A 243,793-nucleotide genomic window follows, 5' to 3' on the forward strand; every position below is an offset into this window, starting at 1 on the left:
ATAAATAAATAAATAAATAAATAAATAAATAAATAAATAAATAAATAAATAAATATATGCCTTGGTAACATCCAGCTTTGATCATTGTAATGGTTCAGAAGGACTACCTTTGAAAATGGTTCAGAAGTTTCCAATTGGTTCAGAACTCAGTGGCAAGGTACCTAGAGGAATTGGCTGCAGTAAACACAGAACTCTAACATTGTGCCAGAAGAACAGCTAGATGTCTTTTAAGGCCTAACTAACTTAGGTTCCTGGTACCATGACTTCACCTGTACATGTCAGTATATTCATGCTCTGCGGCTGGCCAAAGAAGCCTTGTTGTAGGAGGCCTCCATTGGAGCAATATGATCAGAGGGAACCCAAAAAGGCTCACTCAACTCCAACCTGTCCCCCCCCCAAAAAAAATGCAGACAGTCCTTAGAATCACAGAATCATAGAGTTGGAAGGGACCTCATGGGTCATCTAGTCCAACCGCCTGCAGTATGCAGGCCACTCACATCCCTATCGCTTATCTACTGTAACCTGCCACCCCCTTGAACCTTCACAGAATCAGCCTCTCCGTCAGATGGCTATCTAGCCTTTGTTTAAAAATTTCCAAAGATGGGGAACCCACCACCACCCAAGGAAGCCTGTTCCACTGAGAAACCGCTCTGTCAGGAACTTCTTCCGGAAGTTTAGATGGTATTTCTTTTGCATTAATTTCATCCCATTCTGGTCCGTCCCTCTGGGGCAAGAGAGAACAACTCTGCTCCATCCTCTAGATAGCAACCTTTTAAGTACTTGAAGATGGTTATCAAATCCCCTCTCAGTCCTCTCCTCTCTAGGCTAAACTTACCAAGCTCCCCCAACCTTTCTTCATACGTCTTGGTCTCCAATTTTCTTCATACGACATAGGAGTAGTATGAAGTTCTTTAGAGACTTCCATTCATCAGCTGGAAACTTTTTATTATTATTCTAAAAGTCTTTTTTAATTAAAAGTGTTCCCAGTGTTTAACAGCTGCTATAGATTTTCAATTGTTCTATGTGGATTTTTAATCTGTAAACTACCTTTAAATGAAAACTATTCCAATAAATAACAATATTTAGCCAAGATTTAAAATTAACTACAAATACTTTTGCATTTTTTTTACTTTAAAACCTTCCAGGGTCACCACAAGTTGGATGCAACCTGACAGCACTTTCCATACCATGTCAAACTAATATACTAAGTCAAATCTCAATAAATCTTCCAGTTCAAAACTGCTCACTGGTAAGATCAGAACAGACCTAGTTCATATAACACAGATAATAACTTATGAATTTCAATACTGCAAGATGCAGTAATGCAACTGCTACCTTAAATGGCTGCTTTCTAAGAAACAAATTCACAGAAGGCGAATCTACCAATAATGAGTAATCAATATAAGTAACTGAACCTCCATGAAGAGAAGCAATGCTTCTCTAAACAACGCTGGATAGGGCAGTATATAAATTAGATAAATAAATGAAATAAAAATAAATAACAGGTAGGGCTGGACTACACAGTTGTTCTGATCCAGCAGGTCTCATGAATACCAGATACTAGGGGAAATCTACCAGTTTACATCCTGCTCAGAAACTTTTTATTGAAAGAAGCTACAGAAAGCCCAAAGTAGCCTGATTTCATCAGATCTTAGAAGTTAATCGCGGTCTGTTCTAGTTACTAACTGGAAGGGAAGCCACTAAAGATGTCCAAGGTCACTACACAGAGAAAGGGCATGGCAAACTACCTCTGTTCATCTTTTGCCATGAAAACTCCATGAGGGGGATCACTAGAAGTCAGTTGTGTCTTAACAGCCTTTTCCCCCACTACCAAAGGAAACTCATTTACCTGGCTATTGCTGAGTGGAACTCCCTGGCCTGATCCAGTGCAGTGAATTCTTAAGCTCATATAGGAGAGCCATAGTGGTGGTAGCAGTTACTGGGTTCAGCCAGCAATCCAGATTAACATCCTTGTTTGGGGAGTTATTTTAGATCCATTTCTCAGCCTGAGAAGCCCAAGCGCTAGGATGAGAGCTTCGTTATTACCAGAAAGATGAAGTCTGTAGGGTAGAACGGCCTTCCACAACAAGCCAAATGGCAAGTTCTGTGAAACAGGAAGCTGTTGCTTTTTGCTTATATTGCTCTATAAAAACAATAACCACCACTACCACACATTGATGGGGGGCTATATAATCTTCTCAAGATCGACACGCAAAACCACATTACAAGAATCAGGCACCCCCAGCCTGCCACCAGTACACCAGTCCAAACGCTCAACCATCCCTCAGCACCACACCAACTTATTTATTTATTGTATATTTCTATATGAGCCATGCTTCCCTCCCATACGATGGCAATTAAGACATACAGTGTGAACCAACCTGCTAATTCGAACAGTCTACTAAGAAGAGGCAAGGAAGCCCTGTCCTAGAAGGGCACAGGATGCAGGAGGAAGACAGGCTGGGGGGCCACTGTCAACAGAAAGCGGCAGGAAGCGGAAAGGCGGAGCCCTCCTGAAGCATATATATATATAAAGAAGAAAGAGAAAGAGCTTAGACCACTGAGTGTGGAAAACATCGGGGGGGGGGGAGAAGATGACCACTGTATAGGAAAGGTACAGAATCCAAAAAAGGAACCATTTTGTGGGGTACACGGAAGGAGGGGAAGGGGAAAGGGGGTGGACCACTATTCCCAGGAAAAGGGGGGATGGAAGAGAGGGCAGGCGGGGGAAAGGGCCACTATCACGACAGGGGGACCCTTTTAGGAGGGGCACGCCAGTGCTGAAGGGAGGGAGGGAGTTGTGAGGGGGGAGAGGAAGGGGGAGCGTTTAGGACGCAGCACCCCGCCCCCGGGGGGAGGGTCCGAGGGACTCACCGGCCTCGGAGACCTGATTGCGACGTCCGGCTCTGCGCGGCTCCCCCAGCCCAAACACCGGCCCCAGGAACGAAGGAACAAACGCTCCGAAAAGAGGGCGGACCGTCGACGTCACTGCCACGTACCCTCTTCGGCGCGACGCGTCATACGCATGACCCGAGGGGGGGGTGAAGCTTCCACCACGCCCCTTCGACGTCCGCCGGCGCTGCCTTTTCAAGGGGCCGCTCTGCCATTGGCCGCAGCATGGAGGTAGGCGGGCCTCGGTCAAAAGAGGGCATGCGCTTCATGGCCCGGCTCCTGAAGGGATGTCGAGCGCAGAGAGGGCGGGGCTTTCCTTGTTGCTAAGCGACGGGGACTCAGGAATGCCAAGCGTTTGAGGACCTGAGATGACATTCCTGACAATCCTGGGCGCGCTTGTTGTGGGCTGGTTGCATTGAATAAAAGAGTGTAGGACTGGTGTGAAGGACCATTGAAACAGGGCCTGTGCCTTTAACAGCGGGATGGCTGGTATGACTAGGGTTGCCAATCTACAGGTAGGGCCAGGAGGCCTCTCAGAATGAAGACTGATTTCCAGAGATCAGTTCCTTTGAAGAAATCTCTATATGGCATCTTTCCCAGCCAAGGTCCCTCTGCAGGGTCTACCCCCAAATCGCCAAAACTGGCAACCAAACTCAACAGCTGAAGCCCATCTTAGCCTGCAAAAGCATGGACAAAGGGAAGAAAGCTATTTCACCTGTTGCATTAAAAAGTTACCATGCATAACAATATCGTAAAGGCATAGGAAACCTGGGAGGAGAAAAAATGGGTTCAGTCCTCAGAGTTCAAAACTGTCATTAATTCATAAATGAGAATTGACTGGATGGTGTCCTAACACACACATTCTAGTCTTTCACATTCTTCCTGTGATTTGTTGTGCTTCCATCGCTAATCAATGTCATATTGTAGTTAGTAGAGGCAGGGAAATTTTTGTTGTCTATCATAGTCATTAGCAGAATGACTTTTTTCTCATTCCATTCCCAATAATAAATAATATAATAAATAATAAATATAATAAATCAATAAAATAAACAAAGTAGCAAAACGTGATCATTCGCAAAGCAGAAGTCCCCGCATACTCAGGGGAACTCCACAGGTATGCAGAAAAAATACCACTTCTGTAAATTAACCGAAATATTCCCCCACCCAAAATAATCACCTAAGTGTGATAAGAAATAAATAGAAGCATGCATTGTTGATTGCAGTTGGGAATTATAGAGAGGGGGGAAGGAAAAGGAAATCAACCTCTGGAGCTCCTGTAGATTTGTGGAATCTGGAGGGAAGGAGATTAGAGAAAAACGAGGTATAAAAACCATTTTTCTTCACCACCATTCCTGCTAACAGAATAATTTATTTTTAGACTCTGCTTTTCACTACCCAAAGGAGTCTCGAAGCAGCTTTCAATTGCCTTCCCTTTCACTCCCCATACAGAAAAGAACTACACAAAATCATAAAGATAGATTCAAATGAGTAGCCATGTTGGTCTGAAGAAGCACAATAAAATAGTAGGGTGTGACCCGGGAATCACTGGCTTTGACAGTTTTATTTCTGATATATGTGAACTACAAATGGGTTCGAGGGGTCTGATTGGCTGGTTTGGCAGGGGATTATCACGGGGCTGTGTGTGGATGCTGTGACACAGTTTACTAATGTAACAGGATTAACTTCTGCTTATATATTCCTACTGTTATGATGGTCAGTTCTTAGTCTGACGAAGAGTGCTTGCACTTGAAAGCTCACACCTTGAATAAATCTTTGTTGGTCTTAAAGGTGCTACTGGACTCTGATTTTATTATACAAAATCATAAAGGAATTACCCCTGCATTATCAGGAAGAAATCCTTGCAGATACATCAAAGGAACTTTGACCAGGTACCTTTTATCTTCTGCCCAAAATACACAAACCGGGTAACCCAGGGCGCTCCATTGTCTCAGGCTTAAACACTATCACCGTTGGGGCATCTGGATATAGAGACTCTGTTCTAAGACCCTATGCCAGGGGTAGTCAAACAGCGGCCCTCCAGATGTCAATTGACTACAATTCCCATTAGCCCCTGCCAGCGGTTGCTGGGTATTATAGTCATGGACATCTGGAGGGCTGCAGTTTGACTACCCCTGCCCTATGCCATAAACACTCCTAGTTATTCGCAGCACCACAGGCTATCTGCGGAAAATACAGTCTTTGAACTACCTTCCAGAGAACATAATTTTGGCCACCATGGATGTAAAATCTCTATATACCAACACTGCACACAAAGATGGATTGCAAGCCATAAGGAATACAGTTTCTGACAACACCACAGCTACCAAATTGAGCCATTTTGTTCTCCCCCATAATCACTTCAGATCTAGTGACAGCTTGTTCCTTGAGATCAATGGTACAGCCATGGGCACCCAAATGACTCCTCAATATCCTAACAACAGCTTCCTAAACACCCACCCACTCACACCTCTCTTATAGTGATTCACTGATGACATTTGTATTCTCTGGACATATAGTAAAGAAGCCCTGGACACATTCCACCAGGAATACAATGAATTTCATCCCACCATGAACCTGACAATGAAACAATCTGCAAGAAATAAATTTTCTGGACACTACTGTAAAAATACACAGTGGACACCTAGAAACCACTTAGTACCAGAAACCTACTGACTAACAAACATAGAATCATAGAATCATAGAGTTGGAAGGGGCCATACAGGCCATCTAGTCCAACCCCCTGCTCAACGCAGGATCAGCCCTAAGCATCCTAAAGCATCCAAGAAAAGTGTGTATCCAACCTTTGCTTGAAGACTGCCAGTGAGGGGGAGCTCACCACCTCCTTAGGCAGCCTATTCCACTGCTGAACTACCCTGACTGTGAAAAATTTTTTCCTGATATCTAGCCTATATCGTTGTACTTGAAGTTTAAACCCATTACTGCGTGTCCTCTCCTCTGCAGCCAACGGAAACAGCATCCTGCCCTCCTCCAAGTGACAACCTTTCAAATACTTAAAGAGGGCTATCATGTCCCCTCTCAACCTCCTTTTCTCCAGGCTGAACATTCCCAAGTCCCTCAACCTATCTTCATAGGGCTTGGTCCCTTGGCCCCAGATCATCTTCGTCGCTCTCCTCTGTACCCTTTCAATTTTATCGACGTCCTTCTTGAAGTGAGGCCTCCAGAACTGCACACAGTACTCCAGGTGTGGTCTGACCAGTGCCGTATACAATGGGACTATGACATCTTGTGATTTTGATGTGATGCCCCTATTGATACAGCCCAAGATGGCATTTGCCTTTTTTACCGCTGCATCACACTGCCTGCTCATGTTTAGTTTACAATCCACAAGTACCCCAAGGTCTCGTTCACATACAGTGTTACCTAGAAGCGTATCCCCCATCCAGTAGGCATACTTTTCATTTTTCTGACCCAGATGTAGAACTTTACACTTATCTTTATTAAATTGCATCTTGTTCTCATTTGCCCATTTTTCCATTGTGTTCAGATCTCGTTGAACTCTGTCTCTATCTTCCGGAGTATTTGCCAGTCCTCCCAATTTGGTGTCATCTGCAAACTTGATGAGTAGTTGCATACCTCTAGCTACCATCCTAAACATACCATATGATCCACTGTACACAGCCAGGCTCTATGCTATAATCACATCTGCTCCAATCCTACAGACAGAGATTCTCGACAACAAACTTTCTTGGAACTGAAGTACCTACCCAATGAGGTCAAGAAACAGATTAACAAAGTCAGAATGATACACAGAGAAAACCTATTAGAAGACAGACGCAAAAGAGACAATAACAGAACACCTCTAGTGGTCACATATAGCTCTCAACACAAAACTGTTCAGTATATCATCAGTGATTTACAACCTCTACTAGAAAAATGCAGTTCATTCACAAGTACTAGGGGGAATCATATGTGGCTCTCCAGATTAGAGGCAGCTGCTCTTAACAACAATAATAATACTTTATTTGTATAGCCCACCATTCCCGGTTGGCTCAGGGAACTACACCAAGCTGGTCATTGTCTAGTCCCTGTACCAATCAGGTAAATGGCACAATGAAACAGAAAACAAACTAGGAACTGAAAGGTTGGATGTCTGTGCAATTTAGAAAACATATTACCAATTTATATAAACGTTTATTGCGCACAGTTTAAAAAAAAATTATTTAAGGTTAAAAACACACACAAAGCCCATAGGACATTATTGAACATTTATCAGACACAAAAAAGCAAAACGTACTTTCTCTATATACTCCAAAGGGTAAGAGACAACTTCCATCCCCCCAAAAAACACAGTGTGTTGTGGTGTAGAGAGTGCTGTGTTCCATGAAATTGGTATTGACTGAATAAAGGAGTTAGGAATTAAACTGGAGGCATTCATACAGGACATAACAGGTGTATGCACACAGTCTTCACTCAGCGAGTTGACAAAGTGTGCTAATGAGTGTACAGTACGTACAAGCAGCCACAGGCTGACTCTCTCCAAGGCTCATCAAATCCAGTGGTTTAACCTTTAATCCACTGCTACCCACCAAATACACTTTCTTATCATTGAATCCACCCCGCCCCCAAACCACAAGTGAAAAAATCTGGCCACAAAACAACAGAGGTCTCCTTTGTTTTTATAGGCATATTTGGAATATATGCATATGATGCAGATTTCAGGCATACACTGAGGGAGCTCCTTAGGCATAACAACCAATGTGGGGTTGGCAACTGCAGACTGAGAAATTCCTAGAGATGTGGGGTGCAGCTTGGAGATATGATCTCTGCAGTCTGGAAATCAGATATAATGCCAGGAGAACTCCGGACCACGTCTATATGCTTTGTTTTCCTTTTTTTTAAGGGCCTTGGGGGGAAACCTAGGCTCTAGTATTTTATTCTCAGCATGGGAAGGGTAAAAATTACATTCCTCCACAGTATCAAAAGCCCTAGCAAGGGGAGTGGAGGATTGCCTACAACTGGAAATGCCCATTTGCTCCTAAAGTTCTGAATGCCCCTTCCACAGATTTATACATCACAACCATTTTTTTAAAAGCCTGATCCTGCTCAGATTCTCAGAGTGGTGAACCAGATGTCTCCAGAATACACACAAACCAACCTCATAATCCCCCCCTGCTCTTATCTCCAAGATCTGTAGCAGTAGAAATTAGAAACAAGAGTCCCATAGCACCTTAAAGACATTTGTGGCAGTGTAGGAGCTCATGAAAACTCCTACCCTGCCACAAAATTTGTAAAGTCTTTAAGGTGCTACAGGAGTCTTGCTCTTTTCTACTGCTACAGACAGACTAACACAGCTACGCATCTTGATCTGTATCCAAGATTTAAGACAAAGCTGCCTCAGGAGATTCCATATTGTTATCCTGGCTAACCCTCATGTTATAGTAAACACTAGGGGCCAAGCCCATTGCATTCAGGAATACAATGGGCACTAGATTGGGGTGGGTGGGAAAAACACTGCAAATGGCCTGCCCCCAGGACCTGGAAAGGCTGCAGGCAGCTGTTATGGAATTCTCTGGCAGGAATCTGCGGCCTCCAAGCCTTAGAGGGAAATGGAAGTGGAAGGAGGAGGGATAGTCAGGGGTGGGGGACAAAAGGTGATTGGCTGGCTGCTGGACAGACAGGCAAGCCGATTGGAGAAGGAGGCACTCGGGGTGGGACAGCCACCCTGAGTGGGTGTTAAGCGCTGAGAGGCACTTAAACCATGAGGCACATTCCTCCTCCAAGCCCTTACCAGAAATATTAAGGGGAACAGATGTAAAATGTGTAACTTTCTAAGCCAAATTGAAACAGCCCATTCTCCATTGTGGCCAGCTATGGGCTACATTTGGCTTGGTGGGGTCACAAACGGGGCACACAACTGGTACATAGCATAACGACAGAAATCCAAGCAGCTAGAATCCCCATTCCTTTCATTCACTTGTCCAGACGTTCCCCTTTAAGTCCGTTAGAACACCAGGCATTGATATTTCCGATGGCAGAGTTTAACAGAACATAGTTCGTTTATTCTGCATAGCTATAAGACTGCCCACATTTTAGTACAGCGCTGCCCTAGTCCAGCCTATTCTCTCTGTCCAGGTTTTCTCTCTGCTCAAAGAATTTGTTCCCATGGCCTAAGTGTTGGAGGACATCCCTGGAGGTACCAGAGAGTTTTCACCGGGTCCAGGCAATTCTTCCTCCAGGGTCTTGCAGCTTTTTGAAGAGTCACGCCGGCCACCAAAGATAGAAACACGTCTCCAAATCACGCGGATCGTTGTGTTTTCTGACCGCTCGTTCGGGGGCTTCAGCTCCACAGATTTCTGTTCAGGAGTGTTGTGGATGTTTGGACTAAGAATTTTCTTTCCTGCAAAGGAGGATTATAAGGTAAAGGTAAAGGTGTCCCCTGTGCAAGCACCAAAGTAATGTCTGACCCTTGGGGTGACGCCCTCTAGCGTTTTCTTGGCAGACTCAGTACAGGGTAGTTTGCCATTCCCTTCCCCAGTCACTACCATTTTACCTTCCAGCAAGCTGGGTACACATTTTACCAACCTCAGAAAGATGGAAGGCTGAGTCAACCTAGAGCTGGCTGCTGGGATCGAACTCCCAGCCTCATGGTCAGAGCTTCAGACAGCATGTTGGCTGCCTTACCACCCTGCGCCACAAGAGGCTCTGTGATTATAGAATCTGTAAACCGCCCGTGGCGCCACGGGCGCCACAGACTAAATAAAACAGTAAGGGGTCCTGGGGCGGGATGAGGAAGGGTCCAGATTGGACCCTTCCTCATGACAGACAATCGGAGGGACCAATCGGCAGGCGCGAAGTGCCTGCCGATTGGTCCCTCCGATCGCCAGCCCCAGGAACTGCGAGCCGCGCACAGCGCGGCTCACAGTTGCTCCCGGCCTGACGCGGCGGGACGCGCAAAGCGCCTCTCGCCGCGTCAGGCTACCGCCTGAGGGAGCCCCCGGCAGTCGCGCTGAGCGCGGCTGCCGGGGGCTCCCTGCCCGGCGGCCTGACGCGGCCAGAGGCGCAAAGCGCCTCTCGCCGCATCAGGCCGCCGCCTGGGGTAACCCCTGGACTCCTGCAAGCTACAAAAAAAGAACCGCCGCTCGGGGGAGGTCCCGCCACCCAACGGAGCCCCACGAACCAGGAAGTGCAATGGCCGAAGACAAACAGCAGAGACCAGCCAGGACCAGCGCGAGGGCGGTGAGTGGACCTGGGGTTCTGACTCGCCTTGGGAGGGAGGACCGCGGCACCGCTTTTCGGGGGGGTGGGGTGGGAGCATGTCCCTTACCCTTCCCCCTTCTCCCCTTTCAAAGCCCGCCCAAAGACTGCAGGTAGTCCCCCCCCCCAAACCCACTCTCACTGCTAGCGCCCATTGCATTTAGAACTGCAATGGGCTTGATTACTAGTCATATAATATAATCTCTATGATTATAGAATCATACAAAAAAAAAGAAACAGGTGTGTCAGAATTCTAGAGGTACTTGCAGGTTCAGAAAGGCCGGGGATCTACATTGTCTCCGATTTCCTACCGCAGTTGTGCTTTAGGTTGTGAGGAATTCCTGGAGATATGGGAAGGGAGGGACTTCATAATGCCTTAGAGTCCACCCTCCAAAGCAGCCATTTTCTCCAGGAGAACTGATCTCGGCCATCGGGAAACCAGCTAATTCTAGGAAGTCTCCGTGACCCACCTGGAGGCTGGCAACTTTAGCTCCACTGACATTGCTTTGGACAAGAAAGGTGCTTTAGGAAAACAGCACCATCTTGAAAGCACCTCTGCCCCTGTCCTCGGTGGATCAACTGAGCAGCTAACAATCCTAAACAGCATTACATCCTTCTAAGCAAATTGACTTAAATGGACATTGAAGGCCTCTCAGTTACTCCTAGATGCCACAGAATCCCTAATGATATTTTAATCTAACACGTACATAGTGGTTAGAGACCGGAAAATAAGCCATTATTTAAATAAGCCATTTACATTATTATTAAATAACGCTCAATTTGAACTATAAGGTATAGAAGAAGAAGAGTGCTTCTTCTATACCTTATTTTCTCTATCAGGAGTCTCAAAGCGGCTTACAATCACCTTGCCTTTCCTCTCCCCACAACAGACACCCTGTGAGGGAGGTACATAGGCAGGCCACTACTTCAGCATGGCCAGTCTGTCAGCTTCTATGCACACATGCTTCACAACTATTGACAGGTCCTCCAGATGACAGCTGGAGATCTAATAGAATCATAGAGTTGGAAGGGGCCATACAGGCCATGTAGTCCAACCCCCTGTTCAAAGCAGGATCAGCCCTAAGCATCCAAGAAAAGTGTGTATCCAACCTTTGCTTGAAGACTGCCAGTGAGGGGGGGGCTCACCACCTCCTTAGGCAGCCTATTCCACTGCTGAACTACTCTGACTGTGAATTCCCCCCCCCCCCTGATATCTAGCCTGTATCGTTGTAGTTTAAACTCATTACTGTGTGTCCTTTCCTCTGCAGCCAACGGGAACAGCATCCTGCCCTCCTCCAAGTGACAACCTTTCAAATATTTAAAGAGGGCTATCATGTCCCCTCTCAACCTCCTTTTCTCCAGGCTGAACATTCCCAAGTCCCTCAACCTATCTTCATAGGGCTTGGTCCCTTGGCCCCAGATCATCCTTGTCACTCTCCTCTGTACCTTTTCAATTTTATCCACATCCTTCTTGAAGTGAGGCTTCCAGAATTGCACACAATACTCCAGGTGATTACAATCTCCTGGGATTACAATTGCTCTCCAGGTGACAGAGATGAGCTCACCTGGAGAAGATGGCTGCTTTGGAAGGTGCATTCTATGACACCTTAAATAAACCCTTCCCTCCAGATATTTCATAACCAGGAGCTGGAAGCCCTAATTAAATCAAGCTCTAAACACACATGTATAAAACAATTAAAAACAACCATTAGTAGAACCCTGAAGGACAAAGCAAAAAGGAGGGTCAGTGAGATAATGCCACTGGCTGAAGAGAATGATTTCAACGGGGTATAATGCCGTAGATTCAACAGGGTATAATGCGGGGTATAAAAATCAGATAACTTTTATTGTCATAAAAATTAAATTAATAATGAATAAAATGCACAGACAAGGGCATATAGGAGGACAGTAACGGTACCTTATTTGATACCAACTGTCTGCACCAATGGGAGATTTACTCTTAAATGGCCAATAAAATTTTGGCTATCCCCCAAAATAGTTGATGGGTCTTTCTCACTCAACATTGTTTTAACCCATTGCTTCCCATCTACGCAATCATATTTCAGCCTAGGGAATGTTGATCCCACAAAAACCTAGGCCAGCCAATAATAAAACCCATAAGGACATAGCAACAAGGGGAGTCAACGAGGTAGTGCCCAGCAAACCAGAAAAGACTCCACCCATTGGATATAACGCCACAGATGCCACCTTCCAAAGCAGCCACTGTTGCCCGGAGAACAGTTGTGCTCCCAGGAGATCTCCAGTCACCACCTGGAGAATGGCAGCCCTATCCCCCTCAATTAAAAGGTGTGTTTTATGACTGACGCACCTATGCAGGTATCACCCCCTCTTTGCAGGGCGATTATACGGCTCCGGTGCAATTCCCCCCACCCGCGCGCGCCTAGAGCAACCCGGGACCCTCCCCTTTCCCGTAAACCCCGCCCCGTCAGCCGGCCTCTTTAGCCACGCCCTCCCCGCCGGCAGAAAGGCTGGAAGAAAGCCCCGCCCCTTCACCCGGGCTCCACGTGCCGGGGACGCCGTGCATCTGCGGGCAGCGCTTGGCGGCGTTCCTGCCCTGCGGGTCCCGCCTCACCTTTCCGCTTGCTGGGCTCGGCGGGGTCGGGCGCGGCCTCCGAATCCTCATCCGTCTGGGTGGAAAGTGACTCGGTGGAGTGCGCGCAGCCCATCGCCCGAGGCGCCTGGCCGAGCCGGGCAGCCCAAGGGGGTCGACCCGCCGCCTGGCCGCTTTGTGAGGTCATGCGGCAGGTCCTCCAGATGACAGCGGGAGATCTCCCGGGAGGGTGGGGAGGGAAATCGGCCCGCAGCGGCCGTCCCCACAAATGCAGCTTGGAGTAAAATGATTTGTTCGTTTATTTATACGCCGCTTTTCTGGACTCGAGCCAAGGGACTTCCTGGAAGAACGGCGCTAAGGCTCCTTTTTGTACATCCTTGAAGGTGAATTTGGGGTGGGGAGGAAAGGAAGGAGGAAAGGGAGTTTTTCAAAATGCAAGCAAACGGTGGAGAGGGGCTAGATGAGACTTCCTCAAGCAGAGTTTCGTGAAACCCTGAGGTTTTGGGTTTCTGGAAGGGGTGGGAATTAAAGTAACTCTTAAGTATTTTTTTTTTAATTGTTAAACATCAGGTGATGTGACCATATATTCTGCACAAGGGTGCCACAAGGGAGCCTGAAGACTGTTTCAGGGGGTTCTTAACGATTAAAAAAAAGTTGAGAAAGGGTGGGATAGTTATTGGGAGATCATGTATTTGGGGCTGTTAGAAAAGTTGCTTTGTCCAACTTTTGAACCAAATAAGGGAGATGTGCTTCAATTTACAACAAGCGTTCCTTAGGACAATCCTGTGTGGTGGGTTATTTCAGGAGGCAGCGGTCAAAAACAGTCCCTAATACTAGCCTGTGGCTTTTAGAATTCCTTAGATCAGGGGTAGTCAAACTGCAGCCCTCCCATGGACTACAATTCCCATGAGCCCCTGCCAGCATTGGCCCCCACACTATACAGGATGCTCACAACCCTATCACACTGTAACCTGCCACCCCTTTGAACCTTCACAGAATCAGCCTCTCCGTCAGATGGCTATCCAGCCTCTGTTTAAAAATCTCCAAAGATGGAGAACCCTCCACCTCCCGAGGAAGCCTGTTCCAGAGAAACCGCTCTAACTGGCAGGAACTTCTTCCGGATGTTTAGACGGAATTTCTTTAGAATTAATTTCATCCCAATCGTTTTGGTCCGTCCCTCTGGGGCAAGAGAGAACAACTCTGCTCCATCCTCTATGTGGCAGCCTTTTAAATACTTGAAGATGGCTATCAGATCCCCTCTCCAGGCTAAGCAAACCAAGCTCCCCCAACCTTTCCTCATATGTCTTGGTCTCCAAACCCCAAACACCTCATTACTCTCTTCTGCACCCGCTGCATTCTGTCCACCTTTTTGGTGAAGAGAGGCCTCCCCAGCTGTACACAGTACTTCAGCCTAACCAATGCAGTGTATAGCAGGACTATGACATCTTATAATTTGGGTGGTATGCCTCTGTTAATATACTCAATGACTGCATTTGCCTTTTTTGCTGCTGCATCACACCGAGTGCTCCTATGTAGTTGGCAGCCCTCCCGGATGCCAAGATCTTGTTCACACACAAAGCTACCCAGAAGACTACCAAGTTAGCCTACGGTTGCGGGACAGAAGCAGGCAATGGCAAACCACCTCCGAATGTCTCTTGCTGCAAAAACCTTACGAGGCAGCCGTGATTTGATGGCAAGACGAACCAAAACCTACCCTTTGCCTAATAAGCAGTCAAAAGGGCTAATATGCAAACTGAATCATACAGACAGGCATTTTTATTGAACACTGGACAGAGCTGCACAGCAGCCAAAGGGAAAATGTTAGGCTCTTTTGGGGAGGGCCAAGTCTACAGAGGAAGGCTTGGTTTGCAGGCGTCTCTTTCCTGACATACAAAGGCCTTAAAGCTCAAGAGGCTGAGCAAGAATCTTTATAAAAAGCCGTCCCACTGCAAAGGTTTTCCTGCATAGCAGAGAAGGATAGCTGGAGTTCTTTTATCTCTTCTCTGCCTTATCAGCAGACGTGTCCTATTCCCATATCCTCCCAAGTCTGAGAGCCACACGCAGCGGCAGCTCCATGTTTAAGACAGTAATCGCTCCTGCAACTGCTCCAACCCCACTCAGGATTCGGCTTTTCTAATTTTCTTCTTTTTCAAGGGCTTGTCCTTGCAGGGCTCTTTGTTTCCCAACTCGGAGCTCGGCTGTGTCTCCGCTTTCCGCTTGGTGGCCACCACTTCCATGGAGTTCCAGATCTCGTCGTCCTCCTCCTCCTTCACGTCACTCTGGAGCTCGGTGGAAGAGTCAGGGCCCTCGTTCTGGGAAGGGGTATAAAGCGGATCGGGGATCAGTTTGCATCGGACCACGTTTTTGGGTTCAGTTCATCAGCAGCCCGCTTCGGAAGCCCATTAAGAAACATCATAGAAAACGTTCTTTCTTTGGAACAAAGTTGATTTATATAAATTTATTCACCACCACTCCCAGATTAAGATGGCTTGCAGCAGTTTACAATAAAACTAAGGTCCCACTTTTGGAGGGTCATCTGGGGGCACCTGTCAAATTGTACTTATGTTGCAAGTAAAATATATATATATTACAATACTATTTTTGCATTCTATGAAACTTTTTGTTGCTCCATATAGACCAAATTTTTAATGAAGAACCCCCCCAGGTCAATGGTGCCCTGTTTTACCAATGTTAAAAACTGGTCACCTTAAAAACCCATGAAATAGAATAACAAAATAGATACCCGTGTTAGCAGCAAAATCCCATCTATTCCCTCCCAGGCCACCAGGCCAGACCCAGCGTACACTGCCTGCTTATCTCAGGAGAGGTCACCTGCTTAGATGGTCAGGAATCTGAAGGGCCTCTAGGAGAGGGCCCCAGATCTTCCTTAGCCTGGCCTCAACCAAATGTCTGGAGGAAGAGTTCCATCTTGCAGGCCCTGCAGAACTCTCCATCATGGCCTCAGCTCTTCCGGGGGCTCATTCCACCAGGTTGGGTCCAGGACCAAAAAGGCCAAGCATGCCTCCAGAGGTCAAGGCCACCAGCATTTTCTAGCCCACAGAGCAAAGAGCCCTGGGAGGGGCATAAAGAGACAAGCGCTCCCTCAGTTTGAGGTGGCACCTTTAAGATCAGTGAACTTTTATTTCGGCTTTAATGTCCACACACATTTCTACCAGGAATAAAAAACTGTTGGTCTTAAAAGTGTTACTGGGCTCTGCTGCTCCAAACTAACCCAGCCACTCACCTGGCTTTCTTTGGTTATCCAAAACATTTAACTCTACACTTTACCCTAGACACATCTGGGAAGGTGACACCTGCAGTGTGATAACAGAGGGCTCCAAGATCTCCGCAGCTTTTTGACTCACCTCCCACTTTTCTCGGCTGGTCAGCAGGAGACAGTTCAACCGAGATTTCAGATAGACCTGAAATGAGCACGGAAACGGTGTTAGGATGCTTGGGGGAAGCAGAGGCCAGGGGTGCATGCACATACACCATCTAAAACAGGGACTTTTGGATTTAATTTTTTTAAACTGAACAGTTTTCCAGTTCTTATGGTACCATAGTAAGAAATGTTCGTGATCTTGTTCTCCTGATGGCACAGAAAATGTACAGGCAGCCAGTGAACAAGTATCAAAATAGAAGTACCCTGACCCTATTGCTGGCCCTCAATAACCGTAAAATGTTGCTGCATTCTGAACCAGCTCAAATGTCTGGATAGTCTTCAAGGGTAGTCACACAAAGAGTGTATCAGAATAATCTTATTTCGGGGCTCTGATGGGGAGATAGGCACAGCCAGATAAGGGCATCTGCAAATAGAGAACTGACTATAGAAGCTAGGGGAATAAAGGTATTTTGCTGTCACGGACACCTGTTATTTTTCCATTGTACAACGGTTAGGCAATATGTTTTATTTATTTATTTATTAGACTTTTATACCACCGTTCCCTTAGGCTCACGGCAGTTTACAAGATAAAAATTGCAATAAAACCCATAATTAAAACCATTAAAAAACCATGTTACTTTTAAAATGGTGCACATGCATTCCTAAGACATTTACAAAGGAATGTTTTTGGAAAAAACCTTCCCAACCTCCTCTGCAGATGGGCCTCGGGGGTCACTGCCCTCCTGATAGTTGTGAGGGCCAGCAGTGTCTCGGCATCAGGAGTGAAAAACGGGTAAATGAGATCTCCGTTTTATAAGCATAAACTGTATAGTTACTGCTGCAGCTAGAAGCGTCCCCTCCTGCAAAAGTCCAAGCCTGATTTATTTCTGAAAAAAAGCAGATTGAGGACCCAAAGCACCTTTCACCAGTTGGGTAGTGGGAAGCAAGGATGCCTGGTTTCCAACACTTTCTAGTAATGGCCTAGGAGCACCCACTGGAGCTGCTTTGGTAACCTGCAATGCTTCATGCGCTTTATTTTGAGGAACCTGGACATGTACTCTGTTTACAGGGGTTTTCTTGTAATCCTTGCATCCCAGATTGGATCTGCAGCAGGGTTTTCTTTCCCCCCACTAGTACGCTGATAACAGTAATTACAGGCTATACTTCAAAATCTGGGATGTGATGGAACAATGTATGAGTTTGGTGTAGTGGTTAACAGTGGTGGTAGTTTCTTAATCTGGAGAGCCAGGTTTGATCCCCCACTCCTCCAAATGCAGCCAGTTGGGTGACCTTGGCCTAGTCACAGTCCTGTCAGAGCTATTCTCACAGAGCAGTTTTGTCAGAGCTCTCTCAGCCCCACTCACCTCATAGGGTGTCTGTTGTGGGGAAAGGAAGGGAAAGGCGATTGTAAGCTGATTTGAGGCTCCTTTGGGTAGTGGAAAGCAGAGTATAAAAACCAGCTCTTCTCCTCCTCTTCAAAATTAGCATAGAATCCACGTTGTGGTTGGATACAAAGACACCAAACTTTTGACCTTTATGCTGGGGGCAGAGCATCCTAACCTTTTTGGTGCCCTTTATCAGCAAAAGGTCTCAAGCACCACTCTCTGTTGCTGTCACCATCACCAACAGTTTCCTCATCCCCATCTTCCTACAAAGCTCCTCCTCACCTTATGCTCCAAGCGCTTATGGTGAAGGTGGTGCACACGAAGGAAGCGGTCCAGCCCACACGAGGCCACCAGTGGGAGCGTCGGGTGACACTGGATGGCGCGGACACTCCCCGCAAAGCCCTTGAGGCACTTCACCAGCCTCCCTGCCAGAGAGAGAGAGAGATGCACAATAAGCAGAATACCAGGGCTATACGTATTTTTTTAAAGAAAGCAAGGTCCTGTGGCTAAAAAAAGGCTTGAGCAGCCAGGGCCCGGCCTGTTCTTTTCCCATGTAATTATCCAGGAGATCGGTATCTACCACATATGCCAATAGTTCCTAAGACAAACCATGCATACACTGATGTACCGTTCAAGGCTTAGCTGTAGCGCTGCAGGGGTGCACTTGTCTGAATGCAGACGACTTTAGATTCAGTCTCTTGCACCTCCAGGCACAGGATGCCAAGTGCTGAGAAGAAGACTTCGAAAAGCCACCACCAGTCAGCACAGTCAGCACTGGCTGAAAGATGGACGAACGGCCCATGTCAGGTGAAGGCAACTTACAAGCTGCAGAGGAGCCGAAGCTTACACCCTTTAAAAAAATCCTGGAGGCCACTCAGTTGCTCGAGATCTCTGAACCACTGACAGAGAAGGCCATACTGATAAAGATGGTTTGGCTCAGTCTCAGGCCCTCTCAAACATATTCATATAAGCTTATATAGCAGAAATCAAATCTGCCTGAGTAGGTTGCTTTGAAACCCTGCCCCCTCTCAGGAACCAAAAACTTCAGGAGATAAAAGTCTTGGCCCCTTTCCACCATTCCTTAAGCCCTCCTTCAACCTCAACAACGTTCCTTCCAGATCCTCACTGGACCCCAAATCTCGCCTCCCTCTTTGTGCCTACCTTGCCGCAGATCTATGACTGCCACTTCCCCTCGCGAGCTGCCCACCACGACAGCGCTGCAAGGACAGAAAAGGAAATGGAATTAGAGTTCATAAAGCATCCCCCTGTTACATGGTGGGTCCTATCTGCAGAGGGCCTGAGCAGTCAAGCAACTTTAGGTTTCACCCAACAGAAGAAAGGTGGGCACCTGCCCACATTCCCAAGAGCTGAGATTTTGAGAAAGCGTCGAGACTCACTTTGCGTCAGGGGTCAACGAGAGGGCAGTGAGTGGATACTCGCTGAAGGTGGCCTCCAAGACAGGGCGGCGCTGTGGGGAGCTGGGGTCATAAAGGCGGACCTGGGAAGCAGAAGAGCAACCGAGGGAAGACGAGTAGGTGGGAATTCTGTTCTTGCACAGATTTTCCTGCCTGGGCTAGTCAGCCAAGATCAAAGTCATCCAATGAAGCCCGTGAGCAGACGATTCAAGGAAAAGGAAAATCAACAACAGAACATATTTTTATACCAACCTTTCTCCAGTGAGCCCAGGGTGGGCATGCCCAGTTTGGTTTTCCCAATTTTAGCTTCACAATAACCCTGTAAGGTTGGTTAGGCTAAAACTGAGACTGACCCAGCAAAGGTGTAAGTCTCCTGCATTCTGCAGGGGTTGGACTAGATGACCCTGGAGATCCCCTCCAACTCTATGATTCTAAGTTTGTGGTAAATGGAAGCTGGGGTCTCCCAGTTCCTGGATCAGCCCTCTAATTGCTACACCAGGCTGGCTCTCTATCATTCGGGGCTCAGTGGTAGAGCATCTGCAGAAGATCCAAGACTGGATCTTGGCATCTCCAGTTGAAAAAGATCATGTAGCGGGTGATATGAAAGACCTCTTTACTGAGAACCTGGAGTGGCTGCTCATGTGAGTAGACAAGACTGAACTTGATGGACCAAGGGTCTAATTCAGTATCAGACAGCTTCATGCGTTCAGTACAACCTGCAATGAATATCTGGAGTTCACTACCATAAGATGTAGAGATGGGCCAGTAAGGTAGACAGCTTTAGAAGAAGACTGGGAAGATTCATGGAAGAAAAGTCAAGCTACTGCTATGACGGTGACATAAAACCTCTGTGTCCAGAGGCACACTCCCTCTGAACGCTAGATGCTGGCAGCATCTACCTGACCTCTGTAGGCAATAAGATGCTGGACTTGGACCTTGGGTCTGATCCAGCAAGGTGTTTCGTGTCTGTCAGCATAAATCTCGCCCACTGAACCAATTTATTTTGGTTGCAAACAGACAGCAATTCAGCCAATACAGAATGTGTTAGACAAGAGTAGAATGTTGAGATGTCTTGGAAACAGCTGCCTAGGGAGGGTAAAAAGGCAGCGCAAAGGCGAAATCAGAACACAGAACACAACACAGAAGCAAGAAAAGCTATTTCCTCTTCTCCTCCCTTAGAGAATCAGATAAAAACACAGAGGGAGCATTTACCTGGTGATATCCAGTGCAGGTAACGATTTTCTCAGATCCAGGAAGGAACTGCATGTCCCGGTCCCAAATGAGCACCCTCAGATCGAGCCAGTCATTCCGCACCTGCAAGAGAGAAGGAATTGGTGCTGGGGGGGAGGGGCAGTGGGAGGGCTTCTGACTTCTGGCCCTGCTGGTGGACCTCCTGATGGCAACTGGGCTTTGGTCACTGTATGATAAAGTGTTGGACTGGGTAACCTGCTCCAACATGACTTCTCTTATGTTCTGATGAAGCAAGGAGTGTGGTGAATGCCATTCTGCCAGGAACGAATTGCAAACGCACAAACTCAGCCTCTGTGCATAATCCCAGGGAAAGCAAGCCTAAGTTATTTCAATGAATGGTACACTCACGTTTTTGGCTCTGAAGATAGGCTCCTGTGGCTGGTGTAGATCCCACACCTTGAGGCAGTTCTCCTTCCCACCAGTGGCCACGTGGTGCAGCTGTTCAGGGTTCTGGCGCATGCGGCACACACCCGGGCCCACCTGGAGCTCTACCTATAATGCAGGTAATTGTGGGGAATGTAACAAACTGAATCGCACTACTTCTTAGAATCATAGAGTTGGAAGAGACCCTCCAGGGTCATCTAGTCCAATTCCCTGAAGAATGCAGAACATTCACAATTATCTGCCCACCCACAAGGACCTCAATTCCATGTGCAGGTGATGCTGCCTCTCAAAATCAGAATCCCTGGCCAGTCTGGCCTGGATGAAATTCACCTCCTGGTCCCAAAGTAGCGATCAGCGTTTCCCTGGGCATTGAAGAAAGAGCCACAAGAGCCAAGCACTGACACAACCCCTTCTGCCCACTCACTCACAATCTGCCTAAATTCACAAGTTCTTGGGTAGCCAATTGAGCATACACTGGGACAGTCGCTCTTGTTCTTAATGCTTCACAAGAAACAAAAGCATCAGAACAACACTCTCCATCAAGAATAGAGAAAGCAGCTGGCATAGAAATGGCTGAAGCCAGACTGGTAAGTTACTGTAGAACTACATGATATTCTAGACAATATACAGAAACTGACTTGCAGAAAATCTCAGCTTTCTTTTAAACAAAGCAGCGTGCTCTCCAACCCTTAAAGCTGCAAAGATATTAAACACCACTATAGGGAGAGGCTGGGGCAGTTTGCCAGCTGAGGGGATGACCTGGATGTTTTCTGTTTCAAATCTCCTGTTTGAAACTCACAAGGCAGACCTCTGGCAAACCACCCTCAGACCCTCTGCCTATCATACGGAGCGATAATACTAGTGACATCACACTGACAACAAAAGTGCATTTAGTCAAGGCTATGGTATTCCCGGTTGCAATGTATGGCTGTGAGGCTTTTGAACTCTGGTGCTGGAGAAGACTCTTGCGAGTCCCTTGGACTGCAAGGCGAACAAACCGGTCAGTCCTAGAGGAGATCAGCCCTGACTGCTCCTTAGAAGGCCAGATCCTGAAGATGAAGCTCAAATACTTTGGCCACCTCATGAGAAGGAAGGACTCCCTGGAGAAGAGCCTAATGCTGGGAGCGATCGAGGGCAAAAGAAGAAGGGGACGACAGAGAATGAGGCGGCTAGATGGAGTCACTGAAGCAGTAGGTGCAAACTTAAATGGACTCCGGGGAATGGTAGAGGACAGGAAGGCCTGGAGGATCATTGTCCATGGGGTCGCGATGGGTCAGACATGACTTCACAACTAACAACAACAACACTAGTCTGCCTTCCAAGAAAGCAATGCATGTGAAACGCTCTGAATCCTCCACTTCAGGCCCAAGGGATGTGTAAGATGTTATTAGTTTGGTTGCTCATGACAGAGCACAAGAGACTGCAATCCTATACCATCCCAAAATGGGACTGACTTCCAAATGAACATGAGAGCCAGCCTGACGTGGTGGTTAAGAGCGGAGGCCTCCAATCTGGCAAGCTGGGCTTGATACCCTGTCCTTCCACTTCGGGTTCCCCACAGACTTAGCACTGTTCTCAAAGCGACTGGGGGCCACTTTATTAATTTTTATTTCTTATATTTCTATACTGCCCTCCCATAAGGCTCAAGGTGGTTTATACAGAATGTAAAGATATACATCACAATCAATCATGACGACAACATTCATAACAGTGGTTATAAATTGAGCAACAGCATTATAATAATTCATGTTACAACACTGACTTTAACTTTCAAAACATGATCCTGTGGGAGGTCAGTCTGGGTCCAGACCGTGGAAAGGGGTGTCTGGGGGGGGGGGTGTGGTCAGCAGATGTTGACATTCTTTCGGGGAGTGAAAAGCAAGGCATAAAAAAACCCTAATTATTACTACTATTCCTACTCCGGCCACAACCATAAGCCTGGTGGAAGAGTTCATTTTTGAAGGCTCTGCAGAACTTGAATACTTTCATCAGGATCCGGATTTCAGTTGGTCAATGATTCCACCAGGTTGGTCTCAAGGCCAAAAAGGGTCTGGCTCTGGTCAAGGCCAGATGGACTTCTTTCGGGCCAGGGACCACCAACATGTTGGCAATCGAAAATTGTAGTTTTCTTCTAGGGGTATACTGGGAAAAGCAGTCCCTCAGATACGCAGGGCCCAGACTGCATACAGCTTTAAAGGTTTGAACCAAGACCTTAAATTTGATCTGGAATTCCACTGGCTACCAATGCAGCTGTTGTCAAATGTGGGCCCTCCACAATGTCCTGGTAAGGACCAGCATTGCTACATTTTGTACCAGTTTCAGTTTCCGGATTATGGCAGACCTGCATAGAGAGAGAGAGTTACAGTAATCTAACCTAGAGGTGACTGTCATATGGATCATTGTGAGTATGTTTTCTGGGGTCAATTAGGGTGCTAGTCGTTTTGCCTGGCAAAGGTGGAAAAAATCCTGGCATGCCACCTTCCTAATCATCCTCCTCACTCAAAAGAGAGTGCCAGGAATTTAAGCAAGGACCACGGCTGTGTACAGTTTTACAGGCCTTATCCTCTTCTTTTGTTTCTCATCAGAGCCTGGGGCTCCCTCCCCACAGAAGGCTTACCAGAGAACAGTTCAATCTCATTTCTGCAGATAAGAGAGTCCCTGATCTTCTATCCCCCAAGACCCCAACTCCCTCCTGCAATACACATCATCTCTTCGCACATGTCACACAAAAAGAGCTCACGTTTTCCGATGAAGCGTCCCTCCAAACCTTCAGCAAGCCAGACTGAACACAGGTGATGAGGGAACTGCAGAAGTCAAACAATAGAGAGAGAAATCAAGCCAGTGAGACAAGGGAGCGTTTGCCCAGGCAATTTTCTCAGATCCTTGGCAGAAAGTCCAGAAGCTCACACCTCAACAATCCCGATCAGCCACCCTGGGCAACACCATATGCAGCAGCACCAGTTTTGGGTATAAGAGCAGATGGGGCACTTCCATTTCTCCCACTCTTCTTTGGTATGTGAAAAGCTGCTGGTGAGGGAGAGCTCACCACTACCCTAGGCAGCCGATTCCACTACTGAACTACTCTGATTGTAAAAGAGTTCCACCGAGTATCCAGCTGGTATCTTTCAACCCACAATTCTGAATCCTCTCCTCTGCTGCCTATAGGAACAACTCCCTGCCCTCCTCCAAGTGACCACCTTTCAAATACTTAAAGAGAGTAAGCATGTTCCCCCCACACACACACACACGCCTCTTCTCCAGACTTGACATTCCTAAAACCCTGAACATCTCCTTACAAGACTTGGTCTCCCAGACCCTGATCAGCCTCATCCCTCTCTTCTGCACCCGCTGTGTTCTGTCCTCATCTTTTTGGAAGTGAGGATGATGCAGCAGCCAAGTGTGAGAACATCATGTTAAGAGGGCAAGGAGGGACAAGATTCCATATTCTCACCCATCGAGCATAGCCAGGCCACAGAAAGGCCCCTCGCCTTCTCGACAGTCCCGTGACTCCGTAAACTTGCCCTTCTCAGTGCTAAACAGCTTGACCGATCCATCAAGACATCCCACGTAGATCTGCAAGGAAACAAAGGGGGAGGGAAGAGAATGAGAAACATTAGAAAGAAAGAATAGGCTAAGCTGAGAGCAGGAAACTGACCCAAGGTCATCCTACAAGCTTCCATGGCAGCGTGGGAATTTGAGCTGGGTCTCCCAGGTCCAACCTAACCCTTACAACCATGCTGTTTCACCCTCCATCCCATCTTCTGCCATCACACATTCCCCTCTACTAGCTCGGGAGCCATGTCCAAAGATAGTCTGGCACCAAATACAACAGCCGAAGAGAGGGGCTGCATTCTTGCCAAGGCTGTGGGCCTCCCAGAGATAAATGACTAGCCACTGGGGGAGACAGGGTGAAGGATTAGAGGGACCTTTGGTCTGATCTGATATGGCTCCTCAGGTTCTATATTCTCATCACCTCGGACTCGTAAGGATCACCCCAACACATGGCCGTAACAGCTTCATGTCGACTGAGCACTGCATCCCCAAATTTATAGTTTGTAGCCTGCTTCTTCTGTAGGTTGATGCCTAAAAGAAAAGGGGAAAAGAGAAGCAAATCTATTGCTAACTAGAAGACAAGAAAATAGGACGACAGGAAGCATTTGGCACAATCCAACATGCCAAGGAAACAGACCCCCTCATGCCACTCACAGATTCATATGTTTTTAATCTATATTATTATAGCCTGTCTTTCTTGTTGGCACTCAAAGTGAATTATACAGAATGAGTCAATACAATCAACAGGATGGGATGCTCAATAAACAATGCAATAGGATTAGGGCAGGGATGCCCAAGACTGTGACTCTCCAGATGTCCATGGGCTACAATTTCTATGAGCCCCTGCTATGTATGCTGGCAGGGGATCTTGGGAATTGTGGTCCACGGACATCTGGAGAGCCAGTCTGGCCACCCCTGGATCAGAGTTATAGAACAAATCAGAAATCTAAAAAACAGAACTGAAGCAAATCATAAGAATTACCATGACACATTAAAGGTAAAGGTAAAGGTATCCCCTGTGCAAGCACTGGGTCATGTCTGACCCTTGGGGTGACGCCCTCTAGCGTATTCATGGCAGAGTCAATACGGGGTGGTTTGCCAGTGCCTTCCCCAGTCATTACCGTTTACCCCCCAGCAAGCTGGGTACTCATTTTACCGACCTCGGAAGGATGGAAGGCTGAGTCAACCTTGAGCCGGCTGCTGGGATTGAACTCCCAGCCTCATGGGCAAAGCTGTCAGACGGCTGCCTTACCACTCTGCGCCACAAGAGGCTCCTTATGACACATTAAATGATGCCAAAATTACATAGTGGGATCCTAGTTTCAGCAAGCTATCCAAGTGACTTTATGAATCATTCTGCACAATGCCTCCCCACTGTGGAAAACCCAGAAAATAGGAGACTTCCTGCCCTCTTCAAGCAGGCCATTCCACAAGGAGAGGAGTACCAACAGAGACGGTATATGTACAGGCAGCTATTGATTTTGCCCATTTGCAGATTGGCACCTGCAGAAGACCATGCTTCAATGAGCAAATCTGCAGCTTTCCCAGCCTTTCTATAAAGTAAAAGACACTATGGCTGTTCCATGTAATATATACTTGACTTGCAAGAATTACAGGTGTGTTTTTCACAGCCTGCTAGCAATTGCAAAACAGCACAACTTTAGAGGCCAGCTGTAAATCCGACAGCACAAAGTCTTTCACCTAGACACCGCCCCTGCATAAGCTTCCCCACATATCTCCCTTTACATCCCCTCTCAAACACTAAGTATCCCAAAATACATCAGTGTCCTACTACTGGATTACACCACATATCTATCCTGTTTGCTCAGCAGCCAGTCTGATCCCCCAGGCTAAGGCTGCTAGTCTAGGGTTGCCAGGAAACTCCTGGGAAGGGCGGAGTTTGGGGAAGGATGGCAACTGAGCAGGGTATAACACCATATGGTCCAGCCTCTCAAACAACCATCTTTTCCATGGAGGCTGATCTCTGTTGTATGGGGACCCACTCTAAGGCCGGGAGATCTCCAGGCGACTCCTGAAACCTGGCAACCCTATGTATCCCGTATAACATCCTTTCCCCAGAATCCTCCTCTCCTTCCCGTCTCAGCCAGCCCTCCTCCTTCCTCCACTCTACAAATGTCCTGAGCCTGCCTCTAACCACCTTTCCACCCATCCTTCTTTCTCCCCGCCACTGATTCATAATCATAACTATTTCCCTCGCTTTTCTCAGGACCCGTGCTCCCGCGTTACCTTTCAAAATCCCCGTCTCGGATCCGACCCACACGTGGTGACCCCGCGCAGGAGACGCCATTTCCACCGTCGCTCCGTCCCTACTTGGCTTGCAATTGAGCTATCCGGAATTGTTTCCAGCCGGACCCTTTGGAATGGGACGCAGGAACAATAAGAGCAAAACGCGGCCTCCTAGCGGGCAACATGATTGTTTTCGCGTTACACCCCTAGCCTTCCCACCGGCTGTTTCTACCCGTCTTCACTTGGTTCCTCCAATTTCAGTTCCGGCGGGTGTCTCTAACAGCCCGAACTTAACCTTGTTTACTCAGAAGGAAATTCAAATTCCTGACGGGTCCTAGCCGTGTTCACGTTTACAATAATATGGAGGAGCATATTAATCCTTAAAATATATATAGGGGAATACTTATAGGATATTTTGTGTCCTATAAAAGGGGAAGAGAATTAGAAACATTAGAAAGCCTGTAGGACTGAGCAAATTTCCGTTACTGCAGAGTTCTGTCTCGTAATTATGGGGTAGGAAGTGTTTTTTGGGTGAGATCATGAGCAACATTTATTTTTTCTTTTTAGCCTACCAATCCTGCGAGCAGCTCGTGGCAGATACTGATTAATCCCCAATAATAACCTCTTAAAAACAAAAAACAGTTAACCCCCCCTCCCCAAACAGTTACAATATCCAGCAGCAAAAAAAAAAAAACCCTACTTCCGACCGAACCAGATGTTTGTCCTGTCCCCTTCCACCAATGACCTAGCTCAGCCTGGGGGGCCCTATGATCTAACTTGCCCTGGCCTCAAACAAAGACCTGGTGGAAGAGCTCCATTTTACAGGGCCTGCAGAACTGTGATAGCTCCATCAGTCTGTGTGCTGCTATCCATCCAAAGTAGTAGTTATATTGCATAACAGTTTTATTTACCACCCCTATTCTGGTAACTTGTTGTTGTTAAGTGCGAAGTCGTGTCCGACCCATCGCGATCTCATGGACAATGATCCTCCAGGCCTTCCTGTCCTCTACCATTCCTTGAAGTCCATTTAAGTTCGCACCAACTGCTTCAATTACTCCATCCAGCCACCTCATTCTCTGTCGTCCCCTTCTTCTTTTGCCTCAATCGCTCCCAGCATTAGGCTCTTCTCCAGGGAGTCCTTCCTTCTCATGAGGTGGCCAAAGTATTTGAGTTTTTGAGTTCTGAGAACTAGATGATCTTTTTTCAACAATGTATTTATTAAAATAAACGGTGCTACTACATACTTATCACTGTATTTGATTGGATTTTTGGCTTTTGTCCTAACTAACTTTTGTCATACTTGCCGGTTTTAACTTTTCTTTCCCATTGCTATACATGGATGTGAAAGTTGGACAATTAAGATAGCTGACAGGAAGAAAGTTTATTCATTTTAAGTGTTGGTGGGATCAAGTTAAACATGAATTCTCCCTAGAAGTTAAAATGGCTAAACCAGAGCCATATGGAAGGGTATAAAAATCTAAATAAATAAAATAAACTGAGGCTATTGTACTTTGGTCACATCACTGGAAAAGACAATGCTAAATATATTGAAGACATCAAAAGATTAAGATCCAGTGTGAGATGGATTGGCTCAACAAGTGAAGCTATGGCCCCCAGCTTGCAAAAATCATAGAATCAGAGTTGGAAGGGATCTCCTGGGTCATCAAGTCCAACCCCCTGCACTATGCAGAACACTCACAACCCTATCGCTCATCCACTGTAACCTGCCACCCCCTTGAGACTTCACAGTGTCAGCTTCTCTGTCAGATGGCTCTCCAGCCTCTGTTTAAAAATTTCCAAAAATGGAGCAGCCACCACCTCCCGAGGAAGCCTGTTCCATTGAGAAACTGCTCTGTCAGGAACTTCTTCCGGGTGTTGAGACAGAATCTCTTTTGAATTAATTTCATCCCATTGGTTCTGGTCCGTCCGGGGCAAGAGAGAACAACTCTGCTCCATCCTCTATATGGCAGCCTTTTAAATACTTGAAGATGTCTATCAGATCCCCTCTCAGTCGTCTCTTCTCCAGCCTAAACAGACCAAGCTCCCCCAACCTTTCTTCATACATCTTGGTCTCCAAACCAGTCACCATCTTTGTTGCCCTCCTCTGGACATGCTCCAGCTTGTCTACATTCCTCTTCAACTGTGGTGTCTAAAACTTAACACAGTACTCCATGTGAGGCTGAACCAGGGCAGAGTAAGACCTGAGCAAGGTTGTTAACAGTAGGGTGTTTTAGAAAACATCAATCCATCGGGTCACCTAAGTCAAAATTGACTTGATGGCACTTAATACACACACAAACACTCAGAAAAAGAGCTTTACACACCAGGATATTTATTGTTGAACTGAGATGCAAACTGGAGATTCTTAGCTGATAATTTATACTCTTAAATACAGAAGCATAAATAGTGTTATTCAAATATGTATCAATTAGAAGTTTCTGTTCGCATCACTGAAAATATAACAGCACAAAACAGGCAGAGGGTCCATCCCTACACTTCTTGCCCTTTAAGCTCAGTATCCACTATGTAGCATTCCACACTCTTCCTGTGCTTTTAAAATGTATCATGCAAATGGCAAAACCAAGGCTTACATGACACCTTAGCCTCTGAAATTGATTGATGCAGGAGACACCACCAGGAAAAAAAAGTTGGTATCTTAACTGAATTCTAGGTTTCGCATCAAACTAATTTTCCCCAAGGATATACAGAGTCTTACATAGGCCCTGGATAGGAAGGCTCTCTTTCAGCAACAATATCCTGAGTTTTTAAGGCATATCTAGAAAAAACATATATATACATAGTGAGTAATCATATACACACTCCTATGTGTGTTGGACACACACCTGCTTTTCATCACAGCACATGATGCAGCAATAAGGAAAGCAACACCTATAGAATTTCTGTGGATCATGTAAGTATTAAAAAGGACCCGGTCCGATGACCACTGGAGGGACACTGGAATACATAACGACACCTTGATTTTTTTCTTCACATAAGCTTCATTGCTGTTACTATTTACATTGAGGTATGATTTTTCAGGATGCATTTTGAGATTTTATGCCGCTGGTGGTTCCTGTTGCTGCTATTGTTGTGGACTGTTAATTGTCCACATGTTTTAACATAGTTATTAGTGGTGCTATCTCACTGTAACCTATCCTGCTTGAAAACAAAAACTATAAAAACAAGGAAGCCTTATGTCTGAGGCTACTTAAACTCAACTCATCTTCTTTATTTTGACAGTGCCAGAATGAGGTCCAGATAACCACAAGTAGCCTCAAATGTCAGCTTCTTTGTTTTGTTGCCACATGCAGCTGGTGGGTCCTTCTTGTTGAGAGCAAAAGCTAGGCAAGATCAATAATATAGATTAATAAGTTGTGGAGCTGATTTTTACCCCTCACATCCAAATCAGAACAGGGCACTTTCTTTTATGCCTTTTCAGCATCTTCAATAGATTTATTTTTTCTTGTTTAAGATTATTCTATTTTGAGCATCCTGAAATTTTCGTTGGTCTCTAAGGTGCTACTGGACTCTAATCTGTTTGGTTTTGCTTGGGATTATTTGGAAGCCGTGGCCTAAATTTACATCTCATTCTGTTTGATTTCTGTACTGTTTTTTATTGGTTAGTAAGCTGGAATGGAGTGCCAGAAACATGTAACACTTTTGATAATTATGTTAGTGAACTGTATTTACTTTCTTGGATAATTCCATGCAGCAGCGCAGATATCCTGAGTAAGGTGCTAGTCTAAAACACTGGGTGTGTTCTGTATGCCCAAAGTCAACTGGAGAAGCCAATTCTAGGGGCTTAACTGATTTATCAAGCCTCACACAGTAGGAGATTTGACTGCATTACAAAGCTTTTCCCGCATCTACTTATTTATTTTTATTTCAGGTAACAGGGGATAGCATTTAGTTCAGGGTTTATCAGTAGTCTTCCAAGAATTAAGAAAAGGATGAAGAAAAACAAAGGAATGAACTGAGAGGGGAATTGACAAAGGGAGCTGGACACCACGATTCAGTCAAGTTAAGGCGGGAGAATGGGGTGGTAACAGTTCTAGCAAATGAGGTAACCCCAGCATCCCACCCACCGTTTGCGGTTCAATGACTGAACAAGAGACAATAACCATCCCCTTTTGTGGCTTCTCTCCCCAGTCTTGACAAGGAGTGCTAACACCACCACCTTCACAGGATTTTACAATCTCTTGCAATACTTCAGGGTGTACCAGTGGTTGAAAAGGAGTCTGTGCGTGTGAATTAACGCTCTCTCCCTCACCACCTGCTCCCGAGAGTTGCTAGCTAGGCTTCCCTCCATCATGGAGCAAGCCCGGCCTGCGTGCCTGCCTGCCTTTCTCTCACCTAGCCATCAGGCCGAGGCACACTGCGCCACAACGTAGCCAGGAAGGGCGGGCACCGGAACGCCAAAGACAAGCCGCCGCAGGCATCGTCCTCGGGACAGACGGCCCTGATGCACATCTCGGCAGCCAGCCCCCCTTCAGCGCTACGGAAAGGCTCAGTCACATCGAAGCGTAGGCCGCAGGTTTCTCTCGGGAGCAGCCTCGTGGCGCGGCTGCCGTGGTGGGCTCGCACCTGCCGGCGCAGCGAGGGAGGGGCAGTGAGGAGCAGCCTGTAGGGAGGTGGCTGAGCTCCATCTGGAGGTGGCTCCAAGTTGAGGAGGATGAAGGCCTTGGTGAGCATCTCTCCTTTCTGGCAGCGAAGATGCAGCATCCAGCAGAATTCATGATCCTCGCCTGTCAAGAAAGGGGAGAAAATTAACCAGATGAACAGGGCCCTCAGAAATAGTATATGAAGCTGCCTGAGAGGAACAGATTGGTCAGTCTCACTCACTTGCCTATTACATTATATTTCGATCCCATTTTCCCTCCATGGCATGTTGTTCTCTCCTTGCCTCCAGTTTTTCATCAAACAGCCCTGTCAAGTGGCCAGCAGGGTGTTGTAGTTAAGAGCAGCATCTGGTGAGCTGGGCTTGATCCCTCGCTCCCCCACATGCAGCCAGCTGGGTGACCTTGGGCTTGCCACGGCACTGATAAAGCTGTTCTGACCAAGCAGTTTATCTCAGGGCTCTCTCAGCCTCACCCCCCTCACAGGGTATCCACTGTGGGGAGAGGAAAGAGCAGGTGATTGGAAGCTGCTTTGAGACTCCTTCGGGTAGAGAAAAGCAGCATATAAGAACCAACTCTTCATCAGCTTCTACTCTGAGAGAATCTGATGCTTTACAGCGAAGACAGGGTTATCATATTTTGAAAAGCAAAAAAGAGTCCCTATTTCCCGACTGACTTTAACAAACAAGCCATTACTATAAGAAATCTCATTTTAAGAAGCCCTGCTATTTAAGCTGCAGTAATTGCTACTTACTAAGAATAATCCTAACCTTCCAACCTTATACTTTGCTTTCCACAACCCAAAGGGGTCTCAAAGTCGCTTTTCCTTCCTCTCCCAGCAGCAGACTCCCTGTGAGGTTGATGAGGCTGAGAGAACTCTGACAAAACCAATTTACAAGCAGCTCTAAGAGTACTGTGACTGGCCCACATTCACTCAGCTGGCTGCATGTGAAGGAATGGGAATCAAAGCCAGTTCTCCAGATCAGAGGATCTTAACCACTACATCACACTGGCTCTCCCAAAGAGTCCAAAAGAGGATGTGCACCAACAAAAGAGGACATGTCCTCTAAAAAGAGAGCATCTTGTAACCCTGAAAAGTGGCTTTGGATAGTCTCAGGACATTGATGGTCTCCCCCAAACACCTGCCAACTTGAGATTCTTTCACTGCAGAGGCCAAGCTTCAACCTGGATCCACAGGTGCTCCAGCCCCTTCAGCTTAATCCTTACCACAAACCTGTCAGTATTAGTAGTGGTAGAAATAGAGGTAATAGTGTCAACTACAGATATAAACTATGTTGAAGCCATGGGGGTCTCCCCCCCCTTCCCGGGGAGAACAGAAAATTTGGGGGATATTGAAGTACATACATTATTTAAATAGATATCCAATCTAAACTTAATTGACTCCTTCAACAACCTAAAGTGCATCATTACAGCTTAGCATATAAAACTGCAAGGACACAATCATCTAACCCAATTTAAAAGTTATAAAGTTATAAAGGCTTCCTTGCCTTTATAACTTTATAAAGGCAAGCAAGTTGACATGCCCTATGCTGTCTTTAGCACACGTACCCTAATTCTCAATAAAACGTTCAGTTTTCTTCAGAGGTTTTGGTGCATTCTGCTCCACCTCCTTCTGATCCTTTTTGTCCTCAAGATCAAGCACATCAAGACAAAAAGACAACAGGAAGGCATGCACGTGTACAGAAACGAGGAAAGCTATGAATATTCCTCTCATCAAGAGTATATATCATTCCAGGTGCAGAAATACATCTTGGATTCAACATGTCTAAGTATTTAACTCATTCAAAAAGATAAAATATTCCATACAATTTTTTTTTTATTACTCCCCAACATTTATAGTTTTTCCATCAGAAAATTTGAACAAAAAGCATTTTGGGGGGGGGACTTTGCTCATTTGTTTGTTTTGGTGTCCCCTGCCCCCAATCTTGACATCTAAGGATGCCAGCCTCCAGGTGGGACCTGGGAATCTGCTGGAATTACAGTTTTTCAATCTATGGAGATCAGTTCCCCTAGAGCAATTGGATGCACTGACAAATGTACTTTGGGGTAGTCAACCTGTGGTCCTCCAGATGTCCATGGACTACAATTCCCACAAGCCCCTGCCAGCAAACACTGGCAGGGGCTCGTGGGAATTGTAGTCCATGGACATCTGGAGGACCACAGGTTGACTACCCCCATTGTACTCCACTTAGTTCCCTGTCCGCCCCAGACTACACCCCTAAACATCCAGGCATTTCCCAACCGGGATCTGACAACCCTATTAACATCTCTTGTATCAACAAAGTATTATTATCATCCTTAGTCTGTAGATGTGGAAGCTGCAGTATCTAAGAGCCCATTATCCCAAAATTGGTAGAGCGCAGATACATTTGGTCTAGGACCTTTGATCTAGGAATGAGCACCAGTAATATTCTGCGAATGGAAGGGCACAATCTTAATGAAAAACTGTATCTCAGTTATCTCTCATGCTTTGGAAAGCATCCCCCCAGGAATTTATTTCAATGCTGATCATGAAAGTTCCTTGCCAAAAATTATAGAGCGAGTTAATAGTGGGGCAAGAGACCACGTCGAGGAGCTGCTCGCCCTCTTTCATTGAGCAAGCCAAGTTCCCATGATGCCCCAAGAGGTGGGCCAGAGGCTGTACCAAGGAGGAGTTATGGATCGCTTCCTGCCACCCTCCAATAGACAACGTGGCTGGGAGTCAGCTGCAATGGCTTCTTCCCTTCCAGGGATCCTCATAAAATTCCCAGGTTCCACGCCCACCCACCAATGGGGGAAAATCTCCCTTACCTTCCCTGCCTTCGTTGAGTTTCAGCGAGGTGCTTGGCTTGGTGCTGACTATCCCCAGCATGGCTTGGGCGGCGCAACGTAGCATACAAGCGCTGAATTTGGGCACCGCCAAGAGCCCTTCCTGTGGGTCTGGGTTCTCGTCCAGCAGGCACGGTGCTCCTCGGCGTGCAACAGGGACCTCTGTCACAGGCACATCCCCTCCCACATAGCGGGGAGAGGCTGCAACTAGAGCAAACACCAGGCACAGACAGTGGTGGCCCATCACAAATCTCTGGGACGGCAGGTGCGTCAGGATCCCCACAGACAAATCTTTGTGGCAGGGAGCAGCTGGAAGAAAGCGGGCAGGCCGAGGGCTTCATCCAGCCACCACAACAGGCCCCAGCTCGCTCCAGCCTGTGCCGATTCCCCGGCCTTGCTAGCTGCTGGGTGGATGCCCAGAAGGACAGCTGCCAACGGCTGCTTTTAGAAGCAGGCTCGCCCAGTGTGGGCCTCAGAACGCCACACAGCTCGGGCTGGGAAAGAAAGCAGTGACCAGGGAGACGGGGGTTACGCAAGAGGTAATCAGGTAGAAATTTCAAGGCTGACCCAGCTTTTTTTTGCTAGGCTTAACCCCTTCCTATGCTCAGCGTACCAAGATGCCAACGTGCAACAGAAGAGCTCCTGCCTAAGAGACAGGCTGCAAGCTCTAGGCCCCCTTCATTTGCATTCTTCCCCCACTCGCAGCGGGATTAAAATGGAGCCCTGCTTGCTTCAGCAGGCAGGGGCGTTGTGGGCAAAGCTTGAGGCTAGATGCTGGAGGTCTCCCTGCATTGGAGCTTTGAAATGTACCTGCGCGATGCTCCAGGCCTCAGAAAAAGAGGCATAATCCCATTTGTTTGGAGAGGATGCAGGTACTCAGACGCTTCCTTCTTCAAGGTGCCACCTAATAATTCCACCTAACATTCCTGGGCACAAGGCACTTATTCTGCATCATCGTTTTGCAGGTTCTTTTGTGGACTGGCCCTGAAAATCGCTACGGTGGCAATTCTACGAATGTTTCCAAACTTCCACCTGCCCAGGTCTGCTGTTGTAAAACCCGGTAAAATAGTAAGGCACCCACTTCTGTGCGTACTTGTCATTCCCACACTTTGCGGTCAAATTGATCATCCCAACCACGACGAGTTCCAGGTTTTGGCAGACATCTTTATTTATTTGGCTTTTTATACCGCCCATTTTGTATGGCTCTGGGCAGTTTACATGGAACGCTGCATAAATTTACATGGAACATTATGACAATCTATAACATAAATTTCAATAGAACATCACAACAATCTATCAAGTCACAATTCACAACACGAATAACAACACTGAGGGGGGATCAAATTGTTCAGTCAGGGAAGGACATCTGAGGGGGGGCCCAGCAGATGTTCCGAGTTGGTCAAGTGAATACCTGGTGGAGGAGCTCCCTTTTGCAGGCCCTGCGGAATTGTGGAAGTTCGACCAGGGCTCTGATCTCCTCAGGGAGCTTGTTCCACCAGGTGGGGGCCAGGACCAAGAGGGCTCTGGCCTTTGTTGAGGTCCGATGCACTAATCTGGGGCCAGGGATCCGCAGCCAGTTGGAGGTGGCAGAGCGTAAAGCTCTTATGGGTGTACAGGCAGGCAGGCGGTCTCTCAATACAACTTAGGGTTGGTCTCCTCTGGCCACGGTGGGGAATGGGAGGGGGTAAAGCTTTTAGATTAAGGTTGGGAAACTCATGGTGATCTGGGGATGGAGCCTGAGGAGGAATGGGACTCAGTGGAATGCTTTTTCTTAAGGGGAATTGAAGGGGTACAAGCAAACTTAAAAAACACTTAGAAACTCACACAGAAATCTGAGAACATAATGGAGGAAGGAGTATTTTTGGGAAAAGGACTCAGTGGTGCAAATGAGGAGTCACACATGTTGTACACCATGCAAATGAGAAATCATGAATCGAAACATTGGACTTACCTGAATGTTCCTTCTCTCCAGTAGAGCAGTTATCCAGAATGGTTAGGTCAGGCCTCTGCTTGCCTAGGCAGGGCAATTATAATGCAAATTTCTTGCAGCTACTTAGCTGGTGACCAGAGTCTGACCTTTCAGTTGTTCCCAAGCCCTGCTGTATTCCCATGTCAGATTGGTTTATTTAATAATGCATGTGTGAATGTGCACTCTATCCCTTGGGCAGGATGTGGATGATTTCACCCCAATGGAGTGAAGAAACCTTCAGTTGAGTCCAATGTTTCGTTCTGACCGAGCAGTGATACCAGGGCTCTCAGTCTCACCTCCCTCAGAGTGTCTGTTGTGGGGAGAGGAAAAGCGATTGTCAGCCGCTTCGAGACTCCTTCTGGTAAAGCGGCATATAAGAACCAACTCTTCTTCTAGATTCCCACTGCAGCCCTGTTCCAAGGCCAGCAGTAAGCCACTGAACAGTTCCTGGTATTTTTGGGGTGGGGGTAGGTGATGGAGCATGTAGTCAGATCCAGGAGTGTAGGTGATGTGACATGTGGCAGGGAGGTGCGACCTTCTGACATCCCTTCCAGTTTCCTGAAACCTGAAGGATGTTTCAGGGGTTTCTCTACAGCAACGAAATTGAGAAACGCCAACAGTAACTATGTAAGGGATGCTATGAAGTTCTATAGGTGGGTGGGATGTGTTGTGGCTTCAAGACCAGAACTGGTATGGATCAAGCCATGACCAACTTGCAGAGAAACAATACTAAGTCAGTCCTGACAGAAAATTCAATTATCTGCACACTTGGGGAGAAGTAAACTCCCTCCCCCCTAGAATTCTGCTTATCTCCTACAATCATGCATTGGAGAATTCAACGGCTTTGGAAATTACTTTTCTGTGTGCTTTTCCCCAATGGCAAGCTGAAGACTTACTTTCACTGCAGGACAGAGTTTTTCCACACATTCATCCCCCCTCTGAAGCAAGGGGGTGTCAGATACACTTCTTAATGAACACTGAAGACTTCTGCAGTGGCCAACTGACCCACTGTGATCCATGAAGCCAACAGGTTACAGATATATTGCGCCCCAAAGATCTCTAGCGCCTCCCCACATGAAAGAATGTGTGATCATCAGGCCACAGGAAAACAAGATGACTTTTCTACAGCCCCTTCCAAGCAAGGTCTCCAAGAATCATGTTTGCACCTGAATTCAGTACTCCATTCTCTACAATGCAAAGAACAGGGAGGCTTCAGTGGAGTCTACACCAGTATATCAGGAATATGGGCCAATCCCAGCTCCCCATTTTTATGTTTTGAGCATGTCTTTGTGTCCCTGCAATTTGTCATCTGGCCATATAATTTAGGGACGGGCCAACTGTGGCTATCCAGCTGTCCGTGGACTACAATTTCTATGAGTTCCTGCCAGCATGTGCTGGCAGAGACTCATGGGAATTGTAGTTCACAGACAGCTGGACAGCCACAGTTGGCCCGCCCCAGATGAAGCTTTCCTTTATTCTCAGCCATATTTCTTTATCAACCAGCAGGTAGACAATGCAGGCATGTTGTGACAAGGAGACAAGCATCCTGGCACAAATTTGATATGGTTAAGCAATTTATTTTCACGTTACATCTAGTATTGTATTGAAGCTACCTCCAATTAAAACATTCATGATACGTTCTGGCCAACAAGGTATGTTCAGTATTAAGGATGAACTTTCAGCAATGGTGGACATCCAGCAGACCTGAGAAATTAAAAGAAAACCCGAAAAATGAGCTGCTGTACCACAAGTCCCCAACATTATGGTGCCTGTGACCACCACATCACCCACCAATATCCCCTAGCACCAAGTTTTTAAAAACTGTCAGTGTCAAGTGGGATGTTGGCTGCCACACCAGCTGATAGGCACAACTGGAGACAAGCTGTGGCAGCCATTTTGTGGCTGGCTCAGCCTCCTAAGGCAGCCATTTTGGGGGTATGCCTACCATGCGTCAGAACTTAAATGATGCCCACAGGCTCAAAAAGGCCAGGCAGCCCCCGTGTTATAAGAAGCCTGTACGAGTCCCATCAGACTGTTCCTTCTGGAGCAGAGATTCCTCTTCTCCCCCTGCCGGCCCCAGTGGGTTCAACCTTTGCAGGTTCTGGTGCCGGGACAGACGGTAAGACGAGAAGGTTTCTTCATTGGGACCCCCCCTCCTGCCGCCCCATTTCCAAGCATCAAAATTAATATGCGGGGGCACAAGACTCCCAAACCAGGAACAGTGTCCGACTATAGTTACCTTTGTGCCAGGGTCCTTGCTCGTGAGATGCAAGGGCTTCGACACCCACTGCAATCTGAAGCAGTCTTGCGATAGGAAAGGCCTCAGGCCTGACAGACAGTAACTCGTGCTGCGGGTACAGTTGCAGTCAAGGTGAGAATCCTGGAAGCCCCAAGTCAATCTGAGCTTCCTAAAAAATGACAATAAAACAGAATTTAAGGACAGTTTTAGACAGCTGTAGCGATCTCTTGCTTTCACCTTAAAACCCGGGACTCAGAGGGAACCACTCAGTCACAGAGATCAGACTGGGGCGGTAGGGATCTCATCACTGGAACCACGGGATCCATAAACAAGCAGCTTTTCCTGGCAGGGCAGACACTCACCTTGCATCTGACGCCACCTGCGACCCTCACAAACGTCAGCCTGTCACCTGAAACAGGAAAGCAGACACAGAACAGGAAATCAGCCGTTCACCCAGGGCCAGACACAGAAGCAAGTCCTCCGTCGGGTGCAGTTTTTCAGCTGTTCTAATGTTTTCATTGTTAGGTAAAAAACATCAAAGTGAGCTAGTTAGACTCATCATTAAAACTGCAGCAGGAAAGTCATTCAAGCACTGCATGGCAGCAGCAGCAAAGCTTCTAAGGGCTTGCGGAAACTGTGGCCCTTCTCTATGGAGAGCTTTTTTCCTCACTGGCTTTGCAGCTGCTCCAGCTGAGGCACGGGAAATTCCAAAGACACTGGGAGAAGAATCCTCTACTACGCCTCTTCTCAAATATAATGGGAAACAATTAACCTGCTTAGCTAAAGAGATGCAACCTCCCCAGCGCCCAGCAGAGAAAGGAAAAAAAATTGCAAGAGGGAGAATATCCTGGACCAGGGTGGCCAAACTGTGCTGGCAGTGGGGCTCATGGGAATTGTAGTCCACGGTCATCTGGAGAGCCAGGGTTTGGCCACCCCTGCTCTAGACAGACCTAGTAAGAGGCAGCCTGTGCTGGAGCTATGAAGCCATGGCTCATGTCACCAACTCAACCTTCTCAAGTCGAGAGAAAGGGAGGACCCAATCTTGAGGCTGCACACTAAACTCCAAGAAAGAACAGGCGCTGGACTGCAAACTCTTTGTGTTTATTTCAAAATACTCTTATATAGAGCTTTATTTTTGTGAACCGTGGGTTAAAATAATAAAAATCTGATTATAGTAATAAAAAACCTTATCCATACATTGCATGAGATCCCATTTCATAACTGGGGGAGGGGGATTTTTACAGATCTTTGGAGAGGCAGATCTTCCCTCTATTTCAGCAGTGAGGCCAATATTTCTCTATGTCTGTTCTGGTCTCCACCGTACGCTTGGTGGAACACCTGTCTTACAGGCTCAGCAAAACATTCAGCAGAGTGTTCCGTCAGGTGAAGGTCAAAAAGGCCCTGATCGAGGCCAGTATCCCCTCTTTGGGGCTAGGGATCCTAAGCAGGTTTTAGTCGGGTGACCTTGGCTCTTTCCCCAGTGCTATAGCCATGGCCTTGCAAGTTGTTCTTACCAGCTGGGCCTCCTTACGACGTTTCTCCTCCAGCCCAAGTTCATAACTATGCGAAGAACTGCCGATTAAAAAAAAAAAAACAGATGGGAATTGGGGTAAAGGTAACAACAGTCCTTCTACAAAGCAATACTTTCAGGTGGGTAGGGGGATGCACACAATCCCACGCCTGGAGTTATACTAATCAGTCCCACACCCGCCTTGACAATATTTTATTCCTGCTGCAAAATTGGAGGCCTGAAGTTTGCCCACTGGAGCAGTTCCTGAGATACACTTGGTCAGGAAGCAATCTGCTAACATCAAGGGGTCAGGGACCCACTGGAGAGGCCTGCGCCATACTTTTAAAAGTAGCCTCGAGAGGCGTTTCATTAGCACCCGTTTCATTTCTCCCGACTGAAGCTCAGATTCCACTTCTCAACAAGGGCATTCAGCCGAACGAGATTCCAAAAGGAAGATCATCATGTCAGTGGGGAGACCAGGACAGGGTTCGGAGATCTGAGTAGAGGAAGTTTAGGTCTGCAGGATAAACTCACTTTTCTGCTTTGAGGCAGGACGGGCTCCTCATTCCTTGGACAAAGACCTTCCACAGGCCAGTGCACTGAAAAGTGGCAAAAACAAAAAACCACACCATTTTGCAGCAATCGAAAACCTGAACAAAATGTACACGAGCCAGCTGGCACTTGGCAGCCTTATGGCCTCTTTTTGCTAAATCCACCAACAGGCACTTTTTATAAACTGGCCCCCCCAAAAAAACAAGCCAATGCAGCTGCCACAAAAGCCAGGGCTCTTAATACCCTTTTAGTCCAGGGGTGGCCAAACTGTGGCTCTCCAGATGTCTGTGGACTACAACTCCCATGAGCCCCTGACAGCGCATGCTGGCAGGGGCTCATGGGAGTTGTAGTCCACAGACATCTGAACAGCCACAGTAGTCTATTAACCATCCTTGGCCCATGTTAGCAGCCACATAAGAACGCCCTTGAATGTCCCATCAGACTGTTCCTTCTGGAGCAGAGTCCTCCTCTCCTTCTGCCGGCCCCAGTGGGTTCAACCTTTGCAGGTTCTGGCGCCAGGACAGAGGGTAAGACGTGGCAGGTTTTCCTCATCGGGACCAAACAGTCGTTTGAAGGCTTAAGGTCACCTCACTACCTACTCTAAATTCCCCTCCATATAAAGAATGCTCACCTGGTGGATGGAGAGAGCGGCACCCAACCGCATAGGCCTGGAATCCGGAACATGGCCACGCCCTGCAATTGAGCAAAGAAATGTGGTTAAGACAAGGTGTTCGGACCTCTTGTCAAATCCTGCTGGGCTACTGGGCTCAGAGGGAACCACTCAGTCACAGAGATCAGACTGGGGCGGTATGGGTCTCATCACTAAGAAGCCACAGCTGGTAGAGGAGGGAGTCACACCACAGCACTTCCCAGGAAGCTTGAGGACCAAAACCCGTTTGCAGGCCCAGCAGTTGGCATTTGCTCACGGAGAGAAAATAAGCGCAAAGGGATTTTACTGCTTTGCTCTGGTTAGACCTCACTGAGGATACTGTGTTGTTTCCGGGTCCACAATTGAAGGATGCAACAAACTGGAGCACATCCAGAGGACAGCAACGAAGACGGCGAGGGGTTTGGTGATAGGATAGCCAGCTTCAAGTACCTGAAGGGCTGTCACAGAGCAGGGGTAGTCAACCTGTGGTCCTCCAGATGTCCATGCACTACAATTCCCATGAGCCCCTGCCAGCGTTTGCTCATGGGAATTGTAGTCCATGGACATCTGGAGGACCACAGGTTGACTACCCCTGACATAGAGGATGGAGCAGCGTTGTCTTCTGCTGCCTCAGAGGGTCGGACCAGAACCAGTGGGTTGACATTAATTCAAAACCATTGTTGGCTAACCATTTGGAAGAAGTTCCTGATAGTTATAGCAGTTCCTCAGTGGAACAGAGTGTGCAGGAGGGGTTGTGTCAGTGATTAGTTCTTGCGGCCCTTTCTTGCATGCCCAGGGGACTGCTGATTGCCACCTTGGGATCGGGAGACTTTCTTCCAGGCCAGATTGGCCAGGGATTCTTGGGAGGGTGGGGCGGGGATCATCTGGACATGAAATTGGGGTCACTGCGGGTGGACAGGTAGTATTGAGTTTCCTGCATTGTGCAGGGGGTTGATGACCTGGGAGGTCCGTTCCAGTTCCTTGATTCTAAGGATAATTGCCAGCACAGAAAACATACTGCCTCCAAAATGCACTTTCATGGAAGACCCAGTAGCTAACTGGAGCTTAAAGCACCCCTAGGTCTACTCTCTGCCCCATTACCGTGCTAGTAAGTCACAGCTGTTTTCAAAAATATTTCCAGCAGGAACTAGCTTGGTGCTTAGAGGGCTTGGATACCAAGGCTTCAACACCCCTGGTTCTGCCATGAAAGTTTGCTGGGGGGGATGTGGGGACAACCACACATTCAGCCCCACCGAGTTATTGGGGAGGATAAAAATGGGCATGAGAAAACAAGGCAGATCACTTAGGATCCTCACTTGAAAGGTGGAGGGGAAATGAAGCGAATCATGCCAGTTCAACAGCTGTGCCAACTTATGAGCTTCTGATTCCTGCTCTGCTGGATTCCATGAAAATGAAAGCTTCTTGTCCACACTAAAGCAGTGAGCAAAAACATCCAAATCCCCTACTAAAAAGTCAACACATCTTGGACGAGAGAGTCCCAAAAATAATTTCAATTGTATAGAAACTTGGAAGAATGAGCTGATCACTCACCGTGCTTCACGAGGGGCATTTCATGTCTGTAAAGAAAAGACAGAAAAACCCAAAATATCTATGGTTAAAAGCGAGACCAGAGCAGAAAGGTTCTCTACATAAAAGGACAGCAGTCTGATCAGGGCTTTGGTAACTCTGCTGCCATGCGACTTGCGTCGTCCAACAACACATTTCATCATTTCAAACCATGGAGGGTCAAAGGCAACCCTCTTCAATTTGGCTTCTGGCAAGAAGATGCCATTTGTGCTACACTTTGGCCCAGAAGGGCCACCTTACCAGTCTCAAACGTACCTGTAAAGGCTGCCGGGAGATTCTGTTGTTGCTAGGGAACACGCATCCTGCCCTGAAACAAATCAAAGTTTGCGTTGGCACCTCTGTGTTTGAGATGCTGCTTGATTCCCTGCCACACCTTGCAGGACCAAACTGTGTTCTCAGACATACAGGTGACATCATCGGACAATCAGATATATGCTTGTCAGTTTTGTACACATCACTGAACACAAGAGGAATGGAGCAGGGCCCAGGCCAATCCCTCCTGGAAAGATGGGCCTTCAGGAATTTGGCAGAGAGATAACAGCAAAGCACAGTACCCTAGTTATGTCCAGACACTGTCTTCTAGCTTACCTGCAGGCCAGACTCTGGGGTTGTGGATTTGACAACAGTATAGAGAGTGATGTAGAAGGCAAGGGCCTGCAGCTTCTCAACCAAACAACAGCAGCTACTACTAGCCTCTTGGTTGCCATGAAAATTCCAACCCACCCAACCCCACCAGTCCCCAAAACAGATCAGACTCACATGAAATGTAGATTCCATAGCCAACTGTTCGCAACACCTGAATGGCAAGAAATAAAGAAAATATACAACAGAATGTTACACTTACTTTGATCATTATAGGGGAAACAAACTCTCAACAGCCCTCGTTTCCTAGGAATTTCGGACAGAAACCAAGCCAGCCTTCTTTTTATGGACAGGGAAGATACCTTCCCCACCCCTTGACCTGGGCCTGTGCTACTCAGAATCTGGTAAAGGGTTTCTCCACTGAAATGTCAGAAAGAGAGAGTTCCTGAATCTCATCTTTGTAGCACACCATGCCCACAAACAATACTGCAACTGATACTTCGTTTTTTAGCCCCCCCCCCCCTTCTAGATAGCTCAGCCATTAAGAGGCCATTGGGCATGAAGCTACAAGCAGCCAACTGGCTACCTAATTCACCTCCTTTCTTTTATTACTAGCAGCAAGTGACTTCCCAATAGGTAACAGCTTCACCAGCATCAAATGTTTAACCGTATCTGCATATTAGGAAAAGCATTTTTACAGTACAATTTGTTCTCACTGGAATGGGCTGCCTAAGGAGCTGGAGAGCTCCTCCTTGCTGCTAATCCTCAAGCAGCAGCTGAACAAACACCCTCAGGCATGCTTTCCAGGGGTGGCCAACCTGTGGCTCTCACAGATGTCTACTGACAATTCCCATGATTCCCAGCTCACCTATGCTAGCAGAGGCTCATGGGAATTGCAGTCCATAGACATCTAGAGAGCCGCAGTTTGGCCACCCCTGCTCTAGACTGATCCTGCATTAAGCAGTGGGTTGGACTAGATGGCCCAGTATGACCTATGATGCTATGATCTTTGAACATCAGGATACAGCAAGGTAGTTTACAACTGCCCATTGTAGTCCTTCCACCACCACCATGAAATAACAAATTATAACCCAGGGGCTCTCCATATGCTACCCCATTATAAACTTTTATTTGCACAATGGTAATGTAGCAAGCTTTCATTGTAGCATAGAACTTTCCTTCAGCCAAGGGGAAAATTCCTGCTTGATAAAAGTTCTGAGTAAACAAAAGCTCGCTGCACCCAAGGATTGGTTATGCACTCTGACATTTACTAGCCAACTGATCAGTGCTTGGGAAAAGGAGCAGTAGAAACAGCTGGGCTACTCCTCACCTGTAAAGCAGCATCACGGAATGGGGGGGGGGGCGGCGCAAGACCTGTAAAAACAAATTAACAATTTGTTAAAGCTGAGTGCAAAGCCACATGAACATGACCATAAAACAATTTTGCCAGGCAGCAGTGGGCGGCACAAAGGCAAGTCTGTTCTCAGAAACAAAACAATGTCTTCAGAGTATTTTCAGAACAGGTCTGTGTTAAGTTTCATCACAGAAAGACTAGGGGAAAAATCCTGCCCATGTGCCAAGGGATGCAAACCCACCCAGTTAGGACTGGAAACTGCCTTCACATACAAGCCCATACAAAGGAAAAGAAGTGCCTTCTGAAGTTCTGAAAGTTTATTTGCTGTGTTAAGCACTGTAATATTTAAAAACTGCTAAATACCACAGTGTTTAAAAGGGGGGCTCTGTTCTGGAGAGGGAGAAAAGGGATGGTAAAGGTACTCGGGAAGCATCCCATAAAGTGCTTTCAAAAAGAGACAAGCTATGGGAAGCTGCTAGCACACCATAAGGAGCAAAGCCAATTGTCTTTGAGACGTTTTCCAAGCGTAGAGGCGCTTTTTAAGACCAACTCAAATTTCGTTGTTCCTTCACGCCAACTTGGCTACCATCAGAATCCACATGCAGGTATTGTATTTACAGGAAGGCCCTGATTCAGTCTGTCAACCTTCTGCCAGAGGAGGAATTCCTTAAATTATTTTCAGGCTTTGAGGAACCCTGGAAGAGCTGTCAACTGGCCATGCCTCCCAGCTCCCCCCTCCCCAAATGTGACCAGGCCACTCCCACACCACAGGATGTGATGTCACCAGGCCTCACTGTCTCCTCCTGGGCCATCCCCATCCCATCTACATTTGGCTGTCACGTATTAATATAAGAACAGCATTGCTAGTTGTCTACCTACAGGTGGGGCCTGGCGATCTCCCAAGAACCACAAACTATCTGCTTTGCTACTAGGGCTGCCAACTTCCAGGTAGGGCCGGGAGATCTCAAATAACTAGAAACTGGCCTGCTTTGCTTTATGAACAGAACATTACCTGCTCTCTGGGCTGGCTATCAATTTGTTCTTCACCAAAGGGAGCCTTTGCAGTGGCATCTTCTGTTTCTATTTCTGCTCTGTCAGACCAGCTCTTAAAAGTGCTGTGGCAAGCCCAAGGTCACACAGTTGGTTGCACATCGGGGAGCACAGAATTTAATCCAGCTCACTGTCCCTCAAGACTGTTGGAGAGCCAGACTTTAGTTTTTTTTTAAAGCTATAAACAAATTCCTATGAACACTGCACATATCTTATTTTGAAGGAAATAAACAAAATGGGGACAAATACAATACTTCATTTTAAGAACAAGTTAAATCAACAAACTTACCAGTATTTCAATGGGAACTATGGGCTTGCTTTTGGCTAATGAGATGGTCAATGTCCGGTTCCATATTTGTCACTGCTAGTCGTAACAAGTGAAGCAAGTGTGCATCAGTGAGTCTAGATCTGGTTGGAGATTTCAGATGTTTCATTCTGGAAAAAGTCTGTTCACAGATATATGTGCTGCCAAAGATGGTTGCCATTTTGAGTGCATGGTTCCTGAGATTAGGATATGTCTCAGAGGGGAGAGATGCATAGAAATCAGGAAGGCTGCTTGACTTGAATACATCTTTCAGAGAGTCACAATTCTGCAGGTCCGCCAGCTCCATTTGGTAAATTGTATCCACATTTTCAATGTCAATAGAAAATGGGTTACGGAAAAGTTGTATGCCCTGTTCATGGAGATGAAGCTCTTTAAATCTAAATTGGAACTCCTTTTGCAACTTTTCCAGTGAATCCACACATGTTTCGTTTGGGAATGCAACCAATGGTTTTTCCGCTAGCAGATTCCGAGTTGTGGGGAGATGGCAGAAATTTGCCTCCTTCACTTGTTTGATGAGGAGGCCTAATTTTACTTCAAATGCTTTCACATGTGATCGCATATCACAGATGAGCTTCCCCTTTCCTTGAAGTTGCACACTGAAACTGTTGAGGAACTCTGTTACATCTGTCAGAAAGGCAAGGTGCCATTTCCATTCTGCATCACTGAGCTCTGGTACTTCTTTGTTTTTTGAAAGCAGAAAAGCTGTAATCTGTGGAAGTAAGTCATAGAACTGTTTCAAAACTCTCCCTCGACTCAGCCAACCAACTTCTGTGTGGTACAGAACATCTTCATAGGCATCAACATCTAGCTCAGACAGAAATTCCTGAAATTGTCTGTGGTTTAGTGCATTAGCTCTAATGAAGTTAACACAAGAGACCACAATTTTCATAACAGAGTCCCACTTCAGTGATTTACTACACAGCGCTTGTTGGTGGAAGAGGCAGTGTATGGCTATTGGATGAGAAAGGTTATGTTGGTCCACCTCTTGGTTAATGCGAGCAATTACTCCTTTCTTAGACTCCACCATACTAGGAGCACCATCAGTTGTCACACTGGCTAGTTTAGCCCAGTCCAGCTCCAAACCATTCAGAGTTTGGCAAACCTTTTCATAGATATCCTCTCCTGTAGTGGTTCTTTTGATGCTTTGCAGTGCAGCAAGCTCTTCTGTGACTTCAAAATAGTCATTCGTCCCACGAATAAAAATGAGAAGTTGTGCAGAATCACGAACATAATTACTTTCAAGTGCCAAGGAAAAATAGGAAAGTTGTTTTGCAGAGTTTTGCAAATGCTGATGCAAATTGTCTCCCATTTCTTCAATCCTTCGTGTAATTACAGGACCTGAAAGACTCACTGTACTAAATAAATCAGCCTTCTCTGGACACATCACTTTGGCAATAGAAAGCAGGCATTCTTTAACAAATTCTCCCTCCAAAAATGGTCTGCCAGTGCACGTGATTAGCTTGGCAACTTGAAAACTTGCTTGCAGTGATGAAATATTTAGCTGCTTCTGCTTTGCAAAAGTATTTTGCTGAGTTGTCAATGTATTTTTCAGCTTTAATATTTCATCTTTTCTCACTTCTCCGACCAAACCATCATATTTATCTTTATGTCGAGTTTGATAGTGTTGACGCAAATCGTGTTCTTCGAACACAGACATTATATTCTGGCATATCAAACACACAGCTCTTTCCTTGTACTCCACGAAAAAGTAATCGTAAGTCCACTGTTCTTTGAATGTCCTACACGCAGAGTCATTTTTTCTCTTTCTTGATATCTTGCTATTTCTTGAAATAAATATCATTGTTTCCTAGGGATTCAAAACTGCTATTAGTAAAATACCTACATATATATCTAGATTCAAATGAGTAGCCGTGTTGGTCTGAAGTAGCACAATAAAATCAGAGTCTAGTACCACCTTTAAGACCAACAAAGATTTATTCAAGGCATGAGCTTTCGAGTGCAAGCACTCTTCCTCAGACTATGACCTTGTTACATATATTCCCTGTCATGTAAGATCATAGTCTGATGAAGGATGCTTGCACTCGAAAGCTCACGCCTTGAATAAATCAATACACACACAGAGCGCTACTAAAACAATATACCAGCAATAACTGCCCACACAGACATGTAGACTGCACTTCCCATCAACGCAGTCTGATCAGTGCCCATATTGGTGGAACTCCGCTTTTACCTCAGGCTCACACTGGTACAGTGCGGGAAACAGCACAATTACAGAGCCAGTCCCTCCACCACCTTTCCAGTTCACACTACTAAATGCAAAAACAAAACAAAAAACAACCCCCCCTAACTACAAAAAACAAAAACAAAAACAAAAAACCCTAACTTGTTCTTACCTCAGTCCTCAGGCAGCAGCAAGCTCTGCACAGGCAAGCTCGTGACTCGTCCAATCACAGCCGAGACTGAGAGGAGGAGCTGAGAGACAGAGAGAAGGAGAGGAGTTGGATAGCGCAGCACAAATTCCACGAACGCGAACTGCAGGCCCAGGACGAGTCAAACACCCGGGTGGGCTGGATAAATGTCCTCGGTGGGTCTAAAATAAAAAGCTCTCACTTGTTTATAGCATGCCTGGCATCACTTCACTAATAAAATAAAATGATACACAAGTTTGGTGTTGTGGTTAGGAGTGTGGACTTCTAATCTGGCAAGCTACTGCGCTGATAAAGCTGTTCTGATCAAGCAGTAATATCAGGGATCTTTCAGACTCATCCACCTTACAGGGTGTGTTATAGGGAGAGGAAAGGGAAGGCGATTGGAAGCCACTTTGAGACTCCTTTGGGTAGAGAAAAGCGGCATAGAAGAACCAACTCTTCTTCTTCTTCAGTAATCTCAGGGCTCTCGCAGCCTCACCCACCTCACAAGGTGTCTGTTGTGGGGAGAGGAAAGGGAAGGCGATTGGAAGCCGCTTTGAGACTCCTTCGGGTAGAGAACAGCGGCATAGAAGAACCAACTCTTCTTCTAAATGAGAGGTTAGCTTCAGTGGTACGTGCAAAGGGAATAGCATACAATGTAGCATAGCAAACCTTGATCGAGCTTAACTAAGGAAAGTCTCCTCAACGATCTGTACAAGAAATGGGATTGAGCAATTGTTGCCTGCTTTCCACTTTTGGTGTTTGGGGCATCAAAATGGAAACAGCCACATTTTCTTTTTGTAATGTGCAGCATCTTCCCCCAGCCCTTTCATACTATTTTAAAAAAGAATACTTTCAATGAAGAGGAGAAAGCACACCTGAGACTGGGGGAGGGGGAGTGCTTTTGCCATCAAGGGTTGGATTTTAAGGATTATTTTATGGGATTTTCATGCTGGGGGACTATTGTTACGCACCACAAGCCACTGAGTGGGAGTGTCTGGATATAAATTGAATTGAAATATAAATAAACTCTATGAGGCGAAGGGAGCAGAGCCTGGCTGCTTCTGGCAGCTCACCCATTTTCCCTGCTCATGCTGCAGCTAGTCCCTAACTCACAAACTCAGGTGCACAGCCATGTTGGTCTGAAGTAGCAGAACAAAATTTGAGACCAATGCCACCGTTAATACCAGCAAAGTTTTATTCTAGGTGTGAGCTTCCGTGTTATTATTCCGTATTATGTTATGATTATGTTATGCCATGCTATGTGATAATTGTTATTTATAGTATTATTATAATATTCTATGTAAGTATTCCACGTTTAATGTAAACCGCCCAGAGCCGTAGGGAAGGGCGGTATAGAAATCTAAATAAGTAAATAAAATTTCCTCAGACGATTCCTAGTTCATCCTCTGAGGAAGTATCCACGCGCACGAAAGCTCACACCTAGAATAAAACCTTGTTGGTCTTAAAGGTGCCATTGGACTCACATTTTATTTAACAAATTAACGTGCATGTATGAGAGAGAGATGATATAGGCTGAGAAAAAAACAGGTTCTGCAACAGGCAGTCAAAATTCCCCCTTCCCAAGTCTGTGCATGCAGCCAGCTACCAACCTGCATAACTTTTTCCTGCTGCTGATGCCCAGGATTTAAATATAATTGAAAGGAGACTTGGGCTGGAAGGCCAAGGGGGTGGGGTGGCGCAGGCTGCCTGGGAGCGAGCAACCAAGCAAGGCAAACTTCTCAGGATGTAATTAGGTTGAGGGAGGCAGGGTGGAAAGAGCCCACTGTTCCCACTTTAGAGGGACACAAAAATTAGCTGCTATAAATATTTATTTTAGGTGTACCAGATGTATGTGGAGGGAAAGATTTGTCAGTTGGAATTCACTCAAAGCCAGGCTTTCTCAACCAAGGTTTCATGAAACCCTGGGGTTTCTTGAAGATCCTGGAAGGGTTCCCAAAATGGGTGGATTTTTTAATTTAAATTTTTTGTTAAAACATTTATTGGGTGAATATGACCATATATGGTCATGCTGAGACACCCCCCACACACACACCAAATGGCCCATGATGGGCCTGGAGGGGGTGGGAAGAAGAGGGTTCTTGGGTGGGCATGTTCACGGTGGGAATTTCTCAAAAGCCTGAATGTTTCAGGGGTTTCTTAATGGCAAAAAAGAAAGGGTGCACTATGCTCACAAAAGGGGGGGGGGAGATAAGGACCCTCATCCAGCCCAACCTTGCCCTCAGAAGGCCACCCCATAAATCTAGCTCATGCCCTGCAGCACCAGTTTTCCTTAAGAGGTGTGGGCAGGGCTTGTGAGAGGGGGCAGCAGAAAGGGATATCCTCAACAGCCTCATGCATAGGGATGCCAGCCTCCAGCTCGGACCTGGGGATCCCCTGGCATGACATCCCATCTCCAGACTACAGAGATTAGCTGCCCTGGAGAAAATGGCTGCCTTGCACTGTACTCACAGGAGTGGCCAAACTGGGTCTCCAAATGGTCATGGACTGCAACTTCCACAAGCCCCTGCCGAATTGGATCACAGGAACTGTAGTCCATGAAAATCTGGAGAGGCACTCCTGTTCTATGGGATTCTACCAGGGGTAGTCAAACTGCGGCCCTCCAGATGTCCATGGACTACAATTCCCATGAGTCCCTGCCAGCGAATGCTGGCAGGGGCTCATGGGAATTGTAGTCCATGGACATCTGGAGGGCCGCAGTTTGACTATCCCTGTTCTACACTACTGAGATCCATGCCCTCCCCGGGCAAATCTCCAGAACTTTCCCAACGGGGTATTCAAGGGTGGGCGTGGCCTCTGCCCGGATGGCGGGAGCGGCGGCTTGCACGGAGGCGCTCGCTGGAGCGGGCGGCGGGAAACTTTCCTTGCCGCCAACAAGGAGGCTCTGGCCGGCCCGGGGCCGGGAATCCCCGCCCTATAACTTTGCAGCGCCTCAAACGCTTTCACTGGCGCCCCAGTTATGCACCAGCAGCTCAGAGTGCAACATTTCGACAAAAATGCAAACACGCCCAACAATATATGGAATTCTTGCATCCCCTTCCCACCACGAGGAAATTTCGCATAGTGGAGGGAGCATTGCAGAAAAAGTCACCCGATGTCAGTCCGGATCATTCTTGCTACCATTGCAATCCGCTCCGTCTAGGGAACGGGCAAACCGACCCTCTCGCTTTTTGCTATCGCTTTCCTAGGTCGGTAGGACTTCATTTCCAAGAAATATAGCGGAGAGAGAGATTAAGCTACATGCAATAGTCTGTCGAAGATGGGGAAGTATATTTACCGTCCTCCCCCCCCCCCGGATGCCTCCTGCTTGCTAAGCCCCTTCTCAACTGCGCCCCTCCAGCCAATACCCACAATGGAAGATGGAAAGAAGGGAGAGCAAGAATTCCACGAGGCCTCTAATGCTGCAATTCCCCGCAGAGCGCGGATGGCTCCGGATTACACACAAACACCTCTTACCTCCCAGATCTGAAGATTTCCATGGAAAGAATTTCTCTGCCGCCGCCTAAGGGTTAAATACTGAGAGTTCGCGGGACATGCTGGGAAATATTCCTTCCCGTTCGCCCAATAGCAGCCTTCTTTTCCCGTGACGAACTGCGCATGCTCTATTATGGGACCGGGTAGTTGGAATAGAAAAACGGACGTTACGAACGAAATGATAAGGCGCATGCGCGCACTTTAAGCTCTCATGTGAGGGCCGATGTAACCTTACACAATTCATTATTTTTATCTTATGATTCTATGATGATTCTAAGAAACGGTTACTCAGCATTTTCGGCGTGATTTTTCACTGTTATTTCACACCAAAATACATAAGACTTTGCACATACTGTGGCTATACATATTTCCGGTTGCTACCGGAAGGACAAGCTGTGTCTCTTCTAGTCTTTATCTTATCTCTATCGTTGTGACGAAATATCACGAAACGTTGCGCGGGAGAAATGAGAAGACGCGGGTAACAGTTTGCGCAAGCGCAAATAGAACGGCGCGGAAATTCGTAGAGAATTGATGACGAGACACGTGTAGGTTTATACAGGTTTATTCTCCATATCACCCAGTTTCTCTTCAGTAGTGAAGATCTTTTGTAAATTGTCCTGTTTCCTAATTTCGGCTCCAAACCAGGGCAAATTCTAATAGGAGTGTTTCTGAGCGTGTGCAGAGTGCCTTATTCCTAGCCAAAGTATGTGGCCTTGGGGTACTTGGCGATTTTGAAAGGGAAGGCGGGAAGAGGACTTTGGGCTGGTTTTTCTTTTTTAACCAACTGCAGTCGTGAAAAGTCTTAACAAAAGGTTGTTCTAGACTCTAGTGTACTTCCAGTCTATGAAGTGTAACCATGTGCCAATTAATTTTTTAATTTATTATAACTCTATACTGATGCTCCCAGCACAGCTGGCTTGCGGTGATTCAAAATAAATCACATCAATAAAAACATACTATAAAACATATGTCTATCATAAAAATCCCATAAAATTGCTTTTTCATAAATGCAAACTGAACCAACCAGAAAAGGCAGACTATAAATTATTTTTTAAATTATTATAAGAGCTCTGTTGGATTACGTCTGTGATCCATTTACTCCAGCATGCTGTCTCACACAGTGACCAACCAGTTCTTCTGGAGGGCACAGAGGCCAAGATCTTCCCCTGATTTTGCATTCTAGAACTTGGATTCAGAAGTTGACTGCCTCTAAATGTGAAGGTTCCCCTTAGTAACCATAGATCCGTGAATCTAATTCTCTTTTAAAGCTGTCTATGCCTACAGCCATTGATATATCCTTTGGCAGTGAATAGCACATTTTAATAATTTGTTGAGTAAAGAAGTATTTTCCTTTTGTCTGTCCATCAGCTTCATTTCATACCCTCGAGTTCAAGTACTCTGGGAACGGGAGAAAAATTATTTCTATCAATGAACTCCACTCCATGCATAATGTTATAAGCATCTATCATGCTCCCCTCCCCATCTCTTTTCTAAACTGAAAAGTCCCAGCCTTTCCTCATAGGGAAGATGCTTCAACCCCCCTAAACTTCTTGGCTGCCCTCTTCTGTACCTTTTCCACTTCTGCCTTAGTCTTTTTTAAGAAACAGTGACCAGAACTGGACACAGTATTCCAAACAAAGCCAACCCCTTAGATCTGTACAGGGACATTATAATATTTGTTGTTTTATGCTCAATCCCTTTCCCAGTCATCCCTAAAATAGAGGGTGCCTCTTTCACTGCTTCCGTACACTGGGTTGACACTTACATTGAGCTATTCACTACATTCCCAATATCTTTTATCTTCTCAGTCACAGCAAATCCAAACCTCACGAGCTTATACTTGGAGGTGGGTTTTTTCCTGTCCCAGTGTGCACTGCCATATACTTACCAACACTGAACTTCATTTGCTGCATTGCTGCCCTCACCCCCAGTCTGTGGAGGTTCTGGAGCTCTTCACCGTCGTTCTTGGCCTTCACCAAATTGCATAATTTTGTGCCATCTGCAAGCTTGGCCTCCATACTACACCCCCCTAGTTCCAGATCTTTTATGAACAGATTAAATAGTACGAGCTTAAATGCCTGTGAGATCCCACTGTTTGCTTCCCTCCATTGTGAGAACTGCCCATTGCTTCCTACTCTTTGGTTCCTGTCATTTAACCAGTTTTTAATTCTTAAGAGAACCCGTCCTCTTATCCCATGACTGCTAAGTTTACTTAGGAGTTTTAGGCCAGGTACTTTTTTCTCTTTCTCTCATGTTTTCAGGGCAGCTGGCTTACAGGAGAGAAGACTGCACCATCTGCTTAGAGTCTTCAGACAGTTTGTAGGAAGAAAGCAACAACAGGAGAAAAAGTAACAAAATTTAAAGGAAGCACACACATCCAAGACTGACCCGCATGGTTTCCAGTATTCACGTTGTAATCTACCATTCGTTTATTGTATCATGTAATTGCTTTTTTGGTATCCTATTTACACCAGATCTTTCCTGATAACTGCAAGTTTTCTGTTTCCTCTAAACAGTTTTTCAGAGAGCAATCCAAACCAGAGAATAAGGAACAATGGGGGGGGGGTTGAATCCTGTCACTTCACTTCTGGTGCTCAAATGGTTAACAGAACTGCGATGCGTGATGGGAAAGTAGGCGGATTTATGCAGATTGCAAGCCAATGGCAGCCAGAGTTACAGGAAACTCGCTTTAGAAATCAATGAAGTCGAGAGAATCTAAGATTTGGGGGGCTAAACTAGCTGGCAAGATACTGCTTACCCAGCCTAGAGAAAGAGGTGTGTTTTGGGGATATATACAGAGACATTACAGATTGTGATGAATTCAATTAGACAGTGAATGCCTTGCGGAGTTGCGATGCTGCCCATCACCTCAAACTGCATCACGACGATATGAAATAATTTTTCCCAAGCAGTTTTGTTATCGCTTCTCGGCCTTTTGGCTAAGATCAAGTGTAGTATCTGTTCTTATCAGTTTAATATCTGATACGTCCTCTATCTGAGGACTATATATTAAATGGATTTTTGGAACAGGGAGATGGAAGAGGGGCTTGCTCCGTCCACTCCACGCATCGGCCTGGTATTGCAGTGCCTCCAGGAACGGTGCACCTCCCACCCCGGGAGAACTTTCAAGGTTCAAAAAATAGATGAGCTTTTCTTTCTGACCTCTTTCCTTCTGTCTTCTGCTTAAAGATGATAATGTACAATTTGTCTTCCCCTTTATTTTAATCATATTTTGATTTTCCTATAATTTTGCTAGCATATTGAAACAATTTTCAGTCCATCTTATTTGTTCAAAAAGACTTTAAAAAGAGAAAAAGCATTTCAAAGCAGGCGTAAGACTAAACAGAGCGATGTCCGAAGGGCTCTTGAAACAAATATAGAACTGTAGATTCCTCAATATGAACTCAGAAGAAAAAAAAGGAATCGCAAGGCAAGATAATGTAATAGTCCTCTCTGTATGAGCCCTCTCTGATTATGTTGCAACCAATGTGGGACAAGGGGAGCATCTTTGATCTTGTTTTTCAGTTGGCTCCTGTGTTCTGATATTCTAACTTTAAGAGGTCTAGTGGACATTCCCACATAACAAAATTTACATTTGCATATAATGTATACTATGTTACTGGATTCACAATTAATAAATTGTTTAATATGTACCTTAAAGCCATTGGTATGCTGATACTCCTTAATTTCCAGCATATATTTACATACCATGCATTTGCCACAACGATGATTGCCCAATGGTAAATTGTTAATAGGGTGTTTTATGGGCCTGATGATATCCTGAATATATCTGCCTCGACGCCACACAATAAGTGGTTTTTCCTTACAGCCCTCAATATGGTCAACCATATGCCAGTGTCTATACATAATTTTTTGCAATTCACAAGAATAATCTGAGAACTCAAAAGATGAGTTTAACCTGTTGGATTTCTGCCTGATTTTATTTGTAAAAGATCCTCTCGGTCTGTTCTATCAGCATAGTTTTTTGCTGCATTAATAGTCCACAATGGGTAGCCCCCGGCAGTTAAATCATTACTTAAAGCGACACATGCCCATTTATATTTGATAGCATCTGAGTTGTTTCTTTTGGTGCGCAAAAATTCTCCAGTAGGTAAACTAGTTTTTAGGTGCCACTGATGAAATGAATGAAAGTGCAATAGTGCATTCCTATCCGTGTCCTTGTGGAATGAAGACACAGCTAGCTGATCTTTAACAATATGTACCATTAGGTCTAAAAAAGGAATTTGAGTGGTACTGGTTTGCATGCTAAAATAAATAGTGGGGTGTGTAGTATTCATCCAATTTACAAACTGGTCTATGACCTCCCCCCCGTTGGTAAAGATAATAAAGATATCATCCAGGAACCGTGCATAAAAATGGACATGTTGATAATATGGATTACAGTCCTGATTACAAATTAAAGTCTCCTTCAGTCTTAACATGAACATATTGGTGACCACAGGGGCAATGGGGAAACCCATGGCTAGACCCCTGACCTGTAAGTACAATTCATCTTCAAAAAGAAAAAAAATTGTTTCCCAAAATAATATCTAAAAGGTCCAGTAAGAAATGAATGGGTGGTAGAGATTAATCCCTCTTACTTAAAAATGACTCCACCACATGCCTGGCCTCCTCGTGGGGAATGTTTGTATATAATGCATTGACATCCAGAGTAATCAAGTGGGAGCCAACCTTAATAATAATATTCTTAATCCTGTTTATGAAATGTGTGCTATTCTTCAAAACCAAATTATGTTCATGAGGTAATAATTTCTGTAGATGATAATCTAAAAATTTAGCAATTGGTTCCGTGGCAGAACCACATTGAGACACAATAGGTCTCCCCGGAATTGTGGTGAGAAACAAGATCAAAGATGCTCCCCTCGTCCCACATTGGTTGGAACATAATCATAGCTTAGAAGAATTTACATTCTTAGGACTGGAACAACGTTAATCTTCACTATATGCTAAGGAAAAGCCTCTTGTGGCGCAGAGTGGTAAGGCAGCAGACATGCAGTCTGAAAGCTTTGCCCATGAAGCTGGGAGTTCAATCCCAGCAGCCGGCTCAAGGTTGACTCAGCCTTCCATCCTTCTGAGGTCGGTAAAATGAGTACCCAGCTTGCTGGGGGGTAAACAGTAATGCCTGGGGAAGGCACTGGCAAACCACCCCGCATTGAGTCTGCCATGAAAACGCTGGAGGGCATCACCCCAAGGGTCAGACATGACTCGGTGCGTGCACAGGGGATACCTTTACCTTTATATGCTAAGGACAACATTCTTCTCTCCCTTCAACAACGGGGAAGTTTTTTCATTCATCATCTGAATACCGTGATGCCGTGGGGTCTTAATCTTAACATTGATTTCAATTGTTTTTTGTAAAAATCAGTTATGGTTATTTGCTGTAATGGATCTGGCCCCTTTAACTAACAGCCTACACCTGTAACTGCCAGCTTCTCTATAAATGTTAATTGAAGGTAGCCTTCATGGGCACTTTATGAAATTCCCAGACTGTGATGAGCATTTGCCAATGTGATACATATTACTACAACATAACTACATTGGAAGGTATGTCTTATTGTAGCTTTGTAAAATTAAGAATTATGTTTTTTTTTAATATATGGGTATATTTTCAACTTGTTTATTTACTCTGCAGAGCAACCACTGATGAAGATACACAGAAAGCGGGTTATTTACCTAGGATCCCGTTTTGGTTGACCCGACTATTACATTATCTTGCCTTCTGCTTCCTTTTTTTTTTCTTCGAAGGGCTCTTGAGGCAGAAATTGGGCTGGGCGGCATGAGAAGGCTTTTCACCTTGTCCTTCCTCTAAGGAATTCAACGATGACACGCGTCCTCCGTTCTCTTTGAGAGTCAGGCGGGAGCCGCGTCGGTCTGAAGCGGCAGAACGACGTTTGACTCCAGAGGCACCTTTTAGTCCACGTGTGAGCTCTGGGCCTGCAGAAGCGCGCATGCGCGCAAAACCTCACCCCCTGGAATAAAACTTGCTTGGCCTTCAAGGGGCCCTTAGACTCCAGCGTCCTTCCGTTCCGACGTCCACTAGACCAGTGGTCCCCAACCTTTATTAGGCTGGGGACCGGCAGGGCATCGGGCCGCGCCCGCAGGGACCGCGCGGGCCACGCCCACGAGCCGCGCCCGGCCGCGCCCGGCCGCGCCCGCGAATCGGGCCGCACCCGCGAGCCGCACCCGGCCGCGCCCGCGGGCCGCACCCGCGAATCGGGCCGCGCCCACGAGCCGCGCCCACGAGCCGCACCCGTGGATCGGGCCGCACCCGCAGGCCGCGCGGGCGCGGCCCGGCCCTGATTCCCTCTCCCCGCCCTCCCCGCAGTAAGAAGTTTCCCGGGCCGCAAGCTTGCGGCCTGGAAAGTTTTTTTACTGCGGGGGGGGGGCGGGGAGAGGGAGCCGCGGCCCGGCGCCATGGCCTTTGCGGCCCGGCGCCGGGCCGCGGCCCGCAGGTTGGGGACCACTGCACTAGACGGAGCGAGCGAGCTCTGCGAAGGGAAGACGCTATTAGAGAAGCACGAGGAAAGCCAGCCTCAGCCGCGAATCAAAAGGGCGTCCTGGGAAAGGGGGCGGGCCTATGCAGATCGCTGTCCGACTCCGAGCCCGGCGTTCCAATTCTGAAAGTGACAAAGTGGAGAGAATCCCCCAATTGTGACATCAGAATGTCCTCCGGGAGGCTGGAGAGCGGGAAGGCAGCAAGAGCCGCGGTGGGGAGAGGCAGGGCGAGGCGGCGCGACCCCGGCGGAGCGGGCTGTGGGGCGGGGCGGCCCCGGCTGCGGCGTTGCCCTCCGAGGCCTGCAAGGCTGGCGGCCGGCGAGGGGGACGGGTTCCCTGGGCACAGTCGGCATCGCTTCTCGGCCTTTTGGCTAAGATCAAGTGTAGTATCTGTTCTTATCAGTTTAATATCTGATACGTCCTCTATCTGAGGACTATATATTAAATGGATTTTTGGAACAGGGAGATGGAAGAGGGGCTTGCTCCGTCCACTCCACGCATCGACCTGGTATTGCAGTGCCTCCAGGAACGGTGCACCTCCCACCCCGGGAGAACTTTCACGGTTCAAAGACAGATTGAATTTTCTTTTCTATTATTTGTTTCATCTTTTTTGCTGTTACAGAGTCGAGTGGGTACCCAGCAGCAAAATAAAGTTTGAGCTCAGCGGCCCCTTTGGGACAATGGGATTGTATAGCAGACTATAATGTGATGGAATTAATAGTAGCATATAATGTATAATGTAATTGCAGTCCTGCAAACTTAAATGGACTCTGGGGAATGGTAGAGGACAGGAAGGCCTGGAGGATCATTGTCCATGGGGTCGCGATGGGTCGGACACGACTTCGCACATAACAACAAATTGCAGTCCAAGGGACTCTTGCGACCAGTCAGTCCTAGAGGAGATTAACCCTGACTGCTCTTTAGAAGGCCAGATCCTGAAGATGAAACTCAAATACTTCGGCCACCTCATGAGAAGGAAGGACTCCCTGGAGAAGAGCCTAATGCTGGGAGCGATCGAGGGCAAAAGAAGAAGGGGACGACAGAGAATGAGGTGGCTGGATAGAGTCACTGAAGCAGTCAGTGTAAACTTAAATGGACTCCGGGGAATGGTAGAGGACAGGAAGGCCTGGAGGATCATTGTCCATGGGGTCGCGATGGGTCGGACACGACTTCGCACATAACAACAACAACAAATAATGTAATTTAGAATCTAATTCTGTGGTTTTAGGACTAGAGGCCGAACTCAGTACAGCTTGTCATTTGTGGGGATGCTTCCATGCTTGGGTGAAGACGGATGGGGCTAGCAACAGGTCTCCTTTAATTACTTCTTTTCACAACTGGGAAAGCGTCTGCCATTAATCACTAACCTTAACATTGCTATGTCCCTTATGTTTTTATGAACAGGAACTGAACCAAAAGGACCGAGGAATGTCCTCCAGGCCAAAGATTCCAGTTGGGGGGGGGGAGGTATCATCTGGGCATGGAATAGACAGGTAGTTGTAGTTGGACAGGTAATTGTGAATTTCCTGCATACTACTGGGGTTTGGACTAGATGACCATGGAGATCCCTTCCAACTCTATAATTCTGTGAATTCTATTTGTTATTCTAGCAAGGCTCTTGAACCAGCTCAACATCTTCATTATGCCGCATACCTGTTGGATATCTTCATGGTGCTGTTTACTAATTTACTGCTAATTTACTAATTTTTTGCATGCACACAAGAATTCACCCCTTGAATAAAACTTTGTTGGTCTTAAAGATGCTGCTGGACTTTGTTCTCTTGCTGTTATAAAACATTTGTAAGTTCCTTGTTTTGCTTTCTTTCTGTAATTTTTTTTCATGGATACTTTAAGCATTGCAAAAACACTAAAATCCCTTGGATAGGAGACCTCTAGATATTTGGATGGCATTCCTCCAAGGAACACTCAGTCACAATGTGGAGGCAGGCAATATCCCTTGTCTGGCTGTCAAACAAACCTTGGACCTCCTGCAGAGAGCCAGCTTGGTGTAGTGATTAGGAGCATCACTTCTAATCTGGTAAACCAGGTTTGATTCCCTACTCCTCCCCCACATGCAGCCAGCTGGGTGACCTTGGGCTCACCACAGCACTGATCAAGCTATTCTGACTGAGCTGTAATATCAGGGCTCTCTCAGCCTCACCTCCCTCACAGGGTGTCTGTTGTGGGGAGAGGAAGGGAAGGCGAATGTAAGCCACTTTCAGATTTCTTCGGGTAGAGAAAAGCAGCGTATAAGAACTAACTCTTCGTCTTCTATCATGACACGTAGCAGAGGAGAAATAAATACTGAACTCTCATCTTATTTGCTAAAACTTGGAAAATAATAGTATAGTAGTTTTTTTAAAAAAAGGTACAAACTATAATAAAATAGAATAACATTAAAAGGTCTCTTTATAATGCATTAATTAATTTTGGTGGGTATGTAAAGGTTCATTTGTAATCCTGCAACTTCCTGCAAGGAAATTAGAACTGGCATCCATAATTCTCTTTTCCCCTTTTATTCCTTAGAATAACCTTGTGAAGTAGGTAAGATTTAATGTAAAATATCACCCACAAACTATAACAGAGCAAACACAAGGTGGACTGAATGCCAGAATGGTAGGAGGCAACATCAACAAGATGGAGGCACAAGGGACTAATCCAAACATCATGCATTGTGGGTCCTTTGCCTTGAACTGCTAGATATCTTACAGCGGAGACTCAGACTTACATATGAGAGCCAGTTTGGTGTAGTGATTTAGGAGTGCAGACTTCTAATCTGGCATGCCAGGTTCAATTCTGCACTCCCCAACATGCAGCCAGCTGCATGGCCTTGAGCTCACCACGGCACTGATAAAACTGTTCTGACCAAGCGGTAATATCAGGGCTCTCTCGGCCTCACCCACCTCATAGGGTGTCTGTTGTGGGGAGAGGAAAGGGAAGGAGATGGTAAGCCGCTTTGAGACTCTTTTGGCTAGAGAAAAGTGGCATATAAGAACCAACTCTTCTTCAGTAATACCAGGGCTCTCTCAGCCTCACCCACCTCATAGGGTGTCTGTTGTGGGAAGAGGAAAGGGAAAGCAACTGTGAGCCGCTTTGACCCTCCTTCGGGTAGAGAAAAACGGCATATAGTAAAGGAGGCAATAGGTCCACTGTTGGGTGCAGATGGACAAACTAACGGAGGATGCAGAGACAGCAGAAAGGCTCAGCGCCTATTTTACATCTGTTTTTTCCCACAGGTCAAAGGGTTTAGGCACATCTAGAGATGGCAGTAGCCAAGGTCCCAGGTTGAAGACTGCCAGTACTTCAAGATTGCCAGGGAGGGGGAGTTCACCACCTCCTTAGGCAGCCTATTCCACTGCTGAACTACTCTGACTGAATTTTTTCCCCCTGATATCTAGCCTATATTGTTGTACTTGTAGTTTAAACCCATTACTGCGTGTCCTTTCCTCTGCAGCCAAGGTTGAATACCCACTTTTCTTGGATGCTTTGGGCTGATCCTGCGTTGAGCTAGATGGCCTGTATGGACCCTTCCAACTCTATGATTCTGTGATATAAGAACCAACTCTTCTATTTGTTTTATATGGTCTATTAATTCAAATACCTCTCCCTTGCCCACCACCACAATAAAAGACCCTAGGTACTTGTTTTTACCATTTATTTCATTTCGATTCCTCCATGGAGTCAGATTTTGTTTGAGACTAAGGTCTTCACTCACCTTGTAATTTCTTTTGGATTTAATTTTACTACCGAGTTTTACACTCTCAATTTTTGTTTGTTCACCGTCTTCTTTCCACTGCAAAAGATCTTACCCTGCATTTCCAAGTCCTGCACACAGCACACTGCTGGCCGATGAAGCCACTTCATTAGAAAGCTGAGAATTTAAGTTATCCTGTGAGGTTTTTTTTAAACGGCAAGTATGTAGGCCTCATTCTGCAAAAACAAAGCTGCCTCTGAACACAGAATTTAAGAGCTGCTAGTGACGCAAAAAAGTGATTGGTGCCCATTTCAGAACAGAGGCAATGTCTTCCTAATCAATTGCATCTATGATTTATATAACCCAACAATGTGACTATCACAGATTTTTGTTGTTGCCAAATCACAGTTGACATTTGAGATGTGGTCTGCCCTTGTCTGCCCCTGCATCACAACTCGGGTATTCCTTAGAGCAGGGGTAGTCAACCTGTGGTCCTCCAGATGTCCATGAACTATAATTCCCATGAGCCCTTGCCAGCAAATGCTGGCAGGGGCTCATGTGAATTGTAGTCCATGGACATCTGGAGGACCACAGATTGACTACCCCTGCCTTAGAGGTCTCCCATCCAAATCCTTGCTAGGGCACACCCTGCTTCCCTTCCAAGATCTAACCAGACTGGCCTGACCAGATCATGGCCATTATCGTATTATAAGGTAAAGGTATCTCCTGTGCAAGCACTGGGTCACGTGTGACCCTTGGGGTGACGTCCTCTAGCGTTTTCATGGCAGACTCAATACGGGGTGGTTTGCCAGTGCCTTCCCCAGTCATTACCGTTTACCCCCCAGCAAGTTGGGTCCTCATTTTACCGACCTCGTAAGGATGGAAGGCTGAGTCAACCTTGAGCCGGCTGCTGGGATCAAACTCCCAGCCTCATGGTCAGAGCTTCAGACAGCATTTCTGCTGCTTACCACTCTGCGCCACAGGAGGCTATAAAAAGATGGGGCAAGTTTATGGAGAGGTGTATCAACAGCTATGAGCCATGGGACTTTTCTGGAAAGAAGCAGTGGGCCTATGAATTCTGAAACAATGAACAGTGAATGGGCAGGGCCGCCAGACCACGTCGGTGAGCTTCTCCAGTGGCTCATTCACTGGTGAGAACTTCTCCGTTTTTTAGTCTCAGACAGCTGAACCAGTGGAAAGAAGCTCTAAAATGGGGCGTAGGAATATTAATATGAATCACAAATTCAGAACGATGGAATTGCGCTGAGCTAAAAAGGCGGTGCGTCCCCTTGGTCCTCGGTTTGGGCATTCACTCCTTTTATTCTCATAAAAGGGGGGGGATGCGGTATACAAATTGTTCTGCCATTTGAAACAGTACACAGGCCATCCCCAATGAGAGCTGCCCCTCCATCGCTGGGCTCAAGCCTCACTTGCCAGCCGCTGCTCCACCGCTCGGGGCAGGAACCCTTGCAAGAAGTGGAAGAACTCTTGGAAGGCGGCCGCCTGTGGAGGGTCTGGATCGAAGCGCAGGCTGAGGGGCGTCTCTCGCTCGCTGGAAGCGCTGGCCCCGACTCGGGCACGGAGGGCAAACTGCAGCAAGGGCTCCTCAGGCCTCGCCTCCCCTTCCTGCTGGGAAATGGCTGCAGATACTTTCGCCTCCAGCTCCAAAGAGCCGGCTGAGTGCTGCGGATCGGGCTGCGGACCGCGGAGCTGTCTCCTGACCCGGCGGCGTCCCAGCCACACCTTGTGCCAGACAGCACAGTTCCAGGTCATGCTTTGGCCCTCTGGGGACACAGTCTCTGTCCGTGGCCTCTTACAAGAAGGGGAGGATGAGCCGGCTTCCTCTTCGTCCAGGGGGCGTTTGCCTCCTGCCGACGGCTGCTCCGCTCTCCCTTCAGTCTGCTCTTCTCCCTGTTTACATTCGGTCACTGCTTGTTGTTCCTCCCGCGCCTCTAAGCAGCTGCATTTGAGCACGTCCTGCAGGACAAAGGCAATGCCAGCACACGCTTTCTGGAACTGTTGCTGATGGAAATCCTCAGCTTGGCCCAGCAGTTCTCGGCTTTGGGCAGGCAGAGGCAGGGGGAAATTCAGGACAAACCCAGTGGCAGCCAGGACTTCCGCCTCGGCGGTGCCCGGTTGGAAGAGGCGCACCAGGCCCCAGATCTTTCCTTTGCTGGATTTCCGCTGGTACTGCAAGCTACGGCAGTACTTGGCGGCCACCTGGCAGCAGCGCCGGAACCGCAGTGCCGTCTTTTCGTTCACATTGGCGGCCACGTTGTGGCTCAGCTCGAAGGGATCCTGGAGGTTGAAGGGACCCAGCTTGAGTCGGATGCCCGTTTCGGACGTCAGGACGCTGGACGTGGGCAGCAGCTGGCCTTCCCGGAGCGAGATGACTTGGCCAGCAAAGTCACAGTCCCCAAAGACGTGGAAGAACTCGGCCAGCAGGGCACCTGGAAAGACAGGCAGGTGGGGAGGACAGCCAGCAAATCAAAGAGGGTCCTGGAATGCCACGAAGACTGAGCGTGGGGAAATAATTACAGGCCCACCTTTCTCCCAGGCATCTCAAGACTTGTCCAGAGAGAACGTTAGGCATGTATGCATTCCATGTACGTGTCCACCTTTCTCTTGTGGCAGGTTTTGAGATGTTTGGGAGAAAAGAAGGCACGGGTGTTTTCTAAAATTAATTATCTATGCATTTGTGGAAAACGGACATTTTAAGAGCGGCTGTCAGAAACGTTGATTTGGACATCAATGCCTTGGCTAACAGAAAACAGCCACAAAATCACACTGGCGAGGTCAGCATGTGTCGCTAAATAAAAGGATTCCACAGTAAAATATTGTTCCAAAATGGATGGCATTAAAGCCAACGTTTCTTCGTTTACCTTTGAATGTTTACTTTTGATCTAAATAAGTAGGTTAATAATTTTGTTATTATTATTATTATTAACTCTCGTGGTGGGTTACACACCACCCGGCTCGTGGTTGGTTACACACCACCTAGATACAATAAAGCCTTGATTAAAACTCCATTCAAATCCATTAAATTTGACAGAAAAATACAAGATGGTAGTAACAAAGATATAAGGAATGATTACCAGCTGGGGCAATGAGGGAGTACAACAACGGGCTACTCTAATGATGGCATTGGCCTAGTAGCATTGCTTCCCAAATGGGGCCCCATCTGATCTTCCTCCAGCACTGGCCTCATCTCTAGACCTGGCAGAAGAGCTCCATCCTGCTGGCCCTGCAGAACAAAGAAAACTCTCCCAGGGCCCACAGCTCTTCCGGGAGCTTGTTTCACCAGTTGAGGCCAGGCAAGCTTCTCTGGGGCTGGGAACGACCAATAAGTTGGAGACTCAATGATTAGTATTGCCATCTATTGCTGTTATTGTTTAATTGGTTATTGTAATTTTATGTGATTGTTATGGATTTTAGGGGAGGGGTTTTTTGTGAGCCGCCTCGAGCCTTCGGGGGAAGGCGGGATATAAATAAAATAACAACAACAACAACAGCAACAACTGCAGAGCTCAGGGAGGTGTACAACATATCAACATTGCTGTTGTTAGTTGCAAAGTCGTGTCCAACCCATCGCCACCCCATGGACAATGATCCTCCAGGCCTTCCTGTCCTCTACCATTCCCCGGAGTCCATTTAAGTTTGCACCTACTGCTTCAGTGACTCCATCCAGCCACCTCATTCTCTGTCGTCCCCTTCTTCTTTTGCCCTCAATCGCTCCCAGCATTAGGCTCTTCTCCAGGGAGTCCTTCCTTCTCATGAGGTGGCCAAAGTAGTGTATGTTTTAAATGAATGCCAACATAGTGGCATTCATTTAAAACATGCAATAAAATAAGCTTTGAACAAAAATTAAATTGTGCAACAATGTCAGCATCAACCAGACTGATATTATATCACTCAGCTCTCTTAGAACTAGGCTGCAGTCCGGAGGGGGCTTTGATAGGGGGGCCCGGTAGATGTCATCTGATTCCCTGACCCCAATCAAAAGCCTAAGGTGCCCTGTGATCTAAGAAGCGTGTCCATCTCTTGCAAATGGAAGATGCGTGCACTGACTGGGAAAAGGAGGTACCCCTGAACCACTCAGAAAAGAGGGAAAAGGCTGTGAGATCCCGGTTCCGCATCTTCAGAGCAACTCACAAAGGTTCTCCGTGTTACTGCTTGGTTCCAGCCGGGCTGAATCCTTGGGGAAGCTGCAGTCCCAGCCGTCCACCACCGTCTGCTCCTCACCCTCTGCACAGAAGGAGAAAGCAGAAATAGTGGCAGCACTGATTCCAGAGGCGGCTGGAGGAGCAGGAGAAGGAGCCTACCTCTGCTCACCTGACAGCTCCTTCAAACGGGCAACTGTGGGCAGGACTGGCGGGCTCCGGGTTTGCAGGAAAAAGAGCACCAGCAAGGTCAGAGCATAGTTATTGAGGAGGGGGCCACCACCAAATGGGTTCCCTGTAAAAAAAAAAGGGGGGGGGGGAAGGTTGTTGGTAAAAGGAATCCCCTTTGCCTTTAGCACTCACCCCCAAATATCTCACTGCCTCTGGATCTACTCTAGCAGAGTCTCAAGGTGACCTCCAGGACCTTGATGTTTGAACCTGCTGGTATCACACATGAAGCTGCCATATACTGAATCAGACCTTTGATCCACTAAGGTCAGTATTGTCTACTCAGACTGGCAGCAGCTCTCCCGGGTCTCAGGCGGAGTTCTTTTATATCATTTACTACCTGCTTATTTTAACTGGAGATGGAGATTGAACTTAGAACCGTCTGCATGCCAAGCAGAGGCTCTTCCACTGAGTCACAGCTCCTTTCCCAGATCATTTAATCGAGTTTTGACCTGTCAGTCCCACAGTTCCACTGCTTGCATTCAAACCACAGATGTCAGGATTTGAAACCCCAACCCTGTGATCTGCCAGGCAAATGCTCTTCTCCTGGGCCACAGGCCCTGCCTATCCTGCCCTCCTATGAGTAGTTTCAGGTGGCCCATAGAGGACCCTCTCGTATCCCTGCCCTCCCCCAAAAGAGCAAACCCTCAGAGAGGGGTCAAAGCTTTGGGGTTAAGCATCATTGCATGTAGAAGATCCCAAGTAAAAGTCCCAGGACTTCCCATGTAAGAAAAAAAATCAAGGTTGGGAAAATAAAAATAAAAATCTACTCCCAGAGCTTGGAAGGCAATCAACAGCCCCCTCCTAGATCCTAAGGTAGAAGCCACAGCTCAGCAGCAGAGCACAAACTTTGCAGGCCTTTCCCCTTTGTCCTTCTGGCTCCATCTCATGTGTCCTGCTCCCTCAAATGACTCCACCATTTCCTCCTCGTTGGCCAGTATTCCTGGAACAACCTCTCCAGAAACCTGAGCGATGACATCTCTCTCTCTCTTTCTCTCTCTCATGCTTCAAATCTCCCCACTGTTCCCTTAAAGCACCTTGGCATGCCCCTTATTCCTCCCTCCCAGCTGGAACAAACGCAGCTTCTTCCCGAGAGTTTTGTTGTCCTACTGTATCCTGCCCTTCCCTTTATTGTCTTGATTACGCCGACCCCCTTGGGGCAGGGCTGTGTTGTCTTGAATAAAGCATGATGTCTAAAAGGTATCCCCTGTGCAAGCACCGAGTCATGTCTGACCCTTGGGGTGACGCCATCCAACGTTTTCTTGGCAGACTCAATACGGGGTGGTTTGCCAGTGCCTTCCCCAGTCATGACCGTTTACCCCCCAGCAAGCTGGGTACTCATTTTACCGACCTCGGAAGGATGGAAGGCTGAGTCAACCTTGAGCCGGCTGCTGGGATTGAACTCCCAGCCTCATGGGCAAAGCTTTCAGACGGCTGCCTTACCACTCTGCACCACAAGAGGCTCTAGCATGATGTCTACAGATGCCATATTAGTAAGGATCAAGGTTCACCATCTGAACAAGAACTATGCAGTAGTAGGGATAAGAAGGGCCTCTGCCTGAGATCCAGAGGACCCACTCCCTGTCTTAATTAACCATACCCAAGAGAAGCTATGCTGGATCAGGCCAATGGCCCCTCCAGTCCAACACTCTGTGTCACACAGTGGCCAGAACTCAGGGGCCATCAGGAGGTCCACAAACACCAAGAACACACTCCTCCACATGCATCCAGCTGGGTGACCTTGGGCTCGCCACGACACTGATAAAACTGTTCTGACCGAGCAATAATTTCAGGGCTCTCTCAGGCTCACCCACCCCACAAGGTATCTGTTGTGGGGAGAGGAATGGGAAGGCGACTGTAAGCCGCTTTGAGCCTCCTTTGGGTAGGGAAAAGCGGCATATAAGAACCAACTCTTCTTCTTCTTCTTCTTCTTCTTCTTCTAGACCTTGTGGCTAAGATCTACTCACGGCCCCGTGTGCTATGTATTTATCCAGTCTTATGTCAGGGGTAGTCAACCTGTGGTCCTCCAGATGTTCGTGGACTACAATTCCCATGAGCCCCTCCCAGCAAATGCTGGCAGGGGCTCATGGGAATTGTAGCCCAAGAACATCTGGAGGACCACAGGTTGACTACCCCTGGTCTATGCTCATAGCCACCACCACTTCCTGCGGCAGTGAATTCCGCCTGTTAATTACTCTTTGGGCAAAGGAGGACCTCCTTTTACCTGTTCTATGTTGACTCCTCATTGTTTTCACGGAGTGCCCTCGAGTTCTTGTACGGCGAGAAAGGGAGAAAAGGACTTTTTCTCTGCCTTCTCCAACCCATGCATAATTCTGTAAGCCTCTTATCATGTCACCCACCCAACATCATTCCTAGAAGTTAAAAAGCCCTAGCCCTTTCCTGTGTCTTTGCCCATGCTGGAATATCTGTTCTGGGGCGTGGTAGCCAGAACTGTACACAGGATTCCATATGAGGCCGCAGCCTAGATTTATATAGGGGCCTTGTGATTATACTGGCTGATTTGTTTTGGGTCCCCTTCCTAATCCTCCCCAGCATAGCAATTGCCTTTTTTATTGCAGTCGCACACTGAGTCGACATCTTCAGGAAGCCATCTCCCACTGGTCTACACTGACTTGACTATTCGAAGCCACTTCACACATTCAAATTACGACTGTGCCTTGTTGCCCCTCGCGTTCCTTTCAAAGAAGGCCTCAGCAACAGACCTCCCCAGTGACTAGTGCCCTGTGTCAGCCTCTGACTAAGGGATGTTTTCTGGATTTCCTGCCTCGTGCCTCTGGCTGTAGTGGGCCAGGCCCATACTCCTTTGCTTTACCTGCCAGTGCCTGCTGCTTTGCCCAGTGGCGCACAGTGTAAACCAACGGCCTCACCCTCTCGTCTGCTTCGGTGCACAGCTGCAGGAAGCGCGTGTTGCGGAGGGCCAGCCTGCCAAGGAGATAACCTGGCAGTCAGTCAGAGAGCTTGGCACACAGGCGACTGTTCTTCCTCTGGCACATCAACATGTTAAGCTACTTCATTTCCCACCTCCCACCCCTCCAAATGCCACTAGTAGAAGTCTCCTTATGCAGGCGGAGAGCGGCTGTCATCAGAAAGCCTCTGGGACTTAGGGACTGGCGAATTAGTCTAATGAATAAGGAACTGAGTCTCCCACAGGGCGTTGAAGTGGGCAGGGCCTAGAAAACAGGTGTGAGAAGGTAGGGGAGAGTCACAGGAGGTTATCTTCTGGCAAAGTGCCCCTGCCAAGATTGATAGGCGACACGCGACACACCGTACTTGTTATCGATGGAGATGTCGCCACGCAGGCTGGACTCCTTGTGGCAGAATTTGACAACCGGACGACGGGCATTTGCCACGACCTGGACGTGATGGACGCCTGGGACGCACTTCCGTAGCACAGTGGCAACCAGCTCGAGTACCTCTGGCACAGTGGCGGAAGCTAGGTCGATATCGCTCAAGATCGAATCCTCAGAGCGCGCATCCAGCTCCGGGCTGGCCCCATCCTCGGCCTGAAGGAGAAAGGGCAAGTGGGAAACACATGAAGCTTCTTTAAGCCCATTGAGCTCAATACTTGTTTATCTAAAAACATCGTATCCATCTGCCTTCATCAGGGCATCTAACAGATTAAAAACAGATACTGTCACGGCCTGTCCTGTCAACTCTGAGAGCTCCCTGAGGAAGAGCTGGACTTGTCCGCACAGACAGTGCAGGCACCTGGAATTAATAAGCTTCCAGCCCAGCCAGAAACAAGCAGCAGGACGTTTCAGGAAAGAAGGACAAGGGGAGATCACTTGGAGAATGCCAGAGAGAAAAAAAGTCTTCACCCACTGGCATAGGGTTATCAGTTCCTCCTTGCCAGTGGAGGGAATGAGGCATAGGGTTGCCAGGTCCAGGTTGGGAAATTCCTGGAGATTTGGGGGTAGATCATGGGGATGCAAGGACCTCATTGCATTAATAGGTTAGAGTCTGCCCCCCAAAGCATCAGTCTTCTCCAGGGGTACTGATGTCTGTAGATCAGTTGCACTCTTGGGGATCCCCATGTCCCACCTGGAGTTTGGCATTCCTACAAGGGTGTAAGGAGGCAACAGAAGGGGACAGGGCAGAGTTCCAGAACTCTGAGGCCACTACCAAGAAGCCTCTCTTCTAGGTTGCTTCCCGCAATCAAGTACGTTCACACAAGGGAGGAGGCCCTCTCACCGGAGTCTCTGTAGGAGTCTTGGCAGATGCTTGGAATGTTTTGGTCTTCTCAAGGTCTAAGAACAAATCCAGGTCACATCCGGAGACATCAAAGCCGTTCACCGAGGAGCCAAAGGGGAGAATAGCAGACTCTGGATGGATAATCACAGGGAGAATAATAAGTCATAGGAAGTTAATTCAAGGTCAGAATGGTAGCTTGGGGGAAAGAGCTCAAGAATGAGAAGGAACTTACCAGGGAAAAACTCTAAGAATACTTCCTGGAAGAGAGAGAACAGCAAATCCCGAAGGCGCCGTTCACTCTCTGAAAACTCAAAGAGCTGAACCAGCAGAGACATCTGGGCATCTACCTATTGGGGGGAAACCACCGATGATAAACCACTGATCAATTATTATTATTATTATTATTATTATTATTATTATTATTATTATTATTATTATTATTATTATTTAATTTTTAGACCGCCCTTCTCCCAATAGGTCTCAGGGCGGTTTACAACATAAATAGTTAAAACACAATAAAATCCCCATAAAAACCCCAATTAAAAGTTACATATAACATATCACATAACATATAGCGGCGGTGGTCACAATTCTGATCTTAGTTCAGCCTGGTGGAGAGAATAATGTTCAGAAGAGGGTGGCACCAATACAATAGATCTAACCATGATCTCGATGTTAGAGATCTCAATATTGGAGGGGATCCTCTGATGGATTAGTGGGAGAGCTGCCCTGGCCTCAACCATATGCCTGGCGGAAGAGCTCCGTCTTACAGGCCCTGCGGAAAGCTGGTAGATCCTGCAGGGCCCTTAGCTCTTCTGGGAGCTCGTTCCACCAGGTTGGGGCCAGGACTGAAAAGGCCCTGGCCCGGGTCGAGGCCAGGCGAACATCCCGTGGGCCCGGGACAACCAGTAAATTCATACCCGTAGAGCGGAGTGCCCTGCGGGGGGCATAAGCAACCAAGCGGTCCCGCAGGTAGATGGGACCCAGGCCGCGTATAGCCTTAAAGGTCAATACCAATACCTTGAATCTGATTCGGAACAGACTGGTAACCAGTGCAGATGACGAAGCACCGGCTGAATGTGGGCCCTCAAAGGTGTTCTAGTGAGGACCCTGGCAGCCTCATTTTGGACCAGCTGTAACTTCCGAGTCAAAGACAAGGGAAGGCCCGCGTAGAGCGAGTTACAGAAGTCTAATCTGGAAGTGACCGTTGCATGGATCACTGTGGCCAGGTGTTCCGAGGACAGGTAGGGCGCTAGTAGCCGGGCTTGGCGAAGATGGAAAAATGCCGTCCGAGCTACATTGGTGACCTGAGCCTCCATAGAGAGGGAGGCATCAAATGTCACTCCCAAATTCCTGGCAACTGGTGCAGGTGTTAATTGCACCCCATTCAGGCATGGGAGGCGCGCTTCCTGGTCCTGCCCTCTTCTGCCCAGCCACAGGACCTCCGTCTTGGAGGGGTTGAGTTTCCATCCAGCTACCGCTTCCAAACAGCTGGCAAATGTATCCGGGGTGGAGTCCGGCCGTCCGTCCATTAGGAAGTAGAGCTGGGTGTCATCCGCATATTGGTGGCAACCCAGCCCATAGCCCCGGACCAGCTGGGCTAGAGGGCGCATATAGATGTTAAAAAGTGTGGGAGAGAGTATCGCCCCCTGCGGAACCCCACAAGGGAGCTCACAAGGGCTCGACATACTCTCCATCGCAACCCTCTGCGTCCGGTTCTGGAGGAAGGAGACCAGCCATTGAAGCGCAGTCCCCCTTATTCCAGCTCCGGCGAGGCGGTGTACCAATAACTCGTGGTCGACCACATCAAATGCGGCCGACAGGTCTAGAAGCACGAGAATGGCGGAGCCGCCGCCCCGATCCAGCTGGCGCCGGATATCATCCATGAGGGCGACCAGCACGGTCTCCACCCCGTGGCCAGGGCGGAAGCCAGACTGGTATGGGTCGAGGGCTGAAGTTTCATCCAAGAAACCTAGGAGTTGGTCCGCTGCGGCCCGCTCTATCATCTTACCCAGAAACGCCAAATGCGAAACTGGGCGGTAACTGGCGGGGTTCCGCGGGTCCAATGATGGCTTTTTCAGTAAGGGGCGTACCACTGCTTCCTTAAGCCCCTTGGGAAACTCTCCAGATGTTAAGGAGAGGTTGACAATCTCCCTCAAGGGGCCTCCTATCCGCTGGTCGCCCGATTTGAGCAACCAGGACGGACAGGGATCCAAGGGGCAAGTGGTCGCCCTCATTGAACCCAGTAACTTGTCCACTTCGGTTACAGAGAGCCGCCTGAAGCTATCAAACACTAACCCCCTTGACGGTCACGGAGCTTCCAGTTCACTAACTGTATCAATCGTGGCAGGTAGGTCACGGCGGAGCGACAGGACTTTGTCCGCAAAATAGCTCGATAATGCCACACAGCTCAATTCCAATTGCCTTATCGTTTGTCGCCCTTCTTCCAGGGCGGTAAGTGATCTAATTACCTTAAATAATTGTGCTGGGCGAGAGCTTGCGGACGCGATTTCTGCGGCGTAGAATCATAAATCGGTTGGACGCATGGAGTTGCCGTATTCTGAGTCAGGCCCTTAAGTCTATTGAAGCCAGTAATGTCTACGCACAGACTGACAAAGGCCTCAGCCAGAGGTCTTTCACAACATCTACTGCCATATCTGGAGATTCCAGGGACTGAACCTGGGACCTTCTGCATGCCAAATAGATGCTGAGCCACTGAGGTATGGCCCCTCCCCCTGGTTCTCCCACACGGTTATCATTAGAAATACATACAGCAGAATTCACTTACATCATTGGCTTGGCACAGTTCTTGCGCTAGCTTGTCGGGGCTCAGCTGCTCTCGCTTGGCAGAGCCCTGCCTCCTGGGTGGGGTGTATTTGAAATCTTTCTTCTCCCGGGGCTTGACACGCAGCTTCTGACCCCCCAGGCTATGCTGGGTCTGTGCCAACACCTTCTCCAGCATCTCTGTGTCCTGCAACTCCACAATGGCATAAACACCCTGGTGGCCCAAGACACAAAAGCAGGAAAGAAAGCATCAGCTTCCAGACTGTACCATCTCAACCTCTTCCTGCTGCTGCCAATGTACGGGGAGGGGGGATACTTGCTCTGTTGCATGCAGGGCTTATGTCTTGACAGCATGATGGACAGAGCCAGGAAAACAACAGGCTGTTTCGGAGTTGCCTTAATTGATTCCTGGAGGGCCAGATTTCTGAAATCTCCCCCCCTTCCAATTCAGCTAGCAAATAAGTTAAACTAAAACTGTACTTTCAGGAGGAGATTAGTTCAACATTATATAGATTTCTTTGGAAATTTACTGATATGTTTTTTTTTACTCTGTGAGAAATTTTGATGATTAATATATATATAAAAACCCGCTTATGAATTATCTACTACATCAGAAGAGCCCTGCTGGATCAGACCAGTGGGTCCATCTAGTCCAGCATCCTGTCTCACCTGGTGACCAACCAATTCCTCTGGAGGGCTAACAACAGGGCATGGAGGCTGAGACATTCTCCTGATGTTTCCTCCTGGCTCTGGGATTCAGAAGTTTAGTGCCTCTGAATGGAGAGGCCCCTCCATGTATTAATCTAATCGCCTTTTTTGCTGTTATGTTAATGTAAGGACAGGAGCATCCTAAAATAGTCTACTCAGCATCTGACTCAGATCTGTTCACCTTCAGTGAATTTAAAAAGATATGACTCTACAGAGGACTTCACTGTAAAGGTAGCATCTGGAAGAAGACAAACTGGAGATATAATTCAATTTTACCAAGGGGAGTAATTGTTCTTGTACGATCACAGTGGAAAAAATCAGCCTCAATAGCATTTGGCTCTCTGGAGATGGAGTTCACCTGAATCTCTGGGAATACAGTGGCTTCCAATCCCATTATGCCTTCTCTTCCCCATCTACAAAAGTTGTAGAGCATCACTATATGCCAACAAACGTCTTAAAGGTACCACTGGACTCTTTTGTTGTGTTGCTTCAGACCAACATGGCTACCCACTTGAATCTATCATTTTATGCCAGTTTACCTTATCCTTGTCCATCACCACGTTGATGACCTCCCCATAGGACTGGAAGTAGTCGTTCAGCTCTGAGGCTGGTGTCCCTTTGCGAAAGCCACTGACAAAAACACTGCGAAGCTCTTGGTCCTGGCGAACAGAGCGGAGGCTTTCCAGACGCTGGTGTTTCTTCCCCCGGAGATGATCATCTAAGCTGGGTTCTGCAGTATAAAAAGAAGGATCTTCAGAGACAGCTTTGGAACAGGAAGAGCAAGGCTGAAAAAATTCCCCTCCTGTTGACAGCCACCCTATCTTTCAAATTCAAGGAAGACCTTTCCAGAAATAATTGAAAGCTGTACGTGGGAGTGGCTTGTGAGGTTTTAGGTACAGCGATCTTGGGCCAACGTTAACAATCTGGAAAGGATGTGAAGAAGCCGTCCGATTTTACCTCCGTTAGGACACTTAAACTGCTTTTGTACATGGAGGTTCCATTCAGGTGCTATGGTTAAAAGTGGTGAACAAACTTAACTTTCTACACAAATTCATTATGTTCATTATTTTTTTTAATCCCACCTTCTCTTCTAGGTTTTCTTTGGGGGGGGGGAGGGAGGATATTGGTCTCCACTCCTCTACTGCACTCTTATAACCTTGAGGTAGCTTAGGCTGGGAAACAGTGAACAGCCCAAAATAAGTCAGCAAACTTCCGTGGCAGAATGGGAATTTGAACCTGGTTCTCCTAAATCCTAGTGCAGCACTGTAATCGCTACACCAAGACAACTTGTAACCTTTTAAAAGTCATTTAAACAGTTGACCATTACATTTTGCACCAGTTAGTTCCGTAAGTTCAAATACACATTGCATTGTATTGGCTTGGTTTTTTTTCCTGTGCTGGATAGATCCTTCCTATTTTAGCTATTTCCTCAACAGCTTTCCCAAGTCAAGGAGCTTTCAACTGGGCCATGGCAAGGAACAGCAGACCATGAAAAACAAGGACGCTGAGGGGAAAGCTTACGAAACTATTTAAAAGTCATAGATAGGATGCCGAGAGTTGTGTGATCTAGAATTAGAGTAGGAATGTCATGTCTGGAAGACAGGAAAATGCAACAGGTGAAGTGATCCTCATGCCATCAAGACCCTCATCCTGTTGAACTTTGCTGTGACAAATAACTATTAAAAGCACAGAAGGGCAACAAGGAAAAGTAAACGTGTTCTCTGTCTTATTGTTGGTCCCCATTGAGGGTATGTCACAATTTCTGCCTTTGTAAAGTTGTGTGTGATTTATTAGCTTGAGCATTCTTTCAGGTTCATTTGTTCCCCCAAATCAACAGCGGGTTCTCTCTGGACAGGGGGCTAAATGTGTCTTGACTCTTGCATCAATCTCTATAAAAGACATCAACACTAAAGGTGCCAGGAAGTGCAGAACCTGCGATTTTACACCCTGATGAAGTACATCTTCATTTCAGCTTGTGTTATGTGCTGTCAAGTCACTTCCTACATATGGTGACTCTATGAAAGATGCCTTCCAAACCCTCCCGTCATTAAGAGCCCTGCTCAGGTCTTGGAAACTGAAGGCCATGGCTGTCCTTTAATGGTGATAATAAAGCCTGTTAAACCTTTTAGGCGCCACGGAGTTCCCTTTTGTTGGAAACAGAGATCATACTATGATCACAACACATGGACACTAAATTCGAATGGGGCTCAACCTAGGAAATGCCAGAATAACAAGAGTGTCTCTGAGAACGTACAAAGTCCCTTTCCTTTTCTTCTTTTTAAAATACCTCAATCACCCTCCAAATAAAAGCAATTAGCCCCTAGGCCCCACCCTTGACCTCTGACCCCACTCACTATTCGCTACCGTCACGTGACAGAGGCGACACCGAAAGCCCCCGCGGGGCAGCGGTTCCAAATCTTCATGTATCGATTCCGCCATTCCCGCCTTCGACCCACACCGGAGGTCGGTCCGTCCTCTAAAAACTTCCCCTCCCGGTCCTCTTGCAGCGAGGTTTAGCGTTACACCAGCAAAAAAAAGCCGCTCTAGGCTTCCGCTTGCTCTATCGTTTCCGCCGGAAAAGGCCCAAAGCCCCGCCTCTCATAGCACGTGCTCGGAGACGGCGTTTCTGTCGGGATAGTTCCTTCCCGCTGACGGAGGAGAGGGAGCGTTTTAATAGGGTGGCAGCACTTCCGGTTTCCGTTTGATTAGCGCCACGTGCGGGGAGGAAACATATCCGTGCCCCGTCAATGCGGAACCAAACGTGTAGTGCGAATTTCATAGAGTCCATGCTTACCCCTGGGAAAGTGGGACGTTGTGTTGATTCAGATATAATAATAAGGAACGTAAAACGTGGCACCTGTTCCCCGGAGGCAGCTTCTTCCTGGGCCTCAAACCGGCTCTTTCCCGCCCAGCCCCGTTGCCGTAGCAACTTGGCCCCTAGGGAGGCGGGAAGGCCTTTGGGCTTTTGTTCTGAACCAGATGATACCGCATGCGCGCACACTCCTTTTTTGGGAGGGTTAGAGCTGAAGCTTTCTGAACCCAAAGCGACCCCCCTTCTCTCTGGCGTGTGTGCTGAGGGATGGGTGGCGGCGGTGTTTCCTCTGGTCCTTCCTCGGGGTTGGTGTATTGATTTAAAATTTATACCTCAGCCTGGCCTTACAACTTAAGGTTTCCAAAGCAGTTTCCATCTAAAGCTCCATGTAAAGAGCAGAACCACAGAAATGCAGCATAATAGTCAGGCCACAAACAAAACCACCATGCACCACCAAAATAGTGCTTGCATTAACTGAATGCTTCATATAACACTTCAGATTAAAAAGTCCAGGCATCCTATGAACTGTGTGTATGTGTTATATATTTCTCCACTTGCATGCCCCCCTTGCCCAGAGCAAATAACAAAGACAGTCTTGGGAAGTGACAACATATGCTGAAAGTGAGGCGCAAATTTGATGTCAACTTACAGAGACCGATACAAAGGAAACCCAGAGGAAAAAGACAACTGCGGAAATAGTCTTGGTTATTCATTTACTTGTTTACTTACTTCACTTAGACCAGTGGTTCTCAACCTTCCTAATGCCACAACCCTTTAATACAGTTCCTCATGTTGCGGTGACCCCCAACCATAAAATTATGCAAGGGTTCTTTCACAGAAATTAAACAGAAACTGAACAATGGCATGAAGATCCATTGTTCGTGATTGTATATAAATTTGGTTTTTTTCCGGGGTTTCTCAGTTCAGTTCTGCCTCTTGTCCCACCATGCCGATCTTGTTCTTTTCCGCTGCTCTAGACAGACAAATGCTGTATCTCGATCTACACCGCAAGGCTGTTGTATGGGTGGCACCCCACCCTGGCCAAGCTGATTGCCCTGCCACGACCCCTGTGAAAGGGTTGTTCGACCCCCAAAGTAGTCCCGACCCCCAGGCTAAGAACCACTGATTTAGACCCTCCCTGTTTCCCCAGTAGAGACCGTTTGGTCCAAGCCACGGCCAGTATTCAAAGACCACCAAGGAAGGCTGGATCTGCTATCCAGGGAAAGCCAATGGCAAACCATAACCTCTGTTCATCTCCTGCCTGGAGAATTCTGTCTCTGCCATAAGTTAGTTGCAATTAGACAGCGTTTACTTCTTTCTCTCCAGTGGAGACACAAAGTGCATTACAATGTTTTCCGATCCTCCTTTTTATCCTCTCAACAACCCTGCAAGGGAGATTAGTGTCAAAGTGTGCGGCTGATGCAAAGTTCCCCCCAGCAAGAATCCGTAAATGGCAGAGCAGGGATTTGAACTTGGGCCTCCCAGATGCCAGCCTGATATGCTAGCTGTTACATTATTCCAGCTCTGGAGTGCTTTTAGACCTCTTAATGGACTGGCATGGGAGGGCTTTAACAGATAGTCTGTCCATCAGTTAAGTTCTTTGGGATGGGACCGGCTCTGTATGTCCCTCTCACACCTTCAGATTTGATGTGGGTAGTCATTAGATACAGGAGCTATAGCTTCACCTTTGGAAGTCCTTCTCAATCCTGAAATGTCAGGTGCCTAACCTGTTCAGTTTTAGATGCCAGACAAGCCAGTGTCTCTTTTCATAGGTTTGGGTTGATGTCTTTGCCCTCCTCCTATTACTTCCCTGACTTTCCTTTATGATTGTGTTGGCTTTCACTGTTTTTCTCATATGCAATGTCCCCTCTAACCTACTGAGCGGAACTGTTCACATCCAGAGAAGAATAGAAAATCTGTAATGTTAAAGTGGGCAGTTGAAGACCCTGTGCAGCTCCAGGCTGCTACTGAGCAGGGCTCCCTGTGATCATGAGGAACCTTTTGTGTGCACAGTTTTTAGGGAAGGCTGCTGCCATGAATGGTTGCGGCTTGTTTGCCCTGCATTTCTGGTTCTGTGGTTCTCATTCTGGATTTGTTTTAATTGGTAACAGTTGGGTAAAGCTTCTTGAGAGCTTTTTTTTGACCCACAATTGATTTCAAATGATAACGGTAATGCTTATGTTCTCTACCTTTTCCGCTGCAATGAAACTAGGCCAGTTCTGCCACTTGGATGGTGTTCCTTAGAAATTGGGGATGCCTTCTGCACCACCCCATACCCTTGCCAAGTCTGTCCTGGACCATAAGAGCTGGCTTGGTGTGAGCCAGCTTGGTGTAACATTTAAAGAGTGGAAGCCTCTAGTTGAGAACCAGGTTGGATTCCCCATTCCTTCTCCCCTTGCAGCCAGCTGGGTGACCCTAGGCCAGTCACAGATCTCAGAGCTCTCTCAGCCCCACCTACCTCAAAGGGCGTCTCTTGTGGGGAGAGGAAGGGAAGGTGATTGTAAGCCACTTTGACACACATGAGGCCTGCTGGGTGACCTTGTTCCAGTCACAGTTATCTCAGAGCTCTCAGCCTCAGGGGATTTCTGTTTTGAGAAGACGAAGGGAAGGCGATCGTAAACCACTTTGCAAGTCTCCTTTGGGTAGTGGAAAGCAGGGTACAGAAAGCATCTCTTCTTCTGTCCTGTCTGGCTCTGTTTCTCACCTGGGAACATGCTGATAGGGTGCCATGACTGCAGGAGCAGCACTCCCAGGGTGGTTGGATATCCTGCTGCTGTATCCAACATTCAACCCTGTACCATTTCAGTTTAAGAAGGATGCTTGCTGAACACTAGCACACAGATGGAGTTGAGAAGCCATGCTGTTTTCTCACTTGTGGCTTCCCACACCATCTGCTCCTTGTCTACCCTTTGCTGCATGGTTATTAATTCCGTACTATTGGCTTGTACTTCCGAACAGCAGCTTTGAGACTTTCTCCATCCAGGGGACTCTTCTTGCGACTTCTCTTCCAAGAATTACAAAATTAGGCACCGTGTAGAGAAAGGACGTGGTTAAGCTGGACGTGGTTAAACAAGAAATGAGAAGACTGAACATCGACATTTTAGGAATCAGTGAACTAAAATGGACAGGAATGGGTGAATTTAATTCAGATGACCATCAGGTATACTACTGTGGACAAGAATCTCGCAGAAGAAATGGAGTAGCCTTCATAATCAATAAGAGAGTAGGAAAAGCAGTCTTGGGATACAATCCCCAAAATGACAGAATGATCTCAGTTCGAATCCAAGGCAAACCATTCAACATCACAGTGATCCAGGTCTACGCCCCAACCACTGCTGCTGAAGAGGATGAAGTTGATCAGTTCTATGAAGCCCTACAACACCTTCTAGAAGCAACGCCCAAAAATGATGTGCTTATCATCATGGGGGATTGGAATGCTAAAGTAGGAAGCCAAAAGATAACCGGGATAACAGGCAAGTTTGGCCTTGGAGTACAAAATGAAGCAGGGCACAGGCTGGTAGAATTTTGTCAAGAGAATACAATGGTCATAGCAAACACTCTTTTCCAGCAACCCAAGAGACGACTCTACACATGGACATCACCAGACGGTCAACACAGAAATCAGATTGACTATGTGCTCTGCAGCCAAAGATGGAAAAGTTCTATCCAGTCAATAAAAACAAGACCAGGAGCTGATTGTGGTTCAGATCATGAGCTTCTTGTTGCAAAATTTAGGCTTAAATTGAAGAAAGTAGGGAAAAGCACTAGGCCACTCAGGTATGAACTAAATCATATCCCCGACGAATACACAGTGGAGGTGACAAATAGATTTAAGGAATTAGATCTGATAGACAGAGTGCCTGAAGAACTATGGACGGAGGTTCGCAACATTGTACAAGAGGTAGCAACTAAAACCATCCCAAAGAAAAAGAAATGCAAGAAATCAAAATGGCTGTCTGAGGAAGCTTTACAAATAGCTAAGGAGAGAAGGGAAGTGAAAGGCAAGGGAGAAAGAGAAAGATACACCCAATTGAATGCAGAATTCCAGAGAAAAGCTAGAAGAGATAAGAATGCCTTCTTAAATGAACAGTGCAAACAAATAGAAGAAAACAATAGAATGGGGAGGACCAGAGATCTTTTCAAGAAAATTGGAGATATGAAGAGAACGTTTCATGCAAAGGTGGGTATGATAAGGGACCAAAATGGTAGGGACCTCACAGAAGCAGAAGAGATTAAACAAAGGTGGCAAAATTATACAGAAGAACTATACAAGAGCGAGCTTAATATCCCTGATGACCACAATGGGGTAGTTACTGACCTGGAGCCAGACATCCTGGAATGTGAAGTCAAATGGGCCTTAGGAAGTCTGAGCAACAATAAAGCTAGTGGTAGTGACAGCATTCCAGTTGAACTATTCAAAATCTTAAAGGATGATGCAGTAAAAGTGCTACACTCAATATGCCAGCAAATTTGGAAAACTCAACAATGGCCACAGGATTGGAAAAGGTCAGTTTACATTCCAATCCCAAAGAAGGGCAATGCCAAAGAATGTTCAAACTACCGCAACATTGCACTAATTTCTCATGCTAGCAAAGTTATGCTCAAAATCCTACAAGCTAGGCTCCAGCAATATGTGGACCGAGAACTTCCAGAAGTACAGGCAGGATTTCGAAGAGGCAGAGGAACTAGAGATCAAATTGCCAACATACGCTGGATCATGGAGAAAGCTAGGGAGTACCAGAAGAACGTCTATTTCTGCTTCATTGACTATGCTAAAGCCTTTGATTGTGTGGAGCACAACAAATTGTGGCAAGTTCTTAAAGAGATGGGAATACCAGAGCATCTTATTTGTCTCTTGAGAAATTTATATGCAGGTCAAGAAGCAACAGTGAGAACTGAACATGGAATCACTGACTGGTTCAAAATTGAGAAAGGAGTTCGGCAAGGCTGTATACTGTCGCCTTGCCTATTTAACTTGTATGCAGAGCACATCATGAGAAATGCGGGATTAGAGGAGTCACAAATTGGGATCAAGATTGCAGGGAGAAATATCAACAACCTCAGATATGCAGATGATACCACTCTAATGGCAGAAAGTGAAGAGGAACTAAAGAGCCTGTTGATGCGGGTGAAGGAGGAGAGTGCAAAAGTTGGCTTGAAACTCAACATCAAGAAAACAAAGATCATGGCATCCGGCCCTCTCATTTCCTGGCAAATAGAAGGGGAAGAAATGGAGATAGTGACAGATTTTATTTTCCTGGGCTCCAAGATCACTGCAGATGGGGACTGCAGCAAAGAAATTAAAAGACGCTTGCTCCTGGGGAGGAAAGCTATGGCAAATCTAGAGAGCATCCTAAAAAGCAGAGACATCACCCTGCCAACAAAAGTGCGTTTAGTCAAGGCTATGGTCTTCCCAGTTGCAATGTATGGCTGCGAAATTTGGACCATAAGGAAGGCCGAGCGTCAAAGAATTGAGGCTTTTGAACTCTGGTGCTGGAGAAGACTCTTGCGAGTCCCTTGGACTGCAAGGCGAACAAACCGGTCAGTCCTAGAGGAGATCAGCCCTGACTGCTCTTTAGAAGGCCAGATCCTGAAGATGAAACTCAAATATTTTGGCCACCTCATGAGAAGGAAGGACTCCCTGGAGAAGAGCCTAATGCTGGGAGCGATCGAGGGCAAAAGAAGAAGGGGACGACAGAGAATGAGGTGGCTGGATGGAGTCACTGAAGCAGTAGGTGCAAACTTAAATGGACTCCGGGGAATGGTAGAGGACAGGAAAGCCTGGAGGATCAGTGTCCATGGGGTCGCGATGGGTCGGACACGACTTCGCACATAACAACAACAAGAGAAAGGAGATAAAGAGAAACTCAAACAGGAACTAACCGGAACAGAGAGTCCCCTCCCCTGCATTGACCAGCAGAAAATTTTAAATAATTTGCAAGGACTCATCATATAGAATTTACAGCCAGATGCAGTGATGATGACAGCTGATTGGATGGGGATTTAGCCAATGAATGGGAGAAAAGGCGAACCAGAATGTCCACGTTGATATTCACTATACCTGTGTGTACTAGTTGCTGAAAGAGCAATTTATTTATTATATATTTGTATACCACCCTGCCCTGTGACTCTGGGCCCCTGTGTGTGCTCCAGGTAGATGGCCCTTAGAGGGTCGGACTGTGGTTTACTGGTACAGCATCTCCATTGCATGCAGAAGGTCACAGGTTCTGTACCTGGCCTCTCCTCTTTAAAGGCTCAAGTAAGCAGGTGATGCAAAAGGACTCTACTGCCAGTCTGAGTAGACAATACTGGCTTTGATGGACCAAGGGTGTGTATAACACAGCTTCACAAACGTATGTCAGGTGTCTGGCTAGCCACTGAAGGAACCAGAGGATGCTGGAGTAGATAGATGGCCCTTTGGTCTGATCCAGCAGGGCTGGACTTGTCCAGGTGGCAAGGGATTTGGGACATGTTCTAAAAATAATGCTGAGTTCACATGAAGAACTGTCCAGGCCTATGAGCTATTGCTGTTGCCCTGCTTGAACAGCAGATTCTAGAGTAGTGGGGCGCAGAGAGCTGCTTTCCTTCAAAGAGAATTCTAAGGCATTATGAGTAGATGGATGGATGGATGGATGGATGGATGGATGGATGGATGGATGGATGGTGGGAGGATAAATAGATTACATTAATTGGGGGAAATATGGGATGTCAGATCTGTGGCTTCAGAGACCAGGACACTGGGAGCTAATTTCAGCTGTTTATTCTAACTTCAGCAGGTCCAAAAACAAAAACTGAACTGAAGAATCCCCAACGCACCCCAGTTTATATACTTGCACAAACAAAAGGATCTTCCCACCAGTTTGCACTATAGGCCAGTTTCACTCGGACTTCAGTCCTCGACAGGTTTATAGACGCAACATTAGGGTACATTCGAAACACACACAAGCAAAAACATACAGGTTCCAAAGAAATTGGTGCTCATCCAATTCCTCCTAAAAACTTCTCATGAAGGGGCCTCCACCACCCTCCGAGGCAGCATATTCCATCTACAAACAGCCCTCCCCCTCTGAAAATGCTTCTTAATATTTAAGTGGAACCTCCTTTCCCATCATTCGAACCTATTGCTCCTAGTCCTTGTCTCTAAGGTTGCAATAAACAAATTGGCCCCCTCTTCAGCATGCATACCTGAATGGACTGAACTGACAAACCAGTAGCCACTCTAGTGGCTCCTGCTCCACCATAGGGTTGCCAGCTCTGAGTTTAGAAATACCTGGTGATTTGGGGGGTGGGGAGCTTGGGGATGTTGGCATGGGGGGTGGGGAGAGAACTCAGCAGGGATATGATTCCATAGACTCTACCTTCCAAAGCTGCCATTTCCCCCACAAGAACTGATCTCTGCAGTCTAGAGAGCAGTTGTAATTCTAGGATGTCTGCAGGCCCTGTCTGGAGGTTAGAATAATAAAATCATAGAGTTGGAAGGGATCTCCAGGGTCATCTAGTCCAGCCCCTTGCACAATGCAGGATCTCACAACTACCTGCCCACCCACAGTGACTTCAATTTCATGCCCCAGTGATCCCTCCACCAAAAAATCCAGCCTGGAGGGAATTGGCAGTGAGAGATTCTCTGGGTATGCAAGGTTGGCAAGTGTGCTTATACAGGAGTACTCGGCAAACTGAAAACTAAACAAGAGAAGCCACTGTAAGTCTGCTTCATTGGAAGCATAAGCCATGGTTGGCTTCTGAACCAGGGTTAGCACAAACCGCAGTTTGGGTCTAACTTGATATTCAATACAAGATGGTAGCTGGTTGTTTCTCAGATCTTGAGGATAAGCGCCAACTTGGTGTAGTAGTGATTAAGAGCAGCCTGGCGAGCTGGGTTTGATTTCCTGCTCCTCCACATGCAGCCAGCTGGGTGACCTTAGGCTCATCACAGCCCTGATAGTGCTATTCTCACATAACTGTCCTGTCTGAATTATCTCAGCCTCACATACCTCACAGGGTGTCTGTTGTGGGTAGAGGAAAGTGATTGGAAGCTGCTTTGAGGCTCCTTCTGGTAGAGAAAAGCAGAGTGTAAAAAACAACTCTTCTTCATAATATCTTGAATAGAACAGAAGTAAACAAGGAATTTAAGTGGCTGTCAACAGACTTAACTAGCAAAGTATTGAGTTAATGCAGGGCAGGTGTATCACACCTGTGTACTGTCAGCTTGGCTACAGACACATTTTTGTGTCTGGGCTTGGCAACCTCTCTCTCTCTGGCTGTAGCAGGGAGCCAGCTCTCCTGTTTCTTTGGAAACTGAAACCAAATAACCCTTCTTCGCTTGGAAGAAAAGGTGCTTTGAAACCAACAGGCACCCAACGGGAAAGGTGGGGCTGAGAGAGCCCTGAGATTACTGCTCTGAGGACAACACTATCAGGGTTGTGACTAGCCCAGGGTCACCCAGCTGGCTGCATGTGGAGGACCAGGGAATCTAACCCAGCTCACCATATTAGAAGCCGCCGCTCTTAACCACTACACCAATCTGGCCAATGATCGGCCTGGAGCGGGTGGGAAAGGGAAGGGCCCTGGGCAGGTATGTACACAGCTATATTTGGCACTATTGTGCCACTTCTGGGGTTTCTCAAAGCCTGAATAATGCTTCAGGAGTTTCTCAACAGTGAAAACGTTGAGAAAGGCTGACCTACATATTCAACTGGCGTGGAAAGCAAAAGATAGCAGAAGGTTAGTTATAATTAGTTGCCAGGTAGATAATAGGCTTTTAGTGATTAATTTGTAGAATATGTTGTTGTTGTTGTTATTGTTGTTGTTAGGTGTCCAACCCATCGCAACCCCATGGACAATGGTCCTTCAGGCCTTCCTGTCCTCTCCCATTCCCCGGAGTCCATTTAAGTTTCCACCTACTGCTTCAGTGACTCCATCCAGCCACCTCATTCTCTGTCGCCCCCTTCTTCTTTTGCCCTCGATCGCTCCCAGCATTAGGCTCTTCTCCAGGAAGTCCTTCCTTCTCATGAGGTGGCCAAAGTATTTGAGTTTCATCTTCAGGATCTGGCCTTCTAAGGAGCAGTCAGGGCTGATCTCCTCTAGGGCTGACCGGTTTGTTCAAGGGACTGTAGAATATGTATGTTATTAATAAAGTATATATGCATGTATTTTTAATCTGTTGTAAACCTCCCCGATGGGAGGGAGGTGGTGGTTTAGAAATCTAATAATGTTGGTGATGATCATTGGCCTGAGGGATTGCCTCTCCGCCTACCCCCTCAAAGAGCCTTGTGCTCTACCTCCTCCAACCTCCTGGTGGTCCCTGGCCCCAAGGAAGCCCGCTTGACCTCAACGAGGGCCAAAGCCTCTTCCATTCTGGCCCGCACCTGGTGGAATGAGCTCCCAGAGGAGATCAGGGCCCTGACAGAACTAAAGCAGTTCCACAGGGCCTGCAAAAGGGAGCTTCTCCACCAGGCATTTGGTTGAGGTCGACCTATCCATCGCTTCCAATTGGCCCCCAAGCCCTCCCCCTCCTGCCATCACAGTTAACAAATCCACCCAACCCCTGAGTCTCAGTACGAGTTGAGCTAGGGCTCTTGCAGTTTCACCTTCCTTTAATGTTATTGTTTTTATTGTTATTACGTTAATGTTATTGTTCTTGTTACCACCTTACTGTTACCAGAATTATGTTACCTGTACCATAGAATTCTATGATTCTATGATTTTGTTGTTTCATGTAAACTGCCCTGAGCCTTCGGGGAGGGCGGTATATAAATTCAATAAATACAAATACAAAATGATGAGGCTTCGTGGCTCAAGGCCAAACTCCACACTAGACCCAATGGGGTTGGGGTCATGGGTGCATGAAGGGACACGCAATCAGATCTATATTGGGAGAAGCTCACCTTTAAAACCTATGCTGAGCTCGGTAAGGGGGAAGAAGGTGCTTTTGGTCTCTCTCCCACACGGTTTTTGCCAACAGAAACAGAAGTGGCGAGGGGAATATGTTGCCCCTTTACTCTGTCTCACCCCTTTCCACTGTCCAAAAACAGGGCGGGAGGGAAACCAGAAGCTCTTCCCCCCCCCCTCATAGCACTGAGCGCTTTTTAAAAGGAGTTCCCCCGATGTATATCTGACAGTGATGCACCATGGGTCAGGCATATCCTGTAGTCATTCCCACCGTGAGAATATGAACCTGCGTCTCTCCACATTCGACGCACTTTAACCCCTCTGCCTCAGTGGCTTTGATTTCACCATCGCTCATTGCCCTGGCTCCGGCTTTTTCTGCCTGCAGGAAATTCAAGTAAAGGAGACGGCCCCAAGACAACACCGAGAGACAGGAGGCCGTGGCGTTCTCCAGTAGATGGCCTACGTCACCACTCCAGGGCCTGAATTTCCTGTTTGTGAGCTGGGGTGGCACAGGAGGATGTCTCAGCTTGCCTGGGAACCCCTTCCCGCCTCAGGCTTCCTCAGCCTTTAGGGCTCTCCACTAAAAGAGGACTTACTGGATGTGGGTGTGGTGTCATCCCGATTCACAGGGGTGTTTTATTAGACCCAGTTCTTCTGTGAGCTTTCTTCCCCTTCCTCAAGTCCCAGCTAACTTATGACAATTTTATGGGGTAGTCAAGGTAAGAGACAAACAGGTGGGTTGACACTGTCTGGCTATGTGTTTCTCAACCTTCCTAATGCCGTGACACTTTAATACAGTTCCTCATGTTGTGGTGACCCCCAACCATAAAATTATTCAAGTGTTCTTTCACAGAAATTAAACTGACCAAGATCCATTGTTTGTGATTGCATATAAATTGTTTTTCCACCCGGGGTTTCTCAGTTCAGTTCTGCCTCTTGTTCCACCATGCCGATCTCACTCTTTTCCACCACTCCAGACAGTCAAATGCTGCATCTTGATCTACCCCACAAGGCTATTGTGTGGATGAGAACCACTGGGGTAGAGATTCTAGACTTGCTTGGTGGTCTACCATCCAAGTACTAACCAGGGCAGATCCTGCTTAGCTTCTGAGATCTGATGCAAGCAGTCTAGCCTGGGCTATCCTGATCTACCCTGGGCTAGTGTGGTCAGGGGCTGTGAGAGAGCCAAAGTTTGGCCACCGATGTCCAAGGGCATCCATCTCCAGAAGGGGAACTGATCTACCCTGAAGAGTTGTCCTAAAAATTGTCAGGATTTAATGTATGGAAGGAAGTTGGGGTACGCCATATTGTTTCTCTGCGCCTTTCTAGTTGCCTGAGGAAACGACAGCACAGGCGAGACACCAACATAAGCACACAGTGGCCTGGCTGGGTTCACCTAGCCCATGAGCCTGCCTCCAGGTGGGGAGCCACGGCCTTCAAGATGAGGCCCCTTAAGGCCTGAAGGCAGTGTCCCAGCCCTGTATGTCCCCAGTATCTGGTCCTCAGAGGTGTACTGTCCAGGCACAAGGAGATCCCTTCAACTCCCATGCTCAAGAGCCACCAGTAGGCAAATGCAAAGAGGATACATAGGATCAATCCTTTTAATTCAGCCCTTCTGTAGCAGAAGGGACGGTGCCCCAGGGCAGCGTGAAAACAAGGCCCAGTAGCTCAGCTGACCATTCAAAAAACCCACAGTGAGAGCAACAGTGGCAGAAGATGCCAAGCCAGTCTGTCATGGTCAGAGAGTCTTAAGGGAACAGCTTTGTGGGTTGCCTCACCACCCCACGCCCTTGAACTGTTCTGAAGACTGCCTGAAGACTTGACTCTCCGCAGGGGAAGCACAGCCTGAGCCGTGTAGAATCATAGCCCACCAGGTTCTCCGTGCAGGGGTGCAAATGGCTGACCTGCGCGGCCTGTCTTGCAGGTGGCACTTTGCATTCTGCCTACTGCAGCCCAGCTCAGCAAGCCACTTGAGAAGGTGCAGACATGATGAAAAGTTGGTTTTTAGATGCCACTTTTCTCTTTTCTCCACCCAAAGGAGTCTCAAAGTGGATTACATTTGCCTTCTCTTTCCTCTCCCCACAACAGACACCTGGGGAGGAAGGTGAGGCTGAGAGAGCCCTGAGATTATTGAAGAAGAAGAGTTAGTTCTTCAACCAGAAGGAGTCTTAAAGCAGCTTACAGTCGTCTTCCCTTTCCTCTCCCCACAACAGACACGCTGTGAGGTGGGTGAGGCTGAGAGAGCCCTGATATTATTGAAGAAGAAGAAGAGCTTGTTCTTATATGCCACTTTTCTCAACCAGGAGTCTCAAAGCAGCTGACAATCGCTTTCCCTTTCCTCTCCCCACAACAGACACCCTGTGAGGGAGGGAGGCTGAGACAGCTCTGATATCACTGCTCAGTCAGAATAGCTTTATCAGTGCTGTGTTGAGCCCAGGGTCACCCAGCTGGTTGCACATGGGGGAGTGAGGAATCAAACTCGGCTCGCCAGATTAGAAGTCCGCACTCCTAACCACTACACCAAACCGGCTCTCTCGAGCACCTCTCTCGCAAACGGGACCGCAGTGCCTGGAAGGTTAACAGCACTCTTTGGCCAAGGGGAGAGCCTTGCCTGACAAACCTCAGCTTGGCAATCAGGAATCTGGTCCTGCTTTCAAGGTCAGTGGGGGACCAGACCGCCTCGTGATTTTTGGAACCGAACTCCAACCAGTTGGGAACCCAGAACGAACAGATTGGGGCAGGGCTCCAGAATCGGCTCCTGTTTCCCAAACAGCTTGCTTCTATCCAAGCCATTCAACTTCTCTAAACTTGAGAAAGGGCATGGGCCTTGCCTACCCTGTCCCCATATTGGAGGCCTGCTGAGAGTGCCTTGACTATTTAAAACCCAAGGATTCTTGAACACTTGCGCTCCTGGCTTACACACATGAAAGGCTCTTGTGTCAAATCAACCCCAAACCAGCTAGCCAACGTTGCATTCCCTTCCACCCAGTTCCTGCCTCTCAGTGATTCCCCTTTTGGCAAAAAGAGAGGTTGAATGCAGCCCTTAAGGGGAAGTCCCAGGCAAGGGCTCTCCTGCCCCGCACCCTTGATAGTACCCAACAGCTACCACAGGAACCTCCTAGGTCAGGGGTGGTCAAAATGTAGCTCTCCAGCTGCCCATGGGCTACAATCACCATGATCCTCTGCCAGCCCTCCCCCTCCTCTTCATTGGCTGTTAGTTGTCTTCGGTCCAGAAGCCGTTTTAGGGCCATTAAAGAAAAAGATATAATCGAGATGATTCAAGGCTTCTGGAAAGGATCCAAGGGAAGCATGAAAGAAGCTGTAAAGCCCCTACTAGGCAAGGATGGGGTATATGTGGACAGGTAATGCTGGGGGTGGGTGGGCTCATGATGCTATTTTGCAAGTTATATGATCTGCTCTTTTCATAGTTCCAAAGTGCTTTGCAATCCCACCCTAAAGCTATAGACAAGTGAAAAGCGAGAGCTTTTTTGCATCTCAGAGACCAAAGTGGTAGTGGAAATCCCCCCCCTCCCACTCTTCATGGCTTCCTGTTCCTCTCACAACAGCCGCACCTCTTTCCTGTGGATTCCCCCTCCCCCCTACACCTTCCCCTACACAGAGCTCCAAACGTTGTCCCAAACGCAGAGTGTTTTCTGTTTCCCGACCTGTAAAAGACTGTAGCTTAGTTCAAGACACACTTCTATAATCAGAGTATAGTTTATTCTGGGGGGGAATGGAGATTAACATGGAATTGTAGCCTAAGCAGGGATCTGCCTTGACAGATGAACTGGGATACGGTTTCTTTCTCTTCCACCTGCTGCACTGACAAGTCAATTGAAGTTTCCTTCCTTTGGGCTCCCCTCAGCTGAGCTCTGGAACAGAGGATTTATTGCGATCTCCCCAAAATGTATGGGCTGGGTCTATTAAGTGGGAGAAACCACAAGGACTTTCTGCCAAGGGATTCAGAGGACGCTTACTGAGTATGAGACACTCCCCCCCCCTGCTCCTTTCTAAGTACAGACCCCACCTGCAGAGCGCCGCTCCAAGGTCCTCAGAAACAGCATGAGGGGAGAGAACTGGAGGGCTGCCAAGGCAGAGGAGACCAGAGAAACCCCTTCCTGCACATCCTCTGGTGCATCTTAGCCGTGTCTGCAAGCGGCAGCAACAAACGGGAGACGATTTAAGTTGTTGAGCCATTGTTACCGGAAGCTAAAGGGAGAGTGGTGGACACTCACAGGGCTGTGGCTCAGGCACAGCATGGACTGGGCTCTCACACCAGCTGGCTGGGGAAGCTTTGCAAAGAAGTCCCCGTCTGCAGAGCACGGAGACCATTTTCACTCAAGGATCGAGAATCTCAACAGCAGCAATTACCCTTTCAACAACAAGACAGAGCAGCCGTACTAGAGAGCCCGTTTGGTGTAGTGCTTAGGAGTGTGGACTTCTAATCTGGCATGCCGGGTTCGATTCTGCACTCCCCCACATGCAGCCACTTGGGCTGTTCTGATTGAGCAGTAATCTCAGGGCTCTCTCAGCCTCACCCACTTTACTGGGTGTCTGTTGTGGGGGGAGGAAAGGGAAGGCGACTGTAAGCCGCTTTGAGCCTCTTTTGGGTAGAGAAAAGCGGCATATAAGAACCAGCTCTTCTTCTAGAGCACAGGTGCATCCAATTCCGGGCTGCCTACCTGGACTGGCACCAGCCCTCCAGGGGCTCCAGTAGCGATCCTTCTCCTTACCTCTCGTCACATCCTTAACTGGAGGCTGAACTTCACACCTTCAGCATACCAAGCATGTGGTCCGTCATGGAGCCATGTTCCTTCCCAAAACATGGCTCATACCTCTTCTCCCCCCCCCCCCGCCCCCAGAAAAGAAACAAGAGCAGAAGAAGGTATGAAGAAAACAGCATTTATTTCTTTGTTGCTATAAGAACCAGTTACAGGTTGACTTAAAAAAACCTGACTTTCTTTTCAAACCATGTACAAAAAATGGGCTCGTCAAAGGGATGGAAGGAGGGGAAAGGGGGGGAGGGGGCTGCCATGTCGGCAGGGATCTGGGATCTCAATGGGATTGTCCCTCTTTCCCAGATACGTCGGGAGTATATGGGTCCAGAGGGACACTTAAAAAAGAGAGACTGAGAAGCAGAGAGAGAGAGAGAGAGAGAGACAAGGGGAGGGAACAGCGGCTGCGGAAGGGATGGGAAGAATTCTGGAAGGGCTCCTGCATGGCTCCAATTTCGGGCCGCCCCTACAGTCTCCTGCCCACTTCCGAGAAGAAGGTGCCGCTTGTATCTGAGGTGTTGCCTGGGGGGAGGGGGGCAGACTGTTGTGCGCAAGTCTGAATTTTCAACGAGGGGGAAGGATTAAAAAAAAAAAATTCAACGTGGAAATTAAAAAATATATATATATAAAAAAGGAGAATGAAGGGGTGTCTGCAATCCATCCAGGGCGGGGGAGGGGAAGAGAGGCCCCCCTCCCTGCCTGGCCTGATCCCAGCAAACACTTGGCAAAACTGGGTCTCTCAAGGCAACCCACCCCCGGCCAGACAGGGCTCAGACACCGAAATAAAGGGGTGGGAAGGGTGTTAGATGAGATGGCTACAAGGATCCTAGAGGGACGCCAGAGAAGCGACAGTGCTCAGTCTTCCAGGATGATGGGCTCGCTGGTGCTGGCAGGGTGGGCTGGGGGAACGGGCACCAGCGGGGCCACCACAGGCCGGAGGGGCAGCACCGACTTCACCTTGAGGGGCAGGTTGGGCCGGCGGGCAGCGCGGCGCATCTCCAAGTGACTCAGGGCCTTGCGGAGAGCCCTGTGGAGGGAGGGAGGGAGGGGGAGAAAGGCAGGCAGTCAAAACGAGGGTCCCTGATGCAGACGACAAGCCACACAGCATGACTCGAACGGCAGGATGTGCCGGAAAAAACAGTGCTCAGCCTGGCACAGAGGCAACGGAATCAACACAAACTTGGGCCTAATTTTTTTTGGAGGGGAGGCCCTAAACAGCAGGATGTATCCATCTCACACACACAGACTCGAGCTGGCCTCTCCCTTCTGACCACAAGAATCTGGCCTTTTACTCAGCATCAGGCTGGGGGGGTTAGGAGGCCCCGTTGGGGTGATGGGTAGGCCTTGCTCTGAAAAGCCGCATAGTCAGGAAGGATGGGTTTAATGACGGGCAGGCCTATGCAACAGCCGTCCACTTAGTTTACGGACAGGCCTCTGCAATTGCTGCCCATCTTGTTTCTGGGCAATCTCAGCATTTGTTTTGTTAAAATGAAGCTGCTGGACCTCCTGGCCGCAGTGACTAGGGAAACAGCGGCAGCGCGGCCCGTGTGGTTGCTCTTTCCTCGGCACATCTGCCTCCCGCTCTCAGTCTTTCAACCACCCCAACAAGAACCCTGCATTGATAGCAGACTGGGGGGGGGAGGGGATCTGCCCCTGGGCAACAACCTGTCTTGAGCTCTGGACCGAGAAACCACCAATGGCTTGGAACGCAGCGGAACACTCCCCTCCGACCCAGGATTTTGAGAAAAGGTGGGAGCTTTTAAGTCAGGAGGTAGCAACCCAAGCAGCAGCAGTCAACCCCCACAGATATGTCTGTGTGTATGGGAGGGGGGCTTCCCTCTGTAATTTGCAAGCTGCAGCATGGATACTGGCACAAACTCCATCCCTGTGGCAGGACAGCTGATAACAAGAGTCAGATATCAACCCTGTGCCAGAGAAGGGATAGGCTAACAGTGTCTTCCCTCCCCACCCCCGTCCTGCTTGCCCCACACTGCCTCGCGAAGAATCCCTTCCCCAGTACCTGGTGTCCTTGGTTGCCACAAAAACGACAGGGTTGGGGGCGTCGGCCGGGTTCAGCTTCTGACGCTTGATGGCGGGCTGAGTGCTCGACCTCATTCCGGAAGTCATGGGCCGCCCGTTGGCCGAGAAGGGGAGCCCGCCCCCTGCCACCTGCACCCGGTCGCACACAGAGCTATCAGCGAGAGGAACCCCCCCAAAAGCAGTGTCCACCTCTGGCTGACTCCCCCACCCCCCTGGTCCTGAGCTAAGCCTTGCTTTGCCCTAAAAATGGGGGGGGGGAGCGCTATTGGCTTTGATTGTGGGGAGCTCAGACTAAGAGATGCGAAAAGGAGCGCGGAGAGAGACCATTCATCTGCCAGCAGCCTTCAGAACCATAGACATGTATGCTTCTCCCCACCTCCACCAACCAGGGAAAGAGAATGACAATTTTGGAGAAATGTAGGTGGTATTTCTGGTCAGAGTGAAAATGATCCCATAGGAGGAAAATACACTACCCCCTTTCAGATTATGATTTCAAATCCAAAGTGTGTGTCTCTTCTCCCTCTTTCCCTACCAGTGCACCAGGAGCTGGGCATCTTGACCATATAGCAGCTTCCGTGCACTTCTGATAATGGCACGCTCCCCCCCTTCTTCTGACCCGCTTGTAAAAGGAACAGTAACCCCCACCCCCACCCGTCCCGGATCCCCTTTTCCTTGGCCCCTCTGGCACTTACACTCTCGTATGCTCGTTTGCCCACGATGCCAGCCAAGCCTCGGTTCTGGGTCAGCTGATTTCTGTTGATGGGTGTTTTGGTGCCGCGGGGAGTTTTTGGCTTCAGGGGGGCCTGCGCAGCTAGAAAAGCAACAAGCTCGTGCTTCGGGATCATACAGAGAAGCACTCTCTGCCCCTCCCCTCTCGGAAAGAGGTTCTATTCTGATTCTTTCCAATTCCCAACCCCCCAAGTCTATGGCTATCACGCAGGCCCACCCAGTCCCCAGATCACAATTTGGGGGCAGGCCCTGGGTTGTCACCGCAAATTTAGGTGACTGCAAAATTCAGGGAGGAGGAGAATCCCACCCCCCAAGTCTATGGCTATCACACAGGCCCACCCAGTCCCCGAATCACAGTTCGAAGGCGGGCCTTGGTTGTCATCGCAAATTCTCGGGCAAGGGAGGAGGAGCGAGCCCAGAGCCACCAGCATAATAGGCTGGCAGTCAAACCAGTGTCATATCTAACCAAACTGGGCCTCTGCAAGCTCCACAGCCTTACCCAGCTCCTTGACTATGGTAGCCAGCGGAAGCCGCACCAGGGGATGGATCTTGAGAGGGGTCTTTGCTGCCTTGGGTAGCCGAATGGAGCCTGGAATGAAGAAGCGGGCCATAAGCGTGAGATCGACTCCCCCTCCTCTACCCCGGGCTTCCGTCCCTTTGCCTCCGCCCCACACTTCATTTCTCCTGACCCACGTACACTCTGCCTTGATGGCATTGGCATTGATGGGTGCGTAAGGGCGCCGAGCGGCACGGCGCGGCTGCAGGATGTCCCGGCACATGCGGCGCGCGATGCGGGTCAGCTTGGTGGTCTGCAGCAGGAAGGTCTGCCGGTTCTTGGCCAGAAGCTTGGCCCGGTTGGCGCTGGTCGTGTACGGAGAGAGGCTCTGGGCTTCTGGCCGAGACATGTGGCCCCGCGAGTGGGGCTCCTGTGGCCGGGGGAGGGGATCCGGGAGAGAAGGAGAAGACATCAGTACAAATACTGCTGGGTGGCAAACCTTTGGGGGGGCACTAAAAAGATGTGTTCAGTGGATGGGCCGCATCTTCTAAAAAAAACCCCATGATCAGAGCTTGGCGCTCATGTTAGTTCAGGACGCAAGACCTTTGTAGGGCAGGGGGCCAAATTGCGGGGTGCCTCCAGCAAGTGAGGTGGGCACTTTTAGATGCCTGCTTATGTCCTTGAGTCAGTCTACAGCGGGACTTCCCAACTAGGGAAGCACTCCAGAGGGGGGTCCACAGCCTTTCCCCTCCTACCTTCATGGACTTGGCCACAAGCTATGAAACTGACTCCCTCTGCCCAGAGGGCTTGGTGGGTAGGCCGTGAGGGGGGAGGAGTTGGTTGTGTTGTGCTATGGAGGGGGGGGGGAAGGATCTGGGCTGTCTCCGCCCTTCTTTCCTCCCAACATGAGGCAGAGCTGCTGTAGTAGTAAAGGGGGGGGGATGAAAGGAGGGTGGAAGGTGAGGGGTGGTGATGTCTTTTCTGGCGACATCTCTCTTCCAGGGGGAATGGCGGGGAGGTGTGGTCAGCTGACATCACTCCCGGGGGTCCTTGAAGCTTGAAAATTTATTTCAGGGGCTCCTCCATAGTCAAAATGTTAAAGAAAGGCTGGTCTAGGGAGCCCTACAGCTACAACAGCAGAACTCCTTCTCGGCGGCAAAAAGGGGGCGGGGGAGCAGCCTTCACCCTCCTAGTGCAAAGGGAGGGGAGGAGTTACCTACAAAGTAGCATTCTTGGCTTTGTGGAATATGATAGATGGCCCATTGACAACATGTGACTGGTCAGGAGACCGGTGTGACTAAAAGCTGCCACCCGATGAGGAGTCAGCTCTACCGAAAACAGCCGTTATCACTGCTGCCTGCTAGGGCAGTTCCGCACGCTTAACAAAACCCACAACGTGGTCCTGAGCGGCTGCTGCCTTGGCAAGGTACACAGGGTTGAAGCCAAAAATCCGGCTAAACAAAAAAACCTGCTTGTTACTCGGTATGCCGGCCATTTCCATGTTAAAAGCCATTAAGCTCCAACTGGAAGCAAAACCAGGAGAACTTAAGACTTTGCAAGGATAGGAAGAGGCAGCCTTAAAAACACGATGACCCACCCACCCCCGAAAAGCCAAACTGGGGACTTGGAGGAGAACAAGGATCACCTGGGAGCATATTCTCAGGGGACTTTACCGTGACACTACGTGCTGCTCCCTCGAGTTGCGTTGGGGTCTTCAGGCCTCCGTACTTCTTCCAATAGATCCAGCAGGAAGCGCAGAGGCGGCACTGCATGTTGGGGGGACCCCAGGCGTACCACTGTGCTGACTGAGTGGCTGCAGGTGAGAGGAAGCGGAGCTTGGTTCAGTGACCTCTCCCAGGGGCTCAGGGGCTCCTGTCCCGGAGGCTGAGGGGCGGCTCGTTCTGGCCGGTGCTCAGGAGGCCCACCCCATCCAAACCTGCAGCTTCAACTGATTGAAGCAGGCAAACCTGTCTGAAAGCAGGATGCCAGCCCAGCCCATCTCTTGCCCGCGCCCCAACCTCAGGCAGGTGCTTACTGTGGCAGCTCTCGCAGGTCAGCCCCTTCTGGAAGCCAGCTCCGTTCATGCCAGGCTTGGAGCCCACCGAGATGATCTGGTTCGGATTGGGTTTTGTACTGGACAGAGGAGGCAAGAGGGGTCCAGGGTTTTATTCATTTATTTGTTTAGCAATTTCTCTGCCACCCCTTTCGGACACCGCCGTCTCGGGGCAGTGAGCAACAACTGAATAAAACAGGTCAAATTTCGACATCAAGATAAAATCACAGATAAAACCACTGTCGGCATCTGCAATGGTGATTGAGATTAATCAGCCAGTAAGATGTTAGATGTAAGGAGGGGTCAGAAGGAAAGGAGGGAGGCCTCGGATTTTGATGTTGGTATTTTTTGGCTGGTCTCAACCATAAGCCTGGCAGAAGAGCTCTGTCTTATGGATCCTGACAGAACTTGGTGAGTTCAGACAGGGTCCCTCACCTTCCCTGGGAGCTCATTCCACCAGATTCTGGTTGAGGCCAAACATATTTCCTTGGGGTCAGGGATCTGTGACTGATAGATGTTACTAGATCGAAGAGCTCTCTGGAGAACGTATTCAGAGAGGTGGTCCGTCAGATACGCAGGGCCCAGACTGTGCTGCCACAACACTGGTCTTGCGTGGGTTCTCCATGGAGTCTGTGTGAGAACCCGGGCAGCTGCTGATGCCGAGGGGGAAGGGATACTCACTAGGTGGGGATGTACACTTGCTTCAGCTTGCTGTCGGCTTCAGCTGCTTTCAACCTTTTCTGCAAAGAGAGGCAAGCTGTGTGAGGCAGCAGAAGGATTTTATCGGGAGGGAGCCGAGCCACTTCTGGGGCACTTCAGAAAGGGCTCCCGGTTAAGGGGAATGCATGTAGAAAGCGGCCTGCCCACCTGCTGGATGTATCGGTCCGTAGTCTTCCACATGTAGTAGAACTGCACGATGCTGGCCAGGGATTTCCATGGCAGCTGCAAGGGACACAAATCTTCAAGAGCATGCACAGCTTCTGCCCATCCAAACCAGCATTGCAACCCCCCCCCTTCCCAAAAAAACCCCCAGACCCTCAAAAGTACATCCCAGCACCCCACAGCAGAAGGGGCACCGACAATGGAACCTGGAAGCTCAGCCCGCTTATTCCCAACTTGAAGGCAAGCAGGGAACTCCGCCAAGGCCGAGGCATTGCCCAACCTGCAGCCGCACTCACAAAGTCCTGCCGGATGTCGTTGAAGTCTTTGCCGTATTTCTCCAGGGCCTCTTCGAAGAGCATTGCTTCCGAAGCCGACCATTCCTCCATCTCGTCCCTGCACAGCACAGGGCCTCCCTGGGGCACCAGCGTAGACATGGCTCTGGCCAGGTCGTAGCCGTTCCGCTGCAGCGTATCCATTGCATGGAACTGCCGAGACGGATGGACAGAGCGTGAGCGAAATGAGGAGGGAAAGCTGACCTCTACAAGCACGCTGGACTCCAAACCAGCAGCCCACAGGGAAGGGTGCCTGCATGTCGCCTGTGGTTTTGGGGGCTGTGTCCAATACCGCATCTTGATACTCCCCAGCTGATATCATGCCAAACTGTAGTTAAAAAATTTAACCATGATTTTGGCAGCACGCCTGAATTCTCAAACCATTATTATGCTTGTCTGTGTCTCCACTGGATGCTGCCGTTTGTCTCTGCCCTTGGAAGCTCACACCACAGTCTGAGTTCTCAACCCTGGTCCGCGCAAACCAGAGTGATGTGAGATGACATATTTCCTTTCATAAAAATGATGGGCAACTGCGGTCATTAAAGCTGCAAGCACGGGGGGTGATGCCAGGAGAACGGTCGAAAGAGAGTTCGACAGCCTGGACAGAGGTTTCGTGCCCTGTACTCGACCTTTCAACATCCCCGAGTCACATTAAATTATGACAAAGAGGGGAAGCTGCAAAATGATGCAAAATTACACATCGGCAGGGTTCCTCCTCATTAGCAGAATTTGCACCCATCACAGGATTCTACTTTTCTTATCACAGATGTTAGACAACCATTGTGCTGTTGGACTGAGGAAGCCCGAATTTCAAATCCCTGTTCACAGTCACTCTCTTTCCGCTCGGCTATTATTTATTTAACCAGCTCTGTTTAGCTCCCGCGGCGGATGTCCCCCCTCGCCTTACCAGTGTGATGTCCCGGGAGGCGGCCGCCGCGCTCATGTGAAGGCTGGGCTGCCGGATGGAGCTGCTGCAGTCGAGGGCCCGAGCAAAGGTGCCAACGGCCCTGGCGCGGAAGAAGAGACGAGAGCAGGTTAACGACCCGTTGGAGCCAGAGCCAACCCGGCCAGGAAAGCCAGACCGCCCCCCCAGCCGGATCTCACCGAGCCACTACGAGGAACTGGTCAATCTGCCGGTCCGTTAGGGGGTTGTCGGGGTCCCAAACCTTCATCTCCATCTTCTGCTGGTTCCGGTTATCGGACTCTCCTGGGGGAGGATCGGGCTATCAGTATCACTGGGCCGCCATGCTCCTTCGAGAAAAGCCCAGCATGGAGAATGGGCTTTGTATGGGGACAGGGCCCAGCAACCCCACTTGCCTTCTGCCAGCCGGTCAGGAATCTCTGCCTGGTACTTGCAGCCCACTCGGATCTCGCCCTGGTCAGCCAGGAGAGTCTTTTGAACAGGGTCGAAGACCAGTGAATAGAAGAAACAATCCTAGGAGGAAAAGTAGGGTTAGAAGTGTTAATTGCACGTCCCCAGAAATTTCCGGCCCCTCCTTCATTCATTCTGCCCAGCCAGGAGCAACCAAGGACAGGCAATGCCTCATCCACTGCTTTGGTTGATGGAGACCAAAGTAAACCACCAGCTCTTAATCCCAAAACTCCAGGAGTCCAGAGGTGGTCATGAAAGATCCTCGCCACCTCACCTTTCCCTTCCCGTCTCACCTCTTTGTCCAGGTACTGGCTGAGGACATCCGTCTCATTGAGCAGGGTAACGCTGCACTTTCCCCTGGAAGGATGAAGGGAAAGATGAACCCGCGTCATATTCCTGAGACCAACCTGTCTGGTGCTGCCTTGTTCAAAGGCAGGCTGGCTCAGATGGCACAGGAGCAAAGGGTGTACAAGATGGAACCCATCTCCCCCGTCTCTCCTTACCGTATGTGAGTAGCAGGCAGGGACTCAAATTGCCGAGACAGGAAAAGCTCCCGGTGCTTCAGCTGGTGCCGCTGCTGCTCTGACACCGAAGGCTGTTTGGATTCTTCTTCAAATTCTCCTGGGCAGAGGCGGAAAGGACTGTAAAGCATTCTGACAACTCCTCCCCATCCACTGCTCATTTCTAGGCATGCTATGTCCTCCACAGGCAGCAAGATCTCACCCCCCCAAGTCACTGGTTGCACTCAGGCCCTGATCTGATAGTCCAGCAACGCTTCTAAAAGTGGTTAGATGCCTCTAGAACAGCCTTTCTCAACTTTGTTCTCGCTGAGAACCCCCTAAAATATTCTTCAGGCTTCAAGAAAACTCAGAAGCTGTGCAATCGTGCAGAATTGGGTTGGGAAGCATAGCTGTGTACACGCCCACTTGGGGCCCTTCCCCTTCCCACCACCTGCAAGCCCATAATCGGCCCAATTTGGGAGGGGGCGGGTAGGTCAGCATGACCATATATGGTCATATCATCTAATAAACATTTAACAAATTAAAAAAAACTATAAAAAACAATGATTTAACTCCCACCCATTCAGGAAACCCTGCCAGGGCCGTCAAGAAACCCCAAGGTTTCAAGAAACCCCACGCTAGTACAACCTGCTGGGCTATCAGTATGCGTTAATTTAATGTTCATATTATTCTATCATTGCTTGCCGTTATCACTGTATTATTGTTAAACTGAGTTATCTGTATCGTTTCTGTTTTATGAAAACAGACCTGCACTTTCAGGAAGGGCGGTATATAAAGATAATAAACAAACAAACTAATAGAAACAAGCAGGCGGAAAGGTGACGATCTGCCCAGCACCCAGAATTCTGAAGTCTACTGCCTTGGGGCACAGAGATTCCTTTGAGTCCCTGTGGCTAATGCCAAGGATATAGCTACCATCTTCCACGAATCTCTAATTTCTTTTAGAGTTATGTAAAAATTAGTGGTGGTCGCCAGTCCACATGGTAGTGGAATCCACGTTGTCTGAAGGACAACTTCCTTTCTCTAAGCCAAACATTCTCCTGATCAGCTTTGTGGAAAGCTGGTGAGAGTATTAGGATTAGGTGCAGAAAAGCGTTGCCGTCCCCCCACGCCCCCATCCCGACACACAATTTATAACAGTGACCATTTTCCCTTCCTTGTTGCACTTAGGTATTCCTGAAATAAAACGCCCTAAATGCTTTAAGCTTTTTCTCAGAGTGGAGATGCATCAACCCCCACGGTCATTTTAGTTTTCTGTTTCTATCCAGAATGCAGCATGGGTGATTACTGCTGCCCAGGGTCTTCATTTCTGTTTTCCCTTTTCACAGCAGCAACAGAGATGGCCACGAGAAAGCACCCCCCCCCCACCCCGGAAGCAGCTGAGCAGCAGCGGCCACCAAGCAGCACATTGTTCTCCCATTCCCCCCCCCCCAAGGACTTGGCAACATCCCAGGGGGGGTGGGGACTAGAGGACTGAGAGGGCCGCTGGCTCCACCCTCCCTGCTTTGCAGCTCAGGAAACCCTCTGCCTCGGATGGGTGGGTGGCTTAAAGAACCGGCCGGGTCTGATTGGGCACAGTCAAGGTCACAGCCCCTGCTCAAGAGGCCAGGAAGCCCCATGCAGAGTCACGCATGCCCCTTCCCCTCCCCCAGCTGCTATCCCTTTCCTGTTAACCCTTTAGCAGCCAAGGATTCGCCTGCGGTACTGAAAAGTCAGAGGCGCCGATGCCTGGCAGAGGCCAAGGACCAGGTGTTCTTGAGCGACACTGTCGCCGTCTCCCAGCCTGAACTATGTAAATGCCGCTTCTCACAGTCAACCACTCTTCTTCCTGCCCCAAGTCTGAATCCCCCCCTCCCCTCTCCGCACACACAATTCAACACCTGCCAAAGTTTGGAATCAGTCGGCTTTTCCTCGCATACATTACTGCTCTCGTCTTGAGGCGTGAAAGAGAAAAAGCTTAACTCTGGTCAACCTGGCAGAGAAGTGCAAAGATGCAAACTGATGGCACTTCAAAATGAACAGGACCCCCTACAGATGCTGGAAATGAGGTGGTTAGTGAGACAGGGGCCCTTGGCCTCTGCTTGGGCAGGGAAAAAAGCCAGCCTCTGCTCTCAGAAGGCGAGTGGCGCTCCAGGGAGAGGGTGGGGTGGCCTTTCACCGACTCCCTTGCTGCTCTCCTTCCCTGGTGGAATCCCTCCTCCCATCCCTATATCCTGAGGGCAACAGCTCAGTTCCACCCTCCCCCTTCTCCCCACAAAGCTGGAGTCACCAGACAGCTTGCCAAGCGATCCATTCCCAGGCCTGCTGCAAAAGCCCTACCCTTCCAAACCAAACACCCCACCACCACACAGGGGCCAAAAAGGCCATTCCGTCCTTTGAAACCAATAGCCTTGGACAGAATTCCATCTACCCCTTAATGGTATACCCGGATCCCTCCTGCTACTCACGGGCATTGCTGTCAGCCAGGCTGTTGAGGCTACTAGAGATATCACGCCGTCGAAATAGGCAGACCACCTTGGCCTCCACATTGCCATTGGCTGTCTGTGGGAGGAAGAGGAGGGACAAAGTTGTTGATGGATGGACAGGCTTGCTGGTGGGTGGCAGCTTTGGCTCCACGATCTGGAGCTCACCTAAACCAGGGGAAGTCAATCTGTGGTCCTCCTGATGTCCATGGACTGCAATTCTCATGAGCATTTGCTGGCAGGGACTCATGGGAATTGTAGTCCGTGAACATCTGGAGGACTACAGGTTGACTACCCCTGACCTAAACTTCCTCTGCCACTCAGCAGTTTCCTGTTTAACGCATATCCCATCCACACACCCTGGTTTCCTAGGTCACTATGGGTCCGGCAACTCCTTACAGAACAGAGTGTAGTGCCGTCCCCATGCTTGGTGCTACCCTTACCTTGTTGAGCTCTTCAATGCGGCGTACGAGGTAGGGGTTACTAGAGGAATTCTCGAAGTAGACATAATCTGCAAAAAGGGGGAAGGAAAGGGCAATGAGAGATGGAAAGAAGCAGGTGCAGGACCTGAACTCTGAACTTCCCAAATCAGATATATGTTCTTAATGCCTACATATTGCTATTTCCCATAAATACACCAGAGTGTACATACAGCGTGTCCTCCAAGCTCATCAATCCACCACAGCAAAAATATGACAATTTCTCTAACCAGTGTCAATATATAAAATCGAGTCCAATAGCACCTTTAAGGCCAACAAAGATTTATTCAAGGCATGAGCTTTTGAGTGCATGCACTCTTCCCCAGACAAAGCGGAACAAGGGTTATAAGAGTACAGATATAAGGCAAAAGTAAGTAAGTGGCAAGTTAGTAAACCGAGTCATAATATCCAAATTATGCAGTATGGTAATTCTTTGCGAAACAGCTGATTAGTCCTTTTGAGTTCTGTTGTAGTTCACAAAAACATTGGAGAAATAGAAATGTCAAGGTTAGTAATTATTGGCAGACACTTTCCCAGTTGTAAAAAGAAATAATTAAAAGAGACTAGTTTATTTATTATATTTATATATACCGCCCTCCCCGGGGGTTCAGTCAGTTGCTGTGTCAATATGATCCCTTTTATTGAGATCATCGAAAGACGAAAAGCTTGTCTTTTCATGTCTTGATTTCCACTATCTGAAGGTGTTCTAAAGTGGCTTAAAAACATTTTTCCCTTCCTCTCCCCACAACAGACACCTTATGACGTAGGTGGGGCTGAGAGAGGTCTAAGAGAACTGTTCTGCGACACCAACTCGAAGAGAACAGTGCTAGCTCAAAGTCACCCAGCTGGCTGCATGTGGACAAGTGGAGAAACAAACCTGATGCTTCAGATTAGAACAGGAGTAGTCAAGCTGTGGCCCTCCAGATGTCCGTGGACTACAATTCCCAGGAGCCTTTTTTCAACTCCCAGGAACAAGCCTTTTTTGAACTCCCAGGGGCTCCTGGGAATTGTAGTCCACGGACATCTGGAGGGCCGCAGTTTGACTACCCCTGGATTAGAATCTGCAGCTCTTCAAATACTACTACTCCATACTGGCTCTCTGTTTCTCCCACCACCCCTACTCCATCCTCTCTCCATTCCACCAGACATCTGACATAAAGGCTGCATGCATCCCATGTTTCTGCAGCTGGGTTTCGAGGTGCAGAACTCAACAGTCTCTCAACACTTTTGTTTTTTTAAGAAATACCAAAAAGTTCATCTTCAAGCCTAAAAAGCAGAGCTAGAAAGCACAGGTGAAGCACAGCAGAGCTAGAAAGCACAGCATCTCGTGAAATCTCAGGCGCCACACTGGACTGGGCAGACTCTGATCATCAGGGTACAGTGACTTACCTAGGGTCCCTCCCAATAATTAACATAATACATGCAGGAATCCCTCATCTGCCTACCAGACAAGTTAGGCAGATGCCCTTGGGCCTGAATTTCTCTATAAAGGGCAAACATAGAGATATGTGGACAAGGCCAGGGATAAGGCACAGTCTTGTTGTGTTAAAGTGCCAGATCCACGGAGCATTGAGCCCCAGCCTACACAGACTAAACGCTAAAGTTGCCTTAAAGAACCAGGGACACCGAGGCCTGAACCATGGCCAGAGCCCATAAAGGTTAACAGCCAGGTTGCCTCCATTTTAAAGTCACTTATAACACTATCAAGAGCCTCTTGTGGTGCAGAGTGGTAAGGCAGCAGACACGCAGTCTGAAGCTCTGCCCATGAGGCTGGGAGTTCGATCCCAGCAGCCGGCTCAAGGTTGACTCAGCCTTCCATTCTTCCGAGGTCAGTAAATGAATGCCCAGCTTGCTGGGGGGTAAACGGTAATGACTGGGGAAGGCACTGGCAAACCACCCCGTATTGAGTCTGCCATGAAAACGCTGGAGGGCGTCACCCCAAGGGTCAGACATGACTCAGTGCTTGCACAGGGGATACCTTTACCTTTATAACACTATCAAGCCACTGGTTCATTGCACTTTTCAGTATTGCCTCCTCTAACTGGCAGTAGCTTGCCAGGATTTCAGGCACAGAAAGGTCTTTCCCAGTTCACTTACTGGAGATGCTTTTTAGTGAAGGCACCTGGGATCATACACTTCGTCTGCGTTCCTATCACTGAGTTACAGTCTTTGCTCATTTTCTTAGTAATCGTTACAATAGCCCTGTAAAGCAAGCCAAGATTAGCTCTGCTGTCTTATACAGGGCTGGGGGGGAGGGAACGTCCACTAAAAGAGAGCACTAGTGGAAATGTATTTATTTATTTATTATTTATTTTATTTATTTATATTTATATACCACCCTCCCCAGGGTCTCAGGGCGGTTTACATAAGAACAACAATAGTACATAAAACAATCTATAAATGTAGCCTCCCAGAAAGTTCATGGCTGTGTTGACCTGGAACTTGGGCTTTTCTGTGTTCCTACTCTGAAACCACCAGCGCTACAGGAACATTCAAGAAGTTAAGCTACAGATTATCTTCCTGCTAGGGCAGCTTCCTGTCAGTAATACAGACAAGGATGGGACGCCAGGGCCAGTATAGGAAGCACGGTGAATAAGGACTGAAATGCATCCATTATTCCTAACAATTCTTCTCTCCCCACCCCACTGCAAGCATGCTAGGCCCCGTACAAAACAGACACATGACTCAATCTTTAGCCCAGTGAATTTACAACAGAGATCAAACAGAACAGTAGGGAAAGTTCAGGGTCATGGGCTCATTTTGCTAGCAACGGGATAACAACTGAGTGGGGGGAGAGAGGGCTGTCCTTAAAGGAGGGGCTAATTATGACCAGGGTGGGCCTAGGGAGCCATGTGGCTTAAGTGACACAGATAAGAGTGGGAGGAGGTGACTAAGGGGTTCAACAGCTTGTGAGAAGGAGTAGGAGGGAAGGAGGACACGAGTTTTTAAATAAAAAGAAACCTGAGGCAATGGGAGAAAAAGTCAAGGTGGGGGGCAGGTGACCTGAGCACAAGATTATCTTCATGGAGGGAATGTGTGAACTGACAAGAGGAAAAGCATCAAGATTGCATGGCTGGATCAGAACCTGATCCCAGCCCAGCATTCTGCTTCTAGCAGAAGCCCACCAGAAAGTCTAAACAAGCAGGGCACAGAAACCATTCCATCTCCTGCTTATAGTGGTACACTGCTTCTGAACATGGAGTTTCCGTGTACCTTTTAGGCACCGTCCAGAACAGAAGCTGGAATCGCCAACGCTGTGCTCTCAACTTCTTAAAAAGACCACCCCTTTGTCTAGAAGGCATAGTTCTAGAGTTACCCTAAGCTAAAACCCAGCAAGGCCCTTCAGCCAGCCTCATGTCTACCTGTCCCCTAGTCTCAAATACTTCCCTCCACCCATAACCAAGCAAATTTCCTTCCACAACAAGCCAAATCCTGATCTCCAGCGCTATAACCCTTCACGCAAACACCCGTGCACAGGTCAGGTCCTGCCTCCTCATCCCTTTCTCAGATCCTTTGGACCTCCACATGGCCTCATCGTATCACACACACCATAAGCCATCTCATTCTCATTCACAGCCTCCCTAAGCAGTTTAGGCCAGGACCCTTGTCTACTCTTGAAAGCCAAATTTCTGCCTCAATGTGTCCCCCCCCCCCAGTTACTTAACCACCCCAGTCCCTTACCCCAGGCCTTTCTACCCACACCTTCAACCCTCAACTTCAAGACAGTGACTTAGCATTGCTAAACCTGTGACCCCTACCCCCCTCCATGAGCCCCCCTCCCACCTACCTTATGTCTCCCACTACCGGGAACAAGCCTTTTTTCAACTCCCCAATCCTTCCCATTTTTAGACCAGACGACTCTACCTATTGCTTAAAGCCCTGCCCAAGCTGCTTAACCCAGCCTGCCCCTTTAATACTCTCTAGGGAAGCCAACCTCCAGGGGGAGCCTGGGGACTTCTCGGAATTACAGTGGAGAGGAGCTGGAGAAAACGGGCAGATTTGGAGGGTGGACCCCATGGCACAGAGCCCCACTGAAGCCAAATCTCCAGGAATTTCCCCAACCTGGATCTGGCAACGCTCACGCCAGCCAGCCCCTCCATTCCCACGCTCCTCTCGCAGGCGACCCCTTCGCCTCGTCCGCCCTCCCAGTTCGGACCCCACTCCCAGCACTTCCGCATGGGCCCCCTCCCCCACTCCCAATCTTTTTTTTTGGGGGGGGGTGTCTCAGTACCCGGAATTAGCCCTGCCCATGAGCACCCCCGACCGCTCTCGGCCCCCAGACCTATTTCAGCCAAGCCCCTCCGCCCACTCCGTGGCCCTTCCCTGCCCCCTCCAGATCCACCTTCTCCCCCCCCCGGCTCCAAATCTTTGTCCCGCCCGCGGGAGCGAAGCCCCTGGAGCCCCCCTGCCTACCCCCACCCCCTCCCCTGACCCGTTTGGAGGAGGGGCCGCCCTCCCCTCCCCAGAGCCCCCCACCGCGCCCCTCCCCCCTCGTGTCGCGCCCCTCCCCCCCCGGGGGACCCCCTTCCCCTTCCTTACCGCCCACCCGGTACATGTTAGCCGCCATGGCTCCGGCGGGGGGCTTCTGGCCCGGCGCGGCCCCCTCAGGAACTCCGGGCTCGGCCGCTCTTCATCGCCTCCCGCCGCCGTTGTCGTCTCTCCCCCTCACGCAGCGGGCGCCGGCGCCGGCCAAGCCTCGGCCACTTCGGGAGTTTCCGGAAGCCCCTCGGGAATCTTCGGAGAGGCTCGGCCTTTTCCGGTCAACGTCGGAAAAGGGGCATTCCACTCCCCACCCCGCCTTCAGCGAAAGGAGGAGGCCCCCTCCCCCGCGCGATAGTTGGTCGGGAAATTTTGGGATTTCTTTGCCAGCCTTTCTTCTCTCTCTCTCTCTCTCCCCCTCCCCCTCTCCTCCCCCAATTGTACGGCTTGGACGAATTCAAAATTACCCCCGCCTTTTTCTCAAAACGGAAACGCACGACGCCGTTCGTGTTTTTCCGGCAATCTTCGTCCATCTTCGGGCCGTTCCGGAAAAGAACTCTTCCCGGTTACACTTTGAGGCCAGGAGTGCTTCGGCAGCGCTTTCGCGGCGCCCGGGTAGCTCGTGGCTCTTCGGATTTTCCCGATAATCTTCGGAAAACAGACGGGGCCACGATCCTCACCTCTCTTGGACGTACGACGCGCTTTCCCGGAACTAGACGTTAACCCTTTGGCTTCCATCCCCCAACAGCCGACAAATATATACAAGCGTTTTGCTTATCCGACATTTTGCTTAGGCTAATAAATGCAGATGCGCGCTGTGTAACTTAAGAGCGTGCATAAATGTTTAACTTTTTGATTACTCCACATGGGATCTGTTGCAGAGAGGATTTCTAATTCTGGGTTGGTGATTTCCTGGAGATGGGGGAGGGGGGCTTGTAATGTATAGCCCCCACTCTCCAAAGTTGCCAGTTTTCTCCAGAGAACTTGATGTCTGCAGTTGAGAGAAGTTGTAATTCCAGATTTCCAGTCTCCCTTTTCACATATTTTCCCCACACCAAATGCAGGCCTGAGGCAGGTAAAATCAATATATAAACTACACAATTAGTAAAAGCCCCCCATCTAAATCATCTCTGCCCAGCTAGGAAGACACTTTATCAGACTGCTGCCCAAGTTGGTTGGAATACAGCAAATGAGGGGAGAATCCTCCCTGATTTCTTTCAGAGGGCCATTCCAGGTGCCTAGGGCAGCCACTGAACGGAGCTGGATCCTAGGCGGTTGCAGAGCACGCTCTAGAGCAGGGGGTCCCCAGCCTTTTCAAGCCTGCAGGCATCTTTGGGATTCAGACACAGCATTTGAAGCGCAAGAACTGTTTGTCGGGATGCCTTTGAATCTGCACAGCCAATCCAATCATAAGCCCTGCTGTGCAAAAGTCTAGCCTCCCCCCTCTCCCCACTTGGTGTGCTCTGGAAAAGGTCTCTAGACCTTGCTGGGAAAGCTTGCTCAGCCGTCAAACTAGGTGAGTGGACCAGATGCTGACCCCGGAGGGTTTTAAAGGCATGGGATGAAGAAAGATACCTTGCTGTTGCCTGCTTTTTGTGTAGCAACCCTGGGCTTCCTTGGCAGTTTCCCATACAAATACAAACCAGGGCCAGTCCTGCTTAGCTTCATGAGATCTAACAAGATCAGACTTGCCAGTCCCACCTAGAAGAGAGCATAAATTAGCTGCTCTCTTTGTAATTACCTGTTTTGTTTTTTACATTTACCTGAGGACCTTTTCAGTTTGATTACTTTTTAAGGTTTTGGCAAATTTTTGACAAAATGAGCCTCAAGGCATCTTACTAACAAGAAATATTAATTTCCCACTCAAAGCCTAGTCAGTGTGCCAAAATGCCCCTATTCTCACATCTGCAGGGCCTAGGGTTTCCCCCTTCCAGGCAGTACCTGAGATCTCTCACTACTACAGTTGATCTTGAGTCTAGATGACCAAGATCAGTCCCCCTGGAGAAAATGCCTGCTTTGTAGGCTGGACTCTGGCATTAGTCCCTACTGAGGTCTCTCCTATCCTCAGAACTATGCTCCCCCCTCCAGGCTCTCTCTCCAAGGTCACCCAGCAGGTTGCATGTAGAGGAGCAGGGAATTAAACCAGGCTTGCCATAGTAGAAGCAGCTGCACTTAACCACTATACCAAGCTGGCTCTTTGTGTTAAAAATATAATAAATGAAACAATCTGCTGGCTTAAGAGACAGGCTGCTTCATTGGCCCTGACTGGAACGTCTGTGAATCAGGGACCCCTTTTGTTTGTTTTGCATTCTCTTATCAAGTGTCACATACGCAGACAGTGTTCTGACACACAGTGTGGCAAAGTGGCAGAATGCTTGAGAACTGGGTGCAAAAGCCCCTCAGGGCCATTAAGTTCCCTGAGTGACTGTTTGTTCTTTTAAACTGAGTTGTTGTGCAGATTAAAATGTAAGGAAAGAAAACCACGTATGCATCCCCAAGTTCCTTGGAGGGAGACTGGGATTTTAAAATGTGATGAAGAAGAAGAGTTGGTTCTTATATGCCGCTTTTGTCTACCCGAAGGAAACTCAAAGCGGCTTACAGTCGCCTTCCCTTTCCTCTCCCCACAACAGACACCCTGTGAGGGGGGTGAGGCTGAGAGAGCCCTAATATTATTGCTCAGTCAGAATAGCTTTATCAGTGCTATGGCGAGCCCAAGGTCACCCAGCTGGCTGCATGTGGGGGAGCAGGAAATCAAACCCAGATCACCAGATTAGAAGTCTGTACTCCTAACCACTACACCAAGCTGGCTCCCTATGTAATTACACTTGTCTTCCAACCACCTGTACTATGAATAATTTTCCAGGGTTGTTATTTAATTTGTTACCTGCCACTCCCATGCAGTTTTGTGGCAGGTTATAGGTGTCCAGTTAAAAGCCACATTAAAACCCGCATTAAAATGGACAAGAAATACCAATATGATGACCGACAACCCAGGAACATGGCGGAGAAACCCCCCCCCCATCCCCATCTCCTACTACTACCTCCAGAGGGAGGAGGCATATGAGACAAGATACCCAAACTTGTAGCTAGACATCAGGGAGACCCATCGATCTCCCCCCCCCACTGCCCGAGCCTCAACCATAGACCTGGCAGAAGAGCTCCATTTTGAAGGCCCTGTGGAACGCTGGAAGGTCCCGCAACTCACCTGGGAGCTCATTCCACCAGGTCGGGGCTGGGACAAAAAGGCCCTGTCTCTGGTTGAGGCCAGGCATGTTTCCCTGGAGCTGGGAGAGCATAAGGCCCTGCGGGGGGCAGAGGGCGATAGGCAGTCCCTCAGGTATGCGGGTCCCAACCCATGTAAAGCCTTGAAGGTTAATACCAAAACCTTGAACTGGATCTGGACAGCAACTGGCAACCAATAAGAGCCAGTTTGGTGTAGTGGTTAGGAGTGCGGACTTCTAATCTGGCATGCCAGGTTCGATTCTGCACTCCCCCACATGCAACCAGCTGGGTGACCTTGGGCTCACCACAGCACTGATAAAACTGTTCTGACCGAGCAGTGATATCAGGGCTCTCTCAGCCTCACCTTCCTCACAGGGTGTCTGTTCTGGAGAAAGGGAAGGCGACTGTAAGCTGGGTCGTCTTCGTCTTCTTCTTCTTCAATGCAGCTGCCTCAGCACAGGCTGGATGTGGGCCCTCCACAGTGCAGCCATCTTTCTGCTATTTTTTCAACCCTAACCAGTAAAAAAATCCCCAAACCCTCCCTTTAATATTTAAGACAACAGTAATTCTTTGTCTCATTTTAGGGTTACTCCTTCAAAGGGAAGGGGGAATTACATTTATCACTTGACACCATGCCCTGATTAAAAGTTGATGGCTGAAATCAAATCACCTCATAACAATTCCTGTTCTTTTCATAGGGTTGCCAACTTTCAGGCTGGAGCTCTCCTTGAATTGCAACTGATCTCCAGACTACATACATTGCTTATTTATTAAAACTGTCCCCCTCCTCTGGGCAAAAATGGCCGTTTTGGAAAGGGGACTGCATGGCATTGCACCCCACCAAGGTCCCTCCCCTCCCTAAACCGCTCTGTCCCACGGTCCACCCACAAATCTACAGGTATTTCTGAACCTGAGGCTGGCAGTCCTACTCTGAAGCAGACATACATTAAAAGGACCAGAAGGTGCTCCAACCTGCTGCGGTGTCACCGGGATCAGAAACATTATTTTGGTGGTTGCCTTGTGTGATTGGGTAACCATGGTTACCGGCTAGGCCACAAACCCTCATCTGGTCGTCTTCTCGCTTTTTCTTTTGGATGCAAGACCAGGAGAGGACAAGAAGTCACAACGCAATCGGATATGGAATGCAAAGGTTTATTTCTCTGCGTCTCTCACAGTGTTAAGGCCTTCCCTTCCCGCTTCTTTACGCGGTGGATCCGGCCCCTGACAGAGTCACTAGGAATGTAAACAAGGTGCAGAAAGTTGCGGTTGCAGCCAGGGAAGTGCAGGAGCCCGAGAGACGGAGACCATTTGTGTCTCCCCATCATTCGGAATGCGGATGCTTTCAGGCTTGTAAGGAGCAAGGCTATGCCAGCAGAGTCCAGAAGAGGCACAGGTGCGTTCAGTGAAACCACCCTCAAGCCTACAGTCCCTCTTCCACAAAGCTGTCCTTCTCTCTGAAATCTCCCTTTTAAGAGACAACGAATCTCCACCTTCTGACATGCGACATCACAGGCGTTTTCCTTCACAAAGTCAGGTCCTTCTGTGCCCAGGAACACCTGTCATTTGCTACTCCCCCCCCACAGCAATGTTAATAAAGCAAATCACATTGTTAGCCCAAGTAAATCGCATTGGGAGGGGAAAGAGACTCCCGACGGCCCATGGCTCCATCCATTGGAGAACCTGAATCCCAAGGAATCAGAATTGGGATGGCAGGTCATTCCCACATTATCCCTTCACGCAAAGACTTAAGTCACCGTCCTTGTCCCCCGGCATGCTGCTTCAGGTGCTGACCCCAGCATCCTGGGACGAGATGGACGCAGAAGAGAAGGACCGGCTGCGGGGAAGGCTCCCCCCTAGCACTCGCCACTGGAAGATGCTGGTGTCCTTGCCACCCATGGAGATGAGGTAGCCGTCACTGTGCGTGAAGCGCACGTTGGTGACGTGGCTTCCGTGTCCCCCGTATTCGTGGCTCGGGGCCTGTGAGAGACGGAGGGAAGAGAAGTTTTGGAAGGGCGACATGCCAGCATGGGAACTGGTAAGCTTTCCTGGAGGGTTCTGACACAGGAAGACTTCACAAGGGGTACTTGATTTTCACAGATGCAGGACATCAATAGATGAGCTAGAACTGAGTCCAGTAGACTTATAGAAACCAACAAGCTTTTCAGGGTAATAATGTCCAAAAAAGGGAACTTTGATTCTCAAAAGCTTATTCCCCCCAAATCTTGTTGGTCCCTCAGGTGCTACTGGACTGGAATCTAGCTCTTCTACAGCAAACCACCATGGTTACTCTCTGAAACTATTCTAAAGGAAGAAGACAAGTTGGCATTTAGACCCCGCTTTTCGCTATTTAAAGGAGTCTCAAAACGGCTTACAACTGCCTTCCCTTCCTCTCCCCACAACAGACACCCTGTGAGATAGGTGGGTCTGAGAGAGCCCTGACAGGACTGATCTGTGAGAACAGCACTATCACAACTGTGATTGACTTACGGCAGGGGTAATCAAACTGCGGCCCTCCAGATGTTCATGGACTACAATTCCCAGGAGCCCCCTGCCAGCAAACGCTGGCAGGGGGCTCCTGGGAATTGTAGTCCATGGACATCTGGAGGGCCGCAGTTTGACTACCCCTGACCTAAGGTCACCCTGCTGGCTGCATGTGGAGGAGGAGCAGGGAATCAAACCTGGCTTGCCAGACTAGAAGCCACTGCTCTTAACCACTACACCAAGATGGCTCTCTACACAACAGTGGTGGAAGTAGGACATATGTATTCATGGAGGGGCCCTGAAACGGACAAAATGTCATTGCTGGCTGCTGGAATTGATGGTCCTCAAATGGTCCTGTTGTTTTAACTGTTAATTTGTTAATTTTATCATTAAGGGTTTATGAATTTTAGTGTAATTAATGCTGGTCGTGTTGTTCACCACCCCGAGATGACAACCACTGAGAAGGGTGGTGTAAAATATAAAATAAATAAATATCAAAGGATTCGTTTTGGGAGGGCCCACATTCTGCAATAGAGCCTCTTGTGGCGCAGAGTGGTAAGGCAGCCGTCTGAAAGCTTTGCCCATAAGGCTGGGAGTTCAATCCCAGCAGCCGGCTCAAGGTTGACTCAGCCTTCCATCCTTCCGAGGTCGGTAAAATGAGTACCCAGCTTGCTGGGGGGTAAACGGTCATGACTGGGGAAGGCACTGGCAAACCACTCCGTATTGAGTCTGCCATGAAAACGCTAGAGGGCGTCACCCCAAGGGTCAGACATGACTCGGTGCTTGCACAGGGGATACCTTTACCTGTACCTTTACATTCTGCAAGAAACAGCTTGCAGGGCAGACAAGACCTGCCAATGGGTTCCCTATTTGTGTAGGGAACCCAAAATTATCAATGTCTTTTTCCTGTAACCCCCTGCGTGTAATTTAAAGCCATCATGCTAGAATCACAAATTTCTTTTCCCACTACCCTCACTAGCTACCAAAAATATGTTTATTAGTTGGCTAAAAGGTAAAGGTATCCCCTGTGCAAGCACCGAGTCATGTCTGACCCTTGGGGTGACGCCCTCCAGCGTTTTCATGGCAGGCTCAATACGGGGTGGTTTGCCAGTGCCTTCCCCAGTCATGACCGTTTACCCCCCAGCAAGCTGGGTACTCATTTTACCGACCTTGGAAGGATGGAAGGCTGAGTCAACCTTGAGCCGGCTGCTGGGATTGAACTCCCAACCTCATGGGCAGACAGCTTCAGACAGCATGTCTGCTGCCTTACCACTCTGCGCCACAAGAGGCTCATATTAGTTGGCTATGGAGGACAATTTGAAATCATAAGACAGTAACCATGGAAGAAGCATTGAGAAGAGAGGCTTTCTATCCTCCCCCTCCCCCAGGTTACATCTGAATAAAATCTTGCTGAATCAAACCTGAATCATCATCCTTGTCACCCCCCGTTTTGCTTTTATACCTTGGGCTTAGCACAGGGATACTGGAAGAGGTGGACCTTGCAAAAATCATCGGCCACGGCCACCACCCGCTCATTGTGGGACCGGCAAAGTGAGTTGATGTCAGTGCCATCTGAGCCGACCGGCCACACACCTGAAGGCAATTGGAGACAGAGACAAACAGAGAGGAATTATTCAGTGAATACGGTGGCTTAGAAGAATCTCCATGGCTGAAGCTACCTGCCCTGGAACCTGCAGGCAGGCCAACTTCCCACCAATGCCGAGTGGCCGAGGCCGCTGTCCGATCTTGCCTGGGGAACTCACCAAAAACATGAAAGCCAAGCACGCAGGTGTAGGAGGCCCATTCACGATCCTTATTCTCAAAGCGATTCCTCAGCAGTTTGCAGCCCCCAGCCACATCCCCTGGCAAAAGAGAATTTGAGGGAGTGAATGTGAATGTCGTTAGCAGACCGCTCCAGAGGAGAAACCAGGCTGCCGCACAAGAGTGATGACCAAGTCTTAAGAGTAACCGAATTCACCTCTCTTTCTCTGACATCGCACAGGCGCTCCCTAAGTCTAGAGGTATGAAGCGTTGCCAAGTCTCAGCCAAATTATGGTGACTCTGTTGGGTTTTCAAGACAAGAGGTGGACAGAGTTGACTTGCGTAGGAACTTCCTTGATGGCCTCCCCTCTGAATGGTAACCAGGCCTGACCCTGCTCAACTTCCGTGATCTGATGAGATTAGTCAGGCTCACCTGGGCTTCCTTAGGTTTACTGGCCCTTTAAGCAACACGGTGCTTATTGTGAACATAAAGCAGCTGCTCCATCTGCTGGAAATAGTTGTACCAAGCACATCAAAGCAGTGACTGCTTGTTTGGAGGGTGAAGACTCAGAAGTTGTTATCCTGGAGGGGGGGTTTTTTGAGGGGGAGGGGCTTTAAGGTGCTTTGGACCACAGATAGGCAGCTGTGTCATCCTTACCCCGCCAATGGCTCAGGGGCAGAGAATATGCTTTGTCTGCAGAAACTCCCGGCTTCATCTGCAGTCGCTTATCTCAGATAATGGGATTGCGAAATTCTGGTTGGTGCTACTAGACTGGAATCTGATGGATTTACTGCAGGGCAACATGGCTGCCCTCTAAAGCTAGGACTATGAAAGGCTTGAGACCTTGGGGAGTCACTGCCTCTCAGGATGTAAATACTGCCCTAGACAGGCTACATTGGTGACCAGCTCTAAAGCATTTGGCTCATCGCTGCTAATACCCTGCTACTCACAGTACAGGATTTCATAGTCCCCAGAATTGGACATAATGAATTTTCCGTCCTTGGACCAGTCCAGATGTGTGATGAAACTGGAGTGTCCCTGTGGAGGGAACGAGAAAAGTGTGCAGGTTAGGAGGCATCTAAGACATATAAACAGCTTTTCTGGATCAGTTACAGGCTGGATTACTACAACCTTATTGGATATGAAGCTGCTTTTGAAATGTTTACTTGGGGGGGGGGGGAATCCACGTGTCCAGAATAACAGCAGACATGTCCCGTTCAAAGATCCACACGACCTGAGCCCCCTCACCCAGATGGAATAGATGGCAACTGCATCCATATGCAGTTTGGTGTAGCTTGGTGTAGTGGTTAGGAGTGCAGAGTTCTAATCTGGTGAGCTGGGTTCGATTTTGCACTCCCCCACGTACAGCCAGCTGAGTGACCTTGGGCTCGTCACAACCACTGATAAAGAGAAGGCGAATGTAAGCTGCTTTGAGACTCCTTTGGGTAGAGAAAAGCGGCATAGAAGAACCAACTCTTCTTATTCTTCAAAAGGTACGCAATCTGCTCCCAAGCAGCCATCATGGATGTCAGCCAGATACTAGGTTTCCAGGCTTTCCCTGGACTTTTCAGATTAGATTTGTGAGATGGCTAAGGGCTGACTAACTGCTTGCTTTCTCTTTCCACCCAAAGCTGGGATACATATCCTTTGGACAATAGGACCTCTGGTAAAGGTCTACTAATCTCATCAACTCCCATTCTCTCCTTATCTGTCACACCCCAAAACTTCTATTATCAGCCACTCAAAGCAGGTTCCACCCTAGCTGTTTCCCTTCCTGTAACCCAGGGGTCATCAAGACACATTTACATTACTCTAGTACAGGGGTAGTCAAACTGCAGCCCTCCAGATGTCCATGGACTACAATTCCCAGGAGCCCCTGCCAGAATTTGCTGGCAGGGGCTCCTGGGAATTGTAGTCCATGGACATCTGGAGGGCCGCAGTTTGACTACCCCTGCTCTAGTAGAACCATGTAGGTGACTGTGTTGGTTCCTGAGGCACTTCTGAGGTTCTACCCTGGGCTTTGTCCTCATTCCATCACCTGCCCTCCAGTTTCACTGGGAGACACACTTCTGGGTGGTAGTGTGCGTGAACGAGATCTGCAGAGTGTGTGATGTGGTGGTAAAGAAGGCAAATGCAGTCTTGGGCTGTGTCAACACATAAAAATTGCAAGATGTCACAGACCTGCTGCGTACCACATTGGTCAGACCACACCTGTGTGCAGTTCTGGAGGCTTCACTTCAAAAAGGATGAGGACAAAATGGAGACGGTGCAGAGGAGACTGACAAGAATGAGCCTTGTGAGGAAAAGGACAAGGACTGAGCCTTGTGAGGAAAAGCTGAAGGATTTGGGAATGTTCAGCCTGGAGAAGAGGAGGTTGAGAGAAGACATGATGGTTGTCTTTTAAGTATTTGAAAGGTGGTCACTTGGAGGAGGGCAAGGAGAGGATCATGTTGGCAGCAGAGGAGAGGACATGCAGTCATGTCTTTAAGCTACATATACAGTGCTGCTGGCTAGATATCAGTAAAACAATTTCCACAGTTAGAGGAGTTCAGCAGTGGAATGGGCTGCCTAGAGAACTTGTGAACTGTTCAAGCAGAGGCTGGATACTTATCCTGGATGTTTTAGGCTGATCCTGCATTGAGCAGGGGGTTGAACTAGATGACCTATCTGGCCCCTTCCAGCTCTATGATTCTATTACTTCTATTTAAGCAGAATATGTAACCCTCAACAGTGTGTGTCTGTTCCTTGGATAACTGCATACACTGCCTGCTTGCATGTAGGTTACTCCATTTTTTTCTCCAGGATGCTGGCGGTTCAGTTGGATTTTGCAGACCTTCCCTCTTCATGTTGTGGTAATAGTTATAATTCCCCTCTACTCCCTCTCTTATTCCTGTTCAACTCTGCTTTCCTTAGTTTAAGTTATGTGCATTTCATTTGTTTGGGTGTGCAAGTTTGTAAGTTACTTTTACATTTTCTTCTTCATAAAGCCCCCGTTTATTTATTCCAGTCTGGTTCATTTTGAGAGTTTCTAAAAGGGAACACCCTGGTCTACCCTGGTGGGGATCATGTTGTTACTCCTCTTGCTAGCTACATTTCCCCCAATCTAATATCTAATTTGGTTAACAGATTTGTCTCTCTCCATTCAAGAAGCACTAACAGGACAGGGACTCATGCAGAAATGTGGATGGGGGCACTCTTCAGCAGGTGGATAGATTGGGGGGGGGGCTTGGCTGTCAAGTCACAAGTGACTTACAGTCCCTTAATGAGGTTTCCAAAGGCAAGAGACATTCAGAGGTGGTTTGCCATTGCCTGCCTCTGCATAACAATCCTAGATTTCCATGGTGGTCTCCCATCCAACAGCCGACCCTACTTAGCTTCTGAGAGCTGTTGAGATCAGGCTAGCCTTCTCAGGGTAGAATTATAGAATCACAGAGTTGGAAGGGACCTCCTGGGTCATCTAGTCCAACCCCCTGCACTATGCAGGACACTCACATCCCAACTGCTCATCCCCTATAACCTGCCACCCCCTTGAGCCTTCACAGAATCAGCCACTCCGTCAGATAGCTATCCAGACTCTGCTTAAAATTTTCCAAAGATGGAGAACCCACCACCTCCCGAGGAAGCCTGTTCCACTGAGGAACCGCTCTAACTGTCAGGAACTTCTTCCGGATATTTAGATGAAATTTCTTTTGAATTAATTTCATCCCATTCATTCTGGGGCAAGAGAGAACAATTCTGCTCCACCCTCCGTATGGCACCCTTTTAGTTCTTAGCGAATGTCATCGGCACCCTCAGTGTATCCCCCCCCCCCCCCGGAGTTAATTTTAGCAAGCTTTTAGGTCCGGGAAGAGTCCTTGCACCACAGAATCTTGTTTTATAGGGTTGTTGTTTTATTGTTATTTTATATTGGTTTTAGGGGTTGTATGGGGTTTGATATTTATGTTGTAACCCGCCTCAAGCCTTCGGGGGGAGGTAGGCTATACATTTAACAACAACAGTTACATTTTTTGATGATAAGAGTGAATTACCTCCAATTCTAATTCAGGAAAAGCATACATCACTTATCAGAAATTTGGACTGTCAAACAGGTCTTTGCCCCCCCCCTTCCAAATACACCTTCTTTACATATCTTCCTTACCGTGCAGCGGCCAAAGCGGGTGTATTTCTGCTCACTCTCCTCAACGCTGTATATATAGATGAAGTTGTCATGAGAGCCGATGGCCAGAAACTCCCCATCTGGAAGCCAAAAGGCAGAGACAAAGTGTGTTTGTGTGTATGTGGGGTGGGTGGGTGGGGGTGGACATTGAATGAGGGACACAAGTCAGCCACCTGGCTGTGGGAAACCAACCAAGCCATCGCAGGCAGCAACAGGGACCTCACCTGGTGAATAGCGCACTACGGAGAGCTGCTCGTTCCCATCGGCGTTGGTTGATAAAACCTGTTGCGTCTCTGTGTCCAGCACCACCCATCTGTTGGAAAAGAGACTCTTAGTAAAGGGTTGGCCAGAGGGGAGTGTAGTCAACATCCCTGCTTCTTTTCTGGACTTAATGGTTTTGTGACCGGCAGAAATTTAAATGGGCAAAGCTGCTCTCCACCTTGCACCTTGCACCGCCATGCCAGTCAGGAGCTTATAGGAAATTTCCCCTGCTGAACATTCTGTTTGTCGCGCAGTTGTGATCAAGCCTGCGGACTCTGAGTAGGGCTGTGTGCAAAAATGGGGCAGTGGGGAAGGAAGCAGTTACCGTCCAGTGCTCAGCCCCACAGTGACCACTTTCCCGCTGGGATGGAAGTCGGCACAGAGCCCCGTTTCCTAGAGGACAAGAAAAGAAAGACCCCCATTAGCACCTCTGGTAATCAGGCAGGCATACCGTTATGGGGGAAGGATTGGTTTGGCTGCCATGCTGTCTTTTGTAATGTTTTGTAATGTTTAATGGGATTATTATTGATGTGGGGTTTTTATATGTTGTAACTCACCACGAGTTTTGCTCTGAGAGTGGCGGGTAAGAAGTTTAATTAATAATAATATTCACAGGGGCATGACAGATGGGACAGCGGCATACCCTCAACTGCACAGGTTGTATTAAAAAAGGTGTGTGCAATTTGAGAAGCCAAAGGACGTACATGTAAGAACAGCTGGGTCCCCCCTCCCCCTTACAGCTGCCCATCCCACAATCCTTCTTTTCAAAGACTTTTCTTTCTGGAAGTAGAATGACGGTATGGGCTAAAGCAGGGGTAGTCAAACTGCGGCCCTCCAGATGTCCATGAACTACAATTCCCAGGAGCCCCTGATAGCATTCGCTGGCAGGGGCTCCTGGGAATTGTAGTCCATGAACATCTAGAGGGCCGCAGTTTGACTACCCCTGGGCTAAAGGGGAGGTATGCCCATTTTGCTTTTAAAATCAGACCCCCCCCCCAAAAAAAATCTCTGCAGTGGTAGTTAAAACATCACAAACCTGGATTAAGCTTGGTTCTGTTATCTCTATTTGAGGCAGGGGGACAAATCTCTCAGATCAGGGTGGGTCGGCCTTGACATACTCTCCCCACAAGGGAATATCCAGACATGAGATTCTCCACTGAGGTAAGATGTGATATGATGAAGAATTAGCACGGAATCGGGGTCACTGTGGTGGGCAGGGAGTAGTGAATTTCCTGCATTCTGCTGAAGGTTGAACAAGATGACCCTGGTGGTCCCTTCCAACTCTATGATTCTAAGAAGAAGAGTTGGCTTTTATACCTGCTTTTCACTGCTCAAAGGAGTCTCAAAGCGGCTTACAATCTCCTTCCCTTCCAGTCTCCACAACAGACACCCTGTGAGGCAGGTGGGGCTGAGAGAGCTCTGAGAGCGGTGACTGGCCCAAGGTCATCCAGCTGGCTGCATGTAGAGGAGTGGGTAATCAAACCCAGTCCTCCAGATTAGAGGCTTCCCCTGACTTGGATATGACCAGGAACAGTGCAGCTACAGCTTATGAAGATTGGGTTTGTTGTGGCAAATGTGTGAGATTAACAGCATAACTATATGTAGTCAATCTGGGAGCATTATATTGTTAAAAAAGGGAAAAGATTAGCAAAGTGTTATTTCTGCAGGACCTTCCTATAAAGCAGGGGTCATCAACCCCCGGTCCGCACCCCGGTGGCAGGCCGCAAAGGCCACAGTACTGGGCCGCCAGCAGCCATGCCTGCCTGCCCCCGCCGGCAGCAAGAAGGAAGGGAAGAGGCAGGCACAGCCGCCGGCATGGTGGTGACACAAACGTGCAGGCGCGCTGTTGCTGCGCACGCGCGTTACCGCCCCTAGTGGCGAAAACGTGCACACGCAGTTGCCGCACGTGTGCGTTAGTGCCACCTGGTGGCAAAAACACGCATGTGCGGCAACTGCGCGTGCACGTTTTCACAGCACCCGGGCCATCGGCTCTTCCCTCACTTGGGAGGCGGTCCCTGATCTGAGAAAGGTTGGGGACCACTACTCTAAAGAGCTATGTGGAGATGAAGCTAAAACCTCGGGAGGTGAGAAATTACTTCCCTTTGATGTCTAGAGATCTTATCCGGCTACCTCTGTTGCATCTGATATTCTGTAGAAGAAAAAAGTCTCAAGCTAGCGATGGCGAAGTGATTTAATGTTCAAAACAATATTACAATGTTCAAAACAATTTCAAAACAGATTCCCACGCAGAGTCCGTTTTCGATACCTTCATCAGTGAATTCTCAATATTGTAATAACTCAATCTTCTCTAATAATGTTTTTATGATTGTTGGGAATAACCTACAATGTCTTGGGTATATAGTTAAATCCCAAACTGGTCACATATTTTAATTTATTATTTATTTATTTATACTTATATATACCGCACTCCCCAAAGGCTCAGGGCGGTTTATCCACATTTGTAGGGGTCAGGGTGGTAAAGCAGATGACATGCTGTCTGAAGCTCTGACCATGAGGATCGGAGTTCGATCCCAGCAGCCGGCTCAAGCTTGACTCAGCCTTCGATCCTTCCGAGGTTGGTAAAATGAATACCCAGCTTGCCGGGGGGGGGGGGGGGGTAGAGCATTCTCTGTTCTGGCCCCCACCTGGTGGAAAGAGCTCCCGGAGGAGATCAGGGCCCTGATGGAGCTTAAACTTATAAATATAAGCTTATAAATATAATAAATAAATACATTTTTATTATAAATAAATATAATAGATATAACATATAATAATATAATATAATATAATAAACAAACAAACAAACAGTTCTGCAGGGTTTGCAAGAAGGAGCTCTTCCGCCAGGCATCTGGTTGAGACCAGACATAATTAACAGTGATTGAAGGGCCCCTGCTCCCCCCCTGCCCCCCTTCCTCCCCCTCAGAATTCCACAAATGCTCTAGACCTGTTTGTATTGTTGCACTGTTGTATTGTTTATATTGTTTATACTGTTATATTGTTATATGGTTACAACTATTAGTATTATTATTGTAAGGTATTCACTTGTTTATAGACTGTTTCATGTATTGTTCTTTGTTCTGTGTTCCTATGTAAACTGCCCTGAGCCTTCGGGGAGGGCAGTATATTAATAATAATAATAATAATAATAATAATAATAATAATAATAATAATAATAATAATAATAATAATAATAAAAACAGTAATGACTGGGGAAGGAAATGGCAAAACCACCTTGTATTGAGTCTGCCAAGAAAATGCTAGACGGCTTCACCCCAAGGGTCAGACATGACTCGGTGCTTGCACAGGGGATACCTTTACCCTTTTAATATTAATATCACTATGTGTAATTCCTCTACAGCAGTGACCCCTATATTGAAAAAGGACTATACCTGAGAATCCATTTTGAAATTGTTTTGAACATTGTGATATTGTTTTGAACATTAAGTCACTTCGCCATCGCCAGTTTGAGACTTCTTTCTTCTACTTTACCATGGCTGTTGGGTCTTCACCTGTTGCACTTCACCTGTTGTTTTGGCAGATGCTGCCCAAACAGAACCACAAGAACCAGAAACTTAAAAAAATAAAGTCAGCTCTTCAGGAACTGAGACCCAACACCCAGTACTGTATCCTGTGCTTTACTAGAATGACACCACGCACAGAGAATTGCCTATCTGTTCTGCCCTTGAGGCCATGCTGCGTGTTCCTTCCATCTTGCGTACGGTACCTCTAACGTGACACTCCAAGCCAGCGTGTGCTCCCCACCATCCCACATGCAGAGCTGCTTGTCGTAGCCGCAGGTGACAAAAAGGTCTCGTGAAGGGTGAGTGCCCAGCCCCCACAGCTCATCCGTGTGCCCCTGCAAAGAAAGAGTGGTGAGCAGCTGTCAGAGGGACAGGAGTAGCCCAGGAGGGAACAAGGGGGCCTGCCAGTTGCCACTCCTAGCTTGCCTGGATGATGGGTCGGAAGCCGTCCATGAAACTCCCTCGCAGCAGGGCGTTGCGTGTGGTTCCCACTAGCAGCTCCCCACCATCACCCTCAGCGATGGTACGCACGGCACCAAATTGTTCGGGGATCTGCACGGGAGGAAAGGAACATGCATTAATTTTGAATATTTATATGCTGCTTCTCTGGAGAGGAAAAAAATGTCTCCACAGCGGCTTACAAGTATAAATGAAGAAGAAGAGTTGGTTCTTATATGCCGCTTTTCCCTACCCGAAGGAGGCTCAAAGCGGCTTACAGTCGCCTTCCCATTCCTCTCCCCACAACAGACACCCTGTGGGGTGGGTGAGGCTGAGAGAGCCCTGATATCACTGCCCGGTCAGAACAGTTTTATCAGTGCCGTGGCGAGCCCAAGGTCACCCAGCTGGCTGCATGTGGGGGAGTGCAGAATCGAACCTGGCATGCCAGATTAGAAGTCCACACTCCTAACCACTACACCAAACTGGCTCTCCACACCAAACTGGCTCTCCAGTTAAATAAAGGTTGTGGAGGCACAGAAGCAGGAGCACTACCTCTGAGGCATAACTCCTTCCCAAAAAGCAAAACCAGTGCCAAAGCTTTGGAACACTCTCCACAGGGAGATTTCATCTGTTTCACTCTCTTGTGTCAGAATCAGTACCTGTTCTCTGCCATGTTCTTGGATTACTGGGACTGTGTGACTCCATCATGCCTGTGCATATTGTGCCTTATTCCTGTAACCCATGTTTATTCTCTGATTCCCATATAACCAAGCTTTGTAGTTGCCTGCTTTGAATTGCTTTGCTTTGATCTGTGCCTGTTCACTCTGCATATTTCCCCCCCTCTTTGAGAAACATTGTAATAAGGATCCTGTGGTGCCTGCGAAAGGCTTATCAACAACTCGGGCGCCGGCTGGCTCAAGGCCGCATGAATTTCAACACCTCTGGCAGGAAGCCTGGGATGGCACCTGGGAGAGGGGGCTTCCCTACCTTGGGAACCCTCAGGATTTGGGCGGGAGAATGGTATTGATAAGTGCTGGTAGTTCTGCCAGTTGGCAGATTTGACTTCTTGAGTTATAGTGACTAGAGCTAACTTCCATTAAAGCTTTCTTTTCATAGAAGTTTTGTTGTGAGTTTTTCAGCACTTGACATCTTGGAGTCTTCCACCAGCAGGTGATGACTTTTTGTTTTGTATGGAATACCCTCAACAACTGTTATTGGCCCTCCTCTCTGGTTCTGGTTTTAGGTGATTTTACTGAATTGTTCTTAATTGTCTAAATCAGGGGTAGTCAAACTGCGGCCGTCCAGATGTCCATGGACTATAATTCCCAGAAGCCCCTGCCAGCATTCGCTGGCATTCTGGGAATTGTAGTCCATGGACATCTGGACGGCCGCAGTTTGACTACCCCTGGTCTAAATGTTTCTATGTGCACTGCCTTGGGGACCCTGATCAGGTGGAAAGGCAGTATAAACACCCTGAAGGGCTTGCAAGAGAATTGATGAGCAGAGGCAGTTTATCACTCCCTCCTGTTTTGGTAGCAAGCCTGGACTTCCTTGGGGGTCTCCTATCCAAATACTAATCCGGGTTGACCCAGCTTCCAAGATAACACAGAGTCCTAGAGCTGGAAGGGGTCCTACAGGCCATCTAGTCACAGCCCCTGCTCAAAGCTGGACCAGCCTAAAGCCTCCAGGATAAGGATCTTTTCCAGCTGCTGCTTGAAGACGGCCAGTGAGGGGGAGCTCCCCACCTCCTTAGGCAGCCCATTCTACTGCTGAACTACTCTGACTGTGAAATGTCCCCCTCTGCTATCTAGCCAATATCATTCTCCATGTAGTTAAAAAGCCATTACTGTGGGTCCTCCCCTCTGCTGCCAACAGGTACCTTGCCCTGCCCTCCTCCAAGGGACAACTTTTCAAAAACTTCAAGAGAGCCATCATGTCCCCTTTTAGCCTCCTCTTCTCCAGGTTGAACATTCCCAAGTCCCTCTGCCTTTCCTCTGAGGGCTTGGTCCCCACGCCCCAGATTGGTCTCGTCGTTCTCTTCTGCACCCTCTCCATTTTGTCTACATCCTTTTTGAAGTGAGGCCTCCAGAACTGCACACATTTCTCCAGGTGAGGTCTCACCAATGTGGTATTCAGTGGGACTATGACATCTTGAGATGTTGATGTGATGCCTCTTAATACAGGCCAAGACTGCATATATCACAAGATCAGGCTAACCTGGGCCTTGGCTAATCCCTGTCCCTTGAGATCCTGTTCTCGCCCTGCTTGGGAGTCCCGCTCAGAAAGTCATCTTACATGGAAAGTACACAAGGGCTGGGAGGGGAGTTGTTCCCATTCTGAATCAGTGATCACCCTTACCTCCACTTCTTGGAGCAAGGTGAGGCAGGGGCTCCACTGGACAAGACGCCGATCCTTGCCGCCGCCACTGAGCACGGTGCCATTGTGGCACAGGCACAGGGAGAAGATGCTGCCCTCATGGGCCCGTGTTTGTTTGCTGATTTGGTAGGTCTCTGCAAGAACAGACAAGCAGAAGGCTTGGGCCTTAGGCCAAGACACAACACCGCTGGCCTAAAAGTCTTGATTACCAGAGGGAAAATGTCCAGCATGAGATTTGCTGAGTTATGAGTTTACTAGGGGCAAAGCCCGTTGTATCCAAGAATACAACGGGGGCTAGAGCTTGGCAGTGAGAAGAGGAAGGGGAGGAGTTCTCCAGTCTGTAAGGGTATGGGGTTGAATGTGTGTGTTGTGTGGGAGGTTGTGGTGGCGTAGTGGCAAATGAGGGCACGGGTGTGGAGAGATGGGTGTCAAGAACCTGTGGTTTGGAATGTTTGTTGAGTGTGGGAGAAGACTGACCTTTGGGAATTGTGGCATAGTGGTTACAGATGAGCTTTCCAGCGCCATGTCTTCAGATACGTGAAGGGAAAATCAGACTGGAGACTCTACTTAGGGCAAGATTACATAGCAACCGATTCCCCACAGTTTTGCGTCATTTCCCTTCTTGTGGGAATTAGGCCACAGACACCAAAATGGCCCTCTGCCCTAATACACATGGGGTAGTCACAGTACAGAGGTGTCCACCCTGTTCCTTCTCTATTTTTTTCAGTGTTGATAAAATGTTCTGTGCCCACATGCTTCTTTCATGATTGCTCCTTAGAAGAAGAATGGATTTTTGTACCCTGTTTGTACCCTGTTGTTTACTACCCAAAGGAGTCTCAAAGCAGTTTACAAACACCTCTTCCATTCGTCTCCCCACAATAGTCAACCTGTGAGGTATGTGGGGCTGTGAGAAGTCTGAGAGAACTGAGAGAATGGGCCACAATGACCCAGCAGGCCTAAGGTGTCTCAAAGCATTTTCCAGTCATCTTCCCTTCCTCTCCCTGTCACTATTTACAGTTTCAGGCTGTAAGTATTTATTTAGATCTTCCTGCACTTTCCAGACTGATGCTGGTCTGCCTGTCTGTGCCCCAGAATACAAACAGTTGCTGGTAAGGGCTGGCCATAGCCCATAGCCCAGGAGGGACACACCTGCACCACTCCCTACCTACTGCAGGCAAAAATGGCTCCTTTGAAGGCTGGACTCTGAGGCATTGTACGATTTTGAACTCCCACCTCCAAACCTCCAGGAATATTTCCAACCCAGGGGTAGCTAACCTCCAGGGGGAGGGGGAGCACTCTGCAGCCTCCTGCCAGCTCTGTCAGGGTTCTGAGGCAATTTACAGTTGGACGTGACAGTTAGGTCAGTCTTGGGGCGAAAAGGGCTGGCACAGCCTGTCCAAGCCTCTGTTCTCATCCCCCCTGGCAGCCCTACTGACCTCCTCTCCCTGCGGTGGTCAGGAGTAGACTGGCAGCCATTTCTCCAGATTGCCCCTGGCTGGCTGGAATTTTGGTCTGTCCTGGTAAGGAGCCAATCGGAAGGCGCTTTGTGCCTTCCGATTGGCCCCTCTGCTTGTCAGTCCAGGGCCATGGGTCCAATTGTTGCCCCTCCCCATCACGGACTGAGCCCACCCCAACACCCCTTACTGTTTTATTAAGAGGGAAAAGATTTGTAGTTTTGATTTGTGTTCTGCAGGAGTCAACAGAGAGTCGGGTTTTGGGTCCCCACTACAGAAATTACACGAACTCAGCAAACTCATCAGTGACTACTGTTCTGAATACTCACTATATTTATTTCTGCACATTTTCAAAGACCAGACTTCTTGCCTTTCATGGTTTTTTTTGGCTCCACTGTTTAAGACTGTTAGCTATTATCTGTTATCTAACCATCATCTATTTATGTCCCAGTGGCAACCTTTTGTCCCTCAGAGTAAATGGGCTCTAGCCTGCAAAATAGGGATGCCAGTCCCCAGGTGGGACCTGGTTTTACAGCTCATCTCCAGGTGACGGAGATCTGTTCCCCTGGAGAAAAGGGCTGCCTTGGTGGGAGGATTCCACAACATTATTCCCCAATGAAATCCCTCCCAGCCTCAAATCCCACCCATTCCTGGCTCCACCCCCAAAGTCTCCTGGTATTTCTCAGCCCGTAGCTGGCAACTTTAACACAAACCTTCCGCTATACTAAAATTTGAGGTCTTTACGAGACCCTGCAAAATTCCCAGTTTTCTTTATTCTAGACTGATGTCCAATCTGCCCCTTTTAGTTACAAGGGGGAAGGAAACAAAATTCCCTGTAGGGCCACCTCTTCAACCCGAGAATTTGAACAACCTTCCTTAATCAACAGGAACGGATTACAACTTGGCCAGTTCCTGGCTCCTTCATCCAGACTGCAGGTCTCGTCTCTGGCCTCTGTGTACCTTTAGCTCCCTTGCCAAGCGTTCGGACATCAGCTGCCACCCTGGCCCATATCAGGATGTTGCCCTCCGAGTCGCCGGTGAGGACATCACTGTTGGTGTCGAACACAAAGCACTGGATGAACTTGGGCTTCTTGTATTTCTGGGAAGGTCAGAAAGGGGAGAGGTTGGTACAAGCACCGGCAGAACAAACTTTGTTTGGGTTTTTTAATCTCAGAATTGCAGGAAAGGAGTCATTCTCAGCTCTTCTCATCTGCCTAGGCCAGCCTTTCTCAACTTTTATTTTTACCATTGAAAAACCCCAGGCTTTGAGGAACCCCAGGAATGGTGTGACCATGCAGAATATGGGTGGGAAGCATAGCAGTGTACATGTACACCTGGCCCCCCTCCTGTTCCCACCCCCTCCAGGCCATTTTGGGAGGGGTGGGTGGGTTGGCATAACCATATATGGTCATATCACCCAATAAATGTTTAACACATTTAAAGAATATATATATAAAAATAATTAACTCCCACCCATTTGGGAAACCCTGGTTGAGAAAGTCTGGCCTAGGCACTTCAGAGAGCAACAAAGATGATCAGGGGCCTGAAGACCAAACCCTAAGAGGAAAGGCTGAAGGACATGGGGGTGTTCAGTTGGAGAAGAGGAAACTGAGGGGGGATATAATTGCTCTGTTTAAGCATTTTGAGAACAGGGAGCAGTTCCTGTGGACAACAAAGGATAAGAGTAGCGTTAAAAGGTTTGAATTATGGGCAGATACTGGCTGGATATTAGGAATAATTTTTTTACAGTAAGAATAGTTCAGCCGTGGAATGGGCTGCCTAGAGCTCTCCGTCACTGGCAGTCTTCAAGCAGTGGCTGGACAAAAAAAAAAGAAGAGATGGTCTTTTTGTACCCCACTTGTTAAGTCTCAAAGCAGCTGACAACTGCCTTCCCTTCCTCTCCCCACAACAGACACCCATGAGGTAGGTGGACCTGAGAGTGAGAGAACTGTGACAGGCCCGAGGTCAACCCGTTGGCTGCACGTGGAGAGGGATTGGGGAATCAAACCTGGCTCCCCAGATTAGAGCCTGCCACACTTAGCCACTCCCCTATGCTGGCTCTTGTCAGGGATGCCAAAGTTTAGGCTGATCTGGCATTGAGCAGGAGTTGGACTCGATTCAACAAGCTCTTCTTGTGGAGTGGAACCTCACAGTATATGAGTTTCCTATTTCCTAATGGACAGATTAGATCAGGGGTAGTCAAACTGCGGGCCTCCAGATGTCCATGGACTACAATTCCCAGGAGCCCCCTGCCAGCAAATGCTGGCAGGGGGCTCCTGGGAATTGTAGTCCATGGACATCTGGAGGCCCGCAGTTTGACTACCCCTGGACTAGACTGTCCCACTTTTGGAGGGACATCTGGGGGTACCCGGCAAATTGTACTTATGTTGAAATTAAAAAATATATATTACAATACTATTTTTGCGTTCTATGAAACTTTTTGTTGCTCCATATAGACCAAATGTTTAATTAAGACCCCCCCCCCCCGGTCAATGGTGTCCTGCTTTACCAATGTTAAAATCTGGTCACTGTACCCATTTCCTCATCCCAACACAACCCATAGAAAATATTGTTTCGGGGTGGGTGGGTTGTCAGCAGCCATAGAAGGCAAAATAAGGGTCTGTAGGGGGAGACTGCCTCAGAAGAGGGTGGGTCAGGTTAACAAATTCAAGGTGGGGCCTGGAGTTCTCCCTGAATCTCTGGACCACAGACTACAAGCACTGGTCAAATGAAGTTTGTTTGTTTTCATCTCGGAATTGCAGGAAGTGAGTCATTATCCCTCCCACAGAGATCAGTCTCACTGGAGGAAAAGGCAGCTGTGGAGGGCAGCTTTTATGATATTGCGCTGTTGAGCGCCTTCCTTTCCCCAACCTACAGCCCGAGAAGGGTTGGTTTTTATATCCGGCTTTTATCCAGCTTAAAGAGTCTCAAAGCACCTTCCAATTGCCTTCCCTTAACAGCAGACCTCAGGTGTCTCAAAGCGCCTTACAATCACCTTCCTTCCTCTCCCCACAGCAGACACCTTGTGAGGCAGGTGGGGTGAGAGAGTTCTGAGAGAACTGTTAATGACCTACGGTCCACACAGCAGACCTTAGGTGTCTCAAAGCGCCTTACAATCACCTTCCCTTCCTCTCTCCACAGCAGACACTTTGTGAGGTAGGTGGGGTGAGAGAATTCTGAGAGAAATGGGACTGGTCCAAGGTCATCCAGCTGGCTGCACATGGAGGAGGAGTGGGGAGTCCAACCCAGACTAGAATCTGTCACTCAGCCTCTGCAGCAGAGGGATATTTTCTTGCGTCAACACTGGGGCCAGGCACCAGGCTGACTCCAACTCCAACTCCAACTCCAACTTGCCCTGAACCTTCACACTGGTCCCGATGACTTAATCCACAGGACTCCCTAACACCAGGGAGGAGTCTGGATTGGAACTCAGAGGCCACCTGTGGCCTGGCATCCGAGCCTTGCTCTCCTCCACCCACATCCCTGACCCAAATGGATAACGCCTTCTAGCCCACTCCGGGGCCTCCTTACCCCAAAGATGCCCTGTTTCTTGGTCAAGCTGCCTCCGCTCCAGGTCCAGAAATAGACATGAGATTTGCCAGTGGTGATGATGTTGCTGCTGTCTTGCGGGTTGAACTCCACCGTCAGGACAGATTCGTTGGTGCTCTGTGGAATTGTGCATGTTGGGGGAGGAGGTATCAGAGCCCCTGGAGCAATCAGGGTGCATGCCCATGTTGCAGGCCTTGTGCATGCAGGGACACAAGTAGGGGTGCCAGCCTCCAGGTATAATCTGGGGATCCCTTGGACTTATAGTTCATCTCCAGACTACAGAGATCGGTTTCCCTTGAGAGAATGGATGTTTTTTGGGGGTGGACTCTATGGCGTACCTGCTGAGTTCCTTGTCCTCTCCAGGCTCCACCTAACCTCGATCTGGCCTCCCTAACCCCCCCCCCCCCATCACAAACCAGTGGCCAGGGGGACCCAGCAACTCTACCTGCTGTTCCAACTGGACTCCAAGACCAGTTCCTCTGTAGAAAACAGCTGCTTTGGAGAGCAGACTGTGGCATTACATCCCTGCTACACTCCCTCCCCTTCCTGAGCCCTGGCTCCTCGAGACTCTATCCCACCCCCCAAATCTCCAGGTATCTCCCAACCCATAGCTGGCAACCCTCAGCACAAGGGATGTTATGAGGACAGTCAGGAATCTGGTATCTCCATAAGCACCTCATGGGTCAGGAAAGGTGGCCACTCCTGGCAATATATCTTTGACCAAACTGCCTGGGAACATCCCCACCGGATTTCTGATAGCATCACCTTTTCACAGGTGACTGGTATTATGCCCATGTGGATCTGGTGTCCTCATTATCTTTTTTAGAAAGAGGATGGGACCAGCTATTGTAGTGCTGGCTTTGGGCTGGAGAGCAGAACAACCCTGCCAGGCCTGAGGCTTTGTAGCGCTCACCTTGATTTCAGCTAGCTTGGTAGCACGAGAACAATCCCAAATGGACAGCATGTGTTCGTTGGACTCGTCCACCACGCACAGGTACATTCCTTCATCCTGGAGATGCATCAGACAAATAATCAGTTATGGACTGCAGTTGTAGACTAGGGCCCGGCCATGTGCAGTCCACAGTCCCAAAAAATGGGCAGGATAAAGTTAGAAAGCCAAGTTTGCCTGCATAAACCCAGCATTTTAAGGCCCTTTGATACTGGGTGCAGAATTCACCTAAGTTTTCATTTAAAAAAGTGTCTAGCCTTTATGATGGAGGGCACACTCAGAGAAGCACAGAGACAGTGTGTACTGAAATCTCCGAGTGTCAAGATTTCTACTGCTCGGAAAGTCAGTGCCCTTCAAAGCCCTTTACTTCTAGAGCAGTAGAATAAATTATGCAGAATAAACAATATGCAAACATCCTTTTCTTCTGTAGACATTCTTTGGATTGCTTTGCTTCAGGATTTCTATTTTTTTAAAAAGCAGAGCCTACTCGGTCTTACTGCTTAATTTTTATATAAACGGGTGCTAGAGGGCATTCTCTTTAATCTGTATGCAGATTCTCTCCAGGTGTTTGAATCATGAAGGGAAAGGTGGGGAAATATGTTAATGAAACATGATAGGACACAACAGAAGTCTATTAAATTATGTGCAGTGTGGAGAACATTTTCTCCCTTGTTAGAAAACTTGGGTTCACTCCATGAACATAATAATTCAGGACAGACAAAATAAGAGTACTTCTTTGCACAATTAACTTACAGAACTCACTGCCACAAGATGTAATGAGCTCAAATAGCTTTAAAAGGCAGTTAGAGAAATTCAGCCAGCTGGGAGGGGGACTTACCAGGAAAAAGAGAAAGGCACAGACCATGTCGCCAGCACTGCACAGGAAGTGACACCATCATGCCAGTGACATCCAGGCAATACTCTGGTAGTTGGGCAAAAACTCTATGATAGAAGCCATTTTTACCATAGAGTTTTTGTCCAAATACTAGAGTATCACAAACATCAGTGTGATGATGTCACTTCCTATGTGAGGCTGGCGATATCACCAGGGCCTTTGTTTTTCTCCTGATAAGTCCCATCATCCCCTGCTGGTATCCAATAGGGACCTGACAACTCGTTGGTACTTGGATGAGAAACCACCAAAGAAGTCCATGCAAGATTACTATGCAGGGGCAAGTAATGGCAAACCACCTCTGTATGTCTCTTGCCTCAAAAACCATTTGGGGTTTCTAGAAACAGGATGCAACCTGATGGCAGTTTTCACCACCACCATGGAGGATTTGCTTATGATGGCTACATAAAGTATTCATATCCAGAGGCCATGTACCTCTGGGGAGCAACAGCAGAGGGAGGCCTTGACTTCCATGGCCTGCCGGTGAGGCTTCCATTGGGTTTCTCATCAGCCATTGTAGTAATCAGGATGCTGGATGAGATGGAAACTGGTCTGACCCATACATCTCTGCTTGTGGTCTTATTGCAGAATCATGGTCCACCCACTCTGCCTTCGCTAGGGGGTCTATCACAGGCCATGTCCCTTTTGCCCCCCTTGCCATATAAGCACCACTCTCACTGGTGAGAGGAATATAACCTTGCACCTGCTGAGGGGCCTGAAACATCTCTCTCTTCATACTTCATATGTTCCAAGGTTAGCTCCTAACACTGGAGACAGAAGCTGAAGATTTAACCCCACTGCAAATAAAACCCCAGAGAAAATGGAGTGATTTGTTTCTTTTTTTGTTCCACAGTTGAGGGTAAGAGGAGTTGGAAAGTTGGTTCTTACCGTGGTAGAGAAGGCAAGTGAACCTACTCCTCTCTCAAAGCTTCCCAACCCAATCTCCTGCAGTGGGAGAAGAGTAGAGGAGTCCCAGATATGAACAAAAGGCTGCAGAGGCTGCAAAATCAAGGGAGAGAGAAAGAAAGAAAAAAAAGGTCAGCAAACCCTGGACATTAAAGATAAAGAGTAGTGCGTAAAACAGGTTTTGCTGCAGAAATCACACTGCAAGGATCAGATAATTCTAATAAATTATCTAACCCAGCCTTTCTCAACTTTCTTACCATTGGAAAAATCCTGAAACAGTTTTCAGGCTTCGAGAAAACTCAGAAGTGGCGTGATGGTGCAGAATATGGTTGGGAAGCATCGCTGTGGACACACCCACCCAGGGCCCCTCCCCTTCTCACCCAAAGGGGGGGAGGTCGACATGAGCATATATTAAAAATTAATTAACGCCCACCCATTCAGAAAACCCTTCTAGAACCATCAAGAAACCCTAGGGTTTCAGGAAACCTGGTTGAGAAAGACTGCCCTAGACATTAACGATAAACAGGCTATAATGCGGAATTCATGCAGCAAGCATCAGATAATTCTAATAAATGGTCTAAGCTATCACAGACCGATACATTTTTGAAACCGAACCTCTCTTTTAATTTGCACTGTGTGTGCCTTTTAATTGTCGTCAAGTCACTTCTGTCTTCTGGCAGCACAATGAATTAATGTCTTATTGTTAACCCCCGTGCTCGGTTCTTGCAAACTGAGGGCTGTGGCTTCCTTTGCTGGATCAGTTCATCTCACGCTGGGACTTCGTCTTTTCCTGTGGCTTTCAACGTTTCCTAAAACGAATGTCCTTTCCAGTGTCTTCTCATCATGTGAGATTAACTGACAATATTAGTTATGTGCGCCTTGCAGAGGCTGCTTTGTTTGCACCCAGCTGAGTGAAGGAGACAGTCAGATTACTAGAGGACATCGCTATGTTTTATCTTTTGCTTCAGGCAAGCTAATTCCGTTTTGACAAAAAGGTAATTGAATGCTGAAAAAAAAGGAAAAGCAGCCCAACGTGCCCCCGGGCCAAAGTTTTAATTAACAGGTGGGAGATAGGAGAACAGGATCTCAGAACCCTTCCAGCTCTTGGGGTTTACCTTGCCATCCTTGTCCACGCCAGCCATCTGCCCTGAGGCAACACGAACTTTGTCCGGATGCACAGCTAGGCTGGAGGAAACACAGCATCGTAAATCTATATATACGCATGAAGTGCGAGAACTATTCGGAAGAAGAAGTTAGTGACTGCATGCTCTATATAAACAAGTGGAAGAGCATCCTACCCACAGTCTGAAATGCCCTGACAGAGCCTGGCTATTGTGGTGAGAACTAGGCCAGACACAGCATGTCTCCACATTTTTTGTGGGGGAAGAGGGTTTCCATGTCTCGTGAGAAAATGGGAGCCATAGGCGAGTAGTTTATGGCACCATCTGGGCATGGAACGTTGCATTTGACTGCATTCCTCTTGACACCTGCAGTCCCCACTGACCTGAAAAAAGTTCATTCATCCCCAGGGTGGCAAGACCTGAATAGAGGAACAGCCACGAGTGGTGGTGATGAAGAGAGGAACAACAAAGGTGTGAAATCGCTCCTCCTTTCTCTTCCTCTGCTGAGGAATGGGGTCAGTTTCATCCCTTTGTTCCTCCTCCCTCCGCATGGCTTTTCTTCTGTGCAGAACTCATGACCCTAGGAATCATCTCGCTGGGAGCCTGAAGGGGCTGCAGGAATCAAGAGGGACTCTGGGAAAATCTATATGCTTCCTGTGCAAAGGCTGTGGGATGCACGCCAATACTGGGGCCGGAGGGAGGGACGCAAGGCCCGAATCGCTCCACTCCCCAGCAACTCACCAGCGTACACAGTCGGTGTGCTTTAGGTAATGTCTCTGTGTGCGATTCTGCACATGGTACAGGACAACTACACAGGCGATGAAGTAGACCAGCTCTCCCGAGGCCAGCACGTAGAGGTTGGAACGGCAATCACGACCTCGGTAACCGTAGCTGGGACTGCTGTCAAGGAGCCCAAATATAAAGCAGTGAAAGCAAAGGCTTCCGGGATCTGCCCATTGGGCACGACAGACAACAAAATTAACTGCACAACACCCCTCAGAGTTAGACCATCATAATCCACATGTTATAAAGATAGAACCTTCAACCTTTATCAGCAGACTAAACAGTTAATCGAATGGCGACCTTGAGGTATGGCAACTGAGGCTCGTGCACTGGGAGCTATGCTTGATGAAGGTGCACTGGGTCCCGTCAAGCCCCCGTGGGTGATAGGAGCCGCGTGCCCAGACCAGCCTGTGCCCACTGACACCCGCCCTGGCATGCAGAGGATTACTTGGCAGTGCATACACCAGCCGCAGGTATCCTGGGCCCTGACACCGCGGACCCAAGGTTGGATGTGGAGGCTGCTTGCGTTGCACAGTGCAACACCTGACAGCCGAGCGGTACACGCCCCCATGGCCTTCCATCTGGTGTAGACATCAGTGTGGGCTGCCCTCCCAATGGCTGCCATTCCCCCGTCCCACCTTCCCAATGGCCATGAGGAGCTGAGAGACTTGTGGCCCAAGGCAGCTGGGCCCCCTGCTGCTGACCCTCAGTGGGGGCACCAGGAATGGTCTGATTGGCGGGTGGCCATTTCTCTGTGGAGGCCCCGCCCCATGTCACCAAGCCCCACCCACCCACTTTCCCCAGGCACATACTAGGGCCATCTTACACACTGTTTTCTACACTTGACCAGGGCCAGATCTCTAAGATACAGAAGAGTCTTTCCTAGCTATGAGCCGCAGACCCTCTGAGGCCACCAATGAGCAACAGTCCCCTTGAGAAGGATACACCCAGTCCAGCTGCAGCTTCTCAGATGGCTGCTCCATGCGCAGGTCATCATAGTTCAAGAAAGCGGAAGGGATGTACATGGTGATGGGCCGGCCACGCAGGAACATCTTGACGGAATGTCTTTCTAAAGAGAGGAAGAAATGAATGGGCGGAGACAGAGCCAGGCACCAGCAATGCCACCCTGAGATTCTGATCCAAAGGTCCCCGATAGAAGAAGAAGAAGAAGAAGAAGAAGAGTTGGTTCTTATATGCCGCTTTTCCCTACCCGAAAGAGGCTCAAAGCGGCTTACAGTCGCCTTCCCATTCCTCTCCCCACAACAGACACCCTGTGGGGTGGGTGAGGCTGAGAGAGCCCTGATATCACTGCCCGGTCAGAAAAGTTTTATCAGTGCTGTGGCGAGCCCAAGCAGCAGAATCATCCAGCAGAATCGAACATGGCATGCCAGATTAGAAGTCCGCTCTCCTAACCACTACACCAAACTGGCTCTCAAGCCCCACCAACCCAGGATGCCCATTATTAGCTTTCTTGGTACTCATCAACTGTCTTTAGAAAGTGGGCAGTTCCTGGTGAGGATTTTGCCCAGCAGGCTTCTGTTTGCCAATGAAGATTCAACAGGCTGTGCATGTTTTCAAAAACAATGCTTTGGCAGCAGCTGCCACCACAGTGCAAAGATCATCACTGGGTGGCTGGAGGTAAGCTGGGGCAGCCAATCTGTGGCTATGCCCACCATGCTGTGTCCGAATTTCTAAGGTACCCGCAGGCTCAAATAATTGGGGACCCCTGCCCTAAACAATGTCAAATTTAAGAGGCCTTTAAGAGGATCAACAACAGAAAAAAACAAAGCATGTGCAGAATCAGTCCTAGTTAGTTTGCACAAAAATCTGTTTGGGAAGAAATGAGATAACCCCAAACCCAGGAGTTGGATAGGCGGCAAGCAATGGTTAGTCCTGTCCTCCTGACTTTATGCTGGTTTAGGGATGCCAGTCCCCAGGTGGGACTGGGGGACCCCCAGGGTTTTACAGCTTATTTCCAGGTGACATTGGTCAGTTCCCCTGGAGAAAAATGAGCAAACTTGATAGCATTATGCTTCACAGAGGCCCCTCCCTTCCCCAAATCCTGCCCACTCCCAGCTCCATCCTCAAAGTCTCATTGTATTTCCCAACCCAAAGCTGACAACCCTATGCAGTTTATATTTTTGTTTTTATACTGTATGCTAGCAGTGCTTTGTAGATCACTGGTTCTAGTTAGGGGACACACTGCATAACCGAGTCGTTAAAGCTAAGCCTGTACTGTTTAGGGTTAATTAAAATAGTGGCTGGGTGGATGAGAGGTGGGTCTTAAAAATAAACCAGTTAAAGAAAGAGGACTATTAAAATGCTGTCTCGAGTTCTTTGATGATGGAGAAAGTTCAGGATATGCCTAAATAGATGTGTGTGGGAGAGGCTGTACATTTGCATGTTGGCCAGAAGGGGGGAAGGGAGGGCAAGGGAAGATTGCCACCCCTTGATGCAGAGGCAAAAACAACAACAAAGTGCCTCCCCTTGCAAGTAAGTGCAGAATGAAGCTGTTAGATCTGTGGGACACGGGGAGTTTGTTTCAGCTCTTTATTGTGACCCCCAGCATAGAATCACAGAGTTGGAAGGGGCCATGCAGGCCATCTAGTCCAACTCCCTGCTCATGATGGTACAAAGAGGAAAAAAATGTTGCTACAAAGAGGGGAAAAACTGAACTGAAGTAACCCACAACCAAGCCCAACTTATATATGAAAGCCGCTCAATAGATCTTCCCACCGGTAAGTGCTACTGGTCAATTTCATTTGAAACTGACTGGATCCGGATGAAGGGATCTAGCCGTGCATTGGTCAATTAGAGTGTAGGCTCACGGATCCTTGTAAGGAAAGGTGTAAGGAAAGATTTAGGGAGTCCCCTTCAACTGCTGTCGGTTCTACCGATTGCAGAGACCAGATGGTTGAAAAAGGAAAAGGATTTACTTAAAGCAGATCCCAATTTCCACCGGGAGGGATCCTGCTAGAGAATTACATTTAACCCGAACCTTGCCCGTCTCCCAGCTGCAGGGTGAAACAGGATTAGACAGGGTCTTCCTTTATTTTCTGTGACACAGCATTTCTGTAATGATTCCTTGATTTGTGCTTATGTAACTCTGGAATGATCTTTTAAGTAAATCATTTTCCTTTTTCAACTGTCTGGTCTCAGCATGGTTACTAGCTCTCTGCAATCGGTAAAACCTTTGGAGGTACAGGCCTCAAGCTTGGTTCTCAGCAGATCTACAGACACAACAAAAGCCCTGGCTGAACTCTTCCTCTTTTGCACATAACATCATCCCTGTTACCTTTTCCTTCCCGTAGAAACAGGCTGATTGCTTTCCCATGGCCAGTGCCGGAAGGTAGGCCAGCCAGGACTCTACCATAGTCTTAGGGATGCTTAGTTGCCCTGGGCCACTGGCAGGGGGCGCAGTGGGGTGGGGTGGGAGGTAGGATTGCCAGCTCCAGGTTGAGAAATCCCTGGAGATTTGGGGAGAGAACAGGGCCCTCAGTGGGGTACAATGGAATAGAGTCTGTCCTCCAAAGGATTTTCTCCAGCGTAACTGATCTCTGTAGTCTGGAGATGAGATGGAAATCTCCAGGCCCCACCTGTAGGTGGGTAATCCTACAATGGCTCTTTTCTCAGAGGCATGAAAACCTACTGTCCGAATCCCTTAAATACACATGCACACACTTTGATTTCTCCTAACCTTGCCTGCCAGCCAGAATACCCTTTGAAGCTACTACAAGAGTAGAAAACAGCAACAGCACCTTGCAGACTAACAAAATTTGTGTCAGGGGATGAGCTTTTGTGAGTCATTGCTCAATTCTTCAGATGTTACAGGGCTACTCTTTCCAAAGGCTCACCTTGGTTATAGTTCATCCTTCGGGCGCTCAGGGGCCCTGAAGAGAGAAAAGGAGCATGAGACTTTCGGGTGGTGGAGAAAGGAGGCTGTACCTCTAGCTGCCCATCTCTCTGTGCCTGTAGCACATCTGCAAGAGTCACTCTTCTGAATGTTGTCTCCCATGAGAGGTGCCTCTCAGAGCAACCCCTGGTCCCAGCTGTCATTCTGTCCAGCTGCTTCTTCCCTCAGGAGAAAATAGGCGCGTCCACTCCTTGGCACTTTCCAAGTGATAATCAACCTGCTGCTTTGTACCTAGCCAAACCTGCTACCTGTTTCCCTCTCATGAGATCCAACCTTCCCCAGTTGTACAACATTCCCAGAATCCCCTTCACCTTCAGTTCTTTTCAGAGCTCACCTGGACTCAGAGTGGGATCCTTAATTCGGCTGCAAGGACAAAACAGAGTGTTAATGGGGCAAACCAGAGAGAGAGGGAGGGAAGGAGACACACAAAGAGAGTAAACACATTATAGCAGGGGTGTCCGAACTGTGACTCTTCAGATATCCATGCACTACAATTCCCATGAGCCCTGTGCCAGCATGGGACCATGGAAATCTGGAGAGCCACAGTTTGGATACCCCTGCACTATAGCACCGCCCTGCAGGGAAAATCTAGAGCTTACCAGAAGACTCTCTCCAGACAACCTCTGAGTATGTGCAGATTTTCTTTCCCCTCACCCCCTATCTTAAGGACAATGAACGTCCCCAATATTTCCCTGGAGAAGAACATGTTGCAGGGAGTGGGAAGGGGAAGGAAGCATTTGTCTCACTTCTCAAGACTGCTGGAGCGGTTCAAGAGGTTTGCGGAGGAAGCAGCCTTTTTGGTCAGGCGCAGCTTGGTTTTGGTGGGCTTGTCAGAAGAGCTGTTTCTTCGCAGCCTAGAAAGCAAAACGAGTCTTTTTTAAAGGGGTAACAAATCATATCTGAAAAAATACAGAGGAGGGCAACCAAGATGATTGGGGGTGGGGACATAACTGAGGTTTATACAGTGGAGAGAGTTGGCAAAGCACAAGAACTTGAGAGCATCCAATGAAACTGATGGGCAGTAGGTTCAGGATGGACAAAAGGAAATACTACTTTACACAGGGGGGATTCACTGCCAGAGGTTGTAGTGATGGCCACAGGAATACACAGCTTTAAAGGAGGATTAGATAACTTAATGGAGGATAGATTTATCATTGGCCACGGTGACTGGAGGGAACCTCCATGTTCAGAGGCAGTCAATCTCTGAATCCTAGTGCCAGGAGCCAACTTCAATGGAAGGTCTTGGTCTCTGTGCCCTGCTGTTGGCCCTCCACAGAATTTAGTTGGCCTCTGTGTGAGACAGGATGCTGGACTGCATGGACCACTGGTCTGATCCAGCAGGACTCTTCTGATGTTCTTATGAACATATCATACAATAATATTGCAGCTGGAGAAACACAAGGAAATAGTCCTTTCTCTAGCCTTCTTTCTAAAACTGTTTATTTTGCAGCAAAAGGTGCTGGATCCTTGTTCCAAGGAACAATGGTCCAGGATGGCTGGTGGCTACAACTTATTATATACAGGCTTGGGTGAGAAGGTAATCCAGGGGTAGTCAAACTGCGGCCCTCCAGATGTCCATGGACTACAATTCCCATGAGCCCCTGCCAGCAAATGCTGGCAGGGGCTCATGGAAATTATAGTCCATGGACATCTGGAGGGCCGCAGTTTGACTACCTCTGAGGTAACCCAAGAAAAAGGATTGGGGTTGTGTTGAAGCATAATCAGCGCAGGCCACAGCACTATTTGAATTTGGCTGTTAATAAAGACAGGGTCTAGGGTGGAAACTTTTGCTTCTGAGGAAAACTGACAGCACTTTGTAGTCCTGCTTGCCCGGAAGTGAATATGATCTCGCCTGTTCAACTAGTAGATTTGGCAAGAAAAGAAAAGAAAAAAAAAAGATAACAAAGTTCTTACAGGAAACTGATATCTGAAAACGCTGCCCTAACAGGTCCTGATAACAATCAGGCTGCTCTTGTGACCCTAAAAGCCAAATAAAACTGGGGCTTTTCAGAAGGGACTAAAAAAAAAATTCTCTACGTTCATGTTTTTATAGATGTTACACTGTATTGGATTTTAATTATTGTTGCTAGTCACTGTGAGCTAACTGGGTAGGAGAGGCGTATACATGCCTGGAAGGCCAAGGATATACCATAGTGTGCATGTTCCATGTATTGTTTATAAGTTTAATGTAAACCGCCCTAAGCCTCTAGGGAGGGCGGTATAGAAATATAATAAATAAATAAATAAACAAACAAATAAATAAATGTACATACATACTAGAAATGTACATGCACAAAAAGAAGAGCGTTTTTTTATACCCTGCTTTTCAAAACCCGTAGGAGTCCCAAACCTGCTAACAAACACCTTTCCCTTTCTTACAACAGATACCCTGGAGGTAGGTGGCGCTGAGAGAGCTCTAAGAGAACTGCTCTGTGAGGACAGCTCTAACAAGGCCGTGACAAGCCCAAGGTCACCCAGCTGACTTCATATTGAGGAGTGGGGAATCAAACCTGGTTCTCCAGATTAGAGTCCACTGCTCTTTATCACTACACCACACTGTCTCTATGCATGTAGAAGGCCAGGCAAACAATGTGTGCAGTATTAGGGGACATGATAGCCCTCTTTAAGTATTTGAAAGGTTGTCACTTGGAGGAGGGCAGGATGCTGTTCTGTTGGCTGCAGAGGAAAGGACACGCAGTAATGGGTTTAAGCTTCAAGTACAACGTAATAGGCTAGATATCAGGGAAAAAATTTTCACAGTCAGAGTAGTTCAGCAGTGGAATAGGCTGCCTAAGGAGGTGGTGAACTCCCCCTTACTGGCAGTCTTCAAGCAAAGGTGGGATACACACTTTTCTTGGATGCTTTAGGATGCTTAGGGCTAATCCTGCGTTGAGCAGGGGGTTGGACTAGATGGCCTGTATGGCCCCTTCCAACTCTATGATTCTATGATTCTATGATTATGCCCACCAATATTTCAAAGGACGTAGGGAACGGTTTTGTGAATGACTCCCCTAAACTCCCAGTAGGAAGTGCTGCCTGACAATCTCTCCTACCTCCCTCCCACAATTACACACTGCTGAAGAATATTTGAGTTTGATGCTTTGAAAGGGTATCAACATAGTATCATTGTCAAGGAGCCTGTGGGTATATTTTCCCCGCCGAAGTAGCTCCATGTGGACTTATCAACTTGAGGAAATGGCTGGGGGAGGAGAATTAACCACTTCCTACTGTCCTGACATAAATCACCTGCCTGCTAGTTTAAAACCTGCAAACCGCTCCACAAAACTCCTACCACCATGTCTGATTTGGCTCTTGATAGTCCACTGAAGTTGAATTTTTGTGGAGCGCAGGGTGTCTCTTTCTCTCTGGGCTCACATGCAGGATAATAGACCTGCCAATAATCAAAGAATCATAGAGTTGGAATGGACCTCCTGGGTCATCTAAACCAACCCCCTGTACTATGCAGGACACTCACAACCCTATCGCTCATCCACTGCAACCTGCCACCTTCACAGAATCAGCCTCTCCATCAGATGCTATCCAGCCTCTGTTTAAAAATTTCCAAAGATGGAGAACCCACCACCTCCTGAGGAAGCCTGTTCCACTGAGAAACTGCTTTGACTATCAGGAACTTCTTCCGGATGTTTAGACGCAATTTCTTTTGAATTAATTCCATCCCATTGGATCTGGTCTGTCCTTCTGGGGCAAGAGAGAACAACCGTCTCTACTTATATATGTTTAAAGAAAGCAACAAATACAGGCTCTCCAGTGCTCTCTTGTGCAAAAGAAAACAGACCTGGGTGATGTTGCCTGCCCAGACTGCCCACGTGGCCAGCGGGCGCATAGGACATGCTGGAGAGCAGGTTCAGCTCCTAATTCCCTCCTCACATTTGCAAGACACACTTGTGTTGCATGAATTTGAATGGGAGGGTAGAAGTCCTGTATAAGGACTTGAGATCACATGTCTGGCAGCAGTTTCCCTAAGTCTCAAGTAAGGATATTTCACTAACCCTGCAACCTGGTTGTTTTCACCTCCCTTCTCCTCTCCTCCCCCCTCCACCCACACACCCTGCAGAGACTGTGCCTCTGCTTTGCATGCGGAATGTCCTAGGTTCAAACCCTAGCATCTCCCAAGTAAAAATATCAGACAGGAGGTGATGTGAAACACCTTCGCTGGAGACCCGGGAGAACGCCTGCCAACCTGAGCAGACAGGACTGTCCTTGGCAGACCTAGTGGTCTCACTCAAGGTAGTTTCATGCATGTGTCCGTGTGAGGGTAACCATTCTCTCTGTGGAAAAGAAGGAAAGGAAATAAGCACACTATGAGCTTCTTCTGCCTGGGGAGAGGGCATTTCTACCTGGGGAAATCGCACACAGTGGGGCAGGAAAAGAATTACTCCCCCTTTTCCAGCACTGCTTCCTTGATCCTGATGGGGCCCATACATCAGGCCAAATTACAGGCCTGGAGTTCCTGTTTCGGATGTCACACGTCATTTTTGCATATTTCTCCCCAGGTTGTTTTCAGCAACCTTGAGTCATTCCCTGCTCTCCCTGCCTCCAAGAGGGAGCAACCCATCCCCTTGCTCTCAGGGACTGCTTCCTGGTACTCAAAAGAGATTTCTGTGCGGGGGGGGGGGGGGTTACGCTCTGCCCAAAACCGCAGAGACTGGTTTTACGAAACCCTGGATTCAGCCAAGAAAGGAGTGGGAGAAAGATGAAGCAGGAAAGGAGCAAAGAAAATGAGTGAGGGTGGGGCACAGGGTAGTGAATGGCCCAGAAGTCCTGGTCCTCACTGGCGGACTCTATACCCATGAGATCTTCATTTACTTCCCAAATATATGATGAAAACTAGGGGGGTGCTGAGGAAGCTGCCTCTCAGTTAGGTCCTGACCACAGAGGCTATGGATATTTTCCCTTGCTTTCAATGTGCATGTCAAGGTATTCTTTGTCATTTTGCATTGCTTTTTCATAGAATCATAGAGTTGGAAGGAGCCATCCAGGCCATCTAGTCCAATCCCCTGCTCAACGCAGGATCAGCCCTAAGCATCCTAAAGCATCCAAGAAAAGTGTGTATCCAACCTTTGCTTGAAGACTGCCAGTGAGGGGGAGCTCACCACCTCCTTAGTTCACTTTCCTCCCTTCAGTGCTTAGTTCACTTTCTGGTTGCTGTTTCTCCAGGTTTTCAGAGAGTGCTTTTGTGCCGATTACCCCATTGTTTCACTTCCAATCTGAAGGTATTTCAAAAGCGTAGATTCCCTTGGATTACCCACCCCTGCACTTTTGTTGCCATCCTCTCCCCTTCATTTCCCCCTTGTTGTTATTGTGTGTGTGTGTGTGTGTGTTTACAAGCAGCATGAGTCTAGTAATACGAGATTATCTCTAGTCTTGGATCACTGCATTTAAAAAAAATGAAATGATGGGGGATAAAGTTTTAATAGGACTGCACAAGATCAAGTTCCCTGCTGGTATTGACTTAAAAGGGGGATCAGTGAGGAGGGAAATGTCAGCGTCCCCAGGCCTGGAGCCAAAAAAAAGAAAAGAAAAAAGATTTAATTGCTGCATTCAACCAAAATAAAGGGTGGGGGATTGGCATGAGATGCAAAGACAGAGAGACACTATGAAAAGATTTTTCCCTTTAATCCTTTAGTGAACAAGGCTTTTTGGGGGGAACCATTTTGGAGGACAGTACAATCCACACAAGACAGGCTTTAAAAGAACTGCCAAGATCACGACCACTGTACAGGATCAAATTAGAGAACCATGAAGAGAAGACTATGCAAATTTGCAAAGAAGGGCAGGAAATTAGCATCACTATGCAGCTGCGCTAGGCAATCAGTGAAAATATCTTTTAATCTAGTGGCACAAGACTAAAAAAGCTCTCTAGAGCTTGTGCCAGAGAGCTCCTCTCCAGGCATGGACTTGCACACACGTACACATGTTGCCCACAATTACAGCTGCCAAGGCCAGTGTCAGTGAGGTTCACCATTCATTCTGTACACTCTCATCACATTGTGCGACTCTCATTTTTCAGTGACTAATAACACAGCTGAGAATCCCCTAGAGCAGGGGTAGTCAACCTGTGGTTCTCCAGATGTCCATGAACTACAATTCCCATGAGCCCCTGCTAGAGTTTGCTGGCAGGGGCTCATGAGAATTGTAGTCCATTAACATCTGGAGGACCACAGGTTGACTACCCCTGCCCTAGAGAGCCAGCTTGGTATACTGGTTAAGAGCTGTAATCTAGAACCGGGTTTGATTCCCCACTCGTCCAAATGCAGCCAGCTGGGTGACTTTAGGCTAGTCACAATCCTGTTAAGAGTTGTTTTCACAGAGTTCTGTCAGAGCTCTCTCAGCCTCACCCATAGGGTGTCTGTTATGGGGTGTCTGTTATCGGGTGTCTGTTATGGGGAGAGGAAGGGAAGGCAATTGTAAGTCACTCTGAGACTCCTGAAGGTATTGAAAAACTATGTATTCTTCTTCTAGTGTTCTGCAATATGGAAAACAGGGCTTTGCAGATGCTCCTCAGTTTAAAAAGAAAAGGCCTTGTCAAATTCAACATCAGGCTTTACCTGATGGTTCTGCTCCCTTTCATTAAAACAACCCATGCTAAAATGCGTGCGCAAAACCTGAACCCTGAACACTCCTTCGGAGCTGCAATAGGACAACTGCATAATTTTTTTTTAGAATCCTGACACAAGGCTTTTACCACTATCCCGTGCACGGCCTTGCCTACTGCAGCCAAATTGGCTTCCATGTTTATAAACCACGTGGTACGTCTGCACGGGATCCCGACACGTGTTCTGACGGATCGGGGCCCCCAGTTCGTTGCCAAGTTCTGGCGGGAGCTCCTGAAGTTGTTAGGCATAGAACAAGCCCTCACTTCAGGCTATCACCCCGAGTCTAATGGCCAGACCGAGAGAGTCAACCAGATTTTGGAGCAATACTTACGCTGCTTTATCAATCATCAGCAAGATGACTGGGTTTCCTTACTGCCACTCGCTGAATTTGCTTATAACAATGGGGCCCACGCCTCAACGGGGGTATCCCCCTTCAAGGTGGTGTATGGGACTGATTTAGTGGCAGCACCCACTTGGGAACTTAGCTCCACCGAAGCCCCTGACATAAATAAGGGGGCTGCAACCATCAGTGCAGGATGGCCGGAGATAGTTGCCAGCCTCAAGGGAGCGAAACAGGCCTATAAAGCCCAGGCAGATAAGAAACGGGTACCTGCACCAGAATGGAAAGTGGGAGATCTGGCCTATTTGTCCACAAAGAATTTGCGGTGTCAACAAAAATCCAAGAAGCTTGGCCCAAAATATGTGGGCCCATTTAAAGTGGTTAAAATAATAAATGCTGTAACTGTGGAACTTGCTTTACCAAAGACTTATAGGAATGTGCATCCGGTTTTTCATTCCAGCCTGCTGCGGAGAGCTCCCGTCCCGGATGAATGGCACCCTCCTCCAGCTACGCCTGTGCCGATATACATCGACAAAGACACCCACTATGAAGTTAACCAAATTTTAGACTCTCGTATGCATAAGGGTCGCCTCCAATATTTGGTCGATTGGAAAGATTTTCCCTCTGGGGACAAGGAGTGGGTTGAGGCTGGGAATGTGAAGGCACCCCGCCTTCTCCGGGCTTTCCATCGAGCATTCCCTGATTGTCCTCGCCCGGTGGATGCCGGCTAGGTGGGGGAGTGAGTTAGTTTTAATGCGGAGGGATGTCAGGATTGTAGAATCTCTGTCATAAATTAGCCTGAGTTCCTCCATGTCAGTTATACTGCTTGATTGGGCCTGGCGCCTGCTTGCCCTGGCCTTGTAGTTTGTAAGCTATAAAGTAGAGTAGTGATGTTATGTTAACCTTTATCTTGTTGTGGGCTCACAGGGTTGTTGTCACCTCTCTCAAGGCTGGGAGAATGGAATCCTGTTGTTTTAACACACATGTCTTTTCTCTCCTACCCCCCTCCTTGGGAACTGTCAAGTTTTGGGCGGGAGAAATGTATTGATAAGCTGGGGCAAATCTGGCCTCTGGTCAGATTTGACTTTCAGTCCAATGCGTATAGTGCTAATCAATAAAACTCTTTTCTTTTGAATAAGTTTTGTTGTGAGTTTCCTGTGCGTCTGACACCTTGGACACCACCTCCCACACGTCACATGATTTTCCACCGTGATTTAGAAAAGTGTGTTTTTTAATTGTAGCTACAGAATAAATACATCCAAGGAAAAGGAATGGTGCATAAGGCGGGCACAGAATCGGAAGTCAAGATTAAAGGCTTGCTGCTCTGAAAATCTGCCGTAAAATGTATGTGCGTAATGGGCCAGAGTTGGTGGCTGAACAAAGAGTTTTGATGCCCACCTGAGTATAAAGCCCAAGAATCCAGCCTAGTGCCAGCCTCTAAATCACCACCTCCTAAGAGAGCCAGTTTGGTGTAGTGGTTAGGACTGCGGACTTCTAATCTGGCATGCCGGGTTCAATTCTGCACTCCCCCACATGCAGCCAGCTGGGTGACCTTGGGCTCGCCACAGCACTGATAAAACTGTTCTGACCGAGCAGTGATATCAGTGTTCTCTCAGCCTCACCCATCCCACAGGGTGTCTGTTGTGGGGAGAGGAATGGGAAGGCGACTGTAAGCCGCTTTGAGCCTCCTTTGGGTAGGGAAAGGCGGCATATAAGTACCAACTCTTCTTCTTCTTCTTCTTCTTCTTCTTCTTCTAATATCCCTTCCTGGACATGGTTTCGATCACATAAGTGCTGACACCCAAGGGCTAGGCACAGTATCCAGGAGTTCTGCATTTCTGTTCCAAGCTGCCAAACCTAATTCCCACACCCGGACTTAGACAGGATTTAAAAACCCCTAGGAGCCTTGACTCCCACATTCCAAATCTGAAACGCCCACCTTGATCTTGGATCCAGGAAAAGAGTTCAAGAATCCAACTCCCCTGCCTTGCGTAATGTTGGATGCCACACGCTGTTCGGAGCAGCAAAGGAATCCAGATGCCTGACCAGGGCCAGCATCAACACACCCTGAGGTGGGACAGCCGCCCACGGCCACTGACCTGCCCCACTCACTTCTTTGCAAGTTCTCCACAGTGCTAGTCACTGCCCTGATAGTGCTGTTCTGACCGAGCAGTCCTGTCAGAGCTCTCTCAGCCCCACCTCCCTCACAGGGTATCTGTTCTGGGGAAAGGATGGGAATGTAAGCTCCCAAAGGATGGGTTGTAAGCTGCTTTGAGATTCCTTCAGGCAGTGAAAAGCAGGGTATAAAAACCAACTCTTCTTCTTCTTCTCCCAGATATACTTCCTGCCCAGCGTCACTGGGAAAGGGGCTGCAGGCAGTGGTGAGCATGGGCAACAGGAAAGTTCACACCTGAGCAGGGGGGGGAGGCATGCAGGTGGAAGAGAGGGAAGGAGGGCATGTCTGGTGGCATGGGAACTCTTCTCCTGGGGCCCCTCAAAACCTGGAACCAGTTTCTGGAGAAACCTTTCTGCTCTCTGGTCCTAATGAACAGTCCCGCGACACCTGACATTCCGGCTATGCTGAGGATAAACACGGGTGGTTCTGATCAGCACCCCCAGCAAGAGAACACTTTGTGTTTAATAAATACTTTTTCGCTCCAGGCCCATCTCCCGCTTCTCCGCCTCCCCGTCAGCAAACTCACAGTTCTTTCTTGCTGGCCATCAAGCTCTGAACGGCTGGCACCGGGGAGGCCGGGGTGCTGCTGTTGCTGCTCCCTTCTGACGGGGACCCGGGGGATGGTGTCTCACGTCCCGGTGGCTGCGCTGAGGGTGGGGGCGGCCCTCCGCTGGGCACTTTGTCAACGCTGTCTTCAGAGGGAGACCCTCCGGTGTCTTCGGCTTCCTCAAAGCAAGCATCGGGGATGGAGCCACCGTCTCCTTGGGCCTCCTTCGGAAGACTCTGTCCCTCTGAGGCAAAGCCCAGGTCCTCACCAGCACCTTGTATTCCAAAGGAGTTCTTAAGCAGGTCTTGATGACCGCTGCTAGCTGGGCCGTGGCTGCTGTCTCCTTCCCCCGTGTCAGTGGGGACTTGGACTGGCTCTCCCTTGCCATGCCCGTTGACCAGGCTTTGTCCTCGTCTCAGCACCAGTATGGCCAACTCCTCCGTCTGCGTCCCGACGGTGACCATCGACCCCTGCGTCCTTTTGGCTCCAGGCAGCGGTTCTGGATGGTCCCCTGTTTGCCGGGTGGCAGGCAAACTGCACATCAAAACAAAATTAGTTGTGGGACACAATGACTCACAACGTTTTGAATACAATTGGTTAAGACGTATCGCATCATTGAAACATTTAAAATATGAATTAAGTTATTAAATTTTATTAAAACCCCCAGGAGCAACCACCCTCTCGTCAATGGGACGGGGAGGGAAGGGCTGTTCTGATATAGATATCGGGCATCTGGTGTCATTACCTAACCTCTAAGTTCCTAAACTCCTAACCTATTACCCTGCATTGAAGCCAAGGCACCCCTCTGCCATTCGGATGATATCGTTTATTTATTATTTCTTACATTTATATACCGACCTCCCCTTGTGGCTCAGGGCGGTTTATACAGAACATGGATTATCTTTGGCTGTATTTGGTTGAGTCTACTGATGTAACAGAATTGATTTTTGCTATATATTCTCTGTCATGTAAGAAGATCATAGTCTGACGAAGGGTGTTTGTACTCGAAAGCTCACGCCCTGAATAAGACCTGTTGGTCTTAAAGGTGCTGCTGGTCTTAAAGGTGCTGTGCGCATGCGCAAAAGTGCCGCGCATGCGCAATTTTGGCCGCACATGGCGCATGCGCGCATGCGTGGGCGCGGCCCTGATTTCTTCTCCCCGCCCTCCCGCAGTAAGAAGCTTCCCGGGCCGCAAGCTTGCGGCCTGGGAAGTTTTTTACTGCGGGGGGGGCGGGGAGAGGGAGCCGCAGCCTGGCGCCATGGCCTTTGCGGCCTGGCACCGGGCTGCGGCCCGCGGGTTGGGGACCACTGCTGTAGGGTCCTAGTTTCTTTTGGAAGAGTTCTACCAGGCTGGTGCCAGGGCAGAGAAGACCCTGGCTCTGCTTGAGGCCAGTTTCACTGGTTTGGGGCTGGGGATCCTAAGTCAATTTTGAGAGCTTGATTGTAAATTTCTCTGAAGGGCATAAATGAGAGTATGAGAGTACCAGCACCTTGGATCTGATTCAGTGTCTTTAGTCTTGAGGTGACCACTGCATGGATCACAGTGGCCAAGTCAGGTGCTGACAGGACTTGTAAAAAAAGTAAAGGTATCCCGTGTGCAAGCACTGGGTCATGTCTGACCCTTGGGGTGACGCCCTCTAGCGTTTTCATGGCAGGCTCAACACGGGGTGGTTTGCCAGTGCCTTCCCCAGTCATTACCGTTTATCCCCCAGCAAGCTGGGTATTCAGGACTTGTAGCCAGTTTGGTGTAGTGGTTAGGAGTGCGGACTTCTAATCTGGCGAGCCCGGTTCGATTCTGCGCTCCCCCACATGCATCCAGCTGGGTGACCTTGGGCTCTCCACGGCACTGATAAAATTGTTCTGACCGAGCAGTGATATCAGGGCTCTCTCAGCCTCACCCACCCCACAGGGTGTCTGTTGCGGGGAGAGGAATGTGAAGGCGACTGTAAGCCGCATTGAGCCTCCTTCGGGTAGGGAAAAGCGGCATATAAGAACCAACTCTTCTTCTTCTTCTTCTAGATGTGGTAAAAGATCTGGCGGGCAGAATGGGTGAATTGGGTTCCTTTTTTTTTTTGAAAGGTAAAGGTGGCAGAAGTAGGATTAACACACAATAACTGAGCATTACTTTTCAAATGACCCCCCCCCCCTTAAGAAAGCACTGTTGCAGGAAAGTTATGTTTGATCAGCCCTTGAAGCCATGGGAAGAGGCAATAATGCAGACACCACCCTCCAATCTAAAGCATCAACTGCATTTGTAAATGGCATGGCACCTATTGGACAGCATCTGTGAGGTGGGCATCGACGGTCTTCACTAACAGGAAAGGGCCTGCTTGCACTCCTAGATCATCTTCTGACTCTCTGCTTTGTGGTTTAAATTGTATGATATTGTTCACCATTTGTGTACAGTTTAGAAACCACCACAAATGTTCTTGTACTGAAAGATGGGATATCAACACTTGGACAAAATAAATCAATTAAGTATAAAGCTGCATGTATTAGTGGTTACATATTGTGACAGTGAGTCCCATAAGCTGTTTATGCATGGCCTGAAGAAATAATGCTTTGGTTTGGTGTATGTGTATGGGCAACTTGCCTCAAGCTTCCTGCCAATCAACTGTTTAGAAGGCCATGATGGAGAATGTGTTATTTTTGTGTTATCTTTGCCTGGTTTCTTCAGGAGCCCAGACTAATACCTGGAATCATTGGAGAGGGCAGAAGGCAGAATCCAGAAGGCACCATTGTCTTGTGAAAGGACTGTAGGTTCATCTCTGGCTTCTGAAGGGAGGCAGTTTGCTGCAGAAAAATTTGAATGAAACATTCACCTGTATTAGCAGTCTTTTGGCTTCCCTCTCGAGCCCCCAGACGCTATTTTTTACAAGGGACAAAATTGCCCTGATGGTACCTTTAATCATACACCTACCCCATTTATGTACGATGTGTGGCTGGTCTGATTCTCATATGAATGAGGGGGAAAGTCCCCATCCCACACACAATCTATTGTCCCAGTATCTCTCTCCCAGCTTGGCTCCCTTCTGGTATCAGAACTGTTGGAAGTTGGGCCCTGCAATGTCTCTTGCCTCAGCCTGCAGCAGGAGAGCATTCCTTACCATATGCAGGCCATATACAGTCTGGGCCCAGCGTACTTGAGGGACCACCTCTCTGCCTATGCCCCGGCCCCCCCAAGAGCACTACACTCAGTCAGTTCCAACTGATTGGTGATTCCTAGTCCCAAGGAAGTACGTGGTTCAGCAAGGCCTGTAACATGGAGCTCTTCTGCCAAGCTTTTGGTTGGGGCCAGTGAGCTGATAACATCTACTGGGCCCTCCAGAAAACTCCCCCCCCCCCATCAGAAATGCCCATCAGGAACATCGTAAGTCAATACACAGTCCAGCAATCTGTTAAATTATGGTTAAATGTTTTAAACGGTTTTTAATGTTTTAAATTTTTACCAATGTTGATCCAATTTTATTGAGATTAATTTTAAGGGCACATTATATTCTGTTTACTTTACTGGAGTACATTGTGAACCTCCCTGAGTTACAAGGGAGGGTGGTATAAAACTGTAATAATAAACAGAGCGAGAGAGAGAGTTAGTGAGATAGATAGGAACACTGACTGCTCACCTTTCTGATTTCTATGATGCTGTCCCTTTAAGGCTAGACTGAGGGACAACTTCCTGCTTCTTCAGAAATCTCATCTCTGTTTCCTTGCCTGCCTGCAGCATGGTGGGTGGAGAGATGTAGGGCAGTGGTCTCCAACCTGCGGGCCGCGGCCCGGCGCCGGGCCGCAGCTCCCTCTCCCCGCCCCCCCCCCCGCAGTAAAAAACTTCCCAGGCCGCAAACTTGCGGCCCGGGAAGCTACTTACTGCGGGAGGGCGGGAAGAGGGAATCAGGGCCGGGCTGTGCCCGTCCAGGCCGCGCCTGCGCGGCCCGATCCGCGGGCGCGGCTCGCGGGTGCGGCCCGATCCGTGGGCGCGGCTCGCGGGTGCGGCCCGATCCGCGGGCGCGGCTCGTGGGCGCGGCCCGATCCGCGGGCGTGGCTTCCGGGCGCGGCCCGATCCGCGGGCGCGGGCCGCGGGCGCAGCCCGAAGCGTGGGCGTGGCCTGCGCGGGTGCGGTCCCCGCGGGCGCGGCCCGATGCCCTGCCGGTCCCCAGCCTAATAAAGGTTGGGGACCACTGATGTAGGAGACTAGCTAGATTAGACTAGGCTACCTTCTTACCTTTCCAGTCTAGAATGCTCTCATAAATAGTTGTTTAATAGCACAACCAGGTCCTGTGCTTTCTTTCTTTGTTGTTTGTTTGGCCGACATACACTCAGTAGCCAGCAACATCATGCTGTGCACTCTAGCTTAATTAAGCACTCTTAATTAATTCGTGAATAAAGCAAAATACCAGAAAAACAACTCAAATCTCCATGCTATTTTTCCTCCAAAGGAAACCAACTCAGGAGGTGGTTGTCCCTAGAACTTCTCATTGCTTGAAGAAATAAGGAGCCTGTGGCAGAATATTTGCTATCAAAAGACTTTCTTTGTTTTGCTGCAAAACTACAGTCTTCCCTGGGTTGTGTCAGAGCATCATTTCATCAGGCACATGTCAGCTGCGAGTCCCCTGATGAGAATACCCTTTCAAGCATACAGCCCCCCTCCCAGTTGGATCAGGTCGAAATTGGACATGGAGAAGAGTTTTTTTCCCCTCCCCCATCATTATTTTTCTGGCCTTGAGAGCACTATTAGTCCCACCAGGCATGGGAACCCCCTTATTTCCATATGTTATGGTCCTAATTTGATTCAGAATTGAAGTTCCTAGCAGGGGACCTGTAACATTGGAAGACCACATGGTCTAGTTTGACCTTAGTGTGTGTTTTTTGATCCTAATGTGTCTTTTAATTCCCCGGGAAACTCGAGGGCTAGACTGGATGGCTCTTTGTAGCGTCTTTCTGTACTGCATGATTCTTATTCCTCTGGGAATGGGAGCTGCAGTGGTCTTCTCTTGATCATCTAATAGCCGCTTCCATTGGCCTAAGTAGCCCCCTTCTGGCACTCCTCCCTGGCCTCACCTTCAAGCACCTGTCTCCTGAGCAGAGGGATCTGCCGGTCGTAGAAGCTGAGTCTCCGGAGTGCATCTGCCAAGGCTGACTTCACCAGGGTCAGCTCCTCTTCCTGGTTCCGCAGCCGGGAATCAAGGCGGGTGAGCCAGTCTGGACGGTCCAGGATACTGTTGCTACCCAAGACGTTGTCACCTAACAAAGAAGAAACACCCAGGCAGTGATGAGTTGTGTTTCAATCCAGCAGGCATTTTTATTTACATTTATTTAACACCAAAAATTTTCTAGGCAGCTACCATAAAAACAAAAAAACGAACAACAAAAAAACACCTCCAGAACCGACCCCCCCTTTTTTGTATCTCACTGATTTCAAAGCTTTTTAATAGCACAGTTTTCTGAAAGATAGAAGGGAAGGTTCAGTGAAGGCCTAAAACCACACAGTGGGCATTTGAATAGATCTGCAGGAGAGGTCAGAGACAAGGAACTGATGTGAAGCCTAGAGCTGTTATATGGGTGCATGCAGGTAGGCTGGTCCTGATTCCCCCAGGACTGGGGCAAGGACCCAGGGGTTCTGTGCTTAACTGCACATTATACTTCCCACGGAGAATCCCTAGTGACTTGAGAGTCATGAGTGACAGGAAGTAATAGCTGATCTAAGTTTTATGTTTTATCGTGTATTTGCTACTGAGCCCTATAAGACTGAATCATGTGGCATTCTGGGTAAAGGGAGATGTCATAGAATCATAGAGTTGGAAGGGGCCACACAGGCCATCTAGTCCAACCCCCTGCTCAACGCAGGATCAGCCCTAAGCATCCTAAAGCATCCAAGAAAAGTGTGTATCCAACCTTTGCTTGAAGATGGCCAGTGAGGGGGAGCTCACAACCTCCTTAGGCAGCCTATTCCACTGCTGAACTACTCTGACTGTGAAAAATTTTCCCCTGATATCTAGCCTATATCGTTGTACTTGTAGTTTAAACCCATTACTGTGCGTCCTTTCCTCCGCAGCCAATGGAAACAGCATCCTGCCCTCCTCCAAGTGACAACCTTTCAAATACTTAAAGAGGGCTATCATGTCCCCTCTCCACCTCCTTTTCTCCAGGCTGATGTCAGATAGAGATGGTGGCAGACTTCAGTGCTGAAGTGATTTTGGTTGTGGAAGTGTTTTAGTTCATGTTCTGTGTTCTTAAGAAATAAAAAACAATGTATTAAACACACCCTGACTGGAATGTAACACGCATTCTGGAGTTCTTGGCTCCCCAGGCAAGTGTGGGGCCTGACTCTCCATAGTCTGCAGACAGAAGAAGATCTGTTAATGAGCGGCCGACCGAGTACATCCTCTGAATCATTGTCCAGGTGTCTAGAGCAGCCTTTTTCAACCTTTTGACCATGGAGAAGCCCCTGAAATAATGTTTTGGGCTTCACAGAGCCCAGGGTGGGGTGTCTGCTGGCCATGCCTCTCTGCCACAAGCCAAAAGTGACATGACATCATCAACCCGCGTTAACATGCAGGCTCGAGGAGGGGGAGAGACAGGAGGTGGTTTAAGGTGGGAGTAGGTATACAGGCTCCACTCCCTCCCAGGTGCAGAAACCACTCACACTTGAGAGGGGGGCAGGGGAAGCCATGGAAGCGGCCGATTCCCTAACTTGTGACCAAGTACATTAAGACAGGAGGGGAAAATCCGCTGACCGCCTCCTGAGCTCCCGTGGGGGTCCATGGACACCTGGTTGGGAATCCCGGATCTAGATCTGGAGTGGCTCAGGTAAAATCGCCTGAAGGTGAACCCTTTGAAGATGGAGGTCCTGTAGCTGGGGAAGAAAGGGCTTGATGAGGAAACGAGCCTTCCCAGTCTTGATGGGGTATAGCTCTTCACTGCACAGACAGTAAGGAACTTGGGAGTGTCCCTGGACTCCTCCTTAACAATGGCCACAAAAGGAGCATGGCTGGTTTTCTACCATCTTTGCCAAGCCAAACTTCTAGGGCCCTACCTGACCTGGAGCCATAGTGATCTATGCAATGGTCACCTCCAGACTGGGCTTCTATAATGGCCTCTATGCGGGTCTTCCCTTATCCCTGATCCAGAAACCACAATTGGTACAAAACGCGGCAGTCCAGGTGCTGATCAGAACCCCTTGAAGAGTTCACATTCAACCCATCATCTGGCAGCTGCACGGGCTGCCGATTATATCCCAGGTCAAGTTTAAGATGCTGTTTTTTACCTTTAGGGCTATACGCAGCCTAGGCTCTGTGTGCCAATGTGAGGAGGCTACTGGTCTCTGACTCCAAAGAAATTTGGCTGGCCTCGACCTACCTGGAGCTCTCTGGGTCCTGCAGGGCCTATAAAACAGAACTCTTCCACCTGGCCCATGGTCAAGGCCAGTAACATCAGTTGCATCAGATTGGCCTCACACCTGTATCACACCCCATTTAGGGTTCTAGCCTAGACTTTTGGGTAAAGATTTTTGACTTTTAGAATGTTTTTAATGTGATTCAATTGTATTATGCTGTCCACTGCCCTGAGTCCACTTCAGTGGAGAGGGTGGTTTACAAATTTGAATGAATGAATGAATGAATGAATGAATGAATGAATGAATGAATGAATGAATGAATGAATGAATGAATGAATGAGGCTCTTCCACCAGGCCTCTGGTTGAGGCTAGGGGCGGAAGATCCGCGTTTCCCTGCTTTTAGGGGGTGGTTATTGTGATTGACATCAACTGCTGACTGCACGTTATGAGCTGGCTGATAGAATCATAGAATAATAGAGTTGGAAGGGGCCATACAGGCCATCTAGTCCAAACCCCTGCTCATGGAGGGTGGGATCTCGGGGGGAGATTTTATGTCACCATTGTTAGTGCTGTTAGATATCTATTAAAGGCAAAGGTATCCCCTGTGCAAACACCGAGTCATGTCTGACCCTTGGGGCAACGCCCTCCAGCGTTTTCATGGCAGACTCAATACAGGGTGGTTTGCCAGTGCCTTCCCCAGTCATTACCGTTTACCCCCCAGCAAGCTGGGTACTCATTTTACCGACCTCGGAAGGCTGAGTCAACCTTGAGCCGGCTGCTGGGATTGAACTCCCTGCCTCATGGGCAAAGCTTTCAGACTGCATGTCTGCTGCCTTACCACTCTGCGCCACAAGAGGCTCAGATATCTATTAGGTCTATTTTAATTGTATTCTGGGGTTGTTATTGTGTCTGGGGTTTTAACTTGTAACCTGTCGCAAGTGGGTGCTGTCAAGAGGGGTGCGAGAGAGAGAGAGAGAGAGAGAGAGAGAGAGAGAGAGAGAGAGAGAGAGAGAGAGAGAGAGAGAGAGAGAGAGAGGTAATATTAGAGCTTTCTCTTCCCCCTGCCCCCACATGCTGTTCTCTTGACCTGAAATGAAGAAACACTATTTGACCAGTTGGGAAATGTAGTGTATACACAAGCCTTTCTCAACTTTTATACCATTGAGAAATCCCTGAAACATTCCACAGACTTCAAGAAACCCCAGAAGTAGTGCAGTCATGCAGAATATGGTTGGGTAGTTGTGTACATGCCTACACAGGGCTACTCCCATTTCCATTCCCCCAGGCCCATCACTGGCCATTTTGGGGAGGAGGGCAGGTCCACACAACCATATCACCTGAAAAATGTTTAACAAATTTTTTAAAATCTTTAAAAAAATTAACTCTCACCCATTCAGGAAACCCTTTCAGGGCTGTCAAGAAACCTCAAAATAATAAAGAAGAAGAAGAATATTAAAAAAAAAGAAACCTCAGTGTTTCAAGAAACCCTGGTTGAGAAAGCCTGGTGTAGACCATCGGTACATATGGAACCCCGACAGGATAAATAGCATTTTCCTGGGGCAGTTTCAGGTTTGGAAAATAGAATTAGAGTGAAGAGGAATGACAATGCTCAGTTCCCTCTCCCCGTTCCAATCCAAATTTGCCCCGTGTTCCCCCCTCCCCTCATCACCGGCTGGCTGATCAAACATACCTGGCAAACCCCAGGGAAGTCAGTCCAATGGTTTTCTAGCCTTACCTCAGCTCCCCCTGAAAAAATGCTAATAAGTCAAGCTAGAGACAATTGGGTGGTCCTGTTCCGTCCCCCCTCATCCAAACAGGGAACAGAAATCTGAAGGTAGTAAAGACTACAAGGACTCTAGGAAGACCATTATTCTTCCTCTTTGAACCAGGCTGCCCTGTTCAGGGGTTAGAGAAAGAAAAATGATAAAAAACTGTTTGCATCAAAGAGGAGAGTTTTATCTACTGACTCCATCAGAGAAGACAGAACTCTTAACTGAGGTATGGAGGCAGCAACCATTGCCATGTGCTGGCCTATGCCTGATGGAGTCTTGAAGGTAATGGAAACTCTGTAGAGATCTGTAACTTTTTAGCTAAGGAGTTTGCTATGTATTTAACAACAGATAGTACATGAAAGGACAATCACGTTTTACCCTTTCGCTGAAACTAGTGCTGTGCTAAGACTATGTGTCTGGTGACCCTGGATACAGAATCTATAGATTTACTGAATCTTTTAAAAGTGCATTCAGTACTAGTGGTCATTGTCATCTCTTGCCAATTCTATATATTTAAGTTAGTGCTGGGGAAAATATTTCCTTTTGTTCTGTCCTGATTTTTCCGTCAATGATTTCATCGGATTTCAAACACTGTATGGTTCTCAGGGGTTCTCTTGATTACATTACTGTGTAAAGTATCATGTGAATTGATAGATGATCCCCTAAAAGAAGCCTAGCCACCACCACTCCAAAATGAAAACAGTGTTTTTAAAAATACTACATCCCTTTTCGAGGCCACATCCCTGTGCTTCTAATCCTCCTAAGGAGCTGTTCTTTTAACTTAAAGGACTAAATATTTCTGCCTCGCAGCACTTATTTAAATTTTTCTTAGAAATCATTTTTGCCCAGAGACACAATGGTTCCAACTGTCTGTAATTAAAACAGAGAGGGGAGAGGTAAAATTCCTCACTTAGGCCCTGTCCACAATTCCCAGGAAAAAGGGAGAGAGGGGGAAACTCAGTTTGGTTCAAGCCAGGATCTCTGGCCCCATCCTACAGGCAAAGAGCCCAGGTATTGCCTCATGCCCAGGCAGCCGTATTTGTACTGGCAAGGAAGGAAAAGTGGCAGTTAGGAGGAAACAGCTCCCGCCTCAGACATTCCTGACACCACCGTAAGCCGCAGGACATGGGGCCCTGAATAGCCGAGCAAGAAGGACTTTTGACCTGAGGGGGAAGAGAAGGCTGTGCCCATCCAAGATCCCTTCACACGGCTACAGTAACCCTTTAAGAACCATTTCAGAACCAAGTTGGTTCAAGTGTGTGTGAAAGCGTCTTCTTTTTCAACACCGGCCAATGGGTGAATCGCAAACCTTAAAATCGAGAAATCCAGATTACCAATTGTGATCATGGAACTTAAGAGAGGCAATGGTGGACCAAACCCTGGTGCCATCAGGAGGTCCATCTGCAGAGCCAAAACACCAGAAGGACTCCCACTTGACCTGACAAGCACAAGCAGTGCATCACTGCCCCGGACATAATATTGTTCCATCTAGACCTTGTAGCTAATAGCTACTCTGGCTTCAGATGTTTATTCAGTCCCCCCTTGAAGCTATGTGTGTAGCCACCACTATGTCCTGCTGCTGTGAATTCTACATTTTAATTACTCTTTGGGTGAAGGACTTCCTTTTATCTGTTCTAAGCCTAATACTAATTAATTTAATTGAGTGCCCACAAGTTCCAGTGAGAAAGGGGAAAAAGTACTTTCTTCCACAACCTTCTCTACCCAACCCACAATTTTGTAAACCTCAATTATGCCACCCTCTCAATCATCATTTTACCAAGCTAAAAAGTCCTAAAGGTCATAGAATTATAGAATCATAGAATCATAGAGTTGGAAGGGGCCACACAGGCCATCTAGTCCAACCCCCTGCTCAACGCAGGATTAGCCCTAAGCATCCTAAAGCATCCTAAAGGTGTTCCATCCCCTTAAATCGTTTCAGTTATCCTTTTCTGCACCTCTTCCATTATACCTTTATGAGGTGCAGAGTAACCAGAACTGTACACAGGATTCCATATGAGGCCACACCATAGATTTATAGAGGGACATTATGATATCCTTTCAGTCGTCTTCCTAACCAGCCCCCGCATAGCATTTGCCTGTTCTACAGCAGTTGCACACTGAGTTGACATCTTTGGCCAGTTATCTATTGTTACTACAAGATTTCTATCCTGATCCACCATCAGTTTGGGCCTCAAATTGGTGAACATTTTTCAGGTAATATGGCCATATAAGTCAGGTCAACCTCCCCCCCCTCAAAAAATGGCCAATGATGGGCCTGGAGGGGGTGGTAAGGGAGAGGCCCCAGGTGGGCAGGTACACAGCTGTGCTTCCCAACCAGATTCTGCACCATTGCACCACTTCTTGGGTTTCCTGAAGCTTGAAGAATGTTCCAGGGGTTTCTTGATGATAAAAAAGTTTTAAAAGGAAGGCTGGTTTAATGCGTCATCTGTTCCACTAGATATTTCTGGTAAGGCCTTGGAGGAGGACCGTGTCTCATGGCTTAAATACCACTCAGCGCTTAACACCCACTCAGGGTGTCTGTCCCGCCCCTGAGTGCCTCCTCATCCAACCGGCTTGCCTGTCTCTCTATCGGCCAGCCAATAGCCTTCTGCCCTCCACACCAGACCACCCCCTTCTCCACTTCCCTCTGAGGCTTGGAGGCTGCAGATTCCTGCTGCGTCAGAGCTGCCCCTGCCAGTGAGTTCCATAACAGCTGCCTGCAGCCTTTCCAGGTCCTGGGGGGAAGGGGAGGCCGTCCGCAGAGTTCTTCCATTCCATCCCCCTAATCTAGCGCCCGTTGTATTCCTGAATGCAACGGGTTTGACCCCTAGTGTTTAAATGTTTATGGTTTGTTCCAGCTGTTTCAGATTTCTGCAATCTAAACCCTATTGCATTGTTTACTGGATGTCTCATCCTGTTGATCATATTGACTTAAACGGAGTAATCCACCTTGGGCCTTGGTGAGAAAGGTAAATGTTTTTTTTCTTTTTTTAAACTGAAGGTCCTCCTTCATACTCTCCTTAAACCCTTGAAGGAAAGAGCAAGAAACAGCTATTAACTGTGCATTATCTGTGGGGGAAGTGATCCCTGTCGTTTGGAGAACAATTGTAAAAGTAGATTTCCAGGCACCTTGGATGATGGCAAACATATGATGGAGAATCTGGCACCAGGTAGAAGCTTCAACAACAGTAGGAGGAAAACTATGGGTAAAGATTTCCCTGCATCCCAAGTCTTTCCATTTGGAGAAGAAGTGCACATTCCAGTTTATAAAAGAGTTCAATAGTACACATGAAGCTGTCTTATAAATCAGACCCTTGGCCCATCAAAGCTAGTACTGCCTATGCACATTTGCAGAGGCTCTTTGGGATCTCAGGTTGTCTTTCACATCACCTCCTTCTTGATCCTTGTAACTGAAGATGCCAGGGATTGAACCTGAGACCGTCTGCATGCCAAGCAGATGCTCTGTCAGTGAGCCACAGTCCCTCCCCACCTTAGAGACCAACAAGATTTTGGAGGTATAAACATTCAAGAATCAAAAAGAGCATTGCATCTTGAAATCATATATCTCAAAAATAGGGCTGCTAGGTTCCCCCCTGTCAGCTTGAGATTGGGGTAGAGTTACCAAATCCAGGATGGGAAACTCCTGGAGATTTGGGAATGTAGCCTGGGGAAGACACTCAGTGGGGTTCACCCTCCAAAGCACCCATTTTCTACAGGGAAACAGATCTCTCTGCAATAAGGTGTAATTCTGGGGGGTCCCCAGCTCCCCCCTGGAAGCTCACATCCCTATCTGAAAATCCCGTTAGTTTCGAAGGTAGTAGTAGTAGTAGTAGAAGAAGAAGAAGAAGAAGAAGAAGAGTTGGTTCTTATATGCCGCTTTTCCCTACCCGAAGGAGGCTCAAAGCGGCTTACAGTCACCTTCCCGTTCCTCTCGACTGGAATCTAGCTTTTCTACGGCAGGTCAACTCAGCTATCGTTTGAAACCATGTATAAAAGTATATGTACAACTACCCATTATGCAGCCATCCAAAAAAGAAAAGGTACCAAAATAGCTGGAAATTGCACAAAGAAAACACAGCACGCTGGCAATCTCGAGAGCAGCAAAGCTGACCAAAATATTCCCAGTCTGAGCCAAACGGCAGCCTCGCTGGGGTTGTTTTCTTCCCCCATGACGAAACCACAGGGCACAACCGCGCTGTCCCCTCACCCACCCTCTGCCTGCCTAGACTTGCCAGACAAACTGGGAAGTAGGTGGTGAAGAAGGCCTCCATCCAACACGCAGAGGATGTGGGGGGGATTTGGGAGGTCCGGGACACAAAACAACGGCTCTTGGGAAGAAGGGCACAGGGGTGGGCTTTGCCTTTCTCCTCGGTGCCAAGAGGCACTGAAAGTGGACAGAAGTTGTGACTAACACACACACACACACACCGCACAACCCCTGAACAGGCTCTGCCTTGTCTGGTCCCCCCTCCTTGATATGCACATCCCAGGAGGCGCAAGAACAGCAGCAAAAATGAACAAAAAGGCATTTTTTTCAGTGACCTTTTCAATTTGCGCAGTCTTACACTCTAACTCAGCTCATTCCGTCAGCAACGTGGAAGGAGGAGGTCACAGGAGGGCCTTGGTGGAAGAATGGGCAGCTGAATTTGCTATCCAGACGTCAAGAGTTGTCCAAAAAAGCAGAGTTATTGATTTAAGACATTACAAAATCCCTCCGTTCAAATGCTGTGTACAGCTATGTGTTACATAGGGGTGCTAGCCTCCAGATGAGGGCTGGAGATCTCATCTATTACCGTGGATCTTCAGGTGTCAAAGCTCAGTTTACCTGGAGAAAATGGCTGCTTTAGAAGGTAGCAAAGTTATGCTCAAAATCCTACAAGCTAGGCTCTAGCAATATGTGGACCGAGAACTTCCAGAAGTACAGGCAGGATTTCGAAGAGGCAGAGGAACTAGAGATCAAATTGCCAACATACGCTGGATCATGGAGAAAGCCAGGGAGTTCCAGAAGAACATCTACTTCTGCTTCATTGACTATGCTAAAGCCTTTGATTGTGTGGAGCACAACAAATTGTGGCAAGTTCTTAAAGTGATGGGAATACCAGAGCATCTTATTTGTCTCTTGAGAAACTTATATGCAGGTCAAGAAGCAACAGTGAGAACTGAACATGGAATCACTGATTGGTTCAAAATTGAGAAAGGAGTTCGGCAAGGCTGTATACTGTCGCCTTGCCTATTTAACTTGTATGTGGAGCACGTCATGAGAAAGGCGGGAATAGAGGAGTCACAAATTGGGATCAAGATTGCAGGGAGAAATATCAACAACCTCAGATATGCAGATGATACCACTCTAATGGCAGAAAGTGAAGAGGAACTAAAGAGCCTGTTGATGCGGGTGAAGGAGGAGAGTGCAAAAGTTGGCTTGAAACTCAACATCAAGAAAACAAAGATCATGGCATCCGGCCCTCTCAATTCCTGGTAAATAGATGGGGAAGAAATGGAGATAGTGAGAGATTTTATTTTCCTGGGCTCCAAGATCACTGCAGATGGGACTGCAGCAAAGAAATGAAAAGACGCTTGCTCCTGGGGAGGAAAGCAATGGCAAATCTAGACAGCATCCTAAAAAGCAGAGACATCACCCTGCCAACAAAAGTGCGTTTAGTCAAGGCTATGGTATTCCCAGTTGTGATGTATGGCTGTGAAAGTTGGACCATAAGGAAGGCCAAGCGTCAAAGAATTGAGGCTTTTGAACTCTGGTGCTGGAGAAGACTCTTGCGAGTCCCTTGGATTGCAAGGCGAACAAACCGGTCAGTCCTAGAGGAGATCAGCCCTGACTGCTCCTTAGAAGGCCAGATCTTGAAGATGAAACTGAAATACTTTGGCCACCTCATGAGAAGGAAGGACTCCCTGGAGAAGAGCCTAATGCTGGGAGCGACTGAGGGCAAAAGTAGAAGGGGACGACAGAGAATGAGGTGGAGTCACTGAAGCAGTAGGTGCAAACTTAAATGGACTCCGGGGAATGGTGGAGGGCAGGAAGGCCTGGAGGATCATTGTCCATGGGGTCGCGATGGGTAGGACACGACTTTGCACCTGACAACAACAAAGAAGGTGGAATCCATGGCATTATACTCCGCTGAAGTCCCTTTCCCCAAACCTCCTCAAGCTCCATCCCTCAAATCTCCAGTTCTTTTCCAACCCAGAGCTGGTGACCATGGCATTACCCTGAGAGCTCCTGCCCGATGTCTGTAACATTTTTTTAACTCTGTGCTTCTAAATATTCCAGGCCTCCCCTTTCCCCATATTTGATCGTCATGGCAACTCTGTAAGGTAGGTGAAGCCACAAGAGAGTGAGTGGCCAAGGTCATCTGCTGAGATCCTTTCCAGTGTAAGCAGATTTCCACAGAAAACATCCCTGATCCTAACCCAGTACTCCAACCATTATATTCCAGCTCCCCTAACCTTGCTGATGCCCTTACAAGTATTTATTGCGCAAAACAGCAGTTTTTAGGGCCTTATCTGAGTCACGAGATGTAAAGTCCTCAGTCCAAATCTCCACTTAGGCCCAAATTCAACAGAGGCCTTAACGAGCCTTGCCTGTCTCAAATCCTCCTCTAACAAAATGTGAACAATAGAGAGTCTCTCACAAATGTGAAGCAGGGTTGCCAACTCAGGCCTGGGAGATTCCTGGAGTTTAGGAGGCGACTGGAGAGGGTAGTTTAAAGAGGGATTTCTACAAGAACCTGGACTGTGCCAGAATTTGTTCCCTAAAGCTGCCATTTCTTCCAGGGGAACTTATCCCTGTAGTCAAGACATCAGTAGTGATTCTGAAAGAACTCTGGCCTCTACCTGAATGTTATGAAGCAACCGCAGGGTTGTTGTAAAGATTGCCGAGACAGCACCTAGGGGGCCAGAGAAGGAACTTATTCGAGGATGATTGTCTGAATTCGCCCACGCTTCTGTGCAATGAATCACACACCCAATTCCCTCTCTTTCTTTGCCCCTCCTTGCTAACCTTCTCAACCTCTGACAAGGCCTGGGGGGCTTGAACACCTCACCTTCCCTCCTCCACACCCAAAAGAACAAGAAAGGCTTTGAACTGGCCAATCGCAGCCTTCCCCAGAGACTGGGGGTGGGGGCAGAATCAAACACCACAGCATCCTTGGACTCCATTTTCGTGCCTTGCAGTTTCCATAGAAAATATCCACACTCTTCCCCCCCCCCTCCCCCCCGTTAAACACGTTAGGTGACATTTTTAGGGGAGGTGTTCATCGTAAGAATGAACCTCTTGGGACAGGCGCCTCCCAGGCCTCTCCCTACCTGCAAAGGGAATGCAACAGGAGCCCAGGCAGGTGATGGTGGCCGGCTGTCTTATAGATTGAAAAATCCACGAGTGGGTGTTTCCCATCCCCTTCCCGTCCCCAAAAAACCTCAGCACTTTAGAACAGAATGCCCTTAAATTCTACACGCTCAATCAATACAATGCGCAGTGCTGTTAAACGTCACAATCCCCAACTCAACATACTGGGATTTGTTTGGGGTGCTTGCTTAAAGCCTCATTAATCTATGAGATTCGCATACAGGAAACTATCCCTTTGGGAGGCTGGGTTAAGTAGGACTGGGGCTTTCCCACGTGTGGTTCAGTGAGTTCCGGCTACAAATGAGAAAAAATGCTTGCAATTTCCGTCTGCATCTGTAAAACACCGCAGATGGGCATCATGGAGGAAGGGAGGAAGAAGGGATATACTGGACCAGGAGCTAAATTAGCCCAATTAAACTGGTCTCTGTTGTCTCATTTTTGAAATTGGAATATTTCAAAGGGAGTCCAAACGCAGGGATATAGTGGGGTAAGGACCCAACAGAGAACATCATGTGTTTTCTCTGTCAAGGTGCCTGGTTTCCCAGAAACCCACTGGGGCTGACAAGCCCGAAAGGCCGGTTTTTAAGAGCAAGCTGGATGCAGTGGTTAAGAGCGGTGAGTTCTAATTTGGAGACTGGGGTTTGATTCCTCCCGTCTACACATGCAGCCAGCTGCCTGACCTTGGACTAGTTGCAGTCCTGTTAGAGCTGTTCTCATACAGTTCTGTCAGAGCTCTCTCAGCCTCACCAACCTCACACGGGGTCTGTTGTGGGAAGAGGAAAGGAAGGTGATTGTAAGCCACTTTGAGACTCCTTCGGGTCATGAAAAGCGGGGTATAAAAAACAATTCTTCTAATTGTACCTAGTTCAGTTATCAAATTATTTTAATTATTCTAGCCTTAGGGTGTTTCCACATGATGAGGATTCCCTGCATTATTTTTATTGCTACTGCAAATAGACACATTTGGAGCATTCACATATTAGAATGCAGGGAAAATGGTGTGGGATAATGACACTGAAGTGGACAGAATAGGTGCAGCATTGCTTCCGAATGGTGTGCTAACATGATGCTTAAGACTGAGATTAATGGAAAATAGTCTATCAGTGACTACTAGCCATGACTAAAGGGAACCTCCACATTCAGAGGAAGTCAGACTCTGGATCACAGTTCCAGGAGGCAACATCAGAAGATCTCCGCCCCTGTGCCTGGCTGGCCACTATGTGAGATTGGAGGCTGGACTAGAGGGACCCTCCCTGGTCTGACCCAGCAGGGCTCTCCTGATGTTCTTATGAGGGGAAGGCCTCGGCCTCCCTGCCCTGTTGCTGGCCCTCCAGAGAAACTGGCTGGCCACTGTTTGAGACAGGATGCTGGACAAGATGGACCCCTGGTGTGATCCAGCAGGGTTCTTTTTATGTACTTATGTTCTATAGAACAGGACAGTTACAGTTTGAAATTCCTACACAAAAAGCACTCCAGTTTGGAAGTCAAGGAGGAGAAAAACCTCCATGTAGAAGGAGCCTTGTTCTTTTCTTTTTTTTTACCTCTTATTCTATCTCTTTATCTTTCTACTAGCTTCAAAGCCACGGGCCTTGAAAGGGTCCCCTCCCCTGGCCCCCAGCCAGGTAGATTAAGGTGGATTTGGACCACAGCTCTCAGCTGGTTCAAGTGGGGTGGGCGGGAGCTGGCCAGCTCGTTAGCAGGCCCGGGACAGAGCTCCTTAGCAGGCAGTCAGCAGGCCGGGAGGCCATTGTTAGCAGGCCCAGCCTAGCAGGCCAAGAGGCCCTCGTTAGCAGTTCCTCCATGACGACTCTTTGCCCAAGGCCCTCTCCCCTTACCTGCTGCTGGCTCCAGGCACTGAGGCGCGTCTGAGAGCAAAGAGGCTAGAGTCCAGGGACAGAGGGCGGGAGCTGCAGGGGCAGGGCCAAACAGGGTGCAGCCAGCTTTTTCCAGTAAATCAGCTTTGCTGGCTGCACCCTAATTGGCCCTATTTCAACTTGGACAGCTGGACATGTTCCACCCCCCAGGCTGTTTCACAAATATATAGAGGAACCATGGATAAGGATATAACTCTTACCTTTACCTTCACAAGTGGGACAGAAATACTGGAAATACACAACTCACACAATTATTTTGTCTGTGCTTCATGTGGGGTGGGCTACTTTTTAATGTCCAAGGAGGTAAAGATCCTCCCTTTCAAGGTACATTTACCCGCAAACTGACAATCCGGAGCCAAACTCTTAATAGTGATGAATGCATCTGAAGATAGGAAAGCAATGCTGGATGTGTTAATCCAGAATAAAGAATGTGATTTTGCAGACGGTGTTCAACAGAGTAGACTGAGAAAGAGGTTGGCGGCAGGGTGAAGGACGATGCTATCAAGCGGCCAAGTCCCTCAGATTTCACAACCCCGCGTGCAAGCTGGCATGTAAGGGCTAGTCAAGTGTCCTTTATGCTCAAACTTGTGTTTTTCCACCGCCCCCCTAGTCTCTTTTTCCTTCTGATATTGCTCATCATTTGTCTGAAACATGGCTATGAGAAAGAGTGAAGGATTCAAAATCCGTGACTCAAAGTCCCAGAAATGGAAATAAGCAGAAACAACAAACAGCCGATGGCCAAACACACTTCCTCTTTTCTCTGAGCAGCCAGCTGAAAAAGAACCCAAGAGCTTCACACAAAACCTTTGAGGCAGAGGCCGGAACCTGTCTAGAAAAGCAGTGGTCTTTGAGCCTGTCAGGTAACAACCCCTGAAAGGGGTTAACACAAGCCCCCACACAGCTGGCATTGGGTTTGCAGACAAGCTTACAACTAGAATTTTTGCCTCACAACATCAGCAAAGGACGTGTCAGGCTATATAATACTAGGCCTCTGGTTAGGCCAGGGGTAGTCAGATGTCCGCAAACTACAGATGTCCGCAAACTACAATTCCCATGAGCCCCTGCCAGCGAATGCTGGCAGGGGCTCATGGGAATTGTAGTCCGCGGACATCTGAAGGGCCGCAGTTTGACTACCCCTGGGTTAGGCTATATAATACTAATAATATCTGCATTTTACCACTGTTCTGGTCTCTGACCCTTTGAATAAAGAAGAATACCAATCATACTTAGTATTAAATTTACATCTGAAGCATTGTCTTCAAGTTATGTTCAGAATCTTTTCAACTGGTGTGTTAGGTAGACTTTCATTATGGTAGACAAGGCTTCTGTGGATTCCATGGACAGTAAATGCTACAAACAAGGAAATACGACAGCGAATAAAGCCTGATCTATCACTGGTAGGCGAAATTACAAAATTCCGGCTTACTAACTTTGGCCATATTCTGCAATTCAACTCAATGGAGAAAGCAATTATTCTAGGACTGGCCAGCGGTAGAAGGAAACCAGGCCATCATAGAACACAAGGGTTAGCTACGATCAAAATGGACCCTGCACAGAATATTATACAGCTAAAAGAAACGGTGCAAGATCGAAAATCGAGGTGACTGTTGAGCCATGGGATCGCCAAGAATCAGGTTCGACTGAATGGCTAACATCGTCACCGTCATCAGACAAGGGTGGGACAAAGTGTGAGAACAGTGGTTAGTTTAAGGTGACCTCATGAGGCAATGTCTGAGGTGAAATTCAAATCCAGGACCTTCCAGAATATGAAACAGTTCTGCTTTTGTTTTTAAAAACATCACTTCCCAACTTTCAGAGATCCCGTTGCTAAAGTTTAGTTTTTTGCCACAGAATCACAGAATGTTCCATTGGATTCTGTGGAATGTTCACATTTGTGTCAGGATTACTGGGCCGCACTCTTGCCTCATAGGGGTGAAGAGGCATACATGATGCTCCTCTGGGACTGATTGTTTCAGAGGAAGACAGAAGTGGTCGTTCACAGACATGACTTCTGTCAAGGAATCTTATCCACAATTATTAATCTCACTGCTGAACTTCTGAGAAGCCCCCTAGGCAGCCTGAAGGACCCCCATTGCTCTAAATTAAAAGCACTTCTACAAGATCTCTTTAATGTATCTGTATTGGCCTTTGCAAACCTGTGGCATTCATAATCGGGGGGGGGGGGAGCTAAAGAGTAGTTGAAAATAAACGATTCAAATCTTTGCTGAGCCCTGAAGCAGACTGGGTTATCTTGGACAAGACTTGGCCGTACTTACCTCGTGGGGATCCTATGTGGGATAAACCCCTCTTCCGAAAGCAGGACACAAATGTGAGAAATCCAGTAAATCAAGTCCTCAGTGTAAAAGTGGCCCTACCTCATAGGATTGTTGTGAGACTGTTGCCCACAAGCAGGATGGGAGTATACATGTAAAATGAGAACGAAATGAGAGCTTGATTAAGGGCCAGATGTGCAAATGCAAAGAATTTGGGAGCTCCTGTGCCCCATCTGCCTTTGTTACACCCTGGCCTATTGACTTTGGCTTTCGATATAATATTCGCCTTCTACTAAGCCTCAAGAAAGATAACAACTATGGGCGTGAATGTTTGCATGCAGAACAAACCCCCGAGAAGGAACAAGACCCTGATGTTTCTTTGTCCGGAAAGGGATGGAGAATAGACACTGTGAGTATTGCACTGATAAATCTTGATCACCCTTTTAGCTAAAAAATCTGGTGGCTTTACCCCTGTAAAACGGGGAGGTTCTAATTCTGCTGTGGCTTGACAAAGAGCCAAGAGAGTGGGAGACACAGGAACTGTAGGCACTGCAAAGAAGAAAGTACCGTAGGAACTAAGATTCCAACACTAGAGGAGACAACAACAAGCTACAATTGATCTGGTAGGCTGTCACATCAGTGAAAATCTTACCCCTGGTGTGTTAGCTGTGCAAGAGGAAATGAAAAGTTTCTCATTGTGCATATGCAAACCCACGTGGTAAACTGTCCCACACACCACTCTGCATCAGACCCACGTTGCACGCCAACGGAAATTCTGCTTGGACAAACGTCACTGATACACTCCAGGCAAACACACAACTGCTCTCCGAGTCAGCACACAAGCTCACAACTGTTGTGTTTCACCCAGGGGGAGCAGTCAGAGCCACACAGTGCTGCTTTCCCCACACCCTCCACATGAAGCCAGCCCGCTCCTTCTCTGTAACCATGTGCTATATACTATGTTCAAACCTCTCTGTGTTATACCACAGCGCTCCTTAACAAGAAAACCAAGAGAAGGTGCTCCTAACAGCAAAGCACCCCCTTGAGCTCTGCAAACCCACACACCACACATCCCAGGCTTGTAATTTATAAATTAAATGATAATAAAAATATACAAGGATAGATTCAAATGAGTAGCTGTGTTGGTCTGAAGTAGCACAATAAAACCAGAGTCCAGTAGCGCCTTTAAGACCAACAAAGATTTATTCAAGGCGTGAGCTTTCGAGTGCAAGCAAGCAAGTCTGACGAAGGGTCCTTGAAAGCTCACGCCTTGAATAAATCTTTGTTGGTCTTAAAGGTGCTACTGGACTCTGGTTTTAAATATATACAAGTTAGCCCTTCCCCTCTCCCTTCCTTCAATTCCCTCTCCAAACATTCTTGCCCACCTCCACTCGCCATCACAACAAAGTTTTAAAGATATAAAACTCTGAACGTAAGAGAAGGTGTTGGATCAGGTCAGTGGCGTCTGGGCCAACACTCCGGGTCACACAGTGGCCAAAACCCAGGGGCTGTCAGGAGGTCCACCATCTGGGCCAAAACTCCAGGAGCCCTCCCACTGTTACCCCCCAAGCACCTTGGAGACAGAGCCCCTCTGGCTTCTTTCTCCTGTGGACTCAGCGGTTTCCTCCATTTTCTGTTTTACACTGTAGGCTCCTAGGGAGCAGAGACTGGTCCTCTTTCGCCTCGGTAAAAGAACAATGTACTACAAACTTTTTTTATTTTTGCTGTGAAGTCAAGCTGACGGCATCCCCTCCCCCCCCCCCCCCCCGTTTTTCAAGGCAAAAGAGTTTAGGAGAGGAAATGTCATCGCTTTCCTCTGGGCCAGAACCCTCCTGCTTCTTCGAGGTCTCCCATCCAAACACTGTACAGCAGGGGTAGTCAACCTGTGGTCCTCCAGATGTGCATGGACTACAATTCCCATGAGCCCCTGCCAGATGGCAGGGGCTCATGGGAATTGTAGTCCATGCACATCTGGAGGACCATAGGTTGACTACCCCTGCTGTACAGGGCCGACCCTGTTGACGCTGCCTGTGTCCGAAAGTGCCCTAAACCGGCTTCAACGTCTCCGATCTAACGAGATCGGCTTAGTTCAGGACGCCCCGCGAAGAGCAAGCGAGCGACCTTCGGAGTAAACACGGCCACCGGGACCAGCCAGGCTGCGCCTGGGGATCGTCCAGCCCGGGCAGCCGCGTCGCGACGGGACCGCCTCTCGACTCCGCGCTGGGCTGGGCTGGGGCTGCGCAGCCCCGCTCGGCCACCTCGCTCCGGAGGGCGCCCCCTGCGCCCGCGGCGGGGAGAGGAGAGACGGGGAGGGGGCGCTGGCCGCGCTCCGCCGCGGGGGGAACAGACGGAGCCGTCGGGCCGGCGTGGGAAAAAGCCAGCCCGTCGGACGAGGCTCACCCTGCTGGGCGCCGCGCTCCGGGGAGCCGTCCATGGGGGCCGGGCGGCGGCGCGTCCGGCTTCCATGCGGCCCGGCCGCGGCTCGGGCTGCGCTCCGCTGGGCTGCTCGACGGGGGATGGAGACGGGCTTGAGCGGGAGGAGGCGGCAGTGCCCGCCCTGTCCAGAGCGCGCGGCTGGGGCCGGGCTCCCCCCACCCCCAGGAAGCGGGAGCGCCGTATGTCATTTCCCTTGCAAAAAAACGCCCGGGCGGTGCGCGGCACGGCGCGGTGCTCGGCGTGGGGGTGGGCGCTTGCCTCGCCGCGCTGGGGCTCCAGCTTCCAGCCCCTAAGGGAGGAAGCGCGGCGGGGAGCGGGAGCGGGACCGGGGAGAGGCCCCGATCCCGTTCAGCGCGGAGTTCTCCAGCCGGGAAGAGGGTGGGAAGGGGAGCGAGGAGGGCTCCGGACTCCATGGCCCCCGCAGGGTCCCGGGGCTCTTCTGTGGCTGCTCGATCGTGGAGGAAACGCGCGAAGCGCTTCCCTTGCGTTCTCGCAGCAAGCCTCGCGACAGCCCTGTAAGGTAGGACGCTTTCGTCGCGTTTTTGCTGCGAAGGGGGCTGCGGGACCCCGATAGGGTTTGCCAGCTCTGGGTTGGGAAATACCTGGAGACTTTGGGGTGGAGCGGAGAGTGGGAGGGATTTGGAGCAGGGAGGGACCGCAGGGGAATAGAACCCTATGGAGGCCACTCTCCAAGGCTGTCATTTTCTCTTTAGTTTGGAGATGAGCTGGAATGCCGGGGGATCTCCAGGTCTCATCTGGAGACTGGCATCCATGCCTTCCAATTGTGGTTCGAGAAATTCCGGGAGATTTGGGGGTCGGGGGCCAATGGAGGGACTTCAGCGGGATATAATGCCATCGAGCCCCCCTCCCTCCGGAGCAGCCATTTTCTCCAAGGGAACTGACCTCTGCATTCTGGAGATTAGTTGTAATTAACAGGAGATCTACAGGTTCCTCCTGGAGGTTGGCAACAATACCTAAGAGCCCCACCTTTCCTTGCTTGTGAATATATAGGTTGGCTGTGGAAACAAACTAGACTTTTGCATTCTATTCCAACCTTCCTTTTCTTAAACATTTAACCTGCAAGTATCCTTCCAACAGCCCTGTAAGGTAGGCCAATATGGGGTTGTGCGTGCATTCCCGCAACTGTATAGATCCTAGTGCCGAGAAATGTCAGTTTTGCACCTTATGCTAGCACAAAGCTATAAAAATAAAACTTGTTATAGTGCATGTCCAGTGCATGTCCAGTATTCATACACATAGTGCATGTCCAGTATTCAAAGCATGTCACATATATTGTCTTAGAAATCTTTACACCAACACCAACAGGTCAGGCCTATTATGCACTTCTTGCAGATGCAGGGTTGACCACAAGGGAGCTCCGGGCAGAGGTAGAAGAGTTGGTTCTTCTATGCCGCTTTTCTCTACCCGAAGGAGTCTCAAAGCGGCTTCCATTTGCCTTCCCTTTCCTCTCCCCACAATAGACACCTTGTAAGGTGGGTGAGGCTGTGAGTCCTGATATTATTGCTCTGTGAGAACAGCTTTATCAATGCTGTGGCGAGCCCCAGGTCACCCAGCATGTGGAGGAGGACCGGGGAATCAAGCCCTGCTCGCCAGATCAGTCCAGCATTCCTAGCCATTATGCCAAGCTGATGGTTTGAACCGGGGATTTCCTGTTTCCTTTGCTTTACCTCTAAACCCAGTGTTTTGGGTGGGGCATTTTGCACATGCCCAGAGGCACTGCCGGTGACTTTAGCCCTGCCATTCCAAATGACTCCTGCAATTGCCCCAAGTTGAGCTTCTTTCAACAATAACCCTGGGTTACCTTGGCGGGGGAGGGCGTCATCTGAAAGCTGGAGATATTCAACCCAGTGGCAAGGGCTGCAGTGGTCAGCTTCCTCTGTTATGGCTGAGCTGGAGAAAGAGTTATTGCAGACCTTGAGACAGAACCCAGGCACGCTGGTCTCCTTCATCACTCCCCATAATTGCAGGAATAACCTACAAATAACTACTTGTAAATAACCACTTCCTTTCCCCTATGAAACAAGATCCACCGCCACTCACCCTCTCCATTAACTCCTCATAAAACGGATCACTAGCCATAACTCATGTCGTTGGACTCCTTGGCTAACGACTAGAATACCTTGAATGGTTTTTCTCCCCGTTGGACCACGAGAGCTTGTGGTCACTGATATATTGGCCAGCAAATTGTTCTAGGACAGACCGGGGAAAAAACATCCTTCCTAGAGCCCATCGTTCCCTCCCCAGGGAGATCTGGCTCTCTCCCTCTAGTCTTCCTCTAGTAAGGGAACTTTTTTCTTATATATTAGAGTTTTCTTATATATTATGCTTTTAAAATGTTCCAGGGCTTTTAGATTTGCTGCCTTGGGGACCTAACTGGATGGAAAGGGGGCAGAAGAAAACATTTTGAATAAATAGAGGTCACCATATTTGCCATCTTGTGATGGCCCCTGGCGAGTGTGAACTAAGTGGGACCTCCATGTCCAGGAGCAGTCTACTTCTGAATAGAAGAGTTCTCTACCCGAAGGAGGCTCAAAGCGGCTTATATTCGCCTTCCCTTTCCTCTCCTCACAACAGACACCTGTGAGGTAGGTGAGGCTGAGAGAGCCCTGAAATTACTGAAGAAGAAGAAGAAGAGTTGGTTTTTATATGCGGCTTTTCTCTACCCGAAGGAGTCGCAAAGTGGTTTACAGTCGCCTTCCCTTCCTCTCCCCACAACAGACACCCTGTGAGGGAGGTGAGGCTGAGAGAGCCCTGATAGGACTGCTCTGTGAGAACAACAAGGTCACCCAGTTTATAGGGAGCGGAAAGGCTTGCCAGATTAGAAGTCTGCACTCCTAACCACTACACCTGGCTGGCTGAGGACAAATGACAGGGCAGGGTTGTTTTGCCTCCCTGCCCCACTGATGGGCTTTCCAGGTTGACCACAGTGGAAAACAGGATGCTGGACCAGATGGACCCTTGGCCCTTTGCAGCAGGGCTGTCGCATTCAGAACAAAGACGAGAAGTTTTGGCCTCCTTTCCCCGGCTACTTTCTCTTGGATGGGGAACATAGAACTGGGAATCATGAATTCCCAAGCGGGTACCGAGGGAGGAAGTATCTGGAACATTTCATTCTGATAAGCTGCTTCTGTTGGCTTCTGGCCCTGGCAGCGACAGCAGCTTGCAGCTTTGGAAGCTGGGAAATTCACAGGACAATCCTGCTCAGACTTACTGTAGTCCAGGCTTATTTAAAAAAAAATCATTGGGTTTCAGCCAGAGCAACTCTGCGTAGGCTTAGAATGCACAATTGCCAAGGGATTTCCTCTCATCCCAAAGCAAGCCTGGGTTTTAAAAACCCTACTCTCCCTACAGCAAGACTTTGACCCTGTTTAATTCTGGTCCGTCCCTCCCCTGCCCCAAGGGTGAAATCAAGGATTTTGTTATTTTACAGAAATCTGACCCAGCCTTTCTGCCTTCCTAAGGGCCAACAAGGCAGCTAACCCAAAACCTACATAATAAAATCTTATCTTAAAAGCCATTCGAACCAGCCAACAATTAAAACCAGGACTGAAATAAATACAAGAACAGAAAAACAGCAATAATTAAAATATTGGGGAGGAAAAGTGGGGGAGGGGGGAATTGCCGGAGAGACGCCCAACAAAATGAAAACATCTGGCTTGAGATGCTAACGGTGCAATCCTAAACTAATGGGTTTAGAAAGATGAAACTGCTTAGAATTACACTATAAACAAGGGAAACATTCCACTTTTTACACTATAAACAAGCAGTTTACACTATAAACAAGGGAAGCAAGCTTTTTCATTCCAGGGGATGGGGGATTGCTGTTGTATCAGGCGGTTACAGCCAAGTGTCTTGCGGCACCCACATCCCTAGATTCTTTGGGCCTTTAACCTCTTCCGCAACGGGGCTCCTGATCCCAGCCGATTCAGGCTGGAGTGGGGCGAGTGACTTGTTCAGGCAGGGCAGCCCTCTGCTAGGCCACAGATCTTAAGTGACTGGAAATCCAGGTCCTGAGATGCTGATTGCAGGATCCGAGGGTGAAAAGGATGTGTCCGAATGGCACACCCTCTTTGCCAGAAGTCCTGCTTCCCAACCCTAGCTGGCCAGAGGCAGGGCGTGGTGAGTCCTTGAGGAAGGAAATGCCCCCAGGCGTCACTGCTGTCAATACTTGACCTGGTGCCATGGTCAATCAAGCCTCCAGTTTGCAACCCTGGTGAGCCTAGAAGCAGAGTTGGTTTTTATACCCCGTTTTTCGCTACCTGAAGGAGTCTCAAAATGGCCTTCCCCTTTTCACAACAGATACCCTGTGAGGCAGGTGAAGCGAGAAGGCTCTGAAAGAAACGGAACTAACAGGACTGTGACTAGTAGAGCAGTTTTCTCGGAGCTCTCTCAGCCACACCTACCTCACAGGGTGTCTGTTGTGGAGAGGAAGAGAAAGCTGTTTTTAAGCATCTTGGGGATTTCTTTGAGTAGTGAAAAGCAGGGTATAAAAAACCCAGCTCTTCACTCTTCTGCTGTCACCTCCATTGGTGGGAGTGAGGGTTTAAAAACCTCGTTTCACACTCTCTTTATTAGTGTGTTTTGGGGATTGTTAGGTTGGGCTTGTATTTTATGCTGAGCATCTTTTATATTGTATTTAAGGGATTTTTTATACCTGTTTTAAGGGGTTTATGGGGATGTTAGTCTTTGTAACTCGCCTCGAGCCCTTGGGGAAAAGCGGGCAATAAATGTATAAATAAATAAATAAATAAATAAATAAATAAATAGAAAGAAAGAAAGAAAGAAAGAAAGAAAGAAAGAAAGAAAGAAAGAAAGAAAGAAAGAAAGAAAGACATTAATCTCTAAGCCTGTCGAAGAGCCTCTTGTGGCGCAGAGTGGTAAGGCAGCAGACATGCAGTCTGTAAGCTCTGCCCATGAGGCTGGAAGTTCAATCCCATCAGCCGGCTCAAGGTTGACTCAGCCTTCCATCCTTCCGAGGTCGGTAAAATGAGTACCCAGCTTGCTGGGGGATAAATGGTAATGACTGGGGAAGGCACTGGCAAACCACCCCGTATTGAGTCCGCCAAGAAAACGCTGGAGGGTGTCGCCCCAAGGGTCAGACATGACCCGGTGCTTGCACAAGGGATACCTTTACCTTTACCTTTAAGCCTGTTGTATGGATTGAAGAAGCTAGGCAAACCTGGCTGTGAGGAAGTACGCATTGCAAAAGTGTACTGGTATTTTGTGGAAATCTTCTGCAATCTCACATAAGGCCTGCGTGCTCCTTGATGGGCACGCTGCACTTCAAGATGACCGGGCGGGGCAGGGCTATTTCCGCAGAGGCACCTGGGCTGCACAGCTTCCTCCCGAGAGGAATTCATCATTTCCTCTGACAGCTCTTAGGCAATCTTAAGGAGAGCAAGGGTGGGGTAGGAGGCAGTTACGTTTGTCTGCTGTCACCGTCTCTTTGCTTTTCGCACTTCACAACACAGAATTCTCTTTGTTTTGTGCAAAGTTCACAGAGGTCTCCTCGGATGTCGGGCCAACAGAGCAGGAAGCAGCAGAGGCCTGAGATGGAGTCGATGGCTGGTTGGCTTCTGGTGGTTATGTGCATGATCTTGGCACGTTCTCTTTACAACCAAGTTAGATTTTTGTAATGTATTGTTCAATATGCTGCAGCCAGGTCACCATCAGGGGCTGGATATGGGGGGAATGTTCGTCTCACTCCAGTGCTGAAACTGCCCAATTGTTTCCCGGCCCAATTCAAAGTGCGGGTTCTAACCTTTCAAGCCCTAAATGGCTTCCCGCCAGGTCCCTGAAAGACTGCCTTTGCCCGTGTTGTCTATTCTATTCTATTCTATTCTATTCTATTCTATTCTATTCTATTCTATTCTATTCTATTCTATTCTATTCTATTCTATTCTATTCTATTCTATTCTATTCTATTCTATTCTATTCTATTCTATTCTATTCTATTCTATTCTATTCCGGTTCATCAGGCTGCTTCTAACTCAGGGAATGAATCAATTGGAATTGTTAGCCAAACAAACAGCCCTGATCACGGAGACAATCATTAATTTGTATACGAAGATAGACCAAATAAATATAAAATTAGAATCTTTAAAAACAACAGTGAACTCCTTCGCTGATAGGCTTTCAAACAATCCCCTAAACAACAAAAATGGAGAAACCTTGAACACTGGATACTAAAGCAACAGTGAGCAATAAATCATCAGCTTCCCTAAATGAAGGAATTTGGTCAAAGACCACAAATAATGATTTAAGGGAAAGCTCTCCTGCGAGCTCCAACCAAAACACTCGCTGCCTACAGCAGAGAAAGGTGGCTGTGATGATAGGAAAAGCTAAAATTAACCTGAGAAGATGGAATGACCGAAGGTCTGTAGAAATTGTATTATATTCTATATTCTATTACATACCGCTCCTCTTGGAATACCATCTCAGGGCAGTTTACACAATTTAATACACAATAAATTAAAAAAATGAATCACAATACACACATGCTAAAATTATAAAATTTATGAACTGCAATTAGTCACTATTGCAGCCTTTCCTGAACAGTGATCCATTACACCAGCCCACCAGATGTTAGACTAAGGAGGAATAAAGGGCAGTGGGGGGGCGGGAGGGCAGCCTGAGATTTCATTTGATTGATGTTGTTAATTGGCTGGCCTCAACCATAGGCCTGTTGGGGAGCTCAGTTTTGTAGCCCTGTGGAACTCAGAGAACTCCGACAGGGCCCTGATTTCTCCTGGGAGCTTGTTCCACCAGGCAGGTGGCACTGGTTGAGGCCTTTTCGGCCGTGGCTCTGGTTAGGCCACCCAAATTTCGTTGGGGCCAGGGATTCTCAGCTGATTAGCATTGCTCGATCAAACATCCACCCCCCCCCCCTTTACAATCTTCCTCACAAGCTCTGCTCTCTGTACCAGAGAGCCAGCTTGGCATAGTGGTTAGGAGCACCGACTTCTAATCTGGCAAGCCAGGTTTGATTCCCTGCTCCCCCTCCACATGCAGCCAGCTGGGTGACCTTGGGCTCGCCACAGCACTGATAAAGCTGTTCTGACCAAGCAGTAATATCAGGGCTCTCTCAGCCTCACCTAACCCACAGGGCACCTGTTGGGAAGAGGAAAAGAAAGGCCATTGTAAGCTGCTTTGAAACACCTGGAAGAGAAATGTGGCATATAAGAACCGACTCTTCTTCATCCTCCTCCTCCAGAGGCTTTTGAGTTCCTTGCCTGTGGAATGCCCTGCTCTTCGAAGCTCTCCTGGCACCCACCTTATTGTGTTTGAGGTGCCTGGCCAAGATTTTGTGGTTTAGCCCTGGTTTCAATTCATGGCTTGATGCTTTACCATAATTTTAATAGTGTGTTTCTATCTTGAAAAACTGGTATTCCTCTTAATAAGCTGCTTAATTATCTATGTTTTTATACTCCAGGGTTTTTTTTTAATGTTGGGTTTTTAATTAAGAAATTTTTGGTGTTTTATTTTGTGAGTTGCCTCAGGTGGGGGCATGAGCATTCTGTAAATAAATCAAGATGAAGCTTGGCTTCACCACATCAGACCATTGTTCTTCTGGCTCAGTGTTGTCTCCTCTGATTTGGCAGCCGCTCTCTGCGGTCTTAGGCAGAGAAAGGTCTTTCCCAGCACTGGCTGCATAAGGATCTGTTTGGTGGAAATGCCGATGCCTACAAGCAGGGACCTTGGACAGGCAAAACAGTTGATTTGTCACTTAGCCATGCCCCTACTTCAGAAAGTAAGGAAGACCCCCCCCCCCGGTGGCTCAGGCTAGCATAATCTCATCAGATCCCTCGTGTCAACAAGTTGGCTGCTGAGCATGTGCAGAGTAGCATTTCTATTTCTAGATGAGTGCTGCTGGCAAGGGCTCATGGGAATTGTATCCCATGGACATCTGGAGGACCAGTTTGGCCATGGCATGGGGGGCTGCCCTGAGTCAGCTGCAGCTTGACCACGTTTCACGCAGAAGGAAGACACAGCTTCAAAAAGATGGGGTGTTTTTATATGTTTATTGAGCACTTCACATGCATGTTGCTGTAACTCCCACCCTGCTACATGCAACTGGGGCAGAAGCCACACAAACACTCATAGCGCAGGGGATTGGGAACCAGCCCCTCCCCATATTTAGGCTCTCAGCTTGGCATTCTTCTTCATATGGGGAAAGAGGCTACATGGACCTGGAGGCCGATCGGCAAAGGGGAGAGGAAGGCTCCTCTTTTGGCTGCTTTTGACAGTTCTGCCTCCACCCCCACCCATCGCAGCCTTGGCTATCCCGGCCGCAGGTCAAATCCAGGCCCCTGGGCATCAGAGAAGCAGGGAGCCCCAGAACTGTCACAGGGGAAATACGTCGAAGCAACACTACACTGGGTCGAAACTACACTGTTTCGAAGCGAAGCAAGGAGAATTCTGGGTGGCAAGAATCGTTCTTTAGGCGATGGAGAGGGCTCTTTTCCTAGTAGAAAGCAGCATTCGAGGAAGAAATACGACAAGGAGGGAGGGGGCTGAAGTGGGGAAGTTCCCCCAGCAGAGGGTGTAGCAGCACTTTATGAAAGGTCTCTTCTTGCAGGAAGGAGAGGCGATCCTCAATAAATAAAAAAAGTTCCAGTGTATTGTGTCCATGGACAAACAGGGCAGGGGGAAGAGTTCCAGCATCAGTGGCCCATCCAGCTCGGGAGGGTCTTACCTTTCCTCTGCCCTGCAGCCCGCAGCAGTGCCAGATCATGTTGATACAGCCGAGTGGGGACCTGGTCAGACCTCGATGCTGGGGTCCGAGCCCAGGCCCTGCTTCTGGAGCAGCTCCTCTTGTTTCATCTTGGGTTTCTCTGTCCGGGTGTGCCAAACGAGTACCTGCAAACAACCAGCAGGAAGAGAGCTGAGAGACACTGTTCATGTGGCCTCCCTGCCCCCCAACAGCTGCTTCAGGCCTCTGCCTTATAACACATTTTTTACCATTAGTCCATCAAGGGCAATATTGTTTACACAGGCCGGCAGCTGCTGTCCTGCTGCCTGGTTCTTTTAACTGAGGATGCCAGGGATAGAACCAGGGGTCTTCTGCACGCAAAGCCGAGTCTCAGCCTCTGAGCCCATGGGCCACTCCCTGAAATGTGCAGTTGTCTTACACTGAATCAGACCACTGGTCCTCCTCAGTGTTGTCTGCTCTGACTGGCAGGGTCTCTGGCAAAGTTTTTCACCTAATGCAGAAGCCTTTTGAGATGCCAGGGATTGAAACTGGGATCTTCTGCATACAAAGCAGATGCTGAGCCACAGCCCCTTCCAGAGACCCCAAGGACCTTTAAGGTCCCACAATTGAAAAAATCCAATGGCCTAGAATTCTCAGCTAGAACTATTCAGCTATTATCCTACTGAAACTTCACCCGCTAAACAGCATCCACGTCAATCCCACCCCAAAGCGGCTATAAGCTGCAGCCACAGTGGAGGGTGTGCAAAGATACGCTGCTTAAATGCTGGGAAAGGAAGAGAAGCCACCCAGGGAGAAAACAGCCTCCTATAAGTCAGACGCTGGAACCAGCCTCTGTTGCTTCTTCCTCAGTATTAGGCTCGGCTGCTGCAAATATGTTCTGCTAATCCAGGCTTTCACAACCAGGGTTTCATTTATTATATTTATATACCGCCCTTCACTGAGACTCAGGGCAGTTTACACTGAACATACAAAACAATACAGGGAACTTAGTTTCCCATAACATGTGGTCCTGGAAGGGTTCCAGAAAGGGTGGGAGTTAATACATTTAAAAAAATATTTTAAAAATCTGTTAAACATTTATCGGGTGCAATGACCAGATATGGTCATGTCCACCAGCCCCACCCACCCCAAAATGGCCAATGATGGGCCTGCAAGGGGGGGAAGGGGAGGGGCCCCAGGTGGGCGTGTCCACAGCAATGCTTCCCAACCATATTCTGCACCATCACCCCACTTCTGGGGTTCCTCGAAGCCTGAAGAATGTTTCAGGGGGTTCTCAAGGGTAAAAAGGTTGAGAAAGGCAGTGCTAAGGGGCCTTCCCCTGAGGCTAAAGGCTCTTAACAGAAAGCCCCACAGCCTATGGTTCCTCAATGGCTCATATGCAGCAAGGCTGCCAAGGTAACTGCCTGGAACGTCCTCCTGGTTGAGGACATGAAAAGCAATCCCCCACGCTGTTGGCATTCATTACCCATACAGCGATAAAGCAACCCTGCAAGGCTTCTCTGTTCCTTCCCCGCCACCGCCCCTGCGCAGCTGCCGTCCTCCTTCACCTTGGTGCAGTTGTCCGCTTTGGGCTCCAGCTCCTCGATAGACGTCAGCGACTGCAGCAGGCTGCTCTCCAGGTAGCCGCGCTCGGCCAGCAGGTCAAAGCGAGCCTCCCGATTGGCCAGCAACAGCTGGAGGGCCACGGCAAAGCCGGCCATGTCCATGGGGAAGGGGCGGTTGGGCTTCCAGGCGGTGTAGAATCCCACGACTTTGCCACCCTCGACGAGGGGGCGCTCGAAGCGGAGGCCGCCCACCAGGCCGACGGGCCACACAGAGACGCGCTTGGTGGAGCGGATCTAGGTGGAAAAGAGACGGGTGAGAGCCCGGGAGGGCACACGGCGGAATACGCTGCGCAAGAGTTGCCAGCTCTCAGATTGTGGCTGGAGACCTTGTGAGATTACAACTGATTTCCAGAACAGAGATCAGTTCGCCCGGAGAAAATGGCTGCTTTAATTATATCCCATTGGGGCTCCTTCACTCCCCGGACTCCGCCCTACTCAGGCTCCGCCCCCTGATATCTCCGGGTATTTCCCAACCCGGAGCTGGCCACCCTATGCTGTGCACCTGGCTTTCAAGTTGGCATCTCTCCATCGTGCTACTCTTGTGGCTACAAGGAGCCCCACCCCTGCCTTCAAACATCGCAATAATCCCAAGGGAACACACAAGTATTATTATTCATTATGCAAATAGTCGTTTCCCCATCTGTTTGTTCCTGGTGAGAACTTTGGAGCCTGCTACTTAAGTGGCCTATATTTGCTGGAATTCATGTCCATGGCAGAATACGGTCTCTAGAGATCCACTGATTCCTTTCTCCTGATTCCTTAAGGTTGGTTTAAAGAAAGGTTTAGCTCCCGGGCCACAGAGAAAACAGGAGCAAGTATGCAGAACAGAAGCTAAATAAAGATGTGGTAGTAGGACAAGCTCTGGCTCCTGCATAGTGTCCTGCATAGTGTTGGACTAGATGACCCATGAGGTCCCTTCCAACTCTATTATTCTAGTGTTCTATTATTCTATGATTCTGCATAGCTCTCAGTTGCTTACTTGACAAGATAGTGTTAACATTTAGCATTTAGCCTGGGCCTTTCAAGGGGTCAAAGCTCTTGGTATACATCAATAGTGCAATATTTCATCGGTATTTTAAGCACTTAGCTGGGTTCAGGTACATTGCTATGCATAGTTCCCAGTGCGAGTTTTGACCTAGCACTGCAAAACATGCAGGCCAGAGGAACAGACAAAACTGCCTTATGCTCAATAATGGGAAGGTATTTAATGGAAATTTTAATGGGGTTGAGATTGATGTGACCCTCCTTGAGCCTACTGGGAGAGGCGGGAAATAAATCTAATAATAATAATAATAATAATAATAATAATAATAATAATAACAACAACAACAACAACAACAACAACAACAACCATCAACCTGTCACGCTCAGCCTTTTCCACTTGGACAGGCAGCTGCTCCCCAGGCCTTGGGTATCACCCACTACCTGACCCCTTTAATTGGATATATCCAGGACTGACCAAGAGACCTTCTACATGTAAACCAGAGGCTCTGCCACTAAGCCACAGTCCCTCCTATGCAAAACTGTCTAGGACGTCCTGCTAAGATTCTGCTCTGTGCCCTCCCCCCAAGTTTTTCCCCCCCTCCCCATACTGACTTCATCGAAGAGTCGAAGGCTGTAAGTGTTGTCGTCGTCGGCGAAGTACACCACCCCTTCGTCGCTGAGCTCACGGTTCTCCCGCAGCCACTGCAGGGCCAGGTTGCGCTGCTCCACCCCCCGCGGCTTCAGCCAGTTTGGGTCGGTTTCCTTGCGCTTGTGCTCCTTGGGCGTCTCCGTGTGGAGGTGCGTGAAGTGCAGGTTGCTCTGGGCCAGCAGCTCAGAGACGAGCTGGGTCTTCACCGGTGAGTCCTCCACCACGATCCAGTGGAGGTTCTTCACGTGCATCAGGGTCTGGGAGAGGCGGACCAACTCGGCCTTCTGCACCAGCCTGCGAGGGAGGGGGAGCGGAATGAGGAATTGAAAGGAAGTAGCCTTCTGTTCTCAGAGAGCATGTTGCTGGCTGCCGTTAGGACAGAAGGCTTTGTTCCAGATTAAGTAAAGCTCAAAAGACTGGCTTGCTTCTTATATAAGCATTTCGTTACACCAGTCTGTCTCAACTTTTTTACCATTGAGAAACCCCTGAAATATTCTTCAGGCCTTGAGAAACCCCAGAAGTGCCATGATCATGCAGAATATGGAAGGGAAGGATAGCTGACATGCCCACCCGGAGCTCCCCCCTTCCCACCCCCCGCAGGCTTATCAATGGCCATTTTGGGAGGGGTGTTTGGGGCAACATGACCACATATGGTCACCTCCCAGTAAGTGGTTAGCAAATTTTTAAAAATAGATTCACTCCCACTCATTTGAGAAAACCTTCCAGGGCTGTCAAGAAACCCCAGGGTTTCATGAAACCCTGGTTGAGAAAGCCTGAGTTACGCAGTTAAATAAATAAAGTTTCTAGCTCCCAGTCTGAGGAAGACATAGTAAGAATAACCTCTGAGGAAGATGAACTATGGAACAAAATACACAACCATATGGTGGAAACAATAATGATCCATCTTGACAACCTCCACTAACAGCCGGGCTGCCTAGGGGAGGGGTGTGACAACCAGCCACGCCAATAGATGGACTGGCGTGGGAGTATATCTTCCAAGGGGAGGACCCATCTGATCTTCTATCAGCACTGGCCTCAACCACAGACCTGGTGGAAGAGCTCCGTTTTTCAGGCTGTGCGGAAATCTAAGAGCTCTCCGAGGGCCCACAGCTCCTTGAGTCTTTTGATTCTCTGAAGTCTCAAGCAGAGATCATTCTTTCCCAGCTTGGCTAACTGTGATCGGTTTAGCAGCAGAAAGAACCTGGGACCTTCAATGTCCATGGCAGGTGCTTTGTCACTGAACAAACCTTCTGCCCCCCCACAAGTTTCAGAATTCATACGAAGCTGCTTTTACACAAAACAGACCTCTGAGCTCAGTTTCATCTACTTTGCTTGTTATCAGCTCTTCATTCAGACCCAGCGTGGTCTAGTGGTGAAGGGCAGCGGGTTCTAATTTGGTAAACCAGGCTGGATTCTCCACTCCTCCACCTGCAGCTACCTGCGTGGCTTTGGGCCAGTCAAATATTTCTTAGAGCTGTTTTCACACAGTAGTTCTCCTAGAGCTCGCTCAGCCCCACACTACTTCACAGGGTGTCTGTTGCGGGGAGGAGGAAGGGAAAAGTGTTGATAAGCTATTTTGGGACTCCGTGTAGTGAAAAGCAGGGTATTAAAAACCCCCAGCTCTTCTCTACTACTTCGGAAGGAAAAGGAGATCTCTAACAGTTTCCTGAGTTCCTTTCAATTGGTGATGCCACATGCTGAACTTGGACCTTCCGCATGCAAAGCAGATGCACTGGCACCGAGACACACCCTGTCACACAGATCCTGGTAATGCCACCTTCTAGAGCAGCAGCACCATGACAAGGATCTGGCTGCTTACCTAGCATAGGTGGGGGTGATGACATAGATGACAGGCAGTGCAGGTGTTGCCGGCTCTGGTACTTTTTCTCGTCCCTGCAGCCTCTTCAGCTCATTCTGCAACTGGGAGAGCTTCTTCTCCTTGGCGTGAATGAGGTCACTGGCTGACTTGAGATGGTGGGTGCAGTCACAGGGTTGCCCTGAGATCAGAAGAAAGAACCTCAGAAGACGGCTGGGTTTTTTTTTTTTACATATAACACCATATCGAACAATCTAAAAAACAGAGAGCTAGGTCCATTACATTCTGTAATGTTTCCTGTATAGTTTTCAGTTTTATGTAAACCGTCCTGAGCTTTCGGGGAGGGTGGTATATAAATGAGAAGAATGAATGAATGAATGAATGAATGAATGAATGAATGAATGAATGAATGAATGAATGAATGAAATTAGATTTTGGACCCAAGGAAGAGGAAGGGAGGAACATGAAATTGGGGTCCCTGTGGGTGGGCAGGTAGTTGTGAGTTCCTGCATTGGACTAGATGACCCTGGAGATCCCTTCCAACTCTTATGATTCTATGAGCAAATGCAATTCAATATAATGGATAGTATTAGTTGGGGAATGAAGCCCACAGTTGCAATTCTGCAGAGGTTTAAAAAAACGATTACCAAAATCCATGGAGAATACGTGCCCCTGCCGCCAAACAATGACTGATTTACATTGATTTCAGCAAGGTGCTTTCAAGGCAAGTGAGAAGTTGAGGTGGTTTGCCATGACCTTCCTCTGCAGAGGCTTCCTTGATGGTCTCCCATCCAAGTACCAACCCTGCTTAGCTTCCCAGGTATATATGACAAGACCAGGCTATACCATGCCATGGAGAACACATTGGTTTAAATAGCTAAATGGCACCTCTATGGCCAGAGGCAGTTCACCTCCAAGTACCAGATACAGGGAGACCAACAAGAGGGATATCTATCGCCATCATGATACACAAGCATCTAGTTATCCCGTGCAGGAAACAGAATACTGATCTGGATTTATCATGGCCAGTTCCAACAAGGAACTTTCATGTTCCCAGCATTCCAGCGCTACCCACTTCCCTTCCTTTGTTTGCCACTCACCCAGCTGGAGCAGTGCGTACATCAGGCCAATGAGGGAAACCAGGAAGTAGACGACAAAAACGTTCTTCAGTTTCACCTTCATGGCAGAGCCTGTAGGGATGGAGAGAGGGGGACACGCAGCTGGTCACAGCTGGACTTCCACCAAAGGCAGCTGCAACATGAAGCTTCGATGACAGCAATGTCCTGAAGGGTGAAAGCTGCTCTCTTGTCCTCTTGCTAGAGGCACCAGGGGCCTCATCAGCCCACAGTCAGTTAACTCTGTCCAAGGGATCTATTTCACACAAAGGCAAGCTGCAGGGCTTTGTACTAGCAGGGCTTTGAAGCTAAGCATGCACCAAATGTACCATTCTTTACATTGTATTTGGTAACCATCTGCGTACCATCTGGCAACACAAGAGACTGGGGTGGGGCATAGTCCAGTGTGTTGGTTTGCTAGGCATTTACTTGCTGTGCTGCAGTGCTCTTCACAGTATCACTAGGTCCTCCTGCTCCCCGTCGATAACACAAAATCTCTATGCAGCTTCTAAGGCCAAAGGATAACACCCTGCTCCCTGCCTGCGTAGCAGGGAAGAGCTCTCTGCCCCTCAAAGGATGGACCCAGATCCATCCTAAGAACTACATTTCCCCATGAGTTGGCAAGGAAGGACCTATGGGCCTGCCAATGCATTTCCTTTGATGACACACAGCAAGTTCCTACAGGCTTGCACACTTATGCTATCTCATGCAGACAACACAGGAAATAAATCAAGGCTACAGTCGTGTGTAAGCTCTGTTAAATAAAATGAGATTTGTTTCCAAGTAGCCATAAGTATGAATCAGTGTGTGTGAAGGGATCCCATGTTATGAACTGGGCCCAAAATTTGTGCTGGACCCCAAATGTGCAAAGGATAAAGGCTACCTCTGCCCACTGTATTGCCCCTGCTTCATTCATGGATACATACACATTTTCAGCAGTTAATTGCTAGGATAAGGATACATCTACACCGTATGACTCTGTTATCCCTCCCACCATCCCCTTCCCTCTGTACCACCCTGCCCGGCATTCCCACCCGTCCCTGACTTAGTTTGATCCAGGGCTTCACATAACCCTTAATATCTATTCGTAGCTTGAAACCCTGCTGATACTCTTTCTGCAACATGTGCAGAAAAGTTCTCCCAACAATTAGAAGGCCAGGCTAGCTAGCTCGGGAAGCAGGGACTGCAGCCAGGCAGCGCCTGTGAATTTAAGCCATTTAAGCTGCAACCCTGTGCGACACGCTTCTCTGGAACCAAGTGTCGCTGAGCACGCTACGGTTATTTCTGACCATGCACAGGATCGTGCTCCTAAACTGCGCGATGGCTGTCCTTCCTCCATTTGCAAGATCCTACACGACCCTCGGCAATGCAGCATCTCGGAATCCCGTCCCCTGTCATGCAATTGCAGCAAGGACGGCGGCGGGGAGACGGTGTGACACCGTTGCCATGGCGACGGAGCCGAGGCTCAAGCTCACCGCACTCCTGCTGCCGGTGCCCGGGGGGGATCCTCAGCTTCTTCTCAGAGCCCCTCCATCGCAGCCGGCGCCCCCACGCTCTGTCCCCTGCCCTAGCCCTGCCATCACACCACTTCCGTTCCCACCACTTTTGTGGTCCCCCAGCGGCCCGGCCCGTCACCGTTTTGGGTCCCCCGAAGCAGCGACTTCCTGTCTGACCTGTTTTTCCGTTCCGCGTTTTTATTTCGACATATCAGGCCTTTTGACCTTTACGGCTACTAATTATTATAATAAATAATAACTATTTTTTGACCGGGCAAGAAGCAAAGGCACGATTATTAAAAAGCCAAGCACACTGTGGCAATACCAGGGGCAGGTCGTGTTTCTTGTAGGTGCCCCCTGCTAAAGCAGTGCCCCTTTTGGGGGAGACTGCTCTAATGTGCTTTGGCTTTCCCCCCAGCAGCAACTGCATAACGGAAGCATTTTTGCACCATTTATTCTAGGTGGTTTCTTTTCTTTCTTTCTGGTCAGCTGGCTGCTTCAGGTGTCAGCACAGGAGCAAGCCGAGCCGTTTCAGTGGTCCAAAAGTATTTCAAACCAGTTAAAAACTGTGCCAAAGGATAAATGGACACAAATCTGACATCAATCACAAGATTGAGAAACCTGCAGGAGACACTTTCAACCTCCCAGCTTTTCCATCAATGGGGGGAAGCTCAAGTTAGCTGTTTTATTGCAAAGGGACTTAAGAACAGGCTACAGGGGGAGATTGCTGAGTTACACTCAGGACAATGGAACCCCCAGGGTTTAGCAAATTTATTTTCTCCCTGCACACATGGCAAAGGCATTCAGATCTTACACCTATTGTCAACTCCTGTATGTTGAAATATTATTTGCCTACATTCAAAAAGGATGTGGAAAGGATGAACCAAATCCTATGATGAAAGGCTGAGATGTTTGGGAATGTTCAGCCTGGAGGAGGTTGAGAAAGGACATGATGGCTCTTTCAATTTTTTAAAAGTGGTCATTGGAGGAGGCCAGGCAACTGTCTCTGTTGGCAGCAGAGGATAGGAACCCAAGTAACAACTTTAAGCTACATGTAAAATGGTTCTGTCAGGAAACAAATTTTCACCGTCAGAGTAGTTCAGCAGCGGAATAGGCTGCCTAAGGAGGTGTGGAGTTCCCCCTCACTGGCAGTCTTGGAGGAGTGGCTGGACAGATATTTATGGATACTTTAGGATGATCCTGCATGGAGTAGGGGGATGGACTAGGCAGCCTGTATGGTCCTTTCTAACTCTATGATTCTAAACAGCAAGACAGAACTTTCAAAGAGACTAATGAATGCTGAGTCAGAAATTCTCACAATGGCCACTTCTACTCATTTGCTTCCTCACACCATTCCTGCCCACCAGCCCATGTAGCACAACAATATCACACACACGTTTCGCAGCGGTGGCCACCTGCGGCCTCCTGCATGTGGCTTGAACCAAGAAAAGCTGACAAAATCTTTCAGAGGTTTTTTGTTTGTTTTAATTGTCCATCTTTTATCAAAACACCCAGTCAGTAAAAGCACTACTTGCAGATGAAATCACAGTCAAGAGGGGTGGGGGGGTGGGGAAACAATTGTGTGGGTGTGTACATTAAAGACGACAGTTTTGAGAATTTTAAAAGCCTTGCTCTGGGTCTTTGCCTGCAAACATACAACAAGAGAGAACTGGCCAGAACCAGGAATGTTAAGTCCACGGACGCACGAAAAAAGGACGACCAACGAAATCCATACGGCCTGGCCTGAGGGCGGCAGAGCTGACAGCCCGAAGCAGGGGACGAGAGGCGCTGCAGCGATGGAGAGAAGATCCCTGCTGGTTCCCTCTCAAGGATGGCCCCTCGTCTCTCTTTCCAGTGGGGAGGGGCCCGTTTTGTTAGCAGCTTGCATACACCCACTTCTTCCCCCCTCTTTCTTCGGTTTTGGCGTGGGGGGGTGGGGGAGAAAGAATTATGATTTCCCTTCCTCCCACAACTCCCCCAATCCTCAGCGCAGTTTTGTAGCCAACCTGCCTCATTCGTTCCTTTTGCATGATCCATCTCTTGTCTCTCTCCCAATATAAATAGAAGTGACAGTGATTCACTGACACGCAGAAATACCTGCCCCCTCCCCCCAAAGTGTATTCTTCTTCCCCTACACCATAAAGCAGGGGTAGTCAAACTGCCGCCCTCCAGATGTCCATGGACCACAATTCCCAGAAGCTCCTGCCAGCAAATGCTGGCAGGGGCTTCTGAGAATTGTAGTCCATGGACATCTGGAGGGCCGCAGTTTGACTACCCCTGCCATAAAGAATTTGGGAAGAAGTGGTGTGTGTGTGTGAGAGAGAGAGATAAATAAGATCCTTTAGGGACTTAGGAGCCAGAGAGGAGGATGACCCGGGTCATGATCAAACTGTCTTTCGGGTTGTGATGCAGGGCTGCAGAGGAGGCATATATGGGACATAATCAAAGGAGGAATCCCTATACATTCACCTGTTGGCAAGGAAAGGCGTTTAAAGGCAGCCCTCGCCTAGGTAAATAATTTTTTTTAATCGATCCACATACTGGCCTGGAACTCCAGCCAGAATTGGGGGGCAGGGGAGGGGGAGGAAAAGGAAACGAAGTAGATAGGAAAAAAAAAAGTTTGAATAAACTATCCCCACCCCCACCCCTGGAAAGGCTGAGCCACTCAAAAGGTTGGTCCCGCTATTGCATGTCCAGGAAAGGGGAACAGAAACCGGCTCTTTCCTTTACCAATATATCCCCAAAAAGAGGCAGGAGGAAAACAAGACCAGCCTAACTTCGACCCGGAGATTCCTCATTCTACAGCAAATATTGCTAAAAATTAACCTATGGGAGCCACCCAAAAATCCGAGTCTGAGCTAGGGCTGAAGGGGGCAAGGGGGAGGGGACAACTGGATCACCCCCTCCTCAAACATGTCTGCCTGCTATGCGGCATTGGACCCGAGACGTCATAGGGGGGAAACTACCAGCTGAGCTGACCGCATCTTCCCTCAGTGGAAAGGACTGGCCTAAAGTCCCCCAACCCTGCTGATGCCTCCCCCCCCCCACCCCGGGTCCAACCACCCCCCCTGCCTCGTAGCATTATCGCAAAGCAATGCTCCAGTCTGCCCCGATGTTGACTGCAGGCTTGCGAAGGGTTAAGACGGATGTTTCAGCCTCATGCGAGAAGTCCAGGCGGGTCTCGGCTACCCCTGGGGATAGGGGAAGAAAAGAGAATTAGAACCGACAGAATGATGCTCCCCCAGAGGAGTCTCAAAGCTGCTTCCAATCCCCTTCCTTGCTTGGTCAGAACAGCCCAAGGTCAGCCGGCTGGCTGCACGTGGGGGAGCGCAGAATCAAACCTGGCTCACCAGATTAGAAGTCCATGCTCCTAACCACTACACCAAGCTGGCTCTCCAGTCCAACCCTCACATTTGATCTTCAAGTTGGACATCTCCAGACTTGTCTTGCTCAGATCTGATCTGAAGACAGCCATTTCTAGCCTCCCTGTCCCCAAAAGCCCTCTGCGATGTCATATCTGGAGTGTCCAACCCACAGTCTTTTAGAAAATTCACTGAAGATGGAGGTGGTGCCCAATCAATTACCTTCGTCAAAGAGAGCTGACGGGTGCAAAAAGCATCCACTCTCCATGGATGCTTCCTGCCAAAGCACTGAAGCGTCTACTGACACGAAAGCGGCTTCCATTTGGCTTGAGAACTGTGGTTTATCACCTGCAGATTATCACCTGCAGATTATTAGCTTGTTGCACGATGACCAGGCTGCTTGTACAACCGCATGCCAAATAGCTACATGTTAATCATTGCCCCTCTGACTTGCTTCCTCCAAAATCATGTATGTCATTTTAAGATGTAATCTCCGAGGTGATTCCTAGGACTCGGAAGACCTGAAATGTGTATGGTGATGTCGGCACAGTGCCACCCTTTGAACCAGATTAACCTCCTCTTACCTGTACCTTACGGGTCAGTGGTGTATACTATTGGGGGTAGAAAGTCCCAGGGTTTTCAAGGCAAGAGACGTTCATGGAATCATAGAGTTGGAAGGGACTTCCTGGGTCATCTAGTCCAACCCCCTGCACTATGCAGGACACTCACTACCCTATCGCTCCTCCACTGTAACCTGCCACCCCCTTGAACCTTCACAGAATCAGCCTCTCCCTCAGATGGCTATCCAGCCTCTGTTTAAAAATCTCCAAAGACTGGCAACCCACCACCTCCTGAGGAAGCCTGTTCCACTGAGAAACCGTTCTAACTGTCAGGAACTTCTTCCTGATGTTTAGATGGAATTTCTTTAGATGGAATCACTTACCAGTTTGTTTGAGGAACACGGCTGCTGGTTTCCCAGCTCCCAGGATCACCACCTTCTCGATCCAGGCGGAAGTTTCATAGCTGCCCTTAGGGTCTGCAGAGCTGGAAAGGAAGGGGAGATAGGAAAGGTGCTGAAGTTAGCAGTGATGCTGGAATAGGAGTGATGGAGTGCTGAATGTACAGGCCCACAAAGCTGCCTTATACAGAGTCAGACCATTGGTTCTTCTAGCTCACTATTGTCCCAGAGGTAGGCAGCAGTGCTCAAGCAGGGAAAATCCCATTCCCAACACCTGCAGCCAGCTGCCTGTGGACAGAGGAAGAGCCCTGCTGGATCAGACCCATAGTCCCATCTGGTTCCAGCTCCATGGGGCCTGTTAGACAGAGCTGTTTGGCCAGGCCTATGGTTGGGAGCTGGAAAGGCCATCAGGAAAGGCCGGCCTCACTTAGTGCTCCTGAATGTGGAGGTTCCCCTCACCCATCATACTTAAGAGCCACTCATATAGACTTTTCCTCCACTAATCTGTCTGGTTCACTTGTAAAGCTGCTTAATTCCTGTCACTACATCCTCTGGCAGCGAATTCCACATTTTAATCACTCGCTGCGTAAAGTGGTATCTCGTTTTGTCCGCTCTGCACCTACTGCCCATCAGCTTCGTTGGATGCCCTCAAGGTCTAGTATTTGGGGAGAGGGATAAAAACTCTCTCTATCCCATGCATAATTTTATCAACCTCTATTGTGTTCCCCCCGTAGATGTCTCTTTTCTAAACTAATAGAGAAGATGCTCCAACCACCATGCTGGAAAATGAATCGAGATTCTCTGTATACAAACCATGCAGCACACAGCTTGATATCCAGCCATCCGAGTTTGAAGTATTACAGGCCAGAGACAGGTTTACCACCTCAATGTGAGCTAGCCATGCCTGATTTTTTTTGGGGGGGGAGAAGTACCTGGCTGTCAAGGTGTTGCCAGAGAAACTGAAGCGACGATGCAGGTACTGCCCCTTCGTCTCAAAATTATACGTGTGCCCATCGTCAACAAAGATGTCCCCTTTTGCTGTGCCCTGCGGTGGAAAATTGAGAGGAAAAAATTGGAAAACTCCGTTCACTGAACCGAAGAGTGCAGCTCTCCAAACTCAGCAGATGCCCCACTTACCTGGGGGCCCAAGGCCACATAGAGGGTGTAAGGGTCGTTCTGCATGCAATCCGAAGACCGCCGTACCCGCTCCTTCCGGGCCACGATGCTGCCACCACGTTGGTACACAGGGATCTACAGGAGGAGACGAGAGTCAGTACTCAGATGGTGCGACCGGAATGACAGCGGAAGCAATCCAGGAGCGGGAAGGCCCTGTCCTCCTCCACCCTCCCATGCACCCGAAGCTGCCTTCCATTGCAGCAGAGCCTTTGACCACCATGATCAGCTCTGCCAATCAGACCGGCAGCATGTCATGAACCCTTCAACCATTCTTGCCACATGTCATGCCTTCAACCATTCTTGCCGCATGGCAAGGCCAGTCATCATAAAGCTGTAAATCTCCCCTTTGGCTCCAACCCTCCTCTGCATTCCCAGCAGGGTGTCGTTATCTCCCCTCCTTATTGAAGCGCTCCTACGACCTTGCATGGGCAGTGGAGACTCAACAGAAATGTAACTTGTTAGGATCAAAGCTGAGCCATCTGGCCTGGCTGGGAAATCTTGCACCTTCTGTGCCCTGTGCTCTCCTGCCTAAATTCCTTGTCCCCCCTCCCTTATTGGGTATAGAAGAAGAAGAGAAGAAGAGCTGGTTCTTATATGCCGCTTTTCCCTACCCGAAGGAGGCTCAAAGCAGCTTACAGTCGCCTTCGCATTCTTCTCCCCACAACAGACACCCTGTGGGGTGGGTGAGGCTGAGAGAGCGCTGATATCACTGCTCGGTCAGAACAGTTTTATCAGTGCTGTGGCGAGCCCAAGGTCACCCAACTGGTTGCACGTGGGGGAGCGCAGAATCGAACCTGGCATGCCGCACTCCTAACCACTACACCAAACTGGCTCTCTATAATACTCTATAATAATCTTGTACTCTATAATACAATTGTGTACTCTATAATAATCTTGGGATGTTTATGTACCCTTGTATCTGCCAAGACCTTTGTTCAATGGGTCTTGGCTTTTTCCGGCATCTTGTAGTTTCTATTTAATAAAGCTATTCCTTGGACTTTCAACCACCCGTTGAATCCTGGATGTTTCTTTATCACAGGCTCTACTGGCTGGCCTCAGCCTGATTCCTGATACAGCGGCTCTCGGGAGTCTCAGGCATCATTTGTAACCTGACCCTTTAACCGATGCTGGGGATTGATAACAAGTAAGATAAAGGGAAACAAAAGCCCAGCTTGAAATACAGACAAGGCCCAAATAGGTTAGGGATAAAATCAATTTTAGAAAAATATAAATATTTAAAATCCATAAAAGATTATCTATTCGGCACACGTAAAACATCTGAGTATACCAGTAATGCAAAGCAGTTTAGACCTTGATCTAATGCATTTCGATCTAGCAGATCTTCATCAGAGGTCAATTATACAGGTGCACACAGTTGTAAATAACTAGTTTTTACAATTTTCAATGGGGGGGGGGAGAGAAAAACTTATTTGGTCTCTTATGGCTAGTTCTGGTCGTCCAAGGTGTTCATATTATCAGAATCTTCAGCCAGCAAATATTTCTTATTCCTATCTTGGGTGTTGGAGAATCATACAGTGTGCTTCTGGACCAGTTCTTTACATCTGTGGACATGCATATAATTGAAGATGAAGATCTGCTAGATTGAAATGCGTTAGGTCAAGGTCAAAACTTTCTAGCATTACTGGGGTGCTCACTTAGACCCTTTATGTGTGCCGAACAGATATCCCTTGTATGGTTTTTAAACATCTGAGCTCTTATAATAAACTGTTTATATTTTTCTAAAATTGATTTTATCTCTCACTTTTTCGATGCCGGGGATTGAACCTGGGACCCGCTGCGTGCCAAGCAGATGCTCTGCCACTGAGCCAAGGCCCCTCCCCAATGAACTGCAATCCCTTCTCTCACTTACGCTGCTCATGGTGACTGTTAAGTAGAGGGTCTGAGGAGCATGGAGCTTCTGGTGAGTGCGGACATCATACCAGACCTGGATGGATAAAGGGAAGAGCAAGGATTCTTCCATAAAAATTAATGGGGGTGTGTGGGAGACTGGACTTCACACAGCAGGGAGTTTTGTCCTATAAACACGGTCTCATAGCGGGCACACAATCTGGACTGCTTCAAGGGGGTAGCCGTGTTGGTCTGAAGCAACAGAGCAAAATTTTGAGTCCAGTACCACCTTTAAGAGAAACAAATTTTGATTCTGAGTATAAACTTTTGTGTGCTGAAGTGTGCATGCACTTGGGAGTGTTCAGCCTGGAGAAGAGGAGGCTGAGAGGGAACCTGATGGTTCTCTTTACATATTTGAAAGGTTGTCTCTTGGAGGAGGGCAGGGAGTGGTTCCTGTTGGCAGCAGAGGAGAAGACCCGCAGCAATGGGTTTAAACTACAGGTGCTGGCTAGATATGAGGAAAATAATTTACAGTGGTCCCCAACCTTTTTATCACCAAGGACCGGTCAATACTTGACAATCTGAGACCTGGGGGGTAGGGGTGTCACCGCCGCTGCCTGAGCCCCTGCTCCACTTGTTTTCCCGCCGGTGCCCCTGACTTCCCGCCACCCACTAGGGGGCGCTGCCAGTGGCAGCTGCGCAGTGCCACACCGTGGGAGAGCTGCAGCCACGGTGGCTGCCGGACAGCACCCAAGGTGAGCCGGCAGCAGAGTGGCAGGGCAGCCCCCGAGGCAGCAGCCAGGGAGGAGGACGAGGAGGAGCCGCAGCCCGGTAGTGAATGATCCATGGACCAGTCCTGATCCCCGAACCAGGGGTTGGGGACCGCTGATTTACACAGTTGTTCAGCAGTTGAATCAGCTGCCTAAGGAGGCAATGAATTCTCCCCTCACTGGTGGTCTTCAAGCAGCAGCTGGACAGATATTTATCAGGGATTATTAGGCTGATCCTGCATTGGAGCAGGGTCCCTTCCAACTCTATGATTCTATGAGAGGTTGTACTGAGAATTAAATGGTGGGTCTTAAAGGGGCCACTGGACACCATTTGGACTGCTGCATTCTTTTTTCAGGCAAGCTGACTCGAGTTCCTACCTCTAATGATTAACATTTGGGAGGGAGAAATCAAGCAGCTGAGGGACCCCCTGTCCAAATACATTCTTTGGAGAATGCTTTGGTCAGCCATGGCTGACCGACTGGTAATCCCCAGCACTTCTCTCTCCTCATGCCTCATTCATACTCTCCCTGCCCTGCTCACCTCTCCTTTGCCAGGCAAGTAGACCTGCACGCCTCGGGCCCCTTGGGCCGTTACTGGGTGAACCAACAAGGCATCACCTACGAGGAGAAAACAAGTATATGAACAGGAGACCTTGAACCTGGCTCCGCACGAGGGTAAAGGTGGAAAGGTCTTGTTTAAAAACAAAGTTTTACCCTTCAGTTAATATTAAAAGATAAACACTACAATCTATAAATTTTACAGCACCAGTGCCGCCTGCAACTAAAAAATGTTGACATCATTCTGTGATTCAGCTTTTAGGATTTATTAACAGCCCGATAGAAAAGAGATGTCTGTGGAATTTAAATGCACAGAAAGCACCTTATGATAGATCATTTGGGGCTAATAAGGCTGTTTTAATGGATATCACTCAATGATTTCATTTAAAAAATTTATCAAAGAAATTTAATGTTGGTGGTCTCTTTAAACTGATTAACAGCCTTTTGACCGTGGAGGAATCCCTGAAATATGTTTCAGCCTTCGAGGGACCCCAGAAGTGGCAACATGCCCTTTCAGAGAAGAGGGCATGGAAGTAAGATGAGGGAGCCAGCCAATCCATCTATCAATCTTTTACCATTTCCATTGTGGAGAAAGAGATGAGGCCTGTAGAGCAAGTGGCCTCCAGTAACGTCCAGTGATGTCAGAGGCCATCCAAACTTCTGGGAAAGGCCCCATAACCCCCTGGGGCGTTCTCGCTTAATCCCAGGTTTTCCCAGAACCCTGGTTGGGAATCCATGGATTAACCAGTTCAATTTAAAGCCCACAAAGGGGTCTTTCAAAGTTTACCATGCATTGTTAAAAAGGATATTTTGCCATTTTATTGCCAGGCCCAAAATAGCTTGAAAATTTAAGGATGCTATTAAGCTCACAACCAAAAGTTCTGGAACCAAGACACATAGGGGGTGACGGAAGATTTGAGGAGGGCAGTGAGCAGGACTATGATCTTGCAGCCTCTCCACCCTTGGGATCTACTGAACTCACCAATAAGATACTGGTCATCAATGCTGAACGTGGTAACATCCTGGGGGTATTCCACCCAGAGGGGTCTGCAGGTGGAAAAAAAGGAGGGAGACTGTTGGGTAAACAGATGCCTACACAATGGGCTGGTTCACACATAATGTTGAACTGAGGTTGGCAGTGATGAATAAGACCAGTCCTTAAGCACTTATTTGGTTATAGGCTCCTGCTTTGGCCAAAGCCGCTTTGATCCTCTCACATCAAGGAAACGTGCTATTAGGAGAATGGATCCACAAGAGCCAACTTGTATTCTGCTGGTACATCCAAATCAGCGCCTGTGGCTTGTAGTTCCTTTGCAAGCCAGGACTGAAAGCTGCGATGCAAAGCTGCCTTAGTTTGCTGGCTTTTTACAAAGGAGAAGTGTTTGAACAATTACTGCACGACAGAGAGATTCCCCTGTCGAAGCCTGCTGACAAAATGCATCAAGGGTTTGTTTGGTTTTTTTAAAGTTTCAACTGATTATAATATATTTTATCTGATTTTGCACCACTGGCCTCAGGCTTACTTATTCTTTTCTGTGACTGGTGTGGCTCTTTTATTTTCTTCTGGGCATCATCTCCAAACTGGCTCCCCTGACCACATAGTCCTACCTCATGAGAATTTTAAAGTTAAATACAGATATTTGGTATTCAGTGAATTTTTGATTCTAAAATTTGGAAAGCACTTATGTTTCTAGACCTCATGGCTACAAAAAAGTTCTAAATTGTTTGACAAAGCAGTTTGTGGAGTCATATCTGGCCTGCCCTGCGGCAGTTCCACTAGCTCTCTGTTGAATCCCCAATCTGCTTTAAAGTGCTGACTTTTAAAGCCATACGCGGTCAGGGCCTGGGGTACCGGAGGGACTGCTTGTCTGAATATATTCCCCAATGGACCTTAAGATTGTCAAATTAAAATAAATTAGTGATCCCTCACCCAAAAGAAGTACGTTTGGCCTCAAACAGGGCCAGGGCCTTTTCTGTCCTGGCCCCGACTTGATGGAATGAACTCCCAGAAGAACTGAGCTCCTTGATGGAACTGGTCCAGTTCTGCAAGGCCTGTAAAATGGAGCTCTTCCACCTGGCATTTGGTTGGGGACAATGACCATCTAGTGGTCCCCAACCTTTTTATCACCGGGACCGGTCAATGGTTGACAATTTTACTGAGGCCCGGGGGGGGGTAGTCTTTTGCCGAGGGACGCCGTCACCTGAACCCCTGCTCCACTTGCTTTCCCGCCTGACCTCCTGCTGCCCACTGGGGGACGCTGCCAGCAGCAGCTGTGCAATGCCACGCTGAGGGGGGAGCCCCAGCCATGGCGGCCACTGGAAAGGCGAGCCAGTGGCAGAGTGGCAGGACAGCCCCCGAGGCAGCAGGCGGGGAGAAGGACGAGGAGGAGCCACAGCCCGGTACCGACTGATCCATGGACTGGTACGGGTCCCTGACCAGTTGGGGACCACTGATCTAGATGACTTAACTAAACATCATTGGGTTCCTTATATATCCCCCTCCGAAAATCAAGATGCTCGTTTGTTTTAGTCTGCTCATACAACTCACTGACTGTTTTTAGATTATTTACATTTTATGTTTATTAAAAAATTAATTACATTTATTTATTTATAGGTTGCCGCTCCTGGCCAGCCAACTCACAGTGGCCAACATCAAAATTCCAAAATACAAAATTGTTTTGACAACTATGTTGTAAGCCACCTTAAGCCGGCAATGCCGGGACATAAATTAAAAATAAAATAAAATAAAATGCTTCATTTCTCCATCTCACTTGCCGATTGGATTTATCAGATTACCTTTCCAGTTCTACCCTCTTGTACCTGTATGCGAAGAATCCAACCTGCTCACCTCATGACGGCCTGTCCTGTCCGGTAGCTGTGGTAGAAGGCCGTGTACCAGAAGGGCAGCAGGGCATAGCGTTCACGGATGGCATCGCGGATCAGGGCTTTGTTCTCCTCGCCAAACAGCCAGGGCTCCCGGCGGATGGTGTCCACATGGGCATGTGCCCGGAAGAAAGGCTGATAAGCTCCCGCTTGGTACCAGCGCACCAGCAGCTCGGGCTCTGGGCTTTTGAAGAAGCCACCCACATCGGCTGGGGAAAGATTGGGGGGAGGGGAAATGCTTTAATATCCCTTCCGCACTCAATTCTTTCCCTGGGCTCACACCCGTGAACACGAGGGCCTGTTCTGTTTGACACAGGCCGTCAGCTAGCGACACTCACCTCCACAGAAAGAGATTCCCACAAGGCCGAGGCTTAGACACATGGGGATGGAGATCTTCAGGTGGTCCCACTCGGCTGCATTGTCCCCTGTCCACACGGCGCCTGCAGAGGAGGGAGAGGGGGTGGTAGTGAAGGAACCTTAGGCAGAATGGCTTGTTATCACTTGCAGCGATGGCCACAGGGATAAATAGCTTTAAAAAGGGATTACACAGATTCATGACTATCAATGGCTAGTAGTCACGGTGAATGTGAGGAACGTCCACATTTGGAGGCACTAATCCTCTGAATCCCAGAGCCAGGAGGCAACATCAGGGAAAGGCTTCCGCCTCTCTGCCCTGTTGCTGGCCCTCCAGAGAAACTGGTTGGCCTCTGTGTGAGACAGGAGACTGGACTAGATGGACAACTTGTGTGATCCAGCAGGGCTCTTCTGATGTTCCTATCAAGAGAAGACCTCGGCATCTATGTCCTGCTGCTGGCTTTCCAGAAGAACTGCTTGGCCAATGTATGAGACAGGAAGCTGGATAGATGGATCACTAGTCTGATCCAGCAGGGCTCTTCGGAAGTTCTTACCACGAGAAGGCCTCAGCCCCTCTACCCTGTTGCCTGCTGTCTAGGGTAGTGGTTCGTAACCTGGAGGTCAGGACCCCTCTGGGGGTCGAATGACCCTTTCACAGGGGTCGCAGCAGAGCGAGCAGCTTGGCAGCGGGGCAGGGGGGGACGGCACTCCGCGCCTCAGGAGCATTGTCCGGAGCAGTGGAAAAGAGCGAGATCAGCATTGTGGGACAAGAGACAGAACTGAACTGAGAAACCCCAGAAAAAAAACAATTTACATACAATCGTGAACCATGGATCTTCACGCCATTGTTCAGTTTTGGTTTAATTTCTGTGAAAGAACCCTTGCATAATTTTATGGTTAGGGGTCACCACAACATGAGGAACTGTATTAAAGGGTCAACGGCATTAGGAAGGTTGAGAACCCCACTGGCCTAGGGGAACTGCTTGGCTATTGCGTGAGACAGGATACTGGACTTAGGTGGACAACTGGTCTGACAGAGCAATTGGTCTGACATCTGTATTTGCTTCTATACAGAAAACTGGGTTTTATGGGCATATGAACCTGCCTCACACACAGGCTAGAGGTTCATTTTTGCCCAGGGCTCTAAGCAGTGCAGTGCTTAGTTAATGGGTTACCCCCCCCCCATTTAGTTCTACACTCTTTGTGCTCCTCTTTGGTGCAACATTTGGCATATGTGGAGCCCATCACAGGGAGCTGAAGTTGGCAGGAAACCCACCACAGAGCTATGGTCCTCCCCTCCCCTCCCCCTGCAAAGTCCTCCTGCTCTCCCGTGCACCAAGACGGCCTTTTTCAACCTTTTGACCCTGGAGGAACCCTGAAATAATTTTTCAGACTTCGAGGAGCCCCGGAAGTGATGTCACCTGGCCACGCCTCCCTGCCACACCCCCGAAGTGACATCACTACTCATGCCCTTTGCCCTCCTTGGCTCCCACAGACCCAATTCAGAGCTCCCGCGGACTCCCAGGATTGGGCCTCCCTGCACCAGGGGGTGGACCCGGCCACTAACCGTAACGCTGTGAGCCAGCAAAGAAAGCTCGAGACAGCACGAAAGGCCTCTCCACGCCGCCAGATCGCTCCACCTGCCCGAGTGCTGTTGCCATGTGCTGACGGGGAGAAAAGAGAGGTTTTCCTAGTTAAAAGGATTGGTGGCCCTTCTGGTTTACCTGTAGCCACAGAAAACAGCCACAGTCCTTAAAGACTAATAAAAACCGTGGCAGGGTATGAGCTTTTGTGAGTCTCGGTTTGCTTCCTCAGAAGAAGTTATCTGAAGTAGTGGAGCAGTGACTCACGAAAGCTCCTCCCCTGCCACAGATTTTGTTAGCCTTTAAAGGGGCGATTGAACTCTTGCGCTCTTCCACTGTTAGTTCAAAAGACAGCTGGGAGTTTGTACTGGCAGCATCCCTTTCCTGGTCCTCTTCCCCATTCCTTCCTTCCTCTCCAAGCAGAGCACGTGGGCAGGGCTGGGTCTGGGCTGCCCTTTTGGAGGATCACCGAAAAAGCACAGCGCGTGGGGCTGAGAAGATCAGCTTTTGTTATTTTTTTTAACAAACACGTTTCTGGCCCTCAACAATTTGGGTAAGCCACCTCAGAAGCTGGAAGGGTCAGTAAATAGTTATTTCCAGAAGTTGAGGGATGGGACTTTGATGCCTGGGAGATGCCTTCAGAGAGCTCGGAATAGTCGAAGGAGCTTCTCTCTCCCACCAACCCTCTTTGATTCACAAACAGCCCTGCGAGGTTGGCTAGATTGAGTGCCTAGGTCTGGTCCAAAGTCACCTAAATATGCTTCGTAGCCAAGCTGGGACTGGAACCAAGATTTCCCAGACTTAGTGGGCTCTGTCACCCTCCTTTCCTTGCTCTTCTCCATGACTAACAAAACCCCAATAAATCATACGAAGTTATATGCATTTCAGAAGCGTGAAGAATAAAGAGAAGTAACATTTTGGATTAAAACTTATTAAAACAATATAAAAAAAAGAGATAGGTAGAATTTAATGCTCTAAAAATTGGTAATTAAACATGTACTTTTTATTTTTTTGGTTATGTATATGATTATGAGAAAATATCAGAATTTAAAGATTCGTTATTAAGTTAAATAATGCCTTGAGCCGTTGTGGGAGGGCAGTATACAACTTCAATAAATAAATAAATATTCTTTTATTTGGATCCAAGGTTATGAGGAAATGTAACAATCGGTATCATAACCAAGGCTTCATTTATAAATTGTTTTTTATCCACAAGCTGGATTTTTATTTCTATTTCAATTTTTTTTTAAACCCTTCTTTGCATATATAATAGAATGTGGAGAATGTAGAGGCATCTGCTCTGTTTGCACCCTTTGGAAAACAAGTCGGATTTCCCTGCCCCATCAGCCTCCCCGCCAGATCAAGCCACCTGCCCATTGTAAGTTCAACAAGGCTTCAGGATCAAACCCTCCCAGACTTTTCAGAGACGTGATTCGGGGGCCCAGGACTCCGAAGAACAGGGCGTGCCACACTCACCACATAGAACCCATAAAGGTTGTGGACGTCCCGGTGCTCCCAGCCCCCTTTGTGCACGGCATCCTTGTGCATGGTCATCTCCGGCCCGTTGAAGATGGAGGGCTCGTTCATGTCATTCCAGGTGTAGAGGTTCTCCAGGGAGCCCTGGTGTGAAGGAGGAAGGAAGACACTCGCGTGAGTAGAGCGTGGGGCGGGGCAAGGGTCATGCAACGGCCAAAGAGAACAGGTCCCCCAAAGGGAGCGGCGACTGCCCTACCTCGTACTGGTCATAGGCAAAGAAGCTGGACCAACAGGCCCGCATCTCGGGGTTGGTGAAGTCAGGGTACCCTGCCGAGCCTGGGAGGAAGGAGGGTGAAGCACATGTTAGAGATGTGGGATGGCCCTTCCGTGAAACCTTGGGCTTATCCTCTTAGCCCTCATTGCTAAGGCACTTCTGAATTGGGCCAGAAAAGTTCCTGAATCAACCCTGCCCTCCTGCAGCCCCCTCTACCTCACCTGGCCAGCACCAGCCTTCGTAGTTGCTGCCGTCCTTGGTTTTGGTGTAAAGGTCGCGGGAGCGGATCTCGTTGTAGATTCGGTAGCTGCTGTCCACCTTGATGTGAGGGTCCACGATGCTCACCAACTGGGCCGGAGAAGAGAGCGCAGAATGCGTGGGGTTAGGGAAGCACAGAGGTCACCCAGAGGCTCTGTGCAGAAGCACAGAGGTCACGGAGCTGAGCAGGGAGAGCTGCAGTCGAGGAAGAGTACGGACGCTCCTGCCTCCAACCCCCCCCCCAACCCAATTGTAGCAGGAGCTGCCTAATCTGCAATGCCAATCAAACTGGGCATCAGTTGAGGGTATCCCTAGCACAGACAGAGCCGCTGAAGGATCTCAGGAGGCGGGGGTCCGTAGGAGAAGACCAGGATGCTGGGGGAGCTCTTGCCAGTCAGAGGCAACCGTGCCGGTTCTAGAGAGGCTGACTCGACATACAGCCGCTTTGTGCAACCCTACCTTGCGCCTCTTGTCTATGAGCCGCTGCAGCATTTCCCGAGGCTGGGAAAACTTGTTGGGATCCCACGTGAAGTAGCGCTTGCCGTCGGTGTGTTCGATGTCCAGCCAGATGACATCGTAAGGGATGTCGTGCTCATCGAAGCCGTTGTCCACGTCGCTCACGTCGTCCTCGTCGTTATAGTTCCAGCGGCTCTGGTGATAGGCCAGGGCGAAGAGCGGAGGGAGGGCCTGGGTGCCTGAACAAGAGGGAGTCAGCTCAGACCGCAGCTGCTCCGGCCTTAGGAGCTATCCCAGCCCAGTTTAGACTCTACCATGTCTGTACTGCTACAATCTCCTAGAGTAGGGGTCCCCAACCCCTGGTCCGCGGCTGCAAAGGCCGTCGTACCGGGCCGCCAGCGGCCGCGCCTGCCTCCCCCCCTGCAGCGAGAGGGGCGGAAAGAGGCCGGCACGGCAGCCGGCGTGACAGCGACGCTGACGCGCATGCGCGTTTGCTCCCCCTGGTGGCCAAAATGCGCACGCGCGGCATTTCCGCACATGCGTGTTTTTGAGCAACTGCGGCAGCCGGGCCGCTGGCTCTCCCCCACCCCCGGAGGCGGTCCCCGCCCAGATGAAGGTTGGGGACCGCTGTCCTAGAGCTTATGGCAGGGGTAGTCAAACTGCGGCCCTCCAGATGTCTATGGACTACAATTACCATGAGCCCCTGCCAGCATTTGCTGGCAGGAGCTCATGGGAACTGTAGTCCATGGACATCTGGAGGGCCGCAGTTTGACTACTCCTAGCCTACGGTAATGAGCCAGTCTGGACATTCTTCTTCTTCCTAATTAATCTTTTATTTGTTGTTTCTATGTCTTGCATACATTTTTTACTGTTTTTATTGCTTTTAATGATGTGTGTTTCCCAATGCAATTTTTATCTGAGCAAGGTCTTACATTGTTAGCATGTTTCAAAATTCTGCACTGTATTAAGAGACTGTGCTTGCATTTTCTTAATTTATGCAAGCTGTTTTTCTGAGGCCGCTGAAGAGGAGGGGAACGAGGCAGCCAGATTCTGCAGAACTGTTCCGCAAGCTGCCTGGGAACAGACTGTCGGAATAAGGACACAGCTGTTTCCCTCCCCTCTGCTCCCTCCCTCTCCAGCAGCTGGGACTGCAAAGGGCGCTGCCTTCTAGGAGTGATGGAGGGAAGCACATGCCTGCCTGGGGAGAGACGGTTCCATCCAGTCCAGAGCTGTTACAACCATCTGCCATGCCTCTGAGCTAGTTCAGGGGCCCTCCAGATGTCCATGGACTACAATTCCCAGAAGCCCCTGGGAATTGTAGTCCATGGACATCTGGAGGGCTGCAGTTTGACTACCCCTGCTCTAGAGATTGCTATGTGTTGGTTTTAGTTAAGATTGCGGATTAAGGGTTAGAGCTGGAATCCCCAGCCTTTCGGAGCCTGTGGACATCTTGGGGATTGCGGAATAGAATGGTTGGTGTGAAACTGTCTTATTCTGCATATCGCTGGAATCTGATTTTCCTGTGTATATTTTGTACATTGCAAGCTGCTTTGGCTCCATACTGCATGAAGAGAAATGGGTTAAAAGTGTCCTACACAAATAAGTTTCAACACATTCCCCCTCTACTGCACTAATTGAGGAGGTTCAGAGGAGAGTGATGAGGATGATTCGGGGCCTGGGGACCAAGCCCTATGAGAAAAGCCTGAGGGATTTGGGAATGTTCAGCCTGGAGAAGAGGAGGTTGAAAAGGGACAGGATTGATGCCTTTAAGCAGGGGCAGTCAAACTGCGGCCCTCCTGATGTCCAAATGCTGGCAGGGGCTCATGGGAATTGTAGTCCATGCACATCTGGAGGGCCGCAGTTTGACTACCCCTGCTTAAAGGCAGAGAGGTTCCTGTTAGCGGCAAAGGTCCCACATTAATAGCTTTAAACTATATGGAGAACGATACCAGCTTGGTATCAGGGGGGGAAATTTAGTCAGAATAGTTCAGCAGTTGAATCCACTGCCTAAGGGGGTGGTGAGCTCCCCTTCTCTGGCCGTCCTCAAGCAGCGGCTGGACAGATACTTATCCTGAATGAGAAGCTAAAATTACCAAACTGAGAGTATTATATTTTGGCCCCACTAGGAGAAGACAAGGCTCACTGATAAAGCCAGTCATGCTAGGAAAAGCTGAAGGCAGCAAGAAAAGAGAAAGACCCAAAACGAGGAGGACTGACCCAATCAAGGAAGCCATGGCCTTCACCTTGCAAGACCTGAGCAAGGCCATTAGTGACAGGTCATTAATTCATAGGGACGCCACAAGTCACAAACCTAACGCATACCCCCCCAAGCAGGCATCACAAACACTAGCAGGGCTCATTCCTCCAGAAGCACAGTCATATAAACCTCTCCCTGCACTCACCCGTGAGGGACCCATACTGCCTAAAAATGTCCTTGGGGGACGGCCCCAGCAAGAGGAACACGTCGATGATACCGCTCTCCGACATCCAGCGGACGTCCGTCTGAGGGGTCTCGCCTCCGCCTTGCATGTAGTCCAGCATCTTCCCAAACAGCGTCTGCGGAGATGGAGAAACAAAGTAAGAGGTGCGTTTGCACTGACCTTCCGGAACTGTCCTGGCAGTCTTCACTGGCAGTCTTCGAGCAAAGGTTGGATACACACTTTTCTTGGGTGCTTTAGGATGCTTTCGGCTGATCCTGCGTTGAGCAGGGGGTTGGACTAGATGGCCTGTATGGCTCCTTCCAACCCTATGATTCTATGATTCTTCTTCTGACAACCTTTTGATTTCCAAGACTGAGAATGTAGCTGGCCCAAGGACGCTGCCCAATGAGATCGTGGCAGAGTCGACATTTTCAGTTCTGTGAGCAATAATGACTGCAACAAGACATAATGCTCGGGTACATAAGCAATATGGTGGTTCAGCAATAAGCACCTAGGTTCAAGTCCAGTGGCGCCTTGAGAATCCAACAAGATTTTCAAGGGGTGAGTTGTCAAAAGAGTCAAAGCTCGCTTCATCACAGTTCTGACTCTTGAAAACCTGTACCCTGGAATGTTTGGTGGTCTTGAAAGTGCTCCTGGACTCAAGTCTAGGTGTTCTGCATCGGAGCAACATCTAAAAATACCAATAAACAAGCAACAACAACTGAAATTCCATTTTGGGGGGTCGGCAATTCACAGCGGGCTGATGGTGACTCCACTGGGTTTTTAAGGCAAGAGGAGTTCAGGGGTGGCACGCCACTGCTTGACTCTTTAGGCTTGAGCGCTTCGGCCACTTTGGCAGCCATTCCAGTTAGCGCTGCAGCGCGTGGGGGGGGCGGCGCCAGTGGCGGCATGCAACCTGGCGCCCGCACACAGGCATGGAGTTCCATGCCAACATGCATTTGCCGATTGGCGTGCCAGTGCCACCCCTCCCCCTGCGCCACAGTGCTAGCAGCTGAAGTGTACTGAAGCGCTCAAGCCTACTCTGTATTGTGACCTCCTTGGCGGTCTCCCTTCCAAACACTAACCAGGGCTGACGCCGCTTAGCTTCTATGATAAGATGGGGCTAGTCAGGGTCATCCAGGTCGGAGTTCACTACAAGTACAACGATATAGGCTAGATATCAGGGAAAAGTTTTTCACAGTCAGAGTAGTTCAGCAGTGGAATAGGCAGCCTGAGGAGGTGGTGAGCTCCCTCTCACTGGCAGTCTTCAAGCAAAGGTTGGATGCACACTTTTCTTGGATGCTTTAGGATGCTTAGGGCTAATCCTGCATTGAGCAGGGGGTTGGACTAGATGGCCTGTATGGCCCCTTCCAGCTCTATGATTCTATAAGAGTTCCCTAGGTATGCATAATTAGAACAGGGAACATTCAGGTGATAGCGTCATTCAGAATTTGAGATTGAAACAGCACTTCCTGATGAGTAGCTCAGTCTGTTGGCCATTACAAGGCGAATTTGAAACAGCTGGTTCTCCCCACCAGTTTTGCACGAAGAAATACTCTAAAAACACCCTCCAGTTCAATGGACTCCCCTCCATTACAGACTTAATTTCACTGTTACTATGGAGAAAAAGCGAAGTCCCTTCTTTCAAAGGGGCTCCTATGATACCCGGAAGTCAATCTCCCTGTCAACCCATGAGAGGGGGAAAGGAGGAGCTCATGTCTCCGTTCTTTTTGGGTACCCTTCTCACCTAGAAGAAGAAGAGTTGGTTCTTATATGCCACTTTTCTCTACCCGAAGGAGGCTCAAAGCGGCTTACAGTCGCCTTCCCTTCCCTCTCCCCACAACAGACACCCTGTGAGGGAGGTGAGGCTGAGAGAGCCCTGATATCAATCCTCGGTCAGAACAGTTTTATCAGTGCTGTGTTGAGCCCAAGATCATGCCAGATTAGAAGCCTGCACTCCTAACCACTACACCAAACTAGTTCTGCTCTGACCTCATCCCCTCCACACCAGTACCTTGCCAGCTGTGTTGGAAGTGATATCCACCCAGGTCTCCGCTGCATTCAGCCAAAAGATCCCCAGGGTGCGCTGGGTATTATGAGCCAGGAGGACAGGAACTGCGCCGTACAGGGCCATGGGATTATAAAGCTCATACTGGAAGACATCCAAGTTATAGAGGCGGTATGGGTCTCCTCCCCTGAAAAAAGATTTGGCAAGTGAGCAATGCCAGAAAAATTATGGCCTTCCTTTTATCGGCAGCACCTCCGCAGCATCCATCCCCTAGCTTAGGGGTGCCAAGATACCTGCCAATATCTTTCATGGTGTCCTCCTAATGTTTTTATAAAGTGGGTGGAGCCACATGGGGATATTGGCCAGCAGGGCTTCTAATGGGCCACTGGAAATCTGATTGCTGTGTAGGTTGAAATAAATTACAACAAATAATGTCGTTTTGTTCACACAGTAATGGTTTTATGCTCTCTGTCTCAGGTATCCCCCCCCAAATTACCCCCTTTCTACCCTGAATGTGGGCTTCCTTTATATTTGTGACTCCACCTCCTGCGGTAGCCATTTTGTGGTTGGCTCCACCTCACAGAGCAGCCATTTTGTGGCTGCGCCTATCACAGCGCCACAGCCGGAAAAGGGCTGGGGACCCCAATTTACCTTCAACATGCAAGAAAAATACAAGGCAAACAACAAATTAAGCAAGACAACTGGGATTAACGGACTCTTTTCAGATTTACTAAGGTCCTTTGCATAATGTATCAGATATCTTATTTTTCTGTTTGTGTTCCGCCACTCCCACTGGCAATAGCTCATGGTGGGATAACATTCATCCCCACAATTAAAACAGTAAAAACCACATTAAATCACCTTACAGCCACCTTGACCAAAAGCCCGGTCTCAAGAAACAGAAGCAAAGGCTTTACAAGCTTTTGTAAAAATAGGAAGAAATTGTGCTTCCCCAGAGTAAACCAATTCATATAAATGGGTCTATAGATCTAGAAAGCCCGACAGGGGATAGAAGCGGCTCATATCACGCCCTCTGGGGATGGCAGAAGACCAAAGAAATGTCATCAGAGAAGAGAGTTCATACTGGGGAAAGTGATCTTCCTATCCCAGCTATGATTGAGACAGGGTGAGAAGATTCACATCCACCTTCTGACAACTACAGCATAAGCTCCACCGAAAAACAGTCCAAACTACAGCCAGCCCCCAGCTTACTCAGTTGTCCGTAGCCGGAGGTTCTCTGCATGTTCAGGGATGCCGTACACATTCTCTACACCCGGGAGTGAGAAGTCTAGCCCCACAGACGTTGGACCTGGGTAGGACGAGAAACAACAGAGCATTAGCTATGGGAAGGGGGAAGAGTTTCAACATCAAGTTCCAAGCCCCTGTGCTAAATTACTGCTTGCAATACCTATCCGCAGAACAGCTCCCACCAAGCATCCATGCCTTCTTCATCCATTGCCCAGAGAAGCCAAGCCAGATTTCCCACTGCACTGATGGGCATTGAACTTGTTTGCATCAGTTTTTCTAAGCAGTATTATTGTGAGTATTCCTTCACTGAACTTCTCAAATCGACGAAAGCCCATCAAGGCTGGCCACCGCTTTTTAACAAAGGGTCTTGGTTTAAAGGTAAAGGTATCCCCTGTGCAAGCACCGAGTCACGTCTGACCCTTGGGGTGACGCCCTCCAGCGTTTTCATGGCAGACTCAATACGGGGTGGTTTGCCAGTGCCTTCCCCAGTCATCACCGTTTACCCCCCAGCAAGCTGGGCACTCATTTTACTGACCTCTGAAGGATGGAAGGCTGAGTCAACCTTGAGCCGGCTACTGGGATTGAACTCCCAGCCTCATGGGCAGAGCTTTCAGACTGCATGTCTGCTGCCTTACCACTCTGCGCCACAAGAGGCTCTTTGTTTATTAAAGAGGGTCTTGGTTTATTAAATTTTAAATACACATACTTTAGAAAAAGTATGACCTGGTGAACCGCCACGAGCCGCTTGAGAGCGGTGGGATATAAAATAAATAAATAAATCATGTGTCTTTTCTTCATGATCTCAGAAAGAGCATGGATATTTTGAAAACGCTTTCTAAAAAATTCTGTTTTGATCAAAGGACATCCGATTTCTCCAGGGGCTAACTTACCATTGGTCTTGCTATCGGTGTGGGTCTTGAATGTTTCTTCCCATGATCCTGGCTCCTCCTCGGCCTCGTCTGCCTCTTTGACGGCTTCCTCAGACTTCAAGGGCAAAAATGACCAAGTCAGAGAAATCTTACATATGACTTCCAATCGCTGCTCGGCCTTTTGCACGGTGGAATATCCAAGATCTGTAGTATGCATGACTCAAGAGCATATGAAAAGCATCCTACAAGTGGCATCGGAAGAGACATGCAGACATGTAGGAGATATCGTTCGACTAGGACAGGCTTTCTTGACAGCCCTGGAAGGGTTGCCTGAATGGGTTGGAGTTAATTAATTTTGTATATACTTTTAAAATTTGTTAAATATTGATAGGGTGAAATGACCATATATCAAGTTGACCCACCCACCTCCCTCCCAAAATGGCCAAAGATGGGCCTGGAAGGGGTGGGCCCCCAGGTAGGCACTTCCCAACCATATTCCACACCATCACACAATTTCTGGGGTTTCTCAAAGCCTGATTTATTATTTATTATTTATTATTTATTATTTATTATTTATTATTTATTATTTATTATTTATTATTTATTATTTATTATTTATTATTTATTATTTATTATTTATTATTTATTATTTATTATTTATTATTTATTATTTATTATTTATTATTTATTATTTATTATTTATTATTTATTATTTATTATTTATTATTTATTATTTATCATTTATCATTTATCATTTATTATTTATTATTTATTTATGGGATTTCTAGCCCACCGCTCCCCTAAGGCTAGCGGTGGGTGACAACATGAAAAAAACCCATAAAACCCCTAATAAATAAAAACACCTAAAAATGTTTTCATGAGTTTCTCAATGCTCAAAAAGTTGAGAAAGGCTGGACAAGGAACTTCCTGGTATTTTTCAAACCATTGCTTTAGGATGCTTAGGGCTGATCCTGCGTTGAGCAGGGGGTTGGATTAGATGGCCTGTATGGCCCCTTCCAACTCTAGGATTCTGTGATTCTATGATTCTCAAGCAAAAGCATCTAACAAGCATGCAGGCAGAACTGAAGATACACGCAGGGATTCACATATATAAAGCACGGGAACATCCCCTTCCCTCCCTCCCATGGGAAGGTGATGTCTTAGGTTTCAAAGGAGACAAAACGTTCCTCTACTCAGGGTACCAGGCGCAGGAGGGCAAACTAAGTCAAAGGGTGTATAGTATCTCAGCACAGCATTGTTATAGGAAGCAGAGGCCATAAAGTGCTAACTAGAGAATGCGGCTTTGAGGTGTGAAGGGAACCGCACTGGGAAACAGCACAGGTCAAGCAAAGTAGGCAGCTACTACCATCAATCACAGACATCAATTAGAACCACATGGCAGAATACCCAGGATTCTGACACCTGGGCTTCTCAAGAATAAGGAAGTTGAGAAAGGCTGGACGAGGAACTTTCGGATATTTTTCAAATCATCTCCCCCAGCGTCCTGATTGGCTCAGCTGGAGACTTCCTCCTGCTTTGAGTGTACTTCCTCCCTGCTCACCTCCAGAACAGACAGAACGCACAAACAGTGAGATTCACTTTTTTCAGGCTTCGAAGAGCCCTGGAATCAGACTGGATCCATGAAGGAAGGATACAGGGGAAAGGCTGCAGAGCCCTGGGGAGCTCTTATGGAGCCCTGGTTGGGAATTCCTGAGTTTGTTAGGACTACTAGGCCTCTCTTCTTCCCTCACTTTCTAAGGCCAACCTTTCCCAACATTTTCACTGTTAAGAAACCCCTTAAACAGGTGAGGCCGAGAGAGCTCTGATATCACTGCCCGGTCAGAACAAGCTCTAACAGGCCCAAGGTCCCCCCAGTTGGCTGCATGTGGAGGAGCAGGGAATCATACCCGACTGCCCAGATTAGAAGCCACCACTCTTAACCACGACACCAAGCTGGCTCCCAACGCTTGCCTTCATTTCGAAGGCGAGTTGGTTTTTATACCCCACTTTTCTCCACTCTGAGGAGTCTCAAAGCGACTTACCGTCGCCTTTCCTTCCCCTCCCCACAACAGGGACTTTGAGAGTTAGATGGGGCGGAGAGAGTTCTGAGAGAACTGCCCAAGGTCATCCAAGCAGGCTTCATGTGGAAGATCTACCCCCGGCTTTATCCCTGCAGGGGATCCTCACCTTCTCACTCTCTGTGGATTCTTGCTCCGTAGGCAAAGAAGATTCCGAGGCCTCAGCAGCCTCTTCCTCTTTGGTCGCTGGCTCCTTCGAGGCTTCTCTGGAACAAAAGGAGGGAGGAAAAGGAAGACTCAGCCCTGGATTCCCTCAACCCTTTCCCCTTCGCAAACAAGAAAAGGGAGCCTAAGCCTCTCCCCCCCCACCAATGGCAAGGCCCATTAGTCACTACAAGCGGCACACACACCAGCTCACAGGCCAGCCAGTTAGCAGCACAAGGGGAAGGGGAGGGCAGCTATGGGGCGAAAGAACAGCACCAGGCCCGGCAGTGGCAGGCCCCAGTCGTGTGGGGATGGGTGTGCGGGTGGCTTCTGGGGACTGCTCTTTTAAGCTGGAAACATCACTGTGCCTCCACAGGGAAGAAAGGGAATGCCCGTACAAAATGGCTGCCGTTGCTTCTGAGGCGAGATAGGGAAGGGGTCCCTGTTCCATGAACAGAAAGGAAATCCTGACTAGGCCTGCATACTTTCTTGCTGCCTCTGGACAGGAACCTTTTCGTTTGTTTGTTTTTAAAGCTCTCGACACAGGCTCAACACAGGAGCCCCTGCAGCAACCAATGCCCTGTGCAGAGAGCCTCTGTGGGGCGTTCTAAAGCAGGGGTAGTCAAACCTGTGGTCCTCCAGAGGTTCATGGACTACAAATACCATGAGCCCCTGCCAGCGTTTGCTGGCAGGGGCTCATGGGAATTGTAGTCCATGAACCTCTGGAGGACCACAGGTTGACTACCCCTGTTCTAAAGGACCCTGGGAACAAGTGCTCAACTCACTCAGGGGGCCCCTACTCCAGCCACATGGCCTTGGGAGATACCCCGTTTCTCAGAAGAGGCTTTCCCTTCCGTGAGAGAAAGAAAGAGGAAACGCCTCTTCCGATGAGGCCTGCCACCCGTTTCTTTTTTGCATGTGCTTTGATTTTTTAAATCTTTAAAAAAAAACCGCCTAATAAAGGTCACCATTTTAGTCCATCAACAAACAGATCCTCGATGGGATTAATGGTTTTCTTCTGAGTCCTGGATTCCTGCAGTGGCTTGGAAGGAAGACTCCGAAACATGTGAATGACTTGAGACACAATTTATGCGCTGAGGTGACTTGCGACGTGGACCTGAAATCACAATCTTTTCTTGTTCCACACCTCCTAACCGGCAACGCACCTGATAAGGTCTTTTAATTAAATCACGGTGGACCCAATAAATATTTGGTTTAGACCAGGGGCAGTCAAACTGCGGCCCTCGAGATGTCCACGGACTACAATTCCCATGAGCCCCTGCCAGCGAATGCTGGCAGGGGCTCATGGGAATTGTAGTCCGTGGACATCTCGAGGGCCGCAGTTTGACTGCCCCTGGTTTAGATAATAACTTGGTCATCATGAATCCGTTTGGCTTCAGTACACACATACCATCTGCATTTGTGACCAGTTTCTGGTTTAAAAAAAAATAGAATTCTATTCCTAAATGTCTTTAACCGGCTCCTGTGAGCAGCAGTGATTTCTTAGAGCGGAAATCCTCCTGTCTAGCAAAGGCTCCTTTGCTCCAGAGGAGGTGCCGCCATTAGCGAGCGGATCTAAAGAAATCAGCTTACTGACTTGGTGTTGCAGCCCCATGTTGCCACTATCCCAGAAGACAGTCTGACAGCTATGGGGGCCTTGAGCATCAAACTCTAGCAGAGAAGGAACTGTAGCTGTGCTTCTCCCTCCACTACAACCTTTCAGGGATCTGGGCACTTAAAATGCACACCGTAGGAAAGTAAATTACCTACTGACAATAATTCACATCTTTCACCAGTGCTGGCTGTGCATTGTTCATTCAAGGTCTTCTGAGCCCAGCTTGTGGCTTCAGAGACTTTATAGGGCACTATGCAGCATACCTTTAAAGCTTCTCCTTGGAGCCATTAGGGCTAGAAATGTGTAATCGTAACGTATTCTCAGGAAGTGAGGCTGCTCTTGGTCAAGGCCAGGGCTTTTTCAGTCCTGGCCTCAGCCTGGTGGGATATGCTCCTGAGGGAGATCAGGGCCCTGCAGGGCCTCCCATTCTGCACACATAGAATAACGCACTTTCAATGTGCTTTGGCAGCTCGATTTTCCTGTGCGGAACAGGAAAATCTACTTCTAAAGTGCATTGAAAGTGCATTATTTATTGTGTGCAGACTAGGCCCAGTTTTGCAGGGCCTGCAAGACGGAGCTACTCCACCAGGTTTATCGTTGGGGCCTGAAGTCACATCCATCTAAATAATATCCTCCAACACACGGTGGCCTCACCACCACTCGGAGAAAATGGAAGATCAGCTCCTGATTTCAAAGCCCCAACTGGAGCACCTAAAGGGGTGTCTGTATTAATATTTTGTAATGTTGTTTTAACTTGGTATGTGATTTTTCTAAAATGTTGTTACTCACCCTGAGCAGCACTTGAAGGTCGGGTGAAAAATAAAATTGTATTATATTTATGATTATTATTATTGCTAAATCCTGCTGCTTTCCTTCTAGAGCAGGGGTAGTCAAACTGTGGCCCTCCAGATGTCCATGGACTACAAATCCCATCAGCCCTGCCAGCAAATGCTGGCAGGGGCTCATGGGAATTGTAGTCCATGGACATCTGGAGGGCCGCTGTTTGACTACCCCTGTTCTAGAGAATCCAGAGTCCTGGCTAGAATTAGTGACTTTAGAATGGGTGACTTTAACAGGGAATTGTGAGGACACCAGCACTCCCCTGGTTGTGTGAAAGGGAAAGTGGAAAACACAGCAAGTGACCCACCAGCTTGCGCTTCTCCTGCAGGAGGATGAAAGGTCAAATTGTGCCTGCCACCCTCCTGCATGGGAGGCACACTATTCGCACAGAGCCCTCACCCAAGCTTCCGCCACCAAGCTGATATCTGCCAGGTCTTGCAAGCTCTTGGTGAAGAAATATTCTATACCAGCTTCTTAATATATGCTTATGTTTACAATAAAAGCTGCACTGGAGAACCCAAACATTTTAAACCCGAGCCTTTGTCCCCAGCACTTAGAGCAGGGGTAGTCAAACTGTGGCCCTCCAGATGTCCATAGACTACAATACCCATGAGCTCATGGAAATTGTAGTCCATAGACATCTGGAGGGCCGCAGTTTGACTACCCCTGACTTAGAGGCTTTGGTTCTGGCCTTCAAATCAAGGTTAGTCTTTACTGCTGGCCAGCAAACCAGAGTCCAGAAACCGTGTGCTAGTTGCGGTTTGATACGATGCCTGTATTAATAAACCACAGTTGTGCTCTGCCTCTAGACTGTGGCTCCACAGAAATGAAGGCTAAGCTGAGGGCAAACAAGCAGCTCAAAACCAGGGTTTGCCTGGTCTAGATGTGGAAATTCAAGCCATGGTTTGGGCTCTGAACTGCAACTTAAATTAAGCAAATCAACCAGCGACATCCTTGGGTTTGCATGGTATGTCTCCCCACTTCCACCCCAGTATGGCCAGTTAGTACAGGACTTCCATGTAGAACAGGAAGAAGAAGAGTTGGTTCTTATATGCCACTTTTCTTTACCTGAAGGAGGCTCAAAGTGGCTTACAGTCACCTTTCCGATCCTCTCCCCACAACAGACACCCTGTGGGGTGGGTGAGGCTGAGAGAGCCCAGATATCACTGCTCATTCAGAACAGTTTTATCAGTGATGTGGCGAGCCCAACGTCACCCAGCTGGCTGTATGTGGGGGAATGCAGAATCGAACCCAGCATGCCAGATTAGAAGTCTGCACTCCTAACCACTACACTAAACTGGCTCTCCATAGTGTATCTCCAAACTGAATTTCCATATTGTATCTAGATAGGCAAACTGTTTACGGTTTTCATACACAATTCCAGGAGTGCAATAGCCGACTATGGTCATTAACTAACTGGCCATGTACAACAGGGTGGCATGCAAACTCAAGAATTGCCCAAGTTGATTTATGCAGCAGCAAACCATGGTTGACCCAGCTCCATTAGTAATGCAAACCACAGTTAGCCATTCTGCCAGAACTGTGCCAGTGTTAAGATTCTTAAGATCACCACAGCCTGTGGTCTCAATCATGAGCCCTTCTGACACGTTCTGTGCCAACAGATATATTTGTAACACTGAGAATTCAATGCTCTGTGGAACTGGAGCTAACCCTGATTCTCAAGTGTATTTATTTTATTAACTTTCATAGAATCATAGAATAGTAGAGTTGGAAGTGACCTCATAGGTCATCTAGTCCAACCCCCTGCACTATGCAGGAAACTCACATCCCAATCGCTCATCTACTGTAACCTGCCACCCCTTTGCCTTCACAGAATCAGCCTCTCCGTCAGATGGCTATCCAGCCTCTGTTTAAAAATTTCCAAAGATGGAGAACCCACCACCTCCCGAGGAAGCCTGTTCCACTGAGAAACCGCTCTAACTATCAGGAACTTCTTCCGGATGTTTAGATGGAATTTCTTTTGAATTAATTTCATTCCATTCGTTATGGTCTGTCCCTCCGGGGCAAGAGAGAACAAAACTTTATATTTGCATCCATACATTTTTGGGTATATACCTCAAAAATACAAAAACACGCTTAAATGTTCGTAAGGAAAAACAGGACGGGTTGAATTCTGCACAACGTTTGCTCTAACTGGAGTGCCTCCAGCGGCGCAAGGCACACCTCTCCTGGAAGGCACCACAGTGAGAGGAACAGATCCACGGGACTCAATCTACTTTGCAGAATGGATCACAGCCAAGCAAATCCCAAAGCCCTCCACCACAGAGATGCAGATCAAGTGGACAAGGGATCCAGCCCACTCAGAGCACGTGCTGCGTTTTCAATCCAAGAGAGTTCGTTGTGTGTTTAACTGCTCTTCCGACAGCAGCGTGTTGTGCAACATTCTTCCCTGTGGCTTCCCCCAGCCTTTTAAAATGAATACTGTTCTCACCTGGCTGCTCCCCAGAGCTGTATTTTCAGTGCTGGGCCTTAAGGAACGATCCCCTCCCCTCCCCATAAACTGACAGATTGACCCACAAAGAATGCGATAACCCAGCGGACGTCAGAGTTCAAGGTCACCCCCCTTGAGGATCTGGGAAGGCAGCAAAACAAAAAACAAAACATAAAACCGGAAGCCCCAAATGAAGGCTCAGGGAGAGAAAGAAAAAACTCCCAGTCTATTTGAGTAAGCAGGGGAGGGTAGAACCACTATCTAGGCAGAAGGGAAAGGGAGGGGGGGGGGGAAAGGATTCAGAAACAGTAGCAGAAGCTGCAGATTTACCTAGAGAAAAGGTTCTTGATCCTATCCCACATGCTAACGACCGTGCTACTAACTTTATCCGAGAAACTGGGGGGGCGAGCGGGCGGGCGGGCAGGGGAGGCACGAACCAACAAAAACAGAAAACAACAACGAGAGTCAGTGCACGGAATTGTAGAGATGCTGCGATCCCCACTGGCCCCATTCCTGCCTGGCACCACGTGGACTGGGCAGGAGGAGGGCAGGACAGGCAGACCAACACCCTTTCCCCCCCCCCCCTCTTTCCGACGTGGATAGCCTGCTGCTTCCCTAAAGCAATAGCTTCTCCCATGATCTAAAGCTCTCACCCCTGGAAAACAAAACCCAGCCCCACGCCCAAAGTAGAAAGCTTGTAGGGGGATGGTCGGCTGGTTCAATTGCTTGATCTCACGCAAATTTAGACTGATATTATAACAGCCCTTGTTGGTGGGAGGCTTGGACTGGATTCCCCCTCCAAAGACCAACCCCCCACTTCAAGGGCTCGCTGATATTCCCGCAGGCAGGGACTTTTCTGCACTGGCCCTTTGAATGGAACAAAATGGCCAAGCATGTCACTGACAGCAGTGCTCTTGCCTAGAGGAAAAGGGGTTTGTGGCTAAAAGGAAGGGTCATCCTCCCCTTCCCGATCCCTGGCGTTCCAGCCTTACTTAAAATACCTTTTCTTCTGGAACAGCAAGGCAGGCCTCTGTGGGGACAGTAAGTAGATTACAGAGGCTGGGTCAGCCACCTTTTCTAGAAGGGCGAACGTCAAGATGGCTAACCCAAACGCTTTAAGGCCCCCTTCGCCTACCCCTTATTAGCAGCAGGCTCCCCTTCAACTTAAAGATAGGAAAGTGAACGGCAACCACAGGCCTCACCCTCTTGAGTTCAGCTCGGAGAGAGATACGTGACTAGCTATGACCAGGAAGAGCCATCCCATCCTGAAGCATGCCGCCCAGGTACTCACGAGTCCTTCTTTAGGCGCAGGTGCTCAAAGACGAGCAGCCCCCGGGAGTTGACGCTCAGCACGAGCTCCCGCCCCTCCAGCAGGTCCATGCGGAACGGCTTGGCCGTCAGGATGAGCTTGTGGGTCCCCTCGCCCAAGGACAGCTCCACGCTGTTGTCGTCCCGGCCCATGACTGATAACCTTGGGAGCGGGAGAAAGAACAGAACGGGTGGGGATGAATCAACAGGAGTCCCAGGAGAGGCGAGATAACAGAGATTTGCAGCACCTTAAAGACTATTAGGTTTATTGCGGGAAGAACATTTGTGGATATAACTGCTTGCTTTTTCTCTTGAAAAAGACAAGGACCTATTTTCCCTCCCCAAGTTCTCAATTTCTCCGCTGTTGGAGAGTAGTCTTTCACTCCCCCTCCTCCTCCACTGGTCGACCAATCATTAAATGAAATCCACCTGCTGGGTTTGCTGGCAGGGGCTCATGGGAATTGTAATCTATGAATATCTGGGGAGCCACAGTTTGGTCACCCTTGCCCTAGGGGCTGTAGATCAGTGGCAGAGCATCGGTTTTCCATCTAGAGGCCCTCTATTCAAACCTCAGCATTTCCAGGTTTGAAGATCAGGTAGCATGGGATGTGAAGGCCCCCCAACTGGGAAGCTGCTACCTGTCAGGCGAGATGAGACTGATTTGAAACAGTCTGAATCTGTATAAGACAGCTTGTGTCAGCAGGCACAGCAATCTCTTAGCTTCCGTCTCCTGTTACAAAAGCAGGCATCCCAAAATGATAATTCCCCCCCCCCTCGATACAGTCTACCCTGGCAGGTGGAAGTTCTCCAGAAGCACAGGCAGATATCTCCCCTAGTTCTGCAACAAGATGTGTTTTTAATCGCAGAGTCCAAAGACCAAAAGAGAGATCTCCTGCAGATCACATGTTTTGAACAGTGAGCCAAGATGGGACTGCAGTAACATGCAGCGCTATTCAATCTCCTGGTACCCAAATAGCCACCTCTTGTAAACCAGCACTGACCCACAGGTTGGGGAAGGCAATGTACCAACAATCTCGGCACTCAGCTGTCTCCAGTTTGGCAATGTTTTGTCTGCTTGGCTCCCCCACCCCAGCAACATCTTCCCCCCAACCAGCTGCAGGTGGCAACCCACACTCCTTAAGCAGGATTCAATCTTCCATGCTTGAGAGGAGAGGAAGGGGGCACAGGGCAAGGTCTCAGCTAACTGCTAATGGATGATCTATTTGTTCATCATTCTCTTAATGGGGACATCTTTATTGGACACAAAATGTTTCCCATGCAATTCAATCTCAAGTGAATACAAACTAATCCCAATTGCTGGGTTCCCCCCCCCCCCTTATTTATCTCTGGAATTTGTTAACCACTTACATTATGCTGTAGGTAAATTCACTCTTACACTTTGCCTGTAAGTATGAACTGATTGCTTCCATTTCATCATATTGTATCTGAGGAAGTGTGCACCCACAGGAAAGCTCATATACCTTGAATAAAACTTTGTTGATCTTAAAGGTGCCGCTGGACTCTAAATTTGTCCTTAGCAGCATTTTTTTTTAAGTCTATTGATTTGATTTATATACCAGAAGCAAAAAAGGGGTTACACAACAGAACTGCATTTGCTTGAGGCCAATCATGTAAAGCCAAAATGTATAAGACAGAAAACATTTTCTCTTACTCCCCCTTCGTTGAAGTGGGAGGGATTATCCTGTAATGTAGAATAGTTCCTAGTTCTACTAAAATACGACTGTATTCAACATTAAGTTTTAAACTTCTTAGTTTATCTATTTTTACACTATTTGTTTCATCATTGCTATGTATTCAATGTTACATGTTTCCCCCACTCACGTAATAGACCTTTAAAAGGTTCTAATGAACACACAGCGATGATGAAACAAATGGTGTAAAAATAAGCTAAGAAGTTCATATCTCACATCAAGAACCCATTTGAATTCTAGACATTACCTTGAAAACGTTAAATTCTACTATTTCACTGCCAGGCGCTTGTGCAGAATCTTTGAGACTGCTCCTCCTTCTAAGTTTGTCTCCTGCTAGCATAATACACAAAACATCATCTCCCCTTAAATTTCGTAATTGACCTGTCTCTTAAGTAGGCTGTTAAGTTGGCCACTACTGCATATTTAGCAAGTTCATTTCCCCTTTCTACTAATCGTGGACAGATATCCAGTTTCCGTTTTGCTGTTAAGCAGCATTTTCGAGCACATTTCAACTTGCATTGCTGGCAGCTGTTTTGAGCTCCCGTCCTCGGCCAAACACCAGAATAAAAATCCCGTCAACGAAAGACAACGGCTGTCCTGCAAACTTTCCTTCTACCCACCCCCTTCCAAGAGCAGGCTTTATTGCATGGAGATGTACACCCCCTCTTCATGGGCCTACCTGGTAGTAGGAGGGTCCCCAACTAACACATCTGGTACCTCGTAGCGGGGTTTGAGTGGGCTCAGCTCATTGATCCGGATCCGGGTCATGTTCCCTTTCAAGCCGTAGATTTCAAGCAGGAGAGGTACCTAGAGATGGAGAACAATTTCACCGTGCACTTGGGAACCTGTTTTATACAACACACACCCTCTCTCCTTTGCTCAGAATCTATTGGAAACTATTGGTTATATTAACTTTCCACACAATTCACAGGCTAAGATCCAGCAAAGCGCTGAGACCCAGCTCGCAAGAAGAGCAGGAAGAGGTGGTAAGTCTTTGAAGTTAGGGAAATTCCACAGGCTAAATACATTTATGGGGGGGAAGAATTCCATGCAACTAGAAAATTAGCATATCAAGAAGAAAGTTAGACTCAAAACCTTCTCCCTGACACCGAGCTCTCACTCTGCAGGCTATTTTGTAAGAGGGAGCCTTCCACCTCCTGAGAAACCCTCCTGAGCATTGAAGCAATACAATTCACACCCAGAGTTTATCATCTCATCCACTCCATGTCTGAACCAAGCCTAAGATGTGCTTAACTCTACTGTGATAAGTATATTTATCACTACACGTCTATCACACCTGTCTTCCAAAAAGCTCAGGGTGGAGGAGTGTGGAGATGCTCTACCCTCACAACAACACTGCGAGGCGGGCTACGCTGTAAGGGCATGTGCACGTGTGTTTTGTTTGATTCCCCCCTCCCCTTCGTTTTACCTTGTTGGCTTCATTGACAAGCTGGATCTTCATAGAATCCTGGCTGAGCTGCAACGAATTCAGCAGGGCCCTGTAAGGTGAGTTTCCGGCCTTCACATTCCTCTGGCGCCTGAGAAGGCAAGTAAAAGTTAGAGCAGGGGTAGTCAAAACTGCAGCCCTCCAGATGTCCATGGACTACAATTCCCAGAAGCCCCTGCCAGCAAACGCTGGCAGGGGCTTCTGAGAATTGTAGTCCATGGACATCTGGAGGGCCGCAGTTTGACTACCCCTGAGTTAGAGGGAAGGGAAGGGAAGGGAAGGGAAGGGAAGGGAAGGGAAGGGAAGGGAAGGGAAGGGAAGGGAAGGGAAGGGAAGGGAAGGGAAGGGAAGGGAAGGGAAGGGAAGGGAAGGGAAGGGAAGGGAAGGGAAGGGAAGGGAAGGGAAGGGAAGGGAAGGGAAGGGAAGGGAAGGAAGACCATTCTCCCTGCCTCAGGAAAGCCACAGTTTGTTTTGATTCCGTTAGCCCCAGGGAAAAGGTCCCAGGCTCTCTTCCTACCAGAGGACAGTTTTCTCATTGCCTCCTCAGGTGTGAGCCAAAAAGCTGCAAGCAGCCTGTGTGGGCCCACTGGAATAAAAGACACCCCAAAGGACCAGCTAAAACCAGGGAGCTATAGCCTTTTTGAGACTGTGGGCACATTTGGAATTCTGACAGGGCAGAGAAACAAGATGGCATCCACAGGAAGTGGAGCCAGCCACAAAACGATTGCCACAACTTTATTTTGGCAACACAGTGGATGAACCAGGGATTCAGGCAACAGCTGCTGCCAAAACAATATTTAAAAAAAATTTGCATAGCTAATAAAATAGTGAGGCTCTGCCGTAGAGACTATAAAAGCTAGCAGCAATTCTGTTCTCTCTTTAGTAGAGCAACACACGGAAGTTCCATATTAACTTTAAAAAAAGAAGGGAAAAAAGCGTTTCCTTAGGAATTCGGCATCTTGCTCAGGAAATGAGAACTGGCTCAGGGAAGGAGAAGAGGCCAGTGTTCCCTTTGAGCTGTGTGTGTGAGCAGCCATTCATTAACACAGGAAGCCTTGCTCAGCAGCCATCTGGAGCAGGGTCTTGCATTGGCCACTGCCTGGGCTAAGATTGGGGCACAATTGAAGATGTGGCCCCTTTAACTGAAGAGCTTTTGCCAATGTGATATGCTTTACCTTTAGAACTGAAATTAATACTGGTGATGTTAAATCTTTATATTAAGACAACAATTACAACCACTGAAGAAGTAACAGAAAGCGGGATTGAATACCTGGGACCCCGTCCTGGTTGCAAACTTATTTAAATAACCTAGGACTGCATTTAATAAATCTCAAGAAGATGCCACTTTTTGCCTATTGGTTTCGTTTGCTTTGGGGTGTGGCCTAAGATTACAGCATGATTCAAGTGGGTAGCCGTGTTGGCCTGAAGTAGGACAACAAAATCTGGGTCCCGGGGCACCTTTAAGTCCGACAAAGAATTATTCAAGGCGTGAGCTTTTGCGTGCATGTCTGAGGATGGGTGCTTGCACTCGAAAGCTCACACCTTGAATCAATCTTTGTTGGTCTTAAAAGGTGCCGTGCCATGGGACTCAGATTTTGTTGTAAGATTACAGCAGTTACATGCCGCTCATTTAAAGAGGCCCCCACTTACTTGCAAAAGGAGCTCTGGTCACAGGTCTTGAAGTTGCCTCTGTCCACAGCACAGACGGTCCCCAGCAAAAGAGCTAAGCAAGCGACAGCCACCATTGTGGAGCTTCAGGGAAAGAGGACAAAGACATTCATCCTTTTATAAAAGTGCATTTATTTCATTTCTACCCCGCCTATGCCCCCAGTGGGAAATCCGAGGCAGCTTATAACACCTTTCAAGCCCTCTTCCATTTGAGAGTGACAGGCCCAAGCTCCCATGAAGATACCAGGGATTCTGTCGAGGGTCTCCCAGCACTCTAAACCAGGGGTGACCAAAATGGGGCTCTCCAGACGTCCGTGGACTACAGCATGCTGGCAGGGGCTCATGGTAATTGTAGTTTGCGGGTATCTGGAGAGCCACAGTCTGGCCACTCCTGCTCTAAATGGTATGCAATGCCGATTCTCCGTACGAAGGAAGCACTTCTATATGTGTCAGTGATTTATGGAATGCCCCACCATGAGAGAAGGAGCATGTTCTGAAGGGGCTCTTAGGAAAGGATGGAGCAAGAGAGTGGAGGAGGGGTCGACTGGCAGCTGTGGACCCTCCCATGAGCACCCGATGCTAGCAGGAAAGGATGGTCACCATCTTCCCAGAATGCCTCAGGCATCAGGCTAGCTCTGCCAGGTGAAGTATTCCTTTGGTACAATAAGGTAAAAGGTAAAGGTATCCCCTGTGCAAGCACTGGGTCATGTCTGACCCTTGGGGTGACGCCCTCTAGCGTTTTCATGGCAGACTCAATACGGGGTGGTTTGCCAGTGCCTTCCCCAGCCATTACCGTTTGGTACAATACAGCAAAGCAATTCTCACACGCTACGGAAGAAAAAGGATAGGAGGGCTTATGACACGGCATGGAATCCCATATCACAAACAAAGACACACACAGCTCAACACCCCACCCCCCTGAAATAGGTACGAGGGCAAAATTAAGGTGGGAAGTTACCTCTTTCCCCAATTAATTTGTTTAGCTTTCTGTACACTTCTGAGCCCCCTTCAAGGATCGCTGCCTTGTTGTGGCAAGGGGGCTTGCGTAGTTCAGTGAAGCTATGAGCTATGCCGTGCAGGGCCACCCAAGACGGACAGGTCATAGCTGAGAGCTCTGACAAAAGGTGATCCACTGGAGAAGGAAATGGCAAACCACTCCAGTATCTTTGCCATGAAAACTCTATGGACAGTTCCAATAGGCATAACGATATGACGCTGGAAGATGAGCCCCTCAGGTCGGAAGGTGTCCAATATGCTACTGGGGATGAGCAGACGGCTAGTACGAGTAGCGCCAGAATGAATGAAGCGGCTGGGCCAAAGCCGAAAGGACGCTCAGTTGTGGAAGTAACTGGTGGCGAAAAGACAGTCCGATGCTTTAAAGATTTTTATTCCATAGGAACCTGGAACGTCAGATCCATGAATCAAGGCAAGCTGGACGTGGTTACACAAGAAATGAGAAGACTGAACATCGACATTTTAGGAATCAGTGAACTAAAATGGACAGGAATGGGTGAATTTAATTCAGATGACCATCAGGTATACTACTGTGGACAAGAATCTCGCAGAAGAAATGGAGTAGCCTTCATAATCAATAAGAGAGTAGGAAAAGCAGTCTTGGGATACAATCCCCAAAATGACAGAATGATCTCAGTTCGAATCCAAGGCAAACCATTCAACATCACAGTGATCCAGGTCTATGCCCTAACCACTGCTGCTGAAGAGGATGAAGTTGATCAGTTCTATGAAGCCCTACAACACCTTCTAGAAGCAACGCCCAAAAGTGATGTGCTTATCATCATGGGGGATTGGAATGCTAAAGTAGGAAGCCAAAAGATAACCGGGATAACAGGCAAGTTTGGCCTTGGAGTACAAAATGAAGCAGGGCACAGGCTGGTAGAATTTTGTCAAGAGAATACAATGGTCATAGCAAACACTCTTTTCCAGCAACCCAAGAGACGACTCTATACATGGACATCACCAGACGGTCAACACAGAAATCAGATTGACTATGTGCTCTGCAGCCAAAGATGGAAAAGTTCTATCCAGTCAATAAAAACAAGACCAGGAGCTGATTGTGGTTCAGATCATGAGCTTCTTGTTGCAAAATTTAGGCTTAAATTGAAGAAAGTAGGGAAAAGCACTAGGCCACTCAGGTATGAACTAAATCATATCCCCGACGAATACACAGTGGAGGTGACAAATAGATTTAAGGAATTAGATCTGATAGACAGAGTGCCTGAAGAACTATGGACGGAGGTTCGCAACATTGTACAAGAGGTAGCAACTAAAACCATCCCAAAGAAAAAGAAATGCAAGAAATCAAAATGGCTGTCTGAGGAAGCTTTACAAATAGCTAAGGAGAGAAGGGAAGTTAAAGGCAAGGGAGAAAGAGAAAGATACACCCAATTGAATGCAGAATTCCAGAGAAAAGCTAGAAGAGATAAGAATGCCTTCTTAAATGAACAGTGCAAACAAATAGAAGAAAACAATAGAATGGGGAGGACCAGAGATCTTTTCAAGAAAATTGGAGATATGAAGAGAACGTTTCATGCAAATATGGGTATGATAAGGGACCAAAATGGTAGGGACCTCACAGAAGCAGAAGAGATCAAACAAAGGTGGCAAAATTATACGGAAGAACTATACAAGAGCGAGCTTAACATCCCTGATGACCACAATGGGGTAGTTACTGACCTGGAGCCAGACATCCTGGAATGTGAAGTCAAATGGGCCTTAGGAAGTCTGAGCAACAATAAAGCTAGTGGTAGTGACAGCATTCCAGTTGAACTATTCAAAATCTTAAAGGACAATGCAGTAAAAGTGCTACACTCAATATGCCAGCAAATTTGGAAAACTCAACAATGGCCACAGGATTGGAAAAGGTCAGTTTACATCCCAATCCCAAAGAAGGGCAATGCCAAAGAATGTTCAAACTACCGCACCATCGCACTAATTTCTCATGCTAGCAAAGTTATGCTCAAAATCCTACAAGCTAGGCTCCAGCAATATGTGGACCGAGAACTTCCAGAAGTACAGGCAGGATTTCGAAGAGGCAGAGGAACTAGAGATCAAATTGCCAACATACGCTGGATCATGGAGAAAGCTAGGGAGTACCAGAAGAACGTCTACTTCTGCTTCATTGACTATGCTAAAGCCTTTGATTGTGTGGAGCACAACAAATTGTGGCAAGTTCTTAAAGAGATGGGAATACCAGAGCATCTTATTTGTCTCTTGAGAAATTTATATGCAGGTCAAGAAGCAACAGTGAGAACTGAACATGGGATCACTGACTGGTTCAAAATTGAGAAAGGAGTTCGGCAAGGCTGTATACTGTTGCCTTGCCTATTTAACTTGTATGCAGAGCACATCATGAGAAATGCGGGATTAGAGGAGTCACAAATTGGGATCAAGATTGCAGGGAGAAATATCAACAACCTCAGATATGCAGATGATACCACTCTAATGGCAGAAAGTGAAGAGGAACTAAAGAGCCTGTTGATGCGGGTGAAGGAGGAGAGTGCCAAAGTTGGCTTGAAACTCAACATCAAGAAAACAAAGATCATGGCATCCGGCCCTCTCAATTCCTGGCAAATAGAAGGGGAAGAAATGGAGATAGTGACAGATTTTATTTTCCTGGGCTCCAAGATCACTGCAGATGGGGACTGCAGCAAAGAAATTAAAAGACGCTTGCTCCTGGGGAGGAAAGCTATGGCAAATCTAGACAGCATCCTAAAAAGCAGAGACATCACCCTGCCAACAAAAGTGCGTTTAGTCAAGGCTATGGTCTTCCCAGTTGCAATGTATGGCTGCGAAAGTTGGACCATAAGGAAGGCCGAGCGTCAAAGAATTGAGGCTTTTGAACTCTGGTGCTGGAGAAGACTCTTGCGAGTCCCTTGGACTGCAAGGCAAACAAACCGGTCAGTCCTAGAGGAGATCAGCCCTGACTGCTCTTTAGAAGGCCAGATCCTGAAGATGAAACTCAAATATTTTGGCCACCTCATGAGAAGGAAGGACTCCCTGGAGAAGAGCCTAATGCTGGGAGAGATCGAGGGCAAAAGAAGAAGGGGACGACAGAGAATGAGGTGGATGGATGGAGTCACTGAAGCAGTAGGTGCAAACTTAAATGGACTCCGGGGAATGGTAGAGGACAGGAAGGCCTGGAGGATCATTGTCCATGGGGTCGCGATGGGTCGGACACGACTTCGCACATAACAACAACAACAAACACTTCTGAGAGCCAGTTTGGTGTCGTGGTTAGGAGTGCGGACTTCTAATCTGGCATGCCGGGTTCGATTCTGCGCCCCCCCACATGCAACCAGCTGGGTGACCTTGGGCTCACCACAGCACTGATAAAACTGTTCTGACCGAGCAGTGATATCAGGGCTCTCCCAGCCTCACCCACCCCACAGGGTGTCTGTTGTGGGGAGAGGAAAGGGAAGGCGACTGTAAGCCGCTTTGAGCCTCCTTCAGGTAGAGAAAAGCGGCATATAAGAACCAACTCTTCTTCTTCTTCAGTAATATCAGGGCTCTCTCAGCCTCACCCACCCCACAGGGTGTCTGTTGTGGGGAGAGGAAAGGGAAGGCGACTGTAAGCCGCTTTGAGCCTCCTTCAGGTAGGGAAAAGCGGCATATAAGAACCAACTCTTCTTCTTCTTTATCAGCAAAGGTTGGAAAGGTAGGCTGGAAAAATCCCTCATAACTACAAGTGGAATTCACTTTCCCCAAAATCAAGTTGGAAACTAGTTGGTGAACAACACAGAGGCTGAGTTGTTATCAGGAACTCTCATTTTTACTCTCATTCCGGTTTTGCACTTGGCCAGGAAGAAATGTATACCTTCATATCATAAAGCAAGAATAAGACGAAAAATATCTCAAATTTAACATCATAGAACAGACTGAGTAAGAGATATGACCCTTTTTTGCTGTCCAAGAGACCATGAGCTCAGTTTGACTTTGTGTGATCATAACTTACGAGTGAACTGAGGAAGATTTGCGAAACTGGATCATCTCTGCGGTGCTAGTTCTTACTCTGTTCCTGTGATGTTACGGTACAGACATTTTTCATCTTACTTTGCTACATGATGTGAAGATGTGAATTTAAATGAAAGGCCAAAATACATTTCGCGTAGGTAAAATCAACTTCACAGGAACATAGATATGATCATTGAGGTACATGGTTTTCTTCTTTGATGATTCCATCGTCCTGGTTTCCTTTTGTGTCATAGAAACATGGAATCATAGAATCATGGAGTTGGAAGGGGCCATACAGGCCATCTAGTCCAACTCCCTGCTCAACGCAGGATCAACCCTAAGCATCCTAAAGCATCCAAGAAAAGTGTGTATCCAACCTTTGCTTGAAGACTGCCAGTGAGGGGGAGCTCACCACCTCCTTAGGCAGCCTATTCCACTGCTGGAACTACTCTGTGAAAAAATTTATCCTGATATCTAGCCTATATCGTTGTACTTGTAGTTTAAACCCATTACTGCGTGTCCTCTCCTCTGCAGCCAACAGAAACAGCATCCTGCCCTCCTCCAAGTGACAACCTTTCAAATACTTAAAGAGGGCTATCATGTCCCCTCTCAACCTCGTTTTCTCCAGGCTGAACATTCCCAAGTCCCTCAACCTATCTTCATAGGGCTTGGTCCCTTGACCCCAGATCATCTTCGTCACTCTCCTCTGTACCCTTTCAATTTTATCTACGTCCTTCTTGAAGTGAGGAACTGCACACAGTACTCCAGGTGTGGTCTGACCAGTGCCGTATACAATGGGACTATGACATCTTGTGATTTTGATGTGATGCCCCTGTTGATACAGCCCAAAATGGTGTTCGCCTTTTTTACCGCTGCATCACACTGCTTGCTCATGTTTAGTTTACAATCCAAGGTCTCGTTCACACACAGTGTTACCCAGAAGCGTATCCCCCAGCCAGTAGGCATGCTTTTCATTTTTCTGACCCAGATGCAGAACTTTACACTTATCTTGAGAGCCAGCTTGGTGTAGTGGTAAGGAGTGCAGACTTCTAATCTGGCATGCCAGGTTCGATTCTGTGCTCCTCCACATGCAACCAGCTGGGTGACCTTGGGCTCGCCATGGCAATGATAAAACTGTTCTGACAGAGCAGTGATATCTGGGCTCTCTCAGCCTCACCCACCCCACAGGGAGTCTGTTGTGGGGAGAGGAATGGGAAGGCGACTGTAAGCCGCTTTGAGCCTCCTTCGGGTAGGGAAAAGCGGCATATAAGAACCAACTCTTCTTCTTCTTCTTCTTCTTTATTAAATTGCATCTTGTTCTAATTTGCCCATTTTTCCATTGTGTTCAGATCTCGTTGAACTCTGTCTCTATCTTCTGGAGTATATGCCAGTCCTCCCAATTTGGTGTCATCTGCAAACTTGATGAATAGTCTCTCCACCCCCTCATCTAGATCATTAATAAATATGTTAAAAAGTACCAGGCCGAGCCCCGAGCCCTGAGGTACCCCGCTACTCACATCTCTCTTTGAGTGCGGTTCTCTAACCAATTCCCTATCCACCCAACTATCTGAAAATCCAGATTGCAGTCCTTCAACTTATCCATCAGAACATCATGGGGAACCTTACCAAAAGCTTTACTAAAATCCAAGTAAACGACATATTACTCCCATTCAGGAGGTGCTCCACTGGCTGCCCGTTTGTAACCGGGCTCAGCTAAAGGTATTGGCTACAACATACAAAGCCCTCCATGGCCTTGGTCCCTCTTATCTGCAGAAACACCATTAAGCTTATGACCTGCCATGACAGCTTTATTCATCCAAGCAGGGCCTTCTGCAGGGGCCAGCCTGCAAATGGGTAAAATCAACTTTCTGCCTGTGCGCAAACTTTCTCCATGATGGCTCCCACCTTACAGAACAGCCGGCTCTAGTAGGCTCGGAAGATTCCCACCTTCCTGGCTTTCCACAAGCTATGCACAACTGAATTATTCAAGAGGGCCTCTTTACCCAAGCAACAGGATTGCAGTGTACAAAGTGGTTTACAAGCTTACTTGGATAAATGGTTATGAATTGTAATCTATACTGCTGGGCATAGCTTACTGCAGCCTTTCTCAACTTCCTTTATAGCTGAAAAACTCTTGAAAAGTTCCTCAGGCTCTGAGAAACCCCAGAAGAGATGTGATGGTGCAAAATATGGTTGGGAAGCATAGCTGTGGACACAGCTATCTATGCCTCCCCCGGGGACTCGGGTTCTGGACCCGAAGCAAAACATCATCAGGACGTCCTCTCCACCCGCTAGTAGTGGGAGGGAGGGGGGGGGGAGTTGAGCTGCCATTCTTGCCATGCCGGCAATATTGGCAATGTTATTATTGTTTTATGGGGTTTTAATGGGGAATTGCGATATTGTTACCTGCCACGAGCCGCAAGGGAGTGGCGGGCTATAAATCTAATAATAATAATAATAATCCACCCCAGACCCCTCCCCTTCCCACCCTCCTCCAAGCCCATCATGGACCATTTTAGGGGGCGGGTTGGTGGGCTGACATGACCATATATGGTCATGATAAATGTTTAACAATTTTTTTAAAAAATTAAAAAATTAACTCCCACCGATTCAAGAAACCCTTTCCAAGGCCATCAAGAAAGCCTGGCTTCCTGTAAGCAGGGTCCTATTCTGCCACTTAATGTAGAATCAAGAGCCTCTTGTGGCGCAAAGTGGTAAGGCAGCCGTCTGAAAGCTCTGCCCATGAGGCTGGGAGTTCAACCCCAGCAGCCGGCTCAAGGTTGACTCAGCCTTCCATCCTTCCGAGGTCGGTAAAATGAGTACCCAGCTTGCTGGGGGGTAAACGGTAATGACTGGGGAAGGCACTGGCAAACCACCCCGTATTGAGTCTGCCATGAAAACGCTAGAGGGCGTCACCCCAAGGGTCAGACATAACTCGGTGCTTGTATAGGGGATACCTTTACCTTTAAATGTAGAATGATAGAATCATAGAGTTGGAAGGGACCTCCTGGGTCATCTAGTCCAACCCCCTGCACTATGCAGGACCCTCACAACCCTATCACTCATCCACTGTAACCTGCCACCACTTGAATCTTCACAGAATCAGCCTCTCCGTCAGACGGCTATCCAGCCTCTGTTTAAAAATCTCCAAAGATGGAGAATCCACCACCTCCCGAGGAGGCCTGCTCCACTAAGAATATGTCATGTGACTATTTGGGCTATGCTTCAGTTCCTTCTGCATGGTTTACTGAATGCTCCATTTTCTTGACTGCACTCTGCGTAGCCTGCCTTGAATACCTGTGAGAAAACTGGACTACAAACACCACACATAAATGTACTTTAAAAAATATAATGTCCGTGTATTTAAAAGGTATGGAGATTGCAAAGCATAATTTAAAATTCCACAGTCCCAGATTCAATAATAATGCCATTGGCATCTCTAACACGTTTCAAGTGCGTGAAGTTCATTATGGACCCCCTCCCCTTCAGTCTCTACAACCCCCTTGGAGACAGGGCAGAACGTGGTGACTTAGAGCAGGGGTAGTCAACCTGTGGTCCTCCAGATGTCCATGGACCACAACTCCCATGAACCCCTGCCAGCGTTTGCTGGCAGGGGCTCATGGGAATTGTAGTCCATGGACATCTGGAGGACCACCGGTTGACTACCCCTGACTTCGAGACCGAGTAGAAAATAACGAATTCTCCTATCTGATTATCAGCTCTGCCATCAACTCGCTAAGACAGAAGTCGCCCAGCCTCAGGGCAACTGGCAATGGGGGAGGGAAGGTGGTAGCCCCTCCCCCCAGAAAAGGCCCACTGGCTGCCTTTCTGCAGGAAGAGACCCAGAGAGAGCTGGACAGCTGCCAGGCTATGCTGGACAGGAGGGGGCAAGCGTTCCCTTAGACGAAAGCAGCCTAGGAAGAGCTAGCACTCTGCTGTGTCTGCACAAGGTCACCAGGTCATTCCCTGCCTGGGATCACCAATTAAGAAAAGAAAGCCCCCAGGTTGTGTGAAAGACCTGCAGAGAGCTGCTAGTCAATCAGAGGAGAGTCAGGCAGCCTCATGAGTGGGTATGAGCTATTTCCTGTGGCAGAGGGAGTGTTTCTTTGAATGCCAGAATATGAGGGTTGTCAAATCTGCAGTCTGGACACAAAGAAGTTGCCCCTACAGCCCTTCCTGAGTGTTCAGGGGGCTTGCTCCCCTGGGCTGTTGTGCTGATGCCCCGGGTAGGCGGGAGTGCGAGATCCCAAAGAGAAAAAGGCTTGCTTCTCAGAAATTACCTGTACCATTTTGTTGTATCATGTAAACCGCCCTGAGCCTTCGGGGAGGGCGGTATACATATATAAAAATGAATGAATGAACAAACAAACAACATAAACAAAACAAAACTGGTGGGCCCAGCATGTCAACAGAACAGGGAAACAAATCCGTGTGCAAAGCAAGGATTTCTGCAGCGCGTCTCCCTTGGCATGGGGGGAAATATTGGTTTGTATGCTTTGAATAAAGATGATCCAGCCTCTCAACAGCAAACAACTCAGACTGATCAGACCTGACCACGCTCATTGCAGGGAATGTTGAGGGCAACATCAGCATCAATTACCAGCGAGGGAGGAAGACCAGGGGGATGGGAAACAGGTCTGATCGAGAGCCCTTTGCCGTATCCTGGAGAGGTAAAAGGAGGCTTGAGGGGGCTGAATGACATGAGGCATCCATTTAGAAATCCCAATTCTTCCCACACCAAACTTTCCAATGCAGTGTGAGAAGGGAAGCTGTGACCTGGATGGCGCAGGGTAGCCTGATTTTGTCATATCTTGTAAGCTTAGCTACATCAGCCTTGGTAAGTATTTGGATGGGACATTGCTATGGAAATCCAGGGTTGATCTGCAGCAGTGGTTCTCAACCTTCCTGATGCCGCGACCCTTTAATACAGATCTTCATGTTGCGGTGACCCCCCCCCCCAGCATAAAATTATGCAAGTGTTCTTTCACAGACCAATGGTGTGAAGATCCATGGTTCATGATTGTATATAAATTGGTTTTTCCCCAGGATTTCTCAGTTCAGTTCTGCCTCTTGACCCACCATGCCGATCTCGCTCTTTTCCACTGCTCCAGACAGATGAATGTTCTATCTTGATCTACCCCACAAGGCTGTTGTGTGATTCCCCCCTCCTGCCCGGCCAAGCTGCTTGCCCTGTTGTGACCCCCGTGAAAGGGTCGTTCAACCCCTAAAGGGGGTCCCAACCCCCAGGTTGAAATCCATTGCTATACATAGAGAGGCAACGGCAGACCATCTCTTGCCTTGATAACCCTATGAGGGACCACCATAAATCAGCTTGAAGTTGCTCTTTACACCCCCACTTTATTATTCACATTTTTTTAAGTTCCCAATTCTGAACCTCCACTTGGCCATTGACTGACCTTAGGCCAGGCACACAGCCTCAGTGTAGTCCCTAGCAGCTCAGGGCGGTGAACAGCAGTAGCCCATTATATAACCATTAAAAAGACATTGATAAAAGCTTTAAGCACGTAATAAAATCGAAAACTCCATGCATCTCTTTCTTTCAGAAGTAATTTCTTTCAGATGTAAACTGTCAGTAGCGATTCTCCGTGAAGGCTTATCCCGGGGAGGCCCCAACTGATGTTCTACCTCACAGGGTTGTTGTGAGAAGACAATGGGAGGAGAAAGCAACAATGTCAGCCACTTTGGCTCCTCACTGGGGAGAAGTGCATTTCTTTATCTAGATTTAAATAAATAAATTACTAAGAGTCAGCATGGCTTTCTCAAGAACAAGTCATGTCAGACAGACTAAATGTATCTCTTTTTTTTTGAGAAAGTTACTCCCTTGCTGGATCAGGGGAATGCTGTGGACATTGTTTATCTTGATTACAGTAAAACTTTTATTTATTTACTTATTATATTTATATACCGCCCTCCCCGGGGGCTCAGGGCAGTTTACATAAGAACAAACAACAATACATAAACCAATCTATAAACATGTGAATTTTACAATAATAACTAACGGTTGTAACTGTATAACAATGTAACAGTATAAATAATATAGACCATACAACAATGCAACAATACAAATAGGTCCAGAGCATGTTGGTGGAATTCTGAGGGGGGGCAGGGGGGAGCAGGGGCCTTTCAGTCGCTGTTGATTGTGTCTGGTCTCAACCAAATGCCTGGCGGAAGAGCTCCTTTTTGCAGGCCCTGCAAAACTGCTTAAGCTCCGTCAGGGCCCTGATCTCCTCCGGGAGCTCGTTCCACCAAGCGGGGGCCAGAAGAGAGAATGCTCTGGCCCTGGTTGAGACCAGGCGGACTTCTTTAGGGCCAGGGATCCTTAGCTGGTTGTTGGCAGTGGAGCGCAGAGCTGTTTTGGGGGCATAGGAGGGGAGGTGATCCCTCAGGTACACTGGGCCCTGACCGCATATAGCCTTGAAGGTAATTACCAGAACCTTTAGTCTGATAAGTTTGATAAGGTTCTGCATGAAATTCTTATTGGGAAGCTGGTAAAATGCGGTATGGATCCTATTACTGTTAGGTGGATTGAGAACTGGTTGACATTGCACTCAAAGGGTGCTTGTAAATGGTTCATCATCTTCTTGGAGAGGAGTGACAAGCAGAGTGCCTCAGGGCTCTGTCCTGGGCCCTGTGTTGTTCAACATATTCAAAAATGATTTGGATAAATCAATAGGACAGGGTGCTTATTAAATTTGCAGGTGATACTAAACTGGGAGGGGTAGCAAGCACACGAGAAGACAGAATCAGGATGCATTTAGGTAGGAAAAATCAAATGCTTCACTTGTCTTGGCAGTAGTACACGTGAAAAGGATCTGGGGGTCTTAATAGACCATACACTGAACATGAGCCAACAGTGTGACCCGGTAGCTAAAAAGGCAAACGGGATTTTGGGCTGTATGAAAAGAAATATAGTGTCCAGGTCACGTGAGGTGATATCATCACTTTACTCCATTCTGGTTTGAACTCACTTAGAGTCCTGTGTTCAGTTTCAGACACCACAACTGAAGAAAGATGTAGAGAAACTGGAGTGTGTCCAGAGGAGGGCTACAAAGATGGTGAGGGGTTTGGAGACCAAGTCATATGAGGAAAGGTTGAGGGAGCTTGGTCTGTTTAGTCTGGAGAGAAGATGACTAAGAGGTGATATGATATCCATCTTCAAATAATTTAAGGGCTGTCAGAGGATGGAGCAGAGTTGTTTTCTGTTGCCCCAGAGGATCAGACCAAAACCCATGGGTTGAAATTAATTCAAAATAATTTTTGGCTATACACCTGCAAAGAGTTCCTGACAGTTAGAACGGTTCCTCAGTGGAACAGGCTTCCTCAAGAGGTAGTGAATTCTCCTTTGGAAGTTTTTAATCAGAGGCTAGAGAGTTATGTGACAGAAATGCTGATTTTATGAACTTAGGCAGATTGTGTGTGGGTGGGCAGGAAAGGATATGACAGTGTTTGTTTCTTGTGACCTTCCTTGTATACCTAGGGAATTGCTAATTGCCACTGTGGGATGGTAGGTGAATTTCCTCCAGGCTAGGCTGGATTCTGGAGATTTTTGGTAAGGGGGATCATTTGGGCATGAAATTGGGGTCACTGTGGGTAGGCAGGTAGTTGTGAGTGCCTTCATTGTGCAGGGGGTTGAACTAGATGGCCCTGGAGGTCCCTTCCAACTCTATGATTCCAAACGCTATTACTCAGGGCCAAAAGTTTGGCACCAGAAAGCAGAAGTTCACCAGGAAGAGAACGGAAATCCCCACCACCAGCAGCATGCTACTTCTCAGCTTTGCATTTAAGTACGTAGGTCCTTTCCTGCTCTCTCAAGCTCAGCCAGCAGCATGCAGGGAAACTAATTCACAGCCCTTCATGACCCAAGGCTCATGCCAAGTAGAACAGGAAACTATTGGTCTAAATTCCAGCAAGCTCACATTATTTCAGAACAGAGAAGATTTCCCAATTGTTTACTTTCCTCACTTAGGAGTCCCCCACTTGTGGAAGAGAACAAGGTAGATCCAACAATACATCTCTGCACATGGGGAACTTCCACAGCTCTTTCTGAAGCAGCCAGAAATTGTACGAACTTAGGCAGATGGTGAGTGGGCGGGCAGGAAGGGATGTGCCAGCGTTTGTCTCTTGTGACCTTCCTTGTATACCTAGGTAAAGGTAAAGGTATCCCCTGTGCAAGCACCGAGTCATGTCTGACCCTTGGGGTGACGCCCTCTAGCGTTTTCATGGCAGACTCAATACGGGGTGGTTTGCCAGTGCCTTCCCCAGTCATTACCGTTTACCCCCCAGCAAGCTGGGTACTCATTTTACCGACCTCGGAAGGATGGAAGGCTGAGTCAACCTTGAGCCGGCTGCTGGGATTGAACTCCCAACCTCATGGGCAGACAGCTTCAGGCAGCATATCGCTGCCTTACCACTCTGCGCCACAAGAGGCTCATCTTGTATACCTAGGGAATTGCTAATTGCCACTGTGGGATGGTAGGTAAATTTTCTCCTAGCCAGGCTGGATTCTGGAGATTTTGGGTGGAGAGATCACTTAGGCATGAAATTGGGGTCACTGTGGGTGGGCAGGTAGTTGTGAGTTCCTACATTGTGCAGAGGTTGGACTAGATCAGTGGTCCCCAACCTTTCTGAGGCTGGGGACCGGCAGGGCAACTGCCTTGCCCGCACATCGCGCATGCGCGGCCGAAATCGCGCATGCGCAAAAGTGTCGCACGTGCACAATGCGCCCTGATTCCCTCTCCCCGCCCTCCTGCAGTAAGAAGCTTCCCGGGCCGCAAGCTTGCGGCCTGGGAAGTTTTTTGCTGCGGGGGGCGGGGAGAGGGAGCCGCGGCCCGGCGCCATGGCCTTTGCAGCCCGGCACCGGGCCGCGGCCCACAGGTTGGGGACCACTGCGACTAGATGACCCTGGAGATCCCTTCAAACTCTATAATTCTATGGCTCCCTAAATCCTGGTTCAGGGAGGGGGATTAGGAGGATTACAGCAATTCCAAATCTAAATTTGCTCCTTTGGCTGCTACACCACAACCACTCTGCCTAGGCAAAAGTACCTAGAGGCTTCTCCTACCTCACAAAGTGCATGTTGTGGGGAGAGGAAGGGAAGGTGATGATCAGCTGCTTTGAGACTCCTTAGGTAGAAAAAAAGCAGGCTATAAAAACTTAAAGCAAGGTATAAAAACTCATGGAAAACTCATGTTGAAAGCAGCAAAGCACCAGCTTAATGGTGGGGGTGGTGGAATAAGAGAAGAAGAAGAAGAAGAGTTGGTTCTTATATGCCGCTTTTCCCTACCCGAAGGAGGCTCAAAGCGGCTTACAGTCGCCTTCCCTTTCCACTCCCCACAACAGACACCCAGTGGGATGGGTGAGGCTGAGAGAGCCCTGATATCAGTGCCCGGTCAGAACAGCTTTATCAGTGCTGTGGCGAGCCCAAGGTCACCCAGCTGGTTGCATGTGGGGGAGCGCAGAATCGAACCTGGCATGCCAGATTAGAAGTCCACACTCCTAACCACTACACCAAACTGGCTCTTAGAGAAATAAGTATTTTCAAGAGCTTAAGAGGTTTGAAAACTAGAAAGAGAGTGCATGTGCGGAGGTGTATGGAACATTTCCATCATGTTCCCCCAAGATTTCTTAAAACCGCCAAGAGCCGTAGGGAAGGGCGGTATAAAAATCTAAATAAATAAATAAAAGCCTTTGTCTTAATTATTACCACTGGGCCAAACTCTATTCCAAGGCAAGGATTTTAAAGACAGGGCCAATTCATAAGCTCAGAGCCAAAAATCAGCTTCCGTGATGTCGCCTTCCATCTTTGAAGAACAGTCTCATATTTTAAGCATTAAAGCCATGTGCTGCTTTATGCTCAAGTCCAGCACAGCTTCTAAACTCCTAAAAGTTCAGCATAGCTTCTAGCCCAAGGCAGAACTGCCAAAGCATCAAGGAACAAAGGGCAGGCATCTCCCCTGCTGAGAGTCTGAAGGTCAGCTCCAATCTCCACACAGGGTACAACCAGCAGATTGTAGGCACAAAGCAGGCTGCCATGAGCCAGGGATAGAAACAACCTGCCCAAGCAGGGCCTGTTACTTGGATATGTCAGGTTCTAGAAATCATGCCTTTAGCTTCTGCTGTTGGGGCAACCCAGCTCTGCTTCCTGACCCACCAAGTTCCCCCTTCCACCTACAACAGTCTCAGATTTCCATTGTCTCAAAAATCAGTATGTCCAAGACCAAGCTCCTCCTCTTTCCTCCTCATAGATTGTTCGATGCCTATCTACAGTGCCGTGATGTGCGTGGCAAAGCTCTGATCTCATTGGCTGCCGATATCAAGGCTGTTGCCCAGTCACTTTCCTATTCGCAACAGCGCAAATAAGATTGCAACCTCTCTGCTCTTCTGTTGCCACACGTCAGCGCTCTCATCTCTACCCTGCGCTCCGGCCACACCAGAAGCTTCCTATCTGCTCCCAGTACCCAAAGGAGTATACCCTACAGCAGGGGTAGTCAACCTGTGGTCCTCCAGATGTCCATGGACCACAATTGCCATGAGCCCCTGCCAGCATTTGCTGGCAGGGGCTCATGGGAATTGTAGTCCATGGACATCTGGAGGACCACAGGTTGACTACCCCTGCCCTACAGCATTTCCTAATCCTTGCAGCTATGCCCCCCACAAACCCCAGGTTGCAACCATCTCTCTTCCAGTTCCACCACCCTCCTGCTCCTTCAAACAACTCTGCACTTTCCAGTGTAAATATCTCACCAACGACCTCTTGGGACCCTTGCAAGATGAACACATGCAGCTGCCTATTGCAGTCTATCAGGCCATGAGTTCAGCAAGGCCAGTATCATCCACTCAAGACAGGCAGTAGCTCTCCAAGGTGCCAGGATGCAGTCTTTCACCTCCTACCTGTTCCTTTTAACTGGAGAGGTGGGGATTGAACCTGAGGCCTTCTGCCTACCAAGTAGATCCTCCGCCAGTAAGCCACAGCCTCTCCCTACTTATTTACTTCAAACCTTTCCCGAAACATCATGGTCTTCTGCAAAAACCATCACTGGCTCTGCGGGACCCTGCCAGCTACCGCCCAGTCTCACATCTTGCATTTCTGGGAAAGGTGGTAGAAAGGGCTGCCATGGACCAGCTCTTAGCACTCTTGGAAGAAACTTTGGCTCTTGATCTATACCAAACCCAGAGAAACAGACCTATCCAATGGCAATACAATAAATATATTCATAAAAGAAAGAAAAGTGTCCTTTTTGTGTAGTTTTCCTTACTTCTTTATTCTGTAGGACTTCTGTCAAAACGGAATTTTATAAGTATTGACACAGACCGGTATCCCCATACCTATGTGAGCCTGTGGCCAGTATTATACTATCATTATATATATAAGGTTTAAATTCTCAATACTTATAAAATTGATAAATATACTGAACTCGGAGGACTTGTCACTGATGAAAGAATCTCACTGAACACGGATATTACCTGGATTCCGTTTTGACTGTCCTCGGACCACCGGGCCTTGGTGATCCGTGCAACAGTCACTTCCCGATTAGACTGCTGTAAACTGGCTCTATGCTGGCCTTCCCTTGTCTGACCCTGAAATTGCAGCTGATGCAAAATGCAGCTGAGAGGGTCCTCGTGAGGTCATCTTGGAGCCTATGTGCAGCCTATATTGAGGCAACTGCATTGGTTGCCAATTGGCTTCTGGTTCAGGTTGAAGGTTCTTACCTTTAAGGCCATCCACAGCCTGGGTTACACCTATCTGAGGGCCTGCTTGAGTGGGCATCCTGCAGATAGTGATTTTACCACCATCTGGGTTTTGGTCTTTGTTGTGGGTATTGTTTTTATGTGGGGTTTTTAAAGTGGTAGTAGAAGTTCTCTTGCGAGCCCCTTGGAGATGAAGATGAAATTCAAATACTTTGGCCATCTCATGAGAAGGAAGGACTCCCTGGAGAAGAGCCTAATGCTGAGAGTGATTGAGGGCAAAAGAAGAAGGGGACGACAGATAATGAGGTGGCTGGATGGAGTCACTGAAGCAGTCGATGCAAACTTAAATGGACTCCGGGGAATGGTGGAGGACAGGAAGGCCTGGCGGATCATTGTCCATGGGGTCGCAATGGGTCGGACACAACTTTGCACCTAACAACAACAAAAAGTTCTTATATGTCGCTTTTCTCTACCTGAAGGAGTCTCAAAGTGGCTTCCATTCGTCTTCCTCTCCCCACAACAGACAACCTGTGAGGTGGGTGAGGCTGAAAGAGCTCTGAAATTACTGCTTGATCACAACAGCTTTATCAGTGCTGTGGCAAACCCAAGGTCACCTAGCTGATCCACACTCCTAACCACTACACCAAGCTGGCTCTATGTAAACCATGAGTCGGTTGGGTCCAAGGGAGGTTGTTAACAAATACAATTATAAATAAATTAAATAAATAAAACATTTGGCACCACTCTCCTGAAATTTAACCATGCTCACCCCACATCGCCCATCATCCCCCCCTCCTTTTCCTTCCCAAATGTCCATTAGTTCTACTGCATAAGTGCCTTGGAGCTGAGACCTGTTGTTTTACCACAACGCTGTAAATCACTGGGCACATTCCTGATACTAACCATAGAGAAGGAACTTCCGTCTGTTGTCTCCCCACATTATAATGCCAATAGCAAGCTCTTGGGGGGTAGGATTTTTCACTTATTGTATAAAGTACACAGGGTGCTATTTCAACACCAAAGTAAACAAAGCAGAAAAAGCTGACTAACAAAAAAAAAAATTAAGATACAATGGTCTGTCCAGCACTGAAGCTGCTGTAGCAGTCAAGGCAGGAGGTGGTCACTGTTCTTGCTAAATAGTGATTGTCCTTTCATTGAAGGAATTATTATAACACTAGAAACCTGAAAAAAACACTCCAATGAAGGAGCATGCTTCAAAAGACAGTACAGACACCCCCTGACACACAGCCCTGCGTGGATCTCAAGAGCTGCTAAAGAGAACCTAGCCCTCATGAATGCAGACAACTATATTAAAGCACAAATGTAACAGAGATCTGTTTTTTAAAAAAACTGGAAAAGGCAGCAGGCAGAAGCCTCAGTTCTTAATCCCAGCTGTACCAGAAATCTTCTTGAATAGCCTACTATTCCCAGCAGCAAATAAAATTATTGCAAAGATAAACGCGATCAAAACAGTGATGCATCCCACAGGCAGCAAGGTTTATGGGACTAGGGGCGAAGGGGAGGAAAGCAACTACTTTGGACAAGCAAAAGGAAGGGATGGCAGCAAAGCCACGGAGAAAGGGAAGGGCTCGGGGTCTGGGAATGCAACACAGGAGCCTGAGAACCAGAGGGAACCCCCAGGGGCAGGAAGGGCCTTAAGCCCGGGGGGGGGGGGGGGAGAAAAGAACGAGAGCCGCAGGGGTGGCCAAACTGTGGCTTTCCAGATGCCCATGGACTACAATTCCCATGAACCCCTGCTGATAGGACTCATGGGAATTGTAGTCCATAGACATCCGGATAGCCAGTTTGGCCACCCTTGAGTCAGCAGGCTTTGATGAAGTGCTGAGGACAGGTATGCCTGCCAGGCGGGCGGGGCCTGTGGCCTTGGGAGACGCCCCAGGGAGCCAGCAGGGCGCACGTGGCGAGGGGGCGGGGGTCGGGCTGGCCAGGGAGTCAGCGGGCCAGTCCAGGCAGGGGATCCTGCCGGGGGATCGGTCGGGTCCCCCGTGGGGCGTCGCACGGGCCGTATGCAACGAGGAGGGCTTCCCCGATGTGGGGCCGGGAGGGGTCCCGCCGTTTCTTCCCCCGCACCCGGCACCGGCGAGCCTCCCCTCCCCTGCCAGACGGGCCCCACACTCACCGCCCTCCCGCTGCCGCCATCTTGGATCCGGGTCGGCGCCTGCCCGCCCCGAGCGCGGCGATGTCATTGGCTCTTCTAGGCTGGCCCCGCCTCTCCCGCTCCTCCAATCGCGGGGCGCGACGCAACTCGCCGTGCGCCTTGTTTATTCATGGGCGGCCTCGTCTTCTCTTGATGTGGCCCAGGCGCCAGGGCGGGGTGGAGAGGGGTGCCAACCTCCCGGTGGAGCCTGGATACCCCCTGGACTTATGCCTGATCTCCAGACTAACGAGGTCAGCTCCCCTGGAGAAAATGGCTACCTTGGAGAGTGGACTCTGTAGTGTTGTTGTCCACTGAGGTCCCCCCCATCAAAGTATCCAGGTGATTCCCAACCCAGAGCTGGCAACCCTAAGCGGAGACCATAGTCTTTTTCTGAGTAAAAGCCAGTCGGGCACCTGGGGCCTCCAGGGAGGGGAAGATGCAACGTCTTACATTTATTTCCGCATTTAAGGCAAAGACCGCCAGGAGTTTTCTGTGGTCTTTCCCGAAAAGGGATTTGAGCCTTACTGGTGTAAAGATTAATTAGGGGCAAGTGCTGGAATTAGTTAATAACTACGGGATTTAATTGATGGTATTGTGCCCAGGGCCGGTTTATCCAGCGTCAGAGTACCATTAAAATCCATGCAGCACATACCAGCAGCCCCATGCTTCCAAATGCCCCACACTGTGCCTTCCCCGCCATGGGCCTCTCTCCTCCGCCCCTTTCCCTCTTTAAAGACACTTGGAGTGAGACCCCTGTCCACTGGGGTGGCCCCTCTGCCCCAGTCTGGCTGCTCCCGCTACAGTTGTACTCTGCCTGGACCCCGCAAATCCTTCAGCCGCTCCTGATGGTGCCTAAAAGCAGGAGTAGTCAACCTGTGGTCCTCCAGATGTCCATGGACTACAATTCCCATGAGCCCCTGCCAGCGTTTGCTGGCAGCGGCTCATGGGAATTGTAGTCAACGGACATCTGGAGGACCACAGGTTGACTACCCCTGCCTAAAAGGGCTGTGCGTGACTCCAAGCCAGCACTCTCTGAGGCAGCATGAGCATATCTTACTGTCAGGTGCAGAATTTTCCTTTAAAATGTTTTATTTAAATCATGTAATATCTAATCTGGCCTTTACCTGGATGGTCCAAGCAAGCCCCAATTCACCATCTAAGCAAAGCCGGCCCTGGTTAGGACTTGGATGGGAGACCTTCAAGGAAATCCAGGGTCACAACGCAGAGACAGCAGATGGCACATCACC

The 243,793-nt window shown here is 48.4% G+C and overlaps 9 protein-coding genes, 1 long non-coding RNA gene and 9 other non-coding genes across 28 annotated transcripts in view; 2 read left to right on the forward strand and 17 right to left on the reverse strand.

Annotated features, from left to right (window-relative positions):
• The window catches only part of STX5 (syntaxin 5), an 18,878-nt gene extending 15,826 nt beyond the window's left edge, over positions 1-3,052 (reverse strand). Inside the window, exons 1-2 of one of the 2 annotated variants that reach the window (XM_077324343.1) lie at positions 2,875-3,052; positions 2,382-2,513 (exon numbers count right to left, since the gene is read on the reverse strand). The gene's annotated coding sequence lies outside the window, so the exon portion shown is untranslated. The remainder of the gene's footprint in view (positions 1-2,381; positions 2,514-2,874) is intronic. The other variant, XM_077324336.1, reaches the window with a different exon arrangement.
• A 5,838-nt stretch (positions 3,053-8,890) lies between these two features.
• Positions 8,891-12,850, reverse strand: LOC143832391 (uncharacterized). Its single transcript, XM_077326783.1, has 2 exons — positions 12,701-12,850; positions 8,891-9,250 (listed from the first exon to the last, which is right to left on the reverse strand). Exons 1-2 carry the CDS (start codon positions 12,792-12,794, stop codon positions 9,021-9,023), a joined length of 324 nt encoding a protein of 107 aa, XP_077182898.1. The 5' UTR covers positions 12,795-12,850; the 3' UTR covers positions 8,891-9,020.
• A 1,576-nt stretch (positions 12,851-14,426) lies between these two features.
• WDR74 (WD repeat domain 74) lies at positions 14,427-26,443 on the reverse strand. Its single transcript, XM_077324348.1, has 11 exons — positions 26,296-26,443; positions 24,470-24,579; positions 23,948-24,069; positions 23,237-23,300; positions 20,461-20,604; positions 20,074-20,175; positions 18,844-18,944; positions 18,608-18,663; positions 17,729-17,871; positions 16,045-16,101; positions 14,427-14,991 (listed from the first exon to the last, which is right to left on the reverse strand). The coding sequence occupies exons 1-11, from the start codon at positions 26,354-26,356 to the stop codon at positions 14,797-14,799; spliced, it is 1,155 nt and encodes a 384-aa protein (XP_077180463.1). The 5' UTR covers positions 26,357-26,443; the 3' UTR covers positions 14,427-14,796.
• Positions 26,444-28,606: 2,163 nt separating this feature from the next.
• LOC143831322 (uncharacterized) lies at positions 28,607-34,373 on the reverse strand. Its single transcript, XM_077324352.1, has 2 exons — positions 33,723-34,373; positions 28,607-31,040 (listed from the first exon to the last, which is right to left on the reverse strand). The coding sequence occupies exons 1-2, from the start codon at positions 33,982-33,984 to the stop codon at positions 30,649-30,651; spliced, it is 654 nt and encodes a 217-aa protein (XP_077180467.1). The 5' UTR covers positions 33,985-34,373; the 3' UTR covers positions 28,607-30,648.
• Positions 34,374-37,139: 2,766 nt separating this feature from the next.
• LOC143831333 (uncharacterized) lies at positions 37,140-51,509 on the reverse strand. 3 transcript variants are annotated; one of them, XR_013228839.1, is made up of 13 exons: positions 51,404-51,509; positions 47,912-48,108; positions 45,522-47,364; positions 44,159-44,202; positions 43,006-43,042; positions 42,502-42,553; positions 42,211-42,236; positions 40,642-40,703; positions 39,993-40,057; positions 39,463-39,520; positions 38,311-38,357; positions 37,949-38,057; positions 37,140-37,413 (listed from the first exon to the last, which is right to left on the reverse strand). It is a non-coding gene; the product is annotated as an uncharacterized LOC143831333 (long non-coding RNA). The 3 variants fall into 3 exon arrangements; XR_013228829.1 differs by having other exon boundaries at positions 37,142-37,413; positions 37,949-38,117; positions 51,404-51,508; XR_013228835.1 differs by having other exon boundaries at positions 37,144-37,413; positions 37,949-38,117; positions 47,912-47,990; positions 51,404-51,485.
• Positions 37,731-37,856, reverse strand: LOC143828130 (small nucleolar RNA SNORD22). The gene has a single exon (XR_013227519.1). It is a non-coding gene; the product is annotated as a small nucleolar RNA SNORD22 (small nucleolar RNA).
• Positions 38,195-38,265, reverse strand: LOC143828126 (small nucleolar RNA SNORD31). The gene has a single exon (XR_013227518.1). It is a non-coding gene; the product is annotated as a small nucleolar RNA SNORD31 (small nucleolar RNA).
• Positions 38,441-38,515, reverse strand: LOC143828108 (small nucleolar RNA SNORD29). Its single transcript, XR_013227509.1, has one exon. It is a non-coding gene; the product is annotated as a small nucleolar RNA SNORD29 (small nucleolar RNA).
• LOC143828116 (small nucleolar RNA SNORD30) lies at positions 39,855-39,925 on the reverse strand. The gene has a single exon (XR_013227514.1). It is a non-coding gene; the product is annotated as a small nucleolar RNA SNORD30 (small nucleolar RNA).
• LOC143828133 (small nucleolar RNA SNORD22) lies at positions 40,442-40,567 on the reverse strand. Its single transcript, XR_013227520.1, has one exon. It is a non-coding gene; the product is annotated as a small nucleolar RNA SNORD22 (small nucleolar RNA).
• LOC143828121 (small nucleolar RNA SNORD31) lies at positions 40,772-40,840 on the reverse strand. The gene has a single exon (XR_013227516.1). It is a non-coding gene; the product is annotated as a small nucleolar RNA SNORD31 (small nucleolar RNA).
• On the reverse strand, positions 43,218-43,292 carry LOC143828112 (small nucleolar RNA SNORD26). The gene has a single exon (XR_013227512.1). It is a non-coding gene; the product is annotated as a small nucleolar RNA SNORD26 (small nucleolar RNA).
• A 2,831-nt stretch (positions 51,510-54,340) lies between the features above and the next one.
• On the forward strand, positions 54,341-54,531 carry LOC143827959 (U2 spliceosomal RNA). Its single transcript, XR_013227452.1, has one exon. It is a non-coding gene; the product is annotated as a U2 spliceosomal RNA (small nuclear RNA).
• Positions 54,532-58,288: 3,757 nt separating this feature from the next.
• Positions 58,289-58,479, forward strand: LOC143827938 (U2 spliceosomal RNA). The gene has a single exon (XR_013227442.1). It is a non-coding gene; the product is annotated as a U2 spliceosomal RNA (small nuclear RNA).
• A 1,862-nt stretch (positions 58,480-60,341) lies between these two features.
• TUT1 (terminal uridylyl transferase 1, U6 snRNA-specific) lies at positions 60,342-76,258 on the reverse strand. The gene is made up of 10 exons (XM_077324361.1): positions 76,078-76,258; positions 74,263-74,453; positions 73,020-73,229; positions 70,464-70,578; positions 70,232-70,362; positions 69,311-69,543; positions 68,853-68,962; positions 65,964-66,086; positions 65,784-65,876; positions 60,342-64,081 (listed from the first exon to the last, which is right to left on the reverse strand). Exons 1-10 carry the CDS (start codon positions 76,160-76,162, stop codon positions 63,051-63,053), a joined length of 2,322 nt encoding a protein of 773 aa, XP_077180476.1. The 5' UTR covers positions 76,163-76,258; the 3' UTR covers positions 60,342-63,050.
• A 15,051-nt stretch (positions 76,259-91,309) lies between these two features.
• On the reverse strand, positions 91,310-107,323 carry MTA2 (metastasis associated 1 family member 2). 2 transcript variants are annotated; one of them, XM_077324368.1, is made up of 18 exons: positions 107,104-107,320; positions 102,529-102,596; positions 102,071-102,164; positions 99,606-99,723; positions 99,396-99,459; positions 99,048-99,165; positions 98,835-98,937; positions 98,638-98,737; positions 97,695-97,883; positions 97,384-97,458; positions 97,198-97,256; positions 96,499-96,596; positions 96,137-96,276; positions 94,665-94,893; positions 94,467-94,556; positions 93,931-94,049; positions 93,219-93,367; positions 91,310-92,225 (listed from the first exon to the last, which is right to left on the reverse strand). In XM_077324368.1, exons 1-18 carry the CDS (start codon positions 107,129-107,131, stop codon positions 92,054-92,056), a joined length of 2,013 nt encoding a protein of 670 aa, XP_077180483.1. In that variant the 5' UTR covers positions 107,132-107,320; the 3' UTR covers positions 91,310-92,053. The 2 variants fall into 2 exon arrangements, with proteins under 2 accessions (XP_077180483.1, XP_077180489.1); XM_077324374.1 differs by lacking the exon at positions 93,219-93,367 and having other exon boundaries at positions 107,104-107,323.
• Positions 107,324-111,401: 4,078 nt separating this feature from the next.
• On the reverse strand, positions 111,402-177,382 carry EML3 (EMAP like 3). 5 transcript variants are annotated; one of them, XM_077324382.1, is made up of 24 exons: positions 176,746-177,382; positions 153,562-153,744; positions 151,200-151,299; positions 148,487-149,041; positions 139,574-139,681; positions 139,162-139,190; positions 138,769-138,804; positions 135,860-135,983; positions 134,873-135,022; positions 134,126-134,195; positions 132,993-133,103; positions 131,177-131,272; positions 130,246-130,380; positions 127,675-127,813; positions 125,243-125,394; positions 122,873-122,998; positions 122,650-122,781; positions 119,251-119,318; positions 118,889-118,977; positions 118,647-118,744; positions 115,459-115,546; positions 114,510-114,608; positions 114,209-114,339; positions 111,402-112,242 (listed from the first exon to the last, which is right to left on the reverse strand). In XM_077324382.1, the coding sequence occupies exons 1-24, from the start codon at positions 176,927-176,929 to the stop codon at positions 112,045-112,047; spliced, it is 3,201 nt and encodes a 1,066-aa protein (XP_077180497.1). In that variant the 5' UTR covers positions 176,930-177,382; the 3' UTR covers positions 111,402-112,044. The 5 variants fall into 5 exon arrangements, with proteins under 5 accessions (XP_077180497.1, XP_077180492.1, XP_077180505.1 ...); XM_077324377.1 differs by having other exon boundaries at positions 176,707-177,382; XM_077324390.1 differs by lacking the exon at positions 176,746-177,382 and adding an exon at positions 173,368-173,518.
• Positions 177,383-179,568: 2,186 nt separating this feature from the next.
• Positions 179,569-188,073, reverse strand: B3GAT3 (beta-1,3-glucuronyltransferase 3). Its single transcript, XM_077324414.1, has 6 exons — positions 187,923-188,073; positions 186,433-186,522; positions 185,336-185,513; positions 183,480-183,810; positions 181,827-182,117; positions 179,569-180,425 (listed from the first exon to the last, which is right to left on the reverse strand). Exons 2-6 carry the CDS (start codon positions 186,512-186,514, stop codon positions 180,327-180,329), a joined length of 981 nt encoding a protein of 326 aa, XP_077180529.1. The 5' UTR covers positions 186,515-186,522; positions 187,923-188,073; the 3' UTR covers positions 179,569-180,326.
• Positions 188,074-189,405: 1,332 nt separating this feature from the next.
• GANAB (glucosidase II alpha subunit) lies at positions 189,406-242,613 on the reverse strand. 2 transcript variants are annotated; one of them, XM_077324424.1, is made up of 25 exons: positions 242,529-242,613; positions 223,691-223,792; positions 222,023-222,131; positions 221,273-221,400; positions 218,865-219,044; positions 217,904-217,969; positions 212,632-212,728; positions 210,466-210,559; positions 209,540-209,636; positions 208,334-208,514; positions 206,302-206,455; positions 203,903-204,138; positions 203,407-203,533; positions 203,168-203,247; positions 202,912-203,055; positions 201,420-201,516; positions 199,837-199,938; positions 199,464-199,707; positions 197,598-197,662; positions 196,599-196,675; positions 195,310-195,384; positions 193,401-193,514; positions 193,196-193,308; positions 192,249-192,349; positions 189,406-191,134 (listed from the first exon to the last, which is right to left on the reverse strand). In XM_077324424.1, the coding sequence occupies exons 1-25, from the start codon at positions 242,546-242,548 to the stop codon at positions 191,025-191,027; spliced, it is 2,913 nt and encodes a 970-aa protein (XP_077180539.1). In that variant the 5' UTR covers positions 242,549-242,613; the 3' UTR covers positions 189,406-191,024. The 2 variants fall into 2 exon arrangements, with proteins under 2 accessions (XP_077180539.1, XP_077180547.1); XM_077324432.1 differs by lacking the exon at positions 217,904-217,969.
• Between the last annotated feature and the right edge of the window lie 1,180 nt (positions 242,614-243,793).

Source organism: Paroedura picta, chromosome 1 (assembly GCF_049243985.1).
Source record: "Paroedura picta isolate Pp20150507F chromosome 1, Ppicta_v3.0, whole genome shotgun sequence".
NCBI classification, from domain to species: domain Eukaryota; kingdom Metazoa; phylum Chordata; class Lepidosauria; order Squamata; family Gekkonidae; genus Paroedura; species Paroedura picta.

Bases quoted from the DNA above. Each gene is read 5' to 3' on its own strand.
- TUT1 (XM_077324361.1), bottom strand. From the start codon at position 76,162: ATGGCGGAATCGATACATGAAGATTTGGAACCGCTGCCCCGCGGGGGC. The intron at 74,454-76,077 runs GTGAGTGGGGTC...TTTATACTGCAG, and splicing joins TCACGTGACGGTAGCGAATA to AACCCAGCTTAGATGATCAT. The intron at 73,230-74,262 runs GTAAACTGGCAT...TTGGGCCACCAG, and splicing joins TGGTGATGGACAAGGATAAG to GGTGTTTATGCCATTGTGGA.
- LOC143831322 (XM_077324352.1), bottom strand. From the start codon at position 33,984: ATGGGCCACCACTGTCTGTGCCTGGTGTTTGCTCTAGTTGCAGCCTCT. The intron at 31,041-33,722 runs GTAAGGGAGATT...CTTTCTTGACAG, and splicing joins ACTCAACGAAGGCAGGGAAG to GCGAGGATCATGAATTCTGC.
- B3GAT3 (XM_077324414.1), bottom strand. From the start codon at position 186,514: ATGAAGGTGAAACTGAAGAACGTTTTTGTCGTCTACTTCCTGGTTTCC. The intron at 185,514-186,432 runs GTGAGTGGCAAA...TTCTGATCTCAG, and splicing joins GTACGCACTGCTCCAGCTGG to GGCAACCCTGTGACTGCACC. The intron at 182,118-183,479 runs GTCAGTATGGGG...TTTTCCACCTAG, and splicing joins GCCTTCGACTCTTCGATGAA to ATCCGCTCCACCAAGCGCGT.
- GANAB (XM_077324424.1), bottom strand. From the start codon at position 242,548: ATGGCGGCAGCGGGAGGGCG. The intron at 212,729-217,903 runs GTAAATCTGCAG...CTTTTGTTCCAG, and splicing joins ATCAAGAACCTTTTCTCTAG to AGAAGCCTCGAAGGAGCCAG. The intron at 203,056-203,167 runs GTAGGGCAGTCG...CCTTCACACCAG, and splicing joins TTGCCTATGACCAGTACGAG to GGCTCCCTGGAGAACCTCTA.
- WDR74 (XM_077324348.1), bottom strand. From the start codon at position 26,356: ATGGCGTCTCCTGCGCGGGGTCACCACGTGTGGGTCGGATCCGAGACG. The intron at 24,070-24,469 runs GTGATGAGAATA...GTTTCCTTGCAG, and splicing joins GTGATCCTTACGAGTCCGAG to ATCTACGTGGGATGTCTTGA. The intron at 17,872-18,607 runs GTAGGCACAAAG...TCTCTCTGGCAG, and splicing joins AGTCATAGATCTGCGGCAAG to GGAGGCTGGTGAAGTGCCTC.
- LOC143832391 (XM_077326783.1), bottom strand. From the start codon at position 12,794: ATGGGCTGCGCGCACTCCACCGAGTCACTTTCCACCCAGACGGATGAG. The intron at 9,251-12,700 runs GTGAGGCGGGAC...CCTCCTTTGCAG, and splicing joins CGAGCCCAGCAAGCGGAAAG to GAAAGAAAATTCTTAGTCCA.
- EML3 (XM_077324377.1), bottom strand. From the start codon at position 176,929: ATGATGAATTCCTCTCGGGAGGAAGCTGTGCAGCCCAGGTGCCTCTGC. The intron at 135,984-138,768 runs GTGAGCCTTTGG...TCCTCTCTTTAG, and splicing joins AAGGATGAACTATAACCAAG to AAAGACATTCCGTCAAGATG. The intron at 135,023-135,859 runs GTATCCTTCTCA...CAGCAGTCCCAG, and splicing joins AAGCTGCAGCTGGACTGGGT to CTACGGTTACCGAGGTCGTG.
- MTA2 (XM_077324368.1), bottom strand. From the start codon at position 107,131: ATGGCGGCTAACATGTACCGGGTGGGCG. The intron at 99,460-99,605 runs GTAAGGAGAGAC...TCATCCTTCCAG, and splicing joins CTGCCTGCTACTCACATACG to GGGAAAGTGCAGCGTTACCC. The intron at 97,884-98,637 runs GTAAGGCGAGGG...CCGTCTCGGCAG, and splicing joins CCTCCCGGGACATCACACTG to TTCCATGCAATGGATACGCT.